Genomic DNA, 288,358 nt, shown 5'->3' with positions numbered 1-288,358 from the left:
ACTGTACATACACCTTTACGATACTGTCAATTACCGGCCAGCCTAATATTGACTTGGGCAGCACACTCACCCTTTCTATACAGATCTAAGTTTAGCTGGGGTACAGAAGTATGCTTTAGATTTTTCCTTGGTCTTGCTGTTAATAAATGGGGCTGTAATGTCATAAACACAAAAATAAGGTTACAAAAGACAGGAGGCCATGTGGTCCATCTAATTTGTTTAGTTGCTAAAGGCTGGCTAATTGATCTGAATAGTTGATACAATATGTAGCTTTTTCTTGATGAAGCCAGGGCATTGACTTTAACAGCTGGGCAGTGTGATTCAATCTCTTTGGAATATTTCCTATTATAAAGACTCTAATAAGGAATTTGAGAAAAGTAAAACAGCAAATATTTGATTTATTTGAAGCTTCTGAAGTAATAAGAGGGCAACTATTGATGAACCGAGCTTCTCCGATTACCACAAATAATGATAAGGTGCATTTACTGTAGAATATCTCCAACACTGGAATCCACCCTGCTATTTAGGATTAACACTGTCTAAAGATGAAAAGCAGAGCAATGGGTGAGTGAACAGTTGTAATAACAAATGACAGTTTAAATAAAATGTATTTATTTTTATTGTTGTACTAGCTTATCCTGTCCAAAGAATGATTCTAATTAACTCATCCTGATCATGAACAGGAGATGCAGTTACACAATCAATTATACCGCTAACAATGTATTTGTGCCAGCATCTGCTTCACAGTGACTCTGTGTCTCACTGAAACTTCAGAAAACATGACACAGTACATTCTAATTAGGTTGGAAGCAAACTTTTCATTAAAAGCTAAGTATTACCGTTCTTTATAGGTTTCTGGTTGAGTGGCAAATATTTACGACTGTAGAGTTACAAACTGACTTAAACCCCATACCACATACTGTATGTGTATACTGTATCAAAGGGAGTGAGGTTTTTGCAGATCTGCAAAACTTGAAAATATGCTCTAACATCAGGGACTTCAAAAGGATTGATTTCTCTTTTGAAAGCGTACAAACCTTTGCTACAGAGATTCGGTTTTCATTTTTCTTATCTACCAAGGCTTAATAAAAATAAATTAAATAAGGAAGTAAGACTTCGCTCTGTTAGTTTCATTCCAAGACCACTGCATTTCATTATGCATTTCCTCTGGAGAACTCAGAGTTCTTGGCTTTCTTTACATGATTTCTAGATCAGTCAGGCCTAATTTTAGGTAATTTGCACTTCTGGAACACATAATGAACAGATTTCAAGAAAATTAATATGCATGCATGTTTTCTTTTTCTTCCATAATGTTTTAAATGAACTCAGTGGTAGGATGTATAAAATTGGGTGCTAGCTTTTTTTTGAGCAAAGCCCCTGTTGTAAAAAAAAAACATTATTGGTTAATGCCAATTATTAAAAAATATTGTATTTTTATTTCCAGATGCATGTTTTTTTTGCTGCTTCTTAATGTGTAATCAACATGCATACAGTGGCATATTGAGTATTTGAGCATTCTACAAGCACTATATATTGTACACTACATAGTTGTTAAACATCTATCAAGATATATAGATATATAGCAAAGTTTTAAAAGGCTATTTAACCTTTTCAACATCTTTTAGAAACAAAACAAATTTGTACTGTGTCTGTGAATACACAGATGAAGACCATGGACAAAGCCGTATGGAATGCCTTCATTGCAGAAAAATGTAACAGTATTAAACACATGTGCATCATCTTGATTGATGGGAACATTACTGTCCACCTTGTATATCCAGAGCTGCTCCAAACCTACAAGGCAGCAACCCTTGTTTAGTGAAATGTAAAAGAAGCCTTGAACAATGAATGTAACTGATGGGTGGTCATTGAAAAGGTAGGAAGGTGTTTTCTCTTGGCACAAAGGAAATATACAGAACAGCATTGGCAATCAAGCCAAGAGGATAGGTATGTACAGTGTTACCAACTGTTGCAAAAAGAACGAATAAGACAGACTAACTAAACGAGTGCCAAAAGAGAACCGATCTGATACAGAATGTAGAAAGACGACACTGTAGAGTTCATCATATTTTGGCTTGTTTTACTGTACACATCCCATAAACCTGAAACTGCATTTACTGTACCTTTAAGGTAGTACAGATATTTTTAGCAACATATTTTCATAATCATATAATTTGCTATTGTATTACATGTGTAAAGTACTGTACGTATATGTGATCGGAAAGTGGTTGACAGAAGCCATAGGCGTTCAGCAGTCATATCTGATTCTGTAACTATTGTGCGCACAAGATCTGTGAACGAAATTATTGCCACACATCATCATATCATTATTTCTGAACATTATCTTTGTTACAGAAACATTTATCGTCAGATTTTTTAAAATAAATTGAACAGCCTGCCTCTGTTGAGCATTAGTCTAAGCTGCATTAGAAAACCAAAAAGAACATATTTAATATGATAGGTGAAAGGCAAGTAGTGAAATAAGTAGAAAGGATTTTAAGTACTTGTATTTTGTTTTAAAACTTTGGAACCTAAAATCTCAATACTGTTGCTGAGTCTGTCACACTACTATTTGCAATTGTGTTCAAATATTCCGAGTGATTATTGCTTTAAAATAAAAGTTCTAGGGAGATATTGTACATATCCAATGTCAGCCACTGTGCAGAAATGTCAAAAAGTGTTTTATGAAACATGCTTCATTTCCTCTGATGGAAGACATACAATCATGGCCCAGCGGGTTGAACCAAGCAGACTCGTCTGACCTCAGGAATGTTTGGCTACATCAAAGTGAGCTCTTGAGGGATAGGCCAAGCTACGATCCTTCAGGTCTCCATTATTCACTCAAAGACTGAAGGAAGAAAAAGCAATAATTGAAGGGAATGGAAAACAAGACCCCTCTCGATTAGATGGAGTACACTTTTAAAGAAAAATATCTGCCTCTGCCTTTGTCCCCCAACCCTCAAGTCATTTTTCAAGGTTCCATTATTTGATTGATCTACAGCTGTCTAACAGTTGGCTTTGAATTTTATTATGCTATATTATTTTTCCACTCGCGTGCTTAGCTTGGAAATGGGTATTGATGGTTAGTATATTCAGTCATCTCTGATGTTTTATAACATATCAGGTACAGTATCCGCAAAATCCCAAACAAACACATGATGCACATGTCTCTCTGAAACAGCCAGTATTTATGTTTCGGATCATGCCTGCATTTTAAACTTCAGTAATAAATAACAGAGGAACACGGTAACAATCAAATAACAGCTCATTTTTTATATGATTAATCTAAACCTGTTTAAAGAGAAGTTGTATTTGGCATTCAGTATTGCTGAAAAATTCTCATTTCAGAATATAAAGGAATGCATTTGGAAGTCATGTAAAAGAAGACATATTAAAAGAGAACATTTTATTTTTTACCAATCAGGCTCCTCAATAAACAGTGGAAAAAGTATCAATCTAAAATAAAAAAACAGTAGATGGGATTTCCGGGGATTTGAGTTAGAGGTCTTCTCACCAACAGTAGTTAAGCTTTTGTTTGCACAGGAAGAAATATTACCACCTTTTTGCACAATCATAAAATAGGGATTTCATTTTCCTAATCTATTGACTATTGCCAGTATTGCTTTTATTTGGTCTTTAACACAAAATAAAAACACATTCTACATTATTATCAAACTGTACCATCAATATTGTAATTCGTATAAAGAGACTTGTTTCTTTACATGACTATGTAAGTGACCTTATCTAAGTTTTATGGATTTGGATTCAATTCACAGATTCTTGGACACTTCTGAGACCTAAACTTACACAGTTTACACAAGCAACAGACAAGCTCACCGCACTAAAAGGCCAGCTGTCTGGCCGGGTGTTGTTTAGTTTAGTGCTCTTAGGAGTTATGAAATATAAAATGTAAAATGAGAGTTTTTTCCATTAGAACAACCTTTTTTTTGTTAGCTTTGTTTCTGGTATTTAGTTACAGTCTCCGACATGCTCAATATAATACATCTCATCCTGATGACATGTCTGGAGATATCTTGAAGAATTTTTAAGTTTTGTATACCCTGCCCTGGGTCCATTGCTTGCTGGCACGGGCTCCAGCTCCTCCACAACCATGTATTAGATAAAGTGGTTAGAAAATGAGTTCATGGATGGATGGAATGATCTAAAAGCCATATTAAAATACTATACAAACTCAGCCTTTGAAGTTATGAAAGGTGCAATCAGAAAAATACATGTGACAAGACTATCCTTCTGGCTGTTAGCCTGCCTGACACAAACGGTTGCACAAAGCAGCTCTAAAGAAATAACCTAAAGACTGATAAGTGATAGAAAACCAGAGGCTGTCTGATGGGTAAGTGCGTTTAATTTGACTCACATTAGGAGCAACAAGGTTTCTATGGAAAGACAGATATTAAATATGAAATTTCTGCAGTCTTCTATATTTAACTGCTGGTGAGCATTCCCTTCTAATGAGGTCTACTGCCTACTGTATGACCAAAATTTGTATTTTTAAGACTGTAATCGGTCTTCTACACTGGAAAACCCTGGATATTTATTATATAAAGACTAAAAGCATCTTCCTACACGGTTCAATGTTTGAGAAAACAAACTAAATTAGATTTTGGCAGGTATTATCTGTTAGAGAGATGTATGTAAGCGCTCAGAAATTGCCAAGAGGGTAAACAACAACAACAAAAAAATAATCTTCTTAGGTCACACTTGACAAATGACCTCTGAGCTCTAATTTTGGGGACTTCTGTTTTCAACATCCAGAAGATAAAATATTTTGGTTCTCTAAAATATTTCTGAAGACTCTATTTCATCTTGGCATCATAGTAAGGGGATATGAATGAAAAACAAGAAATAAAACAATATAATTAAGCTCCAATGGATCATAGTAATCTTTCTTGTGATAATGGAATGTCCTCCAAAAAATGCATTCATAGAGTTTGTGACAGATCTTTTTTCTTTTTAAAAGAAGGGGGTTGGTTTAATAACTTAGAAAATCTTTTGTTTTTTTACTGAATAGAACACAAAAGTAATTAAGGAGTGGTAAGTCTTAGGCCTATATCATGCAGAAATAATAGAGCAGCGAAGAGGTCTTTGGACTCGTAACTTGAAGATTGTTGATTAATGCACCACTGCTGTTGTACCATCGAGCAAGAAGCTCTACTACAATCTCCCCAGTTTACCCAGATATTACCATTGCCAATACACTGGTGACTTATCAGGGAAGAGCTACATACTTTTAGTCTCTTAACACTGGTGCTCTTGTTAAAATCTGCTTTGGGCTTGTACAGTCTGGCATACTCTAATACTAAAAGGCTGCCATACAGAGACAGGAATTCAGCTGGAGTGCAAAGCTGGAGCGGTATTTAAAATAAAGCTGTAGTACATGGACTGCACCTACATAGTGGAAATAGAAATGTAACAGCAGATAATTCATTCATATATGAAACAAAGAACAACGTGCATTTTTACCTAATGTTTATCTTCATAAGAGACGCTGGGAGTGATCAACACAGAATTCAGGGTAACTGTGAAGTGGCATTTTGAGAAAAGAACCCTGTTTAGTTACACTTCCATTAACTGTTTTAAATGTTAGGACTTACCATAAACCCACATTTCTAACCATGGATAAATGATAGGTCCAATGATTTAACAACATAATGTACCCTTTCAGGCAGGGAGTGGGAACAGCATGGCATTCGTTCTGAGATACAGTAAGAATAAGGAACAAATAGTCAATAATTATATTGCATCTCAAATCCAAAAAAATAGCTTGTACAATATTGTTCTCTCAAAAAAATTCTATGAGTCTAATTTACATTTAGATTCTACATTGATTCACCAGGTCAATGTCTGGCAACTGATGCTAAGAACATGCGTTTCACTTACAAAAGAAAAATCATGTTGTCACTATAGTTACAGAAGTTAGTCAATTCTCCAATAAAAAAAGTGTAATTCTTTTAAACTTGACTTTAAAACTGTAGGACCAAATCACAATGCTTCTTAGTTTACATTTTTTAATATACTGTATTTATACACATCCAGAATAATAATAATATAGCAGATTGAGGGGGGGGGGAAGCATAATAAAAATTGCTTTCTGCAAGCTCTTCACACAAAATAATATTTTTTCCACCACAAAATTCATAATTTTCAGTGTGCTACAATCTTTAGGCACAGTTAATGCTGTTCTGAGGCTTAAGGCAATATGGGTTTATGTTAATAATCAAACTGATAAAAGAGAAAATATGTTTGATAGGCTTTTACAAACCAGCAGATGGTAACATCCATTTTTGTAAAAGCTTTTTAAAATTCCTTTTCTCTCCCATTTTTGGGGTGTTTATTTTTCTCCTCTAGGTTTATCAACACCATCTGTGCTCATTTATTACGATGCTTCCTCAGAGAACTTGATCTAATCGCTGGAATACCTACTGCTTTGACATTCCAAAATGTGGAACAAAGACATCAATAAAAATTAAAACAATTATGGCTGGAAGAAAAAAAAACTCTGAAAGGCAGCTGAATACTAGGCCCTCTCCTATCATCCTTCTCCTTCAACTCACTTGTGGATTTTGCCCCTCTCTCCCCCCACCCTGCGTAGTACCCCGTGTGTAGATCTATAAGGTATGAGTATCAGATAATTCCACCCATGCAAGACTGTGCATCATTTTCATCCATTTAATGGATTACATTTCAATGTGGATGGAGGGAGGCCAGCAGGATCAGCCCTTTGCAGATTACACAGCTGGAGAGGTTTGCTTTAACTGATGGGGATGGCTCATAGGCAGCAGGTTTATTTTTTTTTACAAGAGCCTGGCATGTTACGACAAGTGGCAGCAGGAGGTGTGATGAGTCGGATGGTGTTTGCTGTGTAACAGGCTCTTGACTTTAAGAATCTTAAATTAAAAACTCAAAGAATGAGTTCAGTGGCTAGGATTCCACATTATCTTTTATCTTTATGTAACCACAGTGTGCAGTCAGTGTTCAGAGATGAATCCGGTCCTGCTCAAAGTTTAAACTCATGCCTAATATCAGAATCCCCTCTCCCTACAGCCCCTCCATCTTATACTGTAGGTCATTTCCCACACCAATCTTGCATGATCTTTCCCAAACCAAAGCTGAAAGCAACAGGCAGATCAGAGAAAGTCTGTAAATGTACCAAGTCTTCTGAAAATATGTGGGCTGGAACAAAATTGGAATAAGAGACTTTTCTAGTTTACTGTGAAGGACCAAAATAAAATTGTGTTAAGTTTCGTGCACAAATATACAGTACTACACAGTATGTGTATATTTGATTAAGGTAATGTAGTCAAAGAGAGAAAGTGGAGTTGTGATCAAGGTGTGTGTGTTTTTGATAGAACCTAACGAAATAAGCAAATTTAACTTCTAAATGTAACCATATGGATAGGGTATCAGGACAGCAGGGGACAGATTGGTACACATCACAGGCATTTCTTTTTCTTTGTATATACAGTTAAAGCATGGGATTGTACCCACAGGGGCCAGGAGGCAGGAATTGGGAATGCAGCCTAAGCTCCTAAGGACTAATTACAATATGGGCATGATGAGAGCCCAGGCTGTTTATAATGAGTTCTAAAGCTCCCTGTTCATGGTTAATTACTTGTTCCTGCTGTTATGTTCAGTTTTGAAAGCTACTGTTTGGCACGTCTGTAACCTGTTTAGAGACTCTGGTAGAGACATTTTAGAGTAGTGAAGGACCTGCAACACTCTGTCATGGATGGATCTTTTTGGTCTGTTTGCACTGCTGCAAAAGGTAAAATGGCTTTTGTTAATAGAAGACAGAAGTCATGTTCACCAGACTGCCTCTGATGGCCACACACCCAATTCCTGAGGTTAGATACACTTTATATGAAATTCAACACGTCTGGGAGAGAAATTTGCTAATTTTCTGCATTTGAACAGAATTTAAAGATTTGGCAACTTTTCACTCAGAAGTGTTACAGAAGACAACTAAAACATACAGGTTTGTACCATTGATTTTGACGGGAAGATTCTGTCGGATGTTAAGCAAGTCAGTACTCATTAAATGGAGGCTACAGATATTGAAATGATGAGCATTCATTGATGGATGTCCTGGGGATGCCTTCGCCATAATTTAATCTTGCATAATACCAGATCAATTTATGCCCTTCCCCCCTAGATAAGTGCATAAGAAAGGTTACTAACAAGACTAAGAAGTCATTTGAGACATTCTAGCTCATTTGGTTGTCATCCTCCAATTGTTCTGAGAGTTATGGCCAGACATTTATTCCTTAAAAGAAGCCTACACAGAAATACCCAATTCTGAAAAAAAAAATCTCCTTACTTTAGGTGTTCTGGTTATGGTTCTGGTACAATATCACCTTGAGTAATTCATTCTGTAAATAAGCTGCCTTTTTTTTCTTTCTGCTAAATGTATACATGTTAAAATAATAATATAGAAAATACACAGAAATGTCCACAGTCTTTAGCTTATGGCTCCTGGGAAAGGTTGAGAAACCTCAGCCTTCGGCTATTTGTTATTCATCCATCCATTTTCTATCTACTTCTTCCAACTCGGGGTCACAAGGGGAGCCAGGGCCTATCCCAGCAAGCCAGGGACACAAGGCAGGATGCAACCTGGATAGGGTGCAAGGCAGGTACACAGACGCACACACTCACAACTACAGCCAATTTTCTCAGACACTTATGAACCAAAGGACACCAGAGGACACAGAAAACCCCTGCGAATGCAGGGAAAACATACAAACTCCACACAGATAGCACCCCAGTTCCAGGACTGTGCCCAGAGCTCCAGCACTGCAAGACAGCTGTGCTAATCACTGTGCCACCATGCAGCCTGGATGTCATTCAGCCTCTAATGACACCTTCAGTGTCACTGTACCACTGCACACAGACAACCAATGGAATTTTAGGACAGTGGCAAGCTTTAATGTTTCGCTATTCATGACTGAAAGCTACAGGAGAACAGAGGTAGGGAAGATATCTAGGGTTTAAAAAACAAAAACAATCAAGTGCCTAATAAAACCTAAAAGAGCTGGAGAAATCTTGATTGAACTATCACTAACCACGGGAAAGGGAAAGTTTTGATTCGCGCAAGATGTGCAATCACAGCTAATCCTGGTAAACTTGAAATAAGCATGCTGTAGCTTTCAATGGAGCTTACAACAAACATTCAGGAAGGATGACGACAAAGGTAACAGAGGTTCATTTTCTCAGCCAAGTTAAGCTTCCCTCACTAATGTCATTTTCTAAATCAACTATAAGTAGTACTGTATATAAAGTACTATACTATTTCAGTATATAAATAGCACCTGTATATGTAAGCCTTTTTTCATTTGCATTCACATTCTGCATCCCTCCTCCATCTCATATCCACATTTGCAATGACCCATTCTGGGGGTTCCAGCCTCATCGTCCTAAGGCCAAGGGGTTGACCCTCAGCCAAACAGATGGAGCCAAATATCTCACTATGACTGAGCTCTCAAATACTGTACTTTTAATACATTTTACTCTTGTGTATTGTTAGTTCTCATGAATTTCATTAATCTATATCATGCAATTGTACCTTAGTAACTACAAGGTTTTCTTCCATAGTGCCATACTGCTTCATTTCCTTCTCCTATAAATACTCAGGGAGTTGTGTCCCTGTACATTTGTCGCTGTCAGATAAAACAAAAGCAGTATCAATAATAAATGAACCAAGACAGTTTAAAGGCTGAGCTCTTGCATGTGTCTGAGCATTGTGTAAAATTCTGTGATGTGAAAGAATTGCAATATCCTGTTTGTTGAGATAAAGGAAAGCTGGCTTCCTATGTAGTACCTTGTAGTGTACTATGTAGTGGCTGTGAATTGGTTAACTTCCCCTTTTGGGGTAATAATTGTTCAAGCTTCACAATTTCTAGTGAATGGATTCTGACCTGTGCCTGCCACTCACTGAGCTGAGCTGCAGTCCCCCTTAAGGTCCTGCTGGGAATTTGTGCTCAGCAGAAGCTTCCCTGGGTCAGGAACTCATGTTGATAGGTGAGGAACTCTCCTCAAGAGCTCCCCAGTGGGTTTTGTTGCATTGCCAGTGAAGGTCTGTAGTGGAGACAATGATATTTCACAGTATACCATGTCATAGATTCACATAATTTGGAATTTTTCTATTTTTCTACATCATGGTCATCAAGTTCAGGGTTTACTATGGTGTTCAACAATACTTCACCTCTAACTCATTCTACTAAACCCAACAAAGTGTTTTGGGACAGAAATACAGTATATAGCTTGCCAACCTTAAAATATTCTTGTATTTTATTATTTCTTGTACTCTCCCTCCACCTTATCTTCACCCTACTACAGTAACTACTCCCTGGCTCATTCCTCATGACGAGATGGGGGGGCTGTCAGCCTCATGTTCACAGGCAGGCTGCCATTCCCTCAGCCAGGGGAGATAACCAAATACATTTTAAATGCATTCATGGATGATGTGGAGAATAAATCTCTTAGGATTTGGATGAACTACTAAAATAACACTTGTTGCCTCTGAATGGATGTTTAAAACAAACTCAAGCAAAATATTCTGATTTTCAGATTACCTTTTTCTGGAAACAGAAACAGCAGTCATATTGGTTTGTTTCTTTTAAGCTGTGTGAGGTAAAAAGTATTGTAAGTACTGTGTAAAAGGTCAAGAAGGAGAATGATTCCAATATCAGGTAACAGAAAGGTGAAGCAGCTTCAGTCACTATAGATATTGGTTACATTTAAAATGTGGTGATCTGTGCAACAACTAAAGACATCACTTAATCACAAGTTTAAATTAGTTGAAAAACACAGGTCCAAATATCCATCTGTTCATTATCAATAAGCCACTCATTCCTAAATAATGGAGAGAATGTCATTCTAACACAGGTCACACATACACATAGGGACAATTCAGCAACAGTTTAGCTATCGTGTATTTGGGAGTTTGAGGGAACCTGGAGCATCCAGAAAAACCCATACAAAGATAGAAATTGTAAACTGGACACAGAGAACACCCCAGTCAAGAATCAAACCCAGGACAAAGAGCTGCGAGGCTTGCCATTGTGTCCTACAGTTCCAGATATTGTTAGATCAAACTGCAGATTTGTTTCCTGTACAAACAATATGTGACCAAAGTGAGAATCGTATACTGCTTTCTACTGTATATTCTTCTCCTCCTTCTATTAAGATGCCATCACTTTTGAAAGATCATCTGTCAAGCAGGATATAAAAAAAATTTAATTTCATGTTTGACAAATATATAATGCCTCTGTTATTTTAATGGAGACATTAAAATAAACATGTTGCTTGTATTAAATTATTTGTTTTAAACTATTTTCTTGTTGAACTTTTGGTATTCCTTATTACCTTTCCTATGCAGCCATTTTTGAAGGAATGCTTCCTCCAGTCATTACGTAACAGGTATGCAAATGACAATTAACCAGAAATTTGTATTCCATTGTTCATGCATGGTTGTATTTCACTGATTTTCTGTTAAAGAAGAACTCTCTAGCTGCTGTGATATCTGCCAATGGTCGACAAATGTTATTTCCACAACTGCCTCACTTAGAATGTGAGCAACCATGAACAGACAAACTTGGGAGCTTATGCTTGAAGTTTAAAAAATGCATCTCAAACAATTACACAAAATAAGTGTGAAACAAATCTCAAACTAAACACAAATGGTAAAGAATTTATTTAGGCTGAAAGGAAAAATCTCAGATAGCTAGTGTGTAGTGGTTAGCCTTGTAACTATACACAGTCTTAATGTGAAAGAGTTCAGCAGTCACCTTCTGGGGCTGCTATGTTTTTTTTTATTTTTGATACTTGATTAACTTTTTGATCTTGTTTAGGCCATTAGACGTAGTAATGTGTAGTCATAGCTCTAAAAACATCATAACTTAAACACATTAAATCTTCTACATCTAATAAACGATTCGACTGAAAAAGAAAACATTGAAGAGCCTAGATTGAGGAAGTGAGTTTCCAGCCCCTAATCTATGAAATTTCTTAAGTAGTAAAAAGGGAGACGAGAGGGAACATTTTAGAGAAGGACCAAGTATTTAAACTAGAAGGTAGCCACACCATCCTGAAATTTGAAGAAAATGCTCATTTGCCTCTGCACTATGTACAACTGTCTCTTAACATTCCTGCAGCATAGGGTTATCTTAATCTTAACCTTTGTCATTTTTTGAAGTTATCAATCAAGAGATAACAAAACATTTAAACACTTCTTTCAAGCCTAGTTAGATTTACATTACTTAAAAAAAAGCATTCAATTTAAATTCCTCACCACAGCAAGAGAAGGCATATGTTCAATTCTTAAGTCTAAGCGCATTAAATCAATTAATAAGTCAGGATGCATTTCAAAGCAGTCGGGGCACCAGTGTGTGTGTAATCAATTATGATGTTTTGGTTTCACGTACAGATTGCAACCCTGAATAATTTAACACACATCTTGATTACACCCCTGCTCACTGGCATTTTGATTGTTTTACTGTAATTATTGAAAATGCCGGAAGCCTTTGATCTTCATTACAGGGGTCACATTTATCAGAAGACTTGATTGAGGAATCCACATTCATGCGTATCTCTCACACATTCTTGTAATTAGGGAGTAATGTGCCCCTGATTGGGTTTTAAGGAAGAATCAAATGTAATGTCTTTAGTATCAGGGCCTACAGATTATAAACTTACTGGGCTATGAAGCACATTATTTAGTAAATGAGAATAGTTCCGCAATAATGAGAATGGGGGCAGCTCTCTTTTAATTCAGCATGATGGCTTTATAACAGACATAGCAGGGAAATGTCCTCCAATATTATGCCTTTCTTGACAAGAAGAGATTAGTCTTTGCTGTTCAAGTTCATTTGTTCGTCATGCAACAAATATATTTCTGCTCCTTGTTGTGCAGTGCAGGTACAGCTCTTAAGTCTCGACTTGAAAGACTCCGCAACCTTTGAGCATTGGAGTTTTTCAAATTCAGAGCATCATTTATGTGATATTACGATCGTACCCTTTCTCATTATTGTGTCTTTTCCACAACCACAATGTCAGCTATAGGCCATTTCATTAAACTTCATAGTCATTTGACCCTACAGATGCTTATGCTTCTGGAAGCAGACAATGAAAATCATCTCTGTATTTTTATGGTTTCATTTTCAGACAGTACTGTGTGGTGCATGCAAATATGCAACAGCTGACTTAGAGGCATTATATCATGTGAAATGCACTCAACATGCAGTGAATGTTCATTAGTTAAAAATAATAAGTTTGTCACCCCACTGGAATAAATTTCCATTTGGGAAGAGGGCGCAAAATTGTCTTTTCCTAATATAAGATAGTTTGTGCAAGTTAGCGGTGAATTGAGATAAATTGTAATGATTGTCGCCATGACCTCTTTGCCTGCTAACTCTCTTTCCAAAAGACTTTCAGTTGCCTAGTTGAATTCTTCATTGGACTATGGATCTGATTAATGAGACCATTTAAATCAGTTTTGACTCCTAAAAAGTTTTAATAAACAAACAATTGACTCATTCATTTTGACAGGCAAATTATAATCTCTGGTACTTCAAAATGGAAAAAAAAAAATACATTGAGAAAGTAAGATCCAATTAGTAAATTCTAAATTAAATCGGGGCTTAATTAAAACAAGATCAGCTGGAATAAAAAAAAAAACAGGGATTTGAGTTAAATGTATTCTCACCTACTTAAGCTTTCGTTTGCACCGGAAGAAAAATGACCACTTTTTTACCGAAACAAAAAAAGTGTTCATTTTCCCCAATTTATTTACTATTGCCAGTATTTCTTTTCTTTTTATTGAACACAAGATACAAATACATACTATATTATAATGGAACTGTATTAGTAAAACTGTAAATCATATACTGTACAGAGACCTGTCTCTTTACATGACCATTTAAGTAACTTTATCTAGGTTTTATGGTTTCAGATTCAATTCACAGTTCCTTAGGCACCTCTGAGCAGAAAAATGGAAATTTTTAGACAGGCAACAGACAAGTTCACTGCAGTAAAAGGCCAGCTAGCTGGCCAGGTGGAGTTCAATGCTCCTAGGGGTTCTGAGGAATAACACTCTCACTGTACATTAGGGCAAGCTTTGTTTTTAAGGGTTTTTTTGGCATTTAGTTACAGGAATGCTCAGTATAAAATATCTCATCCTAAAGAGGTCTGAAGATACTTGAAAAATTTTTAAATCTAGTTCTGCCAGTGCTGAGAACCTGGGTTCATTTCTGGACCTGGGGTGCTATCTGCATGGAGTTTGGAGGTTCTCCTTATTGTAACGAATATACTCCTGCGTATAACAGGGAGCTCAGCTGCCCGGACTGAGGGAGTTCTCCTTTAGCTCAGTGGGCAGGTTCCCCGTTGCGCGACGTCGAAGACCCGGGTTCGCGCCCAGGCAGTGAGGGACGAACTGGCAGGGCAGGAGTGGCAACCCCAAAACCTGTTCCATTATGTTCACATGGGTTTGCCCCCTGGTGCTCTGGTTTCTTCCCATGTCCTGAAGACATACTGTGGGGGTAGGTTCATTATCTTCTGGGAAAAAAATGGGCCCTGGTGTGAGTGTACGCATTTGTGTTTGCCCACTAATGGACTGACATAACATTCAAGGTGTTGCCTGCCTTGTAGCCTTTGCTTGGAGAGATACAGTAGGCCCCAACTCCCCACCCCAATCCTGAATTGGATGAAGCAGTTAGAAAATGGGTTTCTGTTCCCATGGGTGTTTTATATGATTTGTCTGAGGTTTTCCTTACAGCCAAGCAGTTTGCATTTTGGTACAGTGGCATCAAAGACTTTCCACAAAAGCATAATTTAATCCACTTTACACATTTCCAGTCTGAAGAACAAACTCTTACCATTGTTTCATCAGAATACTGTTCACTAGGAAAACATATGGGAAGTTGCGATTATCTGCAAATATGGGGGGTTTGAATTTGTCCAAACCTCTAGTTACTGAACAATACTTGTTTTACATCTGGAACAAAAAGGCTTAGCTTCTGATTTGATATTCTCTTTGTAATCGGTGTCAGAAGCTTTTCGAAAAGGCTCAAGTAATGATTTCATGACATCTGTGTGTACAGCTGCTGTCCCGCAGGTGTTTGAAAATGCGTGTTCCATTTACATGCTGTTTCAGAACTTAATTAGAAGAGACGACGAGTCACTCAGCTTGGAAAGAAAGCTCTATTCTTGGCTCCCAGCATAAGGGTTCTGAAATATAATATCACCTTTTGTACCGTAATTGGCAACAGCTGATTCCAGAAAACGGCAATAACAGCTGGGGGATTATACTAGAAAACAGTCATTATCAATAGGAACCCAAGTTCAGAGGTCAAATTCTCCAAGAGTCATCACAAATGGTTCCAGATTTACAAATAAAATCACTTTGGCAGAAATGAAAAGGAATATTCTGACAAAAATAAAATAAAAGCTTCCACCTACTGTACATAAAAATGAAAGTATGAAATCAAGGAAAGAATGTGTACAAGGATTCTTTATACTATAAAAATTAGTATAAAGAAAGTATATTTATTAAAAGATAAAAGTGATTACAAAAAAACAAGACAGAAATTGAAAGGTTTGTTTGTATTCTAGTCCTTTAGCCCATGAGGTTCTGCCCTATTGTAACTCAGGCTTTACCTGTCAATTTAGCACCGAAACAAAAGATATACCACGCAGAACTATAAAACTGATGAATGAAATTCAATTTTACCTTCTACACCCTTTTCATCAGAGTGGCATGTGCTTTGTGTCTCACATGCTCATAACCAACAAATACCTAAGCTCTTTCAGTATTCTTATGGCTATTGTAGACCAGCACTCCATATTGCAGCCGTCACTGACTGCTGACCTCAGAGCAGAGAGAAGGGGAAATGGACCATTCCCAGTGTAGGAATTAAATCATGTGGAATTGAGGCACAGTTTTATTGAAGATGTTGCAGTGCTTGGCCAGACACAGTGATTCCATTTCAGAGTTAACTCTTTATTGGATATGATACAACACTCACATCCACTGTGCCTCTAACTAACTAACAATGGCCAGTGGTCTCTGGCTTGTGAGGTAAGATTTGCAAACCTCATACCAAGCCACAAGACAATTTCACACACGCAAAGTTACAGAAGGTAACAAACAGTTGAAGCAACAAGTTCAGTGTGATTCTTTTTAGATAATCAGCTGGCTACAGTGAATGTTGAGAACAGGTGATCTTTTAAATCAGGGAGATACTGGGCACTTGAATCTCAGAATGAAATTAAAATAAATAACGCATAGAAAGAAAAGTAAAAAAGCACCTTAAAACCAGCAACCCAAAAGTGTCTTAACCTCTCCAAATAAATGTTCAGCAATAATTAGACATTTTAGTCAATGAATGTGGTCTCCAGAGAGCAAAGCCAGTGAAAAAAAGGTCAGCATAATCTGCTTTGTTCATTAGTTACAATGACAACAATGTGCAGTGATAGTAACAATAGCACAAGAGCAATAGTCCAAAATAAAAGGCTCATTGTTATATAACATTTCAAAAGTGTTGTGCAATTAAGGACAAATGACAGACAGGCGTTCACAAATTCAATGGAATTAAAAGCTCAAGTAGAACAGAGTTTTGAAATAAGATAAGCAAGTGCTGTCTAACATGGGCTGTGAAATTATATACTCTTGGAGCAAAAGAAGAGAAAGCTCAGTCTCTGTGTTTGGAGCCTCATACACTGCATTTCTATAGTGTTTCATTATAAAGCCCCTTTAATTAAAATAACCTCAGCAGACTGCTACAGGAGCCTGTGAACCCTTATATTTAATGTGCATCTTCTAAACTTTCTCATCATATTGACATAAAACCGAATAATTGCCTCTAATCAGCCTGGATGCTTGATGTTCACCTGTGATTTAAAGATTGTGTATGTGCATTTTTTACCATGTGGATAATTTTGAACACTGATAGACACAATGTTTATCATCCCAGTACATGAAAAACATGGGTTTTATAATACATACATAAATTTAAACAAATTCATAGCTGAGTTTTTCCGACTCTGCAAGGTGCTTTGATATGTAAAAGACTTCTGCATCCAAAAAAAACATTTTATCATTTGTAAGATAGTAAATGGTTTAAATGCTTCATATTTCAAAGGTAGTTGAAATCACTTGTTGCCAGCCCATGCTGACCTACTTTCCACTAAGTCATTTTAACCTCTTTTTAAGTGAAAGAGATAGAGATTTGCTTTTTTCCTGTTCGAATACACATCCATCTAATGCAGAGTGACAGAAGATAAAGCTGTTAGGCCAAGTCTAAGGGAGCAGCTTCCAACTTTTTTCAGAAAACCTCAAATTTCTTCTTCTTTAAAGTTTTACTGATCAATTTTTCAGTGTCCAGACTTTTATTATATCCTATAAAACCTTGTGAGAGAGAGCCATCTCCCTCATTACATTTGCCTGCCTATTGACTTTTCAGTATGAAATATGCTGACGAAGGTTGGGAGAATAATTCCATGTTTATTAATAGGGTGTCCCCAAGGAATATTGTGGTCATTTGTAATAAATTAATTTTACATTTAATTTAATGAGGGTTGCATTTCCATCCGTGGATTTATGTTTGGCGATAATTTATTACATCTTTCAGTGCAAGTGGCAAAAGATTACATTCTCTCTTGTACTGCAATTCTCACATTTTATAAAATCAGGTGAGGTCTTTGAGACGGGAGGTCTACCTGTTGAGATTCTTGTTCAAAAGTTTTTGCATATATATATATACACACACCTTTTATTCCCATTTTGGAGATGATTTTTACTTTAAAGTGAGCAAGTCTAGTTAACCCTTCGGCTTCATTAATATGCACCAGGGAGCTTGGCACAGATAAATCCAACGTTGGACCATTTGAGTACATTTAATTATTTTCTTGTATTGCACTGAATGCTGCGGTGCTTATTGTGAACCACACAGTAACTACATAATGAATTGGTATGCCTGGTGCTTGGCACACACAGAGTCTGAACCAGATAACCTACACTGATAATGTGCTCATCTTGGGACCAGTCAATCCCCTGTTTAAACACCATTTACTGCCTGCAATACAAACCTAAGCTGTATTAGCTGGCATAGCTCTCTCTGTATTTGTTTCACAACTGGGTGAGTGAGGGAACCATTAAGATTAAATCCCAATTTACAAATCTTATGAAAAGGGCTGGTCCCAGTATGGGAGAAGATTGTTTGCACAAGTGCTAAGAAAGAGTAAACATACAAAAATATCTTCTTGTTGGGACAAATACACAGACTTGGCTGCATGTAGAGTATGCACACATTTGTAAGTTTTTTTTCAACAAAATATTAAAAAAGCATTTTCAATGAAGGGAATGCACCAATACAATTGTTATAAAAGTCTTATCTGAACTTATTTCTATATTTCCTTTATGTAACCTCATTTTATTTGGATGTTTCATATTGAGAAAAGCGTGCAGGGGTCTCGGGTTTTATTCATTCAGAGCAAGCCTTTATTTACGAGGTTTGATTTTAAGTGCAATTCAAGCAATCACAGAAGACGGGACGAGGTCAAAACCGGCATAAACGGGCCTCCTTTTCAAAGCTTAACTTCCTAAAGACACTATTAGTGGACCATTAATGCCTGTAATGAACAATGGTGTACCCCTAATTGCAAGGCAACACATGCGCAGCCTCATAATCGTTGGATAATATTTCAAACAAGAGAGCAGATTCATATTAAATCAGTCGACCCTTTCACCCACTCAGCAGGCAACCCATCTTCTTGAAATTGGTTGTATTCAGCTTATGATTTGTTTTGGGATTTGAGCAATAATGGAAATGCCTCTGCTTTGTTAGGGAGCAAATTGCAGCAGCAGGTTGCACCTGGCTCCAAGGAGCCTCATTCTGCCGCACAAATTGATGGCCACAGTCTCATTGAAAAACTGATAATACAATGTTCTTATGTGGCTGGCTTAATAGTACTGTGCTATGTACTGCAATCAGTCTCGCAGCCTTCTGGACTGGAATGAAATGGAGTGACATGACATCCCTAAGCACCTGGGACCCACTATGATCCTCCTGACTTTTTACACACTACACCAAAGGGAAAAGAAAACATAAAAAGGCTTTCAGGCTGTGCAAAAGGGATACAGTAGGTCTCTCAACTAGTCTGACGCAGTGCGTGATACAGTAACTGCCTCAGAGTTGTAGAAGAAAATTTTAGTTTAGCACCTTAAGCAATCTACAGATTGTGTACGGCAAATTGTTTAGGAAACCAAGCAGTTAAATGTATATGACTCCGTTATACTTCCACACGGTACAATCACCAAGAGCTTTTCTGCTCCACAAATCACAACAGCCGGCAGCAGGTTTGTACTGTACTTTAACATTAGTAAATCAAGATGTTAACTCCTGAAATGTGATGTTTATTTGTTAAAACAAGCTATAGTGAGGTGTGAATAAAAAAAAAAGGTTGAAAACCTCATTTGATGGCAATGGAATGTACTGTAGACAGATTTGTTTTCTGTTTGAATTGTTGGGACATGATAAAACAGTTAATAATTTTACATAAATAACAACCATCACAATAGTAACAAGTTGATACATCAGCTCTATGATGGATAAACAGTTCTACCCTGCGGCTGGCAGCAAAAAGACAGAGAAGTGGCAATTAATGACATACTGGAAATTGTACCAAACTGACAGCCTCATTTGAACTATATAACTGTGCTCTTAAGAGAGTTGCAGGGCGACGCTTTATCAGGAAATGAATTCCATTATAGCTTAATTCTACATTCCCTTGTCCTGATTCTGGTGAATGCTGCCACAAGGCTTTGATTTCTCAATGTTGTTTTCATGAAATGCTCATTCCAACTATTAAGTAGGACCAGGAAAGGTCACAGTTAATTAGATTTTTCCGAGTTTATCTTGTCTTGCCATGGAACGTTTAGAAAATAATAAGCAGCTGGAGCTATACCTTCTTCGTACGCACAATGCAACAGTCTTGTGCTTAAGAGAATGAAAGAAATAACTAAGCTTGTTTTTGAACCTTCTTGGGTAGCATCTCCAGAGGTCCCCAGTCAAAGCTAACACATGCCCATTAGGATAATCCATTTTAATTAACTGTTTAAATAAAGATTTGTTTAACACTAATCATTCAGACATTTGGCAAAGCGGTGTTAACAGCTTGATTAAAGAAAGATCAGCTTTTCACTTAACATAGATTAAGACCACAGGTTGTCACTTTATGATACTTAAATAAGTTCTGAAAGTTCTATCTTATCTCTAACGGCATTTGCAACCATTTTAATATGCATTGAATTCCAGTGTATTTGGATGTACCTTATAGGCCTTTCTGTCTACAGTAGATCTTATCCCAGTGTCTAAAAAAAAAAAGGAAGCCATTGTATAACCCCAGACGTTAATCAGTATTATAACCCATAGAGCAAGAAACATACCTTATTGTCCTGACGGCAATATATATTAAGTACAGAATATCCATTTCCTGTGTGTGTCATTGTAGAATATTATTATCCATTTGGCACCTATATGAAAATGTTTTACTTTAACTTCACTTCCTCTCAGTATGGCTGTCAGTCACCTGGGCAAAAGCTCTGGAATGAGCAGGAATAAACTGACAGATCTAACCTGATTTTTAAGAATTAATTCTCTTCAATGAGACTAAACACACCCACACACTGTGGTATCGCCCTGGAATACTATACATGTTCTCTTTTCCATTGCCTAATTAATCTGTGGCATGAATGACTAAGACACTAAACTTTATTTACCAATTAATATCAATCATGTTGTGTACCTAGAATGTGCATTATTCCAAGTTGTTTTCAGTGGTAACAAAAAACGTTTTAAAATTGTGATAACAGCTTTTCTATTGCAAACAGTTTCAGTAAGATTTTGTAAGGCTGTAGAGCTCTTATTCAACTTTGCACATACTGTAGCAGTTCTCATCCCAACACATAAGACCTCTGCATTTTAGAAATCAATTTCCTAGAAGAAGACTCTGACCTATAAATCTAAACTAATTACCCAAATAGGCCTTTGGCAATGTTTGCTCATTTCAGCAACAGGAGTTTATTTTCTTGCCTTCGCTGTACCCTTTAGGTAACATGGGGAATCTTTCGTCAACTACTGAGCACAAACAGAGCAGGAGAAGCAGTCTGCCAGTCAGCCCTTCTCCCTTCCAGCACTTTCTGCTCTGCACCTGTTTCCCCACACGGAGCTCACCAAGGAATAGCCATCCATTAATGTTTGTGAAAACTGTGGCACTGATAGATTCGTCCCCAGATCATTAAAACCCGTTACATCCATCATTAGGCAGTCTTACAAGAAACATCTTTCAGGTTTAAGGTGTCTTAAGAGCAAACAAGTCTCTATGAATTATGGAAATATGAAATGCCCATAGCTAATTAATATTCATAACACTATAAAAGCAGTTATAACATTAGCTTAGTCTGAACAGGCTTCTTATTCTCTTTCGAGTATATAAAGTCAATGTTAGCCGTCACGGACAACTGTTTTATCCTTCTTAGGGCTCATCAGCATGACACAGTTTAGACAGACTACTGGTTAAGTCATAAGCTGAGGCACAGGTAACCCAAAAGAAATTTACAATATTTCACCCATTGAAGATCTTAATTAAAATGGACCCTGGTGCATGTCAAGCTACCTGCCATTACATTACTTGGCAACCGTATTTTTTTTTTTAGTCGCAGTTAAAGATGAGAAAAAAAACTGCCTTCTGACAGACAGGAACATAACGGTTTCTGTTAAAGGTAAATGGCAACTTCTCCAATTTCTCTTATGAAAACAACCTAAAGATGACCTCATTGAGACGTTTCTATAGAAATAGAATGTGCACATATACTATAACTTCAAAAGTGGAATATCCGTTTAGAACGAGATCATAAATTGTTTATGCCACTGTAGCATACAGTATGTAACAAGAAAAAAGGCCTCACAAACAAATGAATCCACTTACAGTATAAACTTGTCTTTTCTCTATGCAATAGTTACTGTAGATTCAAGGGAAAAAGCTGGCAATAAGAGCTTTATTTTAACATTATTTAAATCTTTCCTTGCTGTTTCCTTGCACTTTTTACTCCCCATGTGTTTGAAGGGGAGAGCCGTCAGCAATTTCCTTCCTTTCCTTACAATTTGCCCCGAATCCCTGGTGTAACGCAGTAGCCCGGGTGATTTTCAGTATGGGTTAAGATAAGGGTATGGGTACAGTCAGTGAAGCCAACGAAATATCTTTGCTCCTTGTTCACCTTCTGTATATAATAAACACTATTATCCTCTCAATACCAATAATAATATTTGTTATCAGCAACAGGCTGCCCTGAAACAGAAACAGTTTCAGTGCTTCCTGACTTTCTGAAAAGTTTGACTTCTGATCCCAGCTACTTGAATAATTAATAGCTAAGCAAAAGGAAATTCTGCTCTTAGAATTTTTATTCTAATGCCAGCTTGACTTCCATGCATTGCAGTAAAGGGAAAAATGTTTTTGGCATTGTCGTGCCTTTTTTGTTATTGAAATACAGGGTCAATGTTGGCTGGGGTTCATTGAAATATGTTACTTAACTCTGGGTGAAAAATATGGAACAATATTAAACTTTCCCACTGTAGCATTTTTAGCATTGAATGCAACGAAATATGCTATTGAGTCTTGTGTGATTAGTCCTGTCTGATCTGTATTTTTACCTGCTTAATTTAAACGGCAATGGCTTTTGTGGCCAAAAAACTATGAAGACACCTGAAACATTTAACATGTTAATTATTAGTAACAGATCCCATCTATATCTGTTTTATCCATGTATCACTTATACATGTTGTGTCCAGTATATATATTATGCACTTTTAAGGCTGCAGTTTCTAGTAAAAGTAAAGTATGTAATTATTCTATTTCAAAGGACCAGGAATTTTACCAGTTTAGAATTAAAAATGATTGCTATGTGCAGATTAAAATCTGTGATTAATTCTTATAAATGTACTTTTAGAAACTATGCAATGCCAGTTTTTACAAATGTCTAACATTCACTATAATACAGCTGTGCTTATACTTACCTTTGACTCCATCTGTTTTTTGGACATGAACAGCAGCACGCTTGAAAAAGGTCCTTTGAACTTCACTGTTTGTGGCTGCATGGTCCTTCTCAGTTACCATTTTAAAATCAACTGCTTGTGTGGCGCATTAATCTTGCAAGTAAAACTCATGAAATCATTTGCCTGTTTTGCTCATTTTCATAGATTTGTAACTACAGTGTTTTGATTTCATATGCCCAGCAAATCAAAACTGCAGAAGCAGTACTGGTCTCCTCATGAATTAGCACACTGCTGTAATTAGGACTGCTGCTTCTCTCTGCATATTTTTTTTTAACACTCACCCCCAGAATATGAAGAATAATTCCCCTTCCCACACCTCGCTCTAATGCAAATGTCACCATCTGGAATCAGAAAGAGCTAGCAAATACATATACAGTACTGTATTTCACTGTATTTCCTAAACAAAAGAAACCTGTAAAACATGCATTTAGATATTAATATTTTTAAGGATTTTTAGAAAAAAAATATTTGCATGACAATTTTCAATGCAGTTTAAGCAAGAGCAAAATTTGCTATCTTTTTCTGAAAGCAGTAATAAATTGTTAAAGAAACAAGAAAAGGTTTATTCCATGCTGAAAAGAGAAGAAAAACAACATTTCGGCTGAGGAGCCTTCTTCAGGTGTTTTCACAAAAAAAAGAGTTAAACCAAAACACTGCTCAAATTAAACAAATAAGTTTGCAGCTCAGTTTCCTGTATGTATTAGTTGATCACCTTTCAGTATTTGGTATCACCAGTTACATCTTTTGTAGCTATTGGAACTGGCACCAGTAGAGAAAAATTGTTAGTTCATGTCTGTTTGTGCCCCTGGCAAAGTTCAGCTAAGAAAGCATTTCCCAGCAGTATTCTTAGAATCTAACATGTCTGGGCAAAACTATTATCTTTACAACATCCTGTATAAAATTAGATATGCTATAGTAAAGAAGTACACAATATTAGTGCAGTGCAGATCAAACAGTATATGTACATTTTTCTGAAGTGCTGAAAAATAATCGACAAGGCCTGGTAAGGTTTCTCACCCCAGAAACATTTTGCCTTCAGATTCAATGTTGTTTGAGCTTTACAAATCAAGACAACAAGAGAAAAAAAATCTAAACATTCTATGATATTATCACCTTTAAATTGCTACCTTTACACAATGAAATTTAACCTGCCAACATTTTAAACTGTCAAGCCATTAAAATGTACATTAATGAAGAAGTTCAAGTAGGTAGCTGTCGTCAGCATGAGTAGGCTGCAAAGGAACAGGTAAAAGTTTATTCCATGCTGAAAAGAAAAGAAGACATTTTGGCCATGGAGCCTTCTTCAGGTGCTGTGAGTGTAATGGATGCACCATGTGTGCACTTTTTACTAGTAAAGCAACACAGCTGGGGAAGATTAATGTACTACACAAAATGTCCTCTATCCAATGTTTATTAATAATGGTCCCAATTAAATAATACTAACCAGACAACCACAAATTTAAACTTAACATTTGGCTATCTCCTTTGGGTTGTTGCAAGACAACAGAAGCCTGACTTCAAAAGACATTTCGAACATGTGCCAAGTAATACTAGGGTTTTGATACAGGTACGTAGTAAGTGGTCCCCTAGTCTGACCAGCCTCATTCGAAGGTGTAAGCATGGTTTTTGAGATATCCTAAAAAAGCTTTAGATGTACTATACATGTATATTTTTAGAACAGACAATGGAAGTGAACCAGTAGTAATCAAATAGCGTTTTTTTTCTATTGAAAGGGCTGCAAATGCTGGGACTTAATGAATATCTGTTCCTTATTCACCAGTCTTAGTCATTTTTTTCCAATCTGAAGTATAAGAGCATTTTGTCAAAGATGACAGCAAAAGGTTGCTTTAAAAAGAAAGATAAGCCTCTCCTAAATGCCTGTTTAAAAACCCTTAGGCTACTGTATCAATCACGAGAAAAGAAGGAAGTTATTTCCTTGGATAGATAAAAAGTATATATACACTGTAGGCTCAGATTTCAAATCATCTAAAACTGTCAAGAAGTGTTTAAGAGCAGTCCTTTCATCATCTCTCCTGATTATGGTGTCACCATGTCATTTTGTTTTTCTTTTTCTTTATAGTTATTTTTCTGAGATTTAGGAAAGTAATGTTCTTTGATATAAAGCATCATCCCAGCTTTAGGTAAACAGATGGCCACAGCATAACTTTTCTGGAAACAAACCTTGCTGCACTTTCATTTATCGTGTTTGTAACAAGTCTTTCAATGGGCTTAAAAAGGGCATTCATAGAAAAAATAATGGTGCAACTTGCCAAGAAACTTTTTTTTAAAAACATTTGTATCGATAGTATAATGTAAGGTTTGTGTACAACTATTTATGCGCATTGTTTCAATACCAGGGAAATGTGCTATTGCAGTCTCTGCCACTTGGCAAATGTGTTATTTTTTGGCTTATTGATTTCTTATAAGTCCATTTTCAAACTATAGTTGTCAAAGCTTGATTTCACCAACTGGCATTTGACCACTAAAACCCTGCACTGACCTACAGTATAACAATGGCACATATACCACCTTCAAGATGTACAGTATTTCTAAAGCATTTCTACTGAGTTACCAGTAGGTATACAGCACTTTTGTGAGAAAGAAAAAGAACACTTACAATATTAGGAAATATAAAAATGAAGGTTTAAAACCCTAATGTTAGCTTTTGTTATTTATAAATTTATAATTTATAAATCACACACTTCAACTGTTGTCATTATTGAAGTTGTTCATCTTTATACTCCTAGGGAAATATAAAGATAATAAATGCTGTAAAGCAACATAATGCACATATTTTTTGTTATCATGCTAAATCCACTTTAAGAAAATATTTTATACAGAGATAATTGTACATGCATACTTTATCTCTGGATGACTTTTCTAGTAGGTTTTCTTAAGCCAATTTTAAAAGTAAACTATTTTCTGTAAGGTTCTTTGAATGAATGTAAATGCAATCAGTTAAAACTGAGAAATGACATACACACTACTGACTGTGTCTTCAGCAAAACATGGCCACTGAGAAATCGGTGTCATTTTGGTCAGAAAAGTAATTGAAGTCATATAACAGTTACCATTATAACAGCTAGAGAGTCAATTTCTGTGACTGATAGGCAATTGAACCAGTCCCTTTCACACACCGATCTTATCATGTCCCTTTCTAATAAAAAACCCTCACTTCTTTGCAGTTAAGAAATGAAACTGGATTTTACTCTGTATGACCATGCAAGACTGATAAAATGCAGCCATAATAAGCATTGGAATATGTAGGATTTGTCTTAAGGAATATTGCCAAAGAGTATGAGTATGCTTGTCTGAAATATACAAGATTTTTAAAATTGATGCACTCTCAGCATGTCTCCAACACAGAACGTTGTAACACCAAAGAATGAATATTTTAACTGCACACATAGCAACAATGATTCAGCACCATGCTGCACTATCACAGAACTGTGTGAAGAGATCACAGGGGCATTCTCAGACAGCTATATAACATGGTGACCAAAAACAATTACTCCTATGAGATGAGTCATTGACTATGGATCACATCATAAGCAAATACCTAGGGTACTTTCATTTATGGCTGGGATTCAGGAGAATTAGAATCTGCCATGTGTGCATCTTATTTATTACAAATACATTGATATTTAATTCTATGACAAGTACAAATGGGTCCTCATCATCCTAAAATAATCAAGGGACCATTTTAAATCATAAGGAAAATGTCAAGTAAATACAGGCATCTGTTACGTTAGCCTCTGCTACATTTCATTCCCAGAAGAGGTTACAGTACTCGCAATGTCTCGCACTTTGATGTTACAAGGTTACCACAGAGGCAGCTTGGGAATTTAAAAAGTTAACTATTTTAAGATGGACACAGTGGAGTAAATTTTGTGCTGAAACAACAACTTCAGAACTCGCCTTGAATGGCTTTAATTCAAGAGATGAGCAAGCCTGAAAACAAGTTAGAAGATTAGGGATGTGGATTTGTCAACTCCCCGGATCTCATGTTTTCTTATACAGTTTAAACATGTTCCAACGTCCCCTCTTTACACATCTAGGGGGGTTTGAGGTGTCGACACTCCAGAATCTCCCTTAGGCGTTTAATTGGGTTGAGATGGGGTGAATGGGAAGGCCATGACATATGGTTTGCATCATTTTCATGCTCATCAAACCCTTCAAGGACCATTTATGCCCTGTGGATGGGGGCACTGTCATCCTGGAAGATCCCATCAGGAGAGAATTGCTTCATCATAGGATGAAAACAATCACTCATAATGGCTTTCTATTTATTGGCATTTACCTTTCCCCTCTAAGGGGTTATGTAGATCTAAATCATGCCAGGAAAGTGCACCCCACACCATAGCAGAGCCACCAGAACCCTTCACCATGAGAAGCAAACACTCGAGCCCATAAGCTTCTTTTGGCACGCACCACCCATGTACTGTACTTATCTTCTTGTTGAGAGGGCATGGTAAAAGATGATCTTTTTTCCCCACTGCTCAGTAGACCACTGCCTGTGTTTTTTGCACCACCTTACTCACAAAAGTGCATTTTTAGGTCTAACAAGGTGTTGATGGACTGCAACCTGATCATAATAGGTGGCTCTGTGGCTAAGGATCTGCGTCTGGAAGGGTGCCAGTTCAAATCCTACGGGCTGGCAGAGGAATCCTACTCCGTTGGGCCCCTGAGCAAGGCCCTTAACCTCAACTGCTCCAGGGGCACCCTATAAATGGCTGATTCTGCGCTCTGACCCCAAGCTTCTCTCCCTGTCTGTGTGTCTCATGGAGAGGAAGCTGGGGTATGTGAAAAAGAAACTCCCAATGCAAGAAATTGTATATGGCTAATAAAGTGATCATATCTTATAATAGTTCAGGTGGGTAGCTGCGTCAGCATGCGTAGGCTGCAAAGGAACAAGTAATAGGTTAATTCCATGCTGAAAAAAAGAAGAAAGAGAACACAACATTTCGACCGTGGAGCCTTCTTCAGGTGCGAGTTACACCTTCACACCTGAAGAAGGCTCCACGGCCAAAACGTTGTGTTCTCTTTCTTCTTTTTTTCAGCATGGAATAAACCTATTACTTATATCTTATAATATCCCTCTATGTGAAGTTTAACAGACTGTACTTGATTAAATTATTTGCTCACGCCTTCGATTGACATTTACGATCAACAGATTGACTTGCTCAACTGTTTTGCCTTGCTTCTCAAATCAATGTACAAGCAGTATATACTTTCTTCCACAGCTGCCCCTAGTTGATGAGGTCTGTTCCCAAAACTTCCATGCCAACACTCCTTAGCCACTGTTCCCCATGAATAAAAAATGAGCAAGTCCAGAAGTTTTCATCACTGAAACCCCTGCCAAACATACCCCAACAATCATCTTTTCTTCTTCTAGCCAGAGTAACCAAAATAGTAGTGAACTGGGCCTGCCTTGTATTTTTAATACATGGCCCTAAGCATCATGGGATGTTAATTGCTTAATTAACTCAGGAATCATATCTGTGTGGAAGCATCTGCTTTCAATATACTTTGCATCCATCATTTACTCAACTGTTTGCTTTAATTTTAGTAGTTACCTGTATATATCTACACACTGTAACATCCTTCATTGATTGAGGTTTAAATCTACAAACATTTTAATTAAAAGGAAAGTATCAGTATATTAGTCCAATACCATGACCTTGAAATAAGTTGTGGCTTTTTTGTTCTTTGACAGAGGCAGGTTCATTCAATTACTTTAAAGCTGCAGGTATCATGTAGAGTCTTGGTAAAATCTGGGCTAAACTACAGTCATCATGCACTTATATTTTCTGGAGTGTCACTCCAGTATGAGAGTTAATGGACAAGTTATTAACAGCATGTTTCAGTGCAGCTGAATGACTTACTGCGGTTGTATGAAGTTGTAAAAAAAGTATTAAAAAAATGTGTGCAGTCTCAATACAACAGGACTCTTATGCTTCTAGTAGTATCTTGCCCAATGTATTGTTTTTAGATTCCAGCAGTCTGTGCTACTGCCTGACTTTAAATAATGTATTTAATGATGGTTTGTTCAACCTACGTGTAATGGAAGAGTCCCATTTCTGACTGTGGGGCTTTGGAGCCCTTTACACATACAGCATTTAATCCAGATGGTGAAACAAAGATTCAGGCATTGTTTGTGCCTTTATTGAAGTGGGCTTCTTCGCCATCTAACAAAAGAGAGCTTATGAGAGCTAAATTGTGTCTTTGGCTGCTTTGGAAACTGACAATGCCCTTCATTTCCACTGATGTGTGTGATCTGCCTCTGCCAGTGTAAAAATGCCTGTTTTTTAAAAGGCACTAGCAGAATGTGATCATTAACAAAGACAGAAAACTCTTAATTTAGTAAGAGCTGGTCTAGCATGGTTGACTACCAGGGTTCTGAGATGTTGTTAACTTAAGAATATCTACAACATTCCGCTGTTCTATGGTGTCTAAGCAAGGTGACCAAAGACTTTACCCGAGAATGATTGAGATTAAAACCTCAGCAGCAATAAGGTATCATCTAATTTGTGTGCTGCACAGATTAGCTTCACCAACAAGCCTGCATTGATTGCAAAGTCAGCAAAACGAAGGAACAAGGAATCCTGATTGACTTAATCAAGTCCAATATTCTTTCCAGAGATAGGGATATCTGATGAGCTCTGCTTTTTCCAGATAAGTTTTTATCTCCATTTTTGTAACTCAGTGTTCCTGGTTATTCATCTCCTAATAGCATCACACTATCCCTCCTTGAGATAAAGGTTTATAGATTAAATGCCATTTCAAATACTTTCCTTCTCAGTCATACCCCAAATAATTAGGGAAGCTTAACTTTTTGTAATGTTTGCCTTTTAAGTAAAGAAGAGAAACTAAGGTTACAACTTTTCAATATTTTCTAAACTATAACATTAAATTTTACCCAAACATGATCCAGATTTCACTTACTGCATATAGAGAAACCACACTTTATAGCAGACCTGTCTAATATCAGGGTGATATTCACTCCACAACAATTAGCTTAATAAGCTTACCTGTTTTCCATTTCTCTATCCTCTGACATACTAAATCTCCATTACAGAAAAGCTTCTGAAGATTATGTATTTGTTGCAACTGAAGGTCATGGCTTATTATACAGTCCCCATGGAGGTTCAAAAATCTCAACATAACGAAAACATGAAGAAAATGGCTCCTAATTATGGCTTTCCTGAGGCAAACAACTAGCCATCCCCCAAAAATGCTTTTCAGTGTGGTAAACGCCTACAGGTGTTCTAAATCTCTTTAAAATATCAACAGCTTAAGGCTATGGAACTGGGATAGATTGGATGGGTTTAGCCTTAATTATATCAAATTAACCCTTCTTCCAGGTGTAGAGATGTTTCTAACTTAAAGAGAAATACAGCATCTGATTAATCCAGGACCCTGAGGGCCAGAAATGGAAATCCCTGGATACAGTTCTTTAAATCATCACTGAGAATAAAAAAGGGGAAAAATACCCCAGAGCCTTCAGTTCTTATATCTAATCTGTAATTGGCATTACATCTATTTTTTCTCCCATACGTTCCCTCTTACAACGTTTATCTTTGTTTTTGCTCAAGTGTCAAGAACGATAAAGCAGGGAAGGTCAAATCTGACCTCAAACAGATGCTATCCAGCTGATTTCATAGGTCTCTTTGAATCTCCAGCTTTTTAAAAACAAAGGCTTCAGCTTGTTTAATTAAACAGACAATGAGTTCAATTAGTGAATTACCTCTTGCACTGGTTTGTGCAATAATTGTGGTTTCTCTATTGTTTGTATGTTTTACTAAAGGTTTCACACAGTCTTATGTGAGCATTGCTGCCACACTGTACTGGTATCTTGGGTTCAATGAGGTGCTATCTGTATGGAGTTTGTGTGGTCACTCCGTGTTCATGTGCGCCAGTCCATCACAGGGCACACGCAGACACAAACAGTATGTCTTTGGACTGTGGGAGGAAATCAAAGCACCTGGAGCAAACCCTCCATGAACATACAAACTCCACACAGATAGCCACAGCGCAGCAGGGTTAACCACTGTGCCAACATGCTGGCCATAGGTAAACCCATGCTGGATTATTTACAAGGTGAATAAAATCACCTACTGAAAAATAAAAATGATACAGTCAATAAAAATGGGGGAAAAAGTATTTTCCTTAATTGCTAATTGTTGTGACTCAAAAGTGCTATTTGAAACACATTACCTTTCAGTGTGAACAGGTTTAAGAATTGAGTCATTAGACATACAGTATACAAAGGAGTTTTATAGACTCATAACATGAATTTAGAAGTAAATTTAAGTGGCTTCTTTACCCAGAAGGAAAAAAAAACATTTATGTGTGGTACAAAAGAATTTAGTCCTTAAAAAAGGATTTTTCATTATGTGTGAAGCAAAACCTTTTCTTTTTCATTCCAGATAGATGTGAAACTGTGTTTGTATACAGCCAAGTATGACTTAAGTGATAAAGAAATATTGTAGACACTTTTGATTTCTGTTGATTTCTGGCTGCTCATTCTTGTGATATATTTTAAAGCAGCTTTAGGTCACTTCTTGCAATCCATTTCCAAAATAAACTTCACACTTCTAACAAGTGCAAGGCAAATAAACTTAAATGTATCCACCTTAAACACTAACATTTAACACTACAACTTGTTTTTAAAAATGAAAAAGAAATGGAGAAGACCCACAGGTACATTGTAGTTTTATCAACAAAAACAATTTCAACAACATTGCAAATCATAAATGCTTATTATGATTAAATAAGAAAAATAAGATTGACATATAATAATAATCATTTTAGTCCATATCTAACAAACAAAATGGATTACATTTATAATGCATGTATTAAGCTTCTCAGTGTTTCCTGCATGTCCTAATAACTGTTGAATTCAGTTTTTTCTTTCAGGAATTTGCAATCATTTGTGAGGAAGTGGTTAAAAGAAAAAGTCCACTTAAAAGCAAAAAATACAGCCTTAGCCCCTGAGACAATAATTATATTTTTCTCACCGTAAATACCCAGGTACATAAAATCAATACAGGAGTACCCAATAACAATCAATCTCTGGCTTTCTGCCTTTATATTAGCACTTGAGCCCCTTAGGCACTTATTATTGTGGAGCGCTGTTGAAATCTACACAACAGGGCCGCAGCTGAAATCAATAAAGCATTTATTTGTTGTATTAAAGTTATCCTAGTCTGAAAACACTGCCGCTCACAGAAAATGCAGAGTTCTGTATTTGAATTCAATACCAATCAATGAGTTAGGCGGACTGTACTGTATATCCCTTGTTTTGCCCAAAGCAGAAGTCAAACCTTATGGGCAATTGCAAGGTACCATTTATTTTTTTTCAAAAGCCACGACCTTTGCACAAACTAAAATCATTTAGTCTATTTCACTCCACTGGGGCTTCATTTGTGTGAGAAAGCATTGTGGCTAAAAAAATTAATCTGGAAACTGTTACATTCAAATCAATGGCACGGCCCGGCCGCATTTCGCATAATTATTTATGATAAGGATATTATCATTACAAACAGCAAGGGTAAGAAAATTCCCACAGTCAAAACATCACGCATGTTCATCTACAACTTTTAAATTCGACCAGCTTTAGCACTAAATCACAAATGACACTCGTTGACAGGGAGGTTGCCAAGAATGTATCTTAGAAGAGAAACAAGCTGCCCTGTTTCTCTTAGGCCAGCTTCAGAATTAATGGTGGCTTTTATTTAGAGCACAAAGATTAAAGATGTCTGCCTCATGCTCTGTTGTAATATACTGAACTCTTTGCATTTGGAATCGATATTGATTGCTTGACTCTATGTTAAAATATTACAAGTTCTTGTCCTTTGAGACAAGACATTGGTTTCTCAGGAGTAACAAAGGTCAGCAACCTTTTCCATTAAGAATAACTTTTCAGGTGAATATTAAAACAGAAAAGGTGCTTTCTGTCTGAGCAGAGTTTAGACAGGAGACAATACTATCTGCTGGGAAGATTGCCTCATTTAGGGAATCTATAGGCAATGTACAGTATTTGTGGCAATATTTTATTTTAACCATCAGTTGTTAATTAAGTATGCATAGATAGATACTTTATTGTCCACTGCTGTGGAAATTTGTCTTTGAAAGTACAAAACACACAAGCAAAAAGTAAGTGTCACATAAAATCACAGGAAATCACAACAACAGTATGTGATATATAAATAAATGGATAAATAAATAGGTAATGGGGGGACTAGAGTACATTTACATACCTTCATTGAGTAGTTGTATATGCATTAGGAGTTAAGCTCTCACACAATAGATAATCCCCTGAGAAAAAGTAAATTGAAACATGACAGCACTATTTATTTTAAGCATAACTTACAAGGCTATGCATTAGTCACTTATTCATAACACAGTTTTGAAAACAAATAAGATTGCCCTGATTTGCTCATGCTGATTAATCTTAATAAATGACTAATAGGGTGATAATTAAAATAAATTTGTCAAGTGGCAGGAAACAGGCTATGAAAGAGAAAAAAAGTTTAGAGTTTGTATTTCTGTTCCATCAGCTGGATATTTGAAATTGAACCTTTGCTTCTTGTGATTTGTCTGATTCTGTTCCACCCTGTTGCTCTCAGGGCAGTTCTGGATTTTTAATACACCTATGCTGATTATGTCCTATAAGAAATTAGAATCATGATAAACATTACATTTACTAAACTGCGTGAAAAGAATTCATTTCCACATGCAAGACCTTAGCTGTTAGCAATAAAGTAGCATCTGTGTTTTGTTTTCAGACACCTTTTTTAAAACAAAGCCACCTGCATATTCTTTCTGGATATATGATTGTGGCTGAGGTGGACTGTCCTGGAACACTTTGCTCCCTTGTAGCCTGATCTCATTAGATCTCTGAAACTAAGCAAGGCTGCTGTATGTGGGAGGCGTCTAAGGAAAACCAGCTCGCTGCTGTATGTGGTGTTGGTGGACCAGTCGGTGGTATAACTGGAAAACGGCTAGAAAATTATCCAGTTGTTCAGGGAAATAAATTTCTTTTTCTATTTCCCAACTACCTTGTTCCTTTGAGGTTTAATTAAGAATTGATGTTCCCTAACAAGTAATCAATTAGAGTTTAAAGGACCAGTGATAATCTGGATATTTCTTCCGTGTGTGTTCACTTCAGAATATTGAGCAGTTTGAAGCAAACAAGTGCCTTGCCACTTCAATATCTGTAACCTTGCTGACACTTTTGAGAAAATTCCTGAGCTCCGGACATCATGGTGTGCTGATGAAAACAAACATGAAATGGAACTAGAACTTCTGATCTTAATTCTTTCTATAAATTATGTTTAAAGATTTAGATTTATAAAATAAATGTATTAGACGAATGAGAGTCTGTACAGTAAATATATATGTGTAATACAGTGAATGTATGATATAAATACCTCAAATACAGAAAATACTGTATATACCCCAAATTTACATTTTTTTCTGTTTATAATTTTGCGTGATATGAAGATATTCTAATGACATTCTCTTCCTGTCTTCAGCTAAATTCATGTACATATTATAGCATCACAGAGAACTAAACAAAATTAAATATATTCTCTTTTATATTTTCATAATTATTCATAATTATATTTCTGTAGCGATGTAATGTAGTGTTGAAAATATTAGATATACTAATGGATAACACTGTGTAATAAGTATCTTTATTGTTAAAGTAATTAGATATGTATTAATACATAATTTCTTGTGGAATGAATATGAAACGCAGGTTAAGTGACAGAATAATTCATACTCTGCGTCGTTCATACTGCATGCTTTATTCATCATGAATTAAAAATGAACAGACACTTACTGTAAAGTGTTACCAAAGAAAGCATCTGGAACTGAAAATATAAAAGGCTTTGTCCACAAATGGTGACAAATGAATAATACTAACACATTTTCAGAGCTCATCAAAAGAACATTAACACGATGTGTATAAAACATGAAAGATATGTTCTGAATATAATGGCAAAAGGGATTATTGCTAATTGTAATTATGTGGAGTAATTGTTCATGTAAATGAAAGTCATTAAAATGGGTTTATATTCTTTTGCTGAGGTGGGTATGCCACTTGTATGAATACTAATGGAGTGAAATGATCTTGTATTTGTTAGTGTACTTTTGGCTTCTGTAGGCTGAATGTACATTGTAATATGGTTTCCTTAATAAAGGGAAAAAACAGAACCCCAAATGAAAAATCTCAGGAAAGGCCAGTGAGTTGGACAGCTATTAATTTAGTGCTTGCCAACCCCTGAGACTAGCTATTTTTTCTATAATGTCTTTTTCTGCCACTGGTTATATTACATTCTGCTTAGCGCATAGGATACAGTTATCCACTTGTTTTTCAATACAGGTCCTTGTCAGTAAAGGTGTCTAAAAAGATTACCTTGTTATGTGGAATCTGAATCCTTTTTTTAACAGGCTTCACGTTGCTGTGCAATGGTAACATGTTCCCCTACAACATCTCATCCCTGGCCACATCTGAGCAGAATTTCAGGAATTTAGAGTCGCCTTTGTTAATTCCAATCTGAGCCGAAATGTACACCTGTGTGGAAAATAACTTGTTCCCCTGCACAACATACAATATGATAAATTTGCCTAATTAAAAAAGCACATTTGTGAGAGTGAGAGTCTACTGAGAGTCACTAATCTGGCTCCCAATGTCAGCTGTGCTGCTGCACTGACACATAGACACTAGAGCAGAAGTGAAGTTTGGAGACAGACTGGTGTTTATTAATAGTAATGCTCAAATATAACACTCTTGCCACATTTCTATGGACAGTGTATTCCCCAAGCCATGTGTGTATATTGCAGTGCCAAACAGAAAGATCTATCCATCCACCCCACTCTTAGAGCTGCTAAAATACGGATTGAAATTTAGCACAGTACTCAATTAATTAAAATGGTTGGAACAAATTCTATTTATTTTTCAATGTGTAACTCATGTCATATTACTGAGCTCTTTCCAAATTCTGCTCTTTGTGCCACTATATCTGTTTTCATGAACAGTTTAATATCTCAGATGTTCTGAAGACATAAAATTCACCCCTGATCGAATGCACTTACTGTAATGACAAAGAATAAATTGAAGCCCCACATGACCCCACTGTGACAGTGCAACAACTATGTAAATTTCAGGGAAGAACCCACAGGAGGGTATGCGGGTTGTACAAAATGCATTTCATAATACACTTGTATTAATAACACACTTGTATAAATGCAATTTCATAAACACTGAAAATAATGGGTTGAAATGTGGCCATTACCTTTAAGGTAACCAGGGGTGCATTACTAGACTAATAGTTATCCAAGCTAGGAAATAACAAGGATAGCTAAAGAATGACTTATATAGCAGTAACATCTTACCTTGTTATCCTCTGCTTCTTCTGCACAATAAACTGTTTTTCTGTGCAGTGACAGAAAATACACTGCACTGTGCTCTAATTGATAATAGCATGCAATGCAGCACAATTCAACTTGCCTGGGCATACAGTAGATTTAAAAAAAATTAGTTGAGGTTTCTTTACTAGTTAAATACTGTACCCCTAACCTAAAATAAACAGTATGGTCTTTTCATATACAGTGTTTGGAAAACACTGTGTCAGTTGGTAATGGTGATTCAGGACAATGAAAAAGGAGTCAGACAGCAGTGTGTGTGTGAATAGCTTTGTGGCAGTGCAGGGAAAATGCCAGCCGCCACAGGGTGGAAATCTGATGTTTCCTCATCCTTTAGCAGAAGAAGAAAGACGGCATGAATCTTGGCAGTGGACAGTCCCTCTCTTTGGAGACACCTTCCGCTAACTGCCTTTTAAGTGACCGTAAGCATCTGCCACATTGGGAAGATGTCACAAGCAGAGATCAAGCCCATCAATCAAACTTCATAAACCAACTGACCGCACCATTATCTCTCCTTTCATGAGGCAACAAGAGCACAAATAATCAATGTCAAAGAGCAGGAGGATGTAATTTCTTTTCCCAAATAAAGTAGCTGAAGTTTAAATCACAGACAGCTCTTGGATCTAGCCCCATGTCAGCATGACATTTACTGTTGTCCTTGAGCCCCCTGGCCTGCTGCTTAAGCCATGAATTAATGAGTGACATGACCTTGGCAGACCAAACAACATTTCGTTGATAGTTAATGAGCTGCAGCAGTCTCCTTGGGAATCAGCAAATCATTTAGCTGTCCCATTACTGTAAGTGGACTTAAAAAGAATGGATGATGCCCAGAGCTTATCCCTCACACTCTCACACTTCTCCTCAGTGTGACATCGGCCTTGTAGGCTACTATAGCAAGAATCTTTCCTTCTGCATGGAAAAACAAACCACAAACAGGTTCCGCTGCAGAAATCAGAGATTCAAAAACATGTAGTTTACAAGCTTTGCATATCATGATGCATAACCATATGTATCACATTATAGCATGTAGAATAAGTTTACTTCTTTAAGGTCTTATTGAAGCTTTTGCTATAGGAGTCATAATATAAGGGTAACACAGCCATTTTATCTCACAGATCATGAGCTATCACAATAAAAATGTGTATGCTGTAGGCAGCATTATTGGATCATTTTCTCCAAAGCTCACCACACTCTTCAACTGAGTATGAAGCTACTGACAAAAAGGTTAGATATAATAATACAAAGAAAAAGACCTCAAACAGAAAGTTATACATTAAACTATAAGATTATACACTGATTAGATAACATCAGTCTTTGATTGCTACCAATAATAATAATATAGGCATGGAAATTTGATTTTAAGTTTTACAGATAAAAGTGATTTACCCCAAAAATCAAAAGGTTATTATTTCCATTTTTTATGAGAATCAACACTAGGATGGGAATTTAGCACAAAGAATGAAAGACAATAAGTTGCGTTTTTTGTCATAAGTAGGCCAGTGACAGTAAAAGCCCAGAGGTAATCACAGACCTTTTGTTTTGCTGTTACTCCGAGTCTGAAGGTTGCGTGACTGAAGTTGCTCCTGGTAAGACTACATCTGCGAAGACAAATAAAGTATTGTCTCAGCTTGCTGAATGTGATCTCTGGTGATCAAGGATTCCTTTGATATTAAGGATGTAATGGCCTGATAAGAGCACAATGGAAATCCCTTAAGTTTTTCCATTTTTCTGCTAATTATTTGTGGGCCATTTAAGCTTCTCCCCTTACCGATTTTTGTTCAAAAGCATTTCTTCTGAGAAATGTCTTCTGAGATGTGCTGCAGAATATCCAATACAATAGTACTATTTCCATTATAACTAAAAATGCTGCTTTTGCAACTAATACTAAGAGGAATACCTAAAGAATAATGAGATTTCCTCATATAATTATTTCCATATAAATTTTAGAAAATATAGGAATTACAAACCAAATATGTATACTGGTTGATGCATCAGCTGATAGAACCAAAAACAGAGAAGTACCAACCTGTCAATATGTAAGCACTATGTTACACAATATGTACATTTTCTAAACACTGCACCTAATGTAAGTCAGAATCGAAGTGGAGCCAGAGTCTATCTCAGCAAGCAAGGGGCACAAGGCAGGGAACACCTTGCCAGTGGGGTGGATGAGATGCCAGTCCACAGTAGGGCACATACAGATACACACATTCACCAGGGCCAATTTTCCCAGAGGCCAAGTAACCTGCTAGTAAGTCTTTAAACTGTGAGAAGAAACCGGAACTGCCAGAGGAAACCTACTGTATGTGAACACAGGGAGAACATGCAGTACTGTACCTACTCCTTGCAGATAGCACTGGAATTAAATCCAGGACCTCAGCACTATAAGGCAGCAATGCTAACCACTATGCCATAGTATCGGCTTTACAAAGACTTTAAGCAGAAAAATAATAGACGAACACTTCAGTTTTCACTTCACTGAGCAAGATTTAAAAAACAATAAGCAACATTTTCCCTGGACAGATGTCCCATCCAGAGTGTAGTCCCACTTGACATTCTAAGACAGGGTCTCTGAGTTGCAATGACCCTTACTAGGAATAAGCAGCATTCTGAAAATGGGTGGGTGGATATTTTCCCATTCAGGATAATGGACCCTGAAGTTCGGCATGTCTCAGTCACCCAGTTGAGCAGGCAAAGTACTGTAAATTATTGCTGAAGACAGATTTATGTAAGACTGGTTCCAAATGCGAGGAAGTCATTTAGCCCATTTAACTTTGTTTGCAAGTAAATAGTACCTAAACGATTTGAGAACCTTGATAAACGCCAGGGTATCAGTTTCAACAACATGGCTAAACAGCTTGACCAGACACCCACAGGTATTTATGTAACAAAATGCCTCCTGTTCTTAATCTAATAGCACTTCACCACAGTATATCCAGTTTTGTTCAAAGTCACCTTTAAAAGGTTATCTTATATAGGTACGTTTTACTTGCATAAGGGATTATTTTTAAAATGAATAAAGTACAATTCAAATTTAGCATGTCACCTCTAAATGTAAAATAAACGTTCACTTTTAACGGTATATAGTTATTTTGCTTTTCTGTGTAGAACAAGCCACTATTTGTTCCAATATGTTCTGTGATTGTATTTGTTTCATGACAACCATAGTGCTCACATATTATTTCCTTATTTCAGAGTTCAGAAGAAAGGGTATAAAGATTAATTAAGGGTTACAGATCATTAAGCACTAAAGACAATATGAAATAATATGGATAGGAAATAGTTTATTCATTTTTAAAACATATGAAGAATTTGTGAAGAAACCATTGCAGATCATTAATAATAATTTATTGATAAAAGACCATTAAGTGTTTTTATTAATGAAGAAATACAAAAGTACAGTTCATGAAAATCATCATACAATGATTTTTCAAGTCTGTTCTGTGAGCTTTCGTCAGCACTTTTGCTTTTTTGCAAACTTTAATCTAGATACCATTTGTTTTTTTTATTTCTTCTCCGAATGTGTTTTTATAGATTGCTTCCTTTAGATCAGCCTTTCCCACTTTATTTATGCAGTTATGATTTGATTACTTTCATGTAACACCTTATACTTGTCTACATTAAGAATCATCTTCCCAATGATTGCCCTGACAAACACCTAATTTGAGGCGTTTACTACTACATAATACTACAGAATCAATATCATCTACTGTATGTACTATAAATAAAGATCCCTGTAGTACACCACTAATTACAGTACATCAACCCATATTCAGTATTTGGTCCTTATCTTTATTATTTGTTTTTTTTTATCCTTTAACCTGTTCAGTCATTGGATTGACATAAGCCTGATAGTGTCACTATTTTCATTTTATTTCTATAGTTTGAGTTTGGTTGGTGTAATAATAAGGGAATATGTAACACCTGTCTGTATTGTAAGTCTAAGGTACAGTAGTATGAGAAAACTTCAAAAGATCCTTCCTTCCTTTTATTAAGTTCAAGCAGTATACAGCATTATTCATTTTAGTGTAAGCCAAAAGCTTTCTGAATGAATTCCCATTCTATTTCTTCCCATTTCCAGAAACTACAGCATCAGTTTAATGACTGGATATGATCCAGATCAGAGTTAGGTTCCCATATTCTGAAAGCAATTGTGAAACATCTAAAGTGCGACTTAAGATTCCAAACAATAAGAGGAAGAGAAATCTCGATTGTTGATTTTTTACAAGTAGTTTTGCAACTGCAGTAGCAGCAAAATGCTCAGTGTTTTAAACCTTTCTATCAGCATTCATAGTATCTATCAGCAAAAGCAGCAAGAAATAATATAATCTATTATTTTGACTTGGCAGAATTTATTCCACACTGAAATTCTCACAGGACCTGTGGTCTGCGGTGACTCCTGTCACATTAGTCTCCATCAGACCTGGGATATGCAACAAGAATAAGGAATAAAATAACAGAACAATGTACGTTCAGTAATACAAAATGCTCTTTATATGGTCAGTAGTTACCCATGATTTGAAGATGCCAAGAATAAGAAAAGTAGGAAGAAATAACTGGATATCCTGTAGGCAGGAAACTTGTTCTGTTACTGCCAAAATGATGTTGAATTTAAATGACTTCAATGCACTAATCTCATTCTTTCAATTACTTTAATGTTTTTCCATCTACTACTCAATAAAAAGTCATATTGAATTGGTAATGTTTAAATTATGGTTTTATGACCTCTGTGAATAAAATTTCCATACATGAGAAACTGTGTGTGTTTGGAACAAATTATATAACCACATTGAGACAGCTGGTTTGCTGTGGAAGCTCAGTGAGATCTTTGGATCAAAAAGCCACTAGCAGCAATGTAGACAGAAAGGCCTGAATATAGTTCCCCTTGTCTCCCTCGTTTGTGCAAATGCTAGTTAAAGAAATGAAAACAAAGGGCAAGCTTTGACATGAATGCTGTCAGGCCTTGTTATGATCTTGTGATCATGCTATTCTTCAATTAGGTCACATAATATAATTATGATAATGTTCATACAACTCAAGCACAAGAGGTAGAGTGTATAAGCAGATGTCGGCTGTCAGATAATGCTATAAACAAGTTTTCTGCACCAGTGAAGATGTTGCTATTAAAGTAGCACAGTGACTGCATAGAAAAAGTCGCCTTTTGTCACTTCTCTCATCTTCTGTATTTGGAAATTGAATTAGGTTGTGCTCTTGTGTAGCTGTACTAGGTGGAAAGTGCTATTTACCAAGCAACAGAGCATGCATAGCTTTGCAGATCATTAACTTCAACAATACAAAGGGAGTCTAGACCCTGATTTATGTGGAACAAGAGAGTGAGTGAACTTTCTCTTGCAAATGTTTTGCCTAGCTTTTTATGTGTAGAAGACATGCAATTACCAAAGAGCTGACGGCCGACATCTTTGCTTTATTCTGACACTGAAATTTCACTGCTTTGGGGATAAGTTAGAGAAACAATTTTCTGTAGGTTAAAACTGTAAATGTAAATGAGATCCTGCTGAAGTCATCTTTGTTTTCTCTTACAGCCTGCTGTAACAGGTAACACTGCTGTAACCTCTTTAACAGGACAAGGAATATGCAATATTATAAAGGCTTAAATCAAAGTCTAGGTCTATATAAGTTTTTTATCTGTTCTGTATAGACAACTGCTCATTGTAATTATGAACTAATTTGTTAATTACAAAGTAATGGGGGCAGCCATTACATACCAGCAGCTATCTCTATACAGCATGTCAAGTAGAGAATTGAGCAATTGAATTTCCCCCATTGAATTAAGGGTTCAGATTACTGAGGCCCAAAGTGGAATTCTGTCAGGACACCAGCCTGGTTGACATTTGTAAACACCCCTACTCTTTCAAAAGATGTTTGTGATCTTTAATGATTGAGCAATCTGTACCTCAGCTTAACATCTCATCCAAAGGGCTGCATGCTCTGCAGCAGTGTCCACAGTCATCTTGCTAAGGAAATAGCTTAGACAAGTCTGGTCCAGAAAAAAGAGTGCCATCTACTTGTCTTCTGACACCACTTAGAGCAGTAAGCTGGCTTTCCCCGGAGAGCTACTCTTCCAGTACTAACCAGGCCCCTCCTTTTTTAACTGACCTAGAATGCAGTGAGGCTGCTTCCTTTGGATTGCTTATTGATCAGAAAATACTTTTATCAATGCTTTTTTTCAATAAAAATAGTATATGCCAAACAGCTAACACCCTAACAAAAATGCACATGTTACAAAATGGATGGTCAAAAATTAATCAAATTAAACATGAATACCAATAGTTTTTCTCCACTCCCAGCGTAAAGAATGCACGACAGGAACAAAAATAAATAACGGACTACAGTACAGTCGTCTATTAATTCATCGTGAAGTACAAACTGCTTTTCTCTACCAGGCTACAGGAAGTGAAAATTAAAGGCTTCACCCCTCACTGCAGCTGGGTGAAAGATAGATGTTCTTGTCTTTGTAGGCAATTAAAGGCAAGTGTCACATCAGGCTATGGAATTTGACTGGGCTTGTCAATAATATGTTTTATCTTTTGCTTTTTTTTTTAAATTATGACAAAGAGCTTAAATGCTGTGCTGTGGAAGGCTGAACAATGTTCAATTGGCACTGACTGTGCCTTTATGCACAGGCTTCACCTGCAAGGCACAACACTGCCCCCTGCTGTTTGGCTCAGGACCTGCTGTTTGAATGTCAGAACATTATGCAGTAGTTTATTTTAATTTGGTTTTGTTTTCAATTTTTCTGCTACAGCTTTTGAGAGTAAACATTATGAAACTGACAGGCAAATAAACATGGGTTGTGAGATTAGTACTACTGATATTTTTTGCATCCTAAAAAAATATCACTGTGAAGGTGACATAGCCAGCAACTATATCACCCCGCAACTCATAATTGGCAATCCACTGAAGCTAAGCAGGTGTGAGCCTGGCTAGTACCTGGGTGGGAGATGTAATCTAACCAGTGTTTAATCTTAGCAAGCAGTGGTCCACTCTTTTTATTTAACCAGGAAATATTACACCCAATTGTCTGAAAACGTTGGGTATACTGTATGTGTTTGAGCAACGACTGAGCTGCAGTTTGTGAAAGAGCTGTATACATTTTTGTAACTTAGGTCCAGCATTGGGAATTGGGGGAATAACAACCCACAATATCCTATGAGATACATCTGTGGCATTTGAGAGCTTTTCAAAATGTCAAGTCAGTAGTTTGACACTGTAAGGGATAAGGTTGGGATTATTAGCTGCCCTACAGCTCTTGACCATTATATTATTTCTGCTGGGAGATCAGCCAAAATGGAGTCCGTGGCTATTCAAAAAATGGCCATGCTTGAACCGCTCTCATAAGGTCATCACAGTCTGCCATTTCGTTTGTTTGTTTTTAAAGCAAGGTTGGAAGCAAAACTGGGACTCTGTGCTTCACAAGTCCATAGAATTTCTTCTCTTTTTCCCTGAAATGTCTCTGAGGCATTTAGACATTTAGTCTGCCTGTGACCTTTTTTATTGAATTTTCTTTACTTGACTAATTTTAAGCTTTAAAATTTGACAAAATTTGAACTCTTATTGAGCCTACCATCTAACTCCCATATTGCTGTGTGAAAAACAATCAGGAAGGTAGCTTGCCAATAACTGATTAAAGTCTCTTGCCTTAATTCATATAGTACCTAGAGCTGCACCACAACTTCCAGCTACTGTACTTTTAGCTAATGTAATTATAAAGAATGATAATTAACTCAGTCCTAAAGGGTCAACTGTGTTGGTTTTATTCCACCTTTCACTTACTTAACCTACAACTATCTTGACCTCTTGCCTTGATCACTTACTCACATTAAATACAGTAGAGGTATAAAAACCTAATGTACCTAATGTCAGTCATTTCTTATAGATCTAGTCTTAGCCCTTCCAAAATCAAACTGAGCTACTGTACCAAAACTCTCACACAATCTCTGCTTTAACTTTTTTAACACAGCATAAGCAATCAACAGCTATCATTGCAGCATTTTGGAAGTATTAAAGTCACTCATTTTTTCTCCTACTCCAGAACTGAATTAAAACCAACATAGAAAAATTACATGATCTGGACTCAGACTTCAGTCAGACTATAAAAATCATCTTGAACGTTAAGCAGAAACCTCTTTTAGCATGACACAAGTAATTCTGTTCAAACCACATGATGAACTGGGTGTCTTTATTTGTGCATGTTTGGTAAAAGGGAAACTAATGGGAAACAAATGTTTTCACTTCTGTTCTCTGAAGAGCTGGCATTGAATATGAACAAAAAAATGCACCCAGTGCTTTAATGCTGCTTGGATTTTGTGATGAACAGCTTGAAGTTACGGATCATGGAATTTTCAGTTATAACAAAGGCAAAGCAATTTAAGGCATGTTCATATTGGAGAGAAATGCAAGTATGACACAAATGACCAATTCATTTGTTCTGAGAATCTGTGCTGTCCCAGAGCCTGAACTACTTGCACAAAGTGGATTAGTTATTTTTCCTCTTTCTTTGACACACCCACATGCTTAAATGTGTGCTACCATTACTTATATTTCTTTCTCAGAATAAGCTACAGTTTCTCTGTTTAACTGTTTTAACAATTTAGTTTCCATTGTGGCGATAGAAAATAGAGCACATAAATAGAATTTTGCTGAGGGATTTGAAAGAGGATTGGGTTAATGTATGTACTGTAGACCCATGGCTTAAGGTGTGCCTTGAAATATGTTTTAGTGTCTTATTTAGACTCAAACATCTTATAAAATGATGCCTCAGATATCTTTAGAACATCAATTAAACAATGACATCATTGGTCAAAGGTTATCAATGAGTGAATGAATTCTACTTCCATTCCTTCTTTAAAACCTCCTGACATTTCCGTATAAGTTAGAGATACTGTATGTACAGAATATAACCTAAGAAATAATAATACAGAGTACTGTTTCATGGGTTTGAAAGTGACTCATTCTCTGCATATACGACAGCAGTGACAAAACTTGGTGACTCAGTATTTTGGTGTTGCAGAGCTAAGAGCACAACAATGATAGCACAGACATCAGTATCAATAAGTGCATATTTACAGTATGACAATGAAGAAACCTTTAAATGTAACCATAGAAACAGAAGTCACAGATACTTCATACACAACCTGGTATGTGTATGAACTAGGAAATGTGTCTTGGCACTACAGGAATACCACTACTTAATACAATCTGGCACTTTTAATATGAACATGTATATGGATTTGAGTTCAAAATCTCAAGACACAGAGAAATATTCAAGAGCATACAGTATAAAAAGCTAAAATGGAGAAGCAATTCCATTTTTTTATTACAGCAATGCTCAGGAGGAATGACATTTTGACAGTTGTTTTGACCAAAATTTGAAAACGAAAGACTCATCTCTATGAAGGCCAACACACTGGTACAAGTGGCAGAAATTATGTTTCTTAACAGGGCTGTTGGACCTGTCCCACCTATGAAGGTGCAAAGGGATAAAACAGAAACGTACGTCTTGTGCTCATTTTAATCACCACCGCTGGTCAGAACCAGTGGGTATTCCTATCACTCTACTGTACAAGAGGATCTCTTTGACTTGTGCTTTAATAGACCTGTAGCAAAAACCTGCAAAATACAGTAAATGCACAATGGCTTAGGTACCAATACAGTGGTAAAAAAAAGTTATTTTCTGGGGGAAATGGTGCAGAAAGGCTTCTCCCGGTCAGCTCACTGATTACAGATTTAAATCCATTTTGAACACTTCTCTTTTAAAACAGCAAACACTTCTGCAGCACTGTGATACTGTGAAAGGGGAGTGCTTACCACGGCAGCGGCTGCTTATACAGGCAGACAGCTCTTAAGACAACATTGCATGATTTACAATCGCAATACCACTAATCATCTCTCCTACTCTCTCTGTGTCTGTAATGCAAGAGGCAATAAAAGCTGTTATAATCTGACTAGCTATAATGCTCTCCCATAACAGCCACCAGAAAAAATCACTTAAGCTGGCTGTAGTTCAGGCTCATACATCTTCTTCCCCTCCTTGCAGCTGCTTATGTGCAGTACAGAGTGAATTTCAGAATTAAATGAAGGAAAGCAACCTGTTATATTTCCCAATAGAAAAAAGTGCAGTTTCTGTCGTTGGGTGTTCCGTGAAATTTATCAGTAAATCTTTAACATCTTCTGTTACAAGATTCTTCGCCGGCTACGGAAATTTATAGCAATATCTATGTCCTGTGCTTTAATGCCAGGTAATCATAAATGGTTAGTCTGCTGGAATTGGTCAGAGCTCATGGCTGGGTGCAGTTCACTGTCAGTGTGGCCTAGCAGATTCACAGCTGGCATCTAGCTTTTCCACAGCACTTGTAAAGGTGAAACGGATTTTCATCATTAGTTACCTACCTGTTTTAGAAAAACAGACTTCTGTCATTTTAATTGCTAAATTGGAATGTAGTTGTAAAATGTCATATGTCATTAAAGCCACTTGCAGCATGACAGTGACAAAATGTTGCAGTCCTGTAGGTGTTGATACTGAGAAAATGAATCAGCGTAACATTAACAATAAAACAATGTGCTCAGTTCTCTCATAACCTCCATTTGTTCAGGCTTAATATTCATTTGTGAAAGTACATTCTGATAATTCACTGATTTTGTATGTTTTGTTTTGTTGTTTTCATTACTCAAATGAAGGTAATGTGATTGATTCCTTTTTTCAGCTGAAACTGCCTACGGAAATCATCATTTTTGGTGGTGTTAAAATTAAATAGCTGACTGGAGTTAGAAGACTTTGTTATATTTTTGACCCTATGATGTTATTTTGTGCTTGAATTACAACTTTTATAAGGGGATCCATTTTTTTCTTCCTAACATTGCCAGATTGAGATCCTTGCTCTGTTTATCTGATTCTGAAAAATGTATTAGATCTTTTTCATCAATGCCTTACTGAGATATCTGCTTAAGTACTCAATAAACATTAGTAATTTCAGAATACTACAGTTCAGTATTAACTAAAACTACCCTGCCTCAGCATGTACAGTACAGTAACTCATTTTCTGTGTAAATTTCCATTGATTTCATATGCCATTAAGAGTAAAAAATCAGTTTTTCTGCTTGCAAATAATGCAGAAAACAGTCTAGCTCCACACACCACGAAGGACTTTTGCATGGACACCATATCACAGTAGAGCATAATTGCTTACTTCATACTGTAGGTCTTAGTTAATGTTGAAAATAAAAGTGGTTTATACACATCAAACTCTTTATTTCAGATATCACCCCTCACCTGCATTTTAAAGGTTGTGCATTCACCAGCTAAAACATTAGGAAACATAAATAATGTTTTGGTTTACAATTAAAAATACTTTAAAATAATAACACGTTCATGTTGGACATTTTATAACTGATCAGAACGCATTACACTTAAACCTAAATATCGGAGGTCTAACTCCATATTTACAGTATCATCTGTATTCTACCTCAGGTGCACTGGGGTTCTTGTATAACTAGAGCAGCTTCATGATCTCCATTTGTTACCTTGACAATATGCATCCTGTACTGCAAACAATTGTTCTCCTAAACTATTTGGTGAATTAACTCAAAATCTGGTAGGGATTGCTGTAGTGGCAATACTAATAACATATGCCAATTGATGTTTCTGCATAAAGAAAGAAAACTGCCACACCGACAGTAACGAGAGCAATGGTGTGGGATTTAATTGCACATTCCTCTTCTCTCGCAGTGTGAGATCTGGGCCAGGGAAGATGGAAGATTCAACATATCTCGTGCTCTGCCAGCCACTGAGACGATCAGTTAAATTGACCATTCTCAATATTTTGTCCAGTTATTAGAAGAAGAAAAGTTGTTGTTTTTTGAATTTTATGTTATTAGCTGTAAGTACAGTACAACACCTTTAACATCATACACGGGGCGTGGGCTACCATCTCAAAAAGCATTAAAAGGTATAAAAAGACATAAAACTGTGGCTCCCTTTTCTAATTACTGCTTTCTTATTACTTCAGCAAAGCCTTCAGTCATTCTAGCACCTTATGTCTCCCCAGAGCCATATTTGCCTACTGGAAGCTCAAACAGTCCCAAAACCCATTCACAACCTTTTAGTTTACAGCCCCAGAGGGATTCATTTCAATTCCAGAACAGTAAAAGGCTGCAGAATACAATGAACCGATGGAAAAAATTACCACCAATTTTCTTCCATTAAAGATACCCAAATGACTGGTTTGCAGTCTGCTAGCCAAGATTTGTTTTTTGCCTTTTTTTTTTAACTCTTTGAGCTGCACTGGGAAATGTCAATCCCTGAATGTACCTGAAACACAGTCTACAAAAGGAAGAATTTTGCAGTCATTTTGGATTACTCTCTTAATTAACATCTTATTTTTTGACAGCACTTTCCAAATATCACTAATCATATTCTGGTTTCTGATACATTTGCTTATATTATTTGTCATTCCAACACATGTAATCATCCTTCCAAATCTGATCTTTAAAAATTCTGTAACACACTGAAATTGATGCAAGTAGAGTATAATTCAAAAGGTTGAATTGGGTTAATTTCTGTTTTTGCTGTTATTGATTTCTTATTAATCTCATCAATATTGTGAGCAAGGATTACCTACAAAACAGGCATTGAATCACTTAATTTGGTACAACAGCTCAAATTCTCAGATGAATCCATTTTCTTTCAAGAATGTATCTAATCTACAACACTTCGTTACCAAAAATACCAGGCAAATGTTAAGTCTTTGTCACTTTTGTTCATGCATGATGCAGTACTTAAATGTGTCCTTTATATCCAGTTCTGAATTACATAGTTAAATACTTCCATAGCTGCATTATGAGCTACAAGTATCTGTCTGTGTTTCATAATACCAGATATGAACCTATAGGAGATGATCTCGCAGTACGTTTCTGTCTTTGTACAGTGTTCTACTTTCATTTTTTTTCCTACAGCTTAGATCTGGGTAACACTACCCACTCACACAAAAAACTGACCTAGAATCATATTTAATTCACAGGAAAACTACCACACACAGTGTACATCTCCCATCAAAACAGCACTTTTCCATTCCAACATTCAATTTTCTAATTGCTTAATCCAATTTAAGGGCACAGGAGAGCCAGAGCCTATCCTGGCAAGCAATGGGAGCAAGGCAGGATATACCCTGGATGGGAGATCATCTCATTAGATGAATCATGATTGTTTTAGTAATATTCATTACTCTACTTTCAAAGTATATTTAGAATCTAAAGTCTTTTCAAAGCACATTTAATGATTTAATATACTATTGCTTCTGCAAGTATCTTTTGGTCATTAAAGATCCTCGGGCATTTCTCGATCAGTAGGGAGTTATCCCAGTGTCCGGGCCAAATTTCCCTATGTATGATTGGCTTGCACCTGCCCTGCGATGGACTGGTCCAGGGTGTACCCTGCCTTGCGCTCGTTGCTTGCCGGGTAGGCTCCGACTTCCCGGGACACCATATGGTATGAAGCGGTTTGGTAAATGACATGACATGACATTCCTGTAACCATGCTTTTAAATTAATATCTTCAAAACCACTAGATGGTGCAGTTTTCTTGATTGTGAATTTCTCCATGAACTGAAAGCGCTACATGTTCATTCGCTTGGAGTAAAGTTGAATTGTTAAAAAGTGTTCAGTATTTGTGTTCTGACAATGAAAGTTGCCCAGCATTGTTTGGAACTATGGGTATTTCTGGTAATTAAGAAACACTGTCCCGTAATCTCTACGAGGTTTAAAAACAATATGACTTGACAGCACAAGAATAAAGACTTATTTTTCTACAGAGGTACAAAGGTTAATGAAAGGCTTTTTCTCTTCTCACTTCATGTTTGCAGCACTTCAGAATGAATGTGGTGGGGAGTAGCTTTGGTTTGTACTCACTTAAGTAGATATGTTGAATTTTTTTTAGTGCCTTTAATACACTGACCAAAATCCGAATAGTTGGTGTAAGAAAATGAAAATGTTCGAGTTTGAATTTCCAAAGGAAGAAGTACAGTAGATCTTAATTCAATGATGGAAAATAAGAAAGATACTCCAAAAGTGTGTGTTAGTGTGAAATTTACCTGTATTTGCTCTTGCAATTTAGCAAACAGTGAGTAAACTCACGATATGCATGACTGCACTAACATGAATCAGAAGTGGTTGCAGGGGTGTCATTATTATCTATCGTGCCCTTGTCTAGACAAAAAAAAGCTGCATTTAAAACTGTTCAGATGTTTAAAGACATAAAGCAAGAAAGGGGAGGTCAAGATACAGTACACGCACACAAACACAGATTATGTGAGTAATGTCTCAGACGAAATCATACTAAATCATCAAAAAGGCACGTCTTGCCAGATACCGTATCTGGTAAACTGCTGTTTGCAGTGCGGTTTATTATCTAGTGTAAGTGTACGATGTCTAACCACATTACACAGAGTTACAGTATTGGTTGATCTCGAATACTACGTGGGAACATAATTAAATAGTTCTTACAACAGTTAGGCATGGCATTTCTGTATTTCTTCTATGGACCTGTATTGACAGCAGTTTGTCTATGGGAGGATGCTGGTGATTTTCAAACTGTCCCAATTCCATTTTGGGGAATCAAAGGCGAACAAGGGCGGGTAAAAACCTTGTTTCGTTTTTATTAAGAATTGTTACTAATAATCAGAGTGAGTCACAAACCATCGGATTCACAAAAAGAACAAAATCAGACCTAAACCTGGAGGGGATTTTTTTAAAACCTGATTTGGGTCACAACACTATTTGTGCTCAAAGACTACGACATATAAAATATTTAAATAAATTGAGGTCGTTCATTTACCAAAACACAGAGCTCATTTATCATTCTGTTGCTTTTGAAAGCTTGCATAATCTGGCGCCGCTGAGTGGGGGTATTTAGCTCTTTTAGGAATTATTCTTTTCATTCAGAGGTAAGAGCGGCAGAGGAACACAATGTGAAGCAGGTCTATCCTACCGTCACATTGTTGAAGCTGATGATGAGCCTACTAGATTTTAACCTCCTGATCATCCTTGAAACTGCATCCCAAAGTACTGTACTGTAGTATGTTCTACTGTTTATTTCCCAACTGAACTGTTACTTTTGATGCTCGCTTCTCTACTTTTAGTTAAATATGAATATGTTATATATATGTATAGTATACCTTCCGTTTAGTATACACATGCTGTGTGATTAATGTGTATGAAAAAAAGAAAATATGGAATACATTTTCCCATTTACAAATTTACGTTTTTTGTGTGCTTCAACATATTGTCTAACCTAATAAATATGCAGATACACAGAGGTGTTAGGAATTGACTGAAAACAACTGATAACACTTGAGCTTCGATTTCCATTATTAAACCATGATCAAATATTGTAATTACTTGTAAACGCCGAATTTGGTCACGTACAGTAACATTTATCAGGCTCCGCATTTGGTTAAATCCGCATCTGCACCATTAGTCAGGATAGGTTTATTTATCCTCACTGGTTTAGTTGCATTGTGCGTCGCTTTTCCTTTAAAGGGAAAAAAAGAGAAGAAATTAATATACAGGAAAGCCTGAATACTCAGTCGCTATCTAATGTAGTAGGACAAAAATGTGAATCGAGCATTCTTTCACACTCTATCACATAATCCCGCACCGGTGATGTCATGTCTTTTAAGGAGGCTGGGTGTTCCCGGATAGTACAACAAAAAAAGAGCGAAAGAAGGAAAAGAGCAAAAAATATGAAGCGTTTCTATTGGGTAAAATAATGTCAGTTTATCGTAATTGGCTGGCAAAGTTATGTAGGGATTCCCACCCTCGTATTAAAACAACCTAAGAACGGGCAGGCAACAGACTACAACTGCAAGCAAGGTGGTAATAGCAGAGCGGTGAAGAGGGAGATACGACAAATACTCTTAACTTCAAATAAAAAGTGCTTCTAATGGATCTCAGCACTGGAATGCAAAAGGTAAAACGTATGGTTACGTTTTAATGGATGGGTAAGACGGTGGTGTGGTGGTTTGCTGAATGTGTAGCTATTGCTTTCCAATGATTTTACGCTTTTCGCTTTCTTTGAACAGCTGTGCAAGACAAATCCAGGTAAAGTGTAGTTTTCACTGGCAAAAGCTAAGCACTGTTTCGATGCTGTTATTGTACAAAGGCGATTTTGACTAAGCAAATTACTATGTAAATACATTCATTAGTATTACAATTATTGAAGTTTATTAAATGCTATCAATACAAGGCGAGACACCTGCACTGTACGATGAAATACTTGAATTTACGGTACATATTAAGGGTAGTGTACATTTGAGGATGTGTACTTTCTCTTGATTTTTTTGGTGTTGGCCCTTTTCCATTCTAACTTGCTCGGTATGTTCACATTCTTCCAACTCAGTTGCTAATGCGCGCTGGCTGCCTGCCATTAGTGCTTAAACTAAATTATGAAGAGAAACCTTAAGCTTAATACTATGTTTATTCATTCCTAGACCTTTAAAAACCGTTTTTCAGAAATGTGTGAAACGTTGCAAGTTTTGTTTGAATCAACTCTAAAAGTATGCTTGAATTTTCAGGTTACTCTGCACCTTACAGAAATGCAACAGTTTCTTGTTTTTTTGTATTTTATTCATGTAATTCATGTAGGGATTTGTATAAGCATCCAAATCACACTCTTAGTTTACTGTGACATACCATTTGCAGAGGAGTAATCACTTCTCCATTTCTGTTCAGGAAAGCAAACTTACCCTCATGTTAAGATCCAGCTACAGTACATACACCACTCAAATTGTTAAAACACCTGAAGAAGGCTCCACGACCGAAACGTGGAATAGACCTCTTACTTGTTCCTTGTTGTTTAGTCTTTTAAAAGGGTTAAAGCCAACAGGTGTGCTTCCTCTTCTCAAAAAGTTAAGAGACTTCTTTTTTTTTTAAACAAATGATGTGGATATTAAACTTTGGCCTAAGTTGACACACTGATCACTTTTATGCTAATATTTGCATCACTGCATTGGCAGGAGTGACACTTCGTCACCAGTTTGTTTTTCTCAAAGTCATGCCAATGAGCTTTGAGTTTGACATTTCTGGGTGATGTTATTGTTACTCTTCACACACTTCTTGACTGTTCAAGGCTCTTGCCTTTTTTTTTACCATTTCTCATGTTAAATTACCAGTGTGACATTTCTGTATCGCTGCAAGAATTGTTTATTCTTCTATTTCGGCCTTTGCAGAACTCATTAAAGGGCATCACGGATGGTTTCAGATAATTATCTTCCCCAATCCTACCATTTTCTATTTGTTTAGTCTTTCATCTACTTTTTCCCAGTGTTTTAACTGCTCACTATTCTATTCTGTTGTTCCCACATTGCTTGCAACCTTGAATGAAGGATGAAGAAAGAAGATCAGCAACTGCTCTCTCTGATCAATGTCTGCTGAGACCTTTCATTTCGATGGACTTTTCATTATTTAAATTGCTTGTCCTTTGCCAGCTGGCTAAGCTTTGGCTCAGGGATCTTAATCATTCCAGGGTCTCCTAGTTGTCTTCCTTTGGATTCCTTAACACGGCTCTTGACATGATGCTTTAAAGCCACCTGTACTGCAATGTCAACTTCAAAGACCATAGATGGGGACACTCGGTTCATAGGTGTAAAATTGTCATACAGTCCTGTCACTTATACCCAGGTATTATTAGGTACCTGTCCTTAAATATTTCTGCAGAAGAAACCAGATCTTCTAAAGCCACTCTAGGGTCATGGCAGTGTGGTGGACGAATTGGGTTTCCCTGGACAAACAGACACATACAGTACAGTACAAGTCCAAGATAGCAAGGACTATGAACTGTGGACAGTGCTTCAGTGTAGCTACTCCATTTTTTGACACTATTAGAATATGACTGTAGCATGAAGCAGAGACATTGCAGAAAGTAAGGATTTACAAATAGAACAACCCTGTTGAATTTTATCGTTCACCATTGATTAAGTGTTTTTCATCAAATTTGCCAGGCATTTCATTTTTCAATCATTGTGTGTGTGATTTGTATGTTTGCCCTAGTTGACATCTCTTGCTGTTGTGTAACAGGACATTGTCAGAGGCAGTGGAAAACTCAGATCACCTTATCTAAAATAGCCAGGCCATCTCTCAAGCTTTATCATGAATTCACACATTGTTGCTCTGCAAGGGGATCTCAGCCAAGAATGTGCTCCCAGCGTGGCCAGTTCTTTGCTGTGGCTCCAGCTCAATTATTCTTCCTGCCACACTGCAGGCTCAGAACTTGGCAGGCCTATTAAAATAGTTTCCTACGTTTCCCCCCTCACTCTGCAATACTCAAAAGAAAAGTAGCCTTTATAAAGACTTTACTGTAGGCAGTGTTTTTTTCTTTTGCTTTTATTTTCTAGTAGTAGAAAAATGCCCCATTTACTGAAACATAGCCACTACTTGCATGTAGGAGCTTTTATTAAATGAGCCACCAGACTTTCTCAATAGGAACATTGTGTGATTAGAGTTTGTCTTCTCTGGTGTTGATTGTGGTTTTCATGGTGGGCTAAATAGCATCTCTTTAAAACAAATGATGCAGTGTGGGCCTTTTGCAAATGACATCCAAGTTGTTATGCCAAATTAGCGCTAAAACATAGCTTATAAAACAGATAGGGTTTTGTAAGAATGTCTTAGTATGAACTAACATCAGTTCTCATTGCAAGTGCAAATCTATTGACACTTGACTTTGCTCATCTTTGAAAGTTCCTTTCAAATAATAATAATGCAATGAGCTGTTCAGTTTAAATGAAAGTGACTTATGAGGTTTTCAGCCACTACCCACAAGGGCTCTGCAGTTCACTGGTTGTCCCTTTGGAGCTCAATTAAATCATTAATTTAATTGCTTGCTCAGCTAGACCAATTTAATGGTCCTTTCCAGGTCTAAAGCTCCATTATGCACCTGTAAAATGTGTGTCTCTCAAGAACCGCTCATGTAGAACCATTCATTAATACAAGTGCCTGGAAAATAAATAAAGTAGTTTAAGTCAGTTGATTTCTTCATCATCACGAAATAAAGTATAACTACAGTCTGCCTTAGCATGGTGAGGGATTCTGCTGCATTTAGTGCAGCTGAACTTAGTGGTTAGCTTTTATGTTCTGAGGTTCAGATTAGTCTGTCCATCCATTTTCAAGAACCACTTAGTCCAATGCAGGGTTGTGGTGAACCAGAGCCTAACCCATCAAATAAAATGTGCAAGGCAGGATACAGGCTTAGTCCATATTTAAAACAAAAGCAAAGAAACAATACAATTGTTTCAAGACATTAGTTGCCTAAAGTAAAGGAATAGGGATTTTAGCCAGGCCTAAATAGATTTGGTTAAATGTGTAGTTGTACCAATACTCTGTAATAAACTGAGAACACTGTTTGTGTGAGAACAATATTGGGTTCTTTGTTCAATGGCCCTGAATTAATCCAGCAGAGGGAAATTAAGCTTATTCTCAGTCTAAACCCTCCATACTTTGCCATTATTTCAAATTGAGCTTTACAGTATTGGGTTTCTTTTCCCGTTTCTACACGTGATTTTACCAGTGTTGTGCCCAGTAGACAGATTTGTTGATCTTCCATTTGTAATGCATGTTCTGACATTCTGCTTTTCCAATACGGCTTGTTGATGTTTCCTGCATGTCGTACAACTATAGGTGTGCCCACTTGCGAGAAAACAGATTATGCATCATTTTGCACACAGATCTTTCCTTTTCTGGTGCAGAAATGAAGCACTGTTGATTGTCCCCTAGATGCAGGCATAGCATAAGAAACAAGTCTTGTTTCAGAAATAACACCTGGATTTTAAAGGTCTGTCAGTTCAGAACACAATTTGCTTCTTGCTCTTATAAGGTACAGTATATATTGTGAAAATGTAATAATAAGTATTTTATTTTGCCCACGTAAATATACAGTACTTTTTGGAAAATCCTCTGGGAAGCACTGTATTTCCAATTGTAGCAAATTTTCCTACTGGAGCATAAAGTATTACATTTGTCCTGTTTGTTTCTCACAATTAAGTTTGCCTGTTGAAGAATATGAAAATAATATCTAGTTTCTCTAGCTGATGTGGTTTTCTTTTGTTTTCTGCTTTTTTGTGTGCTGTCCTCAGTTTGAAGTTTTTGCATTAAGGTTTTGCATTCAGCCTGTAGGTCCAGTTAACTATAGTTGATGACGTCACTCAACTCTTGTAACAAGGAGCGACACTTGAGTTGGTAGCATTCAATCATAAAATACTTGTGCAGTAGCAGGGGAACTGTAAGCACAGGATAGGTAAATGTTTCTGGTGGATCTGTTCTCTGTTTCACATGCACTTTCTTGTAGTTTCCACTTTTGTCTATGGTTTCAGAATGCACTGCCATATTCAACCTCTGAAACCCTAGAGCATAGTTAAGGTCATTTGTGGTCAATTAGTATACTGTACCTTTTCACGTTCTCAGGTGCACAATATCAGACCATAAACCCTTCCCTTCCAGTAGATTTCCTCTTCCTTTTCAAGCTTTTCTTATGTCACTTTCTGCTTGAGAGTATTTTCCATATAGAATGCCATTTTGATAGGAAATTCAAAATCCCCCGCTAAGAGAGACAGCAATTACAACTAGTATGTTTCATTCCCTGATGATATCTAGCCTGTCAGGTATTAGAAATGTGTTTGGCAAATAATTCTCTAAGCTGTGAAAACGTTACATGAAAATATTGTCTTATGTTATTGGTAAGACAATACTTTTTATTGGTATATAGTATAGTGATCCTGATCATTTATTGGTATTCATTTTTTATTGCCCTAATGTATTATTCATTATCATTAAATTATCACCACAGCCTTTTTTTCTAGGTGATCTGCCTCATTATAGAAGTAAGAAGATGACAGATGGCCTAGCACAGCACACAGTTTGGAAACGGACATCAGATTAAAGAGGAACAAATAGGGAGTCCTTAAAACTGTTTACTACAAACTTTCACTTGCCAGGAAAAGGCTCATCTTTGCCTTGTCGTGATAAATGCTTTGGCAAAGCACCAAAGTGAAAATCAAGAATAAAAATAGTTGTGCTCCTCAGTCAAATCATGTTTTTTGTTTACAATCTAGGACAATGCAGTAGGTATTTATATCTTGACTTGGAGCTTTCAGCAATCAAAACACAGAAGATTCAGGATTAAATTGTCAATAAATTTAAATCCATATAACTAATACTGTAAGTATCCAAATCATTGTACGTGACTTTTCAAAATCTTTTTTACTGTAAGTTAACAAATATAGTGGAATATACAGTATCATTTTTCAGATGTGCTTTTGGCTGTTTCCTTCTTTAGTTTTAAGAATAATGACATATATCTTGGCATAATAGGGTAACATATTTCAATTTTCATTTCCACTTACCTCTGCAGAACAATTGTAGACACAGCTTTTGTTTACCTACACTATACCCGGTACTTTATAATATAGTGATATCCTCCAAGGCCATGTCGTGTGACAACAAAAAAGACAAAGATCTTACATGATTCTAGCTGAAATGGGAATCTGTCACTTGACTAAGGGTGAACAATTTACTGACATATTGATTGTTTTTGCATGTTACTGACTGGTAACATCTGTTATTTTGTATTTTTCTGGCTCACAGCCTTGTTAAGTGTAGCTTGCAGGCTACCCTTATTCTGGAACCGAGAATGAAATGGCAAATGAAATGCCAACACACTGAAACAAGGACCTTCAGACACTGTTTCCTTAGACAAGCTAAACTGCAAGGTGTAGGGAGGAAAGACAGGGCACCAAACACAAAGAAATGTGGACTGAAGAGTTATGTATACAAATCTGATGAATATGTGTTTGATTAGTGGGTGTATTCTGCTTTCAAAAGTACAGAAGACGTTTCCAAGTCCAAGTAATAAACTGCTGGACCACAAAATCTTTCAGAACAACTTCCAAAGCCTGGTGCTGCAGTGTAATTTTCCCAGCTTTTTCTAACTCAAAATAAACTGCAGTTTGTTTTCTAAAAATATATTTAAGTGAAAATAATATATACCGTATATAAGCTTTCCCTGTACCTGGACTGTGTCTGGCCCCTTTTAAAGATTCACACCAAACATTTTTTGGAAGAAAAAACCTGGTAGCTACTGTACATTTTCCTCTGGAGTTGGGAAATTGGCAAATCATTACACAGCAAGGAAAACGTATTAAGTTACTGTGCAAATAAACTCCATTCTCTCTCATTAGATTACACTGTGTTGAATAAGAAGTAGCGACTGTTTAATAATGGCTGATTCCAGGTTTAAAAGTGAGGAGACTGGCAACAGATGCAGAAGGAAAGGTACAGTAAGCCAGGAACGGCTGTCGGGAGAAGGCATCTGTGCAGTGCCAGCAGGGCTTGTTGGGGGACCACACAGGGCTTCCCTGCAGACCCGGCTATCCTCTTGCAGACCGTGAACACCGGACAGCAGCTCCCCTCTCAAAGCTGTCCATTCTGTGTTGCGTTTTTTTCCAGATGTCCATGGGGCAGCCGCCAGCAGGAAGGGGTGCGCCTTGTTTGAGATGTAAAGGGATCTGCTCTGGATTCCAGCCACATTCCTGGAGGTAATTTATTCTCCACCGAAAAAGGAGCCTCCTTCTTCTCCAGTGCGTTTGCGGAGCGCTCCTATGATTTATCACAACACCGTGGCAGCTCTCAATGCGACTTCCCTTTTTCTCAGCCTTACTATTTTGAAAGTAGACCTTTTTAAAAGCATCTCATCCGCATTTGATGTTTTCGTTTGCGGATTGCAATGGATCAGTTGTCCACCCACTTGGTTCTCCCCTTCCCAATTTCTTCCGATGTCCTGGGCAGCTCTTTCTGAACCTCGTGAAAACGTAGCAGGTACAGTATTTCATGAAAATGTGTCACACCACCAACATGCGTAGCCCATTAACAGAAGATGCAGTTATTTACTATAAGTGTAGTGAGCCATTCTATGGCAGCTCAACCGCAGTTTCACCACAACATTATTGTTGTCTTAGCATTTATCCATCTTCTAGTTGCTTCATCCAATTTATGGGTCATGGAGGATCCAGAGCTTATTCGGCAAGCAACATGCGCAAGGCAAGATACACCAGTCCATCGCAGGGCACACAGACGCAGACATGTACACACTCTCACCAGGGCCAGGTGTCCCTGAAGATAGTTTATCTACTAGTATGTCTTTGGACAGTGGGAGAAAATCAGAGCACCCAGTGGAAACCCAGTCAAAGAAAGGAAGAACATTACAAAAGCCATGCAAACTGCACCCCTGGTCCAGAATTGAACCTAGGGCCCCAGAGCTGCAAGACAGCAGTGCTAGCATTTTCGCCACCATGCCACCCATATTTTTGCCTTTTGCTTGTACTTGGTAAATATTAAGCTATAAATAATATTTTAGTTCTCAATTCAGAGATGTTTACAAGATGTAGAACATGCCAATACTTCAGTATAAAAAAGTATTGCAACACATTAATGCATGTACTTTGTATTTGTTAAAAAAACGGCTCAGAAATGTGGCAATTTGTTTGAAAGTTTTTTTCAGGAGATCTAAAATTAATTTTACAGTCTGTCATTACATATAAGGCTTTTTATTAAGTTATTGGACTTTGTGGTTCCTTTTTTAGGATTTGACCCAAAATAACCCAAGCAAAGCTTGCACTTTAACAACACAATATAGCTCCAACTGTATTTTGCTTTGATAGAAAATGTACCAAGGAAGGAATTGTAAAAGTCCATGTGAAATATGTCTAGCATTCTCTCTCATTATAGAAAGACTAAAGAGAGGACAAATCATGTTCAATGGAATGCTTATTTGTTTTTTTTCTTTACAAATTTACCAAAATATATAACCTCGTGTAATAAAACACATTTTTACTTGATTTCAGGACAAAAAGATACATCAGCATGATTGTGTACATTTTACAGTTAAGCATTACCCCAAAAGATATTCATTTTTCAGTTCCAAACTCATTTTAGTCACATTTACTATTGAGTCACAGTCATTCTGTCAACAATTGTCTGATTCCTGGCGAAAACAGCTTAAGAATCCAAACAAGCCTTTGTGTGTCAAATCCACCCTATCAAGAGCACTCAGAGCTTGATGTTGAGACTGTGCAGAGCCAAGATTCTCTGTACCCTGAGATGTTTAGGGGGTGCAAGCAAACAACATTTGAAATTTCCCTATTAGTGAGTGGGAAACATTCTTGATAGGGCAAGGCGTTGGAGAAAACAAACACTGAATATGACCATTAAACCTACAGAAACAGTGAGAAGAATCCATGAATAGACACAAGAACTGTCCATGTTCAAGCTAATATTCAAGTATCTTAACAATCCATTTATCCATTTTCTAACCACTTTATCCAATACAGGGCTGTGGGAGAGCTGGTTTCTATCCCAGCAAGCAACAGGCACACGGCAGGGTACACCCTTGACGGGACACCAGTCCATTGCAGGGCACACACAGACACAAGCATGCACACACACACACTGGGGCCAGTTTTCAGAGAATCTGGTTAAGTAGTATGTCTTTGGACATTGGGAAGTAGCAGGAAAACCTGGAGGAAATCCACTCAAACAAACGGAGATCACACAAGCTTCACACAGTCTGGATCTGAACCTAGGGCCCCTGTGCTGCAAGTCAGCAATGTTAACTACCACTGTGCCACCATGCTGCCCTCAGTTATCTAGTGTGTAGGCCGGTATTCAGAGCACAGAAAACAAGTACTGCTGCCAGTATTGTGAAAATTTGAAGTTTATGGTGTACTGAACATACTATACCTGTTGCTAGATGAGTGTCACTTTGTGTATTATCACCTGGAGCTACATCTGTCCTCTGTCTGGTGCTTTAACTCTGGTTATTGGTGAGAAAAGCACAGTTTGTAGGATGCAAGCAAGCTGTGTTTCTCTATTGTGCAGATACAGTGGAAGGTTGCAAAACTGAACTAAGTGGATCAACATTTGTTGGTTCTATGTTTATTTTAAATTTGTATCATTGACCACCTCTGATCACTGATCTGACATGTGGCCGCCTCTTTGCCTGACCTCATGGAAGAGAGATTGTCTAGTGAAGTTATTTAGTTCTGGTTTTACAAATCTTCCACGTGAAAAGGCATTTGAGTGATTCACTCTTCCACCATTGTTGGTAGCGGGGCTCGATATTCAGAGTACAATGTTTTGAGAATGAACTCCATTGATCATCTCAGTTCTCAGATCATGCTGAATCCCCTGGCAAGCCAAATAGCGGTGGTTTTTAAGGCTGCTGAGAGTGCCAGCTTCTCCTTGAGATGACCTTTGGCATTTGCTAAAATGGAACTCTGATCTCTCAGGAGACGCCTCTTTTCTACAATGTCATTATACTCAGTCTACTCTTCTTCAACTCACCAGGAAAGCATGTAAGCTGTGCCACTGTATCCAGGAGGATCACAGCCTGAGCTCAGATCTAGAAGATGACCGGAAGATTGGCCAACTGCTGGCTGATTCCAAGTACGCCCACCTGACCGCTCGGGTGAAAGGAGGTGATGGTCTGAGGGTGTACAAGAGGAACCGGATGATCATCACCAATCCCATTGTGTCAAGGAAAGACCCCACATTTGACACTATCACCTATGAGTGGGCTCCTCCAGGGCTGACACAGAAGCTGGTAAGATTGCTCTCATTCCGTGGGATGATGCCCAAATCGATCGGGTCTAGATGTGCATTCATGTAGATGTTGTAGTCTTCAACATGACGAAGTCATCACCTGAGCTGGGTAACCAAATATGCATATTGTGCTTTCGCTGGGCCGCGTTTGTAAAGTCTGTTCTTTATTGTGTTAATTGCAATAGAGTGATATTTTGGAAAAAAAAACTGAATTATACTGGACTATTACAATATCCTTTTATGTTTGAGATTTTTTTTACTTCTTCCAAGAAACCATATGTTGAGAGGATATACTTGCCAATTTATTTTTGTCTTCGGGGGCTACACAAACCGATTGAATCCCAAAAGCTTTATATGAACCGCACTATTATCTGTGGAATGCACTTCACACAAATAATAAGGTTTGCAAACAAGGAGGGTATTTGGCTCATCTAGCTCATTTGGTTTTTAGTCACTAATTGATACGAGAATCTCCTGCAGCAATTTCTTGAGAGAGGTAATGATATTGACTTCAATAACAGGGCTGGCTAGCGTATACCAGATTCCCACAACTCTTTATGTAAAGTAGTGTCAGTTGTAAAGCCTTCTCCATTTTCAATGTTTCATTGTGGCAACAGAGAAGCAGAGAAGACCTTTGGCATTATGATATGGCAAGACTGTTCTCTCAGAAACTGCAAGGCAAGAGAGCTGTGTGCTGTTTGTGAGCAAGGAATAATGTTGACCTTTGTTGTAGTACAAGGCTGACTTTTCCTGTTCCTATTCTTACACAAACAGCTAAGCCAGCTGGAACAGCCCTTTAGTGAGTGTTTCTCTTACTGGTCCCAATGGGGCTGTCAGCAGTGTGCTGCAGGACGATCTGTAAATAAACCTTCTGTCCAAAGGGTTGCGATTTATAGACCTAGAGAGCCAGCCTGGATTCGTGGCAACCGCTGTATGCCCTCTGTTGCTGTAAAAGTCTGCTTTTGAAAGAGCACTGGCACTTGAAATAAGAAATTGTAATTGTATGTTCTTGATTTTTAACTTACTGGTCTTATTTGCATGTTTATTTGTCCTTGTTTGTTAACAAGGCATATTCATTGTTTCATAAGGGAACTGAGCAAAAAATATTATGGTAATTAGCATTGTAATAATGATTACATGAGTAATTGGTGAACTTTATTTTATGTTTGTAGTCAATGAAATTAAGTGTTTTGTCTAGCTGAGTGCATATTGTTTTCAGTAAAGAAGGCTTTAATGTTTTTTGTTCACTATCTAGTTGTCTTCCTTCAAACTTTCTTGTATAGTTTACAAGACAGGCACAACCCGCATGGGTCATGGTATCATGTGATGGACTATAGGAGTTTTATTAGGATTTGTACCATTACATCCACGATGGGCAGATATCTCCTACGTACAGTATTTTGGAAGGCCTGAGCAAAATTGCATGAAAAATAATAGATGTAAGTAGAATTTTCAGGCTATTTAGGCTGAATTTTGACTGTTTGTTCAAGAATAATTCTGTGTGTAATTAGATTCTGAATTATCCGCAAATAACAGAAATAACTGCAATGTCAGGTCCATTAATTGCCTTTGAGTAGCTGAAGTTAGAAAGCTACTCTGAATGTTGGCAACCCTGAATTTAAATTCAGTCAAGCAGGCAATCCCATTTCATTATGAGAAAATGGTCACATCTGGGGAAACCCATTCATTGTAGCTACACAAGCTATTTTTTATAAACAAGACCCCTTTTGACGGAAACAAGAAGCATCATAATTATTTATTTTGATTAAGCACTTTCCTAGCACAAAGACTAATTATATAGAAAAAGCAATGTTAAGAAACTTATCATTACAGTCTATTTGGACAGCGTTAAATATAATCTATAAGCAATTGCCTTTTCTCACCTTCGGTTTTCAATGCAGTTATTTTTCCCCTTAAACAAGGTCTCTTTTAATTCATTTCCACACAGTCTTCACTGAGCCTGCTTACCATTATGTTTAAATGGTGCTATGCAGATTTTATAAGTCTATAAATAATTGTGGTTTTATCATTAGAATGCCTCAGCTTTTATGATGCCATGGAGAACATTATATAGTAAATATCTGTGGTACAAGTTGCCATAGTTCCCTAGTCAGTGTGAACAAAAAGTCTGAATAGGCTCGTGGGTTTTAGTTCTAAGCCAGATGCATAAAATATTAAGCTGAGAATACTAAGGATACAGTGGGTTTAATGGTCATGGGTTGACCACCCTCACATTTGTCCTGGTTTTTATTTAAATTAAAAGAAATGTTAAGTAGCATTCTATAACGTAGCTGGGTATTTCTCCGACTTCTGTGTGTGTGATTGTGCCAGACTGACTCTCTTAATTTGTTTTTGCCAACATGAATCTCATTTGGATACCTTTTTTTTATTTTCATTTGTTAAACTATCTGTAAAACTTCAAACACCCTTCTATCTTCAAGGCAAAGTCTCATTTTCATTATTGTCCCAGCAGGTATCACAGATGCAAAGTGATTCACGGAGCTTGGTCATATTAAATTAAGTAAATAGGTCTAATTTGGTCTAATATATCTGAGATAAACCCCTACAAAAACCGGCAAGACTGATAATGTAAAAGGTGTTAAGATTCCAGTTAATTGTATTCTGGAGTGTCAAAATAATTAATGCCAGTGTGTTCTGATGGAACACGCAGAACTCAATTCCATGTAGAAAAATAAAAAGAAGAAAAAACTTAAGATTTTGGGTTGTAGCCTTCTTCAGGTCTGTCACTAACATCTGTAGAAGGCTCCATTGCCGAAAATTTACATTTCTCTTAATTTTTCTTTTCAACATGAAATTGACCTCTGCTTTCTCTTTTGCAGGTCATATACTGATGCAGCTCTCCGCTCTAAACTCAAATGTGATTTCATGTCATGTTATTAGTGTAGGAAAATAAGAGATTCAAGTTTGCAGGCACTGTGTTTCATGCTTGCATGCATTGCCAGTGCATTAATATCTGATCTGAATTGTGGTACTAGCCTGAAATGTGTGTGGTCCTTTTCAGATCGAGTCAATGGGATTAAGAATACCCGAAATGTTGAGAGAGAGAGGGAGCAATTTAACGTAGATTATTCATGCACTTGTTTAGAGCTTTTTCATATTAGAGCCTCTTCAAGCTATGCCTTATAGATTCCCAGTCGATCTACAGTATATCCTGAACAGCAATATATAGTTTTGTTCTATAAAAGCTCTTTGTATAAAAAATTTAACTTTTCTTTCAAGGGGAAAAGAAGAGACAAAGAGGGGGAAAGAAGGTCTCCTCTGGGCCTTTGCTAGTGCCTGCCTTTTGTCTTGAAGGGATGTCTCAGACCATTCACTGTATGCTCCACTTAGTTCACTGCTGGATACTTTAATCATCATGGATTCTTGTGATGTTCAGCTGTATAGACACAAATCTGAAGGAGAGTGTAATTACCTTCAACTTATCCAGCACTTATTTAGAGAGAATTTTGGAACAGGCTCTGGAACTGCTACCAGCCAAAGAGTTTTTTTATTTGTCATATAATGGCTGTTAAATGGCTCTTAAAAGTTTATATTAAGCCAGTCCTGTTGAACACAATAATAAAGACAGTTTAACAATGAGGTAGTGTTGCAGCCTAGCAGTGAGGGAACTGGCACACTGAGAAAGGGGCCTAACGTTTGACAGGGTTTTAAGCCTGAATGGATTTCTTGTGTTTTTTTTAATTGCATACATTTTGTGGTCCTTTAGTTGCTTATGAAAAAGTCAGGTATACTTCATGTTTAGCAGTAGTATTGCCTTCGATCCTAGTTACCAGCCAGACTTTCTCTTAAGTTCTTTTGTGTCTTTAAGTTACTGGTACTGTATGTGAGTCTTATTTCCCTCATGAAAAAATATCTTCTGTAACTCTCTTAAATTTTAAGAGTTCTTACACCAAGGTTCCTTAGATTTGGGTGATTGCTTAAACACTCTGGATGTAAAAGTTTGCCACTCACTCGGGTTGAGATCTTGAAACTGCTGGAATAAAAAGGAAAGTTTGTTTTGCATAGATTTGTGAAGTGCACTTCTGCCTGACGGACCTTCATGTTATTGACATCTGAACGTCACAGTACACGACATTTATAGATTAATACCTTCAGGATACTGCAAAGTACATGCTGTAAAATCATCATCAACATTATTTCATGTTTACATATTTGCATTGTGGAATCTTCTATAGCAGCCATGGAAATCCTTCAGTATAATGGTTAAAGCCATTTTTATTGATATCTTTCTCTCAGGCGATTCTTTACATGGAACTGATTCCACAAGAGAAACGTCCTGTGGCTGGCACAGAGGGGGCCTTCTACCGGCGCAGGCAGTTGATGAGGCAGCTCCCTCTGTACGATCAGGACCCTGCTCAGTGTCAGGGGCTGTCTGTAGGAGAGGAGAAGGCCATGGCAGAGTTTGTCAAGGCCTACAAAGATGGGGCACTTGGTGTGGGGGAAGTAGCGCTTCCAGGAGAAGCAGGCCACGCAAAGGAAGATGGGAAACAGGTGCAGAAAAATGGGAAGACCCCTCAGGACCCCAGCTCTGCATCAAATGGTACTGTTGCAGACGGCCTCAAGAAAACAGATTACGTAAGTAACTAGTGACTCTATTGGGCTAGGAGACACAATTCCCAGATTATACTTATGTCCGAGTTTCACATTATAAAGAGTCCTGCTATACTGAAATTCTTGGGGTCTGATGAAGATGACCATAATGAAGATTAGAAATGATGCACCAAGTATAGAGGTCATTTGGAAGTATTTGAGATTTCTACTTTCATTTTGTCAATAGTTTCCACATGGTAGGACACTGTATGTGATTTAATTGGCACACTTATTAGATACAAAGATGTTGCATAACGCTCACTATAAAATGTCAAGGTTTTACTGCATTTTAGGAACCCACAACTGATAATTTTGAGACTTCATTTTTTTGTATTGCAAACATTAAACCAAGTCAATTTGAAACCTGTCAGCAGCAATGAATCCATTTTCTCTACCAAAGAATACATATAAAAAATTGATGAGAATGTGACTAGGGTAATGGATGACAGTCATTCTGAGCTGTAGCTGTGTCCCTGCAGTACAGTGAGCAAGTTAAAGTACTATTTTTTCTTTACCATGCTAATACATTTCCAGTGAAGCCAATTAAACTAGACTGCCTGCACCAACAATGCAATTATGCAGTGCAATGTATTATAGTTCTATAATTGCTGTACCTATTCGTGCTAGAGACAGAACAAAGTGTTTTAAGTTAATAAAATGGGTTATAGGTAACAAATATTTTACCTATTTTAAATGGGTCAAATTTAACTTTCAGAAGGAGAGACATTGTGTATATTCCTATTAGAAAGCATTGTTTGTGCCATGTAAGCATTCTAAACAGTTATTTAGAACAGCATTCTAAATAGTTATGCTGTGGTGTATTTATATAGTCCTTATATTATATTCAATGCAATGATGATGCCTTTGTCTTAAGAGTCACATTACTCTACAATAATATTTTAGAACTTCTGTACCCATTTTTCAGAAGACACAAAATTATTAGAAGAAAAAAAATCATAGTGTATGGTAAAATAATGTGGAGTTGATTCAATGCCTGACGCAGACACTTACACAAAACTCTGGTGATGTTTAAGAAAATCAAACAATCTTAATTTGTTGTACTATATCTCTTATTTACGTCTGTGACATTTGCTTATTTTCATAAACTTAGCAACTAATTCCAGTGAGTTATGCACACTGTAGAAACAAAAATAGCTTTTGCCAATGTTTTGCTTTAATGTGAATTAATCTTCGGAATGGATTTGCAATATAAAAATTAAAAAAAAACATTTTTAGGTCAAATAAGTTCCACAGTGAGGTGTTATACTTAATTTGAAATACATCTGTAAGGAAACAATCCAAATGAAAAATTAAAATGATACAAAGTAATTCTTCATTACCATAAAACTACCTGACCAAGTGATACCTCATGCCATGTTTCTCATTTTAATAAGTGGAATTTTCTGAAATATTTAGGCCTAATGCACAAAACAGTACCCAAGTATGAAAACAATAAAATTCCTGGTTCATTTTGCATGTAACATGCTAAAAATCATTAGGCAATGCATAAACAATAGGTAGTAAAACAATAACACTAATTTTTTATTCAGTATTACATTGTTATAGTTGTTAGCAAACACACAAAAAATAGATATTATCCTGTACTTTATGCACTTAATGCACATAAGCCTTTATTATAGAATCTCATACAAGAGGAGATACAAGAAGAAATAGAATCTCAGCAGTGCTTTACAAAAGCCCAGCTCATAAGAGTGAAATTCTCCTCATTAAATTAAAACAACAGGAAGGAATTACTACATCTCATATGAACAAAAAACTCATGTAGCAGTTGCTCATACAGTATAGTGAGGTATTACAATATTAGGAAATGCAAAAAATATCACCCCCTCAAGTTAAATCAAGAGTCTATTGTATGAAAATTTGACCACCAGAAAATTGACTGGTAGTGGGGGAAAAAGACATTATACTGTATTTGACATTTAATTCTTAAAAGAAAACCTAAACCATTAAATATGTATACAAGTCAACCATGCCTTAGGGTTCAGACCTAAAAGTTAACAGTCCACTTTTTACAAATGCCTTTGTTCCATCAATAGTTGCTCATCATGGTTTTTTATTCATTGCCAAGTTATCTTGGGGGGGGGCGTTTAATTAAAACAGGACAACAGAGACATTTCAAACTGCCCGTTAGACTAGGACCAGCACAGTAGAATACAGATCCCTTGGTTTTAGTAATATAAAAGTTGATTCTCTTTCAGGCAGAGAAAAAAAACATGACAGTAATTTAGCATCCAACATGTTGTACTGATTTAGGGCTGAAAAAATAGTATTGTTTTATTTTTTGTTACAGATCATGGAAGTGATTTACAGGCAAATATGTTTTTTTTTCCAGATTCCAAAAATAATAAATACTTAAAATGTCAAAATTGATTATGGAAATTCTGACAGTCCTTTTCCTGGTCTGTTTGTCTCTTACATTTTTCCACTTATATTTTTAATAACTTGTATATATTTGACTTCTTGGTACAGAGTAGGGACTTTAAAAAGCTGAAACCTGAAGAACATCTGTGTTTCATTTTCAAGTGTCTGCATGAAGGCAAACAACATGAAAGGGCATCACAACAGGAATGTGCTTTTGTTTTATTTGAATTATGTGTGCTTTTTTCTTCCAAAGGATGGGGGAAAAAAATAGTACATGGTGCCATCAGATCTCAAGCCATTCCATGTTGGTCAGTGTATTTCTGTCTGTAGTATACTACCTGATGATTATACCCTGTATTGCAGTGAGCAAGACTGCGTACAAGACAAGGCTATAAAAAAGAGATTAATTGTGAAGCTTCTCTGTCACTAGGTAGTGGTTCACAATTGGTAGAGTAGAGCTGAGTGAGTATTAGCTGGCAAGGTTGTACAGTATTTGTTTTTGGAGACACAGTTATGTGTTACAACTTGATATGTGCCTGTACACTGTTTTTCCAATCGGTGCTGATGCTCCTGCAAGGCATAGTGGAGATTATAATGTGTCACAAAATGGATGAGTTTGACATAAAGGCTCTTGTGCTCCCAACAGGGAGAAAATTGGAAATTTCCAATTTTAAGTTTTTCTGAAAGGTTTTTCTACTTACCAATCTCTACTGTTGATATTACAAAGACAGGTTTCAATAAAACTAATTGGTTAGGTTTCCAATTGTTTTTCAGTACCATAAGTGCAGTATTTTAAGTTTACCCTGTCTTAAAATCATTTTAACAAATGCTAAAAACTTCCTAAGAAGTGAATAATTTGACTTTTTAGGGATATAAATCTGAAGAACTTGTGATGTGAAAGGCTCAATGCTTTAGGTTTTAAAAGGCCTATTCAATTAAATGAGAACTGCAGCACTGTTTTTATATTTTGGGGTTAGACAGAATCAGCATTGATGAAAGCATTTCAAACCACAAGTAAAATGTATATACAGTAGTAACTTGTAAAGCCTCCAATTTACATTACAAAATAGACAAATATTCTGATAAATGGAACCTATTTGTTAACTCATGTTGGAAACATTCTGCTGTGAAATATCCGCTGCACAACCTGTACTTAACTCACTCGTAAATCGCATTACTTTAGTTATTACAGTGACTAGTGAGCAGGAAGGGCTGTATCATGTCACAGTTTGTGGGAACTCTGGCTCTTGCCTGCAGCAAGATCAGGGGTTTGCAACAACATGGCAACTTACAGTACTTTCACAACATTTACAATTTTGTGGTTAATTGGAAATTTGTACATTTTTTTTACACTGAATTTATTTTGTTACTGAGATTTAACCGATGTGAGAAACTGAGACTGCTGTTCCCCTTTAACAAGAGGTTCCTGTGCAGAAAGGATAATAGCTACAGAACAGTAACACCAACCAACTGAGACTCTGAATCTAAATTGCCTTGCTCCCTGCATGTCTCTCTGCAGCATTGTGATCACTGCAAGAAGGCTGCCCCCAGTGACCACCCTGTGGTGTACGCAGAGCAGGCAGGCTATGAGCGGGTGTGGCACCCATCCTGCTTCATGTGCTACCAGTGTGGGGAAGCCCTGGTGGACCTCATCTATTTCTGGAAGAACGGCTCCCTGCTGTGTGGCCGCCATTACTGCCAGACTGTCAGACCACGCTGTGCTGGCTGTGACGAGGTGAATTCATGTCTTCTTGAAAACCATGACCATTACACTGTACATGACAATGGCTACATAGGCTGACTGAGAAGGGCCTGTATCGGGCTGCATATGTTTTGATCCTCCTTCATTGGGTAGGATTGTCTGGTGATCTTTTGTGTGGTGCAAGTTTTTGTAAAAAAAAAGAGGTTTGGTACTTTTGCAACAAAATTTGGCAGTACTGTAAACCTTTCCTATCGGTCTCATGATTTGGTTATCAAATTAAAAATGTGCTTTCTGTTTTTTTTGCCATCTCTTTCAAGCTGATCTTCTCAGAGGACTACCTGCAAAGAGAGGGCAACGCCTGGCACAAGAACCACTTCTGCTGCTCAGAGTGCGATCAGCCCCTGACAGGCTTGACCATCAACCTGTGCCAGGGGCGCTCATTGTGCCCTGCCTGTGCCCAGCGGGCCAGAAAAGTGTAGAGCCTAAGAAGTCTCCAAAGCGTGCTCCCCACGTGTCAGTTTCACTGGAGCACTTAGACCAGACACAGGCTCCCTGCAGAAGGATGGGGGTCATTTTGGGCCTAACAGGCATTCAAACCATTTGGCTTTCTGGTTTATTTAGTGATGACAGAGGCACACAAAAGTTGAATCGCTTTTAACCTCAAAGGTTTCCTTTTATTTTCTCATTTTCTTAAACTGCACAATTTGCGTGCTTGAAGTTTCGGAGGGGTACAGAAAATCTTTGAGATTTTCTTTTTCCCAGGGTGCTATTAGATGTACATATTAGAATTTTTTTTCTTACTTGCAAATAAGTAGAAAAGGCATAGCTTCTATTCTGACTGAGAGTTGCTTTCAGTTGTTTTATGTTGGTGAAATTGCATTTTGCAGTCTGTTTCAATGCGTTTGTTTAATTGTGCAATGGAATTTGACAGTATTTGTTTGATCTGACAGGAGAAGAAAAAAAATGTACTTTCATGCAATGTTTTGGGAAATGTTTTACCTAGATTTATGACTTAAGTAAGCTATGGCACAATCTTGGACAATACCATAAAGTCACAGTATAAAACTCTCTCTCAATATAATAATTATGGTATCATACAGTCGTTATTATGGTACAATAATACATAGTCATTGTTTTTCTGGATCAAAATCTAAGAAGCTCTTATCAATAAACAAGATAAACTTAAAAAATCCTGAACAATTTAGCTTGCTGTAAATAATTTTTTTTTCTCATTTGTGGACCACAGTATGTTGTCTCAGCATTTGAGAAACTATATTCCAAGTTGTTTAAATTGTAACTTGAACTTTAACAGAAACAGACAATTGTACTTGATCCAAACCTAAAATGTGCAGCAAACAGACGTTATGGTGTGTGAGGAGTCCAGAAAAACATAAACACAGATGTCCAGTTGTTAAAGACAGATGTTTCAACCTTGAAGAGTTGAAAATGATGTGGAAAATCTTCTCAGCCTTCCTGTCAAATAGGGAATTGGCTTTGTTTTTTTGTTGAAAGTGTTACAGTGCTTATTTATTTTCTAATATTAAATTAAAACTGGTTAATTTATGATTGTAATGAGAAACGTTTGGGTAAGATTTAAGATTATTCTCTCCCCTACATAACTAGTTTTCTCTCATATAACCATAATTTTATATATTACCTTTCATAGTACATCATCTCAAGCTAACAGTACAATCCTATGCTATGGGGGTATGTTGTGCATTGCCTACGTTTCTAAATGTTATTATTGGGTGTCCAAATTGAACAATATTTGTTCAGAAATATTTTGTAATATTGCATTCACAGTTAAAAAGTCAGAAAAGGCTTTCTTTCAAAGGCAATGGACTTTCACTTCCTACACTCATAAAATCCTTAACTTTTTAGGAGGCCTTTTAGCCTTAAAGTAGTAGTGTGCATGATGTAAAGTACAATGTCTTATTAAGTAGTTTCTACTAGTTGCATTGCATAGAATGTTTTCAATAACCTTCTATTGTTAATTTTTGTACACTTATTTTAATCCAGAAGCATAAAGAAAAGTGCTTGTGTGAAGCTATCAATGAGGAAGTGTACAAGTGAAGAAAGGTGTTGTCAGACCAAGCTGAAGACCCAAGGGAAAAAGACAATCCAAAAGTAGTATAATGCCCACCTATGATCATATACATGGGGCATCACGTGATTCCAAATAGTTCATTGTTAGGATCTGGGAAAGCGAAATAAAGGTGTGCTAAAGAAGTAACTCTGTAAGACTTCTGTTAAAGGTTCCATTTCCAACAGAAGCCTTGTGTGTGCTTCAGTATGTACATTGTGAAACGTTCCCAGCTCAGATCCTGTGGTTCAGCTTTTAGGAACCTTTTTAAGGTTCTAAATGCTAGAACTGGGATTTAACATAGCAGATACAGTATTATAGAAGATGGAGTAAAAATGGAGATACATTTAGTAGGTTACTGCATATACTGTACTAAGTGACAAATTATCCTACAGGAAGAAAGTAGATGATATGAACTAGCTCTTTGAATAATACTAAACCTTTTCATACCTTGTTGTGGGATTCTCCCAATTGCAATTAAGGTATTCCAACAGACTCCAATAGACTATCAATAATCTTTGATATATTTTTGTTGGGAGGTTAAAGTGAACTGATACTGAAAAGTCTTTGATTAACTTCTGTCTAAAATGTGTAAAAACAAGCAATTTTGTACACATCTTATATAGAATGCATAATTATTTCTTGCTATTTGTTGGATGGAAAATTTTAACATTTGGTTTAATATGTGTATTGTTAAATGATGCTCCTGATGAATTAAAAAAGAGGATTGTTTTATTCCAAAGTTTGCAAGAAGGGAAACGGCAAAGTTTAAAATGAATTAAACTGAACTTAAAGCACAAAAGTGAAGTTACACAAAAGTGATTTTGTTGGCAATATGCATCATAAAAAGACATATAAAGAAAAATGTGTTGGTTAAAGTCAATAAACTGGAATCAGTCTTCTTATGTGTAGCACCCTTTTAATTAAATGGTTGTATTTAACTATTTTAGATTTTGACTTTTTTTAAAATAAAGGTTCCAAACTTATATTTTGAGAGTAAATAAAAAAGCATGCACCTTTTGCATTCATGTTTGAATTAAACAAGTGCATTCATAAAGCAAAACTTGTTTTTAGATTATTAATTGTACTTATTAAAGATTTCTTTGGTAAAGAAAATAACCATATTATTATGTTTTTACTTTTCAAACCTTTATTTTTATGTGGTTCTCTAATGATGTAGGTAGATACGGATGTCTATAAACAAAAGCAGATTAAATTATTGTATTGTTTGTTTTAAAACAGTGTTTTATTGCATATTCCTGCCATTTGTTTAGACTGAGAATCCTGACAACTTCTGCCATGTTAATGTAGGAGGATATCATACATCATAGTATAGAAGTAGATGCTTTTGGATTCAGTATTAAGGATCTAATGAGATGACAGTTTATTCATTTTGAATGATTAGCATAATTTTATTTCTTAAGTTTATAATTAAAGTAGACTTGTCGCTTTATTTACAGAAATATCTATTTTGCTCTTCTTTTCGGGGAAGTCGCTGCTTCAACACTAATAAATTTAACCTTTTAAAATGATGTGTTTCCTCTTTATTAATTAAGTACAATTGAATAATCGGAAAGCTCAAGAATCTGCAGATATGTTTTATTTTATTCTGTCTTTTTGTATTGACATACAGTAACACTTGCATTGCTTGCTTCACTGGCATTGAAGATGTCTTAAATCTTCTTTCATTCTTAAGTTTATTAAGAGCTGTCCTTCGGATGAGACATTAAAACCCAGGTGGGTTCTACACTGCAGTGGTGGATGAAGTGTTTCATCCTACAGTATATGGAAAAGGGGTGAAAAGCACTACATAAATGCATAGAATTTATTAGTAGCAGTAACTAGTAGGATTAGTTATCCTTAGCAATTCAATACATTAAACTGTAAAAGTTTGAAAATATAACATAGATGAACAAAACATTAAAAAAAGTATTAATGTTAAGAATTTTAAGATTAATCCATGCTTTGTTTTCCATGCTCCATGCCTCAAACCCCATCAAACACGGTTCTCCTTAAATATTCAGGTTATAATGCCACTTCACTATTAAGGCACGCTGGTTTAATTAAAATAAGTATAGCAACTGAAATAAATATCTAATGCAATTCACAAATGGACGCTTTACTCCACACATAGTAGTCATGCATTTTCAGAGCCCACAGCTTTGACACATTTTAAAATGAAACACAAACAATTATTTCTGCAGCTGTGATTTTCTTAACAGACTGAACGAGTAAGGCACTAGGAGAACACACTGCTGTTCATTTAATGGGGTGTTAATGATTGACGTGTACATATTTGGTATTATGGTTGTCATTAAACCACATTGTTAGTATGAGACACACCAAAAATCGATGAGCTCATCTGAGATTCAGAGCAGATTCTCCTCCTTAATGACATCAGCCAGCCTCCTGTTGTCAGATGCAGAATGCCCAAGGCTTCAGTGGCCGATGAATCACTTCCTGAGCCCAAAATTCTTTAATAAGAAAAGTGTGTGGTGAATCTGTCAGTTTTTACTCATGCCAGCCAGCCCAAGCATGTTTGCAATTACTCACTCTTGATTCCAAATACTGTATCCAATGGCCTACCAACTTTACTTTGATCCCATGAGGACATTCATGTCCCTCACCCAAGAATTTGGCTCCTGTGCTAAAGCTTTCCAGTAACAATGAAGCTTCAAAGGGCCTGATACCTGACATCATTGTTGGCTTCTCTCAAAAGTCAAATGCTGCATTCACTACGTGCTTGAGAGGTGTTTGTTAAGATATGTAGGCCAAGATTCAGGAGGCATTTTGTTTCACTAAAAAGTTTGAAAAATGATAGAAACACCCCAGAACAGAATTATAGAATTCCTCACAGATTGAATAGACATTACTCTGTGTAAAGGCGAATAACATTTTGCCATCATTACCGACAGTAGTTGGTCAGTTTCCTCACAGATATTGGAACCTCCTGCAGTGTAAAGTCTCTTTAGCTTAGGATGACCTTGTGACACTTCAGGAAATACAAACGCACAATACAAAATGACTATGGCACGGTCTGCAGTTTTTTCTAGTATTGTTTGTACTTCTTGTGGCTCTGCACTGCATAGGAGCCAGTTTCTTGTAACCACACCCATTTGCTAACTCTCTTCCATTGCCCTGAATCCAAAATTACCAAGTGTTACTCTCTTTTAACAGTTAAGCACTTTGGATGTGACAAAACTAGATGTGACGCAATACATTTCGGGAATTTGATTAAGGTGTTGAAAACCTGAAATAGCACCTTTCCATTCAAAATACAAACCAATCATTAGAGAATCCAGATGGAAATTGTGTGCACAGGCATTCAAGACTGAGAACAGAAAGCAACTCCTTAGAGTGGCTTGCAGATACTGTATATGGTGCAAGCTGTCCAGGCTTATTCTGGAACTGGTCAGCTACACTCATCTGCCAACTGATTATTTTCAAGCAATCAGACATCCAAAAGTTAATGAATGGTCTCCTTTTATTAGTTTCCTCATTGATGCTCTTTAAATATTCTGTTTAGTTGGGGTTCATGCCATTTAAACATAATCCATTATAATGCCTTATGATGGCAATGCTACTCTAGGAGTGAAAAGGTTCCACAAACTTATATACTTTTATTTTTGTATATGACTGCCTGTTCCAAATTGGTTGAGACCTTCGCAGGATGGGGAGTAATATTTCTTAATGAACTCATCATTTTTAGTTCCTGTGTCACCCTTGAACTTCCAGCTTCTGACTTTTCTTTTTTTTTTAAGGTCTTTATTGTGTTTTTTTTATTATTTTTTGTTTCCTCTTGTGTATTCATTAACTGCAACAAAAATCCCAAATGTTAAAGAAAGACATGTTTTGTTGCAACTGTAACTGGGTGCAAGGTAGGGGGTTGGAGAATGTAGGGCTGATCATTAGCAATGGAAAGTTTAATGGTTTCCAGAGAGGAAAAGAAAAACACCAGCTGCGCATCTTTTGCTCCTCTTGAAATTACCAACAGCAAATGGTAAGTTCCACCACATCTGCAAAGTCTTTGCTCAGGGCTGTATTACATTACAATACAGCTTGCTGGGCAAGGACTAAAATGAGGGTGCACATGTTTATTGGTTTGCTCTCATTAAGAGGTCTGTGGCCTGCTTGATTAGAAGATGGCAAGCCCAAACCAACTTTATTCTCAAATACTGGATTTATGATTCTATTTTTGTTTCTATTGATTCTTAGTTGTGGGGAAAAAGTACCTCCTTGTCCTTTCCCTAAAAAACACAATTTTATAATTTTGTTATTATCCAGTCATAGTATTTTTAAACATAATTTTGATATACTCTTAATTACAAGGTTTGTAGGCAAAAGCAACAGCTCTTTTTTTCCCCCAAAAAGAGCCTAGATGTCTGTTTCAAGAACAGGAGTGAAACCAAACAATTTCAGTTCATAAAGTTATTTCAACACAGAAAAATATCAGCACAAAGAGATTTCAAGGAAAAGGTTATTTAATAGTATAGCATCGGTGAGAATCAAATTCTAAAAGTTGTTTCGTTGCGTCTTTGCTTTTGAGTGAACGGAGAACGAAAACAAAAATGTTTTCAGAGTCCTGTAGAACAAATATTCATCAGGACCAACATTTCCTCTGGTAAAAGTTTGACCTTGTGATTTCTAAACTTCAGTCACATTTTCAACAGTCAGAAATTAACCTAAAATACTTTACTCTACTGTTTATTTTGAACTGGCCTTCTTCTTTATTGGTTCATTAAACTCTGATAGGAATTGGCTTCCCACTAAAGCAATGCTGATTTTAGCAACATGAACCTTGTACGTCTGCCTTTTAATGTACTGTATGTAGCCCAGCTGGGGAGATACCTGAACAGACTCGATTACACCCTGCTTGAGTAATAAGCTCTTTTACAAACATCTGTTTTGTAAACAAAAATCTTCCAATAGAAGAAGTGACAGAAGAAGCTTGATCTCTCTGAGTGAAGAAAACGAAATGCCAGTGGGAAGGCTACCTGGTTACAATAGTACCCACACTGTCCAGAATTTGGCTATGTGCAAGGAGCGATGCTTATTTGACTGCTCTGTTAAAATTGCTTGCAGAATGAAAACCTAATCCTTGCCATGATCAGTGTTCAATAGAAATGTATCTAACTTTGAGGAATTTTGGAAGACGGCTTTGGAAAACTTTCCTTGAGAAACTCAATGTTATATTTGCCGCATACGTACAGTATAAGGCAATTTGGGCAGTTCTCTTTGTAGACTTTGTTTTCAACAGATGTTTTTTTCAAATCATCGTTTTTTTCTCAAGTAAATATTTACAGAGAAATAATCATGTGCAATGGAAAACATTTGTTTGTTCTGATTGATTGATTTGTTTGTTCGGTCAGTTTAATGGAAAAGCTTTTTCAGTTACAGTACAACCACTTCATTTACAAACAAAACAATTGAAGGCATTATTTTTTATTTCTGTTGAACTTTCCCATGATTTCTCTGTAAATTTCGCCATTTTGTTTTTTTTAATGTAAGTGTTGTTTCAGTGCAAGTTCTCATTAACATAATCTTTTATTGTTTTTATCTATTTCAGTTTCAATTTTTGCATTCATGATCATGACACTGAGTGCAAGAGGCCACTTGTGGTTTTTCTGCCTATGAATGCGGTGAGTGAAGAAACAGTGAATGCCAAACACAATATCTCTTACCTCAAAATGGGCCTCACTCTTACCTCACAGTAAGGCCCCTGTAGGTAAACACTGAAAATAGAGCCATCTGTTTTATTCCGGCTTGTTTGGGGTACTTTCACACAGGTACAAGTATTACTTTGCATAGGCAATCCTTCAGGCTTTGTCATGCTAGAGCTTGCCTGGCTGCTCTCAAACAAAAGTTAGGTTTGCAATCTAATCTGACAAATTCAATTTTGAATAAAAAAGATTCAGTCACTGAATCAAAGATTTGTTCCAAATCTGTTTCTAAGTAGATACAGGACCTATGTCAGTACATTCGGTTCTAGTGCAAAATTAAATCCATTAATTTTCTCTCTCTCCACCCTGGTTCCCAATCTACAGTGGTGTGAAAAAGTGTTTGCCCCCTTCCTGATTTCTTATTTTTTTGCATGTTTGTCACATTGAAATGTTTCAGATCATCAAACAAATTGAAATATTAGACAAAGATAACACAAGTAAACACAAAATGCAGTTTTTAAATGAAGGTTTTTATTATTAAGGGGAAAAAAAAATCCAAACCTACATGGCCCTGTGTGAAAAAGTGATTGCCCCCTAAACCTAATAACTGGTTGGGCCACCCTTAGCAGCAACAACTGCAATCAAGCGTTTGCGATAACTGGCAATGAGTCTTTTACAGCGCTGTGGAGGAATTTTGGCTCACTCATCTTTGCAGAATTGTTGTAATTCAGCCACATTGGAGGGTTTTCGAGCCTTAACCGCTTTTTTAAGGTCATGCCACAACATCTCAATCGGATTCAGGTCAGGACTTTGACTAGGCCACTCCAAAGTCTTCATTTTGTTTTTCTTAAGCTATTCAGAGGTGGACTTGCTGGTGTGTTTTGGATCATTGTCCTGTTGCAGAACCCAAGTGCGCTTCAGCTTAAGGTCACGAACAGATGGCTGGACATTCTCCTTCAGGATTTTTGGGTAGACAGCAGAATTCATGGTTCCATTTACCACAGCAAGTCTTCCAGGTCCTGAAGCAGCAAAACAGCCCCAGACCATCACACTACCACCACCATATTTTACTGTTGGTATGATGTTCCTTTTCTAAAATGCTGTGTTACTTTTATGCCAGATGTAATGGGACACACACCTTCCAAAAAGTTCAACTTTTGTCTCGTCAGTCCACAGAGTATTTTCCCAAAAGTCTTGGGGATCATCAAGATGTTTTCTGGCAAAACTGAGATGAGCCTTTATGTTCTTTATGCTCAACAGTGGTTTTCGTCTTGGAACTCTGCCATGCAGGCCATTTTTGCCCAGTCTCTTTCTTATGGTTCTTTGGATGTTGTTGTGGGGCTTTTTGTGACCTCTTGGATGAGTCGTCGCTGCGCTCTTGGGGTAATTTTGGTCGGCCGGCCACTCCTGGGAAGGTTCACCACTGTTTCATGTTTTCGCCATTTGTGGATAATGGCTCTCACTGTGGTTCGCTGGAGTCCCAAAGCTTTAGAAATGGCTTTATAACCTTTTCCAGACTGATAAATCTCAATTACTCTGTTTCTCATTTGTTCCTGAATTTCTTTGGATCGCAGCATGATGTCTAGCTTTTGAGGATCTTTTGGTCTACTTCACTTTGTCAGGCAGGTCCTATTTAAGTGATTTCTTGATTGAGAACAGGTGTGGCAGTAATCAGGCCTGGGTGTGGCTAGAGAAATTGAACTCAGCTTTCCAAAGATGTGATAAACCACAGTTGATTTATGCTTTAACAGGGGGGGCAATCACTTTTTCACACAGGGTCATGTAGGTTCGGATTTTTTTTTTCCCTTAATAATAAAAACCTTCATTTAAAAACTGCATTTTGTGTTTACTTGTGTTATCTTTGTCTAATATTTCAATTTGTTTGATGATCTGAAACATTTCAGTGTGACAAACATGCAAAAAAATAAGAAATCAGGAAGGGGGCAAACACTTTTTCATACCACTGTATGTTTAATTACCAAAATTCAACTTATACATCTCTAATTCCTGCCTATGTAGTGTTTGACTAGATTTTCCTATTTAAATAGTTGGGGAAATTTTGTGGGCAAGTGAACCCTAAACCCAAGAGAGATGAGGAAGCAGTGTGAGTTTCACACCATAATGCCACCTTTGGCGATTCCACTTTTCCAGATAAGAAAAAAGAAGGAACTTTAAAAAAGTGTTTGCTTTTGAATCTTACAGTAAAGGTTCTCTCAAAGGTGACTCATTGTGGTGCTCAATGACAGTTACAGACCCAAAGGTGTTCATTTTGAACGCTAGACCTGTAGTTTAAAGTCACATGACAATAATATTTTTCTCCCTGGATTTTTTCACAGGAACCATAACACCATTTTCTGTGAAATGTCATCAAGGTTCTTTTGGGAGCTGTGCTTCTAAGTGGAAGATGATACAAGGATAAAGTTAGAAACCTTTTGAACAAGATTTTTGATTTGGGGGGGGGGTATAAAGTTAAATTTGTTATTGCCCCCAGCTGTTCGGTTGAATGATAACTGGAATAGGTGCAATGTCATCACAGGACATAGTGAAGAGTGTTAGAGCCGCTGCTTGGAAGTAGTTGTTATTCAGATTCTATTTGAATCTGAAAGAAGCTCATTCAACTTCCTGTACTACTTACTAAAACATCTCTAAATTTTAAATTGTCATTTAAAATGTTCTGGACCCTGAGACATTGTACTTATGTACTGTCACACCTACAATTTGATCTTTTTTATCCTTCCCTGACTTCCTCTGTAATAGAAAATAGGAGGACAGAAGAAGAAAACTCAAATTCAACTTTATGTCACTAGAAGCAGGCCACTACAAGCAGGCCAATAGATGTCTCATGTTTTTACAAATAATTCAATTTGCAGTTTCAGAACTCCTGCATAAGGCATAGTTTTTTTATCCATTCATAATGATAAAAATAATGCTGTTCATTCCACCCCCTTAATGTCATAACTATCTAGATTATTGCCTTTAACTAAAGAGCCTTCCGGAAAAAAGAGTTCTTCAATGAAAAAAGTGGAGCCTGATGTCAGGTTTTACAGTTTGATTAGTTCCTGTGAGGGGTACAGAGTCACAGGGAGGAAGATGTTGGCTGGCTCAACTCTATTTGTTTTGCCCAGGTTTCAAGCAAACACATAAAAATGAAGAAACTGTAGCTGATTTCACAGAGTTTGGAAGTAGGCCATTGGCAGACGATGAGATACTTCAGCTCCCAAACTTGCACTGGTTAATGTTCTTCTATTTGAGGTAAGAAAAGCAGCTAAGAATAACTGTGGCATGTTTACATAGCCCCTGCAAATATTTAAGCTATTCCACATACTACATTTTAAGTTGATTACAGCACATAATATTACTAGAACAAAAATGTGAAGTATTATTGTTGGATAGCCGATCCAATGCAAAAACAATTTTATTAATTTATTTGTTTTTTACCAGAGCAGAGAACTGATTCTGAATCTTCTTTACTTTCCTGTCTATTATGAAAAGATAGATGTTTGATAAGGTTGGGGTTTTTTTGTGTCAACTACTGTAATCAGAAGGAGATATTGTATAAATCAACTTTCCCATGGGATGGAAAGGAAAATAATCATCTGATGTCACCCCGGCCTCTGCTTCTCTTCCTTAGATCTTCAGTCAGACGATGGAGAGACAGGCCTAGTCCAATGTCAGCTCATTTGATCATAGCCACTCATAGACATTTCTAGCTTCAGAGCCACACAGTGCAATTACCCAGATAGTGATGAATTCCCCTATGCCAAAAGGGCAGGCATCCCTCTTACATTGGGAACAGTTTGGAGAGCCTTGACTGAAGTAAACAAACTCATATGTTTGAATAAGACACTTGTATATTCTAAAGCTAGGCACAGCACAAACAAAATATGAGAATGGCTAATGATTTGTGGTACCACCTCCTTATGCAAAGTGTTGACATACTTCAACACAGTTTGGATGAAATCAACAGTGCTGTTTTTGCAGCCCAGTTCTGAAAAATCTTCCTGATTTGATTTTGTTTGGGGGTTTTAACTGAACCTCATCACAGAGACCTTTTCATTCTCAGCTTTAGCAGTATGCTGAAAGCATGATGTTGTTTCAATGGATATCTTGACCTGAAATTCTGTTTTTATTAAAGTATAACAGTAAACATCAGTTTGGTGTTTTGTTTGATACAGGTTGATTTCTTGCAAAATATATAGCAAGATATGTTTAAAATATCTGGTTTAGTTCACTTCTTCAGAGTGTCAGAGTGGTGGAGTCATGTCCAGTGAGTGGTCAAATAATCTACTGTAATGTGATATCTTGGCTATCTTTAGTATGTGGTATTGTTTCCTACTACCTACTGTAGTGTAAAACCATTGATGAATTTCCAGAAAATAAAAATAAGAAGAATAATTTTTCATGACATAGTCCAGTTTACCAACTAAAGTCCATGTTGACAGACCTGCAAAACGATTTCTGGGATGTACAGGGCTAGAATGCCAGCAGATGCCAGCAGCCATGTCACTCTGCAACACACAATTGACAACTCACCGAAGCTCAGCAGGTGTTAGCCTGGTCAGTACCTGGATGGAAGACCTCCTGGGAAAACTGAGGTTGCTGCTGGAAGTAGCAAGTAGTGAGGCCGGTAGGGAACGCACACCCTGTGGTCTTGCCAATCATGACCTTCCATTAATCCCTACTATATAAGTGTAAGCAATTATTATTATTATTATCATAGTTAGGCTTTTCTTTAAAATATGCACCATGTAAGTCCACAAAAAGACTGAAGTACACTCTCTGAAATGGAGTGACACACCTAACATTTCAAAAGAGGCAAATGCTTGCTATGAAAGAACTTTTACTGCATCTACTGTCTGTCGTGTATTGTATATTGTTTTAGTACTAATGACTATTGACTTGGTTTTTGGTTTGATTTTCTTATATAAAAAGCTGAAAAAGAGTACAGTAAATAAGATCTCCAAATAAATACTGCCGCTTCACTGTTCAGTGAGATCATAATCCTAAAACATCTTGTTTTGATCTGTATGGCCATTCTATGTCTGTAACACATTAGGTCTAGTTAAAGCTGCAACTGCAGGATGAGCAACTACTGTATAGGATTGTTAATTAAGATACACCAAGTTACAGGCACAAAAGAGCACGATTCCTGGTTACAATAAGTTACCGTTTGCAGTTGTTATTCCATCCAGTGACAAAGGTACTGTAACTGCAGCTTACTGACAGGTGTGCTTTTGGAGCAGGCGAAGTGAAAACTTTTAGGAATCTAGGAAAGGTACAGTAAATTGTTTTTTTTCTTCATTGGTTCACCGCGTCTTCGTGATTTCTTTCCGTCGGACTTTGCAATACTGTATATTGACTTGCGTTTTTTTTTTGCTTTGCTGAATTAGTTGGAGAATTTCTTCCCCGTCTCAGGCCGCAGATAAAGACAACGTTTTCTGTAAATAAGTAGTACATAATGAATGCGTGTCCCCTGAAAGCTGGGATTCTGTACCTGCAGTTTTAATGAGAACTGCACATTTTGTAAATTCGCTTTTTCATCAATTTTAGTTACACTCCCAATTATATAGATGAAAGACAATATTTAGCAAAGGGTGTTTAATTAAGTCTAGCATCAATTACTATTATTTAGAATTTAACTATGTATTAACATCATTATTATGAATAGTTGTATTTTAAGCAGTATACTACCAATTTTAACTAAAATGTTATGTTCTCCTAGAGCTCAGTAATTTCATTTTGTGTGTATGTGCCTTATTTCATTAGGTCTCAAGCCAGAATTGTTTCAACGTTTTTGGTTCCTCTATTCCTACCTCATAGACATTTCTGCTATCGTACAGTTGTCGATAATCTTTTCTGCATGTTTTTCATTTTTCATTATAAACCAATAATTTCATTGTTAATCACGTACAGTACCTTCTGAATACTCACTAAAGGTGCAGGAAGATGCAGACTGCACGTTCAAACACGTTAGCTTGTATAGTAACGCTGTTAGTATTATTTTTCCTTCTCGAGACGTCGCATTCGTTCCTCGAATACGCAGGATCGTTTTCATGTTTCAACTGCACACCGAGGAGGCCTGTTTTAACAATGCAGTAAGAAATCCTTTTATTTTCTGTGATGCACCCATGTCATCTTTAGATTAATTCACTAAACCGACGTTTATGTCGCATAGTGTGATATGCTTCAATCTCCTCTATTTATTCGGTGTTAAGTAGCACACAGAGATCCTATCCAGACTGTAGACTTGGCACAATTGCTACGAATTGTATCAATTTGTATAAACAGTCTGTATTTATATTGCGCACCGATTAAGTTGTTTCACCAGTTAAAATAAAATAGCAACAATTGCCCGGATTCTCAATGGAGGGAAAGGCACGCATTAAGTAAATAGTTACAGCAATGTTTTATTTTTGAAAGCCCCCTTTGTACTTTATAAATCTGGTTAAAACGGGGCAACATGAATGGGTGGAATGCTTCAGACACTCCGGAGAACCGTTTTGAGCTGTTTGGTTACTTTCTCTCATGGCAACCAGCACGCATCTCGGTCATTTCGCATGACAGTGATTAACAGTCGAAGGCTTCGAAGCCAGGGGAATTTGTGAAGCATCAAGTCCTTTGATTTACGATATGCCAAAATGAACACCGCGAGACGCACTGCCTTTCCAAAAAGTTTATAACAATGTTAAACTTGGTCAAAACATGTATTAAAAAAACGAAATACATCGATATAAACTATTTTATTCATGTACTTAAGATCTGTCCGTTGGGTTCTGGACTAGTGAAAACATCTTAAGGTTGTGGGCTCACATCTCGGCCAAACGAATTTCACACACTGGCTTTACGTACAACTTCAGGCGCAAATGCAAATCGCTTTGGATAAAGGGAACAGAGTTATTATATTAACAAATAATTTTAATCCAACGTGTCCTGTGAATATACTAGTGAAAGTGGTGATTACTGACAACTCTTGAATGTACAGTAAACATGTAGAATTGCCTAACAAGCTGTGAAAACATTTTGACCTTGCTGTATCCGAGAGAAATAAACATTGGCCAGAGCTGCAGACTAACAAAGCGTGTCAGAATCGGTGTCAGAATGTTCCCTAATCCAAGATTAACTTTAGGTTTAGTCACCTGTGTTCAACAACACAGCTTTGTCAGGCATGTAGCCTGTGGAAATATTCAACCATTCCTTCCATTCGCCCTTAGGCTTACGAAACTCGACAGCAATTCATAAAAATACCCGAAGAAGGCTCCACAGCCGAAATGTTGTGCTTCTTTTCTTCTCTATTCAGCGTGGAATAAACCTTTACTTGTCCCTTTGCAGCCTACACATGCCGACGCAGCTACCTACTGTACTTGAACTCAATTTAAAAAAAAATCAACTCCCGTCCCCCTTTTGTCAATTAGCTTTTCTTTCTAAAAACTGAAGTTGCATGTTCAGTAATTTGAAACCTTACCAGTGCGCATTTTCCCAATGGCCGTGGCCCATTATAACGATTGTGTATTGTTTCTGAATTGATCGAATCAGCTCTCTGGAAATTAAAAAAGAAATTAACCCTCCGTCGGTAAAACGCATTGAAACACATCGTGCAGGTGCTTTGGCGTTACATAGGTCAAGTTATAATTTACGGTGTATGTGTGACAAGATCAGTTGAAATGTTCAGACCTGGCATTCGAGATATAAGTGTAATATAAAGTAAAAAAGATCAATTTAGTATCCCATCACTTTTTTTGCATTTCAGCATTTCATTACGTCATTTGAATTCTACAGTACGTTTCCAAACATTCTGAGAATTCTTTACGTTTAAAGCACTGACAACAGCTGTATTTTTTAAACAGCAAAAAACAAAAATTGCTTTACAAATGCATGAGAAGGTTGCTCATGAGCAATGTCAACAGTAAATTGGGCTAGCCATTGAACTAACAGAGGTAAACTCCAAGCAGAAAAGGAAAAAGGAAAAAACCACAACCTTCAGCAGTAGTGCATACACCTCAAAAAACTTCCACAACTAACATATTTTTATTGATCAGTAAATTCAGTTTGAAATTCACTTCTACTTGTTTCTTGGTACAGCTCATATGATGAAACAGCTCTCCACCCTAACCTCTAGTGTATATTAATATGCAAAAATTGCAGGACACATGAGTTAATCAAGTCTGGTAGGAGAATGCATGTATGCATCTATTGTCTACCACTGCTACAGATGTGCCAGATCCAGGCAGAGATCTACAATAATGACAGTTCTGTAGCAACTTCAGACTTGGTGCCATCAGTCGGTTTGGTTTTTTGGAAGTGAAGTGGGAAAGGTTTGTATTAGTGTGTAGTCAGATCTTGAAACTGGGCTGCCAAGCCATAACTTCTCTATCAGCCTGTGGTAATGAAGAATTTTAGAATTGAAGACCAGTCCTGATAGAGGAAGGAGGAGAAGAAAAAACGCAGTAATAAGCAAATCCAATTCAAACTCTTTGGCTTTAATTTTGCTTGAAATTAAAACCACTGATTGATTAAAACCAGAAGAGTTTGAGTGGGATGCGCCCTAATACTTTTACAAATAAATCACAGATTATTTATTTCCAAATAAATATGGAAAAGCAGGCTCCCAGGACTTGTGTTTGAAAGGAAACCGGCTTTGCTCTTTGTCCAGTAGTGTAGCAGTGAAGAATATTTACACACTAAATTCTGCACGATGGCTTCCTTTGAATCACTGGTTTTGTTAACCTTAAAGTGCTTAATTCTTTGTCTGACATTGCATCTTGAAAGCACCAAAGTTTTTGCTACTTTAAACAAATGTTGCTGTTTGTTCTATTGTGATTACTGTTGAAAAGAAACATAGTGAAGAAGATGGAAATCACAGTGCCTGTTGCACGACCACTGCTTTAATGTAAAGGTGCACTACTGTAAGAATGTAAGAATGTTAAAAAGGGAGAGGAAGCTGGTCAGTACATGTTGCTTGCTTTCTCACTAACACTCAACTTGAAGATTTCACCCAGCCATTTCTTGAAAGATCTGATTAAATCAGTTTTCTAATTTGGATACTGTCTAATTCCCCCTTCGTGCACTTTCAGTTCTAGATAGGAGGGTCATTAATTAGTGCATTGATCAGTTAGTGACATTGGTCTTCTAGGGCATTCATTAACTTTGTAGACCTAGAAGAAATGTGCAGCTGTTACTGTATTATTACTATTCCTGTATTTTGAAATACATCTGAAAACATCTGTGCAGCTTTTATTCAATGTGTTGAATACATTTCAAGTTAAGCGGCTGGGGACAGTATTCATCTGGATTACAATGTGAGAGGCTGTCATCCAAAAATAGGTACCAGTCTCATACCTCTATCTGTCAGAAGAGAAAGAGGATTTAGACTAGTGTGTATAAGGCAAGAAGCCAAGTCAGCAATAGCTGATACTACCCTTTAGCATTTCGAGGTATGTTGATTGGGATCCCTTTTGTTTAACAGACGTTTTAACTGATTTAATAGATTGTTGATAACTTCTATGATCTTGCCATTTCTGTCATTAGGTTTCTGTGAAGCACCTCAGGAAAATTCTACAAATTCCAGGAGACTGCAGTTTGCTCTTGACACATCTATTTTATATTTGCCTTTCATCAATCTGACCAGACAGCAGGAAAATGCAAGGAGAGCTGCAAGTGTGATAGTCAATTCAGTCCAATTATGCTGAATTCAAGTTTGATTTTATTGAAGTTGTGCAGTGGCCATAAATGCTACTTGGAAGGCCTCGAGTGTTCTACTGATCCTAAAGCTCCTCCTAGTGGACATCTCTGGAATTACCCTATGCCCTTGGGACCATGAATCGAAATTAATTTCTATTAAAACTGCAGTGTTGCTGTATGGAAAATGTTGTTAAACGTTTGCTCCTCACCATCATCTGACCGCTTATGTACCTGCAGCAGTCCAATTATAATCCTGATTCCTTTACAGACAATTGGAGATACCATGGTCTACATGTATGAAGAATCACAAAAACAGACAAGATTAAAAAATAACCATGTCTACTGGAACCCTCTTCCATCACTACCCCATCATATAATATTACCAACCACCTAATCTGTGCAACCTTCTTGCTCACAGCTTCCTTAACCGCCCACAGCAACTATCCACACCAGGCACTTTCCCCTGCAACAGAATCCACTGCATCACCTGAAAATATATATCTGATGCAACACACACTCAAGGCCTCTCTGGACAATTCTGTGTTACTCAGAGTGACATTATTTATTTTTCAGCAAGCTCGTTTCAGGGAACATGTCTGTGAGGGTCAGAGAGAGCTGTGAGAATCAAAGATTTCTCCAAACGGATAGTGCCCCATTTCACTCTAATGGCCAGTTTTTCTGATCTCTCCATGTGTGCCCCTACACCAGGGTTTTCGAACTCCTATTACAGAAAGACATCCAAAACCAAAATTATTCTCAGACTTTGGACCACACCTTCCTCCTTTTCTCAGCGACAGACTCATCTCCTTCTAAATCCACTCATTTGCAGATTTTGGTATTGCACATTTCTCCTCTCATTCCCCCTTTATGTGGAAACTCATTCTCACTTTCTATATGCCCCTTTCACCACTAGTCCCTGCCCCTTCTTACTAACTCTGTCTTTTGTTCTCCTATGCCTTATTTCTTGGCTACTTTCTCTCGCTCACACCTGAAGAAGGCTCCACAACCAAAACATAGTATTTGTTTCTTTAACTTTCAGCATGGAACGAACCAGTACCTGTTCCTATACATGATAAAAATGAGTCTAGTAATAATAATAACCCCTTACATTTACATAGCGCTTTTCTGGACACTCCACTCAAAGTGCTTTACAGGTAATGGGCACTCCCCTCCACCACCAATATGCAGCACCCACCTGGATGATGTGACAGCAGCCAGAGTGTGCCAGTATGCTCACATCAGCTATCAGTGTGTAGGAGAGCAGAGTGATGAAACCAGCTGATAGATTATTAGGAGGGATTGGGGATTATTAGGAGGCCAATGGGAAATTTGGCCAGGACATAGGGGGTAACACCCCTACTCTTTTTGAGAAATGCCCAGGGATTTTTAATTATCATGGAAAGTCAGGACCTCGGTTTTACATCTCATTCGAAGGATGGCACCTTTTTACAATATAGTGTTCTTGTCACTATACTGGGGCATTAGGACCCACACAGACCACACAGTGAGCACCCCCTGCTGCTGGCCTCACTAACACCTCTTCCAGCAGCAACCTTAGCTTTCCCAGGAGGTCTCCCATTCAGGTACTGACCAGGCTCACACCTGTGTAGCTTCAATGGGCTGTCAGTTGTGAGTTGCAGGGTGACATGGCTGCTGGCATGGTGGTACTAGTAGGTGTGAGGGTGATGCTTCTTGGTTGATTCAAGCAAAAGTGCCATATTTACTTCAAGTGTAGAGCTTGAAAACAAGCAACAATGTTCTATATTTTCACATAAGTTTATATTCACACAAAGGAATGCAAGAGTCTAGATCAAGCTACTGAGCTATGTTATTGCAGCACTGGGGTCTTTTAAGAAACAGCTGGGCACTAGCAACCAAATGAGCTAGATTAGCTGAAAATCCTCCTCTGTTTTGGAAACTTTTTCAAGGTCTACTTAGGTATTATTAAACCTTACAAGGAAATAAATCTTTAATTAGCTAAACAAAAAATAGATCATTTTAGCTTGCATAATTATTTAAAAGGCGATGACTACATCAATGTGGTTTCAAATAAGACATGTCTAAAATTAACCAAGAAGCCACTTAATAATAGAGCACTTTTAAGTATCTCCAGTACTGCTTTGGACTGGAGTCCAGAGAGGTGTAAATATTTGCTTTTGCGTGAGACATTGAAGAATAGAACTATTTCGGCAGATGACTGCTACAGTTCACAGATGTGTAAAATACCTCTTATTCCCAACAACACCTGCGCTGTAAAAAAATCCTTAAAAGGGAAGGATTCTGGTGTGTCTCATGCCAGGATTACTCTTAGGCAGGCATATCCTGTCTGGCTACAATTTCATATCAGCAGGGATCCCTGGGAATGAAACAGCATGAATGCCCCAGGCTCTCAGGCTTGAGTCTCATGCCTGCAAAAGACCCAACACCTCTGCTCCACACTGTGTCCACCTGGCTTGTGGTGTTTCACTTTTCTTGCCTTAAATCCTGCTGATCTCCTGTACCACAAAGATTGTCCCTGTTTTTTTTTTCTTCTTTGACAATTAAAGCTTACAAACGGGCATATTTTCATAACAGAAGAATCACGAGAAGAACGGAAGAATGGTTATGCTAAAAAAGATCATCTAAAGCATGTATGTGTTAAACAACACTGTATTGTAACATTACAGTAATGTTACTGTAATGTAAACCTAATCATTCCATGGTACTAAACTTTCTCCTTATTTTAATTTGAGCCTTGAAATTGCTAGCTATGCATTCAGAAACTACAAGATGCTCCCAAGCACAAATGGAGCATGCATTTTTCTTTCAGTATAGTAGAGTAGAAGTGTCTTTTTTTCTTGCTCAACTTTCTCCAGCAACTGTGCATTTGTTCTAACAGAAGCTGAGCAATAGAGACCTCGACAGGTAGTCACTGAGGCACACTTGATAACTAAGGAGGTTGTCCTCAGATTGTCTGGGCTTTTATTTCCGCTAGCAGAATTGAATGATACCTCATCACAAATCTCAGTCTTAGGCCAAACTACAAGACATATTTAATATACATGGGCATCTGCTGCTCAGGCTTGAATAAAACTCAAACACGGTTCTTGAATGAACTTACACCTTCCATGACCGCTGTTTCAGCTCCACAATGTCGTCGCGCGCCAACACATGCACCGGATGTGAAAGGGCTCTATTCGTTCTCTTGAGAAGATGGGAACACGTGCTCCTAAAACCGGATGTTGACATTTTACTGTAGCACAGCACAGTGAAGTACCTCAGCGCCGTTTGCAGATAGAAACTTTATTCTTTTTTTCCATGCTCCCTTCTTGCAGCTAAAGAAAAACAGCGATAAGTGAGTTATTTTCTTCATTTTAAAGAACATTGACATAAAATGTGCAAAGCAAAGTTAACACGTTTTAAACACGAAATGGTAATAAATAAAAAGTTTAATCAGTGGCTTTAGCCAAGCTACCACTTTTCCAAGCCAGTCGATTTATATATGTTTTGTATTTTAATGTTATATTTTAGATCTAAAATATACAATAATTCAATTTATTGATTTATTTGCTACCATACGGGTTCCAAATATATAATTAGTGGTTAGAGTAGATAGGGATACGTTTTCTATTCTGTTTGAACAGAAACGATGTTAACGTGCGTTTGTGTGGAGAAAGTATGCGAAAACTAGTATCAAAATACAAATAATTCTCGTATTCGGTGGTGCTGCAACCTTACCCATTTTTATCCGCAAATATTTTTTTTTTTGGTCTTGAGATTGTCTGCAGTTTTCAAAATCATATGTATTTGAAATGTAGGAGCACGACCCGGATTTCAAGTCGTGAAATCAAGTTGGACAGGCTCATTTGGCAGACCGCGTCGTTTTATTTTTTAATATGGTAACAAAAACAGATGCATTCCATTTTCTAAGAGGGAACGTTTGTCTTCGTTCCTAGTGGAGTCCACGATGACATCGGCTGAGGCCGGAGATCCGACCTTGAAAAAGCCCGATCCCCTCCCTCGGTCAGTGACCCTTTTTGTGAACGATGTGGGCTCCCCCATGCGCTTCTACCTGCGCCCCGGCTCGGCTAAGAGCCGCTTCGCCGCACTGATCGAGGCCGGAGGCGGGGTGATGTGCGGGGTCCAGGAGCCGGGCGCCATTCTGCTTGCTGATCCCAAGGAGTTGAATGGGAAGGCTGCTGCGGGCTACGTTTCTACCCATTACATACTGGACTGCGTGGGGAAAAATGAGCAGCTGGAAATGCACGACTACAAGCTGGGCCAAGACCAAGCTGCTAGCGCGCCCTCTGTCAGTAAGAAGAAGAAGAGCACCTCTGGGCGAATGGGGTACACCAACAGCGAGGACGCTGCCATTCTGCAGTACCTGAGCAGGCACAAGGGTGAAGTCAAAGGGAACCGTATCTGGCAGGCCATGGCGCGAGAGGGCATCACCAGTCACAGCTGGCAGTCCATGAAAGACCGCTACCGCAAGCACTTGCAGGGCCGGCAGGTGCCGCAGCCAGATGACCGCGAGGAGAAGGGGGAAGACTCTGACGATCGGGACAGGACAGAGAAGGAGTCAACCGGAAGACCCATTCAGCCACCCCTGCTGGAGGAGAACGGCCCCGAGTCTCCAGGATCCTGGAACAAGCCCCCTGGTAAACACACGTCTCGGACAAGCTTAGTAGAAAGGAGATTTTAGCTGCAGATCTGTTCACATTAAAGTTCTCTTTTTCCCCTTTTTTCGTTCCTGTTGATCCACATAGATTCTTTTTTTCCTAGCTCTAGTTAACCCCCATGCAGCAGACTTTGTCTGACTGACCTGGGCCAAAGGGTTCTAAAAATACACTCTCAACAGGCTTTATGGGCATAATGTATTACAAGGTGTTGCCTTCATGCATGCTGTCAACTAGACTAGGGACTGTCCTTCTTTTTCAAGTACTGGTATTGCAGTGCTCTTGTCTGTTTGAGGTCTCTAAAGGCTGTGGTTTGAGATGAATTAAAGAAACCTATCCAGACCGCAGGATCCTGCTCTGCGGTCCTGATCTTTGACCACCTGTGCCCTAATTTAGACATTCTTCAAAGCCTGCATTCTTTAGATTTAATAAACCTGTTCTTTTAGAACTTCAAGTAACCTCACCCGAAAGTGACAAAAACATGGGGGTTTTTTTCTCCTGCTGCAGCTGGGAATGAAGTGGCGCCGGAGATGGGGAATGAGAAGGAGGAGCAGTGCCAGGTGACGAGCGCAGAGGAAGAGGAAACCAGTGAGGAGGAGCCAGTGCAGAGGCTTAAGCAGGTGAATAGACAGGAACTGAAGAGGAAACGAGGGAGTAGGGAAACGGCGCAGGCTGTAAAGACATCCACACCCAAGCAGACAAAAACAAACATTCTGAAGCAAGCAATCCGTGAATTTGAGGTAAGTGATGCACTGTGGGGTTGGAAATTCACCCCCTTGCTTTCTCGCTTAGTCCACGTGATCAGGTGGATTCTGCCTTCGTTGTTTAGAATTTCCACTTACCTTTTCTAATTTACATTACCTTTCCCTTACTCCACTCTGTAACCCTTGATGATACTGTTTTGATAGAGAATAAGTTTATAAAGTGATTCCAAATTGTGAAAGCCGAAGTTGCAGCAAGTGGTTCTTAAATCTGAAGGAAGATTTATTTCTTACCGGGAATCTAGCCACATGGATCAGAGTTTTTGTTTGCATTGTTTCATATAATTTAATTCACTGACACTTTTCATTTATGTTTTCTTGTGGTGCAGATGGCATTTGTTAAAGTGGAGGTGGATCCTGTTAGCATGTATAAATATAATTGTGTAGGTTTGTGTTATAAATGATGACATTTGTTGAAAGTTGCCTGGTGAAACCTCACAGCTGATGGCGTCTTTGAGATAATTTAGCATTATTCCTTAATCTTCTACTGAGGAATTGCAATTGCTTTGGCCACTTCTGTCTTAGAACCAAAGGTACATACATGCATGCTTTCTCCGTTACTTTATAATAATAATAATAATAATTAATAATTGCTTACACTTATATAGCGCTTCTCTGGACACTCCACTCAAAGCGCTTTACAGGTAATGGGGACTCCCCTCCACCACCACCAATGTGCAGCATCCACCTGGATGATGCAACAGCAGCCATAGTGCGCCAGAACACTCACCACACATCACTATCAGTGGGGAAGAGAACAGAGTGATGAAGCCAATTCATAGATGGGGATTATTAGGAGGCCATGATTGGTAAGGGCCAATGGGAAATTTGGCCAGGACGCCGGGGTTAAACCCATACTCTTTTTGAGAAACACCCTGGGATTTTTAATGACCACAGAGAGTCAGGACCTCAGTTTTACATCTCATCCGAAGGACGGCGCCTGTTTACCATATAGTGTCCCCGTCACTATACTGGGGCATTAGGACCCAGTATAGGACTTTAGCTATTAGGCTGATTTTGTAGAGCAAATAAGAAAGAAGCAAAGAAAGAGTGTTATCAAACAGAAAGCATACAGTTCCACAGCCAGCTGCTATCCTTCTGTCAGATCAATGAACTTTCCCCCATGCTGATTCCACCATGACAGGAGGTCTGACAGTTACAGTTGATAATGAGCACAAGCTGGTTTCATACCTGCAGTTTCCAGCCTTGCTGAATCTCAAAAGGAGGTAGATTTATTTCATTCATGCAGCTGAAGTAATTAAGTGAGGTGTGTGTACTGACACATCTTTCTGGTGTTAACACCTTTTGGTGTTAAGATATGAATGATGGGAAAAAAAAGGTGTTTTTTTTTCTCAGTGTCAAGGTTTCTTTGAGTAAAGATTAGTGGGGAGATGTTGGTGTGCATCAAAGATGTGGAAACATACATCCAGTTGAAGTAAAAAATATCTCGATTGAATCTAGTGACCTGGCGATGTATATTTAATAAAACGATCTTTACAGTGTTAGTATTTCATGAAGTACTCCTTACATAAAATGGTAACTTTTCAGTTAAAAAAATCAAATAAGAAGTAAAATTTAAGTGTGGGTAGCTTTTATTTCAGCTACGTTTTTAGTACTTGCAGTGCTTTAACAGAGGCTTTTCTTATTGCAGTCTGATGATGAGACTCCAGAGTTAATGATTGCCAACGTGCCTCAAAATGAGCCCTGTTCTCCAGAAAGTGGACCTCCTCTCCAGAACCAAGAACAAGATATTCAGACCAGAGAGGTGGAGGGCGGGCACCAGCATCCGCCTGAAGGCATGGAGGAAGCCCAGTGTAGTTCTCCTGCCAAAGTCCGGGAGACGAGGGCACAGGAGGATGGCATCACTGAAAAGATCAGTGTGAAAGGGTTTGTCATGAATAAGGACTCACAGATCCAGGTTGAGGAGATGCTGGCCTCCCACGCCAATGAGACACCTCCTCAAGAAGCAGTGCAGGAAGCCATCGAGGCTGTCCATTTCCTTATGGAAGAATGTAACCTGAGCTTTGTCAAGGCGATGCAGATCCTCCTGAAAAACAGCGGCGACTTCCAGGCCTCCCTTCACTATCTGCGCACAGGTCACCGGCCAGACCAGCTGCCCCTCTGGACTCACGAGGATGACTGCGTTTTGCTGTCGGGCGAGTCCAGCAGCCAGGATGCCCTGATTGAAAAATACGGGGAGGATGGCTTGGCAAAGAGAATTGCTTTCCTTCTTGGCACAGATTGAGCTGATCAAGGACAGAGGATCTTCTCTGGGACCGCTCTTTTCTAACATTTTGCTGACTGTTGCAGCATACTGGGTAAACCCAGTGGAAAGTGTTGTTTATTGATGAGCGTTTTTCATCTTGTGTTCCAATCTATGTTCTGGGTTTACGGAAGGGTTTTGGCTTTGAAAACTGTATTTCAAAGTGTTTGATACTCTTAGGTATCTTAGGTAGTGTTCAGCACCATTATTGACTTCCAGATGTCATGGTGAGTAACTCTTCTTCAGGACTAATCCAATGCAGTGTATTCAGTTTCACTATTCAACTATTGATCATTTTTCTTCATGCTTTTATAAATCATTTTAATGCATCTATTCCTAGTCCTAGTTGCTCTTTCACTTGTATGATAACAGTGTTGCAGCTCCAACTCCCAGTGTACCCAGGTTTTTGATCCATCCGGCCCATAATTGCATATTTTAACATCTGCACTGATTAATATAGCATGTAAAGCACACCTGTACTGGATTTTGAAACATGTCTAGGTACAATGAGTGCTTCATCCATTTGAAAGCATTGTTGATTTTCCAGTAAAATATCGTGTGGAGATTGGATTATAACCCTTGGAACACTATGGGGACCCAGAACTGGTACTGGTACTGGCTAAAAACGCTGAATTACAGATTATAAATACCCTCCCCTAGGGCTACACATATTAGTCTCCTTCTTTGTACATATTTTTAGACTTTGAAATATTTGTAAATGTATGTGGTTCTATGGAAAAATGTAGTTATACAGTGGATCAAATAAATTGCCATGTACCTATATAAAATATTCCAAATTTGACAAAATTGTAAATTACGTGAAGTATAAAATGACAGTCATGAATGTGATTGTCTTGTTCTAGTGATAGATATGCCTTTAATGTATATGTACGTGGAAATTGTTTGGTTTTTTTCACATGGCACTCTACTGCTAATAAATGTGAACAGTGCTTTCTGCATATTTGTAATTAGTGTTACTGTGTTTATTGTAATATTTCTGTTGTTCATATACGTTTGACTTCATTTTATTTTAAGCTGTAGCAGAGATGATCTAGTCACTTGTATGACTGGATGTTGGAGTTTGACTTATGGGTTCTGTTTTGTGTATAGACATTGTTTTCACAGATTTTGTCACAATCTCTTTTTGTCCAAGTAAACTGAATCTGAACCCCAAAATGTTTCTGACACGTGAAATTTCCATTTATAGCAAGTCAGAATACTTTGTAATACAACATTGTTTTCTGTGCATTAAGTGAATTTTGTATATTCAACATTTCTAAAAAATATATTTTTTAATATGTGGTTAATTTGTTTTTTTTGGGGGGGGGGGGGTTAAAAGGCATTTATAATGATTTAATCTGTATAAACTGTAAAGTTTATTGTTTTGTTACATATCACTGTATTTAATTTAAAAAAATGAAAGTGAGCAAAACTAGGTGTACCTTTGAGTCTGGAATTAGTCATCTCTACATTAATACTATTCGTTTTTTTATTTACTGAAAACAACAAGTTTTTCTTTCCATGAATGTATCTGATGTTTGGCAGGATGAGTATGAATTTTGTAATACACTTTGAAAAGATAAAGATGAAAAAATGCCACATATTTAGGATTTAACCATTGAATCTGAAAAGCTGGGAATGTCTTATACCTGCACTATTTCCCTGACCTTTATGACTTTAAAGTGATTGCAATTTTTTGTGGTAGTTTTTTATGATTTTGTTACTTTTGAAATGGTTAAAACTAAAACACTAGTGAATGTTCCTATAATCAGTATTTCACAATGCTTGGCACAACATCTGGTCTAGAGGTAAAGGTCAAGGAATAAAGAAAGAATGAAACTGAATGATCACTGGACATGCCGAATCAATCAATGGCAAGAAATGCCTGACCTTTCAGAACTGGGTTGAGTAGCGAATAAAAATTGTAGTTAAATTAAAATTGTTCACATCCCAGTTACACATTTAGACTTTTTTTGTGATCCCTACTCTCTCTGTTTGCCAGAGATGGAGCACTTTTAATATCATGTCACAAATTGTAAAAAAGTTTTGTAAGACAACACGAATTGTTATCTTATAATTGTTAATTTTTATACTGGTATGTTAATGTACAGTATTTACCCAAACCTGATGGCTTTACTAAACTTATTGGCAAAGTACAATATTCAATTAGCCTATTAACCTAAGTTTTCCATAACTAATTTCTGGACAGAACCGCACCAGTTATTTGGCATTAAAAGTTTTGGGAGAATAAAAAACACCACAGCTTTGCTTGTTATTGAGCTGATGACATGTACTGTTGTAGTAGAAGGCATTACTTGTTAAAAAATAATGTTTTAAATTGTCCTCGCAAAGTAAAACCTAAGATACGCGACTACCACCTAACGTCATCATTTCGAAATTTGCGTTCCACCACATTCTGGAGCCGGATATATTGGTCCTCTCGCTGCTCCGTAGATACAAATTGCTTACCGAGAGAGATTGTTGTTGTCAAAATTTGAAGAGGGAGACAGCATTGTTAGCCGTTTCTTCCTCCTTTTTCGCTCTGATCACTGACTGGACTAACACCGAATTAGGAAGAGACGGGACACAGTCAGACACAAGACGAAGAGTGAAACCAGCCAGGGCACCGTGTATGTAATTTTAATGATCTAAAATAAGCTTCAATGGCTGTCTGCGAGTGAGTGTGCATACAGAATATGCGAATGGACATTCAGTGTTTGTTTATAATGTCTGTTTTTAACAATCTATAGGTGTTGTATAATGTTTCTAAATATTATTTTTTTCCAGCCGCCTCCTGTACATAACAAATCCCCATCTGTTTGCTTTCACTTGATCAAACTGGCTAATATGTATCTGCATGTTACAGTATGAAGCACATAGCTACAGTATGTGCACTTATCGTCAGTTTATTAAAATTTCCAGTTCCGATTATTACTGTATTTCCTGGGAGTTTTATAATATTTTTTGTACGTGCTGCGTTGGATCGGATAGTCTGTATCCTCGAGAATGAAGAACAGTGCTAACAAAAATAGTATTTAAAAAAAAATAATAAGAACGATTAAAAGTATTGGTTATGATATTAAGAGAATTTTTACATGCGACTGTTTTCGCAAAACTATAACCTTTATCTTTAATAAAGGTTAAAAAAAACTTTACATTTATAGGGATGTAAAAGGTGTTATGGGAAAAACGCCTCTTCTGCTGGTCCTTTTAAAGGCAGTGGGTGTACAGTAATCACACTCACTATACATTAATGAAACCAGAACAAACGCACAACCGAGAGGAAACTTCAGGGCGGTAATACTTTAAAACTGAACTTAACTGAAATTGAATAACTTACTGTTGCGATGTGATAGTCAGGAATTTTGAATTGTGGACTGTAAAATTCTTTCCGCCATGGTCAGTACTGACACCTTTGGGTAGGGAGAAACCTTGAAGAATATATAGTCATGTCCAATTTTCCCCACTCCCCTTTCTGTTTTTATCATGAAGAAAAATCTGGCTCACTCACTCTTCCTATCCAAATTCCAAATTGTTTTTTTAGAAGTACAGCATCAATCCCAGTTAAAAATGGCACTTAGAAGCCATGAATGAAGAAACAATGACGCCCTGTGTCCAGGCTAAGGCTAAGTCCTTATTCTTAAAAATATTATCACGCTAATACATGTTTTTCTTTTCTTAGTTAGAACATAATGAAATTGGGAAGTGTTTTTTTCTCCTTTTTAAAAACGAGAGGCAAGCTCATCTTGATTGAAAACACTTACTGAATGCATCCCATAACGTTTTGTAGGCCTAGATGAGACCGCGTCATGAATTAGGTTAATGGAGCCCTTTGGCCATTTTTGTTTTAAAATCTTGCGACATGCCCTGTGGCAATGGTTAATGGGCTTTCAATTAAAATGTATGTGTAGTCCCAAGTGTGATGTGTCATTTCAAATGAAGGCATTATAATATTCAGCGTCTTGACAGCTTCTCCAAAATAATTGTAACAGCACAGAACGGGCATGTACAGAGATATTTACAGAGTCCATGCAGAAGCTTTCAGCAATGAGATCGGCTTTATGGTTGGGTGTTTGAGTGTGAGGTGTAAGGAGGCCTCTGGCGTGTTTGTTTCAGAGCTGTCCCCTGGAGCGTGCCCACCGGCAGGGAGAATGAGCTCAAAGGGGGGTGGCACTGCACTGTCCCGCCGTACTTACAGGCTGGCCTCCGACAGTGACAAGCCAAAGGTGGCAGGTGAGTTCAGCAGGTGGGAGGGAGGGGTGTTCTCAAATCACAAGGTCATGGTTTCCACCAGGCAGTATTAACCATGGTGTCACTTCTTCTTTTTTACAACTAGGAGAACCAATACAAATCACACCTTAAAGACTAAGTGAATTTTATCCTGCCAATCCACAGAAAACTAGACATATCTCACAGGTACAGTTGAAACACAACTAGCTGCATTCATTAAACATGGTTTAGCATTCAAAGTTTATATCTATTCCTCATTAGGAATTCAGCCTATGAAGTTTAATGGGAATGGTGAAATCCTTGTAAAATAAATTATTGCTCTGCATCTATTGGCAGTAGATCCATTGTCTTTTACTGCTTCTGGCATTGAAGGTGTAGAATGCATAAGCATTTTCCCCTGGTTTTGTGTGTTTTCTGTATTGCTTGTTGGATCACGTAATATGAAACAATTGCTACAAAGCAGGAAACAAATCTTCTATAATCCCTCAATTTTCTTGATTTTACATCTAAAAACAGATGGTATTGTACAGAGTTAAAGCTTAAAATTGACATTACTGTTCCTTGATTTGATTTATGTTTTTTCAGAGAGGTTTAACCTCAGTTAAAAACTATTCTCCACACAGAGAACATGTTTAACCATGACCTTGAGTTCAGAATAATTGCTGTTCTTGTGTCTTATTGGGGTGGATATAAATCTTTATATTTAATGTTCATGTTTTATAAACACCAGTTACAGTTTCTCACTTCAGCAATCTGAGTAAGCACAGTGGGGTTTTCTTTATTGTGGACTTGTGTGTGAAGGGCTAAAATCTTCACTTTTATTAGAAATGCGATCCACAAAATCTCTCAATAACCTTGTCATTGGATTGGCTGATTTTTGATTTGCATGATGTCAGGATACTGTTAGTGTTACTGTCTGCTTGTTTTAACAGTGAGGGCTTCGGTTGTGCTATGTAACATACTGATGCATTACTCTGCCATTTGTTATCCATGAATTCTCAGTACGTTTTGAGTCATTTCCACCAGAAATGCTGATAATGCTGAATTAAATTTTTCTGATGGAGGTGAATGAAAATACTGTAAGTAAGTCAGCCTAGGCAACTAAAACTAGAACAGCTGTCATTCCATAGCTGGGTAAGGTGTTTAGATACTGTGGCAAAATAATTAGGTTTTTCTGAAAGGTGAATCTCCGTGAAGATTTGAAGATTGTGTTAACTGTTTCAGTGGGAAACACAGGCAGTTTATAATGTGGAAAAAGTTTACTGCTATTCTGACAGCTCTGTGTGCTGTAACATCTTGGCTATTTAATAAGTCAGCTGTGCAAGCCACGCTCCTTAAGCAAGACCAGCTTGATTTGCTCTCAGTGAAGAGAGGCTACAGCATTTGGGGATAGTTATGTGGTTGGAAGTGAGGAAGGAGTTTGTGGAGTGAGCCGTTCATCTGTGGGTAGTACACTTGAAGGGCACAAGAGAGAAGATCACTTTACTGGCCATATACAATTTCTTGCATTAGGAATTTGTCTTTTCGCATACCCCAACTTGCTCTCCATGAGATACACAGACAGGGAGAGAAGCTTGGGGTCAGAGCACAGGGTCAGCCAATTGTACAGCGCCCCTGAAGCAGTTGGGGTTAAGGGCCTTGCTCAGGGGCCCAATGGAGTAGGATTCTTCTGCCAGCCACGGGATTTGAACCAGTAACCTGCCAGTCGCAAGCGCAGATCCTTAGCCACAGAGCCACCGCTCCACCCCAATAAAGCACCACCCATTATACTAGCACCCTTATCAAAGATGCCTTCACCCCACTTCAGTGGATGAGTGAGTTCTGAATACATTTACTGAAATGTCAGTCTTCCCGAACACATGTTGTCTTTGTTCCTCCTCTCCAGGCATTGTGAGTGAGAAGCTGCTGAGTGACTACCTGCACCATGTCTTCCCCTCCTCCGACAAGCAGAGTCAGCCAGCCGCAGCCTTCAGGTAGGCTACTGCCTCACTGTGGGCAAAGGCTTCTGTTGTGTCAACAGTGCTGAAAGGGGGGAAAGAAACGCTCTTCGGCAATGCAAAATGAAGTAGAGGTTGAAGAATAATCTAAAACGAGAGCGTTTTTTTATCATTGTAATATCAGTTATTACAAATATCATTATCACGCACCACTTAAAATCCAACCCCTTGTCCTAGCTGTGGGAGGCGGAAACAGGCAACAGTACCGGATTGCCAGACATCCCTTCTAACAGCAAAGCACAATACAACAGGTGGGCACCTGAAACATCTGCACTACTGTATGTCTCTACAGAAGAGTACAGACCAAGAACAAATTGAAGTACAGATTAAATGGAGAAAATGGGGCTGGATTGGGCAAACAATGAGGAAAGCAATAACTAACACCATCAGGCAAGCCCTTGCTTGGACCCTGTAGGGGAAGAGGAAACATGGAAGACCATGAAACAGCTGGAGAAGAGCAGTGGAGGCTGCGAAAGAAACATGATCATCATGGAGGGTGATGGAGACAACTGCGCACTGTCAAGCCCACTGGAAAACATTTGTGGATGGCAAATGTTCCCCAGAGATCAAAAGGGTTTAAGAAGAAGAAAATCTGCATCTCCGTTCTGTTGAAAAGAATATTGTTGGGCCATCTCAGTTGACAATTGGGGAAAAATAAATGCACATCAGCATACACACAGCAATTGCTAAACTGTAAGACCGAATGCTAATTAATCAGGCTCTGGGATTTGTGATCATTGTCATGTGTGAACTCTGCTTGAGGGTTTTATTAATAATTAAAGCAGAATAATTAGCAAGAGATATACAGTAGTGTTTTTAACTTGGAAGTAGAATCAGCCAAATGTCCAATGGCATGTTATATGCCAAAATGTGGAACAATACAGAAAGATGCATCATTTTAGGAGAGAAAACTAAACTTTTTTTTATTTTTCTTTTAAATATTAATGATATTTAACAGTTTTTATATTTAAACCTGCAAGTAAGCTCTTGCAGCAGTATAAAGCAAAAATCTTAAAATTGTTAAATTGATGGAAAGCGTTAATTAGTACACTACAGTTCTCAATATATGAGCTTCAGATATCGCATGTACTTGTTGAAGGTACAGTATAGGCAGAAGCAGAAAGACTGGGAACATGTTTACTTATTAATTTAATTGACAGATTTTTTTTTTATCCTAAGGGGCATAACAATTGATCACATTTATATCAGTGGGTATTTTACTGGAACAATTCAAGTGAAGTACCCTGATCAAGAGTACAAAAACAGTTTCTCATCTGGAATTTAAACTCTCAACCTTCCAGTTATGAGTCTTGAACCCTAAGCACTGCTCCACACTGCTGCTTGCTAGCAGGCAGCCACATATTGAGTTGAAACAGAGTTTGCTAGAATGTTTTTGTAAAAATTTCTTTGAAAAAAATTTCTTTCCGTAGATGGAAATTCCTACTTCAGAAATACAAATGAACTTCATCACCTTATAATAAATGTATTAAAAGTATGACTAAAAGACAGTATCAGAAATAAAAATCTTGTGGCCTACACAGAAAACGGTTGAAGTCAAAACAGAAGCTTTTTTTAAAATGTCATCCAGTCATCCAGGACCCAGCATTTCTCTTAACCTTGAGTGTTGCGCAGTCTTTCCACCAGCCCCCAAACCCCTGTTGCTGGGTCAGGTTTCCCTAAGAGCTCTATAGATAGAATATGAGCAAAGATGAGATGATTTGCAAAAATAGAGCAGGAAAGCAGTGTGTGAGGCTGACCATGTGAGCTCAAAGTTCTTCATGTGTAAGGCGCCAGGGATTTGATCTTATTCCAGTGCACAGGGAATCATTGGGCCATAAAGAAGCAGCCTCGGGACCTGCTCCAGTGCTTTTAGATGGGACACAGGGGACACTGGCTTAGCTTTTAAACACTGTCTCAGTGATTAGATGCTCAGGGATGTCAGGTTTAGTCAACCGTACACACACTGTGGTTCTGATTTTTATTCTGTTTTGGGGAGGTTTGTATCTCAAGAGGGATGGGTTTTGTTAGAATTTTGCCAAATCAGTTCGTTTCGGCTTGAGGAACCCCTTTCCTGTAAGCAACGTGGATGATTTAACGCCACTCTTTTTTTGTAGTGATAAATTAAAAAATACAAGCTTTTAAACACCTGAATCATATTCTCAGTGATAGTTGTCCTTGATGTGTTTATGTTCTTGATGTAAATCTGAAGTGGTACTGAGTGGTCAGTTTATTTTAGGGTACATGTACTGTATATCGCAGACCTCATCCACTAACAGCACCACTTGTTTTACCCAGTCACTGTTCTCACCAGAGCTCAGTGAGAACAGCCACATAGCCACATAGCCAGCAGCCATTCACCCCGCAGCTCACAACTGGCAGCCCACTGAAGCTAAGCAGGTGTGAGCCTGGTCAGTACCTGAATGGGAGACCTCCTGGGAAAAACTAAGGTTGCTGCTGGAAGTGGTGTTAGTGTGGCCAGTAGGGGGTCCTACTGCCCCAGTATAATGACGGGGACACTATAATCCTTCAAATGAGTGGAGGTGAGTCCCTGTATCATTACCTGTAGTCATTACCTGTAAAGGGCTTTGAGTGGGGTGTCCAGAAAATATCGCTATATAAGGAATAAAGGAAGTAAGGAATTATTATTATTGGAGTTTCTTGGGGCTTTTTTGATCGGCGTTGAACTTAAAAGGACACATTAAAAGGTGAACATAACTCGTTTTGCCTGTTACTATTATGGCCATAGAAACATATCACCAAAGTATTGTTTTCTGTTGGTGGGTTTGTCTGCACACCTGACTGAACTGATTCTATTCTGTAGGAAGCCACTGACATTTCAGGATTTGGGCGCTCACCTGGAGAGGCTGCTGTCTGATGGAGAGCCCACAGATGACAACAGAGGTCAGCAGGGGATGCCAATTGCTAGGACAGTGCCATTCACACCTGTTTGTTATTCTTTACAATTTAACTTGCCTAAATTCTCACTCACCTCCCCTTGTAAAAAAAACCTCACTTGCACAGCAGGGTATCTAATTAGATTAGTGCCCACTCTGATTTCAGAGTGTAGCAAAGCTATGTTAAAGGCTTTATGGCAGCGAAACATATATGTTGGTTATGTTGGGTGCCTGTTGAGTATGTATTACTGTGATGGATATAATATGAATTTACCATATACAACTGCCCTTGTGCCTGAATGAGTGGTTTTGTACTTTCTGGGGTTACCCAGCCAAGATTAGTGCACATGACAATCTGACATACTTGTGACCTAGACAGGGCACTTTTGATGATAAACTGAGAGCAGTATTAACAAGAAGACTTTCCACTGCTCTTAATGTGTACTAGTTGTTTTTTTTACTAAATTGGGGAAATAAGCTCTTGTGCTTCGCCTCGACTCTCTAAGGGTAAATCAATTTCTGGAAATAGAGGGATGGATGTGACTGTTCACTTTATTCCATTGCTCTGTTGTCAAGGAAAGCGTAAATGCATTTCAGTGGTAAATGTTTCATGAAAATTAGCCCTTCATGTATAATTCACTTGTTGTACAAGCTGGTGTAGGTTTCAGATCTCTGGTAATTATTGCTCTTTTCTTTAATTGGCGACTGGAGAAGAAATGTTTATGTTGCTAATATCCCCGAGCTGTCTTATGACTCTAGGTCTGCAATCTGCAGTCTGCTCTAGGACTGCAATTTTCTACAGTACCTGTGGATTTACATTCAATTAACTCCTTTTAAAATGATTCTCTTATTTGAGCAGTTGTTTACTAACGTCCTTATGGCTGCTAATGGCAATTGTGATGTAATACTTCCCAAATGCAATTGCAGTAACATAGAGCTATGGTCATTATATATGATATGATGTTTCATGCCCTTCTGTGATTTATTATACACGTGCACCCCAGATCAAGCTGTGGATGGTCGCCTTGGCCCCTCGACTGTTGTCCTGGACCATACCAGTGGCTTTGAGGGGTTGTTGCTGGTAGACGATGATCTCCTCGGGGTAAGACCTCTCTGTATTTTCCTGCAGCGACTCATCACAGGCATGTCAGCAGTCACTGGGCACCATGTAACCATGGCACCATGGTTTTAAATGTCCTGGCGGTGAAGAATGATCTGGGATCTACGCTTTTAAAAATGTACAGGGTATTGCTGATAAATATGACCAGCTGTAAAAACAAGACTGCATTTTTTTCTTCTCTTTAATCAGGTAATTGGCCACAGCAATTTCAGCTCCATCAGAGCCACAACCTGTGTTTTTAAAGGTACAATAATTTAAATTAAAGTATTATTTTATGTTAATCACTGTTCCTAGGAGTACTGGAGTACTGTTTATATTGTGCCCTAGACTGTCTCATTAGAGAATCTGAAATGTAAACTGAACAACCTTTTCAGGCATGTATTAGTAAATTTATTAGTAAATCTGTGGGCAGTTAGCATGCCTATTACAGAAGGCTTTCCTCTGCTATCATAAAGGTATTTTGTGTAGACATTAATGGAACAAGGTTTTGTACCCTTATATAGGGAGTTTCTTCTTCTCCGTACGGCCGTATCTCTAAGTACTTTAAAATATTGCCATCAGTTGTTTCACATAGCTGCTGTTTTAATCGCAGGCTATGAAATCAGAACCATCAAGAGTGTGCTCAGGGTGTCCCGGCTGGAGTAACTGTTGGTGTTCTTCTGGTTAGGAAAGTGGACCTACGAGGTGCTCATTTCCTCTCAGGGGTTGATGCAGATTGGCTGGTGCACGCTGAACTGCAGGTTTAACCAGGAGGTAAGCAGGCCAAGAATACTCTCAGGCATTACAGTGCCAGCCGATGGGGTGTTACTTATTTCCACTGACCTCCCGTTGGGTCCACCTTACTGATGGATCGCCTTTGAACATTCAACTGCCCCAAATGCAGGATCCCACAAAGCAAGAGGCTGCAGAAGCTTTTTAATCCTTCTGTGTGCTGTTTTTAGGAGGGAGTGGGCGACACACCTGACTCATATGCCTATGATGGAAACAGGGTACGCAAATGGAATGTCACCACCACCAACTATGGCAAGGTGAGAGGACTCACTCTGTTCCCCCTGCTGCAGTGTAAGAGCTTGTTGAATGGTACTGAATGTGGTATATTTTTGTTAGTAATACTGTAACAGGGAAGGGACTGGTTTTCTGTGCCAAAGGGAGCTCCATATTACTTAACTGAGGCTAAACGCTGTAAAAAAACCTCTTTCAGCACAACAAAGGGAATTATTAAGAGGGTGGGGGAATTGAAGAAGAGGGCCTTTTCTCTTGTGCTCTAACTATAATAAAGAGGTGATTATACTGTCGTTTTGAAAAATCGTTGCTTAAAAAATGAAAGGTTTTCATATAAATGCTGATGTCTTGTGCTTCACTGTTACTACGTTAGAGGAATTCCTCCTGTGCTCAGTGTGTCTTGTTGTTTCTGTCCTAGTCTTGGGCTGCTGGGGACATTGTAAGCTGTTTGATAGACCTGGATGAGGGGACAATATCATTTTGCCTGTGAGTCACTTGTGATTTATCTCTAGAGTCTTGAGTGCACCCCTAGGACATCATACAGTTTTTCTACTGCAAAAAAAGCAACAGTCCCTCCTGAGCTACTTTATAATATAGTACCTACTGTATAAATGTGTACAAAATTAAAATAATTAAAAAATAAGAAAACTAAGGATGAGGAGTGATAAAATATCATGAACCAAAGCTACAAGAGAAGCTTGAATGCATCTCATCCTTAACATACTCACCCTGTATTAATAATAAAGCTGCATGAACATAAAAAGCATATTAGGTGCTTAACCTTACGCAGAGATTAATAATGCATAACTTCAAATATTGAAATTCAAACTTTATACAGTGCTTACATTTTAGTAGCCACATTTACAGGTAAATATACACTGGCTGAATAGATTTAATATCCAGCTCACTTTTTTACTATCCATATTTAACTGAAGATATAATTCTTAACCACAGAAGTAAGTTCTACCATTTCCTGACGTTTATGTTCAGTTAGCACAAAATCATTTGAGACTGCTGCACATGTCAGATTATATTATTCATTAGTCAATGCTGTCATGTATGATAATGCGATATGAGAAGAGCTGGTATGCCAAGAAGAATATCTGACACTTAAATGATGCCTGCAGGGAGTTGCCAATCCTTGGTATAAATGATCAGTCTACTTCTTGTTTTTGAAGTTATCCTGTACTTTGACAGAGGATGCAGCCCCCTGTCTCAGGAGAACTGATTATAACCAAGTGTGAGCCAGGGTCAATCAAGGAGTTTGTATGGGTTATCTATAATATGAAATAATCTAACACAAAAAGGTAATGTGACTGTGACGAATGGGCCTCAGCCTTCCGCGGAGGGCTGCTGATTAGACCCTATGCAGTGGGGTGTAACCTGGAACAGACAGGAGGGGGACATCAGGGAAAACTCACAAGGGTTTATTCGCGAGGGTTGTGCTCAGTGACAACAGGTGCTCCGGTGAACAGGGGAAAACGAGGCATCCAGGTACAAGCGAATCCATGGGGGTAAGTCAGGGCGCAGTCCAATAATCCTAAACCGGGCGATACATCCAACCAGACAGACACAGGGAAATCAGGAACAGTCCAAGAACATACGTGGCCAGGTCCTCCAGACCCCAGGCGCAGGGGGCGTGATGCCTCTGGCAAGGCCTGTGCCCTCAGACGACTCTGCAGTCTGGTTCTTGACGGGCCTCTGGACATCCGTGTCCTAGCTCTGAGCCCTGAGTATGGGAAGCTCTAGGCTTATATATCAACACTGATTCTTCACACCTGGAATTAATACAGCCATCAAACTAGGACTCGGGAATTTGGAGCGCCCCCTAGGGGAAAGGATGCTAAACCCTAACAATGACAGTACGCTGATAAAATTCACCATTTAGTTACTTTTTTGTCTCCTTATTTAAACATACTGTACTTAGCCGTTTTCTTTCATTTTATATATTACTTCGCTTCCCACTGTCTTTCTGCTACCTTGTCTCTTCTTCCTCTGTCATTCATCATCTCTGTCTCCCTCAGCAATGGGCAGTCCCTGGGCGCAGCCTTCAGTAACATCAAGATGGGCCCAGGCATGGCCTACTTCCCAGCAATCAGCCTGTCCTTCAAAGAATCAGTGGCGTTCAACTTTGGCAGCCGCCCTCTCCGATATCCTTTCAATAACAGACAGTCTGGGGCCTGGCAATAGAGTTAGGATTTTTTTGTAAGGTATATCACAATAGGTAGAATTTCCTAAATATTTTTCCTCAGCCACAGAAGTTTTGACTACAACAAGGAGTAAACTATTGAAATGTATGTCAAACAACCAGTTGAAATCCATAGTAAGGAGAACCTTCATTAAGATTGTAAGGCTGTGCTGAAAACTGTTAACATTCGTACTGTAAAGCATTGAGAAATGAGCACATCTGCATTGAGCCTTTGGGCTTATAGAACAAATAAATGTAGACTACTGAATTAAATAGTTTTAAGTCCTAGTCTTACTAGACATTTTCAAGATTTTTTATGTATTGGTCCAAACTATATGATTTACTGGTGTGGTCCCCAAAGTGAAGTTACTTTTATCCCTCCAGAGGGAAATAAAAAACAAAACAAAAAACTAAATTTAGTTTTTATTAGCATTCTCCAGCATCATTATGTTTGGACGAATAGGACTCCAATAAGTAAATGGAAGTGGTGTTGTGAAAAGTTAATAACTAATATCTATGATGATGGTATTCTTGCTGTTAGACAAAACTCAATAAAAAAATGCTTCGTTTTAATTTCGGTTTTGGGAATGCATTAAAATTAAAAATAAATTATTTTTAATAATGTGGATCTAAGTAAGGGTATAATGACCACCATGCATATTTTGAGCAGTGAATTATTTTTAGTCTTGCTCCTTTTAATCATTTACAGTTTTGCTGAGCACAAAATGTTACAGTGCTCTAATAAAATTTGATGAATTTGTACACACTATTTGCTAGTTAGTTTAACTGTAGTTTCTAATTCATGCATATGATTTATGCATGAATGCTCACAAATTAATAAAAGGTGTGAAAAGCTGATAAAATCAGTATATACACAACATGGTGAGACAAAATTACCTCATAAGAGCCACATTTCCATGTGGGACAGATATTATTTATAACCTTGGTTCAAAACAAAACTGTGAAGAGTTAAAGTAGATCCTAAAAACCATTACAGATTTCTCCTGGAAAAAACATGACAGATTTAGGTTTTCATCAAGAGATTTGTCTGTCGTCAGCTTTTAGGATCTGGGTGCTTGGCCCGGTTATGTGTACAGCTTTATCTTTCAAAACATATAAGTCGCACTGTAATTGGTTACTGGTGAGGCTTTGTGGAACTGAAATTTTAAAAAGTTTAATTACATTGTAATTCAAAAAGATCGATACCATCCATACTAACTAATCTTTGGATTGTAAAGTAAACCATCATTGAAAAATTATTTAATTAAATGTCACAGTGATAGCCTATTAGGCTTGAAATGTAATGTCTTTTTCCCCAAAGGCTAAAAAGAATGTTTCTCCTACTGTTACTTAATTCTATGATTTGAGGCATCTTCAATTTTGTGATTACAGTAATCCACACAAAAAATAAGCAACTAATTAAGTGACAGTTATCACTTTATACATAGAACTAGACTGTTTCTAGTCAGACGGAGAAAGCCATTGGTGTCAAATTTGTTTTAAGTAAGGTGATTGGTTTTACAAGGTGAATGTTTGGTTAAGTTTTTTGTGTACTTTGTCAAAAAAGAGGAAAGCTTAGTTATTTGTAATATTTTTCTTATTTTCACAAACCATGTTAAGTCTTATTTGTATAATAATTTGACAAAGTTAGGACTTATCACAACAAAACACACAATGAGGGAAGTTATTTTTATGATTGAGTGCTCTGGGATGTGACACGAAAGGTGCTGTGTAAATAAAACGTCCAATTTCTACTACTGTATTCTGAATTTGGGAAATTATCCTTTCACAAACATGTCATCCTGACCCTTGAATTCATGGTGATCATTTGAAGTAGCCACTTCAAAATTGAGAAATTGGTGACCACTGGTTTGGCATATTTTATTTAAAATGTAGCAGTCCTCTGTTGGGTTTAGAGTGCACTTCCATTTGATAGTTTGACAAGGACCTAAGGACCATACAAAGTCTATTCTTTGTGATTCCCAACACCTCCAACGTTTTGTCTAAATACTGTAAATGCCTCTGCTTTCTATGTACGCCCTGTGGGTTTGCCCTCTGTGTAGAATCCAAAAAGGCTTTGGTTTCTTTGTTTTTTTTACTTTGAAGGTCTCAGAGAAGTCTATTATTTTGTTGCCGACTGCGGAGATTAATTTCTGTCCATCTGCCCTTTGTATGCCTTAATTGTCTGTTATAGTAACATCCTAGGGCCTTTATATGAACACGTCTTTGTGTAATTCCTTAGCCCCTGTGTACATATCCTGTAGAGGGGTACATGCCCTTGCAGAACCCACCCACCGCTGACCTCCTCAAAGCACAAAAGCTTCTGGGATACATCAAGAATGTGCTGTCCACCAGAATAGACGTGCAGGTATGCTCTCCCAGAATGATGATGGGATGGTCTGTTACCATATCCTAAGCGTCACAGCCTGTGTGTCCTGCCCTGTCTTCAGCCTTGTTAATGTGTGTGGCAGGAGGGGAAGCTGGTGGAGAAGGATAGCTCAGCCTGGCAGCTGCAGGGGGAGCCCACAGTGTTGGTGACACTGGCGCATGTCTTCAACTACTTCGCCCCTCTCATGGTCAGTATAGCTGCTCAGTTCCCTAGATAATAATGCTGGTCTTGTTCCGAAGCATGTTTTACTGATGTACAGTACACTCAATCTGGATCTTCGAAGACTTACACTCATCTCCTTGTCTGCTGTTGCCACTGGATTTATGTTCTGTCTGGTGGCAGAATACTGTGTTAGAATTATCATGTTGTACCTTTGGTAACACCCAGCCATTAAAGTTAATTACCTTAACAGCTGCATTAGTTAAGAAGCAATCCCTGACATCCAGTTTTCTTATGCATGTATTACAGATACACGAGAGCCAAAAAAAATAGACTTGGAATGAAATACACTGCAAATTACAGAGATCTTGGAAGTGCAGATACTGTATATGTTGTTTTTCTTCATTAAAAAAATATTTTTTGCCACGATGAGTCACATTACATTGGAATATTATTTGGCATAACATATATATCTTGTCTGTCAAAATAGCATATGTATAAAATATGAAAGGTTTAACATTTTTTCATTCTGTTGATTTTATACCACACAATGTAATTAACACGATCTCATAACTCATAATTGCTTACTTAAATAATTAAAATTCAGTATTACTGGCTAAAGGTTTGTCACTGTTAATCATCTTAAATGAGAGTCCCTATCTAGACCATGCTAATAATAATATGTTCTGTGGCTGTGGGGCAACTTGGTACTTAGTGTCATGGTGTCTCTTTGTGTCCACAGTGTAAGGTCTACATAGTGGAAGATGTCCTTATGAACTTTCTGCTGAGTATTTTAGAGGGGGGTGGCTCAGTGGATGAACACCCCCTCATTCAGCAGCTCCTGGATCTCTTTTGGCTGCTGATGGAAGTAAGTGTTGTAGAAATGAATCTTTTTTCTTTTGCTGTCAGCTCATGACTCAGAGTTCACTTAATAAGGCTTGGAGCCTGTCTTTGCATATTAGAGTTATTTCTCATTACTCATCTTCTCTTAAGCTTAATGGGGTTTCTTAATTAAACTGAAGAACAAGTCATGAACTGCTGGATAGCTTCTTGTAGCTCATATGACCAAATCATCGACTTTCCTTTGCTGAGGAGAGCTCATAAAGGTCTTGTTAACATCTATTCTCTTCATTCCTTTTGTAGTTCTAAAACCGATATTTCATTTTAACTTTATTCTTATTTTATGGTTCAGTGCCAAATAGTTACTCATTTCGTCAGCTTTACCCCTTATAATTTTTTTTTTCATAATGAGAGCCATGTCTAGAAAGTACTCTTCATTATTTTATGTTCACACCTCTATTTTTGCTTTCTTTGTGTTGAATTATATGTAGAATTTCTCCCTTTGCACTAGGGTTGTTCAGAATCACTGTGCTGAGCACTGGAGTGGGCTGAGTGCGCCTCTTGTTTTGCTTTCCAGGATTACGAGGTGAACGAATGCCTGAAGCAGCTGATGATGTCCCTCCTCAGAGCCTACAGATTCTCTCCTATCATCCCTGACTTGGGCTTCCAGGTAGTCTGGAGTGTCAGTCCTTATCTCAGTGCTGCACCAAAAGACTGCGATCTGTGAAACCTCATGATGTACAGGAATATAAGCAATCACCTTTTACTGCTCTGCCAAGACAGCCTGGTTCCCATAGTGTACAGCAGAGCGGAGTGCAATGGCCCATTCTCAGTAATTGGTCTCTGTTTGGGACATAGAACGCATTCAGTAATTGTGTTTTGTAAAGGCTGCTGCTTTTATTTTATAAAAGTGCTCTGTGGAACCTGGATGATTATAAGGCAGAGCTGAGTGACAAAGTCTTCGGTGTCTGAAGTGTTCTCTCTGACATGACTACAGAAGAGAAATTACCTTGTACTAAACTCTCCGGAAGCAGAGTGAGATTCGTAATCAACCTTAAAAAAGTATGTCTTTTTATGGTGTTAGAAAATCATAGGTAAAGTGTGATCAATTTTTTTGAGCCTTTAAAATGGGGGGCATCCCACAATGAGACTCCGTTAAGGGAAAATTAGATAATGGAAAAAATGGATTACATATCATTTAAATGCAGGTATAGTGAAATACAGCTTTTAAAAATTTAAGCTCAACTTAAGCACATTAGATCACTCTGGGTCTTGGGCTTTAACAGTAAGTGAAACGGTGTTATCAGATAGTAGCTGAACACTTACTCCTACCTGGACGTCCTTGTAAAATCAAATGTTTTGTGTCTTTCAGATTCATTATCTGCGCCTAACGACTGCTATCCTTCGACATGAGAAATCTAGGAAGTACCTTCTAAGCAATGTGTTATATCCTTTCACCTCCAAAACAGAATGGAAGCTTCTTATTATTAAACCCCTAAACAGCAAACGCACACCTCTGTTCTATTCTGCTGAGAGAAAATCTTTATTATGATTTATTAGCTCTTAAAGTTAATGTATTGTGCAGTGTATTACTTAAAGTAAAGTTATTTGGATTGAACTGAGAGGAATGGTGTTATCTGTCACTATAACTAGGCTTTAATGTAGTGAGTCCCTCTACAAGGATATCTTCAGCTTATTTCTGCATGTGCATGTGTTAGGATTAATGGGACATACAGTATGTTGTAATCAACATGGAGTTAAACCTTTGGGGGAAGGCTTGCGTGCCTGGTGAAAGTATTTAAGCGTTTGTGCCCTTGACAGAGCCACATTCGACGTTCTGCGCTCTGTGGTATTCTTCTTCATCAAGACCCCCTTGCGGGTCAAGGAGGCCGGCCTGGAGGAGCTCATTCCTACCACCTGGTGGCCAAGTCGCTTTGACAAGGAGGTGAGGGTTCTGTTTAACGGGGCCCGTGCGCTGAACCAGTTACTGAAGTGATGTCGCCTCCCTCGGAAAATCTAGGCAGTGCCGTGATAGAAGATCTGTCCATGTGGCGGTGGCACTAACGACTAGGGAATGGTGCTGTGCAGGTTCAGGGCCCACGACCACCCAGGATCATATCCCAACCACAGGCAGTTAGAGCTGAACTTATCACACCTGGCTTAGTCTGAACCTTTCGCCTACCACAAAGACCTCTTGGCTTTATAAGGACTTTATGAGGACATGTTTCTGTCCAAATCACTTATGAATGAGAACAAACCAAAAGCCAAGTCACTCTCGTTTCTGAGAACTAAAATATTGTCTGAATTATCTTTAAAATGCTTTTTTTTTTTGTCTTTGGCAAATGGGGTTTGCCTTAGTAGTCCTGTGCATTTCTTTAAGAAGAAGTGTGCATCGATTGTGAAGTGTCCCATAATTATAGTTAGAGGTTTACCTTTGAGACATAAGAATGTAAAAAAATATTACAAATGAGCAGAGGCTTCAACAACATAGCTAGGTAGATTGTCCCATATTCCTAAAGAAGTTACTTCTAATCTCATTTTTAAATTCTCTTTAATCAAGTTTCCATTTGTGTCCTCTGTTTCACTTTTATTTTTTACTCTGAAGAAGTCCACTGGGTTGACTTAGTCAAAGACCTTGAGGGTTTTTAGCAATGGTATTCAGCCTGTCAAAATTGTTTAAGAATCAAGCAGGTTTTTATTTATAGTGTCTTAAAGGAGTGAGCCTGTACTGGGCTGTATAACAATACAGTACATATAGAGGCTTCAGAGTTGTAGATAGTTATGTATATTTATGCTTCCTACTGGTCTGAGCTGTGTGGGTCTGCCATTGTTGATTCACGCACAGCTTTAGTGGGCAGTGGGTTAAGTATTGCTGTTGTGTTTCAAGGGGAAGGATGAGAGGGAGTCAAGAGAAGAGAGTGCTGAGGAAAGACTGAGGCGCAGGGCCTACGAGAGGGGCTGCCAGCGCCTGAGGAAGAGGATTGAAGGTGAGGACAGTTTTACTGAGTTGGTTGGCTACACTGAGGCACTGTTAAGCTCACTGGCAAAGTTTTGCAAGTACAAGATGCTAAGCATTCCTTAAATTATCTTAATTCGCAGTACTGAAATATAACGGCACTGTTATTTAATTTAAAAGAGAATACTTTAACCCTCAACCCTAGCACCACCCTCACACATACACTAGGTGAAAAACAATGTTAAACCCGAACTTCATTAAAATCCAAAACTGACCTCTGCGACTCATTTTTAAGTGTTGCAGTTACAATTTAAACTGTAAATTAAAAAGTGTAGGCCACTTGCAACAATTGTTTCAATTGAATTGAAGGCTTTTCTGTTTTGGAGCTGGCTGACAGAGCTCAGATGTGGTATTAAGACTAACCGAAAGGAAAAACGAAAGTGCTCAAATAGAGGGATGCACAGCTGCAGCAAAAGACAGTGAATATGATTCCAAAACCCATTTACAGTTGTGCTTCAAGAGAAGAGTCGTCCTGTTGCTAGAAACTTTACCTTTGAAAACGTATAGACTTTTTCAAATGTCTGCGCCCAGTGAGAGTTTTACAGGCTGCGACACTGTAGTTAATATGAGTAGTGACACTGAATTTTGTCTTCCAGTGGTGGAGGAGCTCCAAGTGAAGATTCTCCAGCTAATGCTGAATAACAAGGATAAAGGGACGGTATGTTTTTCCGTACTGAGCCATACGCTACACACCATATTCGCATTTCTGTGCTGTGTTATCATCAGTATCCTCTGTAACGTTAATACTTGGATGGCCTTTTGGTTCCAGGCACGAGAAATCAATGTTAATACAAATTAATCAAGTAGGTATTTTTTCAGATGCATTAATGTATTGTACAAGGTTTGTTTGAAAGGCTTGTAATTGGAATTGTCACACTTGTCTTTTGTAAAAATGTTTTTACAGATACTTAACTGGGGATATGATTTTGCAGTAATAAAAATATGTACCTTAGCAGAGCAAAACTAGCAAAATAGGTTGGAGGGGTAAGGAGGCAGCAGGTGTTTTTGTATTATTCACTTTTGCCTCATATTTTTGGATTATTGTTCTTAAAAGACTGCAATTCCAATGCTAACACACAGCATGGATTTTCAAAATGTGCGTTTTGCTTAATTCGAGAATTCACAAAATGCCCAGGTTGAACTTTTCTGTGACAGTGGTCACACCCATGATATAACCTCAAGCTATAAGTCTTATAAGTATGTTTTAATGCACTGAGTATCAAAACAATATGAAAGCAGGTGGAAGACACTAATATATGTTCATTTTCTATGGAGTATTCTTTAAAAGTCCATGTCATGATTTATATCAGGGAGTTTAGGAACAGAAAAAAGTATGGCTCACAAAATCCATACTAATTAACATTTGAATGATAAAATAAATTTATGATTTATTGGAGTATCTGTTTATAAAGAGCAGAAGCGTGAATGTTGATCAATAGTTATTGTATATTCTAATCTCAAGGATTTGATTTTTATATAATTTGCCCCTTTTAGGGTGAAGCCTCCCGGTATATCTTCCTTAATAAATTCCGCAAGTTCTTACAAGAGAACGCCAGCAACAGAGGGGTAAGGCATGCCAGCAGAATAGGAAAAGACACGTTTTTTCATATATATTATTTTTTAACACATTTATTGCAAAGTAAGATGTGCTCAAAAGCATAACTGTTGGAAATTAATATTTACTTTCAACTTTTTTTGTCAGGTATTATCATGCCAGATTGAAGGGAAATGGGAAAACCACTATTTTGATAAAGCATTAGACTATTTTGAAAAATAATTTCTTAAAACTGAAGGGGGCTATAGATGTAGCCTGATCTTGTGTGTAGCCTTTATAGACATGAAGCACAGGATGACTGATGTCTATTAAGGCTGATTGATCGTCAAGCGCTAATGAATGAGTGAGTGAGAAAGAGAGAGTGACCCCTTTATAAAAAGGGATCAGGAAATACTGGGCATTGTTTCAGGGCTTTAGGATGTTGGTTTTGAAGAAATCGAAAATATATTTAAAGTGTAGTGAACAAAACATAAGGACTTTACTGGATACCTCTTAAAAGACAGTTTTGCTCTATTAAAAATATTTTTACACTTAGAGCTTTTAAGGTCATGCAACGACTTACAGGATGATCCTGGAAACCTTCGCTAAAAAAGATCCAGCTGCGGTTTTGCGAAAGTGCTCTGCCATCACACGTTTAAACTGTGACTTGTATTACCCGGCCATAACTCCTCATTGTCCTTCCAGAATCCTACAGTGCTGTGCCCTCCTGAGTACATGGTGTGTTTCTTGCACCGTCTCATTACTGCTGTCAGGAGCCTCTGGGATGAGGGCAAGAGGAAGATCCCAGGGTGTGTGAGCAGCGAAGGTACAGTTCCTTCTGGGCAGGTCTTAGGTCTTAGGTAACCTTATGGGCTGGTTTTAGCCCAGGAGGTCTCCTCAGAAAAGCTCTCATGCAGCTCAGATAAATCACTGGGGTTTGACCTCGGTCTTTGGTATACAGCTTGTTTGATAGAGGGTGTAAAGAGATGTCACACAAAAAGTAGCCCTCCTATGTTCATAGGAGTGTACACCCACGAGAGTTTTCTTTCCCTAAAATGGGTGTTTTTAACTTCTATCCAGACTGAAACCTGCATATCCACCTTCCTTACTGAATCTATTTGGAGGTATTTTAATTTTATGTGTAACACACCACTATAGCACACAGGTAGTTAGAGACCAGGAGTAAAATCTGTGAAGCCTTTTAATTTTGGTGGTCTTGTCACTTGCCCTGAGGCTCACATCCTGAGTACCCTTACACTGAACTGAGAACCTCTCTACACTCTGCAGATCCTATCATCAGTCTTCATAATAAATTTATTAGGTGCACTGACAGAGTTTTTTATCACCGATTCTTCACTGTACTTTAGGCTTTCAATTCTAATAATTAATCTGGCATAATGATGTTCTTAATAGACTTGTTGGATTATACTCAGGATGGAAGAAAGCATTGCACCAGACTACATAATCATTGTGTGTGATGGGGATGTGTGTCTTCAGATTAGTTCCTGTCATACAGTTTAGAGAAACCTTTTTTTAGATTTTTGAATGAAATCTTTTACAGTGATTTTCCTGTCTGATTTGAATCATTATCCAGAGCATGTGTATTAGGACACCCGATCATCAGGAAAGAAATTGCTTTTCGACTGAGATGTTGTAAAATTATGCATTGAAGTTACTGTTCCTTTCTTTCTGAAAACTAGGGGGGCACTATGTCTCCTGTCTAGATGTACAGTATGTAGATGCAGCGTTTTTTTTGCTTGGTATGCATCACCACTGCAGTGCACAGAACAGATGTGTCATATGTCAAGGGGTGTTAGGGACTTGCAACTGTGACGACAGTTTCAGAATAGATCTAATATTCCTGCCCTCACTGTGTTTTTCTTTCTCTCCTCTCTCTGTCACTCTCAGAGGCCTACGTTCCTCCTCAGCTGTTTTATAATGGCAAGGTGGATTACTATGACCTGCAGAGATTGGGCGGCCTTCTCTCCCACCTTAAGAAAACCCTCAAAGGTCAGTGTTTTTGTGTGTGTACAGTAGAAATGCAAAGCCTGCTCTTACCATCTCCTCATAGAACCCAAGCTGCATCCCAAGCCATGTGCAGTAGCTCAAAGGGCTTTTCTGCACTGTTCCTGAACTGAATATAGACATCTCTATAGAGGTGTCTCCTCTTTTCTTCTGTTGCTCCAAAACAGAAAGTTTGAATTTCAGTTTGTTGATGTCTGCATTTTGAACATCATGACCTGTGTTGTTGCCTTTTTGCTCTTCTCTGCTATTCACTTTAATAGCTGTATTTTCATTATTACAGTAAAAAAAATGAATTTGGATTCATAAAGAGGGGGCAAATTAAAATAAAAAAGCTTTATCCTTTATTTAAAAATAAATATTTTTCCTCATAAACAGGAATATAGGATTATAGTAAGATTAAAAAGGAAACTCGAGTCCACAGTCCCATTCTGTAAACTCCAGAGGAGGGCGCTGTTGCCCTGGTTTTCACTCTGTTAATGTCACTGATCAAAAAGGATACTGGGGTAGGGCTTTGTCAACACTGAGAAGCTTAAACAATCGATAATTTGTATCTATAGTATTTATTATATTAGTTTTATGTATTGTATAATGTGCCTGGTCTTATTTTTTATCTATTTTCCTAGTGGCTGCATGAAGATTGTGGGTGTAGCCTTTGAAGGCTGTGTTGTATGTTATAAACCTCCAGTCTAATTCACATTGTCTTCTCTTAAAATCCTACCTGTTATAGGAATCGCAGAATGTCTTTTAAAATTATTGCCAGCTCTGTTTGTGAAGTTTGTATATCTATACTGATTAGATTTGTCATGACACTTTAAGATTAACGAAGATGTAGTCAGTCTAAATTATTTTTTGTTCAAATGATAAATGCAGAAAATGTAGATTATATTTTTAATTTATGAAATTCATCACATATCATAGTCCACTGATACAGTTATCGTAGCTCTTTCTTGAAGCTGTTGGGTAGAATTTAAGACTGTGCTAGATTGTCATGTTTTTTACATGACAGTAGTTTTAGCCTATTATTATCTTATCAGTTCTGTAAAATAATAATCAGATTTGCCTTTAGCTCACTTATAGTTCTAGCTTTTTGGCTTTTCTGGGGTATCCTACCTCTAGACAAATAACGCACATACAGTAGACTTACTGAATTTCATCACTGCTGTTTTTCCGGATTTTTTGGGGGGGCTGCGCTGACAGCTACTTGTAAAGAAAGCATTTTTGCTACTTGCATTGGTTAAGGGTTTTTCTATGTTTCGGTTTCTACGGCTGTTATCCGGCAAGATGTTTAATCTGCAAAAGTGATTACGGTGTGTGACGTTCCTTGTGCTCGCATGGACACTCCAGGAATGTGGACAGTGGTTACAATGTATCTTAATGGCAGTTCAAATCAGGGTTCTGGCTGATGGAAACTCTGGCTACAAAAAATATATGTCAGATTTATAGCGGGTGGATGGAACCCTAATAATGGTTATTCATTCAGTCATATTTGTATTTTTATTTTCAGGATCTAAGCCAGGGATCTGCCTGGCCCAAGATTCTGGGGTTCAAACCGCGTGATTAAAGTGAAGGGAGCTTTCATTTTTGCGTGTTTGCACTGTGGCTGTTTATACAAGGCCGTAACTCAGTCCATGTCACCAGCTTTGTGTGAAAAGCAGCTCCTTGCCATTTACCACTGGCTGCTTAATTAGACACAGTTCCTCTAGGATCTCATTAGCATTTTACATACCACACTGCAGACCTCGTTATTCATTTCTAGAGTGGTATAACGAAATAAATCTTCTGGGCGTTTTTTTTTAAACATTTTCACTTTAATTATTATTGATTTTGTGGGGAGTTGTTTGTTGGTTTTCACACTAATTCAGTTACAAAAGTTACATAGTTTGTGATTTTTTTTCAGAAGCCCTTAAAAGGCATCTTGAATTTATTTTCACAAGTTTCAGTGCCCCATAAACCCAGTTCAACACCAAAGCAATTTTCGTCAGCCTTTTACACAACATATTGTAAACTAGCAGAAGTAGTACAGCACAGTTCATTCACACTGCTAGATTCTGTCACTGAAGAATGAACTATATTCATTTTAAAATATTCTGCATTTTATACCATAATATATTGCATGCTGATGTTAAATAACTTAGTAGAGGTGGAATGTTCGTTCTTCATCAAGACTCTATACCAGTTCTGATCGCATGACAAAAGCCAGCATCCAGTCAGTTCTACAACGATTGGATTGGACCATCAGTGTTGTTGTTCTGATACAGTAAGTTCTCAGCAAGTTACAAAAACTGTGAAAATAGTACTTAGGAAATCAATAAAGATACAGAGACAAAATATGACCTTTGCTAAGATACTGAATGATTTGAATATTTTATTTCCTTCACAATAAGAATTGTCCTTATAGAAAACACACTCTTAACACACAGTAGAATTGTCTGGTTTTCTTGCAGCACTTCTGTGAATGTGTCGTAAATTGCCACCCCCTGCACTAGGGCTGAAACGATTATTCGATGTCGACAATAAAAATTTGTCGGCAAATATTTCCGTTGTCGATTTTTCGTTTTCATTTTCAAAACGGGCCTCCAACCTACAGCGCGTTAATGACTTAACCTGAAGAGCAATGCTGCCATAGCGTCGTAACTATAAAACAGGTTGAAGAAGAAGAATGGCGGAAAGTTCAGAAAGAAACAACGTGTGGGAACATTTTCTTAAAACAAAAGATCAAACCATAACGTGCAGAATATGCAGGGTTGATTTAGCATTCCATGGCAGTACAACGTGCATGCTGGAGCAAATGCATGACGTTCGGTGGCGTGGGCGGCGTTCTGACAAACGGAGCTACCCGTAGTTCGAACGGTCAGAGTAGTTTGTCAGAATGAGCTACCCGTACCAAAATCACTGAAGCTCGCCATATCCTATCCAATTATACAAGTCATTAGAATAGGTTTCTGAATAATTAGAAGTATTTAGCAATTGCGAAATACCACAAGCTCCCACTCATTTGTCTATTAGCCTAAAGTTAGGAGAGTTAAAGATGCTATTGCAGCATATTTTCGGTTGATTAACCCTCAGAAGACCTGTACAAGAAAATAGATAAAGCTTGTCATCCTATCAGAAAGAAATATGGGCTAGGTCGAAAAAATGTTTATTTAAAAATGTATTTAAAAATCAGCAGCTCACCCTGTCATAGCATTACATAGATTGGGTTACGTAAAATTGTTTAGCCTAAAAACAAATAGCTCGTCCTGTAAACCTATTCATACATAGCTCGTCTTGTGAACTAAATAATAAACGTAGATTTGACTAGAGAGGTCAAATCTACGTTTATTATTTATCGTGTTCATCACCGCAGCTCATATTAGCAAATCCTACAGTCAATCGAAACATTTACCTGCTGCTGTTCTGAGTTCACAGCTGGATTTCAAGTGACTTACTTAAAGTTTATTTTGAACTTTGAACTTATTTCAATCCTGTTTTATTCATTTTACTTTTTGTATTTAACTCTGTATGTTATTTGGAATTTTATTTTTGTACAAAAATTTACCCCGGAAATTTAAGATTGAAAGACAATGCTGTCTTATTCTTACTGGTACTTACTGGTAAGAAGTAAGAAGATGTTAATGAAGTTAGGTTGAAAGTTTTGTGTTTCTCATTGTTTTGTTGAATAAAGGTACTGTATATGGCTACCGAACAATGCCAAACATTAGTCACAGCCTTTCTCATTTAGAAGCCATGATTTTCAGCTAAGCCAATCGATTCATTGTTGTCATATTTCCCTGAATAATCAATTATCAAAATATTCGTTTGTTGCAGCACTGCTCTGCTCATGCATTTTTGTCAGGCCCTGCATGATGCAAAGCTAAGCTGCCACAGGCTGTTGTATTTTGTCTTTACTCCATATTGTGCTTGGTGCGGTGTCCTACACTTATTATAACCATGTCACGCTTACTTATTTCAGTAGGATCAGACTCTGTTGATTACCAGAAATCAGAACAGAATCAGTCTCCTCCAGACCACAATGAAAGATGATGGAGTGCAATAAACAATGTGATAAATGGACTATTGGATCCTGATGTACTGTACTTAAAATCTGCTGGGCACCAAACTGATTGTGTTATATACTGGTGCCTCATTACATAAATGGTACAGGATGTTCTGTCTCATACAGATATACTGTTTGCTGCTGTGCACTTTCAGCTGTTAAGTACTAAATCAAGGCTCCAGGGAAATCTAAACATATATTGAATATATATGAATATGCTTTTTTGTTTTACTGACTTTCCAATCGCTTTCTTTCTATCTTTGGTATATTTCTTACCATGTTTCAGTTTCCTTTTCGTTCCTTTTAATTGTTTACATTCTTGCTTTCCTTCTGCCTTGTGTTAATGGGTGATCCTAACTCAGAGCCTGCCAAATGTTCAGTCAGTTAGTAATCTGTAAAATAAACCTCCAACAGAGTTTGAATTGTATAGAGTCAAATACTTCCACATCTTGAAAGGAAGTGCCTCCAGTAGAGCCCGTTGATCAGTGTTGTACAAAATCAATATGTATTTTTTAAATACACCTTAAACTGAACCTGTAATCTCTTTTTCATTTTTGAAAAATCTTCTGTTGATGTCAATGAGGATACATGTTAGCAAGTGAATGGCATTTGTGACCCTTCAAGGTCATTAGTAAAAAATAGACAATTTGCCAATGTTGCCAGTTCTCTAGGATTTTTTGTCACGGCAGCTTGGTTTCATTCCCATTTCAACAATTCAGAACTACTGAAGTAATGAGGTGCTACTGTAGACGCAGGCTCTGAAAGTGTCTGCTAATGAGAAGAAATCAAAAGCTTTCTCCAGTTGTGAGTACGTTTATCAGCAGCAGTTTGTGAATGACAAGCACCCCTTTTTTTCTTTAGTGGCTTAAACATTGCAAGTGTTAAGTTTTTGCAGATTTATGTATTGGACCTTTGATGTTTCTAGAGTTGGGGGATTTATGGCCATGGAGATCGCTTGAGTAAACACAATTTATAGCCACTTAGAGGTCACTTCTGCAGGTGTAATGAAGCCTCTATATCACCAGGCATCAAAATAATGAAACAGTATTTCTCTGTCTGATTTTTCAATGGGATTTCCAAACCCTGGTTAGGCTTTATTCTCCCCTGAGCTGAACACAGGCCTCCAGCTTATACCCACGTCAATCAAAACTGAAACCTTTCCATGAGGATCAGCTTATTTTCCAATCTGCTATTTTAAGAAGGAAATGAATCAGAATGAATTAATTTTGCCACCGATATCCCCTATTATGTCCAGAATATGCAATCCACTCTCCTCTAGTCGCTTCAATTCCACGAAAACGTATGAAAATACTTAGTCAATAATGTTTTGGCATTTCTCATTTTAGAGTGTGACACAAAGTTATGACATGACATTCCCTCTTCTAGTAAATCATCTCAGTTGGGGGTGGGAGCTCATACAGTATGTAACTTCTTAAAGCATTTGAAAATGCTTTGAAAAGCAAATAAAAATGTTAGTCATAAATGATTGAAAAATGTTTGCTGCTATTGACTGGATTTGCCTAAAGAACATTAGCCTAATAGCCAGTGGTTTAATTAATATTGCATGTGAGGGAAGTTAGAACCTCTTACATTATTTCAGTTTAAGGTTTTTTTTAAAGATACATATTGATTTTGTGCCATTTGACAGTATTGTGAATTTTTTCGTTTTAAAACAGAGTTTTCCAATCATATGAGACTTGTTTGGCCCCGTGCTTCTCGGTTGTTAGTGTGATGTTTGCCATGATTGATGGCAAAATCTCATGAAGCCATTTTGTGAAAGATGTTATTGAATTGGTTGTCTCTGATTAGCTGGGTAATTACAGCACCTCACTCATCATCATCGTTATAAATTCCTTTGTCTTTCTGTTCATGCTGCAAATTGAGCTGGTATTATGGTTGAGTGGATGTAAAATGCTAAGCCTTGCAATTTCTCATGATGTGCCTGATACTTTCAGATGACCTGGCCACCAAAGCCAATATCATAATTGACCCATCGGAGATCCAGGCCACGTCAATGGATGACCTGGATGAGGATGAAGACAGTGGTGCAGCTCAGGTAACTCAGACTGGCAGAGAAAGCCTTGCTTTCACCCACAACAGGGCCATACCATGCCCATTTACCACCTGTCTTCTGAGCTTCTTGATCTGTTTAAATAACATTTAAAGGGGATGTGTTTCCCCTTTCAGTTTATTTGTTAAATGTATGCTTTTCTTTTGTTTCTTAATTCTTAGAGCTAATCATTTTGTTGTCGTATTCCAGTATGACAGCAACTGGAACATACATTGTTGTCATTTTCCAGAAAAGTAGCTTTTAAAACCTTTAAAAAGTAAGAAGTGGAGATACATTAGTCTTTCCCACCATTCAGCAAGTTCAGTATTGAAGCTTGACTTGCATTTTTGACCACTAAGGTAATTTATTGAGAGCCTCCAAAAGTTTCTGCAATTTTATTCCTATCGAGCTTACACATTACTAAAGGTATTGTGGGAATTGTCTATCAAGTATTGATGTCCTTTGCTGGCAATGCACTGTATTTCTGGGATATTGTAATATCAATAAAAGATTATAGCTCAGGGCTGCAAGTATGAGCAGATTTTGTTTGTAGTTCATACTACTTTATCTTAGACCCTGGGCTATATAAATATGGAAAACATCAAGACAGAAAACCACAGTGCACTCTGCTTTAAGTCAATGCTAGAAAAGTTTGTAATCATTTTTTATAAAAAAAGTGATGTAATGTCTGAGTTAACGATTCTGTCACCTATTTCTGTGACTGAACTCTCTGTGGGTGTTGCTAACAGAGGCCATTCGGGGCAGCTGCAATGGGGGGAGCCTTGGCGCGGCCCAGCTGGCTGAGCTCCCCCACTCTGGGCAGAGCTAACCGCTTCCTCAGCACTGCTGCAGTCAGCCTCATGACCCCACGGCGACCCCTTGCCCCACCAGAGAAGGTCAAAGTGCGCACCTTGGCAGTAGAGCAGAGGACTGAGGAGGACAGTGAGTACTGTGGCCCCAGAAACATGTATCCCTGTGTCTTTGCTTCATCTGAGACCTAAAGACTGAAGTGCTGATATGAAGCAGTGCTTAAACCAATGAAAGTGACTTCTAGCTATTTTCTTTCACTTGGTACTTCTCATTATATATGATTGCCCCCAACAAGAGATCATAAAAAACACCATGTTTACAGGAATGTTTCAGTCCACAGATTGAACTATCTGATGAATGTAGTCACTAACATATGAATTCATTTCTTAAAGGGGAACTGCAGTCCCAATTTCTCAGACCGGTTATTAAATCTCAGTAATAAATTAATAAAATGTGAGTAATAACTGATATCACAAAGTTTTACAAATTTCAAATTAAATGTAAAATCGTGAACTTTGAAAGTACTGTGTATTCACGCAAATTGTGAAGTGAAAGTGGCCCTTCCTGCTCACTAGTACCTGTAAGCGAAAGGGAAACGTGGTCTCCTTATATCCTTTTTTGACTTTTTGAACTTGCTTATATATTTTAAATGATGCCTCACTGTTGAGCATTTGGCTATGCAGAACATAGTTGTCACATACAAAACAGAGGATCGGATTCCCAGAAAGTCAAACTATTTCTTTTCCCAAGGCATATTCAACTAAGAGATGGGTAATAAACATGGACACTGATGTTGGTCCCATTGACAAGTTTCTCGGCAAGATTTAGCGTGATGTATGATTGAAAAAGTTCAAACAGCAGACGTTCCAACCCAGAAATGGTCGAACATGATCTGCATGCTAGTTAAAATGTAAATAGTATTTGTTGGCAAAACCATCTTGAAGTCAATATGCTGAATTAAATTCTGTTACTCTCATTCAAATCAGCTGTTCAGGCGGTGGCACGGGTAATGGTGCAGAAAGTCCTCCAAAAGTCCTACTTGGATTTTTCTTTTAGGTGTGTTTAACCCTAAAATAACCACCAATGTAAATGATAATGTAATTTTGCAAAACTTGAAAATGAATATGAGTGTATTTTAGTTGGTTGACAGGTTGCTCTGTTTTTACAATACTTACATAAAGTATCAGAAAATGTCTCCTTGTGCATGTCGGTTTCATTGAAATATTTACTATTATAGTAGCAAAATTCACTTGGTTTAAAGCATGTTTACAGCGTAATAAGTCTGCTTTCGCATCACCAGAGGTTTTGTTGCGTTGTTCTAAATTGCAGACAATGACAGAAATATGGCTCTATGCATGCCTTGAAATTTCACCTCTTTTGCGATGTAATTTGGAATACCGTATATACCGTATACCGTATACTTAGTAGTTTCATTGTGGTTTGAAATGCACTCATCATTGCTGATTCATTATAATCCCAAAATGTAAAAATAGGGTTGCAGTTCCCTTTTAAAAAACTTCCTCTTGTTGGATGTGATTTTTTTTTTCATCTGTGTTGTGATCCTGAAGCAATTTGCTTGAAGTTTACTCAGTTTGCCCGAAGTGTAATCACAAATAGATTACTTGGTAATTTGGACAACACAATTAGAGTGCTGCTACTGTTTGCAGCATTTTTCTCTACTACTTAGCATGTGCTGTGGAAATGTTGTTAAGAAGAAGGACAAGCCATAGGCTGCTCTGGTAGCAAAAGGGAAACGTGGTCTCCTAATATCCTTTTTTTGACTTTTTGAACTTGCTTATATATTTTGAATAATGCCTCACTGTTGAGCATTTGGTAGAGGCCCCCGTAGTTAACAATGTTATTTAAAGGTTTTGATCTCTGTTTTTACCTCCAGTTGAGGGCAGTCATGGTAATGATGGACTATTGCTTGGGCGACCGCCAGAAGAGCCAGAGCAACCAATAGCTGAGAAGTCCCTCCTGGAGATCTTGGATGGTATCGTCATGATGTACAACTTGAGTGTGCACCAACAACTGGGCAAGGTGAGAGACGGGTCACAGAGCAGTCTGGGGTCAAGGCAAGTCGATGGAAGAGGTTTTTCATGAGAGTTGACTCGCCTTTGAAATGACAAATGTGCATAATTAACAACAGGAACAAGATCCAGTTGTGCATGTTGGTTTTTGAGACTTGGGAGTCAGAGTCTTCCTTTTGTGTCAGTAAAACTAAAAGCTTGTGTTCCTTTTAAGAAACCACATTGAAGACCGACTGCTAAAGCAGGCAGGTCCATTAAATCATTGGCTTGTATCGTTTCAGTATGAGACCTGTTTAGTGTTCCTTTAGAAAATATCTTCTCTTAAGCAGGTCTAATAATGCTGCCAGGGCACTCTTTGGAAAGAATCTGCCCCTGCTTTGTGTAGATAAATCAAAGTACTTGTGTAAAGTTGAAGTACTGGGGACTGATGCTTACAAAATTAAGCCAGAGGTAAATGTAGATTGTGCAGATAACCATACATCAGGTTGAGCCTAATGGCCTGTCGCGACAAATGAATGTAGAAATGCTTCCTGAGCTTCACTTTGTCAAAGTCTTATGAGAGTTGGAGAGCGCAAGGAACGTAATCCATTGGCACATTATTCTCATACTTAATCTAAAACCAGCTACAGACTGCAAGTTTTTAAATGGAGATATTTATTTCCATTTCCTCTGCAGTTAATCTCTTCCAGCCGTGGGAATTTTTTTTAAATGTACTGTTAGGATCAGAGCAAGGTGTTCTTTTTTATTTCCTCATTAATTTTTATTCAAAGAATACAACATTTAGCTAGATGGCTTCTGCTGCATTGTAGACTGAACTCTTAAGGGCTACTGTATCCATTAATGAATCGTGGTTCTTCTTTGTAGTACTGTAGCTAGAGTGTATTGTATTACAACTCAATTATCAGTTTTATCAATTAAAGAACTGCAGTTTGTTCTCTCTAGCCATCTTAATTCCTAATGTATGTCTTTTGATGATGATTGAAACTGGAGATAAAATACACACAAATAACTGGCTTCTATATTTTCTACTGAATTGTACACATAAAACTACGTGTGATATTTGCTCTTTCTGATACATAGCAAGAGACATCTGTCTGCTTCTGAAAAACTTACAATATGAGAGTTGCCAGTGTCTCCTTTTGTACTTACTTGATGTCATTGTGACCAAATCTGTTTTATAGGTAAATATTAAACTCAAGGCAGCTTCTTGTTTGTCCTTATTCACTTTGAAGTATTAAAGGCTTGTTACTCACAGTTTGGCTTTGATACACACAAATGGCCAATCAATCTCTTACAAGAGATTCTAATAATACAGAGTTAAGTGTGTTGACTATAATACTTGGGTTAGAGTAGTCAACCTCATACTAATCAATCACACAATGAACATCGACATTCACAAACACTTAGAATGCAAATAAATATTCACTTACTTTCGTGATGTGATCTGTTCACGAACTTTTGATTTATCAGACATACTTGCTTGGGACTAATAGGTTAATTCTCAAGTCTTAAAATGTTTTTCACGGTGGTTTTCAAAAATGCACTGTTTGACTTATTTGGGTCAAAGGTAGTATGATTTTTCAATGGTTTATATAATAGTGACCTTATTTACTTCGCAATTCTCAGATGGTGGTGGTGTCAGATGATGTCCATGAATATGCGGTGGCCCTGAAGGACACTGAGGAGAAGATTGCCCGCTGCCCAAGTAGAGTAAGTGCTGTCTCGTGTGACAATGGTGGACCTGCGCAGTAAAGCAGAGATGAGAGAAAAAACTGGTTACAGCACGGTGTTTATAGGTGCTTCCCTTTCACCTGTGTTCATGTAAATTTTGTGAAACTTTATATTAGACTTGAAAATGAGTTTTCTAATTAGAACTTAATGACAGTTGTTATGTACTTGGATAAATCCATGCTGATATTTTCACTTAGGTTTGATTTCTTTTGGGAGATAACGGTGTCAATGCTGTGACAATGAATCTGAAATGTTTTCTTTAAAATGGTTAGGAGTGTCTAACAACAAATATGTGTATACAGTATATATATATTTGTGTGTGGATTTTGGCAGGGGTCCTGTATATATTTGTATTGCCCTGGTATTGTGCCCAGCACAGACCAACCTGCTAACCATTCCCCCTCTCTGTTTCCAGAGGCATGACATTCTGGAGGAGCTTCAGAAGAGCCAGAAGGTTTTTGCTGAGAAGTTGAACCACTTGAGCCGCAGACTAGCCTGGATTAATGCTACCATTTACTCCAAAGTAATATGTGTCTCCAACCAATCTCTATACAACATGTTGTGGCTGATTACATGAAAGCCTGAACTCCAACTTAGTTCTTAATAGCTCTCAAGAAGTTAACTTGAAAGGGAGAAAATGCCAATCATGCCAGCAATTGCACAAGTGTTCTGCTAATTACAAATGTACTCCCTTCAGTTTTATCCTTTCCCTTTTACAATTTCTACTTTTTGTATAAGCAGAACCATCTTCTTAATTTCTTGCAAAGAGAACTTCCTCTAATTGCACTTACCACTGCCAAATCAAAGCTCTTATTCCCTAGTCTCACATCTGATCATAGACCATGTGGGAGAGTAATCTGTCCAATACCTAATTGGATTATACAGAGAAACAATTAATGCAGCAGTGTGATCAATTTTGAGTCTGTACAAATTGAAATGACGATGGAAACAACAGATATTTCTTATAATTGTAACTTGACCCGTCTGCCTGAGCAAATTTACAAAACATAAGGGTACAGGCTTGAACTGAACAGCTGTTGAACTGTGGGAAAAATGTGCACCCTTTCGAACTAGAATGTCAATCAAATGGGGTTTGTCTATGTTGCAATTGTGCTGTATATACGGTGTGTATGAGAATGAGCTCTGTGATCATACATGTGCTGTTTGTACACTGTGGTGTTGTCCAGGAGAAGATGCTGGATGTGTACTGGCTGCTCCAAGTCTGTATCCGCACCATTGAGCACGCCGACAACACCGGCTCCCTGTTTGCATTCACCCCGGAGTTCTATCTTAATGTGGCCATGAACAGCTACAGCGCACTCAAGAACTACTTCAGCCCTTCCAACAGCATGGAGGAGCTGCCAGGTAATATTACTCCACAGCCCCTCCACACCCCCACATCTAGTGAAATTGTTCAGTTTTCCTGTGTTTCTGGCCCTGTGCATTTAAATGGTTGCCGCCATTGTGTGCTTTATGTGATGTAATGTATCATTATTATTATTATAACGAATTCAATTCCAAGGTGATTTGCAGGGTCATAAACTTTAAAAATATTGAGTGGCATTAATAATGTCACAAATGCTTTTCATTGCAATACTCATTTTATGCTTTTTTAATGCATGATTTCAATTAGGATACATTGTTTAGACATGTGGTGTAATATAAGCAGTAGTCTGGTTTGCATTGTACGAGTTTTAATATAACGCAATAAAACCGATAGCACAAACCCAGTGCTATATTCAGAAAATATTAGAGTAATAGGGGGTGCAAGGCAGTATTATTGTTTGTCTTTCTGAGTAAAAAAGTTGTAAAGTGTTACAACGAAGATGCCTGCAACGATCGATGTTGAAGTTTCAGCGCACAACACTTTCCATGCTCCTGTGTTTTTGACTTTTCATCAAAACATTTCTTGTAGAAGACTTGAGTTGAGTATTGGGGTTTGGCGGAGGTTACCGTACGAAGTGATGTCTGAAGTAAAAAAAAAAGCATGCTCAACAAATGCATTAGGGGATTTACTGTATTGTGTTGTTTAAATTTTGCCAATCACAATGAGCTAAAAAAGTTTGAAGAATTATGTATTCAGTTACAATTTTTTTAGAAATTCATTTGGATTGTTTGCAAAGGGTATATGCAAAACATGAAAGGGTATCCTGATTTGTGATCTTTTGTCCACCTGCAGGTTATGAGGACACACTCACCCAGCTTGCTGCTATCTTAGCCAAACATTTTGCAGACCCCCGCATTGTAGGAACAGGTAAGGGAGCCGGTTACAGATCATTTGAGATACAACTGTCTATATAGGGTGTATTAATTTTTATAGTGTTTGCTGCCAGTACATGTGGAGAGTGTGTGGGTTTTTTGTTTATCGTATTTTTTGAAGAAATCACTAGAAGTATTTTTGCCAGTGCCAACTCCCAGACTCACCTGCATATATTCCATGTAGACAGTAAATGGAACAGGCAAGTTGTTCGAATTTTACTTATTAATTTTAGAAGGGAGAAAATCTTTTCTGAGCTTGTATTCTTTTCGGTATGACTGCTTGCTCTCTGTGCATTGGAGCCAGATTGCTCCAAGGAGTCAGTATCTGATTCTTGATGCCTACACAGCTTGAAGAATTGAGACGGTGCTATATTAATTCTTCAAATCAAACCTGGAATTTTCCAACACCACAGAGTGTTTTTTTTTTATGTTATGGGAAGAAAGGGGAGAGCCCTGTTACTGAAGCTTCATGCTGTCTTTGGGGTTTTGTTTTCATTACAATCTAGTTTCTCTCATTATTACACCTGGCTTTTCATTTTTACAACTGGCTTTTTGTTGTTATATCATTTAGCATGATTTTTTTCTTCCTTATATGCTTGACTTTTGTTTTGTCTTTCACTGCTATCGAATTAATCCTCTTGAGATGGATTTCTCAGTTCTGTACCCCGCTGTGTTGACCATATACAGCTCCTGTTCCTTGTGTAGCAATTTTTCTATGTTTGGATAAAAAGCTTTAGCTCCCAGTGCTGTCTGTGTAGCATCTTTCACAAGCAAAAAAAAAGTATGCATGACCTTGTCAGAAACACGCTTATTAAAAATGACCCCTGCACTATGTAAACTATTTTCTTCTTGCAATCACCCAGGGCTTTTACATTTCTTGAATGGCACTGCTTAATCACAAAAAAGACAGTGTATAATCTTGGGTTCCAATTTAAAAAGGTTCTTCTGGCAGCTTAAAACCGTTTGATGTTTGTACGTTTGCCTCCATGTGGGCTAAGTGCCATTAATTCAAACATTTCGTCAATAATTACTGCCAGTGCGGAACAGCATTAGCTTAACAGATGCTAGCAATCCTCCAGGTGTATGGGATGGCAGTTCAAAAGCTACAGGAACATCAGCCAGATCTGCAGCTATGCTGGGTTATATGTTGCATTTTTATTCTCTGACCTGAAATGCAATTGAACTGAGGGATCAAATGAAATAAAGGAAATGGTTTAGTAACTCAAGAAATCATTTTGGAATGTTTTTGGTATTATTACTCGAAGTATGCAAGTTTTCTATACCTCAAAAATGTATTCCTCCCTGTTTTTGTTTTCATGTTTGAGGTTTACAATTTATTGTTATAAAGAATAATGAAGGGGCTAACTGCCTAATTGAAAATGTAGGTTTGGGTGGGTAGTGTAATTAAAATTTTCTAATGCTTTTTTTTCCCAGATATAAAGGACTCTTTGATGCAGGCACTGGCCAGCTATGTGTGCTATCCCCAGTCCCTAAAAGCAGTGGAGAGAATCTCAGAGGAGCAGTGAGTACATCTAGGACTCAGATACAGTCTTTAAAAGTCCCAATTTCACAGGCTTGTTCTTAAATAACGGTAAGAAAATACATTAATTGAAGTCATAGAAAAATTTTACAAATTTTGAATAAAGCATAAAATCGTGAACTTTGTGAAAGTACTGTAAGTTGCAAGGTTGTCACAAACTCATGGTCTTGCCGTGGGCAAGAGCAAGAGTTTGCGCAAATTGTGACATGAAATGTTCCTTCCTGCTCACTAGTCACTGTAATGACTACTGTAATGTGATGTATGAGCGAATAAGTACTGTCTGTGCAGAAGACATTTCACCTCAAAAAGTTTCCACCATGCCCTGCATGCAGAGTTAACAATAACGTTCAATTTATTGGCAAAACCATCTTGAAATCAAGACCAATATTTTTAGTAGATTAAAGGCCTGCTTCTTTACAGTGTAATAGGACCACTTTAAGAGTGTTTTCTTCTTTACAGTTTATTTAAATATTTGCCTGTTAAGTCGTACTTTCAGACACAGTTGAGATTTTTCAGTAAGTCTGAAGGAAAGCATTGATTACATTATTTAAGCTAACCTTGCCTGATAAGTGGCAATGTCATTCATTTTTGAAAATGCATTCAAGATTTTTTACATCTGTGCAATATGTGCAGTATGTGAGGTAGTGTAGGAGGTAGAGGGTTAAATTAATCTATGTGGTACAAATTTATGATTGGGCAGAGAGAGAACTGGGGCTCTGAGACCCAAACAGATTCCAGAACGTAGTGTTCCTGGGTGTCAAATCATTAGTCAGACAAGGTCAGAAGACAGGTCAGAGAAGTGGGAAGATCATAATATACTGTATGTGGCTCTTCCCTTTACCCAACTTTTTAAATGCAGCTTTTAGGCATTTTAGGCATTTTTAGGCAGAGAAGAAATGTAGATAAGATGCAGAACAGCTGCAGTAAATAAAGTTGAAACTTTTCTCAGTTCCCATCTTCTGAGAGTTATGTTCCCATTTACAGTGTACACCTTAAAAACAAATACTGCCAGAATGTCAGATTTGTAGTTAAAATGACAAAAAATGCTTAAAACAAACTTTCATCATTGTTCTTTTTAGTGAAACTAAAATCCTGTTAGTTTTGGGCACTGTGGTTGTTCAACTGAACAATTGAATCATATACACTTCACTTGGAAAGGCTCTTCAAATTTATCCTAATCAGTTGGCTGTGCTTTCCAGCATCTCGGCTGCTGATTTTAATGGGATGCAGCAGGTTGGGCCTGTGCTTCCCACACGGTGTGTCATTTATAGAGTGTCTCACTCCACAGGCGAGTGGCCATGATGAAGAACCTGCTGGCCCCCTATGAACAGAGACCCTGGGCACAGACCAACTGGATCCTGGTGCGACTTTGGAGGGTCAGTACCTTCTGAGCAACTCGCTGCTTTTCTGTATAATGGCTCACTGCTGATCCTTCGGGCTACACTTGATTGTCTCTCACTTTGTCACATTGTGCATCTCCCACTGCCTGGATGTTCTAACACATTCAGCCCATCTCCCACCCTCTCCCCTGAGCCTGCCAAATCCCCTGAAGATTAAAAGTTGATGAACTCTGATTTCTCGTGCTCCCAGCATGTTTTTATAGCTCTGATAGATGACGGATTATTTCCAGGGACAGTGAAATAGTGTGAATTCATTCTGAAGGCCAGGTTAAAGATTAATTGGCTGCTTCTTGTTCTCAGGGCTGTGGATTTGGCTACAGGTACACACGATTGCCCCACCTGTTGAAAACCAAACCTGAGGATGCAAACCTACCCAGCCTGCAGAGTAAGTGTCATTCTCAATCGCTCTACTTTGTTCTTCCATTAATTACTGTTGCTTTTACTTTTGAGGCTTGGAAATGCATCAATTTGCTTCTTAGTCTTAGCCTGTCAATCTGTCTCTTTCAGGCTGCCAATATATCTGTCTGTCTGATAGTCTCTTCATTTGAATTTGAAAGTCTTACATTGTTTCCTAAAATAAGAATCAGCTTGATAAAGTACATTCAATTATTTTTATATCAACACTTTTTAAAAATCTGCAATTTCATGATGTCAATTATTTTGAGCACTCATTATACAGCATTAGGTAAGAAGTTTTATTGTGAAAGCAAACTGTCATTTGTGTATTGCTAAAAATAAAACAGCCACTGCTAAAGACACTTCTTGCAGTACAGCATCGTAAATGGCACTTGTGCTCAACAGTTATGAATCATTTGAGGAGTACCATCATGTTTAATAGCTTAATCACAGTTCTAAAAATAGTAGTAGCAGTAAAAAAAATTAAATCCTGTGTGATTTTGGACAAATTACAACGCATGGAATAATGGGGTCAGGAAGCTGGAAATGATTAATTTTCATCACATTATGGTGCATAACTATACCGACAGGCAATTTTTTAAGAATCCAGTTCTTTTTTTATTCCGGGATACTTCGATGTCCTTTTGCAAACGCTTGAAGAAAAAAGCTCTATGCAAAGGTGTTTATACAGTTGTACACTGAGATACTTTCCAGAGTCAAACAGTGGCATAGACAGGATGTCACACTGCAGCCTGTATGCCGCCAGGAAGAGGCTGTTACCACTTGTGATCTTATAAGAAATAGAATTCAAAACATGCTTTATTTTCTTCTGTTCCACTTCTGAAACACGGCAGCAATGTGTCTCTTTTTATTTCATTAGAGTCAAACTTACTTGTGCATGTGAAACAGTGCTTGTGTCTTCTTCTGCCTGCATTATAGCATACAGTACGAATTAATAATAAATAAAATAAAAGAATGTTTAGCAGGGAGTAAGCTGAATTGTAAGTACCTGCTGTACTTCTTAAAAGCTTTTTGCCAATACGATCTGTGCACAGAAGGAGGGTGGCCACTCGCTTCCCTAAAAATGTCCATGACTCAGTGCCTTCATCACATTAATTTTACTGCCAGTTAAAATTAATCATTGCACTTACTCATTCATGTATACTCAGCAGTTTTATGTTTCTGTTTTGCATGAGAATTCATCACATTGTCATTATTATAGATGCAAAAGAGTCTACAATTCCTTGAAGCCATGAATCAAAACTTCTTAAAACTCTTTTGTGTCCTTAATGGATATCTCAAGTTGAATTAGGGGTTTACTTGGAAAACAATAGATTAAGGAAGTCAATGCAGGTGGAGTTGTGGAAAAACGAAAAATGAAAAAGAGGATCAATAAAGAAACACTTAAAATGGCCTTAGGTGTGTTTTTTCATTTATTTCAAGTAATAATTTACTTTGTTCGAGGTCTCCATTTCTTTGAGCCATTAATGAGCTTCAAGTGTCTGTTTGTAACATTCCTTAAATAGAACTGATTGGACTTTCATGCCTTCTTTCATACAGTAAAGGTTTTTGCTGGATATATTGTTATTACATTTTTGAGACAGCTCCTTATTAAACTGATCAAACAAAATCCAAATGCAAAACAAATGAATGAAGAAATAATTGAGGAGAACTAATTGGACATTTGTGCAAAAGCACCCTGTTTAGAAAGTATAATGAACTATACATAGTAATGAACGTACAGTAAGGATATAAGAATATTCACGATTGAGAGGGGACCATTGGACCTATCTAGCTCATTTGTTTTTTTTTTAATAACAAATTGATCTGAGGATCTCAATCAGCCATTACTTGAAGAAAGCCAGGGTATCAGCTTCAACAGCGTGGCTGTATATGTTGTTCCAGGATCCCACAACGCTGTATAAAAAAACAGTTTTTCTGTCCTCCTGTTTTCAATTCACTTCCCTTGTGTAGGTTTCTGCTTGTATTGTCCGTTTCTTTTTATTTTGGATTTTGAAGAAAAATACTGAAATGACTCAATAACTTTGAAGACTTTGAATGTTTGAATTAGGTCCCCCTGTAGTCTAATCTGTTCGCGGTTACAGATATATTTACTTGTTTTAGTTCTTTTACTGTTACAGCTCTAGTGCACTCTGTCATTTGTGGGGGTCATTTGCCAGACATAGCAAAAGCTTGTTGAAGTCTGGGAGAATACAGAATCATTTAATATTGTCTCACAGTTACTCCTTTTAAGTCCAAGATGGCTGGAATAATCAGAAACAACAGCATAAAATGGGAAAACTCTTGAGAATCAAGGAACTTAATCTGATAAAGGAAGATATTCCATGATGTTGTTTAGAATCCCATAAGTGTTACAAAAGTTGTTGATAAGTTGTACAATCCGCTCACCTCAGCAGATCCGATGCCCTCTTCATACATGTCTGGCATATCATGATATGATATCATGATATCAAAGGTTTCTGTCTTCCCTGGCACATGGTGTATACTGTATGTGCTGCCAAAATGAGGTACTGACTTGCTACAATGGCATAGACACCTTAGTCCATCTACTGCTGTCCATTAGCTTGGTTAGCTGCCATCGTAGTGATTAAAAATGTCCCCATCAAGATCAACAGTTGAAGATCCATCATCTTTAAGAGACATGCAGTACTTTTGATCAGTGTTAAAAGAAACTGCTGTTGGCTTACAAACACAATGATAAATCTTCTGGCGTACTGTTTTGAGGTAATGTCCATTAATAAAGTGCTCCAGCGGTGACAAAGTGGAAGGAACTTAATTTGCATTATAATGCCACTGACTCTCAGTTCTTACTGAATGTATACTTTTGCGCATTAATTTAACACTTGAATCCATAATTATTTCATTATTTAGAAATATTAGTTGTTAGTCACAGAATTTCAGGTTACAGTCTCCCTTTAAAAGTAGATTCAGATTTACCAGATAGATTTTAATAGATGTTTTGGTTGCCTTCTACTGAAAACATGAAAGTAGCATATAATATTAGTTAAATCTATATTCTTCATTGTAATTTTGAATAGTGATTTTCCTTAATGAATTCCTCTGACACATAATTAATTGTATTATTGTACAGTCTAATACTTTAGTTACTGAAAAAGTCTAGTACTAATACATCTCAATTGAAAGGTTCATACCACACAAGGTATACCATGGTGTTTAGTTTTATTCTTCTATTGTAAATATATTTTAGGAATTAATGGGAATTTTGAAATACTGAATAAAACCACCTACAGTAGATGTGGAAAAGTGTGGTTATTCCCTTTATTTGTGTTCTGCAGATGAATGGAAGCACAAACTTTAAGAGATGCTCTTTTGTGTCTTTGTTCAAATTCTAGATTGATGAGAACACATCCTTAATAAGTAAAAAAGGACAGAAGCTTCTAAATCACAGAAAAACTCTCAGTGCTTCAAACACTTTGATACACAAACACTCCTAGATGTCTTCCTCTTGCCAAGTGACTTCTGGCATGTCTGGGCTCTCTCAGAGCCTTAAAACTGTTAAGATCTGTTTATTTCCGTGCGTCACAAGCTTTTTTTCTCCCTGTTTTGTCCAGCTTAACAAGATTGCTCATTCAGTAACCAACAGATGCGACTTCCAGAAATGAATCTAATCATAGAGAATGTTTTATCACCATTCCTTATTGTAATGCTTTATAAATTTACCTTGTTTACTATACTGGTCACTTTAGTATCAGATAATATTTTATTTAGACAAGTGTGGCTTATGTTCTAATAAGTAAATATTTGAAAGAACTGTGTATTTGTATATGATTTGTACTGTACTAGTGCTGTACTATATATGGTGTGCTGCCACTATAATACAAACACTGTCAGAAACAGACTGGATAATTTTACTCTCGGTTGACCTTGATATCTATAGTTAAAATATATTAGAAAATAAAAAATCCTGTTTTTTTAGGATGACTGTTTTTAACATATGATATGTATCCAAAACAGGCTTTGTGAGATTACAGCTGTTATATGTTATAAGTCTAAAACGTAACTCCTAAAGGGCTTCTGTCTCTCCAGAATTTTCTCTACAGTTCTGCATCGGTCTAATTATTAACTGGTCATGTTTAAAATCATATCCGGGTTTTCAGAGTTTCAAGGTTTAGAGGGGTCCAGATACCTTGTATTTTGAGCTGGAATCATGTACACAAAATAAAATGCTACAGTAAATAATGTAAATTTAGCAAATGATTAGCCCAATTTCATGACTGATTTTAAGTTGTGTTGAAAACCTGAAGACCTGTGGCCTTTGATTGGTGTTTGAGGCCCCCTGGATTAAACTGTATTTTACAGAATATTAGTTTATTCTGACATGATTGCCAGTGCTTTTCTCTAAAGAAAAGGTGGGGTGCATTAGCACACCCCTTTTCCAGAACTGCCCAATCCTGAATCATTGGATTCCAGTTCATTCTGGGTTTTCATTTCACATTAATTCAAGAATACTTGGTTGGATTAACTTTCAGATGGACCCTTTTTGCCGCTCTAAAATAGTTTGCAGTATAATTTACTTGAAGGCCGCAAATTAGTTGAACTAAAGGTAACTGACGGTGGAATAAGAACCTGGCTATGCTGGGGTCATGACGACCAGGATTGGAAAGCCTTCTTCTGGACTGTATGAAATATACTGTACATAGTAAGTGGTGTAGTTTATGCCTCTCAAGATCACAGCTTGGATCGGTCTTGGTTAGGCCAAAGTTGCTCAGATAGGTGTCCCCGATTTCCTAATAGGCAAATACAGGGAATCCTGTTCTTGCTGTTTTCACCCTGATGTTTAATGTTGTTTTTTCTTTATCTTGTGTTCCATTTTTTGGTGCATGTTTTCCAGGAGATTTGTCAATTGCTAGTTTTCAGAGTAAGTGTTTTCCTCTTTTAGTTCTCACCCTTTTCCACCCTCTGTCCCTCCTCCCATCCTACCGCTCTTGAGTGGTACTGTGGCCCCACCTTCGAAACCGTCACCTGGGATCTTTTCTCTCTCTGGCTGCACCTGAGGACACTCTTTTCATTCTTCATCCGGATTTTAATTCAGTTACTGTGGTGTCTTCCAAGTATGTGATTACAGGAGAGCAGGCGAAACAAGCTTTTGTTTGTTCCTCCTTGGTTGAGAGAGAACTTTGAAAAGGCCTTTTCATGTCATACTGATTTAATGACTGAGTTTGGAAGGAGAAGTGCAGTGCACCTCACACTTCATCAGATTCAGTTCACTGAAAGATGAGGCTCCTGGCATTTTATTCATTAGCATTTTCAGGTGAATGAAGTACTAGAAGACTACTGGAATAAACTCATCAGCTATTCAACCATTATAGGAAAATATTCACAGTCTTACATGTAGAGCATAGACCGAGCCAAAAACCTCTGCATCAGTGCTATTCCCTGCTCTTTCTGCTCCTTATTTTTAATCACCAGCATACAGTTCGTATCCACAAGCTAATTATTCACTGGTCATGCAGCGTGAAAATTAATGCTAACACAATCCATAATGGGACGTTTCTTTCTTCTCAAAGAACTCCACGTATTTATTCCTCAGTTTTACTTACCGTGTCAGAAATTCTGAAATAGGTGTCCTGTCTTTGCATTTTTTTAATTATGTTTTCTTTAATTATTTTATTGTTCTGGGTTTTACTGAAACAAACGTTTATACAATTAGTGTTGATTTTCTATCAGTACCCTTTAGGAAACACATTGCAGGAATAAAAACAGACATTAACTGCACATGGGGTTTGACCAGGGAGGTTTCATAGGGGATGGGCACAGTGACTCTCTGTAATGGCTGTCTATTCTATGGATGTCCTTAAGAGTGAAAAGCAGCCCATTTCTCTCTGTGAGCTTCAAGAGTATCAGCTTGTACTGATAACAACAGAGCATAGCACTAAGGATAATACACCTTGTTCAATTGTGAGTGCTTGATATTGCACTGTTTAATTTAATTATTTTAGATCATTTTAACATTTAATCCAGAATGTAATAATAGATTTTCCTCATGTCTTCTAAAGTAAATCATTACCTGTAGCCATTCCCTATATTTGCACATCACCCATGCTGTACAGTGCCTTCCCCACTGTCTTATTCCTCCACACATTTAAAGGAACTGTTTTTGCAATGAGCTCTCTTTAATTCAAATTCATGCCTTATTTCCTATCCTCCTGGATTGATCATATAATTGCCTGTTTTTGCTATTATTCAGTATTGGTCAGTAAAACAATGTGTTTGCTCCCGTAACTATTTGTGCCTTGTTGTCCAAATGTTTAATAGTCTGAAGTTTATAATTCTAAATAGATATGACAACAAAGGTAATTATTTTATTTTGATGTATTTGCTTCTTCTTTGTTTTGTTAAATATTGTATACAGTGGGGTACAATAAGCAGTACAGCATCCATAAGGTGACTCACAATTTGTTTTCTTAAAAGGTCAGTTATATGACCCTTTTGGTAAGGAAGGTGATCTAACAGTGCTGTACGGTGCTGTACGGTGCTCTTGGGCAAAACCAGCAATGTCTTGTTCCCTGAAGATTGTGCAAGAATTAAATTCTGCACCTAATTTTATCCCCTTTAGCATTGCAGATTTTTTTTCCCCACAAGTCTTCTCTGCTTGTGAGCAATCACATAAATAAAAGCTTAGTCAGGAGTTCCAAACACTAGGAACACAGAAAGTAAGCAGTCTTCTTTTATAAACTTCTGTGACCTTTGTTAGTTTCCTGAAAACCTAGTCATTAGAAATTACTCCCTCCTTATTTATAGCCTGATTGCAGTTGCCAATTTATGGTATCCCAGGAGGTGTTGTGTAGCAGAGAACATCATCAGCACATACAGTAATTAAACTAAAGGTTATTCTTCTTTAAGTGAACAAATTGTTCTGCTAGCTAATTGTTTTTATATGGAGCCTTGAGAGCTTCTCCTCCCTGCGGTATACAGTCAAAGACTCTTATAATGCAGTGGGGAGTCTCTGTACACTTCCTGAACCCTGATAAGGTATAAACTCTTTCAAGCTCAATTGCAGAGGAGAAAAAGCCTGAGCACTGGCTGGAGGTTGCAGCGATAATAGGAGTTAAGAGATGCCTCAGCCTTGCAATTAGGCTTGTGCGGGGAAGATTGATTGTGCAAGCTTTGTGCTCAGGCGAAGAGCGTGATCAATGTTAGGGTGTCATCCTGTGAGCACACATACAGTACGATCACACAAAAATCCTGCAAACTGGGAAAGAGATCACCAGCCTTGGCTTTTCATTCTATTGCAATTCTTTGTTCAACCCAATGATTGTTTTAAGTCACATTCGTAATCAAAGCTCTGTAGGACATAAGGGCTAGTCTCTTGATGGCATAGACTGGGTAGATTTTGGGTTGCTCTTCATGCAGACTGATACAGTAGTTTTGTTCCTGATCCCTTGTTCACCCATTCCCAACTTTTAGTTAGATTAATAGATGTTTTGTTACAATCTATTTTGTGATGTATGCATACTTGTGTAATTAAATTGGCGTTCAAATATGATGATTAATATATAAAGTATATTGATCTTGATGACCTCTTGCTAGCAAAAGAACTGATTTAGCAGAGGGAATACAGGTGCATATCTGCATGTTTTGACATTAATGAAATAAAATGTGACAAAGATATATGAAAAGGAGTACCAAACAGGAGAGCATAATGGGAAAAATATACATGTTCAAATTTATTCATGCCCTGCAACTATGCTTAAAATAAGTATTGTACATTTATTTCTTTATTCATCCATTCATCTTCTAATCGCTTTTTCAAATTCAGGGGCTCTCAGCAAGCACTGGGCACAAGGCAGGGTATACAGACACACACATACTCATACCTAGTTCCAATTTTCCCTGAAGCCAGTTAGCCTAACAGTATGTCTTTGGACTGTTGGAGGAAACTGTAGCACATGGAGAAAACCCACGCACATATGGGGAAAACATACAGAATTGACTCGCAAGTACAAACGGACAACCTGGGCAAAGTGGAGAGGTTCTGCCCAGAGGAGTGGTCAAGAGAAGTTGGGCACCCTACTAAATGGCTACAGGAAGCAGCTCATCAAAGTTATCAAAGCCAGAGCAAGGTCCACAGATTACTAATTGCTGGGATATGGGTAAATTTGACAACTCAACAAAAAACGTTGATATTTCTCTCTGCTTTTCAGCATGAAATTAAATGGTACTTGTTGCAGTGTTGACAGTCGTCCTGATTTCTTAGTTTTGGATTCATGTGTCCTAAAATATAGTGAATGTGCACCTGTATTTTAACATTAAATCTTGTGTTAGTTACAATTGAAGTGTATGAATATGTATACAGTATGTACATACTGTGTAAATAATAAACTTGTCCAAGGTTTATCGTCCACTGCTAGACAATACCTTTCCACAGGTAATCCAGTACACTTTTGTCTATTTTCCCTATATACTCCTACAAACTTAGTTTTCATATGCATCTTTAACCAAGTGACCTTCATAGAACTCCTAGTACTGAAATGTTTAATCTTGAATTACAGTACTCAGCAAAGTAGTACTCTATCTTATTTCAATCTTTTTTTCCCCTCTACCTCATTTCTAAATTCCTCACAACCGGGTGTTAAGAATCACATTTGGTAGTGGAAGGGATTAATGATTTCTGCCTTCCACAAATGTATTTGAGCATTTAAACCGGGATCAGGTCAAAAGTGAAATATTTGGCAATATAGCCATGATTATGAAGACAAAGAGGATAATTCATAGTCAATTCAGAATGAAAACCAGGAACCTAAAAGGCAGTTTGGGGCTTTTTATATGATTTTGTTTCACTTTGGCCTGAGCTGTGCCAGTTAAAGAGCAGTGAAAGAATGTCATCCACCATTTAAAAATTGTGCTGCCATTTTATTCCAATTATTAATCTCAAAAGTACATCCTTGTGAGGCTGTTTGGTTGTGTACACTAAATACAGTTGTATTTAAGAATATATGCAGTCTTATGTAGACATGAGTTTTATACAAGTGCCCTTACAACTGGTTATACCACGGATGTGTCTTCCAATTGCTTCCAGAGCCCTGTCCCTCGCTTCTGCTCCAGAGACACATGGCAGAGCTGTTGAGCCAAGACAAAGAGATGGCTGCCAGTTTCCTCAACAGCGTCCTCAACCAGCTCAACTGGGCCTTCTCCGAGTTCATAGGCATGATCCAGGAGGTGGTATCGTGTGTGTGTGGTTATTAGTGTCACAGTTACACACAGTTACACTTGACCCCAAAATGTTTACTTCACACACTTTGGCGTCCCATTCAGAGAAACATGCTCGCTTGTCTGTCTTGTTAACACTGCTGAAAAGAGGATAAGTCCTGGCCTGATAAGCTTATGTGGCTCAGATATGGAAATTACCTGTCTACTTAATATCACTTAAAAGAATGCCACCGAGACATATATGGTGATGCATAATTAAGAAACGTTCAAGAATAATTTGCAATCAAATTTGTGATGATTATGAAATCAAGCCCTACTGCTCCTGCTTAGAAACTTTAGAGCCTGATGAGAGAGTTCCTCTCTGAAGTGTTATCGAGTGATAAATAATTCACCTCATGATAGATAATGATTCTGGTCTGGACCATATTCTGTATGTTTTAGTCTTTCATTGTTGAACAGTCAAGATTCTTGTAGCTACTATAGAGGCAAGTAAGGACCATTAGCTATTGTAGAAACCTTACAGTACTTCACATATTCTTTAAAAGAATTAAATTGATTTTTATTAAAGTAGCAACTCACCACATTACCAGATTATTGATCCTGACAGTTTTTTAAAGAACTTGATGAGCGTCTCTAATCAATTAACTGTCAAAATCCTGGCAGGTCTAGCAGGCTGAATAGCCTTTTCTCATTTGTAACCTTTTTAAAGATCTTCTGTTCCCAACTCTCTGGTACATTTTGATCTTGCAATAAAAAAGTTGGGAATAAAAATGACCTCAACAGGTTTATGTGTTTCTTCATTACTGGTCATGCTGTGATCAGACTTTATGGGCAGCTCGGAGTGCCTCACACAGTAATGGGAAGGAATTATAAGACAGCAGGATCTCAGATGGGCAGTTTGTCAGACCACCAACCACAGCCCCATAAAGCCTTTATGCACTGCTGCCATGTGCATTATATGTTAATAATATGAAATTCTTCAATTTGGCATGCGTCCTTACTCATTGTTTTCCACGGGGAAGGACAAACAGAAGATCTGAGAGTTGATTTTATTAACGCATGTTTGTTTACACCGGAAAATGCCACTGGCATGCAATTTGCATAATTGTATTCTACAGCCATTCAGCACTGACTTAATGAAAATTCTTTTGTTTGTCTCAAATTTTAAGATAACCCATTTGTGTTGAGTCAGATTGTCTGCGAAGTGCACCTAAAATGAAGCAGACACAAAATCTTTTGGTCTCAATTTTTGTGTTGGAGCGAAGAACGCATATAAATGGCTTTGTTAAAAATACAGTGCAATCGCTAATGGGGTGTATGTAGACAAACTGTGTATTCAAACAACTACACATTCATATCTAATCGATCCACAGAAATGTGTTTACTTAGAATGCATTGTATTTTGCTTTATTATAACTCGGGTACTGTATGTCCTCATGAGTTACAATACATTTATTCCAATTGCAATCAGACTTTTACCCTCCCGTGGCCTAGCATTCAACTTGATGAAGAGAAAGCATGTCCAGCAGCACTCTGAATAAATCTCTCCTTTCAGATCCAGCAGGCTGCAGAACGCCCTGAGCGCAACTTTGTGGACACGCGCCAGCTAAAAGTGTGTGCCACCTGCTTCGACCTGTCCGTCAGCCTGCTGCGTGTGCTGGAGATGACCGTCACTCTGGTGCCAGAAATCTTCCTGGATTGGACCCGTCCTTCTGCAGAACTGCTGCTACGGCGACTGGCACAGGTAGGAGGTGGCGCTATGAAACCAGGGACCAATTTGTGACCTGGGAGGAACAGGGGAGTAGAATAAGACTGAAACAGCGTGTATTGCAAGGACAGACTAGCCTACCAGCACAGGGATTGCTCTGAAAAAGGCCCATAATATCACACGCAGATTTACACTTACAGCTGGCGATTGTCAATTTGCCTCTTTTTAATTTTTTATACTGTATATAATTATCCTAAAACACAAAAAATCCCTTTGAGGAAACTGCATGGTGGGCGAGCATGCTAATGTTGCTAAGGCTTTGACACTGGACTTTAGAGCATTTTGTGTCAAGTCTTCTTTTGCACTACAGGCAACCTGGTTTCAAAAACAGGTTCAGAAGGCCTTTTTGTTATATAATAGATGGTTAAACTTGCAAGTGGAAATCTGAACAGAGAAGGCCAAAAAAAAGTCAATTTACTGCAAATTAAAGGTTATGTGTCAAGTAAGAAGTGAGAACATAGTAGATGTAATTAAATTTCCACTCTAAGCAACTCCACTTAAAAACTTTCTCCAAAGGGTCCCCAGAACTTTTTTCATCTCCATTCTCACCTGACCCTGAGTCTTTTACACACTGCTGCTAAAAGTGTGTGGAGTTACTGTAGCAATGTGACTTCAGTCAGTACTAAATTGGATCCCCAAATTCATTAATCAGATGGCCACAGCATATGTGTGCCTTACATACTGTTCTGCCCTGTGACTCAATACAAAATTGATTTTATTTTATTTTTTTTAGATCAAGTGTAATGAAAATATTGAAACCTGACCACAGCTGCACCTGGTCAGCAGTTTTCCATCAAAACAGGAAAATCAAATTCAGCACATCTGTTAAATGTAACAATCCCTAATTAGATGCTAACTTAGATCTTTATGGTGTAATGAAAGAGTGCTATAGTGACCCAAACCTTTCACTTATCACCTGTTCAGGCCTTGGTCACCTATTGGATTTTTTCCGAGAGGGTTTAGTATTTTTACATTTGCATTATTTTTGTGCCGAACTGATACACAAATCACAACCTATAGAAAGTCTACACACTCTTCCCAAAGTAATACATTTTGTGCCCCAACAGCCTAAAATTATTAAACACATTAGACACATCAAAGGTAAATCAATTCTAATTGATTTTATTTAAGTGTAAAGGTGCTTAAAACATTCTGAAAAGTAATTAAAAATCCAAACCTAGAAAAAATGGGGTGAGTAAGTATATACACCTTTTGTAATAGCACTGTAAGTTAGCTCTGGTGTAACCAATTGCCTTCCGAAACACACAACAAGCTAATTAGCATCCACCTGTGCTCAGCTGTAGTGATTCTGATGTTTTCAGAATAAAATCATCTGTCCCGTTGAGTTCTGGCAGTGTAGATATTCTGTAGGCACTTTACATCTTGGGTGTCTCCATTACGTCATCTGAAGTCGTGCAGAGCTGGTAAGGTGGGGAATATGCACTCCAGCTGCATTTCCTCAGCAGCTGATTCCAGCAATTGTTTGCATTGCATAGTGCCAGGGCTGGGGTGTGAAAGACTATATTAACCCTGTGGCACTAGCGAAATAAAAGCAAGGTGTTCTGTTTTTCACTCCTGATCCACTTTGTTTTTTAAGGTTTTAAAGGTTTGTGTTTTTCATCCAGCTCAATGGAAAATCATTGACATCAGAGTGCAGTGATGTCAAAGCACTTTTTAAAATTATTATGGTTTTTGCATGACCATGTCAGAAAATCCAAATTCTAATTTGTAACTTTAGCTGTAGGCTTAAAAAGCATTCAGTCAGATTACCTAAAGATCAACATCACTGAGATCTGTTGTCTTAAAACGTGGAAACTGAGATAAGTATAGAATCTGCTGAGCTTAGTTTAGTTTAGCAAATTCTTCATCTCCTGGAGCTTTGAGAGAGTTCAGATTTGAATGAAGAGTTGCCTACCTGTGTTGGGGTATTATTGTACTATTTTAGATTTGAGCTTTTTAAATTTTAGATGACTCAGATTTTACTCAGATTTTAAATACTGTGCCATTCCTTAATGGAAAAGTAGACATTTATTTTAGACTAGTAATAGATGATCAGATGTAACTTTGGTATTCCCAGAATGTATTATTCACTGTGTTCTACAATGGAAAAATGTTTTCATCTTTGTAGAAAAAAGTCAGAAAGGCACCATTGAAATGCTCTGAGTTAATATTTTAAGTGCTAAATGTAAATATATCACAATGTGTAGGGAGAGGAAATTGGAGGCTTTTCTTAAGGTAGCCAATTAAGGTTTAAAGTTTAATGCTGGAACTCAACAGGGTACCTAATGGGAAAGCTTGCAAATAGCACATAGCGCTAGATTGATTTTTTTTCTTTAAATGTCCTTGTAAATGAGCAAACCCGAATAAAAACATAACAATTCCTGCCTTTTAAGCCACTATTAAGAAAGCTTCTGATTATTAAGTGCATTAGATTATACCCAAGAGACAATCCCTGCCAATACTCTCTGGTTTAGTAAAGAGTATGATGATGTGGTGAGAAGATGACTTGTGGACACACTGAATCAGATCCAACAGCTTAAGTTGGACCTGGTCAGTGCTGTGATTGGAAACCTATAAGGAAGACCAGGTTGCTACTGTGGGGCTAATCACTCTGAACCAAAATTTCCCATGTAATATCCCGGTATGGTGAGAAGGACAATATGTTGTAAGAGATTATGCTTCAAATGATGCATCAAACCAGAGACATACCTGCTTAGTCATTAATGATCCCATGATCCTCTTCATTAGATCAGGGCTGTTACTCAGTGTCATAGTTAAATTCCTTTTTTTTCTGTTCTATGCACTACATTTCACTCTTATTTCAATTGGTGAAATAATTACCCACTTCTTCACTTGATCTGCTGTTTAGTTTTGGTTGGAGTTAGTCCCCTTCTATCTCTAAACGGATCCTTTGGAATGAAAGTTGCTGTACAGATGCAAGGAATTATCATTTTCTGCTGTGTAATGTTTTGTCCACTGTGGTTTTGATCTGCAAGGTGTCCTCTATTTTGAATTATTTGGCATCTGCAGGTAACTCTAACCTAAGCTAAGCAATGGAATGAGGCTCCGATTAAAGTCTAGCTCCTCTGAGTGACAGTCATTAGCCTGTTAAAATCTGAGTGTGTGACAAGATTCCTGGACAACCAACACTCCTAATTTCCTTGTGATTGACTGCTTTCCTAGAAGAGCCTCTTTATTCCACTTCCCTGAGCAGGGAACATGGTGTTCTGTATTAATAAAGAGCTGATTCAGATCCTACTGTACCTATCCCCTTGGCCATTTTTCAATTACTGGTCCTTGGAACATCTATCACATCAGTTTTCTCCCTTTATTTTAAAAGCCTCCATGTCACAAATTTGAAGGTGGTTTGCAAGCCAGGTCAGCGTTTTTGGAGTCTTTCTCTGAGTCCTTCGCAACAGTGCTGATATTTGCATACCACTGGGCCTCACTAAAAAATCCTAGAAATTTTATGATGAAGGACAAAAACCTGGTGGTTCTCTCAGCTTTGTCATCCGGAGCGAAACTTGTTTACATTTTGCTGAATAACGAAAGGAAATATGTTTCAGCTGTGAAACCTACTTTATGTGTAGGGGGAATGGGGGAAATGTCAGCAATTAGAGGTACAGAGAGCCATAAAAATCGGCGCCGAAAACAGATTCACTCTAACATTTTTCTGTTATGTTTTTTAATAGAAAAGTGTTATGTTTTTATATTTTGTTCGTGTGTTATTATATTTTGACGCATTTCCATTAGACCATTTAAAATATTAAGTTCTGATGATGTTTTACGATTCAGGCATATACCACACCATACAGTTCCTTTAGAAAAAAGTGGTACATTAGTGACACTGCCTCTTCTAAATTCCAGAGAACATCTCCTGAAAAACACAAGAGCGCGCAGAAAGTGCTAAGATCTCTCTTTCTTTTTCACAGTTGTTAAACCAGGTGCTGAACCGCGTGACCGCAGAGAGGAATCTCTTTGATAGGGTTGTCAACCTGCGGCTGCCAGGTACTTCTCCCCTACAGATCCCTGCCATTTCCAATTGAGCAATTTGTGGGACACAACACCAGTCTGAAAAAGGAGACAGCATACAACACTACACAATTATCTTGCTCTGTCTGTAAAAGAGGATGAGTCCTTTGGCCATATATTTTGAGTCGTAGTCTTCAACCAGGTAAAAATGGAGGAACTGTTCAAAACAGGACTGTGATTCAACCATTTGTTGGAAGGATATACATTAGCTTTATCATTATCTGTCTTTGCCAGTTACATTTCACAAAAATGTAACATAACCTTTATAGAAATGTGTCTGTGCAGGATAAAAACTGAAAGAACAAAAAATTTAGTTTCTTCAGGGACTGCCTGCAGTTAAAACTTCTTTGCCGCCTAAAAATGAATTGGAATGTCTGTGGGTTATTAAAAAAATCCAGTGATGGGCATTTCAGAAACTCATTTTGTGTGACTTTGAGATTTCTTTGAACCTAAAGGATACATTTATCATACTTGTCAATATAGTGCTCAGTTTTATGATTCATACTGTATGTAAGGGTATCACCCTATTAAACTGTCACACTCTCAGAATAGGGCTAGTGTTTCTATAGTTTTGAAATAGTGCCACAGGCAAACTGTGTTTGAACAGAGAACGTACAAGGCACATCATAAAGACAAATTCAGGTCGTCTTTTCCAAATATACATTTATAAAGAACTACTGCTAATCACTTTATAAATAAATATCCCATCTTAAAATTAACCATTCAATAACCAGGACAATACAAAAATGTTGTGGAGAGATCATCTTACTCCCAGAATTCTATACACTGCCTTTTATTTCTCTCCTCCCACCACCAGCTACCTGAGAATTAAGAAAGAGAACTACTCTTTCTTTCCTAATACTGTATTGTGCCCTTCATACTAGCTGTGTGATCTGCTTCTTAAGTCGCAGAAAATGGCTTATGACACCATAGGGACATTGAATGCAGCTCTCCTGTCATTCCTCACTCATTTTTATATAATCTCATAATTAAAAAACTCAGTTTCAGAGCACAATAAAACAAGTGTTGCAGGATGTTAATTCTAGTAAAAAAGTAGACAAACTAGCGCTTGAAAAGTAACCCTTCAAAGGCTTACTGTTATCCCAGTGGAAAAAAGTCAGACAAAAGCATTGCTTAGAAACATTTTCCTCATTTATTTTTGTGCCATTTGTCACTTTTGGAAATTATATTAAATTGTCTAGGACTATAGAAACATGTCTCATTTTAAGAGCTAAATATTGAAAAGCATCATTGCAGAGAGGCTGCTGTAGTAATCATCGCTCACATAGAAATGATGATAATGGTCTTCTGAATATGTCTTGGTAGTGCTGCTCAATGTGTAGATCTTAAAACTGTCACATTTCCATCCACCCATCCATTTTCTAACTGCTTCATTCGATTCAGGGTCTCCAGGGAGCCAGAGCCTATTCTGGCAAGCAACGGGCACAGGCAGGATACCAGTCCATCAAAGGGCACACACAGACACAGACCAGGGCCATTTTTTCCAGAAGCCAATTAACCTACCAATATGTCTCTGGACTGTGAGAGGAAACCAACAAGAACACAGCAAGAACATACAAATGTATGCAGATAGAACTCCAGGCCCTGAATTGGACCCAGGGCCCCAGTGCTATGAGGCAGCAGGCTAACAACCTCTTGTGCCACCCAACTGTCCCATTTACTAATCAATAAATTATTGTTGTGCGCTACAACACATTTTGCCAAAGCTGCACTGGGTATAGTAACAGGCAAGGAAAATAGAAGAGGATAGGTACCTTTTTTCTGTTTCGATCTGACACTTTTTAGCTGCCATTAATATGTGTTGTTACTGCAGTACTGTGTTTCTTGGTTATAAAGTTGCCCAAAACCCCTTTTATGGCAAATGTTATCCCCCCTTAAAACAGTTTGTCTGTTAACTTGTCATCCTTAAGAAAGGCATATAAAAGGCTCAGTGTCAGAAATCAGGGTTTTGTAGCTAGGCTGCTGAGGATACCATAATGAAAGGTTTAAATCCTCTCTCTCTCTTTTCAGGCCTGGAGAGTGTAGATCACTACCCTATCCTGGTGGCCGTGACTGGGATTCTGGTGCGCCTTCTTGTGGATGGTGATAGCCAGTGGTAGGTCCTCTGCACTTGAACACTTTGTGCTGCTTGTGATGTACAGCTGTGTACTTTAGCACCTTTTGTGAAGGTCATCTCGTAGCTGTTAAATTCCATACTGTCTGATTATGAGCATTGTGAAACACCATTGTTTATGGCTGGCAGTGTGGATTGTGTAAAATGACACACCATTAAGATTTTGACCTGTGGACCGCTTTTAAGAGAAAATGCCTTTTAATTTTAAATGTTCAACTAAGAGAATGGTTTTGTCTTGCTTTTACAAGATCTAGTAATAAGATGTCACTGTTTTTGTCACAACTTCAGTTCTTAAAAGCAGAGCTTTTCTGAGTAACAGTCATTAGCCTGTTAGGTGTCCTGACTTTCCTTCAGGCTCAGAAATCAGTGCAAGGTCAAGCTTGTGCCTAATGATCAGTTCGGTGCTTTAGGGGGCTGCGGCAGTGTATGCATGGGGAAATGGCCAGTTTTATTGAGTTTGCCGGTGGAAGGGCATGCTAATTGTCTTCTTCCGTAGAAGAGAATTAATTGCAGGAAAGATTGCCTGGAAGGGAGTTCACAATCCTTTATCTCTTGAGTGCATTCCGCCTGATCCCCCATGGCGCTTGTAGGAAGAATGAGAAAGGAGGGCCTGGAGTGAGATTCATTACTCTTATCAGTGGAATGAAATTAAAGTCTGTGGTGTGTTTAGTTCAAGAATAGACTTGATAATGGCCATAGCTTAAAGGAGTAATGTGCAGCATATCTGTTTTCCTTGTAATTCAGTACTGGTTTGCTGCATATTCAGTTACACTTACTGTGCATACAGTAAATTTCTACTTTGTTTTTATTGGTGCCACAAACTACAGTAACTGTTCCAGCAAGGTCTGTTGTAGACATTGTTGACATTTACTCTGAAGTGGATAGTCGTAGAGGAAACTAACTTTATACGGTGTGTGTAAGGCCTGTCTGTAGAGGGTGTCACCTTTAAAATGTTCTAAAATGTTTAATATAGATGGAATGACCTATTTTCATTTTTTTCTTTGTTTTTATTGAACTGATGAATGAATTACCGCAATCAAGAGATTGCTCTTTACTTTTAAGGCGACTGTATGTAAGACGTTGCTGCTGGTTTACCTGAATAGTAATTATGCTAAAAACATTAGTTCTGAGATGTGTGAATTGGATCAGGGAAAAATAAAAGTCACTGTGCTAATTTTTCAGCATTTAATATGTGCCCTTAGAAAACTATAACTCACAAATAATTTGACAATTTGAAAATTAAAGAAACTTAGTTTATTTTTTGAGAGTCTCTCTCATGTTCCAAAAGTTTATATACAGATATATATATATATTTTCTTCTCTTTTCATATATGGTGTGTTGGCCGTTTTCGTTCAACCATATGCAAGAAATAGAAAACCGACAGTCATGGCCTCAGTTAAAAAGATTCCACAAAATACCTCCATGTGAACAGGCTCCACAAAAAGTTCCTGCTCTGCCCTGCTTGGCTTGGCTAAGGCTCAGCAGTGTAAAAAGCTATGAGGTGCTCATAACCCTCAAAGTGGCCTAAAACTCATGGTTTGATATCAGCAGTCCCTGTGTATAAAAATTAGACTTCATAGGTTTTGAGCTAGCAGTTTTAAGTACTTTTTGGTTGGTATTCCACTCTTCAACTGAGTTTTTTTTAAGTGAAACATTAATAAGAAGCTGCAGAAGATTTATTTCTCTGCTGTACTACATTGGCACAGCCGTGTCGCTTAATAGATAGATAGATAGATAGATAGATAGATAGATAGATAGATAGATAGATAGATAGATACTTTATTGATCCCGTGAGGGAAATTGCAGTGCAACAGCAGCTTAACACACACAACACAGCCACAGTGTAACGAATTATATAATAATAGTACAATACATACAATACAATACAAGAGTTACTCACAGTCCGGACGCACAAGAACAAACTAGAACAGAACAGTACACCGAAAATCGTATCACACTCATATCACACATATGAATATAAATATAGATGTAACTATAGATATAAATATAAATGTATTGCACAGGTCCCTGGCATATATTGCACAAAAAGTGGTTGTAAACGGGAAAAAGAAAAAGAAAAAGAAAGAGAACAGATGTAGCAGTAGATGTGTAGATGCGTTTAGTCCAGAAACAGGTCACTGTCGATGTTGCCTCTGCCAAGACGCAAGGTGGATGCGTTGTACAGTCTTATGGCAGACGGCAAGAATGACCTCCTGTAGCGCTCCCTGTCGCACCGTGGATGAATCAGTCTATTGCTGAACGTGCTCTTCATTCCTGCCAGCCTGTCAAAGAGGGGATGGGAGAAGTTGTCCATGATGGCCTCTAGTTTGGACCTCATTCTCCTCTCAGCCACTACCTCCAAGGAGTCCAGGTCAAACCCAATGACAGAGCTTGCTCTCCTGATGAGCTTGTTCAGCCTTTTGGAATCTACTGCTCTAATCCCAGAGCCCCAGCACACCACTGCGTAGAAAATGGCACTCGCTACCACCGACTGATAGAACATGTGTAGCATCTTACTACACACATTGAAGGACCTGAGCCTCCTCAAGAAGTAGAGTCGGCTCTGTCCCTTCTTATAGATGGCCTCGATGTTCTTAGACCATTCCAGTCTATCGTCGATGTGCACTCCCAGGTACTTGTACGAGTCCACCATCTCCACGCCACTCCCATGGATGTAGACAGGAGTAGGTTTGACCTTTTTCCTCCTGAAATCTACCACCAGTTCCTTTGTCTTCGTCACATTCAGTTCCAAGTGGTTCACCCCACACCACTCCACAAAGCTGTAATAGTCTACAGTAATTGCCATGTGGCCCTTTCTAGAATAAAGCATTTTTTGGTATCGTACAGACCTACAATGTCATTCCATGCCTGTGTTTATTGGCCTGATTTTACTGTATTTTGAACTGAAACTGAAATGGCACTTGGTAAAGCTGCATGAAATGGTGATTTATTTGTTTGGATTGTGTTTTCCAGCATAGGGATAGAATGATACTCCTAGCTAGTAATGGAAATCACACCATCCCCCGGCACAGTCATTGACCATGGAAAATAATCCAACAATTGATAAACTGTGGTGACTGGTGAGAGCCTGCAGCTGATCCTGAGGTTAGACCTGGATGAGCCTGCCACCCCTGCTGTGTCTTCAGATCTGCATCTGAGCAGGCAGGCATGGGGTTAACGTTGAAGCACAGGGCTGAGAGGCATTAACAACAGGATCTGCCGAGCCTGCGCATGACAATGGAAACTGATGGGGAGACTGATAAGCTGAAAAAAGAAGTTTCCCCAAGGAGAGAAGGTGACAGGACAGATTTAAATCAAGGGAAATGCAAGGAAAAAGAAGGATCAAGGAGAAATTTTCCAGCTATGGGGCATTTGTTTTTGATCAAAAAGCTGTCCACCTTGACCAGTAAGTCTCAACTTCCTGGACTGGGCTGCCTATGGCAACAAAGAATTGATAAAAAAAACTGAAAACTAGTCCTTGTAAATTATGGGTCTTCCAGGCTGATTGGTTGTCTGTCATAATAGTTCCATAAAAATATTTTTCTAAATATTTGTTTTTCTAAAAAGTATGCTTGTCCCTAGCATCAAATTGAAGATTAAAGGTCAGGATTTCAGTTTTGACTTTTTTTTTTAAAAAAGCTATGATGATGCCTTTGCAGGCTGGACCCTAAGCTAGCATGTTGAACTTAAATACAGTATTGGAACAAGGTGTTAAAATTCCAAAATTAATAATAATAATAATATTAATAATAATTGCTTACACTTACAGTATATAGCGCTTTTGTGGACACTCCACTCAAAACGCTTTACAGGTAATGGGGACTCCCCTCCACCACCACCAATGTGCAGCCCCACCTGGATGATACAACGGCAGCCATAGTACGCCAGTACACTCACCACACATCAGCTGGAGAGGAGAGGAGAGGAGAGCAGAGTAATGAAGCTAATTCATAGATGGAAAATTCTAAAATTTCTAAAATTAGAAATATTAAATCCGTAAAAAAACTGAGGTCCTACCACTAGCTTGATATGCAATAACAAATAACAAAAGTAATAATAATTACACAACCTACAGCCATGGAATACTGAGTGTAACATGTTTCCTTGCTTTTTCCTGTACAGATTGGTAACAAAGCCAGGCAGCACATTAATGGTATTAAGCATTTGTTTGTCCAATAAAAATAACGAAGTAATGGGTAAATACCATTAATTACACTAATACAAACATGCAACATTTCACAGCTGTGTCCAGATATTTACAGATCTGCAAGTACAAGAGCTCTGCCTTCTACAGATGCAACAAAGCACAGAACTGTTGTAGTAATTGAAACACAAATACCATAAACAGCCAGAACAAAGCCTGTGTCATCTGTGCCTTCTCCTGTGTTGCTATTCTTCTTTCCCTCTGTGTGTGCTTTCTTATTTTCTGTTTTTTTGTCTTTATGTCTTCTAAGAGGGCTGGTTTTATCATTTAACCAAGAATTGTTTTAGACCGAGTTACGGATTTGTAGCACATTTGTACCACAGTGTGGTTACCTGGGCCTTTGGCTATTGTGACTGTGTCAAGTGAGATGATTGGGTAAAAGACGTTTAATTTAAAAATTATAGTAATCATAGGGTCCTTTTTTGTGAAATTTAAACATTTAGCTACCACCGACATGCAACGGTATGATATCCATTGTAGCTACATTTCGACACACTCCCTTTGTATGAACCACCTTAATTCAAGCACTGCAGTGTAAAAAAACCTATTGCTGGTTTCAAAAGATTAAGCATTTACATTTCATATGTTACAAGGTAGCCCATAAAAAGAATTAGCATAATTGATCCTGTAGACCTGCGGCTTATGAGTCACTGGACACAGCAGAGAGCAGGACTCGTGATCTCAAGAGATACTGTACAGTAGGTAGTGCTTTGCAGGAAACAGAGTCTTTATTTGAAATACATTTACTGTAGCATATCTAAGTAACTGTTATCTGTTGGGTAATGTTTTAATATGCGTCTTATTCCGATTGAATACTGACATGTTAGATTTTCAAATAATTTTACAGACATCACTTTAGTTAGAGCTGTTTTCTTTTACTTTTCAGCATTGACATGTTGAAAATACTACTGCATATACCATACTACTATATAGGGTGTGTTAAAATTAAACCAGCTGTGTGTTTACTACATGCAGGTTTCTAGGTCGTTTTAGGCTTGACTTTCCTGTTTCAATTCTAATGGGTCTGGAATTGGGATATTGTTCCATTCCCACTGAAAAATTGGCTGTCTTGTCAGAAAGTGGTAAAGGACTCACTTGTATGGACCAGTTCTTCCTATGATAGTGGGATTTTGTCTGTCTTGGTAGAACTTTCTCTTACTATAGTTGAAGGAGATGCTAATCCTATAATATGGAAGACATATGTAGTGTATCAGGAAAAAACATAATATCTTTTGTATTTTTTTATTTTACTGTAACTGTTTTTTCTAATCCTTAACGTTTTTCTTAATCTTATGCACAAGTGAATTAAGTGTATTAAAAAGTGATTGAACACAGTTTGAAACTCCACAAACAAAAATTGCCAGCAGCTATATCACCCTGCTAGTCACAACTGGCAGCCCACTGAAGCTAAGCAGGTGTGAGCCTGGTCAGTACCTGGATGAGAGACCTGGGAAAAATTAAGGTTGCTGCTGGAAGTGGTGTTAGTGCGGCCAGTAGGGGGTGCTCACCCTGTGGTCTGTGTGGGTCTTAATGCCCCAGTGTAGTGATGTGGACACGATACTGTAAATAGGCACAGTCCTTTAGATGAGATGTAAAAGAGAGGTCCTAAGTCTCTCTGGTCATTAAAAATCCCAGGGTGTTTCGCAAAAACAGTAGAGGTGTTTCCCCAGCGTCCTGGCCAAATTCCCCATTGGCCTTTCCCTATCATGGTTTCCTAATAATCCCCATCTATGAATTGGCTTCATCACTCTGTTCTCCTCCCCACTGATAGCTGATGTGTGGTGAGCGAAATGGTGCACTCTGGTCTGCTGTCGTGTGGATGTGGATGCTGCACATTGGTGGTGGTGGAGGAGAGTCCCCATTACCTGTAAAGTGCTTTGAGTGGAGTGTCCAGAAAGGAATTATTATTATTTAAAAGCTCATAGGAGACTCATGGCCCAGACCGGTTCTGTAAACAGCTTATACAGATTTTGTAAAGGGATTTCCCAAAATGAATTGATACATCTGAAGGAAGAAAATGTGAATGCTGAATTTTAGAAAATATATATATTTTTGCCATATGCATTTAAAAGCAACAAGCAGAGATTAACGCGTAAAAAAAAAATTTCAGCAGCAGAACCTCTGTCAGTTGTGTGTTGTAGTCCTTTCTCATCCTGTAGAATAACATATTGTGGTGTGTGGTGCTTTGAAAGCACTAAATTGTAACTGATAATGGATTTTTACAGTGTTCTGGTGTGCTGTGGTTTCATGAGTCATACACAATGTGAAATCACTAATTAAGTATGCATGTTGTGGAATACATTACATATCTTGTAGACACGCCTGTGTTGCAGTTTACCTAGATAAAGGCTGTGCTTTTCCCATTGTTGTTTGATAATGTGTTCATTTTTCTGGGATCTTTAGAGGAATTACGTAATTAATTTCTTGGGTCTTTTAATGGCTTCCTTATAATGACTTTTATATGTAGCAAAGAAACTGAAAGTTGTGAACCAATATTTAAATAATTGTATATTTCTACAGTTAATTCACAATAAACTCCTTGGTCCCTGTTTGAATGCTTTCTGAGAAATCTGTTGCATTTCAGCACATGAAAAGCCTGGAAATTTAGTCTGAATTTCGTCTTGTTTTTAGTCTGAATATAAATGATTAACATTAAAAGTGTGCAGTTCTTTGAACAGGTAAGTCTGTGAGTGGAGGGGGGAGGTATTTGAAAAGGAATGATAAATTGTTTTTATTTTGTGTTTATTTAATTTGGAGAAATCGTCTCTTGTAAAGAAAAACTGCCCCTTTCCTGCGGGCTATAATCAGTAAAACCAAACTGATTTAAAGAGTAATTCAGTGGAGTCCAATTTTAAAAACACTTATGTTAAACCTAATGCACAGTTAATGCGTTTTTGCATTGTGAATAAGAAGCATGAAAAGCTTAATAAGAATCAATTTTGTTAACAAACAGAGTATGGGAAGGCAAGAGAAAAGGCTGTTCAACAGAAGCCTAATACAGTTCCTCCAAGAATATAAAGCAGTGACCTCCTTTCTCATTTTACAAGTCCTCTATGCCCTGTTATGTTTCACCTCTGAACCCTATATTATTGTTCTAGTGCCCAATTAGTTTCTGTCTTTCCAGAACAATAATTGCTTTTTTATACAACCTTTTGCACATAAGAGTCAATTATCTTTACTTTCTGATCCTCAGTCAGCTGCTTAGAGGAGCCCATGGTTGTTGAGTGCAAGCACAACACCCTGAGAGGTTAGAAGAGTCAGAGAATTTATTAAGCTCTGAAGCTGTTATCACCTGAATTAGATTGAGGTCTAACGAGTCAATTAAGTTCTGAGACCTTACAAAAAAATAACACTAGTGGATCAACGGGAAGGGTACCCAAACTTTTGCACATGCCACATTTACTATTTTATTTTTTTCAATCTGTTAAATTCAGCATATAAATAGTAACTGTGCATTAAAATCTGCATACATATGTCAAGTTTACGTTTGTTCACTGCAAACGTTGTGTTAACTTCTTTTCACTTAGAAAATCAACAAAACGTGTAATTTGGCCAGTGGTGCCCAAACTTTTGCATACAACTGTATCTTCGAATCAACTGAAAAAGGACTTCATGATTAAGTATTGAATTTTGCGGCATTGCTTCTGTCTCATTATCTTACTCTGTTTCCCTCAATAATTTATTAGTGCTCCACACAGATAACGATGGCCTTTTATTGAAATGTGATGAGGCCAATACAACTGGCTATTCTTTCAGAATCTGCAGATATGAGACTAAAATAACTATTTATGCAGGCTATTGCATTCAATTTATTTGAAGCTGTAATCTGTGAGGAATTGCATTCAGGGGTATCTGTTACACAGCTATTCCATCTTTAGTGTCTGAAAACATGACCTTTTTTCCTAATTGTTGGTGTTGGTGGTAGGGATGAATCATTCCTGCTTTTGTACAAACGTTTGCACTGTTCAAGTCATTATAAAGTAGTGGGGTGTATTATCTGCTATTTCTCATTATGAAAGGGAATTATTGGATTTTAATTTTATGTTGATTGATTGTTTTTAGCCACTTCTTGGCCTTCTCTGTAATCGTGTGAGTATTTATTCCAGGAGACATAGCTTCTGAAAAAGAGGTTAGGATTACAGTTATGACTTCTGTAAACCGTAATTGAAGTTTGACCAGCATCAATAGCATCACTCAAAGGAACTGCTACAGAATGATTTGTAAGATGAATGTTCCTCATGGGTTTTCACTATTGTTAAGCTTATTTAAAATAAGTGTGTGAAATGTACTTGGTGATTGATTTGCAGTGCATCATTTTTTAGATGGATCTTCTGTGAGACATTGTAATTGGAGCAGCCAATTAGCAGAAGAATGTCGCACTCCTAATACACAGAGCTTGCCTCCCAGGAAAATGAGACGGTGGTGACATCACGACACTAATGATACAGTGCAGAAGAGCACAGCACACCTGCAGCTTTTGCCGAGCTGTAGGAGCCTTGTTTGCAACACATGCTTGTGTGTTGTAGAGGAGGATATGGCGGTGAGCACTGTGAGTGGCGAAGGTGCCACATTAGCAGTGACAAGCAGGTTGGTGGGCAACTCCAGGGGATTCCAAAATCCAATTAAGCCCGCACACTGAATCCCTCACTACACATCTCACAAATGTCTAGAAATTCAACCAGCACTGCAAGTCCTTTATAATCACATCTTCAAATCCTGTTTTTTGTTTTGTACTTATAGTATTTTAGAAGGTCAACAGGGTATTGGATTTCTCTCACAGAGTCTTTTCCCAGACCCTTCCTATACACACATTAGAACAGGTACAATTTGAAAAAGTTATTTTTAACGCCTCACTCTTGACACTGTTGTCAGAATTGAGATCATAGGAAATATTGTACTGTATATTATATATACAAATAGTCGTTTATTGTCCTGCCGGAAATTGCAGTCATTATGTCTTCATTATATAGAAGACATTTTCAGACGGCAAAAAGAAACGACAGGGGGGTTCTGAAGTGTTGATTGCTTCTTCATAGTTTTCTGTTTGTTGGCTATAAACGCTCCGTGTTTGCTATAAATGGCCATCTGTGTCTGGGGTGGGACTTTGATCATCTGACAGAAGAATGTGAATGTGAGACAAGAGGGGTTGTCACAGTCACAGTGACTGAAGGGACCTGTTGAGAAGTGTTGAACAAGCGAGGAATCTCAGCATTAACCCCCCAGGACCTGGATCCCTCATCTGGGCTTTATAATACAGAGTTTTTCCATAAGAGTTTGTATAAGATTTATTGAAATGGACTTCCTGTGCCCACCAGTGGTAGTGTTCCAAGAGGCAATACCAAATTTCATAGTGTGAAGTTTATACTAACTTTAACCATGTAGCTTAAGCAGTGAAACATCACTATAAACTCACTTAAAGCTCGACCAAAAAAGATGTGTTGTAGTTAAAATGATACAGAATTGAGAAGCCATTGTGTACTTACTTGAGTGTATGGTGTCTAATAATTTCAATTAAGTTCAATGTAGTTTTGTTGTTGGAAGGATAGGGAGGTACTGTATAATGTTCTGCTCTTGGATTAAATGTTTCCAGTATTTACAGTAATATTGCATTTCCACTCTCCAAGGGAGTTGGGAACATATGAGGGTGATAGAGGGTGATAGAAGCAGCAACACATTTTAATACAGTCCTTTAGCAGGGAAGAAGTTCAAGTCTGCGTAAAGAAATTGCCATATCAAAAGAAAAGAACAGTTACGATTTTTCTGCTACCAGTTCCTTGACACCCTCATCTACCACAAAGACATTTTTTCTGTGCCTAAATTAGCTTTTCAGCATTATACATCACTGTCACTGAGCTGTAAAATCAGGGTTTGCTGGAATGCATGCAGCACCTTCTGACTGGCAAAGAGGAAAGAGGAATGGAAGTATTCATTAAAAGCCAAGGATTTAATTATGCTGAGAAAATCATTCAAAAATGTCTGAAAAATATGTAAACTGTACCAAAAAGGCTAAGTGAAATAATATTATTCATTCTTCATTCCTCTTTATTGTAATCCCTAGATCCACTAATTTATTTGCATTCCTGAAAACATTAATGCCTTTTGTAATATTCTTTGGGCATTTCTCTTCAAAGAAGTGATAGTGAACATTAGCTTTGATGTCTCAACATGGCTTAGAGGAATATTACATATTCTTTGTAAGAAATGCATAGGCACTGCATTCTGTCCTATTCAGGAAGTTTCCTAATGTTTATGAAAGCCATTTGACAGGTAGCAATGTAAGGTGAAATACACTGTGGATCAACAGAAAAGTACAACTACAATGTGAATTTTCCCTATCGAGACCAACCATATGAGGTATGAAAGGAAAGCTGGCCTCTGTGCCAAAATTTAAGTCTTCAGGTTGTGTTCCAGTCCATCCAACAGCATCTAAGGAATCTCCGTTGTCCTAAACAACAGCTCACGTGCAGTCTCAGTTTTGGGTTTCGGAACTACGTATACTGAACTGATTGGTTGCATCTTTGTTGATCTGAGATCAAATAAAATGTTTTTTCTATATATATTCTTTTTTTGTCGAAGCTGAAAAAAGATTTCTATGCTAGTGATTCCTTACCCTCTGGTCGCTGTTTTTAAGCGATTGCCATTCTGAAGAATCTAATCTCATAAAATTAGCATCCCTTACAAACGCTGCACGCTGCATATGATGTAGATCTATTGTTTTATTTTAAGTAACAGTGATTGTTTTCAGCCCTTGCTGCTGCTTGCCCTTCAATATTCGGAAAGTGTTGCTATGGGTCTCATTGATGGACTTCTCTACAAGAGACGTAAGAGAACCCTTTGATCCATATGCAAGTGTCCTGTTGTTTCCTATTCACCCTAAGGTACTCTTCATGTGAGCCCTAACTGGGCTGGTAACATCTAAAAATTACATTCCTTCAGGAGGTAAAATATTTACTTTCTTCTTAACCAGTGTTCTTTTATTTCAACATTTGCTTTCAGCCAGGGTCCTGTCATGAAGGACCAGTATATGCCCTGCAGATTAACTGATAATAGTATGATGTTATTGGTCTGATGCAAAGGAATAATTTTGACATTTGAAACTCATTTTAAAAGGAGAGCTTCTGGGATTAGGGAATAAGGAATACTGAACAGGGTACGAATTCCGAAACAACCTGTATTAAGAACTACACGGGTATTCCTGGCCCTCATAATCTTGTCTTTCAATTTAGAGTTCTCATTGTTTGCAGAGGATTATCAGAATTCCCATTGTTGAATTGCTCATAATGTACTTTTTTTTGTAGGACACCATTGTACTGCAATGCGGAGCATATAATGAGAATCACTGTCTGATATGCCCCTGGTGGGTTTTATGGAGTAAAGCAGACCATCAGTACCAAAAAAGCAGCCTCTCTGATTGTGGTCAGTTGAGTTTCAAGCATGATGGAGTTTGAGCGTGATAATAGTATGTTTTGACCTCAGCCACTAAAAGCTGAGCTCTTCTCAGTCCCCTGGGTATTACGCAGTTGGACCTGCATCACAGCAAGACAGATGAATTCCAAATGAAGGGCTCATTTGATGTAGCAATGCAAACTACAGTGCAATCTCAGCTGGCCTCCTTTCTGTCTGATGCTGTCAGTTGCCAGGGCAGGTTGCCACTGCATATGTCTGAAAACCAACATACAATATGCCTCCATGTCCACATGGCCTCCAACCCACACCATGTTATTCATCTCATTTTGACTTGGGTCTCACTGTTTTCCCTGCGTCCTTTAACTGTTTCCTCTGGAATCCAGCTGTTACAGCCTTTCTAAGCCTGTTTCTCTGAATCCGGGTTCAAATCCAGCCAAATGCTGGGTTATGGTCTCAACACAGCACCTCACAGTCTTATCGCTATGTAAACACATGGTTTTTTTACAGATATCTGACTATCCAAGTATTCTATTACAGAAGAGAAAGGGTGATGGGAGTAGTGAGTCACCATTCTTTATCCTTATTTGAATATTGTAGTGGCAGTTGGATGAATCAATGTGGGCAAGTTCACTTTGTCCCTGCACTGTGGATTGCTATATCCAGCAACATCTGTTTTATATCTTTTCACAAACCTTCAAAAAGTAAAAATAAAGATTTGTGTTGCCAAAAGTGGTGCACCTTCTTTAATTAGCATTTAAAAGGAATCATGATTTCCCAGTATGGTGAGAAGTAAAGACAAGATCAGCTGTAATTTTCCAAATCAGTAAAAGTGCCTTTTAGGAATTCTGCCAGGTTCTGAGCAGTTTCCACTGGCCTTACTCTGAACTGGTCCACACTGCAGGGAATCTGTTTTGAAAGGGCTACACCACAGTTGCATTCCCCTGAGTGAGAGCACTCTCACTCCTGCAGAAATTTTTACATGCCTTGATATTGAATACCAGGTTCATGACTAAGCTTTTTTTTAATTAACAGTGCTTGATTTCCATACTCACTGTCAGCTCAGTAAAAAACGTGTCCTGTTTTTTCCCATCCATAAAATTGAGCTTTAATTTGCAGACCTTTGCAAAACAACAAAATGCAAATATCTGTGTTCACTCAGATGTGCTTTAGGGAGGGTCTCATTGGATTTGACATGATCACTAATGACTTTTGAAGTTGAGTGGTACAGGTTGCTTGAGAATGCTAAAAGAAGACAAAGCAGTACAACTACAAAAGTCACAGTGTTTTGATTCTGTTTTTTTTATGATGAGTCATCTGTGCTTCTTGTTAATTTCACAGAGCAGATATTCCAAGATTTTCCAAGGATTTTCAATTCTTCTATGCCAGGGAAGGAATAAGAAACTTTCTATCAGCTGTGTTGTGTAGATTTAGTTTAGTCCACTAATATGGCTCTTGGTACCCATCAGAGTGTTAGAGCTGTTGTGTCCCCTTTTTGTTCAAAATTTAAGAGAATTATGGTTTCAGAGATGATTCTCAAGATCTCCAAGTGTCCCACATTAGATTTGTTGTGTAATCAGCTCTGCAGTGACCCCAGCACACCCTGTCATTCATAAATGAGGCACCTCCACAGACCTGTATCTCCAAAATTGTGTCACTTGTACCTGTAGGTCTGTCTGCTTTCTGCTTTCATGTCTTTTTAAGTGTTGGCCTTGAGGGGACAGGAGACTTGGAGACTTGCCTTATTTTGCAATAGGCAGTTTGTCAGTACCATAAGCTTGTTTCATTTGTTTTATTTTGCTTTATTTTAAATGTAAATGTCTTTTTTGTGAGGTACACAGGGGTCAAGGGAAGAAGAATATTCTGTAATTGAGTGAACACCTTGCCCTGTGAACCTTAATTGGAGGTTTTAAATGCAGAAAATCTTCCATGTTTCCTTACGTTTCCTGCATTTTGCAACACATACAGTAAGGCATTCAGAATGTTACACAAGCACACCACAAAATACATTTCTGATTATACTACTGAGAGATTTTCTAATTGTATCTTCCCATTTTCAGTCCACTTGCTTGAAGCAGCCCTTCCTATTTCTTAATTAAAATTTGTTTAAAGCTGAGATGCATTAAATTATTTCCTGAATGTGCTTTTCATTTTTTAGTGCTAATGACAATACATTAAAAAAGTAGATACTTAATATGCAGGTTAATTAACAGGTTTATTGCTCAAATCCATTACAGTTTAAAGAATATATGTCTTGCATTTGCCAGATTTAGCTTCACATGTTTTTTTTATTATTGATATTAAGCTATGTCTTCTGTTCAGCCCTGAGATCTCTTTAGAACATTTATCAAAGACATGGACCTTGGTCTGTTCTCCAAATTCAAAGCAGTAATGCATCTTCAGATTAAATATTCTTTTGGCTTTGATGAAAAAATACTTTAAACTCCTTTCAGTTAACCAATATCAAGGTTTTAATCAAGCAGGCTTGATTACAGCTTTGAAGGCCAACAAGTGGCATGGAAATAAGGAAAAGACAGCTGAATTTTCATAGGCGCTGTTGAACCCTTTTTGCGGAGAATTGGCCAAATAGTCTGAATGCTTTTATTCAGATTTCAAACTTTGGTGAGGTAGAAACAGAATTGAGAAATGCCTCTCCCCCCCCCCCCCACATTCCCTTCTGCAGCATAGAAAATCAATTTAGATAATTTGCTTCCATTACTCTTGGCTAAAAGGCATCAGATGCAGCTTGCAGTGCTAGGCTAACTAGATTGTGACATGGTATAATTTGCTTAGTGGGCTTTGTGGGAAGAGACTCCCCCCTTCCCCTGTCACTCTATCAGAGGACACCCCCTCCACCCTTTGACCTTTCTCACAGCTCCTGAGTCACTATTTCCTTCACATGCATTGTATTTAACCTCCCCCACTCCTGTATAAAGCTTTCCTAAGCCCCTCTTAATAAACTCATCATAAAGATATTAATAATGATATATCATTATTTATATGTATGAATCATTATTAATTGTTCATTTCAATAAAAATAATCTTACACTTTTCTGGACACTCCACTCAAAGCGCTTTACAGGTAATGGGGACTCCCCTCCACCACCAATGAGTAGCCCCCACTTGGATGATGCAACGGCAGCCAAAGTGTGCCAGTACAAACACCACACACCAGCTGTCAGTGGGAAAACAGTGATAAAGCAAATTCAAATATGGAGATTATTAGGAGACCGACTGATAAAGGCCAGAGGGAAATGTGGCCAGGACACTGGAGTAACACCCCTGCTCTTTTCCAGAAATGCCTAGAGTTAATTCCAGTATTAATTCTGCCTAGCAGGATGCTTTTTCTAGTGACTATGGTGAAATGTAACCTGATCTAGATGTACACAGGTAATTATTTGTCTTTTGGTGCCAGGAAGTAAAAACTCTGGTTGGGGGAGTTTTTCAGAATTAATCAAAAATGACAACCAGCAAAAAAAGCCTGAAAAAGATGAAAAAACACCTTTGCCAACTGAATACGTCATGTATTGTAAATCCCAACTAAGACTTAATCTTAATAAGCTTGCACACTTCATACAGTAGCACATGATGCACTGCACTGCAGATGATCAGTGTAGCTATAAGGAATGTAAGAGTACTGAGATTGAGCAGTGTTTGAAATGTTTTTAACAGAGCAGCCTCAGCAGATACTGAATGCTGTTATCATAGTATTGGCTTCCGTTTCTGCGCCATTTATATTTCTGTACATTGCAGCTACAGGACCCTGGGTGTGCTCAAATCAGTTGTACTGGGAACACTGCTTTTGTACCTTTGAGCAAGGTACTGTACTTGCCCTAATGTATACAGTAAATGGGTCTCCACATTACCATTTGAAATAAGAATTTGATTTAATTTTACTTACCTGAGAAAATAAAGGATTAAGGTTTCCGAGACTATTTGTTATGATCCAAATGATGAAGAATGACTTGCTCGTAAAACCCATATAAAGTGTGTAAAACAAGTAAGCAGTAATTAATAGGAACAAATAGGTAACATTTACCTGAAATGGCCAAATGGGTCTTGACTGTGCTTTTGTTATTAACCTCACTTTGTACAATGTTTGTCACAGTTTCTCATAATGTTTTTTTGGTTCAGCATACTAGCTGTATTATCACTTTGCTGACTATGTATCATACTATCAGAATGGTAGAGGGGACTAGCTAATTGCAGCAGCATGTGTGTTACTGCTTGTTCTGTTCATTTCTGTTCTGACCTTTACCATTTTTGATGCAGTCTCTGCATATTTAGTGTTGCCTTTTAAGTCTGTATTGAAAGCACCCATCGTTTTATTAGGTGCTTCCAGTAAATGTTATCTGTAAAAGACAAAGACTGTATGGAAAAAACACATCCGTCTCTTTCCTGATGTACAGTAGGCTCCCAAAAGCTGCTAAGTCTCTTACCTCTGCAATTAGTAGTGTAATTTGGTGATAAAAAGGCAGTGAAAGGGTTTCCAGAGAGGCAAAAGTATGGGCTAATGCTATGATTACTTTTGTAATGTACTGTATATATAGAATGAAATGCAATGCAAATTAATTTGCATCTGCCATTTCAAGTCATTGTTGTCTATGTTAGCACTGTATGAAAAGAAGGTACATGCTGTTCATTGCCTTCCAGATTCACAAAAGGAATAAAGTATCCTTAAAACACTGATCAAAAGCGTATTTTGTTATGGCATTTTCCTCTGTAAATATAATTTTAAGAATCTGTCACTGCAGAGCCCCCAAGTGGCTTAATAAGTAAAGCTGCTCATTCTGGTTGGATGCCATATTCAATATGTCATGATTTGTCGTGATTTCAAGCCTGGATCATCTTATAAGCTGCCTTTCAACACCAGTCATTAAGTGGTGGAGCTTGAATGGCAGAGCATTGTTAGACATAGGGTTAGGAACAGTCAGCCAGCAACTCTTTTGGCTACAACTCCTGTGACTTCCCAAGTGTCTGCAGGCTTGCAGTGACATCAGTGATGGACATTTCACTCGTCCAATCAGCACTCAGCACTTACTCTCCTGTTAGTTGCTTTTGAGCTTGGACTATGCAGAACATGATGGCTCAATAGATGGGCTCAAGTTTGAGGAACTGCCCTTCCTCGTTTTTCCCTTGTGGGTGCAGGAATCGTTACTTTGTGAGCTCCGACACACAGAAACAATTTGTATTTACAAATTAGATGGGTATATCATCCAAAATAATATGCACTTCTTAAGAAAAAAAATTATGCCTCAAATGTCGGTCCCAACTGGTTTGACAGTGGGTTTATGGCTGGTGTAGTCAATTAATTAACCTTTCAGTCCTTCTATTTCTGGATGTTAGCACAGTAAACTCCCCAATTAATAGAACTAATTGTCAAGTAAAAGAGCAACTATGCTGTTATAGCACAATAGCATCTATGGTCAAAGACCACAGCTGAAAGAAAGTTATTCTTCTTTGTTTCCTTACAAAATGAAACCAGGTATTGTGCAGAGGAAAAAATAATCTTTCCAATACCCAATTCTCCGATGTACTTATTTTCTGGTTTGTTTTTTATGTTGATAAGACACAATGAAATTTTACGTGTTTGTGTTTTTTATTTCTTTTTAAGATGGCACGGAAAGACTTCTGAAGCTTAACAATGCCAGCTCATCCAAACAAAAGCAAAAGCTGTCTGTTTTGTGCGGTGTCTTTCCATGAACCTGTATTTATATTCCAAGGGACAAAGCAAAGGAACCAGCAGGAGTGTTCTCCCCAGTTACACTTATAACCATTATGCCCAAAGCGCAATTCATATGGAAATACATTTATGTCTCCATGGTCAGACGTTCTTAGTGGACAATGTGTTTGTGTGTGGCTGTAAAAATAATTTTATATACTGTACTTTGCAAGTAGATTGATCGAACTAGAGCTTTGCATTGGCTGTGCAGGTTCTTTGTTGACAGGCTTATTTAGAATACTGTATAATAAATAATGTCTGTACACATGAGCCTAAGACCTGTCAGATCTATCCCCCTCCCTGCCTTATCTCCCTCTAATGTAATGATTAGATTACAGGGTCAGCTGTAAAATAATGCAGTAAAACAGGACTTCCCTTTTTCTGTCAGACAGTAATTGCTGCTGATTATTTCAAATTATTCCCTTAAGAGGTGTGCATTATAGACATTTGGATTTCCCTTACTACTCAGACTGCACTTGAAGCATTAGTGCATCCCTACAGTGCATCTTTGGCTTTTGCCAGATTTAAAAGGAATCTCATCAGATGAGCCCTTCTTGCATGATCAGATCTGGAGATCTGGGGGCAAACAAAAGACAAGGAATATGTAACAGTTAAGATGCAAGGTATAGACTTGTGAGTGAAGCAAGGGATAGCCCAGACATACAAGGTACAGACTTGTATGTCTAGGCTATCCCTTCTCTACAGGAGCTTTCCGATGGATTTTCTTGTTTTTTTGTCCTCTGACGTCATCTCTTTGGTGAAAGAACGACAGCCTTATGGCAGTAATAAGGATGTGAGCTGGTCTGATTGCTGAGAATGCCCTAGATAAGACTGACAGATGTGCACATCTGGAGAGGCTAAGACTGCCCTGCCAGCTCTTTACAGGGACAGTTCCTGAGCTGTCAGGAGCTCTGTATTCCTCATTGGCATTAATTTAGAAAGGAGCCTAGCGTGAGAGGATACGATTCGGGCATCTGTCTTCATTTGGGCCAAAACTCAGATGCTTAAATCCACTTTCAAGATTCATTTCTGGATCCCTTCTGTCTTACTCTTTCTTCAAATGGGCTGTACCACCCACATAGATCCGGTGCACTGTATACAGTAGTTTGATTACAGGGGAATGAGGCCACACGTTGTGCATTTTGTGAGCAGTGAAGCATTGCCATATTAGGAGCCTCATGTATACTACCGTCATATAGCATGTCTCATATACAGTGGCTCCAGGCAGAGTTTGCCTGGGCCTAGTTGCAAAAGGTAACTTCATTATAATATGAGAAACATAAAAAAGATTACAAATGAGAATAGGCTATTCAGTCCATTTAGCTAGTTTGGTTGGACCTAGGACTATGCTCCCCAATTTTGGATCTCATTATCAAGTGACATGTTAAGATTAAACTACAGATAACTGTGAATGCCCCCTGTTCAAGTACAATGTCGTAACTACCTTTTTTAGTAGTTTATTATCTAGAAGACGTCGACACAAACACCTGCTTTTTCACAAACAGCTTCTTCATATTACCTGCATATACGTGTAGCTCTCGAAGTTTCACATTAAGTGTAATTTGGTAGATGTTTGCCCAGTCTTCATTTTGAATTTCCTTAGTCAATTCTGTTGGGTCTATTAATCCTCCTGTTTGGATATCATCTGCAAACGTGACTAGTTTCATAACTATACCAGAATCTAGATATTAATAAAAAATAAGAGTGCTCCTAATACAGTTCCCTGTGGTACCTCACTAATTGCATACCATCAGTGTAAACATACTGTATACTGTGCCTATTATCTGTACTCTGGGATTTATATTAATCAGAGATACAGCTCCCCTAACTAGAATATGGACTTAAAGGGTTAAAATACTTTTTTATGCGTATTCAATCTTACACAGCTGGAATGAAGACAAGAGTGTAGGGACTCTTCCAGGCACACCTCCCAGCCTAAGGTATTTAATCTCATTAAGCCAAAACAGAGCTACAGCCCACTGGCAGATAAAATACAATATATAACTGAGTTAAATCAAACTAACACTTAATATATCAGGTCCTCATTATGCACTGACTGAATGCTGTAGTAAAAAGAGAACAGGCCCTTCTCTGATGATACAATACCTGCACACAATTAGATTATCAGCACATAGTATAAAACAGAATACCGAATGAGCCATTCTTTAGTGAAAATGAGATAAATGAGCAGTCTGGACATGTAGGTACTGTATGTGATGCTTGCACAATCTTGAGACCAGAGTACAACAGCAGTATAAGTGTGTGAACTGTGTTTCTGAGATCCATGTGTGAGAACTGTCTGAGACAATTCCGACTGTATATTACAAATGGCCAAAATGGGGCTACATTTTTTTTAACCTAGAAAGAAAGTGTTTTTCAGTGCTGGATCAATATATTGTATAAATATTAATAACTGTTATTTACATTTTAAGCTGTTTGCCTCTCCTCCAACAAAATCAGCTGGTACTGAATCCCTTTACAAGACAGAAACGTGGCTGCCCAGTTTCTTCCTTGTATAACAGAAGATTTGTAAATCCAGCCCAGTAGCTGTAAAGATTGACTTCCTTTGTGAGGAAACTTGACATGCAAAGTGTTGCGTTGGTTGGGACTCGCAGTGAGTGAGAGAGCTGGTGATCGGGATTACAGAGAAACTTAGTTCTCTCGGCTTTTAATAAGATTTGAGGACGAGCTTAATGCTCACCTTGTAAAAAATAAATTGGCTTGTGTGAGCCTTTTTTTCCCCATCTCATTGAAAATGAGGGAGACTCAGAAAACTTTACCACAGGTAAAAACGCATGCCATCTCTTCTTATTTCTCTCTTTATCCCCTACTCATCCCTGCCTCTTCCTTTCCTCTCATCTCCTTGCTTCTCTTCACTCGACTCTCCCATTTTTCATACTCCTATCTCCTCTCAATCGCCCCCCCCCTTCTTTTCCTCTTTTGTCTTCCTTTCCCCCCTTGTCTCCCTCCTCTCCTTCCCACTCCCACGACTCTCCTCTTCCCCTCTCTCTTCATGCTCAAATCTGATGCTTTTCTTAGCCACGCCAAGCTGCAGGAGCCTTGCCTACTGCCTCCTCTCCCTGGCAGTGTCAGAGCGCAGATAAGGCTGACAATGGGGATGCTGCAGTCTCTCTCTCTGAGCTCGGAGGTGCTGCTGTGCATTACTAAAGTGGTGACAGGAGGCAAAAAAAAAAAAGAAACCCTCTGCATTCAATTCAAATTCACATCAGCACAAAATAGTCTTTATTGGCATGACAAGCCCTACAAGCTTCCTTCTCTTGCACGGATCTTTAAACCCACTCAAGTTATTTGTTGTTTTGCTGATTTTTGACAGTCAGAAAAGAGAAGCCTAGAATCACAACACTTAACCAGAACATGTAGAGAGGAAGAGGCTGAGACTCGTAAAAAGAAGTGTAAAGGTTCGTAGCAGACACAAATATTTATTTTGCTGAGTACTAGGCATACAATGTGAAGCTATATTTTTAATATTTGCTCTTAATGGTAGCACACAGTCACAGATAATTACACAAGAAATTATGCTGTCCTTAGCGCTTAGTGAAAAATTAAGGAAGTGAGCTCAGGAGTGTAACTGTGCATTTGGCACTCTTATACTTATTTATACTTTTTATGCACCTTTTATGTTGAGGCTGGGAATGCACCTGCATTTATGGAAAGAGACATAAGCTTAACCAGCCTCAACATTAAAGGAGCATAAATAATGTAAAACTATGGTCCTTTTTATTTTTGCAGTCCCCTCATAGACATTTTGTATCATATTGAATTCTTTTCTGCCATTCTTTTGAGCTGGAAGTTTCCTATAACGGGGTTCACAACACCTTTAAGGCAACGCAGAAAGAAAAACACACATTTATACTTAATCTGTTTGTCATATCCATGAAATCTTTGTGAGAGCCTGTACTGTTCATTGTGCGGTACTTATATAATTTTGACAGAATGAAATTTCCTCACCAGAGAGCATAACCGGCAATTGAATGGGGTCAATTCTTTAGAGCAAGACTGATAGGTATACAGAAAAAGGTCACATTCTGTAGATTCTAATGCAGGGGTTGTTGTGGGATCCATAGGCTCTTGGCAGTGCATTTTTATGGTTATATGCTGTAAATATTAACAAGGTTTCTTGTTTTGTACTTCTTTGATTTAATCTAAGATCAGTAATATTCCCAAATGGGACAGGGATGAGGGTTGAAATCTGTGTGCTCTCCCTGTTAATTATTGTTGGTGTGGTGTTACATAAAGGTGGATTGATTGAATCATGTATGCATATTGAAATTCTCAGAAACTATTTTTGACCTGGGCACTGGAGGAAGTTTACTCCCCATATTCACAGGTAGCATTAGAGAATCCGAGCACTCTGTGAATGGTGTGTGAGGGCACCCAGCGATTTTTTGTACCTAGCTACTTTTATTTATTCTGCAAGATTCCTAATCTTTGATAGGAAGAATTTTAGACTCACAAGCCAGCAAAGAGAACATCTCTTCTGTGGGAGACCCTGCTGGTATGTGGTTGAAAAATGTATTCCTGAGCTACAGGATTGCATACAGCAGTCTGGTTTTATCATCAAATACTGTATGCACCCATAATGACTGTTAGGATTATGTTTTATCTCTTTCTACATAAGGAAAAAGCTCCCTACAACATTCCTATTATCATAACTATTCCAGCAAAAAATACTATAAATAGGTTTGTTCATGCTGAATAGGTGCCATGTGTCTTTGTGAGCAGTGCTTTAATTAAGGCAATCTTTGTGACTTAAGACATCACCTGAATGTTTTTTTGAGATAACCACAAATGACATTCTCATAGACTGGAACAGTCACATGCAATTCCTTGCAATTTATTTCCATTACTGACCTTTGGGACAACCTGCTTCTAAACTGCAAAGTTTATTACAAATCAAACAGTGAAAGTTAGTGTTCAGATGAAATCATAAATATGGAATGGACTCAAATATATTGTAGTAAATTCCCTCCTGATCAACAGAGATATAGAAACAGAAGATGATGATAATAATAATGATAGTTTCATTTTTACTGATACTTACCTTTCACTAACCACCAGTGTGCTGCAACTCTGCTGTTTTCCAAGACCACTGCAGTTAGAACAAGCTCATGTTGTTTTTCATGGGTTCACTTTCTTTCATTTTCCTACTAGAACTTGGGGCCACTGTCATTTTCTGTTAGTCAGTCACACAAAAATCTTTCTGCCAACAGTTGGCCAGTGGTAAGGTTATCTAGTAGATAAGTCTACTATGGTAGAATTATTGAAGAATGACTCTTAACCTTGTAAGTATTCTAAGCCTGGCTTCTCCAGATGCAGTGTCGGATAGCTGCAGTCCAGTGACCCTTTAATCATAGATTTCCAGAGTTGTGGCACAATTTAATTTTGATTGTTTTGTACAGACGTCTTTTGGAATCAAAACCTGAAGGGGAAAGGCTGAATTTGGTAGCTCCTAATCTAATTGAACAAATTCTACAAGCTACTGTTGATCGGTGTTAGAGCTTTATAAATCCATGAGGGTAACCTATAGAACCCGTAGGGCTGTGACTTTTTCTGCTCCTAGGCTGGCTGCTCCTGATCGAAGGAGAATCAGTTGAGAGATTTGCCTAAGACAAAGTGTCATTTAACAGTCACACTTAACAGTTAAATAACTGAAAAAATAAAACAGAGTCAGGCTCTGCCTTGCAGTTTAATCTTGATTGTGTTTAATTTTGTCATTCAGACACGTCCAAGAGAATTTTCTGAATTATTTTCTTTCACCATTTTAAATTAATCTTTTCCTGCATGATCCCTTTCTCTTTCTTTTGTCTTGTCCTCAGCTGTTTACACGGCCATTGTAATCTGATTTAAACAACACAAGTCAGTTTTAGATAACAAATGAGATTAATTTTTTTCTCACTGAAGAAAATTAAAGTAATCCCCTGTAGAGTATATGCACTCTGAATCTGTACGTTTGCAGTAATATCTCTGCAAGTGCCTTTTATACTTACTTATAAACTTCAGGTACCTGCCTATCTACTCAGCCTCTCTTCTTTATTTTATCTTATGCGTTTTGTTAGATGCAACTTATTTCCAGGTTTTGTTACCAAAGAGATTTTTAGTTGCATTATAAATATTATCCCACGATTTAAGTGGAAAATTGTTGGGTAATGAAATTGCCATACAATGCTCTGAAGCCAGTTGGTGAAGGCTTATTCAGCCTTCAGGTATCGTTCCAGAACACATTGTCTGTGGTCTGGCCTTTTCAGAACATCCAATAACAGTCTAAGGAGGAGAGATTTAACAAAAGCAAACACAACCACAAAAAAATTCAATAAAACCAAAAAGCAGTTAGTATTGTCATGGAAATATAACTATCAAGGAAGCCACAAGAGAGAGTTCTCACCTGAGTAAGGTCTTTATTTCAATATTGCAATATTGGGAGCCCTGCTGCCACTTCACAAAGTGCAACCAGAGACTCAATTTGTTACAAGCAGTACAGGGTTTTTATAAGATGTTGTGCTGTAAGAGAAACCTCAGCACTTTGTCCCTTCTAAAACTTCCCCTTTCCCTAAGACAAAACAGATTACATCATAAAATGAAAGAAGAAGCACCACTAGATTTGTTATTCAAAGCTTATCAGTTACTTTCGGCTAATCTAACGACCCAGACAGCATATATTGTTTTGGTACATTGTCTTCTAAAGTAACCTAAACAGTGTACTTTGTTGACGCACTGTTTTCTAAAAATCTGCACGTACTGTAGCACAGCAGTTACATCCTTGAAATATATTTTCTAAAAGCACCAATATATTTTTTCATAGCTCTCTACATTTTAAGAATCAATTTACTTATTAGATTTCCATTTCAGTATGCACTACTTTTTTGACTTTAGTAACTCTGTGTACTGTATGCCTCTCTATTATAATATTTTCTGGAACTGACTTAATATAACATTACGTTTTTTTTTAAAGTGCCTTTGAAAGGTTTAATAGCAGCGTACCATATTCTAGGGCAATCTATTCAATATAATTTCAATAATACATTAGGGTTTAGGCTCATGAGTTATGCTTGCTATTCATAGGGGTTTTTATATCCATGCATTTATATACTCTGTATGGCTGCAACTGAAAGAGCGAAATTGCTGTATGTCCAGATTTCAGGATAAGAAACAGATTGAATGTGTTGCTGATGGGTTTTGGAAAAAATCACTGCACTTGCTGCAGGGAAAGTCCGTAGGAAGATTGTCTTACATACATTACAGTAATGTTACAGCTGAGACTGTTTCTTAACGAGTCTAGTGCCATGTACTGTATATATTAACATGTACAGATAAGTCTGGCCCTAATGGGATTTGAGTAGCTTTGTTAAGATAACGGGTACACTGAGTTGTGTTTTAAGGGATTAGATTGACTTTAATGAGTTAATGTACATGGTTATTCTACCTTCTGTGGGAGGACAGCATCCTTCTTCTGGGAAGTGGGCAACAAGTTCACATTTATGGGGTGAGAACATTTCCCAAGTTAATTTTATATATGTTGTGGTATGGCAGTGTCTTCTTTCTGTCTGCCTGGGATTCAAATACCTATTATAAGGTAATGTTGAAAATATATTGCATCAGGCAAAAAATATACTATATGTTGTTATATTCATTATTTTTAGGAGTCCACTTGTGATCGTACAAAGCAAGCATTATTCATTTTATGTTGTTCATTATTTCGTTTCAACACCTTCACATGAACCCCTTTAAGAGCTGCAAGTTTCCAATTTGTACTAAAATAGTAATATCCCCGAAAACTAACATAAAACACAATGCGGAACTGAAAAAAAGTAATAGATTAGGAGATAGCTGCACAGTCCCATGCTCCAACATTAGTAAAACTACAGTATTTCCAACACTTTTGAGCAATATAATTCGTAACACTCAAGACGAATGAGAAGGACTTGCCCAGGCATGAGATCATACTGATTTTGAACACTTTGTTCCATATTGATAAATACTCTTGCCATCTTATCAATTTGCACATGAGGCCTTCAGCTGACAGATTGGATCGTGAGCTGGAGCGACTGGCAGTCTCATAATGTCGAGATGGTATTGAATCTGTCACAGCAGGCTCTTGGCTCTATTGAGTGATACTGTTTCCAGATCCCTTTAATTTGTTTATTGATGCATGTGGTGCCCCTGGCCCCTCTCGTTCTATCCAAAGGCTCCACTTTTCCTTGGACCTCTATCAGTCTAGCTTGGGTTCAGTAGGCCTGTGAAGTGCACAGGGGCTGCCAGAGGAAAGCCTTCTCGTTTTGTCCTTCTTTGATGCGTGAGACGGTATATAACACATCCCATTTTCCTGTGTTTTTTGGGGGGGGGGTTCTCCCAGTGCCATACTCTACAGGTGCCCCCATTTTCTGTTCTTCCATTCCCTGCTAATTTTGCTTAAATTCAAAACTTTAATAAGATCTTTTACATTGTTGCAGTCGTGTTTACTTTTTAAGCACATCTATGAAAACAAGAATACAAAACACAGAGCTCACACGCTGAAAAAAGTGGGATAAACAGGTTCTTGGGAAAAGGCTCCTGACCAGGCTGTCACAGTTGTGCACTAGCAGAATGTAACTAGACACATTCCATAAGGACAACTTCTGTAAAAGAATGTAACCAAGTGTGATCTGAGGTTATCTCAGTCTCCACCCAACCTTGTAATACAGTGTTTTTAGCTCCAGGTAGGCCCACAAGCAAAAGTTGTCAAAACTAAAGACTTGAAAGTAATTTGGGAGTCATAACTGTGAAGGTTGCATTGGGGACTCAGGCTGGTCATCCATTTAGTAACACATACTGTATGCAAGCACATTTATTACATATTTCTAAAAATGCTCTTTTATGGCACACTTTCAATGGTGTATACCAGAAGGTACCTTCTGGAACAGGAGCCTGATAATGCATGAAAAATGGATAAATCTCATTTCTAATTTCAGCTAGCAGATTAGCTGGTACGCAAAAATAAGCTTTCAAGGTGGTCAGGCAAACAGAATGACACATTTTGGCTTTGGACATAATAGCTGCAGTCTTTCACTGGCCATGCGCTTCTCGGTTCAATGCATTGCAAAAGCAAAAATTATTAGAAAAATGAGAAATAACACAAAACACTGGGGTGACACAGAGATTCATAGCTTTACAGTAGACCTCTGTGAAGCAGCCTCTTCTGAATTGGTGATTATAAAAGGCAGCACATCTATTATTGGTGGTCAATGAGCCTAGAAGAGAATGCATTGTTGGGTAGCTTTCATTAAGACAGTGCATAGGGATTGGGTGACTGGTTGAGGTGCTACACAGTAAGAGAGGACATGTTCCCTCTCCTCCAGTCCTATTGTACATTTGGGTGTCTTTTTCCGAGCTCCAGTGAGGCAGCCCGTAGTTTGCAGCTGTGATTCATGATTGTTTTATTGCGAGTTTACTGATGTTGGAGCAGATTTGACTGAGCCAGATGGAGAGGTGAATGGTTCTTCTATGTAATTTATATGCAAGTCCTTGGTTTGTAACAATGGGTTGCATCAGTGAAGATTGGTAGTGAAAGGAATTGTGTGTGTTCAGCAGTTCTGTCAGAAATGCTATGTACCTGATAAATTCTAGGAAGATGGGAGAGCAGCAGAGCAGTGAAAAATGGAAAGGACATTATTTTGCCTGTCGTTAGGTCTCAGATATAAATTAACTATTTTTTAACAGGAGCATACAAAATCATGGCTTTGTACTAAACTGTGTTTCATGTTTTGTTTAGCTTTGACTATTCAGGAGCTGTGTTTCAGTATGCTGAAGAAGCTGTTTTTTTTAATCTCAAAAGCCAATGGGTACACAGTTGGACTCTGATATTTGTAATTGATGACTCAGTACATTTTACATTTTGGTAACATGCTGTAATTTTATGTTTTATTGCCTAGGCATCTGCTTATACAACATTAATTTATTCTACTTCCTAATTTGCAATATTGAAGTATTTTCAAAGGTACTTACAGACAACATAAAAAGAAAAGGCAGATCAAGTGCTTTAATCTATACAAGACTGAAACAAATGCTACTTTATTTTGAAAGTTTGTCATATTGTACAGTAAATGGTCACCCACACCATATTTAACCATTTCTTGTCTTAATTGTCAATGCTTTCTCCTGTTAGATACAGTGTCCAAACCCTTGAGAGACCTGCCTATCAACTATTAACTATTTATTGTCCTAATTCGTCCTGGCAATGTTTTTGTTTCTGTTTTAAAACCTCAGCAGTAGAGATTAGCTACCCTCCTATTGAGTTACATGCAACCAGAGCTTCTACAATCACTGTGGCTATGGCTACAGATTCTCATAAAGATAAGACAGTGTTGGATTAAGAGCCTTTTAATGTTCGTATATGGGAGAGTCTATAAAGAGATCAAACAAAATTGAGCTTTTTTTTCTCTTGAGTCTTTTCTGTATTAAATGAGATAAGGAATGGAAGAAATGTACTTCACAAGGAGGGTGTGAATGGCTAAGGGAAATAACTCATAAAGGCCAAACAGGCTCAGAGCTCTATGTCTTGAGTGACATGGGTGGCTTCATTCTTGTTATAGATGAGCTTATAATGGCCACAAAAATTTATTTCCACTGCCAGATTAATTAGACAGTTAAGACTGCTCAACCCTAACTGTGTACCAGGCAGTGTGTGTTCTCCTCTGTACCCTGAGAGGCGCCCCCTCTCCTCCCCTCTCCACAGGCTGCTCTTCATGCCTGTGTGAGAGTGTGTGTGGGTTGTGCCTGAGACATCCGCCAGCCTGCTGGCTCTGCGCCTTCTTCGGCTGGAGCGCACTTCCTGACGCAACACAGACCTGCCACATTGACTCCCGAACACTATGCTCTTTCGTTTCAAGTGATCCTTCACTGGAATCCTCCTTTTCTTCCCCATTAAAAACAGTACCAAGTTCCAACATTTTCAGCACAACAAGGATAAAGACCAAAACAGAGCTTTTGACAGATATCTCAAAACGTGACTGTAGCAAGTTTAGTATAACCAGCACAGCAAAACGAGGAAAATTTTGAATTGACCCAGATCAAAATAAATGGTCGCTGGTGAGGTCATTGTCACCTCTAAGAAATTGCTGCCACTGTTCCTGAGTAGTACTGTATACACATCCTGCTCTCTACCTTCAGACTCCAAGCAGGACATTTCCCAACTTTTGGAAAACCAACGTACAGAGTAAATGTTTTGTCTTACATTTGGTATATTTATACAAGAAATTGTAAGTACTGGGTCATGAGAAATTCTAAGCCAGAATTTTGGACAGCATATTGTTGTATTATTAATTATTGTGTGAATTAATTAATTCAGATATCATACACATTTATAGAGCTTTTGTCCTATCCCCCCCAGTCTCAATGAGTGTTTTAATTCATGCATGTGTTTTTAGGAAAAAGGATAAAGGATAATACTTTGCTTTAGTAAATGTTTGTTATGCACTTACAGTATGAAATGCAATGCACAAGTTGTTAACATATAAATAAAAATGTATTTATAAATACTAAATATCTTCACTTAGAACTGTACAAGTAATCATTAGTAAGAGTATCTTTCTACCAGGTTAACTGTTTTCTATATGTATTACTGGTGATGAGTTTATGTACGGAGATACTTCACCTATACATAAGTGTGACTAATCACAAATTTAAAATTAAATTTTCATTCACAAATGCATAAGACAACAGAACTTATTTAAAAGACATGGGGCTGGATATAAAGACCGAACATGCTAAAGTTAGATTGTAGCAATAGATTTTCAACCAATGTATACAATTGTTAGACTCTATTGTCAGAACTGAGAAGCTTTAAAATGAAACTTTGTTGAGTTTCATATAAATGATACACAACTCTCCTGTAATATCTCCACTCTAGGTTAGTAACAAGAGTTACTTTTTTAGCTCTTTACAGATTAAAATTAAAACACTAGAAAAAATCCTCATCCAGATTAATGAGCAGTTTGCCATTGCACTGTTGTTCAAGCCTCAATGACAGATGTCACCCTTAATCCCACAGGAGATTCTGACAGTGTTAACATGTACTTCCCAGACAGTTTCTGCATGCTTTCACTGACACAGACAAATGCAGTTGTTTCTGAGCAATAACAAGACAACATTTACCTTAAGGGTCAAAGCAGAATGATTTATTAAGTGATTAAGAAGGGGGAAGATTAGGAAAATAGTATTCCAACAAGGAAAGCTTTCTTCTGTATTTCCTCTTCTTCTTGCTTTTCTGTGTTTCCTGCAGTTGAATTTTCCTTAGCTCACAGAATCTTTAAGTCGAGTGATGCAGAGTTTACTGAACTGTAATTTTCCGTATTGGCCAAGAGATCAAGTTAATAATCAGATCTTTCTGTCAATGTTGTTGTAGTCTATGCCCAGCTGCATACAGATTAAGTCTTCTGTAGTCCCATGGTAGATTGCAGATCTTAACTCTGTTTTTTTGTCTTCAGTTCATGATATTGGGACTCAAACTACAGTATAAGTATTTTATTTTTGTATATTGTTTTCAAAGGTAGTCTACATGGTGACCTAATCAAGGATTCAGATGGAGATACTTTATAGTAGTTGTCTGCTTATAAACACCTGAGATGTTACTGGCTCAATCAGACATCAGGTTTGCATTAGGTAGTCCTTAATTGTTTATCATTTAAGGGTTAATTGTTATAACAAGGCATCAGTAGTTATTGTTTACTACAGCCCTAAGCAGTGCTAAAGAAGGTCAGCTCTACCATTTCTTATAAGCACATCTCCTCTAGATCTCCAGTTCTAGTTTCATGCAGTTTAGAAGTCCACAGCCCTGGTTAATAGCCAGCTGAGCTGTTGGTGAAACATTCTTCCTCAGTGAACAAAGTGTCCCAGAGAGGATCCGGTTCCTTCCAGGGCAGGACACGGTGATTTCTGCTCTGAAGCAGATCTGACAGGAAGGAGGTGACTGGCTTTTAGGATAGGGGTGCTCACCCCTTAAGCCAAGGGGGATAGTCCCAGGTTTGCTAGGGCACAATGGGGGTGTCGGAGAATACAGAGGTTATAGAGTCAGTATCCCCTCGCAGGTGTTGTATCTTGGGATGCTCCGGCCCCAGCGCCACCCTCAGCCGCCCATTCTGTGCCTCCTTGATGGGCTCCAGGAAGACCACATGTTTGTGCCCACTGGCTTTTCGCCCTGGCCCCTCAGTAGTTGCAGGTGGGGTAGCAGTGAGGATAGAGGACTGGGCACTGCACTCATTGGCAGGGCTGGGGGCAGCAGGCAGGTGCTTACGACAGGGGCATCGGCAGGGGGTCAGGTAGAGGTACATGAGCACCAGCACCAGGCTGACCACGCAACCCAGCAGGGTGGTAAGTCCCGTGTTGAAGGACTCGGCATCGTAACGCCTTAGAGCCACAGTCACATTCACTTCCCATGTCTCATTGCGCAGCAACTGGCTGTCTAGAGCCATGCAGACATACACTCCAGAGTCCTCAGCCTGTGCCTCACGGATCTCCAGGCTTCCATTGACAAACATGCGCAGTGTGTTATTATTGCCGGGAGGAGCAATATACTCCTTGTGGGGGGAGACCCACAAATAGGAGAGGTGCTGCCCTTGCAGGGATGTCTGGCAATTCAGCAGCACATGTTCCCCAACAAAAGCTTTCGTGCTGGCCTCTGGCTCCCCCAGCAGCCCCTGTGCTTTCAGAGTGCAGTTCTCAAAGAAGCGTGTGTGGCGGAAAAAGCGGACTGATGCCCTCCGCTCACCATACACCAGGCAGGTGTGCTCCTCCTGAAAGTCCTTGACTGAGATAAACCCTTTCTGCTCCCAGTGGCGAAACATCCCATACATGCCGCACTCACAGATGAGAGTGTTATTGTGCAGGAAGAGGCCTTTCTGGACCGAGACTGGGAGGGCCGAAATTTCCTCCAGGGGCAGCTTTGACATGCGGTTGGAGGATAGGTCCAGGGTCGTGAGGAAGGGGTGGCTGTGTTTCTGGATGGAGAAGAAGGGAAAGTCAGTGAGGCGGTTCAGGCTCAGGTAGGCCTTGTGCATGTTGGGGAGGCTGGTCAGCGCCTTGCTCTCCACGCGGGTGATGCGGTTGTTGAAAAGGAGAAGCTCTTCCAGGCCCCACAACTCCTGGAAGTAGTACTGCTCCACCACTTGCAGCTCGTTAGATGAGAGATCAAGGTGTCGAAGCCCGCTGGCATTGCGAAAGGCCCCCGGGGCGATCTGTGTCAAGCGGTTGTGTGCCAGCCTCAGGGTGTGCAAGCGTGGCAGTCCCAGGAATCCCCCATCCTCTAGGTGGACCATCCGGTTGTGACTGAGATCCAGGGTGGCAGTTGACACGGGCAAGCTGGAGGGCATCCGATCCATGTTTTGGGACACACAGCTCAGGATGTCCGAGGCGCAGAGGCAGGAAAGAGGACAGCTGCTGGTGGAGGCACCCTCCCCAGCCAGATGCAGCAGGAGTAAGCTCAGCAGAAGAGAGCTGGGCAGACCCTGGGAACAAATCATTGCTCCTTCAGGATGCTCCCGGACATGGAGAGAGCAGGCTCAGTCCTGTGCTCTTGGAATATTCTACCACATGAGCGTGATACTGGCGTTCAGTAGTGTTTCAGATGTGGTTGTCTCCTAAAAGTCAAAACAGCAGTCCTCAAAATTTTTTGCTTAGGGTGCCGTAAGAGGTTTTTTTCAGTTGAATTAGACAGTAAGTGCAAATTAACTAATTGATGTTAACTAAGATGTTGAAATTAGAGAAGTAAAGCAGGGGTTCAGGATTACAGAAAGTTGCCCCACCAAAAAAATATCATAGTTGGATTTCCTTTGCACCACCAACACTCTAACTGCGATGTACCCCTGACTGTGTCGTTGACCATGCTTAAAATTACTTCGTGCTAGAGCCCAATGGTTCTATTGCTTCTTTTAGGAGCTGACTTTGTATACTGTATGTCCCCTACCTCAAAAAACGATGGCAGTCTTTTTTTTCCCCAGACCGCAGCCCAATTCAGTGTCTTTTTTGTTGCTTTTCAGTCATTCCCTAGAATAATAGATTTCAAATATTAAGAACCAAACAGCACTTGCAGGAATTAGGAATCAAGCCACCTGAAACAACTGCCTTAGCCCCATGACCGCAGGTGAAGCCACCTTCACAGTTTATGTGTCCCCCCTGCAGTGACTTACAGTTTTGACGTCCTGTTCAGGGCAGGTTGGCGTTTTAAATCAAAGCAGAGCCAGCTGCCGCAGACTCTGCAAGAAGCATAAGTTGGAGCAAAAAGTCAGCATCCTGTCATTTTGGTTAACACGCACAAATGCACACGCGTGCATGCAGTCCGAAGAACAGCAGTAAGGAGATCCAGTTTTCGGCTGCAGAGCAAGAACAAGAGCTTAATAAAGTGCAGTTTGATCTGGGGTAGGCTGTTTCAGAGAGGGTGCAAGAACAGGCAGTCTTCAATCAGCAAGTCTCCCGCACATCTCGCCATCACGCACCAACACACCCCCTCATTCCAGTTCCAGACATTGAATTCTTAGATTATTAGCTGACTCCAGACAAAAGTCCCTCATACAACTCTGCTAATCACATCCTTCACGCAGTGACTAAAATCCCTCTGCTTCCAAGTACGGGGACTGTATGACTTCTCTTATAGCTCCTGCTGATGTTTTCCCAACTCCGAAGTGCTTACTCGATCTCATCTCTTGTTGAGTCTCTCTGCCTTCCCTTCTCCCTCTCTCTCTTTCTCTGTCGTTGGCTGTATTGGTCCTCTCTCCCTCTCTCTCACTCTCCTTGTGTTTTGCTCTCTCTCTCACACTCAGCTCTTATTTACAGGCAGGCTCAGAGTTTGAGAGGAGGAGCCTTGTGGTGCATTTGGAATGCAGCGATTGGCCAAAATGGGATAACAAAAGGGAGGACTTTAGCGGTGCCTTTCGGGTGCTTCTTTTTTTCTGTCATTGTTTTATTTATTTATTATTCCAGTTGTTTGTTTCATCTCAGCGGTGTTCTGTGAATGAGCTGCGGTGACCTGCTAGCTCCACTAGTGGGTGGAATGAACCATAATTATCAGCAAGATCTCCCGGGGAAACAGCTCTGGTGATTTTCCTTTCCTCTCTCTAGACTGTGCTTCCCCTCTGCTCTTTTGTCAAATGTTAATAGAGATGCGTTTCTCATCCACCTCCCTTCTAGTCAGTGCTGCTGACAGAAAATCTGTTTTTGAGGGAGGAAATAAGGTATGAATAGAGAAAATGACATCATACAGTAGTTGTTATTTTAGTGAATTTTCACTCGATTTCCATTTTCTCGAGGTGTTTTCACTCTGTCCCTCTTGGGTTCGTTTTAGAGAAGCTCACAATGCTTGGTCTCTAATAACAAACAAAATCAAATAACACTTGAGTTTTGGGGATCAGTCTGGAGGAACAGCCATAAGTAAAACAAATTAAGATTTTTTTGGGTTTTTAGTTGGCCTAAATTGTAAATACTCTATAGAAAGCAATTTAATACATATGGTGTCAAAAAGCTGTCAACAATTTTCTTTTTCACTTCTAATAATTGGGCACTTCGACTTTTTCCTGTAAGGACTGTCCTCATAAAACATTTATTATAGTGTGTAACCCAGACTGTCATATTTGCTAAACCTGACCATCTGTCTGAAAACAGACAATTTTTCTAGTCAATTAGCACACCAGCCGTTTTAACTATCCATGTCATTGGTCGATTGTAGTCTTGTGTAATATAATAAAAAGATTGGGGATACGGTGTACTAGTAGTACATTCTTAAGAAGATGAAAATAAAATTGCTCTTATAGTTATGTATAACTTAAAATAACAGGCTTTGTGGTTTATCTTATGATTAAAAAGTTATCACCGTGTTTCTTCTGGAATGACAGTGCTTCATGTTGTAGATCATAAAAATATTTTAAAAAACGGGAGAGCAGGGTGTGGGATGTTGTATGCTTGCTAGGAGCTGTTGGAGCCTGTCAGTTACAGTAGCTGTGACAACACCTAGTGCTGTCAGAGTGGATCAGACAGCCTGTTCTCTGCAGCAGACACCACTGCATCTGAGCACAGCCAGGAGCCAGAGCCTAGGCCATCAGCAATCCCATAGATGTGATAAGGATGGACGGCAACTGTCACCTTAAAGAGCTTTGAAAACTATTTCCTTGGAAGGTAGCTGTGTAGGAGCAGCTGTGTGATGCATCCGCAAAATGTCGTCCGATGGGCTATCTGCTGGGGCCAGGAGCCAAAGCTGACAGAGTGAGGAAGACAGAGAAATTGTTGGGAGACAGAGAATTGACCTCTGAGTTCCGTCTCTGGCAGAAGCATTTCTGTTCTTGTAAGGAGATGCTTGGAGGTCGCTTCATAAGTTTGGAAAGAAGAGCTATTTTTGTCGCAGTATTTGTGCCATTGGCGGGTTTATTTTCAAAGATGAATGTACTGTGTAAGGAACTCCACTCCCGGGTAACTGTGGCGATCAAGTTCTACATTGTCTTTTGTGTTTCTGAGTGGTAGAAGCTTCCTTGTGCATCCATCAATAATAAACGCATATATAGAACAGTTTTGGTGTGAAAACTTGTAAGCTTCTGTAAAGTGCAGAACTGTGAAATGTCTTTTGTTTAATTTAATACATGTATTCATCATGGTTGTGTTGTTTACATTTACAGTATGGCTGCATTTACATTTCTTCATTTTTAATTGTTTTTCACAAACTATAAAAACTATTCATTGTTATTTCCTGTCATTTGAAAAAGATTATCAGGGTCCATGTTTCTCAAAACAATATTCACACCCTTCCAGTGCTGTTTTTGTATTACAAGCAGACCTTAGAGCAGTCTCCCTGTTGTTCAGCTTCCAGCTGTTCTTTTAGCGATAGTCAATGCAGCCTGAAAGCAGGTATAGTGTATCTCTTGAAGAGATGTAGCATGCTCTTTGCTGCTGTGTATGAATGCTAACATCAGACGTACATATGCTTGCTATATTGATTTTTTTAGTTGTAGTACTTGACCATCAATGTGGCTTCAGTTCAGGACAAATCTGGCATAACGTTGATGTCAGAATTTCCCAGCTGTAGTCCTGAGCTGTTGTTCATTTTCCTCTTCTTATTTTTATTCTTATTATTCAAACCAACTTCTTACTAAGGGTACATTAGTAGGTTCCTGCACCCAGGATTTGAGCTATCATCAATCTAGTTGCAATACATGCATTAGGCCCCACCTTTTAAAAAAAATCAGGACCCAAAATCTTGGGATTCTTGCTTTTCTGTAGGATTTAGTTTTGAAAGCAGTAATATTCATCATGCACACTGAGGAGAGACAAGATGCGCTTGTAGGAAACATTGTCTTGTTTCACATTAATAACTCTCTTGTGTCATAATTCTGTTAGAAATCAGTGTGAACTAAGCACGAGTATCCTTTCAGATTGTGCACTACACAGAATATTACAGTACACTTTAAGGGAAACATTTGGTGATTTTTGTCTTCCCTCAGTGATGGTTATCTCCTGTTCATTTCCTCAGTGCTGACTTTCAATAGGCAGCCCTTACACAGGGAATCCATTGTAATTCTGCCATTGGTGTCTCATTTGTTTTCTCCCCAGATAACTTATTCATCAAGCCTATTGGAAAATAATGTGGCTCCGGTATGTGCTTCACTTTCAAAACATCATTTAAATAGTTGCTGGCAACTCCATCAATTTGGTGTTTGTAAAGAGGAGATACAGTATGCTTGTGCATTTTGAATTCCTCATTGAACGAATTATGTCCAGGTAACTAGAAGGCTATTTACAGATGGCAGGTCTGAGAATAAAATACTGTAAACCGTACCAATAATATCTAATTTTTTGCATAAAATACAGAAATAAATTTAACATCACTGGTACAATGTTCTTGTTATAATGGGTGTTTTCTTCACCAGATTACCCACCAAGATCTGACACCAGATTAATCTGGTTCATATACTGTCATTCTCAAACTTGTCTGTTGGCTTCTCAGGTTGTCTCTTTAAAAACCCACTGAAATCTGACATTAGCTACTCTAAAATGCTAAGAATTTAAAACCAAGCATATAGAAATAGCTGTCTTTCGCATTTCTGCTGGGAGCAAAATATATTATTGACTAAAACTGGTGATATGTTACTACTCTTTTGTGGGACCCCCAGCAGTTCCTCTGGGGAGTTCACAGAGGACGTTGGACCCCAGATTGATATCCATTGGTCTGGATCACTGTGTTATTTGAGATTTTATTACGGCTTTGTCTCGGCTATAATGAGAAACTGCAATCGAGTACCAAGGCAAATATTTAACACAGGCCTCCAGAGGTGACATTATAAAAGGAGGAAAGCAACCGCTATTACACTCATCCTCTTGCGGTTTATGTTTCATTAATATCAAGCACTCATATGTCTCTGTACTGGACTGGAGGAAACCTTTTGACCTTGATTGGCCTAGATTTGAAGTCTTAGCAGATCTGTTTGTGGTGATGTGAATTCTTTTTAAATACATTGTTAGGAGTCATCACTGTCTGGTGCTTCAAAGTATTGTAAGACGTCCTCTGTAAGATACGAGGAAAAGGTAAGGGGGTCAATACCGAGACCCCTGTGCTACTGTGCCACTGCAACACTTCTGGGCACACTCAGATTTCACTTTATGGGTTTTGTTCTTATAGTTTCCTTTCTGTGTTCAATGTTTAGGCAAACCCTTTAAGCCTGGGACATTTGAAATAGGTTCATGCTCAAGTGTCCGAGTACATGTACCGAAATTCAACAGTAAAAAAAAATGCCTTTTTCTCAACCTCCTTTCTTTTAGAGCCCATTTTTAAGACTACTCTCTTATCTAGCTGGACGAGATAGAGCTGAGATTCTCATACACTGGTTACTCCCAGTAAGTCTTTCACTGTCACCTGGGGAAAAAAAAAAAGCAACCTCTCCCTTTTAGATGAGCCACAATCGTTAGCCCCTGAAAAAGGTCGATATTGGGTGGGTGAAGGGCTGTATGTGGTTCCCATTAGCAACTAGCCTCTGTGTTTTGGTCACTTCTGGATTTGAAATTGGAGAGTGGGGTTTTACTTTCAGTATAACTGGATCATAAATGCTCACTGCATCAAGAACCTACAGTTGCCACTTCAGCACAGCTTCCATACAATGGAAGCTTGAGGTCAAGTAATGGAAAGAAATATGCTTATTTGTTGTTGTAAATATATTTTTTGCTTTATATTAGACCTTTGTTTTTAGTCATCCTTTTTCCTTTTAGATACGTTCTTTTGTCATGTGAAGCTGCATAACCGCTAACCACTCTCTTATCTCCCTTCTGGAATGACAGATATACTTGTTACAGAACATTCAAGCGTTTGAGAGAGACAAAGCATTTTGACAATTTACACATGCATCATACGACTATCGAGAAGACACAAAGCAATTCCTTCAGTGATTCACATAGCTGATTGTTATGTAAGTGAGTCAGTGGATTCATGATTGTGAGGAGGGCTGATTCTTGTAGCATTTGTCCCTTTTGAAGTTTCATGCTCCTTTATGATTGTTTTATGCTATTTGAGTTTCAACATAGATTCTGTTCCAGATGTGTTAGCAAAAGCTTTTGAGCATATACTGTAAGGATGTTGTTTTGTTTGCCCTTGGTGGTTGTTTCAGAAGATCTGCTCTTTTCCTTAAACACCAGCTTGACATCTCAGTGGTTCAAGATGGGTTTGTGAGAAATTAGAAAGTAGAATAGATCAGCATTCATGCACTGGATTATCACGCATTTTGTATGAAGACATTCTCCCTACAGTGTGGTTAAAAAAATAAGAAAACAGAACTTACAGTGTAATTTAAATTCAGTCTCCATTGTGACTTTTACAAAGTCCTCTCTGAAACTAATGAAACGTTGTTCCTGCTGACTACACAATTGTCACAGCAGAGTATGGGGACAAAGAAACGCATTTTATCCTCTCTGTAGTTGGCCTATAAAATTGAAGAAAATTGCCATGTGCTTCCAACAAGCAGGTTTGAGGGACTGCTATTTTGCAGTTGTTTACACTGTAGGGGTGCACAGTTATTTTTACTTGATTTTGCATGCTGTTTCTGCTACGCTTCAGCATATGTAATTCTTTTGCTACTTAATTGTACACCCCAAAGATACTTTCTGTGTCCTCGGACCATTCACTCCTTCCAGAGTGCAACTGTTTTAGATTACTTTTCCTGAAGGACTGGAAAAAAGAAATGCATTCGCTGTCATATAATCAAACTACCAGATTTTAAAGTCATACTCCATCCATTCAAAGTCATACTCCATCCATTCATTTTCTAACTGCTTTATGCAATACAAGGTTGAAAGGGAGCCAGAGCCTGTCCTGTCAGACAGTAGGCGCAAGGCAGGATACACCCTGGATGGGACGCCAGTCCATCACAGGCTACACACAGACAAAAACACGCAAAATGTGAAAGTCTCTTACACGGGAAGATCAATTTTCAGTGTACTAGTTATTCTTAAATCTAATTGGATGTCCCTCTGGGGGACATGAGACTTAATCATGGAATAAAGGCACAAGTTGTTGAGTATTGTTACACAGAATCAGATAGGGGCAGGAGTTGCAGTTGTGACTTGTTCACTTTTCAACACAGATAAGCAAGGGGATTGCTGTCTCTAAAAGCAGTTGCCGAGCTGGAAAAAATCATCATCAAAATGCCAGGATATGACATGCAAGAACAAGAAAATCAATTCCCAGTGAGCAGAAATCTATGCCACAAAGACGTAACACTACTTATGAGAAGTACATGTAACAGTCTTCTGCATCAAATAGATATTAACATCTTCTGTTTAAGGGCAGTGTCACATCATCAGACTAGACAGGTGATCCACCCTAACAGTTAAGTGGACTAATTTTAATGTAAAGGATGAACTTAACCAGAGCAATAGAACACATTTCTCTCTGTCCTGATTTCCCAAACTCATATACTGTATGCCAATCCATACCTTGTCTCCTTCAACACCAAAGATCCTTATCCAATTGATCCATTGCTGCCTGCAAGGGGCCTATCTTTCACACACTTACTTAAAGGATACTGATTGCCTGAGGGGAAGAAGAGAGTGAAAGCACTACTGTTCTACCGGAGCCTTTTCTCGAACCTGAACATCAGGAAAGTATGACAAAGCTAAAGTACTTTTAAGCAGGTAAATTGCGCTTTCACTGATGACTCACCCCACTATCTCATCCCTGCTCTAGATGTCTGCGAAGGTAAAATGGCCGATGAGCTCATCCTCTTTACTGAGGGATCACTGCATCATAAACGGTCCCACAGTCCCTATTTATAATGGCAATTGACAACAAAGGAGAAGGGTTTATAATGTTATGGTCTAGACACCCATATGGGACCACAGTCATTTACAGTTCTTTAGACCCAGTTCCAAAGCAGTAAATGATGATCTTAAACCTGGCAATGACCCTACAACCAAACTGAAATGAAGTAACTCAACTTTTCTTTGACATCTGAAGCAAGGTGCAAATTGTTGCTTTTTTTCCTCTCCTCAAATGAAAAGCTCCCTCTCTCGGCTCCTAGATCAGTCTGAATCTCCTCTAACCTTTGTGAAATTCAGACCTTATGTTGCGCTTTAATGTGCACCAAATTCATCGGAAACCTGTGACACCAGGGTTGAAGAGAGATTGGATGTTTGAGCTGCGTGGGGGTGAACAGACGCTGTAGAACGGCCCTCCGTTCTTTGGTCCCACAGTTTCCTGTCGCTGGTGTTAAAGAGGCTTGTCAGGCTCTCCCACACTCAGCTGTTCAAGGCCGTTCTCAGACAACACAAGCTGTTATTCTCGATTCTGATTTAGTCTCATCCAAACATGGTACTTTTGATTCATCTGGACTAAGCCATTGCTCTTTTTTTCTTTGCGCTTTTGCAGTAGGAATCAAATGCAGTGAGTGCATTTGATTCTGATCCTCTTATGATTTGATGCTTCTTGTATCAAACAGCCTGACCATCTCTCTCATTTTGAAACATCTTTTCTCTTTGGCAAGTTTCTTTTGTCACGTGATTGTTTTTTTAGATGCCAAGTATGCATCTAATTTTTTAATTTTTGCTAATTTTATTAGGGGATCATGCCTTCTCTGGGTTACCTCAGACACTTTATAAGGTGGTATTGTGGCAATATTTTTTGTTTTTGCTTCTGTAGTGTTGGACAAGAATACATTAAATGTACGTTCTCAGAGCTAAATGGATTAAGTTGCTACTTTAAGCACAAAAGTGTGCCCCATCTGACCCCACACTTTAATTGAATGGATTTATCTATAAAGCTTTAATTCTCATACTTGCATCTGAAGAGAAAGAGGGAGCCACTTGAATCGTTGCTGGCAAAGGTTTAAAACCTGCAATCTCATTATTCTTGAGGAGATTAGATACCGTAATACAAGTACTTTATTTGAAGACAAAAATGTTACGTACTGTATGTTGCACATATTGAGAAAAATGTAATAACAGAATGCTATTTAAGCAACTGAAAGAACTAAATAGTTTATAGTTAAATAACTTTAAAGTTATTTTTAAAGTCTAACAGGTATAGTACAGTTAATTTTTCCTGATTGGCTTACAAGATGCATCCAACCTCTAGAGAAAATGCAAAGGAGAGCAACCAGACAAATAGTGAAGAGAATGTCATAGACACATTAAGGGAACTAAATCTTTTGAGTTTAGAACTTCAGGTAGTGTGTTTGGTGGGGGAATTATATGAGCTCCAGCTGAATTGTTGAAGTTGAAGAGTGTGTCTCTTGAGATACATGCTCATAGTGGTTCAACCAGCAAAGGAGCTCTGTGACCGAGATGTTGCAGGTTCAAACTTTTGTCTTGTCACAGTTGGAGCAGAGTGACTGGGATTCTGGAATTTAAATCAGAGGAGGCTGCCTACAGTTGCTCATTCTCTCCTGTGTGAGGCTGTAGGACTCCTAGTTGTGACCCAAGACATGAAAAAGACAGCTCTGGCAATTCCAGAATTGGATGGATTGACAAAAATTAACAAAAAGGCTTTACAGTATTCTTCATTACTCTACCTGTAACCAAACAAGCAAGATAGGCTAAATAGCCTCTTTGTAAGCTTTTTCATGTTATTACCATGAGACCTGAAAGTAACATTTTATGGGAAATATACATTTACTAGCATTGAAGCACGCTTCCACAAGTATATATGAAAGCAATCTGCCATTTAATCATCAATAGATCATTGGTTCATACCAATGAGTAGCACTCATAGCAATGAGTCTCAGTTCTGACGTGATATATTCCAGGTTATAAAGGCTTACTGTATGTTGCAAGCCAAATATAAAGTGTAAAATACCTCTCCTCCTTTCTACTATAAAATTGGATCCCAAAGAGCTGCTGAATTTAAAAGCAGTTTTCAAGGTAAAATAAATCATTCCAAATGATCTGGTACATCAGGCCTTACCAGTCCTCTTCCTCTGAGGGAGTGTGGAGACAGGCTGTGATTGCAATCCCAGTCCTCATCCCCGGCTTCCCCCTCACTAAATGTGTCAGTGCGTCTCCCCCCACTCTGATAAATGTGCCTTTTTCTTTCCTTTTTTTACAAAACAGAGTGGCTGACCGTTTCGGGTGAGTGCCCAAGTCTGAGAGCAGACTTGTTGCAGAGGCACCTTTTAATAAATGGGAGCCGGTGGTGCTCCTGACAACTTGTTAATTTTCCACTGCCATAGAGCCAGCCTTGTCAGTCTCCTCTCTCTCTTCTTGAGTCATAGTGACACCCCCTGACTCCTATAGGAGGGCCTAACTCCCAGCCTTCCCCACTGACTTCTTTGTCCAGGTGAGAGCTTGAGCTTTCTTTCTCGCTCACTTTTAAGTCCCTGCTCTCAAGAGTGTGCTTGCTTGCTTTGCTGCCGATGTATTTCTTTTTTTTTTTACATTTTTATCTCGTCAGGATAACACGACAATTTGTTTTTCACGCGCATCCAAGGTGAACACAAGCTCCCCTCACAGCTTATCTCAGTTGTCGTGAGGTTGTTTGATGCAGAAGGAGACGGCTTCAAAAAGCTCCAAGCCTGAAGATAGGAGGGAATTCAAAAGCCACAGCTGCTGCAGCAGTTTTATAGATCAAGTATACTCTTTGAACAAGTTGTAACATTCTAGATTGCATTGTTACTTATTAAGACAATAAATGATTCCGATTGTCAATTTTGTTTCTTTTACTTGTTTTATATGATTTGGTACCAGTGCAGTTTGGAGATGTCAATGGTTTCTGTGTGTCTTGGCTCCCCTGTGACATACAGTAAGACAACGAGAGGGAGCAGATAAAAACAATTGGCGATTTCTAAATGGTTGGGCATAAAATGAAAAGACAAACAATATCGAGTGATCTGTCAGTCTGATCTGCAGCTGGAACAGTTTAGGTTGTTGTATTCTCCTTTGGATGCACAGAAATTGTGGAATGAAATGAAGATATTGCTGTAATACTCTGGCAAGGGCCTGTAATCAGTGCATCAGTCTTTACTTTATTTTGCTTTACTCTACATCAGTACCAATGCTGATGTTGCATACATTGCCATTCCTCATTTTAAAGTGGAAACAGCCAGTTGCACTTCAGAGGCTGTAATAATACTATTCCCCCAGGATTGATCCTAGGTGCCAGGAGCATTTATTAAACAACCCTTGCACACAGTTTAACTCCTTCCATCCATTTACAAAGACATCAGTCAGGCATGACTAACCCCAGCAGTGAAGTGATGACAGGCTCCTTTATTTTCGCTGCCTGGGCTCAGCTATCAGTTTCCTTGGTGAGGGGAATTGCTGAGACTGGTGCTTAACAATGAAACGTCTTAATACATCATAATTATCATCGCTTAAATGTTTATAGTGCTCTTCATCCCAAAGGATCCCGGAAAAAGTGAATGTGCTTTGTGAGTGTCTTTGGTGAGACCATTGTTGCTGTCCAGTACATATAAAAAACCACATTACAGTGAACATCCAAGTAGTTCAGAAAGCAGACTATCACTATAGTATTAGGTAGGATTTCCTTGTGCACTATGTGGGACGTGATGATGATATTCCTGCAAGATCTGCTGATTATATCAAATAGTAAGTGTTCCAATAACACAAAATGTATGTGTGTTGGGAAGTGGACATTTTAATTTGAAAGGGATTTGCATTGGGTTTTGTGCTGTTCTATAGTTTTTTGTAGTATATCCTAGGAAATGAGGAAAATGGCATGGACTTTAGGTGACAATGCCTTTTCTGTCGCTGCTCCAGTGTTATGGAATGACCTTCCTCAGACTCTACATGAGTCTTGAAATCCAAACTTAAAACTTTCCTTTTTACCAAGGTCTACATCTGATTGTCCTACATCTGTAAAAACCTGTATGCGCTTTATAAATAAAAGTTATTATTATTAAAGGGTGCAGTGACTGAGGTGGAAAGTAGGTTTGTACGTAGTGACTTATCTGGTTAGAGCTGTTAATACTTACACTCTCAGCCTGGATGTTAATAAGGCTGTGTTTTTGTTACGGGAGAAACTGCTCCCGGATTGACAATTTGTGGACATGTGTGTTTCAGGGTGTCCAGAGCTGGAGCGGTGCTGCTGTCTGACCCGTGTTTCCAGCTGCACTCCATTCAGCACCTCCTGGGAGACAAAGAGCCACCCTGTGCTGGGGCACCCCTTCCTCCTGGTGACCGCAAGCACTTCTCCCTGCACGCCTGTGGGTACCCTGGTCACCTCTCTCTCAGAACCCCACTCTGTCCTCTCCTCCTTTCTAGAATATTCTCTCTATAACTCACCACTGTCTAACCTATATTCTCACTCCAGTCCTCTCTCTGTTCCTTTCTCTCTTCCTCTCTTCTTTCTCACCCTATACTGAAGTATTCATTTGATAAACACACAGTTGCTCACATTCATAGAAATTTTTTGTACAGCATCTGATACTTTACCGCAGTTGGTATGTTTCTTAGTGAGTAAATACAACAAACACACTGTGGTTACATAGATTACTGCATCCTACTTTATTAGTCATTTACTATCTCTCTCCTATTTAGACTTAATCTTTAAGTGATATATTCTAGATTGACTATAACTGTCCATAACAGCAAACAGCTATTATATGATGTGTTAATTATGAAATAGCCCTTCAGGTCATTTACTTTCACTTGTTGTGTACCTACTGTACATGGGTGATAGATTGGTTTGTTTTTCTTTCCCTTTTCAATACTGCAGTCATTGTGTGCGTTTCTCCTGCACCTAGCAACAGGTGACTCTTTGTTGTGATTGCACTGTAAAATTGTCTAGGACTGACGAGCGTATCCCCTCAGTGAAATGCAAAGTATTAGACCTTCATGAGTGAAAGAGGCAGCACAGTTTAGTCCCACACTGAAAGGCTGAGTAACAGTCATTTTGAAACTGCAGCCTTGTCTGGAGTGTGAAGAAAATGACATGTGAAGGAATGAGGATGAGAAGCATAACAAAAGTAGGAGCCGTTTCACATCCTAGCCTTATTTTGCCAACTCTGATTTTGGATAATGGAAAACCAATCCTGTGATGACTGCTGGAGCTCACTCTGAACCTATTTCTCCATCCCTGCTCTTGCTGGCCTCCATAGGGGGATTGGGTGTGTAACAGTGTGTCCTGAATTAGACTCTGCTCTCCTGCTGTTTAAAAATATGTAATTCCTTTTAAACTTTCAGTAGGTGAACTGGTAGATCATCATTCTAAAAAGTGGCTTTGTTGCCTTTTTATAATTCTCAAACTCGTTAACTTGATTTATTGTCATTGAAGCACCATTCAGAAATCACAGTATGTGACCAGACTTCGTTTCTGATCATTTAGACTGCAGTTACAATGCTCAAATGTGAATCCACTTTAGGCACAAGTTTTTGCAATTGACATTTTAATATGATATTATAAAGCTAACAATTTTGCACTTAATTGCATCATTGAAAGTCACCTTTTCTTTATCGGGGGTTACTGAAACTTTACAAACAGAGCTCATTTTCCAGAGCAACATTCAGTCCTAGTCATGGCTGACAGGTGTGTCTGCAGATTTCAGTCCTCATCAGCTCTTAGGAAGCTAAATCAAGTAATTGCTTGTTTAAATTGATAGATTTAACAGCTCCTTCCTGCACTTCAGGTGCTGCTACTTTTAGGAGACCTAGAAACCCAGCAGACACATACTGTACACATACAGACTCATTGAATTATAGAGTTCCATCCATTTCCAGGTTGAGGACAAGGAGAGCATCTTGTCCTAACTAATAAATCCTGCCTCAGATGCAATCTTAGACATCTCTAGGCATGTACCTGTGTTTGCAACAGGTGAAAGCTGTTTGAAACAAGAAAACATGTTGATTGATTATATAAAATTAAAATATTGATTGATATAAAAAGATTCAGGAGTGTTCTCTGAAGTTAGTTGTGAAAATGTGTTTAGAAATCCAGCTTTTGGCAAGGTACCGTATGATTATATTTTTCAATTTGAGTTTTAATTTATGCTTAAGAAAAATACAGCTAAATCAAGGCTCTTACTTGTTAGGAATGTCTCACTTTATAACAAATGTACAGGCCGTGCTTAGCTGAAAATCTTGCACAGTAGATTTTCAATTTTTATGTATTTGTTACTTAGTTTTTATATATATTTTTAAAAAAATACACAAAACATGTTCTGTGTAGAAATAATTTGACTTTTTTAAAAATGAGTTAATTCCACTCCTCCAGAGTCTGATCAAAAATCAATGACTTTGTACCAAAGTCTCATATTTTTTGCAAAGGTATTTCTCTTATGCTCTTGTGTCAGTTACACAACATGGGCACAGAGAGCCCAACATGCAGTAACTGAACAGAAAATGCTTCACACCAGTAATCCTGAGCAATCACACCACTTGTCAGCATTTCACTTGCCCAACTGCTACTGAATAATTCACACAGCAGGAATGGCATTGAATCCCAGCGACTCAAGGCTTGTTTGTGTGTTTGCATTAAAAACTCATTAAGCACCAGTGAAAATGCCCTGCCATAACATCATCAAATCATCTTAGATCACTCTGATCCAGTCTTTTTGGACATGGTCTCTTCCTACTTATTGTTATTCCTACTCATTTCTTCTCTCCTTGTTCCTGGTGCTGGTTCAACGGAGGCAGGAATCATTCAACAGATGTTCCAACGATTCAGTAGCATATTTGTGCCTCATTCTGACCTGTGCTTCAGAGATGGGTGCATATAGAAGAGATACAGTTTCATATCAAACAGGGTAGGGATGAGCAATCCATCTATACTCCAAACATGAACTTGCTGTTAGGAGATACCAGGTGTCCAAGGTGGGGGATATTCATGAGAAAGTGAAATGAGTGTTTCAGCTGGCAGCTGCTGGTGAGATCAACAATTAAAGAAACCAGGTTTTCTTTCTGTTTGCTCCCCACACTTCCACCACTGCCAGAAGAAAAGAAGTTCGAAGGGTGTTCCTCAGCTGCCTCCCAGGAAAGTGAAGACGTTCTGTGGGAGATGTTTTGTCCCCAGGCAAAAACTGATATTTTTTAAGGTGGAACCATCTTATTGCTTGGAATTTTATAGCTGGGAATGGGGCCGACCCATGAAATCGTACATTCCACAAAACTTCAAAATTCACCCCTGAAAGTGGCATACTATAGTGGCAAATTTTATGGAATCTTGTGCTTGGCCTGATGATTCTGTAACTCACCCCTGATTGTCTCGTAGCCTATCCAGAGACATATGCATTCTTGTCCTTGAAGAATTAAAAAAGAAGCTGCCTTGATATAGACTGGAGACCTTGGTCAACTCTGCCAATTTCTTTAGGTCTACCCAGAATGGGCTCACAGTCATGCTCGTGATGCCATTTAGTTCCTACTGTTCAACTCAAGCTGTCGAGTCAGTGGTGAATCACCATTCCAGATCTTGTTTATAGACACCTACCTATGCATGTGAAGCCTGAGGTTACACTTGGAAGTTAGCAAGCAGCTTAATTAGAATAGTGTATAGTAACAAAGCAGATTCCCTTGTCTCCTTTGCTGGCAATCTGTCAACAAACCTGCCATTTGATTTAATTGAATTGCTAGATTGCATGTTCTTTTATGCTGTTTAAAGAAAACTTTGAAAATGACATTGAATTATAGAGTTTCATCCATTTCCAAGTTGAGGCACTGAGTCATTGTGTTTATGTGTTCAGTTTATCTCTCCTGCTGAGCGTTCTCATCAAGGCTGTGTGAATGCGGGGCAGGTGCTGTCTTGACAACATTAATCAAAGGGTGCAAATTTGTTTCAAGCAGTCTATTAAATCTACATTCCAATGCCAATTTGTGTATTTGGAATGGGAACCAAGGTTAGGCATCTCCACGCATTTTATCTAAACAATAACCTTGGCAGGAATAGTGGCATTTTGGGATGCACTTTGAAAAAGCAAATCAGATTGTTTACATCTTTATTTTTTCATTTCTTATTTTTTCAAATACATCACCTGACAGGAGTTAGAGGCTGGGACGCTAATGAGGGATTTGTGTGACACTCCCTTCTCCAGTCATCTTTTTTTGTTGAGGACCACCTATTTAATATGTCAGTTGTCTGCCACGGAACATTTTTGTCACTTTTTTGTACAGTAAGTCTTTGTTCAAGACATATACAGTAGTAGCTGCTTGGATGCAAAATGATTTTCTGAAAAATCGGCGAATAAAGTATTATGATATCGTAACTAGAGTTGTATCCTGTAACTAGCTATGTATGAAGACACAGGAATCATTGCTCAGTCTAGATCGCTGGAAATAAGAGAGAAAATAAGTTTTGATGTCTCCAGTTACCTCCATCAACCTGAAATATAGAATCTGGTATTTCCAGTTACTCTGGTTGCTAAGTAATCTTGCTAAATTAGGGTTTGGTGACTCACTCTATGGTTATGAAGGACTTAAGCCCTGGGAAATCAACATGTATTCACAAACAATAACTAACAAGTTCTCTTCTACCAGATAAAAGAGGAATTTTCTCCACTTACCTGTACTGTATGTTAATTACAAATACATTCCACCAGTTTGCCAAAGTTTTGTTTAGGTGGGAAAAAAAAATATAGTCTTTTCCAATATGTTTAGAATGATTCAACTCAGTGAGATGTTCTTTCCCTGAATCTGTCACATAGACAGAGAAAGAAAATCCAGCACTGGCAGTAAACAGGATAGTACAGCCTATGTGTTTTCAGAGTCCTGTCTTGGGCTGAGCGAGTAGCACACAGCACAGCCAAGGTAGCGATACATTATGAAAGAATAGCTGCACTAGTGAGATTTTTCGATGGAAAGAAAGGACTTTTACACACAAAAGACAGGGTATAGTCTCTCAGGTGTTCCCCTGTTATTGTCTTAAAAGTCCTCCTTGAAATTTTTAGGAGTTAATGTCCTTTGCATCAAGGCACATTCTGTCAGTTTTCAGGAAGCTCTGAATTCATAGAACCTAATCAGAATATTCTCAGCCCCCTCTGAGCTTTATTGGGGTGCAACACCCCAATATCCCCGTAGTGCCGAAACCATTTATGCTGCCTTCAGCCCTTGACCTACATAGTGTTGTAACACTGGTAGGACCTTGCACTCCAGGTGGCACAAGAGAGTACATCTTCAGTACATCAAAGACTGCACACTGACTCAAGAATGATATCAGAACTGAAAGGGCATATCATTTAGAAACAGATTTAAAGAAGACGGGTTTTTTTTACGGAACAGAGATGTTTTAGAAGATCTAAGAGAGGTTTCCGAGACTCAGAAAGGGATTAACATGCACAAATTGAAAATGAAGTGCAGCTGCTTGCAGGAGTGAAGGCAGGAGGCTCTTCTATACACAAAAGTGTTACGGATTGCCAGATTCCATCATGAGTCCTGTCGCTGGGGGCTTTCAGGATGGCTCTTAATAGGGTTAGATGAACACATTGAGTTAAATAGCATCTTCTCATCTCTAAGCTTACAGTACATTCTTTTGGTTGATCTTTCTTGTGAAGTTCTTAGCTTTCTTCAAAGCAGCACGGAACTTGGTATATATGAAGGTAGTGTTCAGACATCTTTAGATTTTAAATGACAGCCTAAAAATGTGATTGTGCTTTTTTTTATTTCAGTTCATAATGTGAGGTGAGAGAATCTTCCCTTTTGAACAGAGCCTCTGTGAACACTCTGTGGCACGGAATAGTAACGCAAATGTTATCACCTAAGAAATCACACTGTTTAAGTCAGTTTAACTGTTCTGACTCTTTGCGAAGAGTCCTATTCCAAATGGCAACTTTGTAGCCCAAGGGTTTGAATTTTAATGAGTTCTCTATAGTTTCACTAACTTTTTTTTGTTTTAGTTTACTTTCAGTCCACTAGAATATAGTCAGTTCTACTATTAATCAACATGAACAGCTGATGCAACAGGTCTTTATATACAGTACAGTATTAAGGCCACAATAATAGAGCCACTACAAAAATGACTTTTAAGGCCAGCAGAACAGGAGAATTGACATCAGATTGTGTCTAATCACAGTTTTTTGGATGTTCCAAGGATGTTCTCAGACAGAGATTTTTCACAGCGCAATTAGACACTAATCTGGGGGAAGTATGCAAATAAGGAGGTTGAAGACAACATACAGTAGGTGTCCTAGCATTTTCTAAAGCCTCTCAAAACAGGGCTTGCAATTTGTCATATCAGTAATATTTCAGTACAAAGCTATAGTAATGTACTAGCCAGTTATAACCAGGTTAGCCATCTTACTCTTTATGGAGCTACAACACATCTATAAAATTTGTATTATTATTATTATTTTTATTATTATCATTATTATTATGAGCATGAACATCATTGTCCAGTTCTGAGAGAGCTGAAACCTACCCTATCCCGGCAAGCAACGGGCACAAGGAGAAGTATACACTCTGGACAGGATGCCAGTCTATCCTAAGGCAGACACAGACACTATCATGCATACACTCAAACCAGGACCAATTCTCCACCAGTCTTCAATGATGAGGTTATTGCTTTCTACATCCTGTCTTTTATTGGGCTTGTTCTCATATTCCAGCTTCCCCCACCCCACTCCTAAGCAAGGCTCCACAGTCTAATAAACTGTTTTTCTTTTTTTTCTTTACAGCATGGAACTATCCTGTTAAATTATCCATAATCTTCTCTTTTGTTCATTGCAGACACAATCTGACGTTTTCTAAATGAGTAGTGCAAAATTATAATGATTTATACTCTAGCATATACAAACTGGTAATACAGAAGTTGAGGACACTGGTCTTGAGTATGTTCTTAGGGTTGTTTATTATTTTGACTATAACACTCCCAAATATTGAATATGAACATTTCATAATCACAGCTCTGGGCACTTTTTCTCCGATGCATGGGGATTGTGGCCTCTTAATGAAGACAGGCAGTTCAATATTGATTTTAATTAAGTAATTATGAAGCCATTAGGTTTTGGTTTTCTATGCCTTGTGATTTGGATTTTATGTAAAATAGGTATATTTATATGAATTATGCATTATATTACTTCAACGTCAAAGTCTGTATCTTTGCCTACACATTCAGATAGAGTGCACTGTGCAGTCTGATTGAAATCTCTCACTAGCTTTGTCTTCCACACTGAACGTTATGAAGTGTTTCCTTTCTCTCTCACTCTTAGAGCCGAGCATATAGGCAAATTGCTTTTTCTTTTGTCTCTCCGCAGCATGAAATAGAATGTATATTGAATAACTTCCTTCTCTCTCAAGCCCCTTGCTCTCTGTCGATATATAATTGCTGAAGTTATTAGTATGTTGTGACTTATTCTCTTCTTCTGTCATTATGGATTTTACTGCATGCAATGTTACAGCACAGAGTAATTATAACTAACTGGAGTATTTTATATGTGTTTTGTGGTTCACTCAATTTGGAGCCACCCTCTATCACTAAGAAGTGAGTGAATCTTTGCTTTGATGCTGTAAATACAAATGATAACTGTGATTAATGACTGTGTTGTTGTTGTTATTTCATATTTGTCATGGCTTGTTACCAGTAGTTATAGTTTTCTGTGATTTTTCTGTCCATTGCAGAAAACCTGTATTACTATGTAATGAATGACCATATGTGCAGCATTACAGTATATTTCACTGTTCAGGGACTTGGTCTCTCTGTGCTGTGTGTTATAATGTATTAAGTGGCATTGCTGTACAGTGACTGTCTCTTTGTGGTGGTTGGTTACAGACACAGACTATATCAGCGTGGAGGAACAGCAGAAGGTGGAACAGATGCTGGCCTTTCTGACAGAAGAGTCCAAGCAGGCAGCAGCCAGCGCAGCAGTGAGTGGGGACCGGGGTCAGGGGGGAGTCACAGCCATTGCAACCAGTAGAGAAGGCTCAGAGGAAGGTTCAGACCAGCAGTGACCAAAAGAGACACACCCATTGAGGCTAAGAGGCTGTGGAACATTCTAAAGACACAATGACCATTGTCGTGAGGAGAGGGCTGATAAACAGACACTATTATTGAACCCAGTGAAATTCACAGTTGAAGTACAAAAATGACCTCACTTACATGCATTTCCATACGATACCTCAGGCTGTCTTGGTAGACCCTCTAATGAAACTTATCTGAAAGATAGGAGATCAGTACATTAGTGCTAGTTAGGGCATTTAAGAGTATGTTAATTATCTTCTGCAGATGCCTTCTTTTGCCATATAACATCACTCAAAGAGCACCATTTGTGCTTAATTTAGGTTCACACATGGCAGTATATTGAGTGTGTTTTATTTTCTGTTTTTCAAAGAATATATCCAAAAACACAGCTGCAGGAGCACCTTTTTACATGAAAAAAATTGTAAATACTTTAATATTGTACGGTAATATCAGACTCCTTTTGAATGTGAGACACAAAATATTTAAGAATAATGGCAGTATAATTTGGTTAAAGATCACTGGAATATTTCAGGATGCAGGTGAAAGAACTCTTAATACACCAGAGTTGAGAATGTGGGTTTGGGGAACTGAGAATATGCCTTTGATTACAGTGCTTAAGTCAGTATAGATTGTTACATGTTTTAATTGCAACTAGAGTAATGGCTAATAATCCTAAATTAAAGAACATCTAGTGAAAAGGGGATTACAGATTGCATTTCCTGCAATTTTATGGTGGCATTAATGGTGTTCTTGAGACATTCAGTCAGAAAGATAGATAGAAAGTAGAGTCAGGGTCTTTTAATGGCTTCTTGTTTGAATTTCTTATATGTGGATCTGTTTCTGAAAAGAGAAAAATATGCTGTTTTATCAACAAACAAAAATACCCAGCTATAGTTTAAAAGAGTATTTGAATGTAGCAGTGGTGTAGTTAGACGTCCAGTACTTTATTGTCATGCACTTTAAAATGTTTGGTTCAGTTGCCCAAGAGGTTTGTGTACCATTATAAGAAACAAAAGGATATACCTTGTCAACAAGATATGTTATCTCCAGCGTGCTGGTTAAATACAGTATCACTCTAGGCTTATACAGTAAGCTTCCCTTTTAATTCAGGTGGTAAAGTTGCTTCTCAGTTCTTGACCTGCTCTTATGTGCAGTAGGGCTGATGGAGCAGAAGGGTTGTTGTGCGTCACACGGGTGGGAGCTGCACTTCAGTGATGGCTACAATGGGTCCCCTCATTTCTGTAAAGCAGATAAGGATCCTTTGGGATGAAAAGTGCTGTATAAATACAAGGAATCATTATGATTAGGTGGCATGGTGGTGCAGCGGTTAGCATTGCTGTCTCACAGTGCTGGGGCCCTGGTTCAATCGCAGACCTGGTATCTATCTTGCTATCTGGTAGTTTGGAGTTTGTATGTTCTCCTCCAGTCCAAAAACATACTGGAAGGTCACTTGGCTTCTGGGAAAACTGGCCTTGGTCTGAGTGTGTGCGTGTCTGTGTGCACCCTGTGAGGAACTGATATCCAGTCCAGGGTGTTCCAACCTTGCTCCTGTTGCTTGCCAGGATAGACTCCAGCTCCCCTGTGACCCAAAATTGGAAGAATTGGTTAAAAAATGGATGGATAGATGGATTAGTAGCAGAAATTGTATTAGGAATAGCAACAGTAGCAGTTAATGTACTGTAGCAGCAGTAGCATCAACATTAATATTATATTAACATTTGGACTATAGATTCTTTTCTAAGGTTTCTATTTTTCAAATAGAAACGTGTCTTATTCTAATTACATGCTTTTTGTGGATTTTTTCCTTGTCCTGGAGAACCTCACAGCAATATTATACTCTTATTGGATTTCCAGTGGGAATTAGCAAGTTAATACAGCAAGACGCAGAATTGGTAAACTCCCCGAACATATGGGTTACCATACAGATCAGGCTGCGCGCTGATTTAATAAGAAGGTCACACCGAGTCCTTTTCAAGTCCTTTTTATTAAATCATTATAGTGTTCGTAAACCTGTCTGGCTGCCCAGTAGCTGAGAATCTAGTTAGATCATTTTTTGCCCTGTATCAGTTTGAACAAGTTGCCAACAGCAACCACTTTGAACAGCTTTGACAACTACCCAGGCAAACTAAGCCTTGCCAAACCATTCAGACCAATGAAAATGCCACTGATGCCTGTCTACAACCTTCACAGGCAGTAGGAAGGGAGAGCTGAGCTGTCTGGCCCAGGTAATGTGCTGTTTAAACTGCGGTGAAGTGGCGGATGATGACTGGTAATTGCTCTGCCCAGGACTGACCTTTACTATCCTCGTGTGAAGTACAAAGCTTTCATCAGCGCTTATTGTATTTCCATTAGCGAACCTTTTCCCATTTGTCAAGCTTGCACTGTAAACTCTCTTGGAAAAAACCTCCTAGACAAGGCCTCTGCCTTTTCACCTGTCACTTGTGAATCCTGAGTTGATGCTAAAGCTCTGGACATGTAGGTTGTAATGAATGGCTGTGATCACAGATGTATATTGATAAAATGTATACTGCAAAAAAATAATGATCTTTTTTTTGTTGCTAAAATAATTCAAAAGAATCTCGGTCTCCTCAAGGGCAGAGCTCTTTTTGAGCTCTTGGAACTCACTAAGCACCATGCTAAGCCGTCCAAAATTACCTGTATCTTTTCTTAAAAACCATTGCCTTTGGAGAGCAAAAATTACACCTATCTTACGCAACTCTAAATCCCCTATAACTGTCAGGGTTTAAAGGGATTAGATATCAGCTTCATTCATTTTCACAGGGATTTTGAGTGTTATCAGAGTACAGTTAAGAAATTCCCTCAGAGATTCTTGGAAGTGAGATACATCTCATGTTCAGTAAAAAGATACATGTCATTGAAGTATCTTTTTGTTCTGCTAGAATATATGAATTCATTTTGAAAAAAACAGATGTGGCATTAAAATACCCATAAAATATTTTGCGATATATTCAAAGGCTATGGCAATGGGAGTCTTCTCTCCACTTGTACTGCTCACATTATAGCCAGAGAAGTTAATACATTCTCACATTGACCTCATTATTGACTAACAGTTTCCTGTTCTGGACTGGAGGATCTGCACAGTGGAATATTCGATGGTGAGGGTGGCTGGCCTGTGCAGTGGAATTAAGATTCGGCAGAGATAAACGAGGGAAAGTGAAACCGGGTCAGGTAAATTTACTACTCCAATGTAAGGAAGATTAGGAATACCCGGTCCCTGCTAATGTAAGCATCATTCAATTTCTTACTGACTGCTTTTCCCAAGGACGAGTTCAGGAGCATCATTAACACACGGCTGAGCATTTAAGTACAGATGTCTTCTCAGGTCTTGATCCAGCATCAATCTGTACCACTGTCTCACAGAAATGCAAACAGCAGAGAAAAGAGAGAATAGATTGTAAAAAGAGAAATGAGGGAATGAGTGTTTGGGGAGACTGGAAGGATAAGCACTTATATTAACCTTTTAGGGTGTATTATAATAAACCTGTGCTATAAGACATGGAACACAGAGACTCTGTTTAAAAAAGACAAAGAAAAGCACAACCTTCTTTGAACCTTCTGTACAACATCTAATTGACTGTTTTATGAGCCAGAGAAAAGTACTTTTCTTCCAAGCCTAACAACGTTTTTAAGTCGTTTGTCTTGCTTGAAAATATTATTTTAGCCCTTTGGGTTACCTTTGCCGTTCGACTTTTTATACAAGAGTACAGCATGGGTTGTTTGGTATTGTGGGATCAGAAAAGACCAGACAAAGAAGATGAAAGCTTTGAAAATAAATAAATGAAAGATTGATATAGAAGTGCCAAGAGCAACACACAAAAGCTGCAAAGCAGGGAGCAGCAAATTTTCTTCAGGATGGTTGCAATAGATTTTTCATTGACATGTCACTCAATCACAAAAGTCTTTGTAGAATATCAAAAAAGAGAAATGAAATTGACAGAGATGTAAATTGCGGTATTTGATTTAAGCACCTGGAGGAACGTGATAATTTCACCTTCTAGCTCTGTGTGTGTTCAAACCATGTTGTGCCCAGATTAGGCAGGACAAAGTAATCGTCAATTCTCACAGCAATAGCAATGAGAGGAGTGTTGACAAAAATAATAATAATCATCTGATTTTTTCTTAACGAAATGGAATAGCAATTTACAGGATTGGAAGCTTTGATGGAGATTTGCAGCCAGCGCCTCTGTATGCCGTCTGGCTTGGTTCCAAATAGTTCACTCGCTCATTTGCACAACAGTAAAGCTGAATTTCCCCCAGCTGAAACCTCACCGCCACCACCTACACCATGCCAACACAAATAAAGGGCAAAAAACTGCCAAATTTACTGTAGTAAACACTCTGCAAAGGGAATGACAGTAAAACCCATACTTCCTGATGACAGCTGTTCTGAAAGGTCAGCACTGCAGTGCTGAGCCACTGGACTGCTGTCTCCAGCTGGCACCACTGTCTGTGGAGGGACAGAGCGCAGGAGAGGCCTTCCGAAGTTGCAGGCCCGTGGGGAGGCAGGGGCTCGTGTCTCCCACAGTGCGAGGCTCATAAATACCACGCTATCCCTGATAAGCCTGCGTCTCAAAAAGGTCACACATCACCTTCTTCCCTGTCCTTGCACCAGCGTCTGATACATTCATTTAAGAGAAGGTTGGGTGACATGAAACAATCGTCATGAGACAATTTTGTCAAAGTTTGTCTATGAATTAATACTTGTTTTCAAAGCGCTTCTGTGACAAGTGTCCACCACCGTGTACTATACTAAACCCAGCTGTCTAAATTTTCCCACTAAACTTCCTTGCCCTTTTTGTGTAAATACCAGCGTTGATCATGAGCATCTGTATCAGATGGTTCTGTGATAGTGCCTGCTGTTTTGTGCTTTTCCATGACAAAGACTCCTCATTCTCGGGTATGGCATATCCCACTGAGCGAAACATACTAACACCACAGCCACTGCAGCTGAAGGGTAGAAAGGTCAGACTGGATTTCCTTTGCTGCTACAGTAGCCGACATGGAAGTGGAACGTCTTTGATGGACTGGGGCATTTAGAAGCATTTTATGCCTGGGGTTGCTTTCAAATACAGTCAAAGCAAGAGAGAAAGTAGATGGAGAGAAAGAAGGAACAGAGAGAGGAGGCCATTTGCTTACATCCCTAAGGGTTCAGAGCCTAATCATGAAAGCGTCTGTTTGTCTGCCCTTGACCCTGCTTCTCACTCCTCTCTCAAATTTTCACTGCCACTGAAGCGGTAAATGCCCTTAGAAAACCTTCAACAGATTTAAACTCCTGCATACATTTAGGCATCCCGAATTCAGTGTTCCTTTATGGATAAAGTGTTCTCAGATGCATATAGAATAGAATGAAAGCCATGCGCACACAGAACTGTTTTTCTGTTTCTGGAAAAGCAGGGTTATTATGTTGCAATGAGAGCATTCCCTTTCTACTTAAAGGGGAATTGCAATGCTTTTTTTATGTTTGGGGGTTAGAAAGAATCAACATTGATGAGAGCATTTCAAACCACAGTGAAAGCAAATGTACACAGTAACTTTTAAAAACCTCCAATTTTAGGCAAAATTCCCAGGTACTGTATGTGGAGCTCCATATTCTGGGATTCAGAACAACGCATTGTCATCACAAGGTACGGTGACATAATTTGGCCCTGTGGCATTGTAAATAAGCAGGCTTGTGAATACATTTATTTTGTTAACTCTGCATGCAGATCACGCTGGAACATTTCTGTGGTGAAATGTCTGCTGCACAACCTGTACTTATTTGATCGTACATCACAGTACATTAGTCATTACGGAGACTAGTGAGCAGGAAGGGCCGCTTCACGTCGCAATTTGTGCAAATCTTGCTCTCTCCCATGGTGAGACCAGGGGTTTGCAACAACACGGAGACTTACAATACTTTCACAAAGTTCCCGATTTTGTGCTTAATTTGAAATTTGTCGATTTTTTTCTATAACGTCAATGAATTTATTTTGTTACCGATCCAATAACCGTTCTGAGAAATTGGGACTGCAGTTCCCCTTTAATGTGTTTTGGGAGACTACAATGTCAGTGCATATTCTGCATGTTTACGCTATAAATAAGAACTCGGGTGGGCTCATGCTCAAAAATAGCAACCCATATTTCTTGTCCATTATTTTCCTTGAACAGAAATAAACATGATTGCATTTTACCATACTTTCAGCAGATTAAGATTATCCTCTTTGCATATACCCCATAAAAGTGGTACACAGGCCAACAGTCTTCAATTTATCAAATGAAAGAGCCAGAAAGGTGCCAAGCCTTGCACAATCAAATGTGTTTCTTTCAATTCAGCATCTCTTGTTATTCTTATATCTACCTTTGTATGTCAAATTGCCAAAGCTTTGACTCTCACTGACTCTATGAAATCAGTCTAGTGAATATTATAATTCTTAAATTATTCAAATTACAAAAATTTACTTAAACAAAGGCAGAAGTATACAGTATCTCATCCCACAGGTTGTTAAGGTACCACATGCTATACAAGGAGAATATGAATATACCAAAAGAGTCTTACATTTGAATTCTTTTTTTTTTCAATGAGGTGTGTTTTTTAGAATATCCAGTGTTTGGTGGGGGGAGTAAGTTTTTTCTGTCAAGAAATCATACCTATGAATGGCTTATTCCTTTTAAGAAGCACTTGCCTCATGAGCAAACTGTCCCTGCCAAATAGCATGCAGTACAGAATGTGATGAGATCTGCAATCTAACCTCTGTTAGAAGCCGGTGGGGAGGGGTGGGGCAGGATGAGTGGGGGGGTGTCTTCTGTGAAGGCTGCTATCAGTCACTGCCAAATCTGCTGACACATCACTTGCTTCTCCTGTAACTAATGCATTTATTAATTGAATTGGGAGGTTAGGGGATGGGCCCGTAATCTGAAATGGACTTCTTTCATCGCGCAGAGTCTCTTAATGCTCTGTGCTGGCGCTGAAAGTCTGAAAGCAGTGTTTCACTGCAGTACAATTGTAAAGACACTGCCAGATTGAAGTGTACAAATCCATAAACCAATTATACGGAGCTCCACAGTGAGTTTAAGTGGAGGGTTTAATAGAGGAGAGTCCATACTGAAAGACTTGGTTGACTTTAAATCAGTTGGATTATTGTAAAGCACAAAAGTGCAAACCCATCTAAGCCAATGCATATGGATAGGATTTCCTTTACCAATTAAAGGCCGTATTGGTACATCCTCCTTAACGTTGTTTGATTGTGATTTTCTCACTTCTCTCTGTATAAAAAGTATCATAGCCTCTTGAGATCTACAGTAATTTATCCATATAATCACACAGTGGATTTGTGGAACTGCCTCAGCATTCATTACAATTCCTCATGATCCAAAACACATGAATCTCATACCCATTTTATGCAGCAGTGATTTCATCCCTGCTTTTTGCTAGTAGTAGTAAATTAATATTGTTTTGGAACACTGGTTGTATTACTTTGTAAAATCTGCAATAATGAAAAGTAGGCTTTTCAGCTTACAATTGTTTTAAAGCTTTTTTGCATCTATTGCACTTAACACAAGACAAGACCGGTCTTTATTGCAGTTACTAGTATGTGACTTACGGTCAACATTACCTTGCACACACAGAAAACATAGAAAGTATAGTAAAACTCACTTTTTTGTCTCAATGAAAATGTATTAGATGACAAATTGTTACATGGCACTGTAGAAATGTTTTGCATATCTGCCACAAGAAGAAGTGTAAAATGTTACATACAGTAACCAACTGTTTTCATTGTTTTCTTGTTCAAATTATTTTTTTTTAAATGTAACATTGCTTTCTGGGAAACCTTCATCATACGTTTCAGTGAAACCTCCTCTGCTAACAATACCTCCACCTTGCCATAATAAATGAATGAGAAACATAATCAAAATTCAAACTTATCTCCCATAGTACAGCTGTGGCGTATTTTAGTTCCTGATTATTAGTGTGAAGCCAGTATCCATCTTCACCGCTGCCACTGTACAAGCATCACTCTCATTCTTCCTAACATCACATCAGCTAAGGAGCCAGAACCCATCTCTTTTTGTAGGTTGTAAAAAAAGAGCTGCTTTTCAGAAAAAAAAAACAGGAATAGCCTGGTAAAACACAAGATTAGACTGCGGTTTTCCTCTGAGTTTTCCAAGAATATTTGCAGTTTTGGAGGTTTTTGTATCTAAAGTCCTGCCCCCCTTCTGCTGTGTTGCATATACTGTATGGGCAGAGTCGAGCCCAGGGCAGTCAGGCTGAGTCAGGGCAGAATGAAGCAGCCTGCAGCCTGCTGACGATGGTGGTGAGGGTGGCCTTCCTGGAACAGAGAGAGGGAGGAATTGTAGACTCCCTCTGTAGGTATGCCAGGGCTTTTAATGGCTCTAACTCTAACACAGCTTGGGCATTGAGGTTGACCTTCCTCCACAGAAATGTCCTTGAGAACAAATCCCAGTTCCTCTGCAAAGGAAACCTGATCAAAAGAAATGGGGTCCTTGGTAAATTATTCACACTCTCCTCGGCTGCTCTTTCCCCTCTCCTTCAGATTCTGCTCGCTTTTATTTTTGGAAAGAGCAGACACCCAAGGAAAAGATTCTAGGATTATAACAAGCACTGTTCCCATACGTCTCACGCAGAAATAATTAGGGCTTGCCTCACTTCTTCCACACAATCAAGCTTTGTTTATAAGGCTTCCTTTATCATAAAGGGGTAGCTCATTACATCTATATCTACATTCTGTACTTCATTTATTACGAAGAAAGTCATTAATTATTACTGTAACACCACTGCAAAGTGAAGACTGTCTCAAAGCACTACTGTAACAGAGGGGAAAAAATTCAAGTTACAGATGAAAAAATACAACATAGAGCAAATACTGTTTGCACTAAGGTTAATATATTATGGTGTGCACTGAATATGAATTCCAGTATCAGTTATATTCAAATGCAATGTTTCTCCATGTTTTTTGATGAAGCTGTCGAACTGGTTAAAAATTCTTTTTACTGAAAGGAAGTGTCAAGGGTGAATAATTTGCATTGCAAGAGTAGTGAATAATCATAGAGCTCCTCAGCCACACTGGCGATAGTCAGCTTCCTTAGCATTGCCTCCGATTCTGGTCTAGTCTAGCGTCTAGTACGTTGGCAATCAAAACACAGGGGGAAAATATCACACAATTGAGGACCTGAAATCACAGGCGGATGCAAACAGATACACCTCTTTGAACTGTCTTTCTGTTGTCAGCATCTTGTGGCTTTTCAGTTTTGAATTGGCAGAGCTAACCACTGGCCCGTGCTTTAAAGAGAACTTTAAATTAGAGTTGTTGTTTTTTTCCGTTTTATGCAGACCATTTCAGTTGGAATATTGACTTTTCTAGAGCTGTCTTTTGGTCCTACAGGTCGTCTAGGATGTCTTTTGCCTATTGTCTTGAATACACTGGTCAAGAGACAGATGGTAGTTTCAGGGCAGGGTAGTTTCTAGCCTCTCTCTCTTTCAGGAATCACCATGTCCCATGTGCACAGGCTGTGAATAATTATAGTGAAACTCTTCCACAGCACGAACAGCAGCTGGTGAGCATTCTGTTTAACACCATCACACTTTGACTGTATTAACGCTAAGTTCATCCCATTTGCACAGAAACAACTAAGAAGTACCACATCAGACTCAGTCCAGTCACCAGAATCAAAATCACCTTTTAAATTTTTAAATTCAGCCTTTTCCCTTACAATCAAAAATACTAAATAGTAAATTATTAAAATATTCAAATTCTTATCAGTAATAGGTCACAAAGAAACAAGTTTCTTCTTAAACAAAAATGGCTGGTGTAGGATGTAAAGAATTTGATTTGATTTCTTCTCTCCATGTGCTAGAAGTCCATCTATTTTCTTTTATTTAAGAGTTGTGTGATTTTTTCCATTACCAGCTGGAAGGGTACTAACCTTAAGGCCAGGTTGTGCCATGTGCTTCTAATAAATGCAATACACTTTTCTACAAGCTGACCTAAATCCAGTTTATATTCGTGTCACATCCCCAGACTCATTCCCCACAATCCTGCTGTTTTTTTTCCATTTCAACATACTGTCATATGAAGACTTCTGTGTTGTGCTACATCTCAATGCATAATCATTTGTTCAGCTGAAAGCACTATAGCGTCCTTAGGTGTCATATAGACACAATTTTTATGCCATGTGTTCTCATTCGATTTAAAAGGCTCGTTTGATATGAGCGATCTGATACACAGTTGCTCAATGTAGGAGACATGCTACTGAATGCTCTTTGATATTGAAAGCAGGATTACAGAACTTGACAGTCGGATTTCTGATATTCAACCTTGCTGTCCTGCGTGAATCGTGTCATACTCTTTACTCCAGAGGGGCAGACAGCATTGTGGTGTGGTTTTACCCTGTGCTCAACGCTGGAGCTGGATTTTTTCAGAACTGTGTCTGGTTCAGTTACAGCACAGGCTGCAACCATTTTTGTTATTAGCTGGCTAATTTGAAAAATCATCAAACAGTTTTTAAGAGATTGTTATATGCAAGTCAAGTTTTGCATAACCATCATATGCAGTGTACTGTAGATGATTCATTATTCTTGGACCAACTACAGCATCTCATCTATTGACAGTATTGGGAGCAACACATAACCAAACTGTACTTCCATTATTGGTACATAGATTTTGTGGGATGGGAAGGGAATGGGAATTATGGGGATGGGATGGGAATTATGCCCTGTGCATAATGTTTGACCTCGAAACCTCTGTGGTGTTGCAGTGTTTTTTACAGACAGAGGCTGTTCTGGATTAACCCTGGTGTAGTGTTTGGAATCAGAATCTGTGTTCTGTGTCTGCTACTGACTCTATACAGTAAATACGTAGACAGGTGCACTACAGAGAACCATCTATGTGCATCTTTGACTGCAGACCCTAAACAGTCATACATTAATAATACATTTGAAATATTTTACTGTTTTTCTGTATTTTAATATATTCTAAAAACTTAAATAGCATATTATTCATATTATTAACCCTAAAAGAAGCACATACAAAAAAGAACTATGGACTTTTTGTCTCTTTTTTTTGCTGCAAGTCTGAGTTGATTACAAGTGTAGACCCAAAGACCAGCAGAGCAGCATTTCCCAATCCTGTTCTGGAGATAGGGATAGACAGGCTGGCCTCCCATACCTGTGTGCTTCACATTGCCAGGATGGATGGATGAATGAATGGATGGAAGGATAAATGGGGGGTGGATGGATGCATATGTACTGCAGTACCATTGTTGCTGCTCATTCGCATGGTACCTGCATCCTGCTTCCACACTTGAAACCCAGCTCTGTCTGATAGGAAGGAAAGTGTTTAGATGGCAGTAGGTGTTTTGTTCCCAGAGTCAGAGGAGAAAGAGATTCCAGACGCCAGCCTGATATTGAATCTCACTGTCAGGGGACGGACTGACTTTCAGCACAGGAAGGGCAGACAAGCACAGCCACTTAATATAGAGCTACATGAAACTGTAGTATACTAGCCTTCCAAGACGGGAAAGGCATCCAGCAAAGCACACCCTATTTTTATTAAGTGACTTACTTGCTAAAGTCACCTATACTATATTGAAACTCTGTGCTGTTTATTTTTTTTCACTGTGTTTGCACAGTTGTGAAAAACCATTCTGTTCACAGGATCGAGATTCACCTTGGTTAGAATTCAGGCAGAGATTCAGCGTGTTAAACCATCATTTCCAAACGTTCAAGTCTTTTCTCACTATCTTCCTCTCTCTCTCTCTCTCTGGAGACTTCTCCCCAGGTGATGTCATGCTCTTACCAGCCACTGGAGATGTCTGGCTTCATCATGACGAAAGAGAGTCAAAGTCAACTCTCTCTCTATCCCAGTCTAGATTCAGTGCAGTGGAAGTTCAAAACTTTTATTAATTTTTAATTCTAGTGCATTTCTTTAGCAGCAGTACTTTGAATAATTTTACTCCCTATTATTCACATTGCTACATTGCTAAAGGTGAGAAACCTTTCCTGAAAGAAACTAACAAAGCTAGACCTACTCTCCTCATTATTAAGAAAGAACACTCGAAAAGAGGACACCAAAAGGCACATTTAGTGAAGGTGTGTTTAGACCAGAAAATACAGAACCCTTTTTACACACAGAGTTGGGGAATCCTTTGTGTTGGACAAGAAGACACAAAGCAAAGCCACTCTGTAATTGCCTGCTTTATAGAGGCAGATTTAGACATTTAGGATCAAATGTATAGATGCAAAATAAGTCTTTTTCAATCAGTAAACTAGGTTAAAAAATCCCAGCTTTCCATCATAATGTACATACATAATCTTTCCTTCCCAATTCCTACAAAATTAGCAGAGGCTATGCAATTAAAGCAGGCTTTCGCAATTTCTTGGGAATCATTGCCATGTGGGATTTGGGGATTTTCTTACAATATTGCTAGATTTAATCAAAAGAAGGATATTGAGGGATTTACTGGACAGTGGTTACTGATTACTATATTATTCTTGTTCTATTTTATTTTTGGCCTTTCTCCATCCTGGCTGTGTAAAACTAGGAAGTAATACACTAATCTTAAAGGAAGCAGTACCTGGAAGCTATTGCTAGGACAAAAACCTAGCAAAATATAACGTGCATGTTTAAGAGCAGTAAGAAGAGAGATTTTAAGAGAAGGCTGGTAACAGGCAACTGCAATTACAGATTTGTCAGTAGCAGGCAACACACTAAGTCACCAAATCCTGCTCGCCAAAGTCTTTGAAATAGTGCACAGCTGCCACCTAGTGCAACTTATCTGATGTCTTGTAGAGATGTTTTTATGTACAGATGTGGGAGACATAGGACCAATGGAGAAGACAAAAAAGTAGAATCAGACAACACAGCATTCTAGCGCCAGTTCTCCAGGATGTTTCCATCAGGTCGCAGGAAAAAAATCTTTGTGTTGGTCGAGAAGAGACTGATGTGCACCAAGCTACATCTCAGCTGATTATAGTAACAACCTGCATCGCCTCGACCTGATGGAGACACAGGCGTTGGCCTTTCAACCATGCTGTTGAGTAGCCATTCGGAAATTAAACAATCCGAATCCCCACGGATTATCTCTAAAAACATTGTCTGTTTGGGAGTAACATTGGACCAAACACTTTCCTTTAAAGCACATGTAGTGAAGATGGAAAAGTCAGCGCAGGCACCAAGATCCTCTGAAAAGTGGACACTTCAAAGTGGGGACCCAACCAATTCAACTTTGTGAATCGTTGCTGTTCTATTGTGCTACTCTGCTTTTGCAATGTACTGTATATACAGTTCACTCCCATTCAGACCTGCCCTGCATGAGAGCTCTTGCAGAATAACAGAATGTCTAAAATCAAGATCAATGCATGGTCTTTACATACTGGCTGGGGCAGTGCATCAGCCGCTGTCGGGAATAAGATATGATAGACGAAACAGCCAAGGCAACCGTTTTATGACCAGCTGGAAATAACAAACTGAGAAAGAGTTTCTAACCTGTTAGGCATGACTGAGCTTATGGAATCTCTGCAGGCATACAGACTGATATATCAGTTCATCACGTACAGTATTATCCCGAGAAATCATGGGAATCCCAGAAGGTGTGTTCCACAGGGGCAAGATGCAAACTGGTCAAACACGGTGCTGTACGGATCAAAGCAGCAATTTTTAGCTTCACAGTCACTTTTACTGAGAGTCAAGTCACCACATGCTATCTTGTCACTGTCATTAACCAGGCACTTCTGAACCTGAGCTAAAGAACAACCCAACGATAGCAAAAACAACACAACGTGTCTGAACTGTCTGCACACACTCTGAGACAGATCAAAGACTAACGTGATGGAATAGGTGGCTCTAATGACACAAAAAGATATGATTGCAGGCCATAAAGCTCCAGCTCATTTGCTGAGTCCTTGGGGAAACCTCTGAGAATGTTCACTGCAGTGAGGGAGAAAGCCTTCACTTGTGCGTGGTTATGGAAAAACATCTAGCCTGTGAAAGGGACACAAGTTGAGGAAAAGGATTGGTGGTACTGAAGTCTGTCTCTCAGAGAAAGAAAGATGTGACATTACGAATAAGCAGAGTGCCTTCTACAGGCCAGTTTGTACCTTGCCTGAGGCCATACATGGTCCATGTATTGTGAGGGAGCTGAAGCATGCTTTACATTGCTGTAATTGTTGGGATAGATGTAGCTTTAATGGCTTTAATATCTGGAGTTTTCTAAGGAACAATGCTGGGGAATACCTGGTTTGAGCAAACATATTATAAAAAACTTTTTCCTAGTCCAATAGTTGCTGTAATTTCCCTGAACTGGTATTTATAGTACATTAGCTACTATTCCATTAAACATGAGATAATAGAAAATCAAACAAAGGGTTTGATTGAAGCATAAAGTAGGAACAGTGTGGTCACTGATCCAGCAGTCAGATTATTCTTCAGAAAGCAACCTTTAGCTGTCTGAATTATTACAGATCTTGGGCATATTGTTCAGCTCTGAAAATGTCATGCGGATAAATTATAATTGCTGTAGATATTGGGGGGTTAGTGACATGTTCTGATGCAAAGATCACTTCGGTAATTGCAGAAAATAATTTCAGTCAACTTCAGTCCCTTAAGTATCCAAAAATGGCTTCTGCATTTGGATACTTCTTAAGAATTGGTTTGCATCTGCAACCAAAAGGAGCTGAAAGTGATTAGAAAACCACATTTTTTGACGAATACCTGATCTGCATGACAACACTTTTTCACTGGGGCCGTTCTGTGTTATCAGAGGAATTCTCACTAGCTTCTTACTTTGAACAGCTCTCACAGAGAATGTAAGATTATGCATATGTTCATCTAATAAATTCACCAATTGCATGTCATGTGAAGTTTTTTTACTTAAGAATAAAACATATAAATAGAATTTAAGTGAGGATTTTGAAGAACATTATTAGGTCTTTTGATAACTTTGCTTTTTGTATTAGGGGTATTTCTCCATAACTCTCTTGTAGAATATTGAACGTATGAGGCCAATAGGAAAAAAAATGTATGTCACATTTTAACTAAAAATAAGACAATTTCTTTACATTTGGAATTACCCTAAAGCTTGTTGCTGACTCAGAAATATAGTGCTAAATTTTAGTGACTTCAGATTGTACTCCTAAGGCAATTTCATTGTTTACATCTCCTTTTTTCCATTACAAAAGCTTTAAAATGTCACATAATTCTTTTCGGATGTTAATTTAAGAGTCTCTTTGGTGGTTTAAGTGTTTCATGCTGATTTAGCAAATGTACGAGTGAGTGCGACTGAAAAATCTTTTATGATTATGGCCCTTTACCTTCAGAGCTTTGCTTCATAAGGTATAGACTTACACATTTCAAAGCCAAAAAAAAGTAATGTCTTAGAAGTTTTCTGAATGATGCATTTATTGATCTCGATGGCCACAAGTGTAACCAGAATCAGATAGCAAACGATTCCTGTTTTGACCTGGCTGCACTGCACTGTTCTCCGTGTTGAATCAGCAGATTCTGGGAAAAGAGTCCAAAATGATCCATTTGAATTCTGTATATGTGTAGTATTTCCCATTAGCATGAAAACAGCTGTTTGTGGATTCATAAAGGCGTGGTGTTCAATAAGGGACACCTGTCACATCTCTCCCTGAGTGCCTTTTTTATTCTGGTGCAGTGTATGTACTGATTTGTTTGAAACAGTAGAAATAATACCCAGCAAAGTTGGTCATACCCAGTCGCGATGATGATCATTGTATACAAGTTTAAAGTTTCTCATTGTCTTTCGGAAGTGCTCTTCAGCTAGAATCTTCTTCGGCTGGTACCATTTTCTCACATAACTTGACCCGAGTAATCAGTAAGGTAAAGCTATTTTACAGTACTGTTAATGTTTCTCCGTCCACAGAGGAAAAAAAACCTTATCTCCGTGTCTTTGAGTGTCACCCAGTATGTGAGTCTCATAAGCCATGCAGACTGTAGCTTGTAGTATTTGCTTGAATTTCAGTTTGTGATTATTGGACTATTCTACAGCAGACATAATGTAACAATAAATAGTTAAATTATTATACATTATTATACCTAGCATAATCCATTGTCAGTAATTTACATATTGCACTGAAAAGCTTGTATAAAATGGCTGTGGCTCCAGATGTCTCTGGTATAGGGTGCATAATAAACCTCTTTACAGGAAACTGTAACTGTTTACAGTTTTTTTCACCTGGCTTGCTGGTACAGTTTAAGAAGCACTGGTTGTCCTGGGGATAGTGCTCCCAGAACCATTAGCAGGCAAATCACTGGAGAGCTAATTAAGATGTGCCTGTGCATTAAACAAGATTAACACGGTCTACTCCATGCTGATCCTTATCTCTGATTAAGCTAGTGCACTAGGAGAAGCACAAGGGAAACTGAAGATCCAGGCTAGATTGATCGCAGAGAGCTTTATGTTTATGTTTGCATACATATAAATTTAAATATAGGCTTCTTTTCCCCACAATGATGATTCGTCTTGGGTTGTGATGTCAGTTGTGCAGAGAATCTTTTCTAGGTATGCTGTTAGGGTGTCTTTCATGGGAGCCAAGAGGGAGGCAGTTTATTAGGTGATTGATTTGTGATATATGTCCTACATCATGGCCCACTGGGGAAAGAACAATCAATACCCTTATAAACTTTTGCTGTGGTGAATTATGGTTTTGTCTCAGTAGAGTGTAGCAGGGCACAGAAGCGTATTCGTTAACGGTAATATCTGGGTTAAATGTAAAAAAAGTGTATGTGTTAATGTGCATGAATCAGGAAACGTGCAAAAGGAAATTCACTACCCTAAACTTTTTACAGGGCAAGACTAAAGTTAAACAAGAAAACATGGAGGATAAAAGTGGTATTTGAAGTATATATAAGCATTATATAAAGCATATAAAAAATTGTAACAGCTATTGTAAAAGCCACCTTTTGTACACCAGTATTATATATAGCACACAAACTAGGTGATACTCGATACAAATTCAGACATTTTCTGATGAGTGCCACTCTGACCACTGTCTGTGTGTACTCTCCTCAGCCCACCAGCGAAGAGGACCTGTGTCCTATCTGCTACGCCCATCCCATCTCTGCTGTCTTCAAGCCCTGTTCCCACAAGTCATGCAAGTGAGTACCAGCACAAGGGTCCAGGGTTCTTTTCTGGAAGAGTCATTGTAAAAGCACCATTTTTTAATTCCACTTTTCTACAGGCAAACATGTTTAAGGTTTACAACATTAGCTCTAATGGTACGTGGTAGAAATACATTACTTGAAATGTGTCCTGCAAGACTGGGAAAGCTTCTAAAACGACGAGATAATGAGCCATGTTGTTGTCATCAGAGCTTCTACAGTTAATTATTCATATATTTTTTTTTAATGTAGACAGCTTCATAGCAGAATGTCTGCACACTTGTACAGTGTGAGTCATTATAACCATTGTTCTCTGTTGGTCTCTCAGAGCCTGCATCAACCAGCACTTGATGAACAATAAGGACTGCTTTTTCTGCAAGGCCACAATCACTGGAGTGGAGGACTACAACAAGCCAGCATCCTCTTAGCACTGCCGCCCCTCTCCCTCAGCACCTGCCCAGGACAAGGGGCGATGAACACACACACATCAAGACTTGAGGAAACTGAACACCTGCTCATATTGACCGCTAACTTTGGGTCCCATTTTACGCTTCTCCTTGGGTCCCGTCTTAGTCACAAATTCTAAATCCTCTCCAAGGAAAAGTAAGAGTTGTTTTATGGTCAAAACTCATATTTAAATTACAGCCGTCTAATATTTTCTGGGAGCTGCTGTATCTTTTCTAAGAATTTGTCCCCACGCTCACAGCAGTTCCTGACAACAGCCAGCCCCTCAACCACAGACTAGTCCCCCTCACTGCCCCAGGACCCCCCAACATTTTCAAAGTAAGGTTAGTTATCCCAGAAATCACACCTCCTCCAGGAGTGCCACGAGGAAGCCTGAGATATAAAAATAAATGCACACAAGGGCACACAGATACACGCGATATTTCCGTCTCCTGCATAAGCCATACATGCCCACCCTTGCCAAACCTGACTGAATGCCTAATGCTAGTATTAGGAGCAGGACTGAATCACTCCAGCAGAGGCCCTGAGGGAGAGCTCTTGATGCAGAAGTTGAGTGAGAGAGTGGCGAGGCGATTCATGTTCTCCTGTCAAGTCTTGAAGCCTTGATCTTTATACTTCAACATCAGAAGAGCAAGGGACACAAAGGCCATGGCAGGACATTTTTTTCGCATCACAGTGGTGTGGATACTTGCCTCTACAGTAGACCGAGATTTCAACAACCAGATCAAAGTGCTTTTCCTGGCAGGGGGGAATTGCTGCGCCCGTGTTGTGTCTGAGATAAAAAGAAGATGAATGGAGTTGATTCAGCTCAACCCGCCAGTGTGAGACCCTCAGAGAATTGGCTCAGCAAGGCTCAGGCACAGATTCGGTTTCCACAGCCCCTGTATTTCCATTGGGCAGAACGATCAGCTCTATTTCAAAAGTGAACAACCCAAGACTCTTAACATGAAATTTGTGAAAAGCAGGACGTATAGAGATCAACTGCTGCAGACCTGGAAACAATTCTAAGGTTGTCCAATTAGTCAAGCCCACTAAGTAATTTACTGTAGCATAAAGGATGGATGGAAATCCCATAATTGTGCACCCTGATTCTAGTCCGGCACTGAGATGAGTGGACAACCACCTGTTTTCTGTCACTCTCCCTGATGTGTGGTTTAGTTCTACAGTCATTCTTATTACCTTACCATAATTCTATCATTAGACAATAATGAAATGCAATATTTTATTCTATTAGGGTAAATTTGATGTACTTCCCAGGAATTCTATCAGATGTATAGGAGACTACTAAAGCTGATGGGATTTTGGTGCATGTGAAAATCTACACCTTTCCTGCCTCTGTTGTCATCTGACAGAAAAAAAAGAATCTTTGCTGGTGTGGACTATGAAGTCAATCTGGCCAAGATGATTTAAAAGCGGTCTGTAATACAAATACGGTAAGGCCTAATTACACAGCTGGTGTAATCTGCGTAAACAGTGTGTTCATCTAGTTTATCAAATCTATTCTAGTACTCCGGAAGACCTATTAAGTCTCATATACAAGCCTGGGAATATATCAGTGTAGCCCTCTGGCAGGGCCATGTCTCACTTCCTGAGCTATTTTTGCCACCCGGTCCAGAGGCAGAACATTTCAATTATCTTTCTTTTATCATTAATCTTCTCCCATTATCTACAAGCTATATTAAACCTCTGATGTTGAGATCCTTCAACCTGCTGCTTATTGCATCCCAGTCTCTTTAATTACATCCCAGTCTTCCACTGCAATCTGTGAACAGTATGTACACGGAAGTCTAAAAAGTGTTCTTCGTTCAAAGCAATCTGATTTTTGATATTTGAATTTAATTGGTAGCTATATCACAGCTGATAGGGAGGAGCTCAGGCTCATGGGCTAGCAGGGTACACGGCGTACACAAAGAAAGCCCTGAAGTTAATGGAGACCCTTTAGGTCCTAGATTAGCAAATCTACTTCAGCCCACTGCAGTACTTTACAACCCTGTCTTCCTCATTTCCTTCCTTGTGCAATAAGTTCAGTCAAGTAGATTTCAAATAGCCTTTATTATCTGCTTCTTCTCCTGTATCCCATCCCTGCTTTTCCTTGCTGTTCTCTCTGGACTTATTTTTGCTTTTTTACAGAAAAACTCGCCAACAATGTCCTAAGCAACATGTTTTTTTTTCCTTAGAATGAGAGTGAGTTTTGTGTTTTTGCCATGCGGATACCTTGTTATTATCAATTGATCCTAACAACATTAAATTCCCCCTCCCTCTCTCCATCTTTATTCCCCTGAGTGCCATTAGCAGTGTTGGTCTGGTTGTTGCAAATACTGTGTGGTTGCCAAACATTGCAGAACAAACAGAACTGCTGACTAGCAGAGGCCCAGAAAGCAAGTGATCAACATGTGGTCTCAGGCAGGGTTGGTGGAGTCCATTTTCACCCACCCCAACCCTCTCCCCCCGCCTCCAGAGGGAAGCTAGAACGTCCCCTCTGAGATAGAGCCTGTACATGCTTAAAAACCAACAACTGCATCTCTACACCACAGCTGATCAGGATAGCACGGATGCAAGCGTTTGTACTGCTATGTTGTTCAACTGATTTATTTAGTGACAAAACAGATATGAGTAGTTTCTTAGGCTGGGTGATGGGGGAAATCTCAGGGTGTGGCCCACTGGAGATTTGGAGGGGCCATTTATGCAGCCCTCCAGTCAATGTCAGTCTTAGAAACACTGCCCAGACTCTTGTGTGTGTGTGTGAATGTGCTGGGGAGAGTGGGATACTACTCTTTCAGGCACTGGGTCCACATTGCTGGCAGGGAGCTGTAGCTGTATATGCAATGTTAAGACGGACTGTTGTTTATTTCTTCTGGTTTTATCTTTTTTTTTTTTCCTTTTGTGAGTGAGAGTGCAAATATATCTACAGTGTAACAGCATTAAATTATTTATCCTAACCGTTGACTTGGTGTCATTTTTCTTGTGAGGCAATGGTCATTTACAGTACATAAAGAGTAGGTATGCAGAAACAGAAACAGTTGTGTACAGCCTGATGGACTAAAGTCCCATTCATTCTTTCCTTGTGACTGTTCCTATTTTTTTTTAATCCAGAGAGAGATCAGCATCTAATAAAGGCAAAACTGCAAACAAGCCATTTTAGAGATGCAGGTCCAGACTAGCCCTCCAAGATCTGGTTTGTAGTTCTACTATGTCTTCTTATGTCAGTGGGTTGGTTATCCATTCCACCTGTATTTCTGGTATTATTTAGTGGTTGTACAGCAACAGGCCTTACCACTTGCGTTCACTGTTCACCTTTTTTCTCCTATACAAAAAGAAACCTTTTTCTTCGGAAAATGTAGGAACTGAGCTCCATACCTTTGCTGTTGTCTTCCTTTTTTATGACAGGTCCCATTGCTTTGGCGCAATTTACTCCTTCTACAAAAAAAAAGACTTGTTTTCCTTTATATTCTCCTTCAACAAAGCTGACCCCCTCTTTAGTTTCTTACACTCTTTGCTGTTTTTCCTTTAGGTTTTAAGAACAAAAAATAACTTAAGTGGACAGAGAGGGAACTGCAGACTTTTGAGAGTTCGGCTGTTCTCGGGTTGCCACCTAACCTTTCTGCTTGCTTTTCTGTCTCTCCACTGTATAGCCTGATATATCATGTGCCTCATGTGTGATACTGTATAGCATGGTGTATTGAATGTTTCAATGTACAGCCATGCTCCTTACTGACATACTAATGAGAGCCTAGTTTTGGCTGATGATCAGCTTGCAGTATGATTATCATTCCCGGTCTTCACAGTTATAGTACCTGTGAGAAGAAACATTCCCCAGTGGATGGCTATAAGTCTTGCAACACTACTAATTTGCTAGATAACGACACTCTGTGCTACCCTTTAGCACAGGGGCCGTGTACTGGACTCATTACTGTGTCTGAGACATTGCTGAAAACCTCCATGACGATTTCTGTGCCTCTCTGGTCCCTCCACTCTGCTTGCACCGGTCTCAGAGCCCAAGACTTGCTCTTACACAACCTCTAGTTACAGTTTTGTTCCACTCTTTTAACATTTTACCTGTTCAACTTGCTAGTATTTGTTATTGAATCTTACAGAGCAAAATAACCCATTCTGTGTTTTTAATATAGTAATAATACTATAATCCTACAAATAGTTAAATTATCTACTTCATATCAATTTACAATTCCACCATAACTCAGAAGTTTAATGTTGATATATCCCTCGCTTGTTTCTGTAGCCTGGTGGAACTCATAAAAACCAAGATGAGAAACTCTAGCTCACCGCATGATATCTGTAAGTAAATTACATCTGTTACTGTGGAGCTTATGGGCAGTATATCCTGTATACCTACACTAAATGAATAATTATATATTATATAATTATATAATAAAATTCCAAGTCTGAATAGTAGCTTTGTTGCAATACAGTATAATATAAATATATTTATACATATGCCTCTTTGCACCAAGGTGCTCCATAATGCATTTACTAAATAAATACACAAATAAAGACATACACAAAAACAAACACACGTCTGAAAAACGTTTACAAAGATATTTTCAATTATTGAAAAATATTGGCCTTTAAAAATGTCAAGTGTCTCAAGACTTTCTGATGTTTATTGGGAGAAACTTCCAAAATGAAGGAGCATATCAGCCAAAAGCCCCATGCCCAGCGGACTTTAAAAGGTGCTATCGGTAAGCCTGCACTCTCACATCTCAATAAATGGTTACGTAGGCATAAAGTTGTTGCTAGAACTTCAACCCATTTCTAAATATAAACTGTTTTTGAAATACTTTCTGCGCATCAACCCGAGCTCAGCACTCCCTGTGCTGTAAACCTGGAGGTAAACGGAAGGACAAAATATTGTACCAGGTACCAACAGGAGCCAGGGTAGTCCTGCTTCACGAGTTGTCCTATTTGCAGTGTAGCAAAGTCAGCAGCAGTCTCAAAGAGCAGAGCCCCTGCTGCAATCAATAAGAGCCGGGAAACGAGATGCCCAGGCAGTGGTTCAGGATTTTATAGATCATCTACAGAAATAGCCTCTCGGAAAACAAGAGGAAGGATAACAGAAATTCACCCTTGCCTTTCTATGCAGCCAAAACCAATGATAATACAGTGCATTTATTTATAGAGATACAAGAGCGGTCATTTGCCCTGATCAATAACTCGGGAAAGACAAATAACACTCACACCATGCCGCACAGGTAACATAAACCTGGCAAAGGACACAGGAAACAAGACTGCAAATGACACAGTGCTATTTTAGATTTTGAGATGTTTAAGCATTTAGAACATTTGATTATTAAAAAAACATGTCTCCCTTTTAATAGGTAGCTCTACTTTCAATCCGTCTTCAGGAAACCACTGGCTACTTTGACTCCGCCCTGATTGGGATGGCAGTCTGTCACAGGGACAGTTTAGAGACACAAATTAACCACAAATGGGCAAAACGGCAGAGACTCAGGTGAACATGGGGAGAATGTTCAACGTCACACAGAGAGCCCCAAATCCAGAGAGAACCCAGCACCCAAGAGCTGTTAGCAGTAGTGCAAACGTCCCTCATCCTGCCACCCAGCTTAAGAGGCCATTTATTTTACAAGGATATGTAAAAAAGCATCCAGTTTTAAATAGTAAAAATCCTGCATTCTTTAAAAGTTAATTTACAATACATAAATCAGTACAGAAATGCCCCAGTCCTTAACTACCTTGATCAAGTCAACATGCAGCCCCATGTCTTGAACTATGACCTGCCTGGCAAATTGTTCCAAACATGGAAGTATAGGCACTGGCGAGATTGTAGATTTTAAAACTTGTCATGAAAATGATTATACCCAAGAAGCAAATCACATATACTAAGCATATAGAATCTTTTTCAGCCTAGGAGAGTATTGCTTTTAGCAAAGTGAAAGCCAACTTCATGGTTTACATATTACCTTATGCAAAACCCTGAGGGGTCTGTAACCTGTGGCTTGTCTACAGTACTATCTACAAGTGATATAAACCTACTCAGAGTAAATCCTCTGTGTGGTAACTCAATTCTGCAGAGATCTTGAGAATGACCTTCCTCAAAGAGATATTGGAACATGGGGGGGAAAAAAAGCAACTGATGAGTCCTAGTTTGTGCTGTTTGGTTCTAATCAAAAGCAGCTTTTCAAAGGAGGTCCTGAGAGCGATACTACAGTCAGTGTACAACAGTAAAGCATGGGAGCAGACAAATACAAAAACAGAATATTGAAGATGTCAGAGACATACATAAAATCATTCTATTCCCTCATACATGAGCTATTCCTTCAGTAACATGTCAAACTGGACAGAGATGAGTATTTTAGCATGATAAGCACGTGGAGTAAAAATCATATTTAGAACATAAATGTTTTTTAGAATGTTGGAACCTGTTAGGAGTTTCACAAAATCCTGATACCAAAATCGTCAAGGTCACACAAGATTACATGGATGCCGAGATAGTTTAGCAGCAACCAAACCACTGGGATAGATTGTGGAAAGTGTTACAGGATATTTGGAACAATATTTTACAATTCTTCATTGATCACGTATGTGGAAGTATGAAAACAAGGTGCAAAGCTCAATATTTTGAACAGCTCACATACCAGATATTAATACACTCAACAATGTATTCATTTGGCTTTGGATATGTTCTGTAAACTGTGTGTGAACAATTTGCTTAATATAGGCTGCATTACATGCCCATTTTGTTGTGTTTCTAATATGTCCAATACTGCCCATAACATAGGCGTTTGTTTATCCAAAATTAAATTTCCAACATTCATCCATTCATTCCAACATATCACCCATTTGCTGACATTAAACAAGATTAATCGCACCTATGCTATTGTAAACTGTGCTAGTCCCACAATTGCCTGATTACCCCTATATTTCTTCTAACAAACCACAGGTGGTATTTCTGTGTTATATGACACAAGTGTTACTCACATCTTGAGAGAGGGTCACATAAAGTGTGAAGCCAGTCTTAAGACTGTAGGGCAAAAACATTTCAGCTCTTTTCACCGATAACACCGATAACAATGTGTATGTGCACCGTAATGAAGCAAAGAAGAGGGTGAGCCAGCTGTCAGGTAGAGCTGTAAAGGCAGATAAACAGTAATATGCATTGGATAATATAAAGATACCTTGAAGGGCTCACCTTCTTTTTCTCCCATCAAAAATGAACTAATTCCTCACTTTGAACATCACAGTCGACAGATATCTGGCTAATCAGAAAAAAAAGTCACTGTAAGCTGTGACTTGGACACAACGGTGTGTGGGGAATCGGTTACATTAAAATGATGTTGAAGACAACAGTCTTAATCCGAGTCCCCTCTAGAGAAAGAAAGAGAAGCAGATGCAGGAGAGGAACAGAATTAGTCCACTACAACCTCCCCCGGAGCTGAAGATCCAGTTATAAACCCTTCTTGGGGAAAAAAGCACCACATTAAACTTCAAGAATAAGACGAGCGCTTTAGAATGGGTCAATAATCTATATTTTAAAAAAATGCTTCCATAAAATAGTTGCATTACAGATTCACTTCTGTCCATTGTTCTCTGGGGGCAGCTTTCGTGGCCGATGCTGGCTTTCGGAAGCTGGTTTCCCAGGTCTTAGGCGCTGATGGTGCAGGAGTGCCACAGTGTGGAGGTCCTGGTGCAGTGTGTGCCGAGAGACACAGGGAGAGGAGGGGTGGCGTTCCCTCCCCGCTTTCTATAAATCGTACAAGGCTGCCTCTGTACAAACTCCTTCATTCTTCTGCTTCATGGTATTTTACATATCACCCCACCACTGTTTAACACTTTTATTCATCTTGATTCCTAAACCACACATTCCTATCTCTTTCACTCACACACAGACACACTTACAGCCGCCTAGCACTGGCCTTCCTCATGAAGAATTGAGCACGCACATCCCATTTACAGCAGCCACTGTGCATGCACGTCAATACAATACCACCAATCCCTGTTTTAGTGTTTAGAGATTGTGAACTAAACATTTATTGACTAATTCGCTTAAGGTCAAACGTGTTAGATCTTCATAATACTTTACTCCCTTTACGGAGCTTTTCATAACATGAAGAAACTTTATAATATATAACTTAATATAATATAACTTTATATGTAAGAGACTTTAGAAACAAGAGGAAAGTACTTCCACTTTACCAGAACTAACATGTCCCTAAATTCCAGTTGTAAACTACTTGCTTATAATAAAATGGACAATACTATATCTACTTCTTAAGGCCATGTGACATTAAGCCTCTTCCACCCCATCATTCCCAGAGTCTGTTACAACCAAAAAAAAACATTTAAAGGAAACTGGTGAAAATTGTCCCTGGCAGTGACCTCAGCGGCAGTCTTAAGTTCCAGTCTTGAAATGTGCAAATCGCCAGAGATTAACAGTTTTTGATTTAAACACACAAACTTTGCTCTTCTCCTTTCTTTCATTAGTATGCACATTCCCAAAAAAACCTCAGCCATGCTCTCACGCCCACCTGTACAGCAACCAGCACACACACGTTTAACCAAATCCCTCGGCCCCACTGCAGCTACACATGAATTTGAACACTGGCAGCCTCTCTCCTTGGCTCTTTGTCACTCTGTGGCTTGGTCTCTCTTTGACACACTGCCACCTGTGTCCAGTCCAGTGAGCGCCTGTCCTACATGATGATACGCGGCTCAGGTACGGAATCTGCAATGGACTTGTGGGGCAGCACATTGGCCCCATTCAGGTAGAGCTCATCATTCACGATGACATCCTCCCCCAGGACAGTCACATTCTCCATCCGCACCTGGAGACACAAGGCACTGTCACTGATAGCGCTGCACTGTGCCAGTACATAAGAACGAATGTAGAGAGATGAGGATACAGTGCAGAGAAGGAAGGGAAAATATCAAGTGTATAGAGCAGGGGTGTCAAGCATTCAATCTGCAGGTTGGGTCTGGCCCACTTCGCTTTGATCTGGACCATCAGCAAGGATTCAGTCTGTGTCTTGTCTTAAAAAGAGGGTGGGTGTATATACTGTAATCACTCATTTATACTCTCCAAATATTGAATGAGTTAACGCAACAATCATTATTTAACAGAAAGGAGATTTCCTTAATATACCTTATATAATTATAGTAGATAGTTCTGCTTTTAAAGGTTCACAGCTAAGTATTCTATTAAACATCCCATACTAAATTGGGTAATGACTAAATCGCCATCTCATGACTATGCACTGACTGCTACTTGCATTTCAAAGTATTTCCTTAAGCAATAAATACCAAAAGCATAAAGCACTACAAATGTGTGGTAGAAATGGCCTGCTTGAATTAACTTCTAAATTAAATGTGACCTACCATAGCAAATGAATTATAGATTTGATTAATTGAATTTAACACCCCTGCTCTAGAGAAACAGAGAAGGACAGTGAGGGAGTGCTCAGAAAGAAATTAGGAGGACACGACTTATATGTGAGATGACTCTATGATAGGCAGGAGCCAAGATAGCTAAATGAGCTAAACACGTGTTTAAAAGTTTTCATGCTTCCATCAGCACAGGTTCACCTCCAGTTTTCAAAACTAACTCTGTAGTACAGCAGAGAAGATGTGTGTGACTACATTTGGCACAAAACTGGTTAAAACATGACTGCTTTCTGCTCTTTGTATCTATACTCTTAAAAATACAATAGTATTCAAATAAAAAGTTCTCTGTGGAACAAGATGTAGAATATGGATTTTTGATTATTCAGGGTGAGCAGAACAATGTGAAGGATTGAATCGCATGTTTTCAGTTATGATTGAGATAAAGGGATTGTTCTGGCCATAGATCAGGGGAACTGTCCCTCATGTTTCTCAAGCCAAACCCACACTCCTGTTGACTAGTTGAGTTTTAACAAGTGAGTGCACAGTAGAGCCAATATATGTACACAGCAATCTGCGTCTGTCATAAGCATGTGCAGTCTGTAAGCGAGTCAGTCCGCAGCAGTGCGTGTGAAAGTGCATTCTGTAGTGTCACTGCAGGAGCGAATTTCGGAAATGCAAACTGTCAGCAGTGGGTCTGTCGGCTGGGCAGGATGGGAAACTTACCCACTGGCCCACAGAAGAGCTCCAGCCTATGATGCAGGATTCCAGCCAGGAGTGGGAGCGCACCCGGGCCCCCTTCAGCACTGTACAGCGCTTAATCCTCACCCCATCCTCCAGCACCACGCCTGCCCCCAGTGTCACATTAGGCCCGATGGTACAGTTCTCCCCGATCTGAGCAGTGGGGTCCTTAGAGAGAGGAAGAGGGGGGCATCAATAATTGCTAATCCTGCATTGAAAGGTCAAGACAACACCAATATACCAGCATAAATGATCATTATCTCTGGATTTAGAAATTAATCTATAAGCAAAGGAAATAAAAATGACCATATTCTATAATCACAAAACACAGTAATTATTCTGGTTTATATTCAAACAGACTTACAAAACACTCACAGAGAAAGCTAATTCTCAGTGAATTATTCTTTTACTTATTCTACTAGTAGTAGATCCAGACTGTATCTAAAATTACACTACAGTACCAAAGTCTAAGCGAACAACTTCCTTGGCAATCATTTAAATGAAAAGGTAGTGCTTGTTGCCCTCTTGTGGGAGAAATATGAAATTACAGGGAAACTGCAGAGCAAAAACAGGCTTCTATGACAGCCCATCCTGGTCCTGGAGTGCAGGTGTTTTCTGCTAATTATTACAACTCAGCTGGCAAAATTGGACAAATTTAACATTTCCTTCCAGTTCTTTGGGTACAGTTGCATTAAAGAGACCCAGAAAACCTGCAAACACATAGTACATCCAGGACCAGGATTAAACAGCCCCTAATTTGTGAAGGGTTATAATCTACTAAAAATATGAAATAAGCATTCAAAAACAAACCTATGCCACCATTTCATTCTCAACATGAACAATACTAAGACAATAGGTCACAAACTTCATTTAAGTGCATGTAGATTGATATCTGGGACTATGAAGCAATTTCTCTGGTACAAACTGCTAAGGTGACACATAAGAGTTCTAACACTAATGAGTTAATACAACCTGGACGCATAAGATGGGTCAAATGATGTCGTCTTTGTGTCTGATACTTCTCATTTCATATAAAGCACTATTGTCTGCAAGACATTTTTATCGCAAGAATGCCAAACACAAGCATTAACAAGGACAGAATGGAAAAACTAATAAGATGACGTATTTTCCTACACTGTAGAATTTAAAATGTGACAACAAGGAACTATTTAGTTTTTCATTTTCAAGAGCTTGTTTAAAGAAGGGTCCCATTAAGCTGCTTTTTGAATCACCTCCAATGGAAAGAGGTTCCAAACATCGACCACTCTATCTAAAGAGCAACACATTATTCTTTGTTCTAATTACATTTGCATCTAACCTCTATTTACACTCTCCTGTATTGCTTTGTTGTCCTCATTTTACAAATGTATTTTTTATTTGCAAATGCCTCAATCAAATCCTGAGTTTCTAGTTGTATTCCAGCTCTGGAGTGTGACTCTTGAACAGTGTCTGAGTGTGGATCTAACTCACCACCAGTACATTTCCCACGAAGCAAGATCCAGTGCGCAGTTTCTCAGGGCTGTGCTGCCTCACGGACTGCAGGTACATGCACATACCTGTCAGGAAGTCCTTGGGCTGACCGATGTCCATCCAGAAACCTGCAGGTGACATTTGTTCACATTTGTTCTCCTAGCCATTTATTTGTACTACTTGCTTTAATTGGCAAAGGAACAAATAAATATTTGTATCTTGTTGATGAACATTTGGGAATCCTAAAATTTGATAGTTAGAATGAAGAATAATATTCCTGCCTTTCAAATCAATGATTGTTCAAAGATGATTGACATAAAGGAGTGCTACTTCACTCCCAAAACATTCACTGCTGTGTGGACAAAACAAGTGATTTGTGATCTTAATTGGACCGACAAATTATCGTACCAAACCACCATATCTAATATTGCTCTCAATTACAGCATGGTAAAAGAGGAGCATTATTTCCTGTCCAACTCCAAATAGTCTTAACCTTCATAAAATATACAAACGCAGCTCTACTCTGGAGCAAACACTCTCAACCTGAGTAGTGCAGCTCAGGTTCCTTCCTATGTATATTCCCAAAATATGTATGTAAAACTAAACTGTATATTATATTGGTTCTGTGTTGTATACTGAACAAGCTGCAGCTCTCATGTCCAAGGATAGTGATGGGCTGCAAAACTCCAAAATATGGTTCAGTAAAGTGAATCCCTCCGACACCTACACCGTCTCACTCACCCAGTGACAAGAAGGAAGTATGGTGGCTCACCTTGGAGCTCCATGGCATACAGATGTCCTTCCAGAGCCATCACTGGAAAAATCTCCTTCTCAATGGACGTCGGCCTGAGCTGAAACCACACAGAGAAGACACGTAATTTAGCGTCAGCCTGCCCGCAAGTAGAGCTCAAAAACACAGCATCATTCAATTATCAGCTGGCACACCTGAGCTGTTCCAATGGTGTCCGACAGCTGCAGGTTTGCCATGATGCAACAGCGTCAAGCCATTCCGCATCTCCACATCTGATCCCATAAGGCCTCTGCAGGCTGCTTAGGTAAAGAAAACGACGAAAGGCCTTACCTGGATCCTGTCCAGCATGGTAGGGCTGAAGATGTACATTCCTGCATTGATCTTGTTGGATACAAAAACCTGGGGCTTCTCCACAAAGCGATGAATGCGTCCATTTTCCCCCTCGTACACCACTACTCCATATTTGGAGGGCTCCTCCACCTTGGTCACCTATAAATGACAGCACAGTCAAGTACTGCCACAGCACTGACAACGCATATTCTGCCTTTTAGTTTAAATCTTTTTATTGAGGTTTTACCAGGGGAACAGTCCATCAAGATAAACAAACACAGTTTCCAAATTATAAATCCCGTAAATTCCCGACCTCGGATCCCTCTCCCCACCACACCTCAAACCAAAGAGTCTACGGAATATGGCAAAAGGTAATAACAAGTAAACAACTTAAAAAAGAATAAAACCAAAAACAGACATGGAGCAATAACATGATTAAAAATCAAAGAAAAGACCAATAAAATCAAATAAGGATAAGAAATTATGGGACAGAGAAACAACAACAAAATGCTCGGTTGTTCACGCCTGTCTGAAAGCATTTGCTTCTCATTATGGGTAAGAAAACTTTCGCAATGAAACCATTCTGTGTATGCATATTTTTCTGCCTTTTAAGTCACAAAATATACATACCAGGACAACACAACTTCCCCAAGGCCTGGCTGATGACCAGATGCAAGACCTATCATACTGTATGTCGGGTTATCCTTGACCAATCATTTGCAAAGGCATCCTACAACATCCACTTTCAGACCCTTCCTGCTAGAGAGGCTTAGCCAGGAATGGCTCTATATGAATTGGAATATGATCCCTGTACACAATACAGTACTGCTGACTCTCAGCCCTCACAATGTGGAAGTACTGTATATAGCCCAGGGTAACATTTCAAAATACAGTGTTTATTATAGTCACTGAAGAAGAATCAACAGCATATAGAGCTGCAATCAAAATATCCTGGACAAAAGTAGTCCTGTACTAGCAATTATAAAAACGTCACCTGTTAGTAACCCACTCAGAATAAGAATTAGAGGGCAAACTGACTGCATATAATGTGATAATCAAGGGCAATGATGTATAATAACACAACAAAACTGAATTTGACGACATCTTGCATTATCAGACACACAGAGCATAAAAAGTATACCTGTGTAGAAAAAACAAGTCGCATAACGTATTTAACGTGTTCACCAGTTTGCATTTCAAAATAAGTAATATTGAGAGTCTTTGTGTTCTATACTATGAGTCTTATATTTATGCTACAGAGGTCAGTGTAATATTCTTTCATTTGTTGAAGTTTTAAAAAAAGGATCAGTACTTTAATATGCATCTAGTTCTACTACCTTCCTTTGTTGAAATTGAAATGTGATGTTGAAAGTCAAGACTGGCTAGAATAAAACAAAAAATTAAAAGTTTGGGTAATAGAAACAGCTACGTTTTGTAAGAAGTTACTCAACTGAGTATAAAAGCTGGTTGCTGAAAACATTCAACATCCAAACATCAGTTTCGCCCATTCTCTTGGGCACTGATACAGCATGTTTCCCTCTCTTGAATGTCCGGCTAGGATTTATCACTGTCATCTCTACACAAGCTAGTGTGGAGGGTGGGGGACAGAGTACAAGTGGGCATTCCCTAATTTCACAGTCTAATCAGCTTCACCTCCATGATGATCCCAATCATGGAATACTCGACCCGCTGTTCCACCAAAACGCAGGTGATACGCAGTTAAGGGGAGAGTGATGCTGATGGAGAGGTCACTCACCACTATGGTGCCCTCTTTGCCATGGTGCTTATGGAACTTGAGCATGTCGTCGAAGGGGAAGTCACAGATGACATCGCTGTTAAGCACAAAGAAGGGCTCTGTGCTGTCAGTCAGAAGCTCCCTGGCCAGAGCTAAGGGCCCCGCTAGAACACAGATGAACACAGTCATCACTGAATCCGCCGAAATATCATCCACTGAACACTGAGCCTGCAGTAATCATTCACACATAAAACAGGACGTCCCCTTTAAACGGCCCAAGTTCACCCACTTTTTTTAACAAAGGGGGTTCTCTGTCCTGAAACGATGCTCTCTTGTTATTCACATTCAACAAATGCAAACTACTTTATATGCAACTATTTTTTATAGATCAGCATTTATATATTCAATATTTTTATTTAATTTTAAGTAATACTTTAGCATGGGTGTTGGCGTCATGTAGTACTTTAGCATGGGTTCATCTGACTAATGAAAACACCAGAAGAAAAGAGTCTTCACCTCTTTTATTAGTGTTGGGTAAATTTATTTGTGCCAGTCTTGACAGAAAGTAGTTGGAAAGGCAATGGCTTGCTATCTGACGACACCATTAAAAACCACACGTGAACAGGAATGAGTAAAAACATGATTTGATCCTCTGGTAAACTGATTATCAGATTCAGAAACATTATAGTTATTAGACCAAGGGGGAAGTGGATCACTGAGCAAGTCAGTTATTCACCAGCAGTGAGGGAATTCATCCTTAATTAATTCCCCTGAGCTAAATATATGACTATATCAAAAACACTGAAGTGCTTCTCAGGCACAGCTCACCACATCGTACTTCTTAATCTCACAATGTTTTTTTTTAAAAAGCGTATATTTCATACGTTTTTATGCCTTTCAGTCTTCAAAGTCTGCACTTATTAAGGTGCTCAAGAGCAATTATTGTTGTTGCTGGTTTTAGTATTTTTCCAATCCTTCCTGATTCACTTACCTGTTCCTAATGGCTCCTTTTCATGAGAGAGGGATATTCGAATCCCAAGCTGTGAGAGAGCAAGATAAGAAATGGCATGAAACGCAGAAGCTAGGTGAAAATGTCCCACTTTAAAGCAATTCAAACACTAAATATGGCAGTTTAGCACCCACAACCAGTAGTCTAACATCACACATAAACGTGCAGGAACTAGATGCTCCTCTGGTAAGATAGATAGATACTTTATTGATCCCGTGAGGGAAATTGCAGATTTTTTTTTTAGATAGAAAGAAGGCAGCAAAGCTGTCTATGTTACTGTAATCCTTTAAGGTTATGTCTAATATATCCACATGTATTGACTGTACATGTTCAAATGTGAAAATTATAGCCCTTCAAATTTAATCATTTATAAATATGCCTCTGACATAGTAAAGTTATTTGCACTAGTTGTAAAAGTCATAATATGAACAAAGTGATGATACAGTATGTGACAGTGAATATCAAAGTCACCCTGAAACCCCATGTTCCTTATAAACTGAAGCATTCCCAGAAATAAGCTCCTTCTCTTTCACATCTACCAAGCCACCTACCCTCTGCTCCTGGGCCTTCATTTCCTTCTCCAGCAGCTCAGACATGTAGCTGACAGCCAGGATGACATGGTTCACACCAGCCTAGGCAATGCGAAAAAAACTTAGCACACAGACCAATTCCCTTGGACTTAAGACCATCACATACCACAAGGTGTTATGTGCATAGCCAAAATTTCAGAAAATAAATAATTTCTATACCAGGTGATGTGATTAAATACCATGGAGCCTGAACTACTCTGGTTACAGATGAAAATACGTAAGAACAAGACCGATTATTCTTTATGACTGGCAGCTTTTTGTAAGAAAAACAGCTCAGGAATGAAGATTCACAGAAGAACAAGTTCCAAAGCATAATGGTTATTTCTATTAGTAAAACACCCTACCATGGTTGAAGACTTACCTTGAATATTAGCAGAGTCCTTGATAATTTTACTTCCACTGTTTTTAAAGGTGGGACACCATAGATGGTCTGAAGGACCATGAAGGAATGATTACTTTCAATCACGCAAAATCTGTACTGACCTTCACCAGGGCTTCCACCTGGTGCAGGAGAATGGGCTTGTTGCAGAACTCCACCAATGGCTTTGGCACGCTCAGCGTCAGGGGCCGAAGTCTTGTCCCATAGCCACCAACCAAGATCAGCGCTTTCATGTTGACCTGAAAGAAGGTGTAGAGACAGGTGGCTCAGTCTGAGGCAGGCATCTCCTCTAAGCACTGAACATTCAGCTCTTTCAGTCTTCCCTCTACACACCCCTATGTAACTTCACCTTTGCATAATGCCAGCTGTAACTGTTGGACAGTTATCACTTCACATGACTCCCTCTATAATGCTGTCACCACGGCCTCAGCAGTTCCAGTGCCTTTCCAAGTCTTGATCAGTGTATGGAAGGACTAAATAAGGACATATTATGGTTCTCATTCACTCTAAAATCAGTTACTTAAGAAGATCAGCTTACACCTTCTCTATGTCTAATTTACTTCACAATACAAAGAACTTCTGTTGCCCTTGAACCACTTCAGCTGTGATTTTTCAACCAGAGCTCTTTAATATTATCCTTCGGATGAGACGTAAAACTCAGGTCCTGACTCTCTGTGGTCATTAAAAATCCCAGGGCATTTCTAGAAAAGAGTAAGGGTGTATACCCGGCGTCCTGGCCAAATTTCTCATTGGCCTTTACCCATCATGGCCTCCTAATAATCCCCATCTATAAGTTGGCTACCTCACTCTGTTCTCCTCCCCACTGAGAGCTGGCGTGTGGTGAGCGTTCTGGCGCACTATGGCTGCCGTCGCATCATCCAGGTGGAAGCTGCACATTGGTGGTGGTGGAGGGGAGTCCCCATTACCTGCAAAGCGCTTTGAGTGGAGCGTCCAATAATATTATATATATATATATTACTATTATTATCCTTCTGTGGTGGCAACAACTTACAGTAGAAGACCATATTCAGAGTAAAGCCAAGCTAACATATACTTTGTTTTTTTTATTTCAGAGTGCAAAATAAAACAAATCACAATGTATTTAGCATGACATGCACCTAATGAGAGGCAAAACAGGTTGCACAGTACAGCTTCAAATTTGTGTGACTTTTCTATGGTTACAATGGAGGCTGGGTATGGATGGGCTGAAGACTGTCAACACAATTACTGAACGGTGGACACTGTATTTATGCTTCTGTTTATGGGAGATGAAATAACACTACAGAAACTGACAGTAATGCAGACATTACATCTATTATGAACTGACATTGAGCTCACCTTTAATAGATCATACCACAGAACAAGGGACAGAAATAAAAATATTTTGAAGCAGAAGGTCAATACGACCCTCGTGGCAAACACAGAAGTCACTTAACAGACACAATAACCCATAAAAACGCACTGAAGTAAGAAAAAAAAGGCGTTTTTTTGCAAGTTCAGAAGAGTGTATTATAATGTATTTGAACATTGGTACTTTCACTGCCTGAAATGTCCGGGAAGACGAAGACTCAGAGATCGTGATTCACACTGCATCTACAATCTACTGTGTCTGTTCAACAAGTTAGTCCAGTTATTCGAGGTAGTTAGCGAATTGAAAAGATGACGTCACGGCTGGTTACGTGTAAAAATACATTTCATTCATAAAAAACACGAATAACAATTATCGGCAGGATTACATTTGACGCACTTCACGCTTTTATTAAAAAAGTATTAGTCCCGAAACATAATCCTTTTTTCGTGGCATATGAAGAGAACGAAAACACCTGAACTGTCACAGGTTGTGATGAGTAATTGAACGAACTGGTGTGCAGTACTGTACAGTATTGTTGCACACATTTACAAACGTCCTGCGAGCTATGATGAAAAAAACATTCAGCAGTTATTTTTTTCTTCTAATGCAAACATCAAAGTCTAAAACGGAAAAACATTAAGATGAGTTAATACTGAAAACAACACTAATAATAAAGGCAGAACCCGAATGAAAAAAGCAAACTTCATATAGCAGCTCATTTGCCGTTGAGAATCAGAGCCTTCTCACTTCGTCACTTACCTGCTGTATCAAACTTTAGGATATTTCACTGTCCGGCCTAGAATGTGTACTCAAAACAGCGATCTCGATACGGCAGGGCTGTTAAATAACTTGCACAATATATAAACTACAATAATACTGTTTTCTCTTTCGTGAATGACTGACAGCACAGTAACTCTATCAAAGGGGCGGGACAAGACCACAATGCATTTGAACAACAACTACTACGAAATCTGGGGTTAGAGGTCATTGGGAAATACCACTTTGCAGGAAGGTGACTTTAACAAAATTATGAATAAACTCGGTGAAGGCTGCAAGATGTCTCCATATCAACATCTAGCGACTAATATAAACATGGCATTTATGTTTGGGATTTTCCTTAATTCAAAACAAATAAAACGTCCTCTTTCTTTTTTTCGGCACTTTGGTTCTTCCATTCGGTCACCTAGCAACCAATGGACGCCACGTTGTGAGGAAATAGGGAAGTTGCGAAGGGAGAGGATGAGTTAACCACATTACTGCGGAGTCTCCTTATTCATCATTCAGATTATAACACTACTGCTCCTTTGCACTGTGTTTTGGCTGCACAATTACTTCAGCGAGTGTTTTATTTTGTACATCCTGGTTTGACCGCGCCCCCTCGACGGTGCTTGCCGGCCTATCACAAGGAAACAACGTGGCAAGGAGGAAGTAATGCGAATTGTCCAATAGCAATCGCACACAACACTAAGGTCTTTTTTTTTTGCCGACGTGCATACGAGTTGGCCATGACGTATTAGTCCATTTGTCCAATTAGAAAGAAGCAAGTTGAGCAAGTGCATAGTTAAAAACCGATCTCAAATAAAGGTATGTAACTAGAATTCCGTTGTTTTAGTCTTTCTTGCATTAGGCGGGTGAAGACAATGAAGTTAATGGTTAGGGGTTCCATAGTGAGATGGTTAGATTTAGGGTTAGAAGATTTAGAGCTTTTAATACAGTGATTACGGTTGTGACTACACCTATATTATTGTTAGTACCAGAAAGACTTGTATTTATGAGTACCGTAAAATGAACTACATGGTAAATGTTGAGAACTGAAACAGTCTCTGAACGCCGAGGTGAATCCCAGTGTTTATGAAAATCTTATTTGAGTGCAGTCACCTTGCAAAATATCGCGTGGCCTCGTATTGACGACGTTTAATGCGAAAATACAGTGGATGGGTTGATTTTCCATATGCATACGGTCCAGAGACGTCCTTCTGACATTGAAAAGCCAGCCCCTGGGTTTATAATGTAAAGCATATCCATACTACTCCGGTTTTATAGGTAACAATCAATCTTTAAGACTCTGGAGAACTTGTGATCAATTGTAGGAAATCTGGTGAATAGAGTAATTTACACATTATTTGGAACATAATTTGAGCTCTTAAGACCCAAAGTTCCCTGAATTAAAAGCAACTTTCTTAATTGATCAGTAACTTACAATGGCTCCTGGATCTCCAGAAATGAGTGATTTTGGATGAAGACCAATTTTAATTGATCGGGGGTTTTGAGAACCAGTGCTGGTGACACCTTTATTATAGGCTGGTGGTTCTCACCCCTGGTCCTGAAGGACAACAGTGCCAGTTTTCAGTCCACCTGGGAATCCACTGATAACCAGTGCCAAATGATGCTTGATCCGTTTGCTGGTTCCTTCTTTTTTCTGCATTCAGTCCTTGGTTTCAGAAATACCTTGAAGAATATTACATGCACCTTAAACAAATATAACTTTATAAGTTTCTCCTCAACTTCCTAATTTGTCCCATTATTTATGTCTTAAAAGCTTTTAATTATGAACACTGATAGGAACGACACTGCATCAGGCACACCTACAGTTTTTTTCTTCTGTTACTCTGGTTACATTTTTAGTTAACATACCTGGATAACTCTGAAACCAAGGAATTGGCACAAAATTGATAGAAACTCCATTCACTTCTTATGAGATGAAAGAACATACCTATATTAGAAAATCTCAATAAATTCACCTACAATTTGAACTTGGCTAGAGCACAAAATAAATGAAAATACAACAGTCCCCCAGGACCATTGTTGAGAACCACTGTTACAAGGAACTCAAACCCTTCTATGATTAGAAACAGCTGTAATTAAGACCAATTCCATCATCAATAATTAATTCAATTAAGACATTGAGAGGTTGGGTGAAATGAAAACCAGATGGACCCATAGTTCTTCAAGACCAGCTTGAGAGAACATCCACAGATTTACCACTGGTAAAAATGCCAAGATCTTAGTCTCACTAGAAAAAGAAAGCCTTAAAACCTAATTTGTATAACCACTGGTGCAATATAGAACAAGTTGTATGATGCACTGTTGTAATCCATTTCTAATTTTATTAGTCTGTGAAATGGGAAAAAATAGCATCACCATTTCTGAGAAAAATGTTTTACTGTGAAATTTTAATACTACAATGCGGGTATATACCTGGTGAAATCAATCTGGTTTTGTTTTGACATCAATAAAATGTTAGTTTTTATTTATCCCACCTCAAGGCACCAGTGTACTGTCAATAAAGAGGCAAAGAATTAACTGAGAAGATATTACTTAATCAAATATACAGTATATAGAGAATGTTAACATGAAACACTTCTGAATTTGAGTCTGTATTTTCAAGTTTAATCATGGAATAAAAAGCTGCATCATGTTTGAATGTTTGTACTCATCATGTACAGTAAATAAAATATACAAATTGATTTCAATATGAAAATCAAAATTGAAAAATCTTTTTGATTGGATGTCTTGTTCAAGGGATAAATGATGTTACTACTGTTCATTTTTGTTGCTGCTCTACAGGTCATTTGGTTACACAGATGTTTTATTATTAATGAGTATTATAATGTTATAATATTCAACCATTATTTACTCTCGGCGGTATTTGATGAATAAAATAGATTCTGAAAAACACTTCCACAATACTGTATTTTCTCCTTTACCTCATAACTTTTTCTGTGCTTACCTCAAAAAACTGCATGTTCAAGGCGATGACTGGAAAGATTCCTGGCAGGTCTACAAGTTTAATTTGCTATGGGTATTCTTATGCTTTAAGTACCACAACATACATAAAATTCAGCAAAAGTTCCTATCTGCCTGCACACAGTTTTAAAAACTTTCAGAAGTTTGTCTAGTATACTTGTATGCACTTAGTTGGATGTAATATTAACTAATTGTACTGACCTGTTTTGCAGCACTGATATTATTTGAATGTTTATATGTACTATTTCTCGTTTCAATTGGAAGCTAAAATGTTATTAAACCCATATAGTCTTACTTCCCAAGTCTTCTTTAAGCCAGCAGCATAGTGCAAAAAATACAAATTATTTTTTAGCTTGTGGTACATGGAAGAGTTCAAATGCAGCAGTTTTAATATAGGTTTGAGGCGACTGATCCAGTTTCTGATTCTTAAGCAATTATATGTACAGTAAGTTCCAAAAGTACACATTCCATGCTGCAGCTGAATGCTTCATGAGATTTCAATTTTCACCTCAAGTGAAAAGATGTTCAAAGCAGATCAACATGGTAGATCATGGTGATACCCACAGCATACTCTGATCCCTTGACCCATTTATCAGCAAAATCTGCATATATTCCACGTGAATCACTACCCAAAACAGGAAATTCTCTGATGCTTCCTATAATCTTAATTTCTATGACATGGAGGGAAATTAAGATTATAGAAAGATTCTATAGGAATTAAGAATTTTCAGCCATGAGCAATTCCAAATAAAATCCAGTTTCTGTCAGTTGCCAGTGCTGTTATGCTGCAAAACATTGGTAGGATTTTTATTAACCATTTATTGGCTTAATCCTAGGGAGTACATTGCTCTAACATTGTTACATGAACATTCTAATACAATGAATCTATGCCACTGGGCTTGGCAACTGCTTTCTTTGCACTGCTATACATTCGGAAAATAAACTACTATAAAGCTGCCCAGACATGACAAGACACAGGCATTTGATGTCTGGTGTGAAAATGTAATGTAGCCAGAATTCCCTATTAAAGGACTGATTTATAACACATCCAAATTTCAAATTGCAAGATTGTTTTCCTATCAAAATTAACAACATGGATTCATATAGCACCCTTTATTAATCCAAAGACTCCCTAAGGTGCTCTAGAAAAATGGACCCAGAGGAAAAACATATAAAAATATATTCAGGCCCTTTTAAATAAAATGTATGCTCCCTGTACACCAGATATTATAAAAGATTAAATGAGATTAAAATACAGTAGAATCTTTCAGTGTTTTTCTTAAGTGTACTGTTCCAGATGTGTTGCATGTCAATCACTAAAACTAATATATACACATAAATAACAAAAGAGATCAGACACATTTTTTTAAATAATTGTTTTAGTTCACATTCAAAGTTGTCATAAAGATGTCATATTATATTTCTTCTTAAAAAAATATCCATCCATGCAACAAAAAAAGATACTTTGAATTTTTGGGGCAATATATTTCTCTACTAATCATCTGACTCATTTCTATGGAAAGACTGGGAATAAACATCCAACAAAGAGGAGGGTTTTATGACTTTAAACCAATCCCCTTTAAAGAGTGCAGACTTTTTTATTTCTTTTAATTTGGCCCAATCTTACCTTCTCTGGCATATAGCAGAAGTTCAATTTTACTAGAGACTGAACTCCACAATAGAAAGAAACAGCACAAACTAGGCTATTTTTGAAATGCTAAAATATTTTAAATAAAGAATAAAATATATATTTCACATTACTAGTATGTGTTTCTATGTGACTAATCTGTCTACTAGGATGCAACTGTTCAACCCAAAGAGTTGTGACTGCAAATATACATCAAAAGCATGACAGTCTTAATTGGAATAGACTAGTACCCAGAAGATTTGTAGCAGATTGCACTACATAAATTCAAAGGAAATGTAGTCCAAGCCATGCAATATCATTTAGGCAATTAAAAATTCACTTAATTGTGAGACCAGTTGCCTCAGAATGACAGAAGAAAAAATTGTTAAAACGTTATTAAAAATGAGAATTTTCAGCAACAATCATTAGTTTCTGAAGCAGTGGGCACTGAAGCAAAGTAAAGTCAGTTCTGCTGGTCTCAGAAAAATCACCAAAATGGAAGACCGTCAGTTAGCTTTGGCACTGAAAGATAGGCAATCAGGAATGCTAGCACAGGAATGGTAGACATCAATATCAACACCCATGTCACTATGCTAAGAGATGTCAGAAACAGTACATAGCATTTTTACTGTTACTTAAGGAATGACTTTCCCTTTGGGGAATCCTTTCCTAACTACAATCTGTATGCTATCTCTACAGTTCTGTTATACACTTAAAACGGCATTTTAAAATAAAAATTAAGAAAAGTGTTTATTTGCAGTTATTGAAATAAAAATTCTGGTTTCACACCAGTAACTTTAATGTTATCACTGGTGCCCACCCTGGTAATAAAAATAAAGAATTTCTGAAGTTAAAAATTAGTACAAAAACAACATTCACAACTTGGGCAGCCTGTATTTCAACAAGTACCATATAAGATCTGCTTCACATGAAGGACATCTGTTGATCATTAATACTCCTCTGCAATCGGAAATCTAGATCTAAAACATTTATGCTAACAGAGCACAGGAGTAAAACTGTGCATGTACATGACTGCAACAAAGATTGTGGTTTCTCGATGACACACCTCCTTAATAATCCTGTTATCCACACACCTAAACTTCACAGTATGCCAGAGAAGGACATGACAGTGCAAAATTAAAAAAGAAAAACTACAATCTAAAAGAGGTTCTGTCTACAGTGCAAACTTGTTTCATTTTGACAAAGAACAATCTACCCTTGCAACACTATGAATGAAGGACCTTCCTTAGTCATGGTAGAGACAACAGACAGAACAGCAGAACAGAACAATCAGTTTTGTCTCGTTTTTGCTACATGTGCTGATGGAGTTTAAAAGGTTTGACTCGCGGTTTTTTTCCACCCCTTGACCAAAAACACCAAAAGAAAAAACATCGTAACTGTAGTTTGTCTGATTCACTTCTACATGCGATTACAAGACACGGTTTCTTCCAAGATCATCAACCACTCTGCACCGAGGAGTGGCTGAATAATCCCAGAATAATGGATGACCAGTCTAAACTGCTCCCCTAAAACCCTTAAAGGGAGAGTCTGAACAAAAACAAAACATGGGGCAGCTTGCAAGATACAGACTAGAAAAGCCAGAGAGGCTAATCAGATTAAATGATGAACTACATTACCTTTTTATACATGACTGTATATATATATGTGTCTATATATATAAAGTAAATGAAACGATCCAACAGATCTGAAAGGAAAGCTGGAAAACAAAAACTTGCAAAAAATAAAAACTGTGATCTGTATTATATTGTTTTCTTCTAAAAAAGCTGTGGCGTGACGTTGAGTTGGGTTTAACTTGGATAAATTTTCTGCTAGGAAAGCTTTTGAAACTATTCCCACCATGTACGTTCCCCCTTTCAGACTCTAATGGGAATACCTTAAACCTGTTGAGACAAATGTTTTAAAGGGATGTCACCCTTATACCCCCCCGCCCCCCAACCCCAACACCAACCCTATGGTGAAGAAAGAGCTTGACCCCTGACTTGCCCTGAGCTGTGACTAGATAGTTATTCGTGGCCTGTGATATACTGAAATACATGTGTTGGCCACATGGTGGCTATGTGCCCACTTGAGGGGTATGTCTCTGTATTTTCCTAGGGGCTGAAGCCACATCCAATCAGGCAAAGGATCCAGCTGGAGGTTGTTACTGTTTTCTAGGCTGCTGATCCATGACAAGAGTGAATGTTACCAGGGCCCTTAACATCTTCATTTCCAGACTGTTTATTGCCAAGGAAGACAACATTCCCTAGTCTCCTCAGACATAAATGTGCTTCTGTCTGGGAAAGGGCCTCCTTGCGTTTCCATGAGAGTGGAGGCGCTGTGGGCTCCGGGGAAGGTGGAGAGCAGGAGGCGGGGCATCTGTTCCAGCTACTGGCTCTCGTCTCGGATACCTTCCAGAATTCTGATCAGGCTCTCCAGTCCGAACACGTAGCCCCTGTCGGGCCCATCATGCACCGTTTGGTCGTCGCGGAAACCTTTGAAGGTGCTGTGAGCAAAGTCTATCATGCGTACGTCCACTTTGGGGGGCGGGCGCTTGGGCTCTGAGGGGGGAGGGGGCTCCTGGCGTGGGTGGGCACAGTCAGCGGGCAGCTGGGTTGTCTCTGGAGAGCCGTGTGCCACGGGGTTGGGGCCGAGGCTGGTGTCCCTCTCAGGCGATGTCTCGGCTGGCTTCTGCCAGGGCTCGGGCCCCAGTTCCTTGCCATCGTAGATGATCAGCAGGGAGCTGGAGTAGAAGCGGTAGGAGGCCTGGCGCTCCAGCACTGCCTTCAGATTGCGCAGTTTGCCCAGGACGGGCTCAAAGAGGTCCTTCCGCAACTGGCTGCCATTGTGCATAAACTGGTAGAGTGCATGGCGGAAGCCCTCGATGGACAAGCCCCGGCCATAATACTTGTTCCTGCACAGATAGTGGCCAGTGTTCATTTGGTATACCTGGGGGACAAAAAATGAAGAAATCAGTGTGTTACTTCTAAGCATACTGACTTGTCATTTTACACATCTCTGTGATACGCAGAAGTGCAGTTTTATCGTTGTGCTTATCTCTGTTTGAGACAAATTCTAAAGGAATGTTACTTCAGCAAGGTTCGACGGTCAAACAGGTGTGTGAAAAAATTAAGGGTCCACACAGGTAGAGAAACTCAGCGTAACAGGTGTAGAGGTTGAAAAAATAATAATTTTATTTTTCTGCATCAGTGGACTCTGCTTTTCATGCACACAGTCCAATTAAAAGCCATTATATTACCATCGTACATTGCAATACGCATCTCGATTCTACCTGTAACAGCTACTACTCAATCTGATAACATCTATTAATGTCTTGTCTTAGTATTTTTCACTTTGGGCGGAGCACCAGACTTTTCTTAATACACAGAAAACACTGGCAATGGAAAAATCCAAGTCATATCTGAGCACAAAAGGGAAAGTGCCTGCGTGCTTCCTCAGAGCTCATCCTAATTTGAGTTGCGTCAAAGGGATCGATGCAGTTCATCACTCATGTCTGTGCCTGTCTAGCATTCCCTCTGTGCAACCTGGCAGGAGGGAGACATCAGAAAGCAGGAAAGTCATTTCCAAATACCACTGTCTATACAAAATGTGTGAGATCAGCACTGGCTGCTGTCATGGTTATACAGATACTGGCTGGAAAGTGTGTATATGAAGGCACAAACAGCAAGCATGCTGGGACCAGTGAAAAGTTCAGATTTCCATAATTAATCCAAGCAAAAATCAATAAAGCTGGTTCAATTTTCTTTCTTTGTGGGTGCGTGAAACAACAGCAACATATTCTACAATCTTGAATATGTAATATGTGGTGCCTGATTTGCTGAATCAGAAACCAACTAGATTGCAGATTGCTACCAGCAAAAATTATTTTAAAATAATTTTTAAATAAATGTATCTTTCAATTGTGTCAAGCTTTAATATTTAATGTGCAATTTCTGATATCAATTATTATTACACTCTTCATTTCATACCAACAATTAAATTTTGATAGGAAAAATCAAGTTACTTGTATTAAAAATAGTATTTATTACACTTAAAAACAAGGCTATTATCATGAAAAGAGAAGCTAAAACAGGATTACACATTAAATCTACCTGATCATATGCCAATCGCGCTGACTGTTGAATGTGTTGAAAGGGCAGACTTCAAAATTCTTTCACTTACTTATAAGGCTCTCAGAGGCCAGGCGCCTGTCTATTTAATGGAGCTGATTAATGTATATAATCCAAGTCACCCACTTAGATCACAGAATGCAGGTCGTCTTCTTATTCCACATGTTAATAAAAAACAGCTGGCAATAAAGCCTTTAGCTACAGGGCCCCTAGTTTATAGTCTGCCGGCCTACGTAGGGGATGCCTAGTCAATCTCAGGATTTAAATCCAGACCGAAAACCTATTACTTCAGCCTAGCCTACTCACTCCTTACATCATAACGTGTTGCAACTATGGCTGCTGGTGTTGCTGTACATGCCATTGTGTGTTCTGACCAAACTATCCTCTTCTCCACCCCACATGTGAGTTGGATGCTGCACCACTGCCATGGATCAAAGAGGGACATTGCGAATACAGCTATCACTTAGGAGGATTTGCTGGTCTACAGAGATCTGCATGGAGTACTGGAACACAGAAGGACATGATGGAAGACTTAATACTCCACATGAAGTACTTTTTTTAGAATTGTATAATGTTAGCATGCCCAGAGGTGTTTGGAAGATAGATAATCTTGGACCCCCAGAGGTTTTCTTTCTCCTTATAGAGGAGTTTTTGGTTCCTCTCCTCCGTTGTCTTCTGGCTGTTTCTCTTTCTGTATTGTAATGTCATGTATTGTCACACAGCTTTGTTAAGTGCTTTGGGGCAACCTTGTTGTGAAAGGTGCAATATAAAAATAAACTGCATTGAATTGATCTCTGTAACTAACTTACAGTGGAGCTCTACACTTTTCCCCTCAGGGGAAAGGTGTAGTAGAGAGTTTTCTCACCTGCATGCCACACACACGCACCCCCAGAGTGGCAGAGGTGCTCTGCTCACACTTCTTCATCTGCCTGGCAGCCTTCTCCTCAGAGGCGTCATCGCCATGCTGCCGGGTGCCCATCTTCAGGTCCAGAATGCAAGGATAGCTAAAGTGGTGCACGACGTTCTCTAACAGCAGGAATTCTGGGAAGGCAGTCAAGGAGCAGTAAATACACCTAATGTCAGAGCTCCCCTCTTCAAATCTAGTCTTACCTTTCTAAGCCACAGAAACAACCCAAGATTAAGTCTTCAGACCACAGCTCAAGTAAAGAGCAATTAATTTGGCTCCAAGCACCTGAATGTCCAGTGGATTTAATTATTAAACCTAGAGATTAAATCTAGTCATTAAATCTGTGGCTTCTCTAGAACTGACAGGTTATTGACAGAGTTGTAGGGTTGACAGGGCTGATGGGTGACTGACAGGGCTATAGGGTCTATTTCACTTTCAAGGTAACAATTTCAAAGCCACCCTCAGCTATTCTTCCACAGTGGTGCAGGGATACACAGGTACATTAAAAGAAGTTCATGAATACTCTGTAAAATTATTTTCAAGATATATGTTTGAGAATTTTGCCTACTCACAAAAATAGTATTTGGTTTTAACATTTTGAAATAGGAAGTCAAAGTTTGAGAAAAATCTTATCTTACTTGTTCTTGGGACTGTCCTGCTTAATGACATAATCCTGAAAGATAGATTAATCTATACCTATCTTCTTGGACTCTTGCAGTATAGCCTTTAAAACTGAGAGCACTGCTCATGTTAAAAGCTGGAGCCATGTTTGAACTCTGCAGTAGCTGCAGTACCATTCAAAGAAGTGTAGATGGCTCTCTCTGATCTGGGTGTTCTCTGACCTGCTGTACAGTGAGCACGCCATCACCACAGCCTCTAGTTTTAATAAGGACCTTTACAAACAGCTGTTTTCAAATAAGAAATGTTACTTAGATTTTAATGGTTTGTCTGTTTGCTTTTTAACATTTGTCAAACAAGGGGGGCACAGTCCTAGACCATCAACAAACAGGAATGAATGTGTACATGCGCAACGGGGGTTAGTTTAGCTGGGTCCTGATTTCTACATCATGTTGATAAAACCAATATCTTTTAGGTGGGGAGCACAGTTAGGAACTGAGCTTGGCATGCTGTACATTTGGCGAGGTAGCCAGTCTAGTGATGAAAAGAAAGAGACTGGGAAAGGATACTGTAGAGCTTCCTGTCCTTGGATTCAGAGCGCATGCGGCTAAGCTGCTGTTTGTGACAGCGCAGGCTCCAGGGGTTGTAGCTGATCTTCTCCGAGGTCAGCCCACTGTTGCCGTCCAGCATTTGGAAGGGCACGTCTGAGTGGATCTGCAGCTCCACACGAGGGCTCTTCAGCTCCTGTAAGCTGTGGGGCGCAAGGCATACGATAAGGGCTCCCCAGGACCAGCAGTGCCAAATCAGCAATCAACCCCCAGTACACACATTCACATAACGTTCTACATTCTCATTTCAAAACTGATCCTCGCCCTTCTGTTTCACTTATTTCCTTCAGCGTCTTAACGCATCGCCTGGAAAATCAGCGGCTCAGTGTGAACACGTATTTTCCTTAGTCATGGTAGAGACAACAGGCAGAAAGGCGGATGAACAGAACAAACAATCAGTTTTGTCTTGTCCTGCTTTGGCTTTATATGCTGTCATAAGGCAACAGAATGTGAGAATCTCATACTGCCTCTCTGCACACCTCATCAGAACTATTAAACAGACTTGGCTTGTCATTTTTCCCAGCTCTTGCAACAGAATCCTTTGCCCGCCTCAATAAAGGCACGCACAGTTGGACTCCGGGGGGGGGGGGGGGCCTGGTCCTCACCTCTCAGTGCTGTCGCTCTCGTGCGCCGCCCGCTCCTCCTTGTGGTCACTACTGGAGCGGTGCAGGCTTCGGCGAGAGTGCTTCCTGCGCGGTTGGTCCCGTTCTGGAAGGTCTTCGTGGTCCAGGCCCTCCGTCTCCACGTAGGGGTACGCCACCAGGTTAATGTAGCCGTCGCTGTCGCCCTCAAAGCACACCAGCACCATGCCTGCAGGTGGGAACCGAGCCGAGCACAGTCACAGGGAGCACCTCGATCTCCCGAGAACCTGAGTTACTGCACCAGGCTGGTCAGTCTGGCACAGAATCATGAAAACCTTACCTTTACATTACATTCTCATACTGCTTGTTCTTGACTGCTTAGATTAAACAATGAAAACATCTGATCGCCAAAAACAACTATAGCTTCTATTTCTGGTTTTTGTCTTGACGATAGCGATTCCTTTTAGCGCAAACAACACTATGAAAATCACTTCTAAAGTATATGGTAAGATAAGAAAAGAGCCAGCACTTTTTTTCTTTAGAAAACATTGTCCAAAGCCCAGTTTTTCATTCCTCTGGAACCTTATAGTAGATGAATGTAGCTCTTTAGTAAATTCAATAAATTCAGGCCCATTTCTAGGGAAGATCTTCATTTACATCTCCATCTGACTCCAAGTATCTCTCATGTATAATACATCGTGTTGCCCCTTTTGTCAAAATTAGAGATGGGGATTAAGAATTATGAATTTGACCTAAGACAGGGATGGCTTGATTTAATTCCATTAAGTCACAAATGGGTGAACATTATCATTTAGAGATACAGGATAGCTCAGTTTTAATTTTCAGGTATTTTCATTGAAAATAATGCTAAAACTATTTAAATGTGCCAAGTGTTTAGAAGCTGATGACATGAGGGTGACCCATAAAGCCTGCTGGGATGTGAATTCAGAGCTGACGACTCCTGAAGGAGCTCAGACTGATCAACAACAGAATGGGAGGACCCGAAGGAAAATGAGGTTGCTCTTTTGATGTTGGTGGATCATTAGGTAGCACTCTTCCCTCTGGATCAGTATTTCCAAATCAATGCCCCCAGCACGATTATAGGAGACACTCTTCTGTACAAGATGCGATCTTTTGATAAGATGCTAAACTGAGGTTCCGACTTACTAGTCTTTAAAGATACCATTACACTGTAAGAGTAAGGGTGTTAACCCCAGTGCCTTGGGTAAATGCCACTTCGGACTACAGCCTGGACTCCCTAAAATTCCCCTTTAATTTAAATGATAAAGCAGCCATCTAATCTGGTATACAGCCAACTATATTCACAAGTGCAACTGAACTAGTATCAATCACTAACACAAAAAGCTATTAACAGTCTGCAACGGTAAAGTTGAATAACTCTCAATATCTGGTTGGGCCTTGTACTTTACTACTTTCCTAAAATTGATCAAGTTAATTTAACTTGTTAAGGGACAAATGTATGTAATGTGACCTCAGCCATCATATAAAATGATTGGAAAACATTATTATGGTTTAAAATACCAAGAATGTAATATTCCAAAAAGCAATGTGTAAGAATAATAGTTCACTGTTAAATGTCTTTTAACTGAAAAAAAAAATGAGCTGGCCCACATCAACAAATCCGTTTATGTCAAATATTTGCCACAGATATATTTTGTGAATGAGATATGTATTTTTTTGCGTGTGCAGGTTTGTAATATATAAATGTGTATAGCAACCAATATACTGTAGCTTCCCTAGTAAAAAAAACGCCTGTACATCTGTGGTATATCGTAACAATAAATGTGGAAAAAATTCAACCAACGAGAAATATTACCTTTTCATTCAGAGGCAGCTACAGTACGTTTTCAGGAAGCTTAAACACTAACTTAACAGGAAAACCTCAAAAAGGTTACAAATACAGGCTAGATACAAGATCGCACGACTTGAAATAATGAAAAACTGCTGAGCAGCAAGGTCACTTCATTGTGCTTCCTATTAGCCCAAGCAGTAGCACTGCATCCTTTCATTAGAAAAGGGCAGGAGAGGGGAGAGTTAATAAGCCACTGTCTTTCTGCTGACTGGCAAAGTGCTGCCTTTTTGTTCTCTGATCCCTCCTTGATGATGTCACAGCCAGTATGGGGAAGTAATGAATGGAGACAAGGCTGATGTCAGAGCGCAGTTTAAATGCAGCCAGGATCAGGGGGGTGTGGACCACAACACGAACACAGCGGCTAATTCGGGAAAGGCTAAAGGCTCAGTTTAATGAGCCTAAGGATTTGGCGTCTTAGCTTGTTTTGCAGTGGTTTTAAAGAGATGGAGCCCAGATCTGAGGTGAACACGTACTTGCCCTTTCTTCCTGCAATGACAGATCTCCCCCCAGCAGCTGATCGCGGGGTAGGGCATCTCTCGATGCCAGATTTTGTGCAACACGGCACTCAGGGAAGCGCGGAAAGGTTAAATCGTAGAAGGGCAAACTCCTTTAGAGTGCACTTTCACACAGCCAGTCGGGCTGTTCTCAAAGTACAAATGACAAACATGACAAATAAAACCCTGCCCATCCATGACCAGGCGAAGTGCATAGTTAGTGGAGCTTTTTAAATGCGTTTCCAGTGAAATCTGTCATGGGATTTTGACTGTTGAGCTATTTTTGTAGATGAATTAGACTTTCTCCTCCCCTAATATTCAAACAACAAGCCCACTCACTGGATTCTTCCCCTCTGGTCTGACACAGCTATTAAAGTCTGTAGTGACCATTTTCTTTACCATTTAAGTCACAAGCATTTTCTACTGGAATGCCCTCCACACCCTTTTGAAACTAGATCAGCAGTATCATGAAAAAATCCAAGTAGTAGTCAGAGTAAACTGAATTTTTCCCTGGATTATTCGGTCAAGACACAAAAACATACTTCAATATGATTACATATTCCCAATCAAGAGCCTTGCAGTGTTAGAAATGCAAGAATTATTGACCCGATAAAGACAAATCCAGCAGTATCCAAAAGTACTCACCCCACTAATTAAAATGATTATTAAACTGCTTTACTTCATATGGCATTAATGGATGAAAACATCTCTCTTCAGGCCAATGATGGTACTATTCCAAATGTAAAACCCTGCTGCCTTTGTAGAGTACTGCAATACATGATACTACAATCAAAGCACTCAAGATCCTTAGCAAGACTTTACCGTCCTGAAGACCAAACACATGAGATGACTTTTCTCCACAAGAAGTGTGAATTATGCCATTCTATTCCCATTGCTTCTCTTCTGATTCAATCAAGTAGCAGTGAAATCTTTTAAAGACATCTTTTTAAGACCGACAGTAACTGGGCTATGATTTTCCAAGCTTAAACACTTAGTGGACAACACAGTAAAGACTGCAAATGTCAATGATCATTACAGTGTTGGATCTGCAAAAGAGGAAAGTCAAAAGGAGGTTTGTTTCACTGGTTGCTGTAGGTTAAAATGTGCTCTGAGCATCAATGCTAACTCAAGAGGTCACAGAAAATAGAAGCACTCAGGCTGACCAAGCAAGGTTGGCCTATATTCTCCATACAGCACCTGTCCAGGAAAGACAATAAAACCTAAAGGAACAAATGAGTGTTTGCCTGAACAAAATTCAAAATATTTCTAACTCATAACTGTATAATAAAAAAAATCATGTGTGATGCTACATGATTTGTGTTTTCGGTTGCCGGGCCTTTTTTAAACAAATCTAATTTTCTAACCACAATTGTGAAAACTGTGTGTATAAGGAAGCTCAGAATTGTGTTGCAATGCCAACACAACACATACAGACTGGCCACTCCTCTGCTGTCCTATTTTTAATCCATTCTCCATTTCAGTCATACCTTTGTTGTATGAGGATAATTCACCAGCCTTATTGTCATGTGTTAACAATGCCAAACTTGTGGGTATGGGCTATTTTTATCAGCGACAGATAGGCTACATGGGAGCAGAAGAGTCAATGAATGGAAAATTGGGAGAATAAATTTGCTTGCCCCACTCTGGAAATAGTACAGGAGTGACACTTTTATTTAATTACTCATTTCAGCACAACATAGACACTACCTTTCTGGCTAATGCTACTTAGTGAGTGCAGAATTACTTTGACCATTCATTTGCTTGAATGTTATACAATCCCATGTAAGGAAATATTTTTGTTTAAAACATTTCTGACGGAAACTTTGAAATAGCACTCGCGTGGAATTAAGAGAGTGGTTGCATTAAAATGATTTGCTATACTGCTATAAAGCTGATCTACATTTTCAGCAAGGAAGTAGTAGTCTGCATTAAAATGATAAAACGTTTTATGAAGCTGCTAATGACCTGTTCAAAGGTATTTGCTCAGCAAACCTCCTACAGCTAATATTAGCCTTTTCTTCTCTATTAAAAAGAATATGCATCTCATAAATTCAGCCAGTCTGATCTCTGGCTCGATTAATACACAACAAAGACCTGAACCTGCAAGGGCAAGACAGCACTGACCAGAAAAAAAAAGGTCTGTTTTCTTGTTATCATTGGGGAATTTGCAAATAATAATCTCTAATGGTATAAAGTTCCACCTGGCCTACAAGTCTGCTTTTGCTCAGCATTGATTACCTCAACAATACTGCCAGATAATGGGATGTTCACGGCCAGTAAGAGAATAAGTGAAAAAGCACTGTGCCAGCTCCAGCCCTTAATTAAAAGCTGGGAGATGTTGCAGGCTAAATGCACCAGCTGGTGCCAGAGCCTTTGTTGGAGGTAATTTTTACTAGATGTCCTCCTACCAATATAACGACCGAGGATGCATGCAGTAAAGCACCAAATCCAAAAATGAAGCTGAAAGGAATTATTCAAATCCATCACACTCACTCAAGAGGCAGTAGTTGCAGACCTATTTTAAGCAGAAAATGTTTGTAAAAAATTAATTGTTAATTTAGAGATTTTGCCCTTGTTGCTTATGCTTGTGCAATCAAAAGATGAAATAATTTGAGCACCATTTATTAACATTGTATGGTTGCTATAGCCAAATAAATGTATAACTGAACTGAGTACAGGGTGAAGCTTATTTTTCATAAGGGGAGGCAAACTAAAAGAAAACCCTTTCAAGTGACTATTCATTAAAAATACATACATTTGTAGCCCCAATACTATTTTAATAATTTTGCATCAAAATCAAAGTATATTTTTTCTGAGCATATTGGTTGTCTTGGATCGAGTTATGCCTTTACCAATTATCAGCTTCTCCTTACAGGACAAGGAAATCATCGAGATGGAACAGACACACAAAATCGAAACCTCACATAAACCTAGACTCAAAATCATCATCATCAGACCACAGAACCACCAAACAGCAAGACATAGTTCTCTGAGCTTTGTTTTAACTCATCTGGCAAAAAACACAGGCTCTAACAATGAGGAGGGGATCATAATTACCCTGCCATCAGTTAAGCTCTGAACATTAGAAGTAGAGCAGGAAATTAGTTAGATTTGTTAAGGCTGATCTGGTATTATGCTGCAGAATGAAGCTCGCCAGCACTATGCCAAACTACTTATGAGTATGCAAAGAAACAAGTAAAGGTTTATTCCATGCTGAAAAGAGAAGAGAAGAAACAACGTTTCAGCTGTGGAGCCTTCTTCTGTGTTTTCCAAACATTGTGTTTCTTTTCTTCTCTTTTCAGCATGGAATAAACCTTTTCTTGTTCCTTTACAGCCTACGCATGCTGACGCAGCTCCCTACTTGAGCTACTCATGAGTATTTTTTTTAAACGGAACTAAAGATTGTGCAAAAACAAAAAGATTAATTTCCATCGTCTATTCAAATTATTTACGTGAAAGAGTGTTACACTGGCGTATCAGAATACCGTGCGATTCAGGTACAGTTGAATCGAGTTGAGCGGGCTTAGGTACAGTCAGCCTATTGGGAAAGAGGAGTGTTGCTTTACGAAGTGACCCTGCGTGCCCTTGTAGTGCCAGGAGTGCAGAGCGAAGCCCAGGGCTTACCTTTATACTCAGGGGTGAATTCCTTCATCTCAGGTGGCAAAGACTCGTAGAATCTCTGCTCCCGGGCAATCAGAGGCTTGCAGACAGTGTGGTCATCGTAGCGCATCATACTGGTGTGCCCGCCCACTTGGTGCACGAAAGGCTCCAGCAGCACTCCGCCACGCCTGCCTGGCCCCTGGCTCGCGCCGTGCTTGCCCACTTCCATGGTGTGCGAAAGGCACATGGCGTTGGCGGGCCGCGGGGCACTCTGGGCATGGGCTCGGGCGTGCAGACCGGGCGAGCGGGGGGCGCAGGGGGTTGGCGGAGATCGCACGCTGCCACCGGGTGGGGGAGGAGCCAGCCCGCCGGCCACGCCCGCCAGCCAGCCAATCCCGACTTGCGGAGCTCTGGAAGATGCCTCCTGCAAGACAGCGGACCAATAAGAGAAGAGTGGTGAGAACACTTATGGAACAAACATCACAAGACATTGAATGTACGCAGAATGTATCGTTAATAACAAGGGGACTCATTTTTCCATCCTTTACACACTCAAGCCAGGATGTATTTTCTGATACAGCACAATCCATTAGCAATGCCTCAGGATGAAATATGCCACTTTTCATGTTTTGATAACTGCCTGGGAACTCTCAAGTACCTTAAGCACTAAAGGCCTTATGGTCCAGACATTGCTGGTAAGAATCTGGTCTTTCTTTAGCTTACCGTGACAAACAAAGGCACACAGTTGACCTTGGCCTGTCAGGGAAAAGTGGAATGAAGCCAGCCAAATCATTCTAGTCTGGCAATGCAACAACAACCCCGTAGTTTGCCTACTGTGAGCCTACAACCCTGCCTACTGTATGTACCTACAAGCTAACTGCATTACCGGTCAGAGCCGGAGCTATCCTTCATCAGATGCCTAAGACATCTCACTGGTTACTTTGGGATAGAAATGTGAAGTAGCCAAGTAGATGCCCTGACAAGTGTTTTACAAGTGTATTACATAGTACACAGTGCTCTGGTAAGGAGGTTGTGGGTTCATGTGGAGACACATTGCTGTACCTTTGAGAAATGTAATCTCTTCAGGAAAGCAAGGTATATAAACTGGTATCTGTTCCTGCATATAATCAAAAGTAATTGCAAACTGTAAATGTATTAAAGTGTCAAATTAATTGTACATTACACTATACATACAGCATGCACACTGTAATATACTGTACCGTATATTAATACCGATACTGTGTATTAATAGTGTATTATTACACAACCTCATCTTACAGAGAGAAGTGATCTAAGAAGAAAAAACAACTGACCATTGCATTCAATTTCCAAAAGTCCTATTATCTAAGCCCTGCCCTTGCCTTGAACAATGTCAGATCACTCTCCAAAGCCCTTCACTTCCCAGGCACATATTCTCAACCCATTTCTTCTCAAACTAGCACCAGAAAGGTAAATCTGTAATGCATTACTTTCTTCTGCTTGTCCAAACAGTCTAACTTAAGGATGCCAAATCTCCTACAGAAGCACCCAATTCCTAAACACCTGGCTGTTTAAAAAAACAAACGTACAAAAAACATGCCAAAACGCCGAAAACCTCAATGTTATTATATTGTAAGACAATCCATAACATTTTATTTTATCTAATTAGGACACGTACATGATGGCGTGCAGACTCAGCATATGGCTGGAATTCATGATGACCTACAAGTCTGAAAAAAATCCCTTTCCTGTCGTGAAACATTTCCACAAGGTACTTATCTAATTGATTGGTTCACCCCTCAGGAATTGCACTCCAAGCACTTCCATGATGCTCGGTCAATTAAAACCTTTTGCACAAAATTCCTGCTGCACAAGAGGCAGTATCAAAGACTAGACAGGCGTCGCTCAGTCTCCCTCAGCAGCATATCGGAGGTAACTGCTGGACAGAGACTGCTCTCTTATGAGCTGAACTGGGTATGACTGGGCCTTTCACCCCTGACACCAAGTGTCTGCAACCACTGATCAATGTTCCTAAATATTGCAAAAGTTCGAGCACAGTTAGGAATGCGGGCAGGGCTAAAGTGACTTGGGAAGCTAAAATCTTATCTTGACAAGGCATTCGGTACTGCAGTGCATCAGGAACCTGATCGCATTGGCTGCTGCATTGAAACAATTAGGCGACAGAAATCTGACCAACTGCGCTCCTGCCTAATCTGATAATAACCGATCAGACATCTTATTAAGAGTAACCCTAATGCTACTGAACATCACCTGAGGGCCTCAGGCGGGGTCTGCATGATAAGCTGGTCACCATCGCTTTGGGAGAATGACAGGGGTATCTTGTTGCAACAGGCGAACCCAGGCCACTGTCTCTGGACTAAAGCCACGCAGAAGAAAAAGGGGTCCAGATTTCTCTCTGCCAGGAGTGCATAACTGGTAACTTGAGGGTTGCTGAGGCCTTTTGGCTAAGAGGTAATCTCTTAATCGCAAAATTAAACCAACCGATGTAACCTTTTCCTAGGTCTGGACTGCAAGCCCTCAAAGATCATAGTCAGCACATCCTGATTTAGAGCTTTAATCCAAAATCTTTGGAAGAGGAAAAACAGGTGTAGCATGCTTCAATAAGAGATATTAAGCATATCTCTCATTATTACAGTTAATAAAAAGTAGGAATAAATATTGATATAGGAACTAAACATTTACTGGAGAAAAACAGATTCAGCATTCATCTAACATTCATCATGTTATTTCCTCATTGTTTCTTTCTTATGATTAAAGAAAAAAGGCCAATTTCTTTCTCAATTAAATCCATTAGTTAAATCCCCCCTTTAAAAGGCAATGATCCAGTGTCTATGCAATACTGGGAGACCAGCCCAAGCAAAATCTCACATCATTGCACACATACAGTAATTAAATGGATTGAAATAAATGAACACAAATTAGGCCTAATTAGAGTCATACATACATCCCACCAATATTAGTGAAGTTCTGGAGCTATTTATTTTGTTAATCTAGACTTTACTGGTTTATTTTCCTACCAGAAATAAAAGCAATAACATCTTAATTAAATATGTATAATTAAAATGTTACAGTTAAATTATTTATCAGAAAGTTTTAAAACATTTACAAAAATTAAACAGTCATGGTTAAATGCATGTCCCAAAAAGTAATTTGCAGCATTACTTTTTTCGGAGGAAGATGCAATGCAAATTAACCTCCATGGGCACGTTTAACACCACCAAAAATAAAGAAAAAACAAACGATACCCAGTCACTCCCTTCCCCCTCGCAAAGTCATTGAGATGATAAGTTCAGAACCTGGCAGCAATGAGGAATGTAACTGACATCATTCTTGTATTCTGGTAGCTTGCAAATGATTCCTTGATCAGCTCTTTTGTTTAGTTTTGGTAGGGCTCTCCAAATTCTTGAAGGCTGGAATTCAGCCACACTATAACTGAATTAAATATTTTCTCCTTTAACAAAGACAGAAGGGAATTAAATGCTGAAAACTTAACAAAACCCACAGGTCTGACATATGCCCTAGACCAAAGCCTGGAGAGCCAACGCCGCCAATAAAATGTAACTGCTCATGTTAGCCCTGCATACCAGAATCTGTAAACTAGTGCGTTTAATATAAAAATAAAGGCTAGATTTTTTTAAAAAGTGGGCTGGAATTATCTACAACAAATCTTTAATGCAAACGGCCACCAGAAAGTATGGGAAAGAACAAAATATAACCCTGACAGTCCAAAGCTAATGTTAAATTTTTCAGGGCCGATACTGCACGTGACAGGTGACAATGCACCAGAGGCCACAGGTATTGTAGATCATGTGTTTTCCACAACACTACACTACACATCAGCACACACCAGTCTCAACAGACGTTAAGCTGCTAGAAAAAACTCGGTTTCATTTTTTATCCTATGGTTTCTCTGCTCCAAACAGCTTACAGAGTGTTCAAGTTTTCTTACTCTACCTCCTCTACTGTTACAAGCCCACCAACACATCTGGGCTACAATGTGTCCACAGGAGTAGCCTTCAGTAGTAGTTTGTCTCTAAGAGGCCAAATCATTCATTTTTAACTCATTTCTAATTTTTAATGAACTTTTAATGATGGACTCATTGCCTACAAATTGCAACAATATGCTGATATACAGTACAAATGCAATCAAATAATTACTAATATACAGACACAGAGTTTTATGGCAGTTTCTTTTTATAATTATTTCTAAACTATACTCTTTTACTTCTTGTTAATGAATGTGATATGGTTTTCAATTTTTCAATGAGTTGTAATTTCATTTCCACAATGAAAGGTGTGTTACACTTAAGAGGTGGTTGTACAATGTTACATGAACCAAATAACACAGTCTAGTCCAAATAAATAAATGAATCATTGTCAGTCCTGTATGACTACCTCATATTTTCTATTAATAATAGCTGGTGGATTCAGTTACATTAGGTATGGGCATCCAAGAGGGGGTTAGGTTAGGTTAAAGTTCTTCGAACAGGGCCAAGCTTTAAATCTTGTGATGCAAGACTGATCTTCACTTGCAGCAATATAATAATAGCTGAAAAGAATGAATCATCACTACCCCATCACAAAAGGGTTTCCAAGCAGTTTAGTGTTTGTAGGAGGTCCAACTACTGCTTTATATTGAGTTTGCATGTTTGCTGTTATGACAGGATTTATATATCATTGTAAGAGGAGGTGCTATCATTTTTTAAAAAATCTTACTGACAGCTTTGTCAACAGCAGTGAGAACTGAGTGCAGGAATGATTCATCACAAACCACTCGTCAGAAACATGCAAACCGAACCCACACCTGTCCTGCACACCCTTCAGCACTTTATTAGGCAAACAAACATGCACTCGGGGTTACAAACACCTACCTTTCCTGGTGGAAACAATACCCTGTTTAATAACACTAGATCCACTTCATCAAAAAGGTAGGAAGAAAAAATATCTTGGCATTAATGCTTTTTACAATCTAAATCTCGTGCACATTGAAAAGCAAAATTGTCAAATGAATCGAATTTAATATTAATCTAAAAAGTCAAAACTGATGAGCAATGCAAAGTAATACACTCCGTATAATTTACATCCTAAAGAAAGAAATATGAGATTCTAGTATTTTTCTAATGTTAAATTAGGCTGGTTTTGGTTTGCTTTTAAACAATACACACTGGTGCTTGCAGGACATTCAAAATGGAAAACGTCATGGGCATTAAATAGGCGTTAACACACCTAAGAATGAGCTTCATGCACACCCCCCTGTTCGGAACACTATGTTTCGTTGCTCTTGGCAGAAAATGGCAAGAGTTGACCAGGTCTGGGAGAAGACACACCAGCAGGCAGGAAGGCTCGTGTAATGATAGGACGTCATACAGCCAGCTCTATTCCCACCTGCATGCATTTCCTTCAGAAACCGTGTAGCCACAGGGAATTGGAAAGTCACAAATGTAGACAAAACCACAGCTGCTGGTTAAAGATCAATTCAGTAGAGGTAAAGCATTTTTTTTCATTTCTTTAAATCCCTGAGGATGGCACAGTGAACATTTTCACATTCACCTTGACGCTGAAATCCTCGAATGACAGAAGGAATCTGAGATGGAAGGCATGCGAGTGTTCGGTGATCTCCTTGCCAAGCTATATTCCCTTTACACCTGACAAACTGCATCAGCAGACGTTGCCATGTTACTGAATATTTAAGGAGTGAGTTCAACCACTGCAGCTCAAAAGCAAGGCGACCCCAACTTGGAGCCTCCTTGGACAAGATCTTTCCATGTTCACTAAAATCCCAGTTTTTATTTTTCCAGAATGTAGCTGTTGATACCTTGTACAACATTGTGGCATTCCGATTTGTGGCGGGATTACCATTTTGAGCTCAGTCGCTAGGGGATAGTGCCATGAGTTGTAATCCCTGTACGTGGGCAGTCAAATTCATTTCAGACTTACAATTTACCACAACGCCAGTGGATTTCACTTTCCTCAAGTCATGCGATGGAGTGTTAGAAGCTACGGCTGAATTCTGTGAATTGGACCACAAGCTTCCCATAGTCCTTCAAGGATCACTTTCTCTGCGTTTTCTACACAATTTCTTACAGCTTCCTATGGTATCATTACAGCCTCATCAACACCCCTCACAACCAACTAATCATCTCGCCCACATCTTCCTTTAATTCACTACAAGCTTTAAAAAGGTTTGCTGCACACTACTCAGATCTTTTAGTAGTATTAGTTTTTCCTCATCAATACTTTTAATACTCTATATATTTACGTTTTCTGAACACTTAATAGTTTTTTATATTTTTCCATGACATTTTGTTCCCAGGCTTAGAAATTATGTTTACAGTTTTCTGGTACTGGATCCCTGCTTTTTATAGAAATGAGCAGGCTTTAAGGGTATCCAGAGAATGTAGTCAGGAGCTCCAATGACAAATTGAGCCAGAATTCGGTAGCCCAAGCCATCTCTCAAAGGAAGAAAAAAAAAAAACACTCTTGGACATGCATTATGCCCGGTGCGTAACTAGAGATCCTGGTGATGTCTTCTGAGTGCCTTCAAAGCCCTGGCTCTGGTCCAGCAAGACCTGCGTATTGATTTCAGTTTCTAGAAAGAGAAACGGGGTAAAGGCTGTGACGTAGACGTGAAAGGAAAAAACCCAGCCTTGTGCCACAGTTCACACAGAGGAATCACCAGTTTCTGCCCTTCAATGACACCGGCTACTCAATCAGAAAATCTGCAGGGCAGCCTGGTCACTCAGGAGGAAACTGGAAAAAATCCATTGAGCCTCCGTCATCTAAGTGAGGTCCAGTGAAAATTGAAAAACCTCCCTGAAAGTGTACAAGGCACAGCTAAAGCTGAATATTGTATGGAAATGAAGAAGGCATTTCCCTCAACAAGTCAAGGCTTTGCTTTCCGGTCTTTGAATAAAATGTTGTATAGTACACTGCTTGAATGACTGAACTAGTCTGAACAAGACAAAGAAAGTCTTACAAAATTGTAAAAAATCCATCGGGACTGGCCAAATTCCACTGTGCAGTTTATTGCTTGCACATAATCCATTGCAGTCTATTCAATCTAACGGATAACAAAAGATTTAACTACTCATACAGTGGCTGTACAATTCTTATAATGTATAAGTCATTATCTTTCCTTAGTGAGTAAATGACCGAAAAAAAAACAGTAGTAGTTGTCTATAAACCTTTACCACCTAAGACCATAAACCTCATCATAGACGCGTGGAAGTCATGTGCTTGCACTTACAGTACATGGTACCAGTTCCTAAGCCCCACCCCCAATGAACTTTCAGACCTTCAGACAGGTAGATAAGTGCATTACACTGTCAAGGAGACCAGACAGGTAAGAGTGCTTAGACCTGTTGAGTTTTATTAATAATAATAATAATAATAATTCCTTATACTTATATAGAGCATTTCTGGACACTCCACTCGAAGCGCTTTACAGGTATTGGGTACTCCCCTCCACAATGTGTAGCCCCCACCTGGATGATGCAACAGCAGCCATAGTGCATCAGTACACTCACCACACATCAGCTCTCAGTGGGGAGGAGAACAGAGTAATGAAGCCAATTCAGAGATGGGAATTATTAGGAGGCCGTGATTGGTAAAGGCCAATGGGAACTTTGGCCAGGATGCCGGGGTAATTGCCTTAGAGCTGTAAAGGAGTCCTGTGTTCTCCAATAAGAGATACGGATTCAGTCGCTCATAGTAAGGAGAGGGATTGGTCAGTTGTGGCCAGGACCTTTGTTTTGCATAACCCTTTGCATTTGACTAAAATGGCCTTGCAGATTTGTTTAACAGAGTACCTAAAGTACCTTGCAGTAGGAAAAGTTTATACTAATTCCTGATCACTCTGATCTTTCAGTCCTAGAGAGGTGGACTAGACTAGTCCACCTCTCTCCCATTGCCCTTTCCTACAGCAAATTAAAAGACTTTTAAAGGACCTGTTGTTCTTCCACTATTTAAACAAACACAAAATTACAAAATATCTGAAAAAAGAATTGCCCGTTGCCCTACTAACTTCATGCTATTTGTCAAAGCAGTGTCACCCAATCTCAGCAACCACTGCTGTTAACACACAAACGGCTCAAAGTGTTCAGTGAAGACACGCTCGTGCATCCTAGAGTTTAAAAGCAAAATAAAAAACAGGACATAAACGTGATCAAAAATGCTGCATTGTTTCCTGTTTATTGAAAGTGACCAGTTTAACCACCTTATTTGGACAGCACATGTGTGCCCTTCTGAGGCTACGTGCAGGGTTATGGTTTACAACTGGACCGGGGATGAAAAATCCTGTCATATCAATGGACACCCATATTCCTGACGAATGTCCCAGGGCCCAGAGCCAGAGCTAATAAAGCAAAATTGGCTGCTCGCCATTCTCCCTAGACTGCCATAGCTCACAGGCCTGATCCATCAGTGCACAGTTACTGGAATTCACTTTGTCCTTCTCGGTGCATTTTAACATAATTACACAGCAATCTGTTCAGCTTTTCTCTTTGATGCCTTTAAACTTACAAAAGCACTACTAATGGTATCAGTCTATCCTTTTGAAACATGCACAAGGGAAGATCTGGCAAATCAACAGTCCACACTTACAAATGTAATTTCTGCAATTTTTTTATTTTTAAATCCTCCCCTACAAATCCAGACAGAAGTTTAGATCTCCTCTTTCTCCCATTAATACCTGGTTAAAAGTATGCTCTCTATAAAAAAACTTTTTCTTATTAGCGTCTGAGTTGACAATGAACGACAGCAAAGAATTGTCAGCTCTTTTTGTCATTTTCCACTTTGCAAATCTAGGGTACGGTAATACAGTTCTCCAGGCTGCTGTGCAATCAGGTGGCAGACATCAGAGTACAAGGTGTGCTGTTCTGGAGTTATCTGATAAGTGCTGCACACCTGCAGAGGCTTTCTAGTCAAGTACGAACATCATTTAAAAAAATTAAGACATCCTGGTCAACCACTTCTTTTCTAGATTTTGAATGTTATGTTTGATCTGCTGAGACTTCAATGCAGTCCGACACATGAGTGATTAGCACTATAGAAAAGAAGGGTATTGTTTTCAACTTACTCTAGAAGCCATCGGATAACCGCACGTCTGCAATGTCATAAATGGTGGGTCTGAGGCTTCTGAAGTGATATAAAGCAAAGTTTTCCTTTCTCTTCTTTTGCAGCGATTCCACTCTACATGGACCGGACACTTTCCCTTACAAGCTCGTCAGAGGCAGGGGTACCGGTGTCCATACTAGAAGACACAATTGCCAGCTTTTTTTGCCAGCAATTTTTTTGTGCAATTGCCAGCTACTGTATCAGCAGAAAAAAAACCCCCCGCTGAAGGATGATTTTCCTTCATGTGCTGTGTTTATCACTTGAAAGAAGGCAAAAATGCATGAAGCTCCCTACCCCTTCCCAGAAACTGAATACGTTACGGATGTGTGCTATTGTTTGGAATTGCACACACCTCGGTCCCCAGCCCCTCTGCTTTTAAATGGCTTTCTGGGTCCTGTCCGTCCGCGGTTCGAGATCAGCTAGTTTCGTGCCCAAGCTGCATAAGTTCCTAGTTCCTTCCCTATATTCTGAAATTCACCATTTTAATTTGAATCAAAACTTGCAGAATTTTTAGGCCAGCACAGTGTATTTCTCTGAAATGGATAAGAAGGGCCGTAACTAAATTTGAACACTGCAAGGGTCCAACTCAGTTTGCTTTGACAAAAGCATTGCTGGTCAACAGTCCTGTACATATGAATATTCCATTTGCAACTTGAGCATACTAAAGTCCCCTGCTGATTTTGCAAAAAAAAGCAGGCTATTGCTTTGAAAGCAACAGGGTATATATATATTGCAGGGGATTGTGATGGGTTATCAGGTCCTGCTGACATGATAACCTATTAAAAAAAGAGATGGGGGGGGGGTCTGGTCAGTCAGAAAATGTTCTGTTTCAATCTATGGAGCAAAACATCCCACAATTCAATCTGAACTACCAAAGCACAGCTACTGTAAAGTGAGCTTTGAAAAAACAGTGTATAATCAATGGCTGAGAACTATTAACCAGCTTTGTCCTGGGAGAGGTTTTGAGCGTCACATTCTACGGTGCTGACCTTCTGGGATGGTGATCCTGATGGATTAGTGCAGGGTTTCCCCCTCTCATTTCCAGAGCTGCATAACCTCATTCCTGGCATCTGTTAACACATTGGGGATGTCTTCATTACAGTGTACAGGGCACGCATGTCACTGCCTCTTGGCTGCTCTGTGCATGGCATATGGATGGAGACTCCATAACTACAGTGTGTTCATTATGAGACTCAAGGGGAACGGAGGGCTGGTTAAGCTTACATCTCCAAAAACAAAATCCTTCCTCCTGCTATTCATCCACACACTCTCCAAGCTGACAGTGAGTCATTAGATCTGTATCTATGTATAACTAGCTAAATTAGTAGGAGAGCAATGGGTGGGGAAAAGAGAGTTAACTAGAGGTAATCACAGCAATCGGATTCTAAAATTTACTTCAGTTATCACTGCAAACTGCGACACAAACATTTCCAATACCCATTAACTGCACCGCATCTCAAGCAGCAGTAGTGGTACAATGGCTTTGTCTGGATTGCTACTGAAGTCATGCATGGCTGCTTTAGTGAGTGAAAACTCCAAGCACATACACAATTATAGAGATTGCAGATAAACTACCACACTAATTGTGTTTGTGGTGCACTGATTAGCATACATTTGTTAACTTACAAAAAAAAGTCATATGTTTAAGGCCACATACCCATATGCATGCAATGCAATACCTTACTGGGAGTGCTAGATCGACTTCTCCATTACACCGTGCCTATTCCAGCCCATTACCGTAGAGTATGAAATGGACGCATCAGACATTCATTTGATATCTCTAAGTCTGCAGGCTGCGATTATTAAATGACAAGTCAGGAAAGATTTCATTGGATTTTTCTGCAGTCACTGAAAGTACTAAAACAATCACCATGCCCAAGGGCTCTCCATGCAGCAACCACCACATTGATCTCACACACACCATAACAATCTAGCATGTCCACATATCTATACTTACAGGACTCTGTGCTTATGCAACAGATGTCTGGCAAAGATGCTGCATCTCATTCGAAAAATGTATGCAGCTGGATTGAAGCAAGCACCCTTCCTCCACCTCGATACTGTATCCAATATTCACACAGGCACAGTAAGAATTTGACCATATGTTTTTTCAAATGCGGGTAAAATGTAAGCAAAGGAGCATGTTAATTGAAGGTGTTTTCCAATAAAAAAACATTCACATTAGTGGAAAAGACTTCAGAAATACACAACTGAGATACTTCTGATATAAGACGTGGGTTTAAAAGGGTGATCAGTCCCCGCAATTGGTGGTTCCTACTATTCAGTGTTTCCATGCACACAGACATCCTGAATAACACACTATTTGAACGCATGCATTTGCACAGCTGACAACTCAGGAATTTTAACAAGGTGAGGCTTTATTAACGGGAGCAGTTGGAACTCAATCAGTGTAAAATGTACTGTACTCTTCAAGGGTACACAGCGCCTCGCTGATTGCAAAGCACATGGAATTCATCAAAAGGCCACAGATGTATTCCCACCGTGAGTAAACAGGAGCGTCTAGCTGTGAAAGGAAAAATTAGGCAGGTCTGAGAGGGTTTGCAACCGCAGACCTCAAGATCTTTCCAGCCAGCTTTGAAAATATGACATTTAACAAAAGGCACAGCACAACCTGAACTAACTGTAAGTGTAGAATTCTTTTTAACAAACACCAAAATAGCAAGAAAGCTACCAGGTTTCATTTTTGGTCATGGAAATGCCCATCACCTGCCTGGCAGCCAGTTAGCAGCTAGTTTATTCTTTTTCAATTTTAGTTATACGAATTTTGTTCAATGTTACAGCTAATTCATGTGTACAACACCAACAGCTTCTTATCCTAGGGGGTTATTTTGCATGTTTTTGCACTGTTTTGGGATTTAAAACTGTGTGGCAGAAAAGTATATCAAATAGGTGGGCTGCTTTCGTTTTTTCATTAACTGCTTTACAGGAGAGCCAGGATCTATTACTCTGTTGCTTTAAAAAAACCACAAAGATGAGGGGGCGGTGTTTTCAGCAGAGTACACATCCCACAGTTTCGCACAGGCGAATAGATTTGAAGTCACTAAGAGTTTGTATAGCTGCAGTGCAAAGAAAGCCCTTATTATAAATCTTAAAGCAATATTCCCAAAGATTCCTGGAAGGACTCATTTGAACTCAAGACCATCTCCTCTTTCTCTGTCAGGTGAAACCGAGACCTCTTCTTACAGATTTGAGCAGAAAATGATATCCAGGAGCAGCAAAGACCACAGCAATGTCACACAGTATTGTGCTCTGCTTGACACACCAATTGTAACATTCAACTCATATTACATTAGTGTATAGGGACCTTCATTGTAAAGGGAGTAGTACGCAAACATAAAGCATAAAGAGGCAGCCATCTTCCTAATGGTGAAAGAGATTACAGAGTAGATCATTCCACATTACAGTATATTAAAAATAGAGAAGGTCCTACTGTTTTATCTCATCGAATGCTCGGAAACGCATCAATTGTCTTCGGAATCATGATCTTTTAAACCACCAAGGACATACCTTCAGTCCTGAAACACAAATAATCTTTCAGAAGGTGAGCTTTACGCTCTGAAAACTAGGCAATAAAACAAGCTCAAGATCACCACACCGTCCTGTATTTGCAAGATATGATTTATCACATGAAACAAAGGGTTTCATAACAATGGGTTAGAGTATGATAAGGAATAATAGCACAGTTATCTTACATTATTCATCTTCAAGCAACTAAGGAGATCTACCTAGGAACATATTAAGACACAACAGACCCAGATTTAGGGCAGGTGTGACAGGAAGCTCACTGTTAAGTCTCGGTCTGTCCAGGAACAAGCCCTTGGCCCTGCACTTGGTTTTTGTTTTTCAAGGCAGACTGGTACTGTACACTGTGACTTTTTAAAGAAAACACCAGGGGCTGAGGCTCCTCTGCAACACGTGGTGCACAGAATACAGATTTAAGTCCAAACCTAGACCTGTTGCTTATCACCAACGTACTCTCCATAGGGGCAAAAGCTCTTAATGCTCTAGCAAGGACTAGTTTCGGAGGGAGCCAAAGACACTGTCCTAACCTTATTTTATTATGGAAGAAGGTGGAAGCATGATCAAAGCACAAAACATGACAGAGATGCATTAGACGACAATAAAAGATTAAGGGACTCCATGCGCTCAACTGACTAGGTTTCTCTTTAAAGAAAGACACTACTAGTCTCTGGTCTTTGTTACAATGACAACATCTGCCTCACACTCACAGCAAGCACTGTGGTTGCCTGCTGCCTAATGATAAACACAGACAATAAGAGTAAGCAATGTTACACAAACCGAACGAAAATGACAAATGGCAAACTCACCAAGCCGTCTTACTGAAATCTAAAACCGATCTGCAATCTTCAGGTGCACCCAGAGTATTGAGCAATTCATTTAAAAGTACTGCAAGTTTCACTTAAATGTAATCTCCTATCAAGACACCAGCACAGCACAAAATGCCTCTCATTAGTTCATAACAGTGGAGTTATACGCAAACATTACAAAATGTTTGTATCGTCAATAATAACGCATGAACAGCACCACAGCCAGAGAAGATCAGAAGGGAAAAAACCAGAGGCACTTTATTCGCAGACGGAGAAGGGAGACACTGTTAAAAGATGAATAAGGAATACTCCTTCACACGTAGGATTTTATGGAATTACAATCATACCAGTTCTATTTTTATCTGCAGTGTCTGTATATCTTTTCCAGAAACCCTGTCCACTGTGGTATCAAGAATTTTGGAATCCTCAGCTCCACATCTCAAACACAGTCTTTATCACACCTGGAAGCCTAGGTTTCCAAAAAAGATGCAAAAATGCAAAGTGAAAAATGAACTCAGAGAAACTTATCCTATGGCCTAATGAGTAAACTAGTTTTAAAAGCCTGTGTTTTCTTGAGAATAGTAAAAATAAAATGAGTGTGGGAAATGTTGCAATCCCTTACAGGATCTTCTCAGCCAGCGGGGTACATTTCACTTAACCGGTCTTTTCAAACCCTCACCTTTTAATAAACTTCTGTGCCTTCTGTTCATCAGAAATAAGCACATCTGTATTTTCTGCATCAGAAGCTGGTGCTTGAAGCTATATAAAAGCTCTCCTCTCTGCAGGTCTGCAGACTGTAACGCACAGCGCTGAATTGGGTTTATTTTTAAATCAAGTGGTTGAGAGCACAGGAAGCGAGGTTCCTGTCAGGTAAGATTAAGCTTAAAAAACAAAGCAAAACAATCAACAGACAGCCCCTGGAAGCAACAGCTACCGTATACCTTCTTAATCATACAATAAGCACACATCTTCTTTCCTAAACTACAGTAATTTACATACTATGCATATTATGCATATCATCACAAACCAACACCTGTACAAAACTTTTAAAAACCACAAATCAGACCCAGTGGTCTGTGTCTTTATCTCTCCGTTCATACTACTACTCGGTGCCTGAAATGACAACAAATGTTCAGATTTGCAAAATCAAATATATTTGTGCCTTGCTATCCTTTCCAAACCATTTTTCAGTGCCTTTAGAGTTTAAGGGTGAACCGTAAAAAACCTACTGAAGTTCACATTAATGTGTAGTGCACATGAATCCATTACCAAGCACACCTAAAGAGCAGCTGCTACTGGTTATTATGGCACTGAAGAAAACCAAAATTGCTTGCATATTTTCTCATGTTATTTTATTGTAATCTGCTCTACCTGAAGAGACTGAAAGGTGATCAAATGCAGGTTCTCCGCTGGAAAATCATTTATGAGGAGCGGTAGCAATTACATCATTGCACTTCACACAATTAGTAGTCCTGTCTAGATGAGGTCAAGTTTTTATCAGACAAGGTAACAGCTTGGATTCTTTCCACAGGTTGCCTGTGCAGAGTTCAGAGGGCTGGACAGAAATAGAGCACCAGTGGACTTCTTTAACCAGCACTCACTGCTGACTCAGAAAAAAACAAAACAAAAAACTGATCTTTCTTTTTAAACTTTCAGCCTCCTGACAATACCACATTCTCCTAATGAACATTTGTGGGGAAAAAAATATTTTTCATAACTAAAAAATGTCTCTAAAAAATATTTGCTCCCAACAAAAATATTCTTTCAGTTTCTGTAGAACTGGACAGTGAGAGAATTGTGTATTACTTTATCACAGGATGTTTTTTGCCAACCATCAGGCGAAAAAGCAGCCTACGACCATACATTCTAATTATTCTTCCAGGGTTCTATTACAAATAAGATTAATAGAGCTAATAATTAAAATAGAACCCCGGGTCTCTGTAAATGAACTTGTGATATAGCGCGGCTCTTCTGGAATAACACGGGTAAATGCTAATTCAACGCAGAGGTACTGAGAGCAAAATATTTTTTTAAATTAAAAATGCTAGGCTTGTTGAAAATACAATTAATCAATCCAACTAAAATTGGCTTATTTATAATGTGGAAGATTGTCACATTATCGTGAAAATATAATTAGACATTAAAGATCTACTGAATTTCTCCCCCCGCCTAGCACCTACAACGTAAAAGAAATAAGCAAACAGTTAGGGTATTTGCTGAAATGAAGACATAAGCCTATTTTTCTGCAACTCTGCCAGTGTAAAACAAAAGCTGTAGCCTTAAAAACACGCCGTAACACTAAAGACCTTATTTTGAAAATAAGAAATTAAACTTGATGCCGCAAAAATGTTTAACCATCTCTTCTAAAATGAACATTGTGAAACATTACACCACAACATTTCTGATTGTGTTGTTCTTTCATTAGTTAAGTAGCAGGTGTAACCTCGGTGTGTGGAATAAAAGTTTTATGAATACGGCTCCCAGCTGCTCCTTGAGATAACTATCCCCACTCTGCAGCTTACTGTGTAATAGCCTCTCCTGGATCGCACCGCACAAAGGAGCCACAACAACCAAGCCGATCAACCAGAAAACATGCCCAAAAAACTTGAGACCAATGTAACTATGCAGGGGGTTTTCATAAAATGAAAACATAATTGCCCTTTGAGTTTTAGACCCATAGAAAAAAAATTCTACGGGTCTAAAACTGCCCTTACCATTACTGCATGGACAGGTCTGTGTTGTGAGGACCTGCAGAGTAAAGGTGATTTAAATCTTCGAGTAATTGTGTATTTAGTCATTCAGGATTTCCGCTCAATAGCAACAACAAGAAAATCAGCATTTACAATGAGTGAAAACAGTCAATTTAATGAGCAAGCCTCCACTCACAAAGAATTACAAGAAAATCCATTATTTCTCATAAGCCTGCATTTAACAATGATGACAGCTTGAACTAAAGACACATGAATCATCACATACACTAAAATAAACCTGGAGTGATCATCACCCGGTGGCAGGAAGATTCAGAACAAAATTTACAACAGGGAGAAGTCGCGTTTAAAGGATGCAGGATATATTTCATTCCAGCACTTTTAAAAGCAATGCAAGGGAAACGTCTGGATGACAGGGGCCAGTTGCTAAACCCTTGCAAACACATAAGGTTGTACAAACATCATCACCACCTGCCCTGTGCATTATCTATACTAAAAGCCTCTACTCAGCTGACAGACAGAGACAGCAGAAGATAGTACCTTATTGCGCTGTTCAAAAATGCACTGTAGGTCCATCAGGACCCAGAGAGAGAGAAGAAAAGTAAGGGTGAAGGTGGCTGTCCCCTCTCAAAGAGATCACTGGTGTACCCCTTGAAGATCAAGTCACTTACTGAAAAGACACACGGGGTCCTGATCGCCGTCGTTTTTTGCTGGAAAAATCTGAACTCCCCAGATGTTATCTATATCTTGACTCCCCCCCCCCGCCCCGCCTCACATAGAAAACAGGATTCCCAGAAGTGTTGAGGTGAGGTACTGGGGGGTTTATTCCAGTCTAATCACCCAAGGCCAAAAAGCCTCCCCTGTGTCAGCTGCCAAACAGATCCGCACGGACCCTCGAGTGTGGCCAAACCGCAAGAGACATAGAGACAACTGAGATAGGGAAAACTGGCCCGCTGGCATGGGAGGCTTAGTTTTGACACACCATTTAAGAGGCAGTGGAAAGAGTGAGAGGGAGACAGGGAGAGAGAGAGGTGACCCCTTTAAGCTGCTTTTCTACGATGACAGTCCATCTTACAAGTAAGCATTGCAGGGAGGGGGGAGATTAGGCTGCGCATCTATTCCAGATCCGTTCTCCGATTGCTGGCCTCCAAGCATTATCAAGCTAATTTTAGCTGATGTCTGTCAAGGATTTAGGGGATGGTGGGTGAATTAAGGGTGGTGTCAAAGTGAGCAAGGATGAACAGGCCCGATCACCGCCTGTGGACACTTAAAAGAAGCTTAATGACCAGGACTCCTGTTGTCATTCACCAAAAAACCTTTTTATAGGCCAATGTCACTCACGGGAGTCAAATAGATTTGAACCGTCAACAGGCCCCAAGAATCCACCTTAAGCAAAGTTGATTTTTTTCAATCATTTGTTGCCGGTGTTTACATACACCACTCTTCGCGATTAAGGAATGCAACCATCACTGTCCTCCGTTTGTATAAACAAGAAAGATAAGCAAGAGTAATGAGAGATGTATGAACTGGTAGGAGTCCTGCTGCGGATTCATATGCTTCTGTGTAATAAGAGAAAATAATGGTCTTAATTCATTGGGGGTATTTCTGTATTCCCAACTCATGGCCCAGAGCTCCTGCAGTGGTAAATACAACATGCACTGAGAACGCATGGACAGAACTGGAGCTGAGACCAGGTCACAGTGCACAGCCAAGTCTGTCACATAACCAGGGCTGGTTGGAAAGCTCATCATATTCACTACCACTATTTTAATCTTGTGTTGTTTATTCTTCAAATGCAGAAGGGAGAGTGCAGTTATCAATGCCATAAATGGCTGTCGTCCGTCTCTTGATTTGTACAGTAAGCACTCTGCAAAGGGACATGAGATAACGAGAGGCTGTGACTAAAAAGGATAAATATACTACCTGGGTCTGACCACATTTTTTGCAAGAAAACCCATGAGAAGAGATAGCACATCCAGCACTGATGAGACAGGTGGCGATGTTCTCTGGATGAAGATAAAAGATACAATTCAAAAACATGGACAAGAGATGATCCGATAAGACTGTGGATGCAAACGTGCACTCTTAATTCAGCTGAATTACAGCTTCACTATAAAAGATTAATATTAAAGAGCACGTCAAGCAGATGATCGGAGGACTCCTACTACTCACACAGCATCTTGAACTTTTCTCTACCCACAGCCCTCATAGGAGAGTCAGTGTCAGCATTGCCAGGCAGACTCCAGTCAAACCCACAGATAAGTGCAGCCTGGCAAGCAGCAAAGCCAGAGACACTGAGGCGAAAGGAGCTCATTGTCAGACAAGCACAGCAATGTGAAAAATGAAAATGAGATGAATGTAAGAAACAGGCGTGAAAGAATTCCTAGTAAAGCAAAAACAAGATCAGCATAATATATAGCGTGTTCCTCTTGTGTGTACACCATAAACAGAGATGATACTTGTCCCATTCTAACAATGTACATCCAAAACTTTAACGTGCAAACATATCCGGCGAAAAAAGGATCCAATAAACCTCAGTGCTGAAACTTTCAGGCTTATTTTAAAATAAAGTAAAATCTGGGTTTCCTGTGACAAAACACACATGTGCCAATGCTATAAAATACAGTACACTGTTTTAACTTCACCTGTACAGATGTATATGTACACAACACAATAAATACACACTGAGTCTAGGGGCATATCCAGAGGGGTGGTACAGGGTGCTACCACCCCCAAATATGGCTTTTCCACCCCAGCTGTCACCCCATTTTAGGTGCTACCTAAATCCCACATCGTCTTAAATTTACCAAAAAAAGAAAACATTTGCAGGGCATCTTAATTGTTTTTTTAAGAGTATAAAAGTAGCCTTAACAGTCAATGGTTGGTGTCGGCAAAGATGCGTGAGATTATTGTAGATCACTCCAATGCAGCAAAGTCTGAGATCTGGGTTTTGTTTGAGCACAGTTCCGCCTTGCTGACAGGGTATAAGAAGGGTTACCAGAGGAACTGGGAATAGTGGTTCGCCTATAGTACATCTTATTTTAGAATGCAAATAATATCATTTAAAAATGCCACCCCTCTTCCATCTCAAATATAAAATCTAAAATCTTACACCACTGACCAAGATCTGCCTGAAAGTCAAAATGGCAACAGCTTCTGATATTTATTTCTAGTTATTAGTGGTACCACACTTAGTTATTTTTTTTTTCCAATTTACATGCAAGATGTTTTAGCTTCTAAGATAAAAAAGCAGGAATATGTTTTTAAAAAGTGGTGCATACGCCTCTTTACCGTTTTCAACCATTTACTGATTTTCTCGTTAGTACTGAATTGCTTCTGCTCTTAATTTTTTTTAATTGAGACACATCTTTATGAGGTGGTGATGAAGTACAATAAACGCTTACCAATTTCTGTATCCAAAGCCCTTATTTCGCATTTTGGAGTTCTGCTCCTGACACACAACAAAACGCAATTCTGAGTCTTACAGGAATGGCAGTCACTGTGTCAAAGTACGCTCACTTTGTCAGTATTAACTGTGTTTCCTACATTGTTAGCAAATTTCTGCTACACATCCACAATGAGGGAAGAATTTCCAATATTTCTGTCTGGGTGCCTTTATTTAATTATTACAGACTATGAAAGTCGACTCACTCTGAAACACTAATTCTAACACTTCCATGTGATGGCAGATATTGAGACAGAAACTGCAGGACATGCAGGTAAACAGACATTCTTCATGTCTCCCCTGTACGTACAGTACAGCCTCACACTGTATGCTACAGTATTGTGTCAGAATGAGTCTTCTGAAAAATCAACATGTTTTGGTAAAGACATGTGCTTGAAAGAAAAAAGGAAAAGGGAAAAGCTTTAAAAAGGCCTTTGCGCCTGAACTGGCAAAGTATTCCTGCATCTCCTTGAGAATGCCTGTCAATGAGAGAAAGAACAGCCCCGGAAATCTGGCGAGTAACTCATGCTAAAAATCACACTGGGCTCAGACAAAAAGAGAAGAAACTTCTAGTACATCTCCTCTGGCTGGTTTCCAATACAGGAAGGCCACAACAGGCATTTAAAGATTTAGGTTTAAAACGCAAATAATAAGCCTTGTTATTGATTTAAGACACCACCCATTACGAACTAATGTTTTTAGCCCAGTGAAGTTTACCTGTGATGACAGACAAAATTAAATGATTTATTTTGGGACTTTTAACAAAAGACGTCATTGTGCAACCGCCCACAACTAAACCAGAGAAAGCAAATATCATGCTTGACAAAATCCCACGCATATAATATACGTAGTGATGTAAATAAGCATTAAGAGGAACCTTCTGTTATCTCCATTCCATTCAAGGAGTGCAGCTGGCTCACAACGCTAGCTATCCTGCACCGAACATCATCATTTCAAGTCCTAGCAATGACTGGTTTGCAGTTTTGGCAATATAACTGTGAGAAATGTAAAACTGGGGAAACAGTTTTCATACAGCTCCTCCCACTGCAGTATTCCAGTGAGGCCTGGAGATCATTCAGGAGATCAGCTCGGGATTGGTTAAGGGAATACTGTAAAACTGTATATAATCCTCACTCAGCGAAGCCAGGATAAACTTAAGGACCACCCTAAAAATTATACTGGAAGCTAAATGAATACAGTGCAACAGCAAAAAAAATCTCTTTATCCATATATCAATTCTTGCTTTTCTTGATGCATTTTATTTTAGTAGAAAAAAACCTGTTAAGCAAAGAATCAACCACAAATCACAGGTGGCAGGTCCAGATAGATAGTTTAGCACCAAGTTAAACATATCCAAAACACTGGCAACAAACCACTTTATAAAGACGTACCACTTTAATGTGGTACTTGAGTTCATCCACTCTTTTCTCACTTACTGGCTTGTTCCAAATCTTTTGTACGTTCCGTTAATTCTCCAGCATTGTTTCGGTTTAGATCCTCACCTTGTCAAGAAATACAATTGTTCAAACAAACATTACTTCTGTTAATTCGCCTTTAAGGCAGAAATAAAGGAGCCTATTTTGGCTCATAAAAATGCGATCTACCAAAAACAGAGAAAAAGACCCGCCTGACAAAAGAGCAACTTGTGCACAAAGAAGGAACAAATTGTTACAAACAAAGGCACAAAATAACAGCGAAGAAGACAAACTGCACAGATAAGGTAGTGTTTGCAGCACTGCTCAATAACTGCTCGTATTTCAGTGCCCCTGTACCTGCAATGTCCGGTTTCAAGTTTGCACCCAAGGTGATGAAGTACTGACATTAGCTTGCCGTTTTTGGACCCAAAATATTTTTTCAAAGTGACAGTATAACAAAGCAATGTGCAAGTCCACTGTGCGTGCAATAGCAGGACAACACAGCAAAATGAGCTTTCAGTGCTAAATTTAAAACACTTGGGTGGGTGGTGGTGAAGCCCGTGTTGAATCCTGTCAGAGGAATGAGACCACCACCTCTTGCGGCACGCTCCTACAAAACACTGCGGTCTCATACCGTGCGTCTGGCTGCATTCTGACTCCGGATACCAGAGCCCAAAGGCGCTGGCACACATCGGGTGGAGCCGGAGGCAGAGAGAGAGCTGCTCTTGGGGAAAGAGCCATGCTCAACAGGTGACAGGTGATAACTGATGAACAGAGAGACCGAGCCAATCTGCAGGGACAAGAGGGCGAGGCGCCGACACGAGCAAAGGAGAGACATGAATTCTTTGGAAATTAGTCAGGTCGGCAGGGAGACATGACCTCACAGCGCAGGCAGGCAGCTAATAGGCTGGACTCTCTAACATACACTACTGCCCTTCCTTATATTTCAATGTCTGTGTCTATACCATATGTGGGGTCCTAGCACACCTCAGCAACTGAAAGGAAGGCAATACTCATATGCACCTCAACTGTGCACCATAATGGATTATTAAAGCACTTCATCGCCAAACCAAATCTATCGGGGTGCCACCTCAGTGGTGCAATACTGAAACAGGAGTGTGGAACCTATGCAATTTTATTTTGAAAGAAAGTCACATTCCAGCTCAACAACAAATTTGTTATATATAGACGCTGACCATTTCAGCTGAAAGATGGCTCTGTAAAACTTTAAAGTGAGAGGGTGGAGGTTAAGAAATGCATACTTATTTTTTTAACATAAAAACCTAATATCACTGTATCACTGGCTTCTGAGAGGCCCTTACTGTATTTTTGCTTGTAATTCATAATATTTAGGAATCTTCAGAGCAGCACAATGGAACAGGGGTGAGTGCTACTACCTCTGTGATTCTGGTCTGAGGCACATGTCCATCTGGAGTGTGCACATTCCCACAAACCCAACTAGAACCCTACACTCTCAGGATGAATCCCAGCTGTCCAGGACAGGCATCTTTGTTTTTTTGTCATTTTTTTAAAATAAAAATTCCCTTGACAAACAATATAACTAAGTTGTAAGGGATTACATTTTCTCCCATGATCTCCTCCTTCCTTGCAGATGACAACACTCTTCCACCCTGGACCTGTAAAGAACACACACCTCTCTGTGGCTATATGGCTATCTTCTCCAGAAGCCAATTAACCTATCGGTATGATTTTGAACTGTGGGAGGACACCAGAGCACCCAGAGGAAACCCCCAAGAACATATGTTGGACATACAAACTCCACGTCGTTCACATCCCAGGACTGGTATTGAACCCAGGACGCCAGCGCTGTGAGGTGGCAATGCCAACTGCCCCACCCTGCCATCCAGAACATAGCATAAAAAAATGGTAAGAATACTGAAAGCAACAATCTAAGCCAACCACCTTTGTCCCTCTACCCACAAAGGCATGTTTCAGTGTAGGCCCAGCAGCACTTTCATTTCTCATCATTCTTGAAGTAGCTCCAGAAGAAGACTATCTTCACTACCAAGAAATGCAAAGGACTTCTTCATACCAAGGAGTTAACCAGCCCAGAACGACTTCCCTTCTTAGCAGTAATGCCAGCCAATCAAATCCACTTTTACAGCATAGGCAAATCCAGTGACGAAAGAAAGAATATTTTTCTCCAGAACAGTAAAGTTGAGGAGACTCGTCTCTAGGGCACAGCCTCACCTGAAAACACGCTGCTCCCCGAGAACACCGAGCCAGCTTCAGAGTGTCAGAGAGTCCCAGTAGGAACCGTCTCTGAGGAGTCAAGTAAGATCTAGGAATAAAACTAAAATGGATTATCTGATATTCAGGGCTTTGGGAACAACTGCGAAAGATTTAAAACAGGATACGCTGCGTTCTAAAAATGGATGGTTAAAAAAAAAACCTCAACTCTTAAAATTAAAGATTGAAAGCTTTGAGGAAAAAAACTGCAAGCTTGCAACATTTAGTTAGAAAACAACATTTGTTTTCAATAATAATATCACCTTAAAAATAAACAAAATTCTTCACATGTTTTGCTGGGAAACAGCTGTATAACCAATAACAACTGCAAATACATATCTGGAACTAGTAAGTTTGGAACCAGGAACAAAGCTTGCTCCCCAATGGCAATCTTAACAGGTTTTAAATTTTACAGGGATTAAACAAGGGCCTAGATAGAATCCTAATGCCATTTGACCCGTAAAATGCAAATTTTAAACCCTGTACTTGATAGGGGTGTTTTGGTTTTCACAGGGTAGATGGAGGTACCTGGCTTTCAACAAAATGAAACCCACCAAGTATTGAGTGTACAACTTGTGCGGAGGGGGGTTGCCTTAATTTTAAAGTCGGTTGACTTAAATGGCAAAAAATTGCTAGTTAAAGTAGCATCAGCTCAAGATCACCATCAGATCTATTGAAGGTGGGATGGAATGAAAACCAGCAGGCGTGTGGGTCTCCGGGACCAGGATTGGAAACCACTGCGCTAAACTTATGACAGGACGAGAGTCAGCCCACGTCAGTGTGCATCTGTACTTTCTGAGTCAACCTAGAGCCATGTCTGATGGCTGCACCTTTATAAAGGTCAGTTAGTACACAATAAACAGACAGTGTAAACAGGAGGCAGGATACTGTGTGTATTCCCTCGGTGGCCTTTTACAGTTTAATTGAATTAGAGAAAGGTTTACGGAGATTACCTATACAGTACATGTTTCATCATCAAGGAGAACTGCGTGTGTGGTAAGGACATCATCGCATGCCTATGGAAGCTTAAATTTTTAACAGCTGGTATTAAGACAGCCTTTGATATTACACCTGTTCATGGATCAACAATAAAGCTCTGTGCACACGACTAATTCATCCTCTAAAAATCAGTAGGCCACAACTCAGGGTACAGTTGTTGGTTTAGTCAGGGTGCTGCTGTTGTTCCCACATCTAGTCTTACTGACTCCCTGCAAACTAGTCACCCATCTTTAAAAATATATTACTTCTCCTACCATGACCTAAACAAATTACTTATCATGGTTCTAACCACAGCGAATTTGCATCTGTTCAAATGTGCTCAAATTCACATGTTCAGAAAGAATGAGGATATGCACCAACTGAAAAACAGGAGCAGACCTATATGAGAATCTTCCTTCTTCTTAAGACAAAAACTCCTGCCGTATTGCATTCATGAAGCATTATATGTTGTAAGAACCCCCAGAAATACACCACTGAGAATTGGCCTTCTTAAGGTTCAGAGAATTCAGCTGAAAACTGGGTCAAAGCTACTTTCAGTTTTATTCTTTTAAGAAGCACAAGATGTTAAACATGCCATGTTGCGGGGGATGGACACCCAGGCCCTGTTAATCTGTTAAGGCAAAATAAAGATTAAAAAAAGCAACCAGGCATAGGCTAAATCTTAAAGGGGTACAGTACAACAACAATGGGAAAATGTTCCAAAAACAAAACCACAGGCGTATTTATGGCATATGGCAGCCGACATTCAAAAATCACTTTCTGCACAAACTACTCAGACTGCAAATGTGACCCATGAAAAAGTGCACAATGTAAATGCCCTGGAAAGTGTATGCACGCGGGATACGATAAGATTAAATCACTTTATTGGCCAGATACAATTTCTTGTATTAGAATTGGTTTTTCGCATACCCCAACTTGCTCTCTATGAGACACACAGACAGGGAGAGAAGCTTGGGGTCAGAGTGCAGGGCCAGCCATTTATACGGCGCCCCTGGAGCAGTTGGGGTTAAGGGCCTTGCTCAGGGGCCCAATGGAGTAGGATTCCTCTGCCGGCCGTGGGATACGAACCGGCAACCTTCCAGCCACAGGCGCAGATCCTTAGCCACAGGGTGGTTTGTAAATTCATATCCTATAAAACCAACACTTTTTAGAGTAAAAAAACCACACAGAGGGAGTGTGTTGGGGGATATAATCTCTTATATCTATTATAAATAATACGATTTGGACACCTTGACTTCCATGAGTTAACGAGCATGCAATTTGTTATGGCACCTACTTCACAGTTTCTTACAGGTAATTGTCTTTTTTTGTTGTTGAAAATCTTGAACTGTATTTCTAATTTATTTTCAGATTTGGACTAAGCAAAGCTCCAAACAACAGTCTGAACTGAAAACAAACAACAGCTGTCAACGTAGCGTGGCAGCAAGCGTTTTATGAATAAGTCCCAGGGTGAGGACAGCCCTCTTCCATCAGTATGCACAAGATCAGAGACGGGCCGACAGACAGCTCTTCACACATCCTCCTCAACAGCACATGTGCAAGACGATCAGGCATCCTCTGGCTCTGTGGAGATACAGGCCTGGGTGCCGGGGACACTGCCCTGCCATCAGCCTCTTTGCTCCACCTGGATCACACTTTAGGAACTACTGTAACATGACCGGTTTACTCTTGCTGAAAACAAAGCATATGTTCCACAAACAAAAAATGATGAAAGGATGAACACAGGACTGCGAGCAAGGACTCTGTGGAGAATGAAGAAAATCCTGCCATGCTAGCTAGCTGCAATTATTCAAGAGATTTTTTGTCTGGGACTTTGCTGAATGGGAGCCTGACAGTCTGCTTTATGTATCCTGCATGCCTGGTTGAAGTCTCAATCTAGAATTGAAAAGGGCTTTTTCTTTGCTTTTTTTATATAACTTTTTATTTGCTTTAAAATGATACTTAGTGTATTTCATATTAAGGGACAAGAGACATGAAAGTCTAAAGAATTTTTGTAGTTGGTAGAGTCAATGAAAATAAGACCCATTTGTTTTCACCAGCTGCTAGTTACAGTTGCATTCTTCAAGAACTCGCACCTACCCAGTAACACAGTGGAAGCCATAACAATTACAGCTGCCCTGCTAAATTTCAAAGGGTCTACACAGAAAATGACTATTCTCAGTGTAGAACCGATCTGCTGCTTGGTTTGTTGCGTGTGTGTGAAAAATTAGATGATCAGTCTTCATAAAGTCAAATGTCTGCGCTACCCAGAATAAGGGATGAAAAAAGTATGGAGGTTCATTTAACACGTAGTGCTGCTGCTATCGCACAACCTAGCCTTATTTAACACTTTGTTTCCTTTATTTAACACTGTCACTGAGCTGCTGGGTTGTCACCTGTGCAGCCACCTCCCTCAGGCTTTGTCAGGGGTCTGATCAAAGGACAGAGGTGTGATCTGACAAGCCTGATCCCCCAGAAAAAGCCAGTGCTCCCCAAAGCACAGATCTTCTAAAGTCTCTACACAGTTACTAAATAGCTCACATGAACCATCTGAACAAAGTTCATCTGCACTGAAGATAGGATCACACCTATGAAGAACAGCCACCCACTAACCACTTGCTTTAAAATGATGAATGGGAGAGGGAGCGATCAAGCCCGTCTCTAAAGCCCCAGAGAACATGTGCTCCCTGCATACAATACATGCGGAATTGTTCTAGGTTAAACACCTTTTTACTTACTTTCAGAAAACAAAAATGGGCTGCAGTTTTAGAGTATTTCTACGGATTAGAGAAACTGAAAGCAAACAAGCCCCAGCTTTTGCTGCTGCTGAACTTGATTTGCATTGTCAAGTTTGATACCTTCATCGCTTGTACTCCAGCACTGAACATACAGTACCAGCGTGAATAAAAGATGCTGTTTTAATTCCACGCCCTTGCATGAGGAGAGATCCTGAAAAAACCAACCACAGAGCTGCAGGACAGCACCTGGGGTAGAAATATACCACCAAGCATCTTTTTATTTGGAAAAGACCAACTACAAACCGTACCACTCAGAAGACAGTACACAGTGGTATAAAAGGCTAAAAAAGATTCAATATCATCAGTTTATAGTGCAGCTTTTAACTCTGAGTCAGGGATTTTCTTTTACAGCAAGGTTAGTGTGACTATAGCTATGTGGTAAGCTTCTCTACCTGTCCATGTGTCTCAGAGCAAGTTGGGGTATGCGAAAAGACAGATTCCTAATACATGAAATTGTATATGGCAAAATAAAGTGATCTTATCAATTTTCTACTGGATTTGTACAGAATCTATGACTAGCGATTCCGGTGGGTGAAGGCAACCCCCCTTAACTCTAGTTTCATTACATACCTTTCCAAAAAAGCAGAGAGAGTTACAGGAATAATTAAACCCGAAAACAGAAGAAATTTACCTAGAAGACAGAGCAGTCCAAAGGTCTCTTTAAGTTATTTTTCAAACATCAGCTTACCAGAATCAATAAGACTTTCAAATCACATATATTTCACAACAGTCCACAAACCAAAATTTTAAGCGAATGCATCTATCAAAAATTGGACCAGACCAGAAGTCACATTTGGCATGAAATGTGAGGCTTACATAAAACATAGATGTACAGTACACCCTTGAGCTCTGACAATAAAATGAATTGATCTTATTAAGTAATGGAGTTTTAAAATAGTACACTCCATAAGCTGTCTGAAATGTTTTTGCCCCGTGTAATTGTCAGAATATGTTTGTGTTCTAAACGTGATTCTCATTTTTCTAAATCTAAATATTTCCATTGCTGAAGGATGAGTACATATTGCACGTTTCAGTCCACTACTCACTCACAATAAATAGACGCCTTGGATTTTAGTGATTACAACAGTAGCAGTACAAATTGCCACCGGGGAAAGCCAATTTTGCAATGACAGGTTAGTGAAGACAGTAGCCCAAACGTACTGTAATAAAATCTACTAAAGTGCTATTGGAGAAGTTATACCTTTGTGACCTTTCTGGATTATTTTGAATTAGGAAAGAGCAATAATGCAGCATGTATCTAAACGGACATGTTCATATTAACAATAATCTACAAAGAAGCATCAACACCAAGATGCAAAATCTTTAGCCACTTTTATAAATGTATTAAATTAGCGTTAGGACTGATGCTGTGTGGAGAACACTGTGCTACAGTTTAGGTGTAAACCTTTCGCGTTAACTGTTCCTCGGACAATTCCTTTACTGACTAGTGTAATAAGTACTGCAACAAAACAGAAAGTGCAATCACAGGATCAAAAAGGGGATTTTCACTAGGACAGACAACACCATACCCCTTGTGCTTCCGTGACACGCACCACCATCACGAAAATGATGCGAGAGAGGGTCGGTCAGTTACGTTCTTGTTGATTGTGCTGCTTATGAAACCCCTCATGCAAATGCACCGATTTTCAGAGCAAAACGGAAAAGCACACTTCAAAATGCACCAGTGAATGAATCGCATTGCTCCATTTTACGTCATGTTCGTGTCTTACAGTTGCGTGTACAACTACTACACAAACAATATATATATATATTTCCTTACCGGCGATATCAGCCCTCTGCTCTGACAGCTCGCAGGTATAGGGTCCACAGTGGGTCAGGGTAGCCCAGGCTTGGCCGAACCAAAACAGGCATGTACCAGCAAAAGGTTCAGTATGATATTGTGGGTTCTTCCTCTCGGATGACCTTCTGCAAAACTGACCCTCTGGGTGCTCGGAGCAACCTTTATCGAAACCCAAGACAGATTACAATGTAGTACAATGTAGGATTTATGCATCTGAACATTTAAAAAAAACGGCTTCTTACCTTTACAGCTGGAATACGTATGTCCTGCGAAGCTAGGAAAAATAAAAAATGTAGAAAAAAATAATGTACACGAATTTAAAAGCAACCTTTCCAGGGTTAAAAATGGGCCATGCGTTGGATAAAAAAATAGTTCCCCCAAGAACTACACCAATAATATATACCGGTGTGATTTACATGATCCAAACATTTTGCAGCGAGGATACCCTTACCCCGACCTAGAGGGTCTGAGGGGTGACGGATGCCACTGTCAGCCTCGTTTTTTATCAGTCCAACTTTAATAAAACGTCACCCTTTTGACACCCATCGCCCTTCAAAATCCTTCCCGTGGAAGAAGCCAGGTTGCGATTGTGACACGGGTGGAGTGGGGGGGCTAGTTCTTGTTTTCGCTTTTTCTCTCTCTCTTTCTACTCTCTCAATAATTCAGCTTTCCCATCCCTGCCCCTGCCCAGGGTCCTCGCTTCCACCAGGTTTTTTTTTGGTCTATGACTGTTATTAATAATTTAACTTTTTTTTTCTCCCGTTATTTCAATGCACTCAAAACAAAAAAAAACGCTGCTGTTTCTGGGTTTATGCGAGAGAGAGAGAAAGGATTATCGGTGTCTTCCCAACCAGGGTCTAAGAATGCTTCCTTTCTGGCCAGGGAAAAAAAATAATCAAAGCTATTTTCCTTTTCTGCAACAACAATGGCGGCCCGCAGCCGGGAGAACGGGGTTCCGACGTCAAGCGGACGCAGACAGAAGGCGTTGCTCAGGCCCAGTGTCAGCACTCTCCAATCGGAGAGAGAAAAACACAGCGCTGGCGACACCTCTCTCGCCCCAATTGGATACCCAGCTTGGTTGTTATCTCCCTATCGGACACGCCTGATTTCGGATGTGGAAACAACTGTCGAAACGGGGATGTTATGTCAGTCACAGCGAGAAAAAAAAATGAGACAAATACTATGCCTTATGCAGCACCATTCCTGTATTATAGCTTGGTCTGGTTAGATAGCAAAATTTAAGCGGGGCTGGGCCCGGTCAGTACTGGTATGGGAGACACGGAAAACAAAGGTTTCTGCTATTTAGTTTTTTTTGGTGGTAATATTTCCTCTGGACCAGATTTTCCCAATCACCCAGGATGGTGCCATGGGACACTGTAGTAACTGGATGAGAAACAAACTGAGCTTCCTGACTAAATTTACCTTACCTACGAAAAGAAATTCCTAATGCAAGAAATTGTATATGGCTAATAAATTGATCTTACCTATCTTATCTACTCTGAGAGCAGGGATGCTAACCCACTGCCCCGGCTATATTCCACTCTGGACATAC

General features: G+C 38.8%; 6 protein-coding genes across 8 annotated transcripts; 3 read left to right on the top strand and 3 right to left on the bottom strand.

Moving 5' to 3' along the window:
* Positions 1 to 52,422: 52,422 nt before the first annotated feature.
* On the top strand, positions 52,423 to 74,523 carry lmcd1 (LIM and cysteine-rich domains 1). Of its 2 annotated transcripts, none has more exons than XM_088917565.1 (6): positions 52,423 to 52,539; positions 59,064 to 59,152; positions 61,959 to 62,214; positions 66,471 to 66,809; positions 70,726 to 70,941; positions 71,226 to 74,523. In XM_088917565.1, the coding sequence occupies exons 1-6, from the start codon at positions 52,513 to 52,515 to the stop codon at positions 71,385 to 71,387; spliced, it is 1,089 nt and encodes a 362-aa protein (XP_088773691.1). In that variant the 5' UTR covers positions 52,423 to 52,512; the 3' UTR covers positions 71,388 to 74,523. The 2 variants fall into 2 exon arrangements, with proteins under 2 accessions (XP_088773691.1, XP_088773692.1); XM_088917566.1 differs by lacking the exon at positions 52,423 to 52,539 and adding an exon at positions 57,702 to 57,776.
* A 17,037-nt stretch (positions 74,524 to 91,560) lies between these two features.
* Positions 91,561 to 97,440, top strand: terf2ip (telomeric repeat binding factor 2, interacting protein). 2 transcript variants are annotated; one of them, XM_088917259.1, is made up of 4 exons: positions 91,561 to 91,663; positions 92,265 to 92,966; positions 93,492 to 93,724; positions 95,397 to 97,440. In XM_088917259.1, coding segments are annotated over exons 1-4 (1,530 nt in total). In that variant the 5' UTR covers positions 91,561 to 91,662; the 3' UTR covers positions 95,991 to 97,440. The 2 variants fall into 2 exon arrangements, with proteins under 2 accessions (XP_088773385.1, XP_088773386.1); XM_088917260.1 differs by having other exon boundaries at positions 91,606 to 91,663; positions 93,492 to 93,604.
* Positions 97,441 to 98,458: 1,018 nt separating this feature from the next.
* rnf123 (ring finger protein 123) lies at positions 98,459 to 225,002 on the top strand. The gene is made up of 39 exons (XM_088917257.1): positions 98,459 to 98,638; positions 100,125 to 100,241; positions 102,124 to 102,211; positions 105,057 to 105,136; positions 106,134 to 106,231; positions 106,439 to 106,493; positions 106,917 to 107,002; positions 107,191 to 107,277; positions 107,670 to 107,737; positions 109,276 to 109,408; positions 111,700 to 111,807; positions 111,911 to 112,015; positions 112,730 to 112,855; positions 113,405 to 113,497; positions 114,200 to 114,275; positions 114,657 to 114,772; positions 115,715 to 115,814; positions 116,440 to 116,501; positions 117,338 to 117,409; positions 118,083 to 118,203; positions 119,286 to 119,387; positions 125,394 to 125,494; positions 126,238 to 126,430; positions 128,193 to 128,338; positions 129,955 to 130,038; positions 130,475 to 130,582; positions 131,247 to 131,424; positions 132,239 to 132,313; positions 133,753 to 133,840; positions 135,147 to 135,234; positions 135,559 to 135,643; positions 144,716 to 144,855; positions 146,402 to 146,590; positions 150,547 to 150,622; positions 152,678 to 152,762; positions 196,638 to 196,780; positions 204,268 to 204,362; positions 221,506 to 221,591; positions 221,923 to 225,002. Exons 2-39 carry the CDS (start codon positions 100,160 to 100,162, stop codon positions 222,020 to 222,022), a joined length of 3,918 nt encoding a protein of 1,305 aa, XP_088773383.1. The 5' UTR covers positions 98,459 to 98,638; positions 100,125 to 100,159; the 3' UTR covers positions 222,023 to 225,002.
* On the bottom strand, positions 182,263 to 185,886 carry amigo3 (adhesion molecule with Ig like domain 3). Its single transcript, XM_088916458.1, has one exon. The coding sequence runs from the start codon at positions 184,619 to 184,621 to the stop codon at positions 183,131 to 183,133; it is 1,491 nt and encodes a 496-aa protein (XP_088772584.1). The 5' UTR covers positions 184,622 to 185,886; the 3' UTR covers positions 182,263 to 183,130.
* A 4,536-nt stretch (positions 225,003 to 229,538) lies between the features above and the next one.
* On the bottom strand, positions 229,539 to 240,710 carry gmppb (GDP-mannose pyrophosphorylase B). The gene is made up of 10 exons (XM_088917801.1): positions 240,526 to 240,710; positions 238,520 to 238,654; positions 237,998 to 238,078; positions 237,429 to 237,477; positions 236,459 to 236,601; positions 234,703 to 234,861; positions 234,394 to 234,472; positions 233,622 to 233,749; positions 232,137 to 232,319; positions 229,539 to 230,857 (listed from the first exon to the last, which is right to left on the bottom strand). Exons 2-10 carry the CDS (start codon positions 238,646 to 238,648, stop codon positions 230,726 to 230,728), a joined length of 1,083 nt encoding a protein of 360 aa, XP_088773927.1. The 5' UTR covers positions 238,649 to 238,654; positions 240,526 to 240,710; the 3' UTR covers positions 229,539 to 230,725.
* A 3,604-nt stretch (positions 240,711 to 244,314) lies between these two features.
* ip6k1 (inositol hexakisphosphate kinase 1) lies at positions 244,315 to 287,733 on the bottom strand. Its single transcript, XM_088917764.1, has 7 exons — positions 287,049 to 287,733; positions 286,786 to 286,965; positions 257,973 to 258,372; positions 252,006 to 252,210; positions 251,362 to 251,543; positions 250,133 to 250,308; positions 244,315 to 248,086 (listed from the first exon to the last, which is right to left on the bottom strand). Exons 3-7 carry the CDS (start codon positions 258,193 to 258,195, stop codon positions 247,526 to 247,528), a joined length of 1,347 nt encoding a protein of 448 aa, XP_088773890.1. The 5' UTR covers positions 258,196 to 258,372; positions 286,786 to 286,965; positions 287,049 to 287,733; the 3' UTR covers positions 244,315 to 247,525.
* Between the last annotated feature and the right edge of the window lie 625 nt (positions 287,734 to 288,358).

This window comes from Atractosteus spatula, chromosome 5, assembly GCF_055471065.1.
Source record: "Atractosteus spatula isolate fAtrSpa1 chromosome 5, fAtrSpa1.hap1, whole genome shotgun sequence".
Taxonomy (NCBI): domain Eukaryota; kingdom Metazoa; phylum Chordata; class Actinopteri; order Semionotiformes; family Lepisosteidae; genus Atractosteus; species Atractosteus spatula.
Note: the sequence above shows the minus strand (reverse complement) of the source record. Positions and strands in the feature narration are given on the sequence as shown.

Coding starts and splice junctions, on each gene's coding strand:
- lmcd1 (XM_088917565.1), top strand. CDS start 52,513: ATGGATCTCAGCACTGGAATGCAAAAG. Junction 62,215..66,470: donor CAGGGCTGACACAGAAGCTG/GTAAGATTGCTC, acceptor TCTTTCTCTCAG/GCGATTCTTTACATGGAACT. Junction 70,942..71,225: donor GCTGTGCTGGCTGTGACGAG/GTGAATTCATGT, acceptor ATCTCTTTCAAG/CTGATCTTCTCAGAGGACTA.
- terf2ip (XM_088917259.1), top strand. Junction 92,967..93,491: donor ATCCTGGAACAAGCCCCCTG/GTAAACACACGT, acceptor CTCCTGCTGCAG/CTGGGAATGAAGTGGCGCCG. Junction 93,725..95,396: donor AAGCAATCCGTGAATTTGAG/GTAAGTGATGCA, acceptor TTCTTATTGCAG/TCTGATGATGAGACTCCAGA.
- rnf123 (XM_088917257.1), top strand. CDS start 100,160: ATGAGCTCAAAGGGGGGTGGCACTGCACTGTCCCGCCGTACTTACAGG. Junction 102,212..105,056: donor CAGCCAGCCGCAGCCTTCAG/GTAGGCTACTGC, acceptor TCTATTCTGTAG/GAAGCCACTGACATTTCAGG. Junction 204,363..221,505: donor AGGCAGCAGCCAGCGCAGCA/GTGAGTGGGGAC, acceptor TACTCTCCTCAG/CCCACCAGCGAAGAGGACCT.
- amigo3 (XM_088916458.1), bottom strand. CDS start 184,621: ATGATTTGTTCCCAGGGTCTGCCCAGCTCTCTTCTGCTGAGCTTACTC.
- gmppb (XM_088917801.1), bottom strand. CDS start 238,648: ATGAAAGCGCTGATCTTGGTTGGTGGCTATGGGACAAGACTTCGGCCC. Junction 234,862..236,458: donor GCAAAGAGGGCACCATAGTG/GTGAGTGACCTC, acceptor TGTCATTTATAG/GTGACCAAGGTGGAGGAGCC. Junction 234,473..234,702: donor CCATGCTGGACAGGATCCAG/GTAAGGCCTTTC, acceptor GTGTGGTTTCAG/CTCAGGCCGACGTCCATTGA.
- ip6k1 (XM_088917764.1), bottom strand. CDS start 258,195: ATGTGCCTTTCGCACACCATGGAAGTGGGCAAGCACGGCGCGAGCCAG. Junction 252,211..257,972: donor ATTCACCCCTGAGTATAAAG/GTAAGCCCTGGG, acceptor TCCCACCTGCAG/GCATGGTGCTGGTGTGCTTT. Junction 250,309..251,361: donor CAAGGACAGGAAGCTCTACA/GTATCCTTTCCC, acceptor CTGCCTTCCCAG/AATTCCTGCTGTTAGAGAAC.